This window comes from Nycticebus coucang, chromosome 3 (genome assembly GCF_027406575.1).
Source record: "Nycticebus coucang isolate mNycCou1 chromosome 3, mNycCou1.pri, whole genome shotgun sequence".
Lineage (NCBI taxonomy): Eukaryota > Metazoa > Chordata > Mammalia > Primates > Lorisidae > Nycticebus > Nycticebus coucang.
Genome location: NC_069782.1, coordinates 131,375,278 through 131,610,215, shown reverse-complemented (window position 1 = coordinate 131,610,215; position 234,938 = coordinate 131,375,278). Strand labels below are relative to the sequence as shown.

At 43.5% G+C, this 234,938-nt stretch overlaps 5 protein-coding genes and 2 pseudogenes across 8 annotated transcripts; 2 read left to right on the top strand and 5 right to left on the bottom strand.

Annotated features, from left to right (window-relative positions):
* Positions 1-18,296: 18,296 nt before the first annotated feature.
* GBF1 (golgi brefeldin A resistant guanine nucleotide exchange factor 1) lies at positions 18,297-164,678 on the bottom strand. 3 transcript variants are annotated; one of them, XM_053583016.1, is made up of 41 exons: positions 164,421-164,669; positions 152,819-152,924; positions 150,197-150,263; positions 57,732-57,863; positions 50,010-50,128; positions 48,836-48,944; positions 48,275-48,335; positions 47,106-47,160; positions 46,279-46,377; positions 43,004-43,151; positions 42,453-42,676; positions 41,775-41,940; positions 41,093-41,304; positions 40,684-40,782; positions 39,892-40,086; positions 38,851-39,040; positions 37,847-37,990; positions 37,451-37,539; positions 36,002-36,204; positions 34,969-35,092; positions 34,294-34,419; positions 33,949-34,031; positions 32,865-33,101; positions 32,502-32,595; positions 31,959-32,135; positions 31,593-31,657; positions 31,384-31,507; positions 31,120-31,191; positions 30,624-30,718; positions 30,240-30,393; positions 25,254-25,479; positions 24,290-24,450; positions 23,911-24,157; positions 23,574-23,779; positions 21,431-21,581; positions 21,194-21,324; positions 20,891-20,992; positions 20,494-20,607; positions 19,903-20,083; positions 19,624-19,752; positions 18,297-19,162 (listed from the first exon to the last, which is right to left on the bottom strand). In XM_053583016.1, the coding sequence occupies exons 2-41, from the start codon at positions 152,912-152,914 to the stop codon at positions 18,882-18,884; spliced, it is 5,688 nt and encodes a 1,895-aa protein (XP_053438991.1). In that variant the 5' UTR covers positions 152,915-152,924; positions 164,421-164,669; the 3' UTR covers positions 18,297-18,881. The 3 variants fall into 3 exon arrangements, with proteins under 3 accessions (XP_053438991.1, XP_053438989.1, XP_053438990.1); XM_053583014.1 differs by lacking the exon at positions 46,279-46,377 and having other exon boundaries at positions 164,421-164,678; XM_053583015.1 differs by lacking the exon at positions 46,279-46,377 and having other exon boundaries at positions 23,586-23,779.
* Positions 54,256-55,604, bottom strand: LOC128582545 (NADH dehydrogenase [ubiquinone] 1 alpha subcomplex subunit 1-like; annotated as a pseudogene).
* A 3,467-nt stretch (positions 164,679-168,145) lies between the features above and the next one.
* Positions 168,146-180,049, top strand: PITX3 (paired like homeodomain 3). Its single transcript, XM_053583087.1, has 4 exons — positions 168,146-168,335; positions 178,209-178,337; positions 178,505-178,707; positions 179,133-180,049. The coding sequence occupies exons 2-4, from the start codon at positions 178,220-178,222 to the stop codon at positions 179,718-179,720; spliced, it is 909 nt and encodes a 302-aa protein (XP_053439062.1). The 5' UTR covers positions 168,146-168,335; positions 178,209-178,219; the 3' UTR covers positions 179,721-180,049.
* A 1,448-nt stretch (positions 180,050-181,497) lies between these two features.
* On the bottom strand, positions 181,498-184,908 carry ELOVL3 (ELOVL fatty acid elongase 3). Its single transcript, XM_053583512.1, has 5 exons — positions 184,882-184,908; positions 184,322-184,674; positions 183,110-183,241; positions 182,291-182,442; positions 181,498-182,035 (listed from the first exon to the last, which is right to left on the bottom strand). The coding sequence occupies exons 1-5, from the start codon at positions 184,906-184,908 to the stop codon at positions 181,608-181,610; spliced, it is 1,092 nt and encodes a 363-aa protein (XP_053439487.1). The 3' UTR covers positions 181,498-181,607.
* Positions 184,909-199,206: 14,298 nt separating this feature from the next.
* On the bottom strand, positions 199,207-199,549 carry LOC128580786 (ATP synthase subunit epsilon, mitochondrial). Its single transcript, XM_053583118.1, has one exon. The coding sequence runs from the start codon at positions 199,527-199,529 to the stop codon at positions 199,374-199,376; it is 156 nt and encodes a 51-aa protein (XP_053439093.1). The 5' UTR covers positions 199,530-199,549; the 3' UTR covers positions 199,207-199,373.
* Positions 199,550-207,995: 8,446 nt separating this feature from the next.
* Positions 207,996-208,872, bottom strand: LOC128580770 (60S ribosomal protein L6-like; annotated as a pseudogene). Its single transcript, XR_008378741.1, has one exon. The product of XR_008378741.1 is annotated as a 60S ribosomal protein L6-like (transcript).
* A 24,396-nt stretch (positions 208,873-233,268) lies between these two features.
* Positions 233,269-234,714, top strand: LOC128580758 (bifunctional phosphoribosylaminoimidazole carboxylase/phosphoribosylaminoimidazole succinocarboxamide synthetase). Its single transcript, XM_053583069.1, has one exon. It carries the CDS (start codon positions 233,321-233,323, stop codon positions 234,596-234,598), a length of 1,278 nt encoding a protein of 425 aa, XP_053439044.1. The 5' UTR covers positions 233,269-233,320; the 3' UTR covers positions 234,599-234,714.
* Positions 234,715-234,938: the final 224 nt, after the last annotated feature.

Here is a 234,938-nt window from a genome sequence, read left to right as displayed (position 1 = left end):
CCCCGCTGCCGGGAAGAGTTAGCAGTAGAGTAGGAAGTTGATCTCGCGGTGGGTCCCAGGGCGCCATCTGGTGGCTTCCCTGGAGCCGTAAGGAGACTCCAACCGGACACTGCCCCCGCCCCACCCCCACCCCCTCCACCCCCATTGCTCACTCTCTCAGTCTCTTTGCTCTGGAAAGAGACAGTCTGGATTTAATCTGTGTAAATGAAAGTTTCTCAGCGGGCCAGGGGTCCAGGCTAATCTGAGTTCAGGAACTCAACGCAAAATAAGGGAAATTATTTATCTGGAAAACTTAGGCCTCGTTCATCCATCACTGAGATCTGTAGTATTGGAATTGAAAATATGTCCAAATCTAAATAGTTCAAACTTACCGCAATGTAGGAAGTCGCCTCTTCTACACTTGCCACTGCCACTGGAACTTCTAGAGGTAGCAACGTCAGGGCAGGAATTCATCAAGGTCATCGTGGCTGGACTTCTCTTGTTAGTAGCGTTTCTTTTCAGGAGGTGCTGTGAGTAATCTCCATTCCTGGAGTGGTGCTCTCTTAGGCTTGTAGAATACAGGTTGTTTTGGTTCAGCGCCTGTAGGTCAGTGAGTAGGGCACCGGCCACATACACTGAAGGTGGTAGGTTCGAGCCTGGCCTGGGCCTGCTAAACAATGATAACAACTGCAACCAAAAAATAGCTGGGCGTTGTAGCGGGCACCTGTAGTCCCAGCCTTGGGAGGCTGAGGGAGGCAAGAGAATCTCTTAAGCTCAAGAGTTAGAGGTTTCTGTGAGTTGTCATGTCACAACACTCTACCGAGGGTGACAAAACAAAAAAACCCACAGGCTATTTCAGGCCTCTCCTGCAACTTGCCTCTGACCACCCTGAGTTTTTAAAGGATGGAATTACAGGCCTGTACTAGCACTAAGTAAAGAGAGGTTCTTGATGCTAGCTCTCTGTTTCCAATTACTTGCCTCATCTCTTGCATCAAGCAAATATGATGTGAGGGGTAATAGGTTAGGGTACTTTATTTATTTATTTATTTATATTTTTTGTAGAGACAGAATCTCACTTTATCGCCCTCAGTAGAGTGCCGTAGTGTCACAACCCACAGCAACCTCCAATTCCTGGGCTTACGCGATTCTCTTGCCTCAGCCTCCCGAGTAGCTGGGACTACAGGCGCCTGCCACAACGCCTGGATATTTTTCTTTTCTTTTTTTTTTTTTTTTTTGAGACAGAGCCTCAAGCCATCACCCTGGGTAGAGTGCGGTGGCTCACAGCTCACAGCAACCTCCAACTCCTGGGCTCAAGCGAGTCTCCTGCCTCCGCCTCCCAAGTAGCTGGGACTACAGGCGCCCGCCACAACGCAGGGCTATTTTTCGTTGTTGTTTGGCAGGCCCGGGCCACAAGCGCCAAGCCGGATGGATATTTTTTTTTGTTTGTAGTTTGGCTAGGGCCGGGTTTGAACCCACTAACTTCGTATATGGAGCCGGCGCCCTACCCATTGAGCCACAGGTGCCACCCTATTTATTTATTTATTTATTTGAGACAAGAGTCTTACTTGTCACCCCGGTGAGTGCTCTGGCGTCACAGCTCACAACAACCTCTAATTCTTGGCTCAAGCAATTCTGTTGCCTCAGCCTCCCAGGTAGCTGGGACTTGATGCCTGACACAACGCCTAGCTATTTTTAGAGATGGGGTCTGGCTGTAGATGGTCTCAAGATCAGGGGATCCACCCACCTTGGCCTCCCACAGTGATGGGATTACAGGCTGCCTAGGTTGAAGTACTTTAGTAGAAGTTCTTATTCTTACTCCCTCCCAACAACCCTAGAAGGTAAGTATTACTGTTACTTTACTAATGAAGAAGTTAAAGCTCAGAGAGGTGAAGTAACAACCAAACACCCAACTAGAAAGAGAGAAAGCCAGGATTCACACTGAGTCTAGTGACTCCAGGATGAAGCTTTTTTCCATAAATTTGTATAAAACAAAGCAGGCCTCTTCACCTTACTCTAGGCCTCTCATACAAATATAAGATGTTGCCAGGTGATTTGCTGAAATCCAGGTATATTGTCTACAGCAGTTGCCTGGTAAATCAGATGCTTAACCCCTAAGTTAAAATGGAACAAGATTAGTTTGGTACATTTTAACTTAGTGAACCTGTACTTGTTGCCATGTACCATGACTATCCTTTTATTTATTTATTTAATATTTATTTATTTATTAGAGACAGAGTTTCACTTTGTTGCCCTCCGTAGAGTGCTATGGCGTCACAGTTCACAGCAACCTCAAACTCTTGGGCTTAGGTGATTCTGTTACCTCAGCCTCCTGAGTAGCTGGGACTACAGGCACCCACCACAATGCCTGGCTATATTTTTGTTGCAGTTTGGCTGGGACCGGGTTCGAACCCACCACCCTTGGTATATGGGGTGGGCGCCGCCATGACTATCCTTTTAAAGTGGTCATAAATGACAATCAAAATTGGCATGAATTTCTTCCAGTCTCCACAAAATTGCTAAAAGCATCCCTACGCATTGGGAGTATTTTAGTTACAAGAGTCTGCACTCTAATTTATCTGAATATTAAAAAAAACATTTATTATAGAAAATTTAAAACATATGAACAGTGGAGAGAATAGTACAATGAACCCCCATGCACCCATCTGTTAGCTTCAACAATTTGCAATGCATGTTGGCCTGGAGATTTTAACTAACTCCAAATAATTTATTGTCAGTAGTTATAACAGTGCTTTTCAACCATTTTTATCTCACGCCACACTTGAACTGAACCTATACTTAAACTTCCATAGCACACTTAAATTACGTTGATCAAAAAAAAGAAAAAGAAATATACTTACTGGGCTTTGAACTTCTGTTTTTTTTTTTTTGGAACAGAGTCTCATTATGTCACTCTCAGAGTGCCGTGGCATCACAGCTCACAACAACCTCAAACTCTTGGGCGTAAGCAATTCTCTTGCCTTAGCCTCCCAAGTAGCTGGGACTACAGGTGCCCACCACAACGGCTGGCTATTTTTTTGTTGTAGTTGCCATTGTTGTTTGGCAGGCCCAGGCTGGGTTCAAACCTGCCAGCCCTGGTGTATGTGGCTGGCACCCTAGCTGCTGAGCCACAGGCACAGAGCCTGGGCTTTGAACTTCTTTTGAAAATGATTTAACTAATGATATTTTAAATTTTTTTTTTTTTTGGCCAGGGCTGGGTTTGAACCCGCCACCTCTGGCATGTGGGGCTAGCGCCCTGCTCCTTGAGCCACAGGCACGGCCGATCTTTTAAATTTTTAATTAATTTATTATTTATTTTGACACAGAGTCTTACTTTGTTGCCCTCAGTAGACTGTCATGAAGCCACAGCTCACAGCAACCTCAAACACTTGGGCTCAAGTGGTTCTCTTGCCTCAGCCTCTGGAGTAGCTGGGACTACAGGTGCCCACCACAACGCCTGGCTATTTTTTTAAGAGATGAGGTTTCATTTTGCTCCAGCTCAGGCTGGTCTTGAACCTGTGAGCTCAAGCAATCCACCCATTTCAGCCTCCCAGGTGCTGGGACATCTATCTGGTCTTAAGAAACCTTTTTGGGCTTTACACCTGTATCTCAGTGGCTAGGGCACCAGACACATATACCAAGGCTGGCTGGTTCAAACCCAGCCCAGGCCTGCCAAAGAACAATGACAACTACAAAAAAAAAAAAAAATAGCCGGGTGTTGTGGCAGGCGCTTGTAGTCCCAGCTACTTGGGAGGCTGAGGCAAGAGAATCGCTTAAGCCCAAGAGTTTGAGGTTGCTGTGAGCTGTGATGCCACAGCACTCTACCGAGGGTAACATAGTGGGAAAAAATAAAAGAAACCTTTTCTTTGTTCCACTAATCCTCATCCACCCAGCCCTAGCCTGATGGGCTGGATGGGATGCCTGGCCCAGAGCAGATGCACCATAAATTTGTTCTATTCATTCACCAATAAATAGTGACAGCCTACTCCAGAAAACAATGTCTCTGCTTACAGACAAAAGAAAACAAATATAGGCCAGGCATGGTGCTCATGCCTATAATCCTAGCACTTTGGGAGACTGAGGTGGAACGTTTGCTTGAGGCCAGGAGTTCGAGACCAGCCTGAGCAACACAGTGAGACCCCGTCTCTACAAAAAAATTTTTTTGTAGAGACAGAGTCTTACTTTATGGTCCTCGGTAGAGTGCCGTGGCCTCACACAGCTCACAGCAACCTCCAACTCCTGGGCTTAAGCGATTCTCTTGCCTCAGCCTCCGGAGTAGCTGGGACTACGGGCACCCGCCACAACGCCCGGCTATTTTTTTTGGTTGCAGTTTGGCCAGGGCCGGGTTTGAACCCGCCACCCTGGGTATATGGGGCTGGCGCCTTACCAACTGAGCCACAGGCGCCGCCCTGTACAAAAAAATTTTAAAAATTAGCTGAGTGTGGTGGTACATGCCTATAGTCCCAGCTACTTGGGAGGCTGAGATGGAAGGATTGCTTGAGCTCAGGAATTTGAAGTTGCAGGGAGTTATGATGACACCACTACACTCTAGCCCTGGTAACAGAGCAAGACCCTAAAAAAAAATATATCAACTACAAACATGTCGTTGGGGCAAAAGAGAAAAATTAAGTAGGTAAGGAATAGAGAGTGACAAGAATTTTCTAGATAGTAGTCAGGGAAGGCCTCCCTATGAGGTCACATTTAAACACTGACTTGAAGAAAGAGAGTGAGCAAGTCAGGGAGATGGGCTCTGGAGGAAGAATGTTGCTGATGGAGGGAACAGGGAGCAGGGCCCAGGTCTGCTGTGATGTGTTTGGCATACATGAGGAACATAAAGATTAGGCGGGTAGAGTAAAGTAAGAACTTTGGCTTCGGTTCTGAGTGAGAGAGAAAGCTATTAGAGGGTTTTGAGCAGTGGAGTGACAATGGGAGGATGTGTTTTAAAAGCATCTGTTTGGGTGGCGCCTGTGGCTCAAAGGAGTAGGGCACTGGCCCCATATGCCGGAGGTGATGGGTTCAAACCCGGCCCTGGCCAAAATAAATAAATAAAAAATAAATAAAAGCATCTGTTTGGCTGCTGTGCAGAGGGTCTGGAGTATAGATAGAATTTAGGGAACCAAGATGAAGGAGGGAGACCAGTAGTCTAATAGATGGTGTCTTAGACTTGGGTGGTAGTGGGTGAGGATGGTGAGAAGTAGTCACATTTAGATTGACTTAAAGATAGAAGCAACAAGACTTGCTGAGGATTGGATGTAGGATGTGAGAAAAGAGAGGAGGTTTTTGGCCTAAAAACCTGGAAGAATGGTGTTCATTTGTGATGTGGGGCAGACTGGAGAATGAAAAAAATTGCAGGGGGTAATCAAGAATTTTTCGTTTTACATTTATTCTATCTGAGTTGCCTATGAGTTATGGATGGGCAGATATGGAGGAGCAGGTGGATATAAAGTCAGTGTTGAGGAGGGGTCAGGCTGGACATGTAAATTTGGGAGCTGGACATAAAGTTAGCTTTGATAGTGGATGACATCACTCAGCAAGTGAGTATAGTGAAGGGGTTTGAGGACTGAAGGATGATGTACCCTCGGGCATACTAAATGTCCAGAGACTGGCAGCTGAGGAAGATTTAACAAAAGAAATTGAAGGGGCGGTTCCTGTGGCTCAGTCGGTGGGGCGCCGACCCCAAATACTGAGGGTGGCCAGTTCAAACCCGGCCCTGGCCGAACTGCAACAAAAAAATAGCTGGATCTTATGGCAGGTGCCTGTAGTCCCAGCTACTTGGGAGGCTGAGGCAAGAGAATCGCTTAAGCCCAGGAATTGGAGGTTGCTGTGAGCTATGTGATGCCATGGCACTCTACCAAGGGCCAGAAAGTAAAACTCTGTCTCTACAAGAAAAAAAAAAAAAAAGGAAATTGAACACTGGGCTGGGTGGCTCACACCTGTAATCCCAGCATTCTGGGAGGCCAAGGCCAGTGGATTGCTTGAGCTTAAGGGTTCAACACCATCCTGAGCAAGAGTGGGACCTCGTCTCTATTAAAAATAGAAACATTAGTTGAGTGTTGTGGCAGATGCCTGTAGTCCCAGCTACTTGGGAAGCTGAGGCAAGAGGATTACTTGAGCTCAGGAGTTTAAGGTTGCTGTGAGCATGATGACTCCAGAGCACTCTATCCTGGGTGACAGAGTGAGACTCTGTCTCAAGAAAAGAAAAAAAAAAAAAAGAAGAAGAAAGAAAGAAATTGGGAGAGTCATGGCCAGTAGGTAGAGGAGAACCAGGAAAAGTCAGTCTTAGAAACAGAATGAGGATGGGGGGGGGGGAGAGGAGCAAGATGGCGGCCGAATAATAGCTTCCTTGCAACTGGGCACAGTGAGACTGGGGAGAGAAGACTCCAGACATCTCTGGCTGGTGGAATCTGCCTAGAAACATCCCTTTGGGGGCGGCGCCTGTGGCTCAGTCGGTAAGGCGCTGGCACCATATACCAAGGGTGGCGGGTTCAAACCCGGCCCCGGCCAAACTGAAACATCCCTTTGGGGACACAGGGAGTCCATGAGAGACTTCTGGACCCTATGAGGAGGACAAAAGCAGTGGAGAACTGGCAAGTGGTTGCATGTGTTTGTTCAATCTAATCCCGCTGGCAGCTTCTTCTCATCCTTCTGGTCCTGTACCAAAGGGACTCATCAAAACCCTAGTCCAGAGGCATGGTAATTTAAAGAGGAAGAGGAAGTGAAAGGAAAATTAGGACAAGGAAACAGATAAAAGAAAACACTCATGAGGAAGAATCAGCAGAAAAATCTTGGCAACATGAAAAACCAGTCCAAAGCAACCCCCCAAGGGACCGTGAGGTAGCTACTGCAGAGGATTCCACCTATAAAGAAATGTTAGAAATGACAGAAAGGGAATTTAGAATACAGATGATAAAAACAATGAAGGAAATGATGGAAACAAGGAAGGAAACTGCTGATAAAGTGGAAAATAACCAAAAGGAAATCCAAAAACAGAATTAAATAAGAGATGAATGATATGAAGAAGATAGAAAGGATACAGCAGAGCTAAAGAACTGAAGCAGTCAATTAGGGAACTTAAAGATGCAATAGAAAGTATCAACAACAGATTAGACCATGCAAAAGAAAGAATCTCTCAATGGTAGAGAGCAAAGCTCTCTTTTTTTTTTTTTTTTTTTGAGACAGAGCCTCAAGCTGTTGCCCTGGGTAGAGTGCCATGGCATCACAGCTCATAGCAAACTCCAACTTGTGGGCTCAAGCAATTCTCCTGCCTCCACCTCCCAAGTAGCTGGGACTACAAGCATCTGCCACAATGCCTGGCTATTTTTGGTTGCAGCCGTCATTGTTGTTTGGAGGGCCCAGGCTGGATTTGAACCCGCCAGCTCAGGTGTATTTGGCTGACCCCTTAGCCACTTGAGCCACTGGCGCTGAGCCTAACTTTGGATATTTCTTTTCTTCTGCTGGGTTTAGGCTTAGGTTGTTCTTCTTTTTCCAATTCCATAAGATGGCTTGTGAGTTTGTTGATGCACTCTCTGTTTTTCAAATGTAGGCATCTAAAGTGATAAATTTTCCTCTCAGAACTGCTTTTGCAGTATTCCACAGGTTTTGATAGCTTGTGTCTTCATTGTTGTTGTGCTCAAGGAAGTTAATTATTTCCTCTTTTATTTCTTCCTGTATCCAACTGTCATTCAACAGAAGGTTGTTTAATTTCCATGCTCTGTCTCAAAAAAAAAAAAAGAAAAAGAAAAGAAAAGAAAAAGAAATATCCAAAATTAAATCAGAGATCAATGAAATTGAAAACAAAAGAATCATTCAGAAAATTAATGAAACAAGGAGTGGCTTTTTGAAAAAATAAATAAAATAGATAAACCTTTGGTCAGACTAACTAGAAATAGAAAGGTAAAATCTCTAGTAACCTCAATCGGAAATGTTAAAGGGGAAATAACAACTTATGCCACAGAGATACAAGAGATCATCTCTGAATACTACCAGAAACTCTATGCCCAGAAATTTGACAATGTGAAGGAAATGGATCAATATTTGGAATCACACCCTCTCCCTAGACTTAGCCAGGAAGAAATAGAGCTCCTGAACAGACCAATTTCAAGCACTGAGATTAAAGAAACAATAAATTTTCAACAACAAAAAAATGCCCTGGTCTGGATGGCTTCACACCAGAATTCTAGCAAACCTTCAAGGAAGAGCTTATTCCCGTACTGCAGAAATTATTCCCAAAAATTGAGGAGGAAGGAATCTTCCCCAACATGTTCTATGAAGCAAATATCACCCTGATACCAAAAACAGGAAAAGACCCAACTAAAAAGGAGAATTTCAGACCAATTTCACTAATGAATATAGATGCAAAAATTCTCAACAAAATCCTAGCCAATAGATTACAGCTTATCATCAAAAAAGTAATACATTGTCATCAAGTAGGTTTCATCCCAGGGATGCAAGGCTGGTTTAACATACACAAGTCCATAAACGTTATCCATCATATTAACAGAAGCAAAAACAAAGACCATGATCCTCTCAATAGATGCAGAAAAAGTGTTCGATAAAATCCAGCATCCTTTTCTAATTAGAACACTGAAGAGTATAGGCATAGCTGGCACATTTCTTTTTGTTTTTTCAGTTTTGGCCAGGGCTGGGTTTGAACCCGCTACCTCTGGCATATGGGGCCAGTGCCCTACTCCTTTGAGCCACAGGCGCCACCCAGTGTGGCACATTTCCTAAACCGATTGAAGCTATTTATGACAAACCCACAGCTAATATTTTACTGAATGGAGTAAAACTGAAAGCTTTTCCTCTTAGAACTGGAACCAGACAAGGCTGTCCTCTGTCACCTTTACTATTCAATGTAGTACTGGAAGTTCTAGCCAATACAATTAGGCAAGACAAGGAAATAAAGGGCATCCAAATGGGAGCATAGCAGGTCAAACTCTCCGTCTTTGCTGACGATGTGATCTTATACTTTTTTTTTTTTTTGGTTTTTGGCTGGGGCTAGGTTTGAACCCGCCACCTCCGGCATATGGGGATGTGATCTTATACTTAAAGAATCCCAAAGACTCAACCACAAGACTCCTAGAAGTCATCAAAAAATATAGTAATGTCTCAGGATATAAAATCAATGTCCACAAGTCAGTAGCCTTTATATACGGCAATAACAGTCAAGATGAGAGGCTAATTAAGGACACAACTCCCTTCACCATAGCTTCAAAGAAAATGAAATACCTAGGAATATACCTAACAAAAGAGGTGAAGGACCTCTATAAAGAAAATTATGAAACCTTAAGAAAGAAAATAGCGGGCGGCGCCTGTGGCTCAAAGGGGTAGGGCGCCAGTCCCATATGCCGGAGGTGGCAGGTTCAAGCCCAGCCCTGGCCGAAAACCACACACACACACAAAAAAAGAAAATAGCAGAAGATATTAACAAATGGAAGAACATACCATGCTCATGGCTGGGAAGAATCAACATTGTTAAAATGTCTATACTTCCCAAAGCAATCTACCGATTTGATGTCATCCCTATTAAAATACCAACTTTGTATTTTCAAGACTTGGAAAAAATGATTCTGCGTTTTGTATGGAACCAGAAAAACCTCCGTATGGCAAAGGCAGTTCTTGGTAATAAAAACAAAGCTGGGGGCATCAGCGTACCAGATTTTAGGCTGTATTACAAAGCCATAGTAGTCAAGACAGCATGGTACTGGCACAAAAATAGACATAGACTTTTGGAATCCAATAGAAAACCAGGAAATGAAATTGACATCTTACAACCACTTAGTCTTTGATAAACCAAACAAGAACATACCTTGGGGGAAAGACTCCCTATTCAATAAATGGTGCTGGGAGAACTGGATATCCACTTGTAAAAGACTGAAACTGGACTCACACCTTTCTCCACTCACAAAAATTGATTCAAGATGGATAAAGAACTTAAATTTAAGGCATGAAACAATAAAAATCATCAAAGAAAACATAGGAAAAACTGGAAGATATTGGCCTGGGGAAAGACTTCATGAAGAAGACTTCCATGGCAATTGCAACAACAACAAAAATAAACAAATGGGACTTAAACTGAAAAGCTTCTGTACAGCCAAGGAGACAACAACCAAAGCAAATAGACAACCTACACAATGGGAAAGGATATTTGCATATTTTGAAACAGACAAAAGTTTGATAACTAGGATCTATAGAGAACTCAAATTAATCCACATGAAAAAGCCAACAATCCCATATATCAATGGGCAAGAGACATGAATAGAACCTTCTCTAAAGAAGACAAATGGCTAACAAACATATAAAAAAAAATGCTCATCATCCCTAATTATTAGAGAAATGCAAATCAAAACCACCCTGAGATACCATCTAACCCCAGCAAGAATGGCTCACATCACAAAATTCTCAAAACTGCAGATGCTGGCATGGATGTAGAGAGAAGGGAACACTTTTCCACTGCTGTTAGGACTGCAAACTAATACAACCTTTTGGAAGGAAGTATGGAGAACCCTCAAAGAACTCAAGCTAGACCTCCCATTTGATCCCGCAATCCCATTACTGAGCATCTACCCAGAAGGAAAAAAATCTTTTCATCATAAGGACACTTGCACTAGACTGTTTATTGCAGCTCAATTTACAATCTCCAAAATGTGGAAACAGTCTAAATGCCCACCAACCCAGGAATGGATTAACAAGCTGTGGTATATGTATACCATGGAATACTATTCAGCTATTAAAAAAATGGAGACTTTATATCCTTCGTATTAACCTGGATGGAAGTGGAATACATTATTCTTAGTAAAGCATTACAAGAATGGAGAAGCATGAATCTGATGTACTCAATTTTGATACGAGGACAATTAATGACAATTAATGACACAGGGGGGTGGGGAAAGGGGAGAGCAGAGAGAGAAGGAGGGAGAGGTGGGGGAAAGGAAGAGCAGAGAGAGGGAAGGAGGGAGGGGGTGGGGTCTTGGTGTGTGCCACACGTTTTTGGGGAAAGACACGATTGTAAGAGGGACTTTACCTAACAAATGTAATCAATGTCACCTGGTTTCTTGTACCCTCAATGAATCCCCAACAACAACAAAAAAAAAAAAAAAGAAAGAAGAAACAGTGAGGACGATTTCAAGGAAGGGGTGATCAGCTGTTTACTTGAACTAAAGCTACTTCTTTTTTTTTTTTTTTTTTTTTTTTGTAGAGACAGAGTCTCACTTTATCGCCCTCGGTAGAGTGCCGTGGCCTCACACAGCTCACAGCAACCTCCAACTCCTGGGCTTAAGCGATTCTCTTGCCTCAGCCTCCCGAGTAGCTGGGACTACAGGCGCCTGCCACAACACCCGGCTATTTTTTTGTTGTAGTTCTGCCGAGGCTGGGTTTGAACACGCCACCCTCGGTATATGGGGCCGGCACCTTACCGACTGAGCCACAGGTGCCGCCCCTTCTTCTTTTTTTTTTTTTTGTACAGACAGTGTCTCACTTTACCGCCTTTGGTAGAGTGCTGTGGCGTCACACAGCTCACAGCAACTTCCAACTCCTGGACTCAGGCAATTGTCTTGCCTCAGCCTCCCAAGTAGCCGGGACTACAGGCGCCCGCCACAATGCCCGGTTATTTTTTTGTTGCAGTTTGGCTGGGCCGGGTTTGAACCCACCACCCTTGGTATATGGGGCCAGCGCCCTACCCACTGAGCCACAGACACCACCTTCTTTTTTTTTTCTTTATTGTTTGGAATTCATTGAGGGTACAAAGAATTAGGTTACACTGATTGCATTTGTTAGATAGAGTCCTTCTTATAATTGTGTCCTGCCCCCAAGAGGTGTGCCATACACCATCACCCCCCATCCCCCACCCTCCTCCCCTCTCCTCACTCATTCCCCTACGGCCCCCCTTAGAGTACATTGGAATCTTGCTTCTCCATTCTTGTGATGCTTTACCAAAAAGAATGTGTTCCACCTCCATCCAGGTTAATACAAAAGATGCGAAGTCTCCACCTTCTTTTTTGAGACAGAGTTTCAAGCTACCGCCCTGGGTAGAGTGCCATGGCATCACAGCTCACAGCAACCTCTAACTCTTGGGCTTAAGTCATTTTCTTGCCTCAGCCTCCCAAGTAGCTGGGACTGCAGGCACCCGCCACTACACCCAGCTATTTTTTGATTGTAGTTATCATTGCTGTTTAGCGGGCCCAGGCTGGATTCGAACCTGCCAGCAGCTCTGGTGTATGTGGCTGTTGCCCTAGCCACTTGAGCTACAGACGTCGAGCTGAGTCTTCACCTTTTTTAATGGCTGAATGAACTAAAGCTACTTCTCATCTGAAGCCCAGAGGTTGAGTGGTTCTGCTTTCTCGGGGCCACTTGTCTTCCAACCAGTGATCCCTGAAGAGAGGTAAATACCTGAAGCTCTAATAAACACATTTTTGTTGTTATTCCTAGTACTTTTCTGCCCATTGTAATGTAATTCACCCTTCCTCCTATCATGTACTCAAAAGAGTCACATTTATTCTTAGTTGTATGCATTGCTTTCTAGTTTTCATATATTCCTATTAAACTGTAAGCTCACCAGGTAACAGCCTACTAATTCAGATGCTCAGCCTTTTTTTTTTGTTGTTGCAGTTTGGCCGGGGCTGGGTTTGAACCCGCCAACCTCGGCATATGGGGCTAGCGCCCTACTCATTGAGCCACAGGCGCGGCCCTTTTTTTTTTTTTTTTGAGACAGAGCCTCAAGCTGTTGCCCTTGGTAGAGTGCTATGACATCACAGCTCACAGCAACCTCCAACTCCTGGGCTCAAGCGATTCTCCTGCCTCCACCCCAAGTAGCTGGGACTACAGGCACCCGCCACAACACCCAGCTAGTTTTTGGTTGCAGCCATCATTCTTGTTTGGCGGGCCCAGGCTGGATTCGAACCCACCAGCTCTGGTGTATGTGGCTGGCACTTTAGCCGCTTGAGTCACAGGTGCTGAGCCAGATGCTCAACCTTTTATATTTCATGAAAAGCTACAGAAAATATGCTTAACTTTGGAAGTTTTCTGCACCACGACTACCTCTGTTTCTGAACGGAAGATATGTCATTATAGGAAAGAACATGAGTTTATTTATTTATTTATTTATTCTGAGACATTGTCTCACTCTGTAAAGTGCTGTAGCGTTACAGCTCACAGCAACCTCCAGCTCTTGGTCTGTGGGTAGAGTGCTGTGGCATCGTCATAGCTCACAGCAACCTTAAACTTTTGGGCTCAAGCCATTCTCTTGTCTCAGTCTGTTGCTGTGAGGAGCGGGGACTACAGGTGCCCACCATGATGCCTGGCTAGCTTTTCTGTTTTTAGTAGAGATGGGGTCTTGCTCTTGCTCAGGCTGGTCTCCAACTCCTGAGCTCAAGCAATTCACCCACCCTGGCCTCCTTGAGTGCTAGGATTATAGGTGTGAGCCACCATGTCTGGCCGAACATAACATTTAGAGTTAAACTAACCTGCATTTGATTCCCAACTCCCCAACTTCAGTGATTTGGCCTCTCTGAACCTGTAAAGGAGAAATATCTCTAAAATGTTGTTTGAGGGTCGGTGCCCATAGCACAATGGTTACGGTGCCAGCAACATACAATGGGTTCAAACCCGACCTGGGCCAGCTAAACAACAACAATTGCAACAATAACAAAAAAAAGATAGCTGGGTGTTGTGGTGGGCGCCTGTAGTCCCAGCTACTTGGGAGACCGAGGCAAAAGAATCACCTAAGCCCAAGAGTTTGAGGTTGCTGTGAGCTGTGACACCATAGCACTCTACCAAGGGCAACATAGTGAGACTCTGTCTCAAAATAAGTGAATAAAATGTTTGAGCAGTGTACTTAATACTGACACACTTAGACACTCTATGTAACCTGGACACTCTTAACAATGTCAGGTCTCTTGAGTTAGGGTTTTAGGTCATGGAACCATCTCTGGCTTTCCCCTGGACTTTCGAAAATCTGCTATGCTAGATTTCTAGTAGGAGATGGCATTAAGACCAGCATTTCCCTCTTGACTATGCAATTACTTTTGTCACTTCCATATCACCAAATCATTCTTCCTTGTTGGTCAGAATCGAGGCTGGAGTATTAGTTCCTCTTGAAGCTTCCTTTGCCTTCAAAGAGACAACGTCGTCAACAACACGACTCATGCATGTATTGGCTGCTCTTTTCATAATATATGGGACTTCCAACAAATGCTTTTCTTTTTTTTTTTTTTGAGACAGAGCCTCAAGCTGTTGCCCTGGGTAGAGTGCCGTGGCATCACAGCTCACAGCAACCTCCAACTGCTGGGCTTAAGCGATTCTCTTGCCTCAGCCTCCCAAATAGCTGGGACTACAGGAGCCTGCCACAACACCTGGTCATTTTTTGTTGTTGTTGTTTTTGTTGTAGCCATCATTGTTTTTTGGCAGGCCCGGGCTGGACTCGAACCCGTGTGGCTGGCGCCTTAACCGCTTGAGCCACAGGCGCTGAGCCAGCAGCAAATGTTTTTCTCTGCTACCCAGCAAGGAGAGGGTCAGTTTGCAGTTGTTTCATCTTCCCTTCTTTTTTTTTTTTTTTTTTGTAGAGACAGGGTCTCACATACCACCCTCAGGTAGAGTGCCGTGGCATCACACGGCTCACAGCAACCTCCAACTCTTGGGCTTACGCGATTCTCTTGCCTCAGCCTCCTGAGCAGCTGGGACTACAGGCGCCCGCCACAACGCCCGGCTATTTTTTGGTTGCAATTTGGCCGGGGCTGGGTTTGAACCTGCCACCCTCGGCATATGGGGCCGGCGCCCTACTCACTGAGCCACAGGCGCAGCCCTCATCTTCCCTTCTATTTTCTTTTTGTTTTTTTTTAGAGACAGAGTCTCACTCTGTCACCCTGGGTAGAGTGGTGTGGCATCACAGCTCACAGCAACTTCCAGCTCTTGGGTTAGGCGATTCTCTTGCCTCAGCCTCCCCAGTAGCTGGGACCACAGGCGCCTACCACAATGCCCGGCTATTTTTTTGTTGCAGTTTGGCCAGGGCCGGGTTCGAACTCACCACCATCGGTATATGGGGCCGGTGCCCTACCCACTGAGCCACAGGCGCTGCCCTTCTTTTCTAATTTCTGAGATCAATTAAGGGACATTGGAATTGTCATATTCCTTTGTTCATAGGATGGCTTTCTTTGCAGCAGTCAATACTATTTTCCCCAAAAGAAAACACATGGAAGTTCCTAAAGGCAGAGTTTGTGGGAGTCAGATGGGAGAATAGAGACAGTATTGCTGAGGCCAAGCGCCCTACTCTCTAGGGCTTCTCTATTCACCATAGAGACCTCTGCCCTTCCTAATTTTCCCAGGGGCAGGGTTTGGCAAGGTTTCAATTTAGTGTGGAAACTAGGTGTGGTCTGGCCTTGGGAGGAAAAGGAAGAGAGTATGGGAAGTTAAGATTTCATGTCTTAGTATTTTTATCACATCAGGCTGTTCCCACTTCTGAGGCACCCTTTTCTACAAGGGAGGCACTTGCTGGGATCCAAATGCCCAGCAGTGCGGACATGCTGAGCAAAGGGAAGCTTGCAGTACTGAGGATCATATAGCCTGCTGGGCCCAGGCAGAGGGTGAGTGCCCCTAAGTCTCCACGAGGGAGGCCAGCTGGTAATACAACAGGGTTCCACTCTCCTCCATGCACCAGGAGGGAAAAGGTGCCATGGTGGGGGAGGAAGCCAAGGTGCAGTTGTTTCATCTTTTTTCCTATTTTCTTTTTGTAGAAAAATTTTTCTTTATTTTCCCAAGTAGATACCTTGCTTGGGAAAGCTTAATACACAGCATTCTGAATCCCACTCTGAGGGGGAACAACACACTTAAAAGTGTTCAGTTATACTCAGTAACAATCAACACAGAACACTTCTGTGACCAAAGGTGTGGGGTCTCCCTACCTCCATCAAGGAAACAGTCGGTTATGCTGCCGACAGCAGATAGGTGTCCACTAATTCAATCCTGACATTATCTACCTGCAGAGAGATCCCACAGGCTGAGGACTCAGTCCCCAATACTACATCCCCATCACTTCCAGCACCAATTGCAAGCCTCAGGCTGTTTTGCCTGACTGGCTATAAATCCAGCTTCTCTAACTCCCTCCTTGGGTATGATTAATTTGCTAAAGTGATTTACAGAATTGAGGGACACACATACTTATATTTACTAGTTTATTACTAAGAACATTTTAAAGGATACAAATAAACATTCAGATGAAGAGAGATGAGAGAGAAGAGAGATGTAGGACATAAAAGTGAAGTCTAGAAGTGTCCTGAGTGTAAGAACTTCTGTTTCCATGGAATTAGTGTGTGCCATTCTCTGGGCATATGGACTGTTCTATCTACCTCCAGCTATACAGAAGTTCTCTCAACCTTGTTCTTTTGGCTTTTTCCCTTCCTTTTTTCTATCTCTCTTTTTTTTTGAGACAAGAGTCTCACTTTATTGCTCAGGCAGTGCCCTGACTAGCTCACAGCAACCTCAAACTCTTGGGTTCAAGTGATCCTCCTGCTTCAGCCTCCTGAGTAGTTGGGACTACAGGTCCCTGCCACAATGACTGGGTAAGTTTTTCTATTTTTAGTAGAGACAGAGTCTTTCTCTGGCTCTTTTGTACTGGTCTTGAACTCCTGAGCTCAAAGGATCCTCCTGCCTTGGCCTCCCAGAGTGCTAGGATTATAGGCATGAGTCACCATACCAAGCCCTCCTTTTGAGTTTCTATAGTGGTTTTATTACATAGGCATGATGGACTAAACCCCTAGTCATTAATGATTGCCTTAACTTTCAGCCTTTCTGCTCTGGAGGTTGGGTGGTAGGACTGAAAGTCCTAGCCCTCTAATTTTGCCTTGGTGAATATCCTCATTCTGAAACTATCTGGGAGCTGCTGGCCATCAGTCAACTCAGTATTCAAAAAGCCATCACTTAGGGCTATTGCAGTGGTGCTCATTGCTTAGGCAAGAGCAAGACCTATCTTTACTAAAAATAGAAAAATTAGCCAAACGTTGTGGTGGCCGCCTGTAGTCCCGGCTGAGACAGGAGGATCCCTTGAGCTCAGAAGTTAGAGGTTGCTGTGAGCTATGACACCACAAACTCTAGTGTTGGCCGACAGAGTGAGAATCTGTCTTAAAAAAAAAAAAAAAAAAAAAAAAGACAGGTGGTGCCTGTGGCTCAGTGAGTAGGGTGCTGGACCCATATATCAAGGGTGGTGGGTTCAACTCGGCCCAGGCCAAACTGCAACAAAAAAATAGCTGGGCGTTGTGGCGGGCGCCTATAGCCCCAGCTACTCAGGAGGCTGAGGCAAGAGAATCACCTAAGCCTAAGAGCTGGAGGTTGCTGTGAGCTGTGATGCCACCGCACTCTACTGAGGGCAACAAGGTGAGACTTTGTCTCTATAAAAAAAAAAAAGACATCACTTTGGAGATTCTAAGGATTTTAAGAGTTTGTAGGCCAGGAAACAGGGTTGAAGACAAATATGTATTTTACAGCATCACCCACCCACCCACCCTCGTATGTATTTTACAAATATGTGTTCTGCAGCATCATATAACCATACTCACCTCAGCGTTTGAGAAGCCATACATGCACACTCCCACTTGTCTTATCCTGATGCATAGGGAAAGAAGGGGAGTGTCCTCTAATCATGTGTCAGTTATGGGTAGACGGAGGCTGCAGGATAGGGAAAAATTGCCCCTTTTTGATTTAGGGTCAAAATTAATGCCCTTTAGCCAGGTGTGGTGGTGTGTGCCTTATAGACCTAGCTACTTGAGAGGCTGGGGTGGGAGGATCTCTTGAGCCCTAGAATTTGAGGCTACAGTGAGCTATCATTGCATCTTCGTACTCCAGCCCAGGCAACAGAGCAAGACACTATCTCTTAAAAAAAAAAAAACAAAACAGAATCTCCCCCACAAGAAACATGACTGCAGATACGGGAAAGATGCCCCTCTACCCTAAGAGCTCCTTTGTGCTCTTGAACCATGAGGCACATCTGTGGGAAGACTTTGGAGTAAATGCTATTCAGCCACAACTCATCATGCCACTGACCCCAGTCCAGGCTATCTCCCATGTCTCCCTTGGAGCAGTTACTAGAAGAGGACAACTGCCCAAGCCCCTGGCACACCTGTGGTGACAAGGGCACACTGCTGTGGCAGGGGAAGCAGCATGAAGGAATTCTGACCCCAGTCCTAGCATCTAGCTGGAGGCTGGGGCGAGGTAAGCTAAATTACTGGTAGGCTCAGCTGCATTTCACTGTTCATACAAGGTCCGGGGCATCACAGTAACATGGTATCCAGACCTGTAAGTTCAAGAAGGAAACGAGAAGGAAAGGCAATGATATTGTACTAAGACATTTATTATATCATAAAAAGTCCACTGTTGTCCTGTTTTTCCATATGTACATGCTCCTGTGGGCAGTCCCCTATTCAGCCCGGCTTGCCCACCCTCCATGGTGCCAGTCAACTCTCCAAATTGACCAACTAATTAGTAAAAGAGGAAGAACTGGAGGAGGTTGCCCAGGGCTGATGGGAGTGGGATAGGAGAGGGGAACAAAGTGCAGAGTGGTTGTGTGTGGCTTTCAATGCCTGACCATGGGCAAGAGGGGCATACAGGCAGGCACTGCAAGGTTGGCACAGTGATGCCTCCCCAGAACTGCCAGGCTGTAGGCAGAGGCTGCAGGTGACACCTGAGTGCACTCTCAGGGGCTGGACCCCTAGGAATGGCGAGCAGAAGAGGAAGGTCCCACAGTCTGATTTTTGGGGGGTCTCCACAGGGGCTATCAAAGTTCTCTTTTTCAGGCCCCTGTCCAAGTGGCAGTGACAGCAGCTTGGACTAGGCCTGAAGAGTCTGTGGCCCCCAGGACAACTAGAGGCAGGCCAGGGTTAGCCTGGTAGGAAGCACTGGTCCTGATCTCTGAGGGACCTGCCTTAGTTGACCTCGGAGGTGGGTATGGTGTCTGTAGGGCGTGGTGTGGCTAGGAGAGGTACTGGAGAGGTGGCCTCAATGAGTGCAGGGTTGAGGATGATGGGCAGAGTCATGGGTGGAACCCCCACTTGCAGTGGGGAGGCCAAGGGTTGCAAGATCAGTGGGGGCTGAGCCAGGGGTGGAGGCCCATCTGGACTGGGGCTCAGCCTACTGGGGCTAGAGGCCACTGGTGATCCTGGGGAGCTGCTGCTGACTGCTCGGGGGCCCTCAGGCTTCTCAAAGTCTGTAGGGAGAGCAAGATGGCTGCAATCAAACTCTCTTATTGGCATAAGACAAATTCCCACATCCCACATCCCCCAGCTGTTCCTCCCAATCCCTGTGAACAAAATGACCCTTCCTAGGCTAAAATGTTGGGTATTTCCCTCAAAGCTCTATCTTCTCTCCCCTCTCAGGCTAATTGTGGTTTGGTCTTTATTACAATCCCTGATGGGCAACCTCTGCACATTCAATCCAAGTCCCTGACTTAGCCTTCTCCTCCCGAGTTTGGGAATTTCAAGTAGCTAGCTCATCACAGCTTATGTGTACCTGCCATTTCCCAAGGCTGAGCAGGGAAACAAGACTCACTGGTTGCTCCTTCCTCTGCTTACAGCCCATGCGTAGTAGCAATCCCAAGCTTCCCTGGGCTTCCTCTCAGGCCTCCTATTTGCTGCCTAACAACCAGCAGGCTGGCCTGGAGGGACTCACCACAGGCTCCTAGTTCAGAAGGTGTCTCTGGGGGAGGTGGATGGCCTGGTGTCCTGGTGTCGCCAGCAGCAGCAGTCAGTTGGGGTGAGGCCATAGGTTTTTGGCTATGAGGCTCCATGGGCATGGGGTCTAGGGAGAGTAAAGGATCCAGATGGCAGCTCTTAAGAGGTTTCTTTCCCATAAAGTCTAGCTACCCACCAGGCTTTCCACCCACCTATGGCATGCAGAATGTATTCAGTTTTGGGGAGTCTTTTTATAAAGCTGGGCTGAGCCCCCTACCCTGGATGACAGTCTGCTTGAAGAGCTCATCTCGTAGATGGGGCAGAAAACAGTCAATGCGTTCCCAGGTGATCTCCCAGAGGGCCGAGGGGCTACCTCCTCGTGCATCTGCACTGTGGAAAATCTCCGCTGTGTCCATCACTAGGAGCATGTTCTTCAGAGATTCGGGGATGGCCTCTGACTGTGGGACCATGAGAATAGGAGAGATCACCTAAGACTCAGTGAGTAGGGCACCAGTCCTATATACTGAGGGTGGAGGGTTCAAACCCAGCCCTGGTCAAACTGCAACAACAACAAAAAAATAACCAGGCGTTGTGGCGGGCGCCTGTAGTCCCAGCTACTCTGGAGGCTGAGGCAAGAGAATCGCCTAAGACCAGGAGTTGGGGGTTGCTCTGAGCTGTGTGACGCCACAGCACTCTACCGAGGGTGATAAAGTGAGACTCTGTCTCTACAAAAAAAAAAAAAGAGAATAGGAGAGAGAACACAGGGGAGTATGGTAAGGGGGAAGTAGCTGGGAAGGGGGAGGTAGGTAGCAAGGGGGAAATAGCAAGTCTTTCCAGTAGGTAGGAGTTGAGCTGAGGTGAAACATACCAGTAAGTCACTGGAGCCTGCATGCATGTACTTGTCCATGAAGTCCAAGATGGTGAGCCAGAGGGCCGCAAAGGTAGAGAGTGACAGCAGTGGAGACAGGTGCTGTAGGAAGACCTACGGCCCACCAATTCCCTTCAGCCAAAGGTAGTATATGAGCCTTCCGCACCCCTCTCTAAGGCTGGGAGGCAAGCCTGACCTATCTTTCATGGGAATTTTAGATCAGATATTCCTTTGAAATCCCGAATTCTCCCAGTCCCTGGGTCCTGCTGAGTTTCCATAACTAAGAATCATGAGCACCTATGTTGCAACTTTAGGTTCTGCCAGAAGCCTGGAATCTCCCTTTGGGAAAAGGCAGTTGTGGGGAAGAGCAGGTAGATATGGGGTAGTTAAGTAGTACCTTAGAGAGCAGTGTGGAGGCCCTCATACGGGTCTCCTCCATTCCGCCCACATCTGCAGGGCTAATGTTCTCCAAGAGCTTGGTCAGTAGAGGAAATAGCACCTGGTGAGTAAATATCCAATGTCTCCTTAGCAGGGTCAGGTGGGCAGCCTTGCTTCAAGGAAGCCAGGGGTTGGGGTGCACGGGCACAGAGCAGAAGGGAAGGTAGAGCATAGGCTAATAACTGATAATAGGGGCCCCTCATCCACCCTGCTCTCATCATCTTAGGATTTGAACTCTATCTTAAGACAGTAGAAGTCCTACCTTGTTAAAACAGGACTCCCATTCTAGGGCCTCTAGCTTTTGTAGGTCGTGTACCAGCAGTGCCCGCTGTAGATAGGTCAGAGCCTGCATCCGCACCTGGCGCCGGGCATCGCAGCATAAGCAGGCAATGCCTGGGCGGGAGAGCTTGGTCACAATCCTTCTGGTATTTTCATCCAGATGCTCTCCAAGCTCCAGTTCTACCTTCGTCCCTCTCCCCACCTGCTCCCCCAGGTTTACCCTGCAGTAATGGGCACCAGCAGTGAGCCCAGAGGGTGCGTGAATCTGCTTCAATCCTCCGGCCATCTGTCTCTAGGTGGCGCTGCTCTTCTGCCCATGAACTGTAGATAGAGGCCGCCCGCGTGTGCAGGGTGTGCATCAGGTCTAGCAACTGGGACCACAGAAGGGGGCAGGACATGAGTGAGGTTAGGTCTGTTGGACTCCTTCTCCCCTCCCCTTTCACTGTCCCTGACTGAGTCCTCAGGTGGCAGTTAGCGCCCATCACATTCCTCCACCTCTCTCACTACTTGCTTTTCCTTGACTCGAAGAGCTAGTTAGTTGCTCTAGTCCTTGCCGTGTTTCTCTAAGTCAGGTATTACTCACGATAGAAGAGACTTTTAGATGTGTGGATTTTTTTGTCGCCCTCGGCAGAGTGCCATGGCATCACAGCTCACAACAACCTCAAACTCTGGGACTTAAGCAATTCTCTTGCCTCAGCTTCCCAAGTAGCTGGGACTACAGGTGCCCACCACAACACCTGGCTATTTTTTTAGTTGCAGTTGTCATTGTTGTTTAGCAGGCCTAGGCTGGGCTCGAACCTGCCAGCCTCGGTGTATGTGGCTGGCATCCTACTCACTGAGCTATGGGCGCTGAGCCTGGACTAAGGATTAGTAACACTAAATTATAGTGTTACAGTGAGAAAGGTATATGTAATTATATATAATTACAGTGAGAAAGGTACATTTCTTTTTTTTTTTTTTGTGGAGACAGAGTCTCACTTTACTGCCCTCGGTAGAGTGCTGTGGCGTCACACGGCTCACAGCAACTCCCAGCTCTTGGGCTTATGTGATTCTCTTACCTCAGCCTCCCGAGCAGCTGGGACTACAAGAGCCCGCCACAACGCCTGGCTATTTTTTTGTTGCAGTTTGGCCGGGGCTGGGTTTGAACCCGCCACCCTCGGTATATGGGGCCGGCACCCTACTCACTGAGCCACAGGCGCCGCCCCAAAAGGTACATTTCTTTTCAATTCTAATTCACGCCTTCTGATGACAGAAAGCCTCACCTTGTTAATTTCATGGTACTTTTTACTTTTTCTTGAGACATAGTCTCACTCAGTCTCCCTTGGTAGAGTGGTGGCATCATAGCTCACAGCAACCTCAAATTCATGGGCTCAAGTGATCCTCTTGTCTCAGCCTCCCAAGTAGCTGGAATTATAGGCGCAATAGTGCCCAGCTAGTTTTTCTATTTTTAGTCTTGATTTGCTCAGGCTGGTCTTGAACTCTTGAGCTCAGGTGATCCACTTGCCTTGGCCTCCCAAAGTGCTAGGATTACAGGTATGAGCCACAGCGCCCAGCCCTTGTTAATCTCTTTTGAAAAACAGAAAGCCCAGGCTTGGCACCTGTAGCTCAGAAGCTAGGGTGCCAGCCACATACACCGGGGCTGGTGGGATTGAACCCGGCCAAGGTCTGCCAAACAACGACAACTACAACAACAAAAAAACAGCTGGGCGTTGTGACAGGCACCTGTAGTTCCCAGCTACTTGGGAGGCTGAGACAAGAGAATTGCTTGAGCCTAAGAGTTTGAGGTTGCTGTGAGCTATGACTTCACAGCACTCAACCGCAGGGTGACTGAGTAATTATAGTCAGTGAGACTCTGTCTCAAAAACAAAAAAACAGTAGAAAGCAACCTCAGGCTCAGAGAGGCTTGATGGGCAATAGCATCTGGCCAGATTTAGTAAATTTTTATTTTCATCATTTTTCTAAGGTTATTCCATTTGAGGCAATTTGTTCTTTATTTAGTATTATAAAATCTATTCACAGGATAAATTTTGTATGTCTTGAATACACAAGTAATTCCTCTTGAAGATAGATAAGAAACTGGTGACAGTGGCTGCCACAGTTTACCCTTTTGTACCTTTTGAACTTTGTACCATGCACATATATTACCTATTCAAAAAATACGTAAACTTTAGTATAAAATTAAATTTAAGCAAACAAAGACTTACAAGTGGTCTTGGATAAAGGGAATACAGTGAAGGTGGTGATCTAGGGCCTGGTCTGGAAACACATGGGCCCTTTCTGTTAGCCCTGGCTTTCCCTGGCCATACCCTGGCTCCCAGTATTAGGTGCAGGAGAGGAAAGGAAGTAAAGGGTGCCGTACTTACGTCCTGACTGACCTGTAAAGACACCGTATGGTAACTGGCAGGCACGCCTTCATCTTCATCATCATCACTATGGCCTCCCCGAGTGGCATGTTGGCTGGAGGTTCGAGGCCGCCGAATTATTGAGCCCTCCTTGGATTTCTTCTTGAAGCGGTTCCCTTTGCTATCATATTTGTGACCCTTGCCACGTTTCTCCTGAGACTTGCACCCTGAGCAAAGCCAGACCCAGGTCATACTTCTACAGCAACTGGCCCAGAGGCCCTGCTTTTTCCCTCTAGCCACATCTCCCCTGTATATTCACATGGCTACCTGCCCAGTGCCCATTCATCAGGTGACCCACCGCCATTCAGACTGGCCTCCACAAAGATGCGAAGAGTCTTAACGCAGAGCTCAAAGTTGTCAGGTGTGATGTGGGCAGCATCTCGCACGATGAAGGATAGTGATTCCACACACTTGAGCAAGGACTTGGTGTCGTGTGGCCCCAGGTCCAGTCCTACTGTTAGGCTATACTGATTGATCAGGGGTGAAGGGCCTGGCCGGCTGGGCCCTGGCCCTGGCTTGGAGTTGTCAATATCATCCTTCCCTACCTGTAGAGTACACAGAGGAGATAGGGACCCAGACTTGATCCTGCCTACTCCTAGATGCCCTCTCAGAGCACCAGGAATCCTTCCCACAGGTCAAAGGGGGAAGACTCACCCATTGCCCATACATTCACTCACCACTAACCAACCACTGTTGACCACATCAGCATCTGTGGCTGATCGGTGTATCTTGCCAGGCCTGCCATGGTCAGTGTAGACCTCTGAATCTGAAGTATACCCTCGGTCCAGGCTCACATCATTTTGATGGTAGGATGGGAGCTCACTGTCTGATTGGGCCCCTATGTCAGGCAGGGAGAAGAGAGAGTCAGGGTAGGGGTAGGACAGTAGGATAAGGGATAACTTAGACTTTCAGAAGAAAGGTGCTAAGGCCTGGCCTCTCCTCTTTCTAGTATGGCTTATTTTCAGCCCTATCACCAGAGGGCTGAAGGATGACCTAGACAGCTTCTTTTTTGTTTGTTTGTTTTTGAGACAGAGTCTCACTCTGTCGCCCTCAGTAGAGTGCCATGGTGTCATAGATCACAGCAATCTCAAACTCCTGGGCTCAAGTGATTCTCTAGCCTCAGCCTCCCAAGTAGCTGGAACTACAGGTACCCACCATAACACCCAGCTATTTTTAGAGACAAGGTCTACTGTGGCTCAGACTGGTCTCGAACTCATGAGCTCAGGAAATCCACCCGCCTTGGCCTCCTAGAGTGCTAGGATTACAGGAATGAGCCACCATGCCCAGCTGACAGCTTCTTTCTTGACTAAATAGGGCAGGTTAGCACGCTAATTTGGGCTCCTGATAGTATCTAGTAGCAGCTGTCAGGGGATGGACATGGTAGATAGGACACAGTTTCTGGGAAACCAGTCCCCAGGACAGTAGGATGCTTGGCTTTATAGCATTCATTGTTGCCTACTTGCCTTCATGCTATTTAATCTATGGGTACTGGCCAGCAGAAACTGGAAGCTCTGGAAGCAGATGGAGAAGGCAGGGGCATTTAATCTGCTGAACGTAATAACCTATGTTGTTTTCCTGACCCAGCTCCAGGGTCTATAACTGTTTATCTGCCAGGCTGAGTCTCCCTGGGAAAGGGCTTACCAGCATCAGGTGCATCGGCCCTGGCTGTGGCCTGCAGAGCAGCTGGAGGCTTCACGCCTGAGCCGATGCACTCTAATAGCGTGAAGAGGGTGGCCCAATCATCGCCTGAGTGGATGTTTGCAGCATTTGTTTTAAGAAGTTCATGGAGCCCATATGCAACCTGGTGGCTGACTCGGGACAGCACGCTAGGCTTCATCAGTAGCAAAATGCGAAGGGAGAGCAGTACCTGGGGTAGAAGAGGAGGAAAAGGGGAATGTTTTGTTCCCACCAGTCTCTTTAGATCAGTGAGGAGAGTTTGGCTAAGACCCAACTTAAGATACTGCTGCTGGTCTTTCATTTTTTTCTTTTCATTTTTTCAAATAGACATTTTTATTGAGATAGTTATAGGTTCACATGCAATTGTAAGAAATAATACAAAGAGATCCCTTATATACTTTGCCCAGTTTCCCCCAGTGGTAACACTATGCAAAACTATAGTATATCACAACCAGGATTATTGATATAATCCACTGATCTTCTATAGATTTCCCAAATTTTGCTTGTATTTATGTGTGTGTGTATTAAGTTCTACACAATTTTATTACCTGTGTAGTTTGTGTATCTACTACAAGACAACATACCAGTTTTTTTTCTTTTTTTTTTGAGACAGAATCTCACTCTGTTATCTAGATTAGAGTGCAATGGTGTCAGCCTAGCTCACAGCAAACTCAAACTCCAGGGCTCAAGTGACCCTCCTCCCTCAGCCTCTGTAGCTCAGACTATAGGCATCGGCCATGATGCCCAGCTAATTTTTCTATTTTTAGTAGAGACAGGGTTTCACTCTATGCTCAGGCTGGTCTCAAACTCCTGCGCTTAAGCAATCTTCCCACCTTGGCATCCCAGAGTGCTTGGATTACAGGTGTGAGCCACTGTACCCAGCCACCAGTTTCAACACCATAGGATTCCCCATGTTGCCCTTTTATCACATACCCACCTCCTCTCTCCTATCCCCATCCCTAACCCCTAGTATATAACCTTCTGAGATTGGCTGTGTCCTCATCTTGCCACCCCCTACTCAGCATAATTATTTAAAAATTCATCTAAATTATTACATATATCAATAGTTCATTGCTTTAAATTACTGAAGTATTCCATGGTATGTATGTATCACAGTTTAACTATTCACTTGTTGAAAGTCATCTAGGTAGATTCCAGTTTTTATTTATTTATTTTTTTGTAGAGACAGAGTCTCACTTTATGGCCCTCGGTAGAGTGCCGTGGCCTCACACAGCTCACAGCAACCTCCAACTCCTGGGCTTAAGCAATTCTCTTGCCTCAGCTTCCCGAGTAGCTGGGACTACAGGCGCCCGCCACAACGCCAGGCTATTTTTTGGTTGCAGTTTGGCCAGGGCCGGGTTTGAACCCGTCACCCTCGGTATATGGGGTCGGCGCCTTACCGACTGAGCCACAGGCGCCGCCCTGTTTTTTTTTTTTTTGTAGAGACAGAGTTTCACTTTATTGCCCTCGGTAGAGTGCCGTGGCGTCACACAGCTCACAGCAACCCCCAACTCCTGGGCTTAGGTGATTCTCCTGCCTCAGCCTCCCGAGTAGCTGGGACTACAGGCGCCCGTCACAACGCCCGGCTATTTTTTTGTTCCAGTTTGGCCGGGGCCGGGTTTGAACCCGCCACCCTCGGTATATGGGGCCGGCGCCCTGCTCACTGAGCCACAGGCGCCACCCATAGATTCCAGTTTTTGGCCACTACAAATAAAGCTTCTATGAACATGCATGTACTAGTTTCTATGAGAAAGCATCTGGGATAAATGACCAAAAGAGCAATTGCTGGGTTGTATGGTAATTGCATTTTTTTTTTTTTTTTTTTTTTTTGAGACAGACTATCCTCACCTTGTCACCCTCAGTAGAGTGCCACGGCATGACAGCTCATAGCAACCTCAAACTCCTAGGCTCAAGTGATTCTCTTGCCTCAGCCTCCCAAGTAGTTAGGACTACAGGAGCCCGCCACAATGCCTGGCTGTTTTTTAGAGATGGGGTCTCGCTCTTGCTCAAGCTGGTCTGGAACTCATGAGCTCAAACAATCCACCTGTCTCAGCCTCTCAGAGTGATAGGATGACAGGCATGAGCCACCATGCCCATCCACTGCACATTTTGTTTTTACAAGAAACTGCCAACAGAGTAGCTGTACTATTTTACATTCCTACCAGCAATGCATGAATGATCCAGTTTCTCTGTATCCTTGTCAGCATTTAGTACTGTCACTATTTTTTACTTTAGCCATTCTGATAAATGTGTAGTGATGTCTCATCATGGTTTTAATTTGCATTTCCCCAATGGCTAATAGTGCTGAAATTCATTTCATGTGCTTATTTGCCATCTGCCTATCTTCTTTGATGAAAGAAGATGTTTTAATGGAAGATGTTCCTATGTTTTGCTCATTTTCTAATTGGATTGTTTTTTCACTGTTGTATTTTTAAGATTTTTATATTTTAGATACTAGCTTTTTTTCAAATACATGATTTGCAAACATTTACTTCTAGTCCGTATGTAGTTTATTTTTTCATCTTCTTCACATAGGCTATCATATAGCAAAAATTTTTTAAACTGACAAAGTCCAGTTTATCAATTTTCCCTTTTCTGGATTGTGCTTTTAGTGTCTAAGAATCTTTGCCCAGTTCTAGATCCCGAAGATTCTCTCCTTCTAAAGGCTTTATAGTTTTACATACATATCTATGATCCATTTGAGTTAATTTTTCTATAATGTATGAAAAGGTAGGTAGAAGTTCCTTTGTTATTTTCCCCCCATTGGATTTTACTAACTCCAACACTATTTCTTTAAAAAGGTATCCTCTTCTCCTCCATTGAACTGAATTGAACATTATTTGTGTTGAGTTTATTTCTGGGTCCTCTATTCTGTTCCATTGATATATGTAGTTGGTCCTCTACCAATACCACATAATTTTGATTACTATAGCTAGATAGTAAGTCTTAATATCAAATAGAATGATTCCTCCCACTTTATTCTTTTTAGCTATTCTAGGGCCTGTGCCTTTCCATCTAAGTTTTAGAATAAGCTTATCTACGTCTACAAAAACCCTTTCCAGTATTTTTTTTTTTTTTTGGCCGGGGCTAGGTTTGAACCCGCCACCTCCGGCATATGGGACCGGCGCCCTACTCCTTGAGCCACAGGCGCCGCCCCCTTTCCAGTATTTTTATAGGAGTTGCATTAAACTTACAGATCAATTTACAAAAAATGGACATTTTTATTGTGTTGAGTCTTTTTTTTTTTTAGACAGAGCCTCAAGCTGTCACCTTGGTTAGAGTACTGTAGCATCACAGCTCACAGCAATCTACAACTCCTGGGCTCAAGCGATTCTCCTGCCTCCACCTCCCAAGTTGCTGGGACTACAGGCGCCTGCCACAACACCCGGCTATTTTTTGGTTGCAGCTGTCATTGTTGTTTGGCAAGTCCAGGCTGGATTCAAATCCACCAGCTCTGGTGTATGTGACTGGTGCCTTAGCCGCTTGAGCCATAGGCGATTTAATTCATTAATCTGGTATGTCCTTTCATTTATTTAGGTCTTCTTTGATTTCTTTCTTTCTTTCTTTTTTTTTGAGACAGAGTCTCACTTTGTCGCCGTTGGTAGAGTGCTATGGCATCACAGCTCACAGCAACCTCAAACTCTAGGGCTTAAGTGATTCTCTTGCTTTAGCCTCACAAGTAGCTGGGACTACAGGTGCCCACCACAACGCCCAGCTGTTTTGTTTTTTTTTTTTTTTGTAGAGACATAGTCTCACTTTATGTCCCTCGGTAGAGTGCCGTGGCATCACACAGCTCACAGCAACCTCCAACTCCTGGGCTTAAGCGATTCTCTTGCCTCAGCCTCCTGAGTAGCTGGGACTACAGGCGCCCGCCACAACGCCTGGCTATTTTTTTGTTGCAGTTCGGCCAGGGCCGGGTTTGAACCCGCCACCCTCGGTATATGGGGCCAGCGCCTTACTGACTGAGCCACAGGCGCCGCCCGCCCAGCTGTTTTTTTCTGTTGTTGTTGTTGTTATTGTTGTTTAGTAGGCCCAGGCCGAGTTCGAACCCACCAGCCCCAGTGTATGTGGCCGGCGCCCTAACCACTGAGCCATGGGCACGGAGCCTTCTTTGATTTCTTTCATTAGTATTTTGTAGTTTTCAACAAATAAGTCCTATACATGTTGTTAAGTGTATATCTAAGTATTTCAGTTTATCAGTTTATTTAGAGAACTTGTACATTTTTCTTTCTTTTTTAAGACTGAGCGTCACTCTGTTGCCCCACACTAGAGTGCAATGATGTCATAGCTCACAGCAACCTCAAACCCCTGGGTTCAAGCAGTCCTTTTGCCTCAGCCTCTCAAGTAGCTGGGCCTATAGGCTCCACTACAATGCCTGGCTAGTTTTTTTTATTTTTAGTAGAGATGGGGTGCTCTTGCTCAGGCTGGTCTCAAACTCCTGAGCTCAAGCGATCCACCTGCCTTAGACTTCCACAGTGTTAGGATTATAGGTGTGAGCCACAGTTCTCAGCCTTATATTGTGTTTTTAATTTCAGTTTCCATAGTTCCATTAGCATATAGAAATATGATTAATTTTTGTGTATTGATCTATATCTTGAGACCTTGCTGAATTTACTCATTAGCACTATGCTGGTTGTTTTTGTCACTGTGCTAAGAGATCTCAGGAGGTCATAAGCATGAAAGCCAGGAAACCAGATACAGGACTAGTACTGCTATAAGGCAGCAGCAGTCCAGCCCTACAAAGCAGATTCATAGGAGCCTACAGAGGTGCAGAGTACGAGCTTCATGCTTAAGTCTGTTTCAAGCTCACTCCCAATGCTGCCTGCTAGCCTGTACCAGCCGTATGGTTGGTCACTGAGTTGATACCATGTATTAGGCTGTATCTGTAATTGACACTGTGGCCTTAATCCCTTGTGTACCTGTATGCTCTCCCAGATGTACTCTGCTTACCTGGCCACTGATCTCTTCTCTCCGGAGGAGTCGAATGGCTAGGCGTAGCAGGCCCACCACTGCTCGCTCCACAAGGAAGCAGAAATCTTGTGCCTGGACACAGAGGTGGTATAGATGGTCTCGAACGGTCTGCCACACACAGCCCACACGGTCCCTGTAGAGAACACAAAAAAAGGACACTCTTAGCCAGAAAGGCCTAGGTAATAAGTCTTCTAGGCCTTTCAGAGCTTGAGTATTATACTTAAATAGATAGGAATAATTAGCAAGTTTCTCCCCTACTGCCTACAGTTCCCCAGAACCAAATCAGCAAGATGGCTTTCACCTCTTTGGCATAAGCCCAGTACAGGGTCTGTGTAAAGACTGCCCTCACCTGCCTTCTCCTACCTGTTCTCCAACACAATCCTTAGCAGCATTTCTAGGCAGAAAGCAGCATCTTCCTCATCATATGTCTCTTCATCTGGAGTCACTGAGACCAGAGCCTGAAGTGAAAGTAAGCATGGAAAAGAAGCCAACCACTGGTCCTGCCCTAACAATAATTGAAGCAAACACCACTGTTTGCTCTTCATCCTTCTTTCTTGTTTTGTTTCGTTTTTTGAGACAGAGTCTCAAGCTATTGCCCTGAGTAGAGTGCTGTGGTGTCACAGTTCACCGCAACTTCAAACTCTTGGGCTTAAGTGATTCTCTTGCCTCAGCATCCCAAGTAGCCGGGACTACAGGCACTTGCCACAATGCCCAGCTAATGTTTTTGTTGCAGTTGTCGTTGTTTTAGCTGGCCCGGGTCAGATTTGATCCTGCCACCCTTGGTGTATGTGGCCGGTGCCCTGCCAACTGAGCTACAGGCACTGCCCTTCCATCCCTCTTTCTTTTCTTCATCCTGTACCTTCATGAGCTCCTGCAGTGACTCCAGCTGGAGGAACTTGCTCTCTGTGATCATTTTTTCTGGGTCACATTGCTAGAGAAGGCACCAGAGAAAGGAAGTCTGAAGTAAGGGCTGAAGGGAAGAAAATGTCCCCAAGAGCCAGGGAAAAAGGGCAGAGTCAGGCCTGGTCACAAGCCCTGGATGATTCTATTCTTCAGTTCAAAGGCAGCATCTGGCCAATAGGGAAGAGTTTAGGCTTTCCTAATAGGGTGGGCAGGCAGTTACCTTGATACAATCTAAGGCCACTCTCTTGGCCTCCTGGTTCTCAGTGGACGGGCCCCGCACACTAGACTGCTCAGGACCACTCAGTGTCAGCCAGCTCACAAAGCTCAGAACTGTTGACTCTCCTCTGTAGAAAAAGGGCAGATGCCCAGCTGATCCCCAAAGTTTTGACTCTCCCTCTTCAAGGCCCTCAGCCTCTCCTCTGCTCTTACCGGTTTGATGGAGTCTCCTCTCGCTGTAGAGAGATCTTGCCATTGGGATCCACAAAATCTTCTACCTGGAAAAAGTAGGCAAAAAAATGACCTCTTTTTATATGCTCGTTGCATTCTTCCCTTGCTCTAAGCAAAGTTCCCTGAATTTCTTCTTGTAGCTCTCTGCCCATACATTATTGCACCCCCTCTAACTGGTGACTAGAAATGGCTTCTACCAGTCTTCCTCTACCACGATCCCCTGTGGTCTTACATATTAGGTATTCCTAGTGAGCTTTTGGTAGGCATCAGGTCCAGTGCTACTCTCAACCCATTCTATATACAAACTGCACATAATGTCAGAGTTCTCGCCTCATGAAGAAGAATTACCTCTACCATAGCCTTGGGCAACAGCTGGGCTCGGAATAGTTGCAGCATGGCCTCCATGATATTTTTCCAGCCCTCCCGAAGGATGTCACCATGACGATGTGCCAAATGGAATACTGTCTTGGCTGCAATGTGGGCTTTAGGGTTGCTTCCAAATACACTGGGCAGGTTCTCAATAGACTAGAAAAGAGGATGAGAAGAGGTGTAAGATCTGGCTAATACCTGGAAAGGAGAATCTCTTAGGCCTTTATGTTTCTCTCAGGGTCCTTTTGTTGGCTCTGCTTCAATCTCCCATAATACTGGTGGGAAGGGCTAACATGGTTAAGGCCTTCCCCACTCTTGCATCTCCTCTCTGATCCTAATTACATGAGGTAACATTATTTTCATCCCAGGGTGTGCAAGAAAAAAATGGTCTAAGCACTGGTATGGTCAAGAGGGAGTGAGGGAAAGTACTAATGGCAACCAGCTCTGCAGATAAGGGGAGACCTGTGGCTAAAAGAGACCTTCCTTTGGGAGTCTAAGTACACAGTTCCTGCCCCTGCTTACCTCACTGCTGAGAGCTGTGAATTTGCACAGAGAGATGATGAGATTGTCAAACACATCGCTGAGGCCATAGTGGGCGGAGATCATGGCGCACTTCCTGTAATGTCATCCCCATCCCAGAAACAGAGTCACTAGAAGGCCACACAGCCCTTCCATGTCCTGAGAAGGCTTGGATGGGGCTCTTACCCAATCAACCCTCAACCTTTTACTTTTGAGTCTGTTTAAGATTGAGCTTTCCCAAGCTTTAGCCTCCCTCCAAAAACTCAGGGCAAACCCCATTCTAAGGAAAGTAAGAGTCGCAGTTAGAGAACATGAAGGCAACATGTTAGCTCGATGTGGTGAAGACCAAGGCCGAAAGTCAATTACCTGAAGCCTGAGATGGCTTTTTGGATGATTGTCTCCTCAAGGCTTTTGTCAAAGACATAAGAGAGAGCTGCAATAGTGGGTCCCCAGGTCATGGTGAAGAGGTCAAGATCATAACTGCCAGTAGGTACACGCAGGAATATGCCCTCAGGGGTGGCACCTCGATGAAGCAGCACATTCCACATGTAGTTCTCCCGAACCAAGCCTGTCTGCTCCTCAGGCATCACAATTTCCTCATTCCTATCAGGAGGTAAGGGAAGGAATGGGTGCTGTGCTGTGAACCACATTGGCTCTAAATTAGGACTATGAACTTCACTCAGACTAGCATATATTTTTTTTTTTTTTGTAGAGACAGAGTCTCACTTTATGGCCCTCGGTAGAGTGCCATGGCATCACACAGCTCACAGCAACCTCCAACTCCTGGGCTTAAGCGATTCTCTTGCCTCAGCCTCCCGAGTAGCTGGGACTACAGGCGCCCGCCACAACGCCCAGCTATTTCAGACTAGCATCTTAACGCTGATGAGAGGTCATTGGAACTGCAGCTCAGTGGTCTGCTTCCCACCCACAAGTGGGAGCAGGGAGAAAGGAAACATCCCATAATCTCAAAGCCCTGTCTCTAAGTGAGGCCTGTATTTCTTCAGTAAGGACATCTCACATTCTTTCTGGGTGAGAAAAGATGAACAATGCTATGTACTCTTTCTAATTTACAGTAAAGAACTAAATGTCCCATCTCTGACCTGTGACCCAAGCCTCACTCTCCAGTGCTCAGCTTTACCAGCCAGATAATGTATCCTGTAAGCCAGACAGTAAAACCCAGCTGCTTTAGGTTCAGGAACTAGGGGTCAAGATAGAGTGCCCATCTAAGAAGGGCAGTTTGGACCCAGGCTTAGCGTACTAGAGTCCCATTATTGTTTAGGCTTCTGTAAGGGAAGAAGTATTGGCAGAGAAGGGCCTGCCCAATTAAGTCCCAACGCTAAGTCCAGGGCATCATGAGTCACTACTGTCTGACATGACTCTAAAAACTGGGAAAGAAAGCAATGTGCTTCTCTTTAACAGAGATGTTACACTATTCTCCATATATACTCACTTTATGGCATGGTACATGTCCTCCAGGATGTCTTGCTCAAAGTCCTTGCCTCCATTCACACCTTTTAGGTTTTTTCGAAACTCCTAGAGATAAGCCAATAAGCTTGTCTCCCTGTGTCAATGCTGAAGACCCTCCCAAGAATTCCTGGATCTATGGTAAAAAGGACTTAGGAAATACTAAGTGAAAGAACCCACCTTCCCACCCAGTTCCTCTTCTGGGTTGGCTAGCCCTTCCTAATTCCCTTGGACAGAACCCTGTCCACTATACCCACTATTAATCTCATGCTTTCTGCTACCTCCAAAGCTATGCTGGATCTTCTCTGCCTAGGCTGGGACCCAAGCTTACCTCCAGGGTCATGGGAGCATTCTGTTTTCGAACATTGTGGTTGTGCTGGTCAGTATTAAGCATGATGACAGCATAGGCCAGGGCAAAGCAGGCATCGCTATTGGCAAATGGGGAGCCATTACAATTCTGAAAAAGCAAAGATCCCACCTGTGTCAATGCCCTTCTCTGGTTAATTAAACCCTTACTATCAACCCAGAGGTGAGTGCTGGCACAGAGGAAGGTATCACCCAGAAAGTGGCCAACCTCTTGCCGTTCCTTAACAGAAGCTGGTTTCTCCACAGAAAGCTCACTGATGTTGCTCTCATCCTTCTAAGGAGATAGCAACTGGTTTTTCTTTCTTTCTTTTTTTTTTTTTTTTTTGAGACAGAGTCTCACAGTGTTGCCCTCAGTAGAGTGCCATTGCGTCACAGCTCACAGCAACCTCAAGCTCCTGGGCTTAAGCGATTCTCTTGCCTCAGCCTCCCAAGTAGCTGGGACTACAGGTGCCGGCCACAACGTCCAGCTATTTTTTGTTGCAGTTGTCATTGTTGTTTAACTGGCCTGGGCTGGATTTGAACCCGCCACCCTTGGTGTATGGGTGCTGAGCTGCAACTGGGTTTTTTAGTTGGAGGTCATAGAAACTTTCAGTCAAATAGACCTGGGATTCTGGGCTCAGCTCCTGCCACTCAAACTCACCCTCCAATGCTCTGTGAATGCCTCCAGCAATCTCTGGATGACTGGTGCTTCCCCAGGCAAACGGAAGGCTTCCAGGTAGAGGCGAAGAGCTTCATCCAGCCGCAGACCCTGAAAACTGAAGGTGCTATAGGGAAAAAAATAAAGGCGTAGAAGCTGAAGAGTATAAGCTGCGCATGTTGGGCTCTGTTAGTCACAGTTCTCTTACTAGAACAGAGGTTGAGGTCTCTGGCAAAAGGGTAGTATCTCTTTTTAAAAAATTATTTTTTTAAATTTCAGATTAATATAAGGGTACATACACTTATGTTATACTGTTTGCATCTGTTAGGTAAAGTCCAAGTTGGAGTTGAGCCTTTCACCCAGGAGATGTGCCATATACCCCTACATTGTACCCAATAGGTGAGAGCTGACCATACCCCTCCCTCCTTCCTCAACCCTAAGGGTGGTGTCTCTCTCTCTTTTTTTTTTTTTTTGCAGTTTGGCCGGGGCTGGGTTTGAACCCGCCACCCTTGGCATATGGGGCCGGCGCCCTACTCACTGAGCCACAGGCGCTGCCCCTCTTTTTTTTTTTTTTTTTTTTTGTTGATACACAGTCTCAATATGTTGCCCTCAGTAGTGTGCCACGGCATCACAGCTCACAGCAACCTCAAACTCTTGGGCTTAAGCGATTCTCTTGTCTCAGCCTCCCAAGTAGCTGAGAGTCTAGGCACCCACCACAATATCCAGCTATTTTGTTGTTTTTGCTATCATTGTTGTTTAGCAGGTCCGGGCCAGGTTTGAACCCACCAGCCCCAGTGCATGTGACCGGCACCTTAACCACTGAGCTATGGGCGCTGAGCCAGGGTGGTAGCTCTTAACACAACTCCAACACTATCTTGCTGGAGCACTTTTCAAGTTCAACAGATATAAATGACGGGAAGAGGAAGAATGTGTGACCTGGGTCATCAGCAGGAACTGAATGAGACTGCTTTGAGGGAGGGATGCTCTGTCCCCTTAGACTGATCACTATGTACCGTATTTCTCATAGCTTCCTCACCTTACAAAGCTCTCCAACAGGTCAATGTTTTTGCGGTCACTCACAAACTCTCCAATCATTTTCTTGTCCAGCCGAGGGTTCTCTCGAAGCCACTGGGCTACCTCTGTGTTGTCCATTGGGATGGTGAGGAGGCCTTTCTCTTGCAGAAACTGGATCCCCTTCTTTGGTTTCTGGTTGAACTGCTCTGTGCCTGTGATTAGCAGCTGAAGGAGAAAGACTAGAGGTGTCAGAAGTTGCTCTGCCCCAGGCTTGGCACCTGTAGCACAGTGGTTATGGTGCCAGCCACATACATGGAGGCTGGCAGGTTCAAGCCTGGCCCAGACGAGCTAAACAACAATGACACTGCAACAACAAAAAAACAGCCAGGTGTTGTGGCGGGAGCTTATAGTCCCAGCTACTTGGGAGGCTGAGGCAAGAGCATCGCTTAAGCCAAAGAGTTTGAGGTTGCTGTGAGCTGCTCTACCTAGGGCAGCAGCTTGAGACTCTGTTTCAAAAAAAAAAAAAAAAAAAAGAAGTTGCTCTGCCCCTAAATAAGACAAAGCCAGGCTGGCCTCCACAACAGCCCAAGTTGGTCACTCAGTAGGCTCCTAGGATGTGGTTCTTAGTGACTCCAGAATTAAGGATGGATCATAGTGGCCTAGCTTCCCCCATCTTCCTGTCTAATTAGAACTGGCTTAGGAGTTCCTTCTCATTCCTTTTCTGAGGAATCAACATGCATGGAACAGCCTCATTTCCTCCCACTTTGGAATCAGAGTAGAAGAAAGAGCCCAAAGAATTCTCCGCAGTTTTGTATCTATCCCTGACACTTGTTAACGGCCACCATCTTGTTTATGGCTTGCTTGGATTCCCTTTTTTCCTTTGGTTGCCTAGCTCTTAAGGCTCTGAGTTCAAAGGACAAGGTAGACTAACTATGAAGGTAACTCAACTTTCTGTGTGCCCAGTCATAACTCTGCAGTCAAGGGCACACATGAACCAAAGTCACTTAAGCTGGTAATAAGAGGAAGAAAGGGTTAAATAGAAGGTTTTCTTTAAGAAACCAAGAGCAAAAACAGTATTTGAACTTTACTAAAGCACCAGAATAAATGTCAATTCCTTTTTATTGTCAGAATAAAAGCTGGAGTTGACCAATAACCTTTAGTGGCCCACATGACACCAGCTCCCAGGGCTCCTGTCACTGCCATTAGTAACACTTGGCTCTTAGCTAGTGTAGCATTTGCCTGGGGCATACAATACTATTGTATGCCCACCTACATGGCTTAGGAGTAGGAAAGGGCTTCACAGGAGACTGGGGTATTGCTGAAGTCCCAGTAAGGCCAAAGACTAGCCTAGCAAGCTGTACAGTGAACTGCTAGACTCTCCCACATCTTCATCCCCAGGGATAGAAACCCTACCAAGCATACCCTGACAGAGGTGGCTGGAAGCTAAGCTCTGGGGAACATATGTATGTACCTTCTTTTTGTTTTTAATTTCAATCAGTTCCCGTGGATCTGGCAGGAGACAGGAAAATCGAGGTGGCTTCCGGGTAAACTTTTTGTCAGCTAGGAATGAGAGGAAGAGAGAGAAAAACCCCTAAGACTTCTTTTACCAGGATAAATGACTTTTGGAAAGTTGCTGATATACTCCCTGTGAAAAAGGAGAAGTTTTCTATCCTTATCAATTTTCTACTTCCCTGGAAGTCCTATCTTCTGGAGCTCCAGATGCTTTTTTTCCTTTCTATGGGTTTGAAGTCATGGCGAGCCATCACACTTCACTCAGGTACTGCTGTAGATGTATCTGCTCCCCTCCTTCCATTCTCCACCAGGCCCCTAGTTGAGGGGGCTCAGGCTGTGGATACCCAGTACTCACCCCCAGAGCCACCAACTTCCTCTAGATCACTGCATCCTCCTGGCTTCCCATGTTCTGGCAGCAGTCGCCCTCCACCTGGCAGATACAGTCCTGGGATGTCTGGGGCAATGCCTACAGCTTTCCCATCGCTGGCTGCTCTTTTAGCTGGCAAGAAAGAAGAAGATAGGTGAAGACTTACATGGTAGGAAACCAGGGGGAGCTGTAGGAAAGGCCAAATTTCAAGGCAAATAAGACCTGCATGCTCCCACACACAAGGAACCAGCTCTGACCAGGACAAAGCAAATGGTCACTATCCCAGCCAAGCATTAGATTCTATAATTTAATGAATCTTTCCCTGTACTTCTACATCCTCAATCTCAAGAAGGAGACAGAGAAGATTAATTAGAGTGGAAGCAGATATTGGAGATGGGAAAAAAATTGGGTTTGGAGCTTTTTTTGTTTTGTTTTGGAGCCAGAGTCTCACTATGTGGCTCTGGGTAGAGTGCCATATGTCACAGCTCACAGCAACCTCAAACTCTTGGGCTTAAGTGATTCTCTTGCCTCAGCCTCCCAACCAGCTGGCTGGGACTACAGGCACCTGTCACAACGCCCGGCTAATTTTTGGTTGCAGTTGTCATTGTTTGGCAGGCCCAGGCTGGATTTGAACCTGCCAGCTCCAGTGTATGTGGCTGGCGCCCTAGCAGCTGAGCTACAGGTGCCAAGCCTGGGCTTGGAGCTTTCAGAGGTTAAAGGATATAGAAATCCTATATCCTTTAACCTCTGTTCTCTTTTCTTAAGATAAAGAAGTATTTCTGTCAAGAAACCAGAGTGGGGAAGAGGGGAAAGGGTCCGTGAATCCTGTTACTCTGCCCGACTAGCCTGCGATCCAAACCACCAAACCCTGAAAACATAGAATTAGGAGTATCCCAGGGGAAGTGATGTGAGGACAGGAGAAAGGACTCAGTGAGTTGAGGAGGGATAAGCATAGAACCCTGGGGTCTTCAAAGAAAAGAAATGCCTCTCACTATTGCTAGCTTCTCGGGTACCATCTACTGTCTCATAGCTGAGTCTGGCTGTCTCTTTCTTCTCTTGCTGTGTGAGGTTGTTCAGGACTTTGGCCTGGCAGTGGGCCTCAGTGCTGTCAATCACTGTCAATAGGGCATCAAGAGACAGTAGGTGTGTTGTATAGAGCTGACCAGACACAGGAAAGGCATTCTGCAAAATAAACAGATCCATTAGGGTGAAGGTTAGGGGAATACTTTACACTGGAACAGATCATTTTCCAAAAATCCCTGGCCAGGCTAGCTTACGTCTGTAAGTAATCCCAGCACTTTGGGAGGCAGAGGTGGGAGGACTGATTAAGGTCAAGAGTTTGAGACTGGCCTGGGCAACATAGTAAGACCCTGTCTCTACAAAAAATGAAAAAATTTAGCCAGGTGTGGTGGTGCACCTGTCATCCTAGCTATACTTGGGAGGCTGAGGTATGGGGATTGCTTGAGCCCAGAGCTTAGGAGATTGAGGGTGCAGTGAGCTATGATTGTGTCACTGCACTCCAGTCAAGGCCAACAAAGCAAGACCCTGTCTCAAACAACAACAACATGAACTCCCTAAAACCAAAAATCCTGCAACTTCCTGTAACTTCTACATTGCCTTTATTTTTATTTATTTATTTATTTTTGAGACAGAGTCTCACTATATCTTCCTGGGTACAGTGCCGTGGCATTACAGCTCACAGCAACCTCAAACTCTTGGGCTCAAGCGATTCTCTTGCCTCAGCCTCCCAAGTAGCTGGGACTACAGGTGCCTGCCACCTTTTTTTAGTTGCACTTGTCATTGTTGTTTAGCAAGCCCAGGCCAGGCTTGAACCGCCAGCTTCAGTGTATGTGGCCGGTGCCCTACTCACTGAGCTACGGGCACTGAGCCTACACTGCCTTTAGAAAATATCTTTTTCTTCCTGTTTCCCAGCTCTCAAGTGTTCCCCTCCCTGTATGTAGCATCCTCATTACCACCAGGGAGATTTCCTTCATAGAACCTTCTTTCTAGAGACCTGTAATAGTACTCAGCACCTTGGACAGCAGCTTGGTGAGGTCCTCAAAGAGGTTGGAACAGTAGTAGTCACAATCATAGTTGATGTAGAGCTCGGTGACAAAGCTGGGGATGCGCCAGAGTTGCACAATGGCCTCCAGTGCCATCTCTTTCATCTCGTAAGGCATCTTGGGGTTCTCCACAGTGATGATCTCCATGAGCTTTTTGATGTACATCTGGGAATAACCAAATAATTGCCATTTAGATGGGGAAAGGATTCAAGATAGGAAGAGATAAAACCAGATAGGATGAACATTAAACAAGGAGCAGATGGCCATCCAAGTGGCATGCATTAAGGGACACCTAAAGGTATTCTGTTCCCACAATACATCCTCCTCTTTGGTCTGAATGTTGGTAGATAAAGCCTGGCTATCTACCTCACGCTTGATCTCAAATAAGTTGCCTATTGCTCTTTTTGTAATCTCTATGGAAACATTAGAGTTAATTCTTTCAATTTAGTGACAATTCTGGCTTGAATTGGTTGCCTGTGTTGCAGAGGAACTGCTGGGTAGAAGAGCTACTCCTACACATGGTAAGATTGCCTGCCAGTCCTCATATTTGAATTCTCCTACTTTATAATAGCAGTTTCCTCGATCTCCTTTTAACTTTTCCCTTAAAGAAGCCAGACCATGAACCAAATTTTAGAGGCTAAAAGCATTCTTTTACAGGAAGCCCTTAAATCCCACCACTGCAGTGTGACAGAGCTGGCCTTATTGAAGATGCCATATATCTTCCCCTTTTCATTTTTTTTCTTCCAAGCTCAAGAAACTTACCTCCATTTGGAACTTGAGGTGCTCCCGCATGCTCTCAAATAATAGGAAGCATACTCGCAGAGAAGCAGCATAAAGGTTCAGTCGCTCCACACTGAGTAGCTAGAGAGCACAGTAAGGAAGGCTATAAGGTTTCAGAAGCTGACTGTGGCTTAACTTAGAGAGACAGGAAAGGCAAACCGGGTAAAGTTGCTACTGTAGTCCTGTGCTCCAAAGAACTCTGTATCTAGCCATTTCTATATTTCTCTCTGGCTATCAGAGTCCCTGGAGAACTACCAGTACTCTCTTACTATGACCAACTGGGAAGCAGATACTTTCCTGGGACCTATGTTTTTTGCACAATTGGCCAAATCTCCCTATGCTTCCCTGGCCCTTGAGAGAGACTCTGGGTATCTAAACAATCTGGTCTTACCTGGAATAAATGGCGGCACATCTCATCCTTGATGAGGCCCAAGAGGGTCTGGCACTGGGCTATAGGGGCTGACTCAAGGGCCACTGTCAGCAAATGCAGCCCCATGTGGATCATAACCTCTGAGTTGTGGCGGTCATGTGGATTGGTGAGGGAGATGAGGAAGCGGAAGAGCTCACGGATGCAGGGAAGACCATAGGGGACCAAAGCTGTGCCTAGGGAAGGCCAGGAAGAGAGTGAGACTGCTAAGAAACAACTAGCCTACTGGCTTCATCTAGCCTGCCTTGCATTATACAAGGCAATTTCAGGTAAGTGATTCTCTTCGAGGAAAAGGATTTTTTTCCCGGGGGGGTTAAGAGGACTAGTTTCATTTATTGGAAGAAATCAGAATCGATGATTCTATCTTTCTGTTAAAAGTCCTAAGTTACCAAAAATAATAATAATAATAAAAAAAAAAGTCCTAAGTTACTCTTCCTTCTTACTTCCTATCACCACAAAAGCTGGTAGTCTAAGGCAGGGAAAGACTCCATCCGTGCCAAAAGTTCTATCTATGGCTTGACTAGAAAATGGCCTAGAACTTGGACCAGCAGATAGTAGTCACCTTGATCCAAGATGATCTAGGCTAAGGCACTTAACAGGTAAAGTGAAGGAAATGAACAGGCAGAGCCTGCCAAAGAGTACCCACCTTCTTTCTGGGAGGATTGTGTAAAGCGCACACCCCGGGGATTGACGTAGTCCATGTCATGGACAGAGGCAGAGTCAGAGTGGTCAGCAGGGGACGTGCACTCCTCTAATACCTCAGGAATAGATTCCACGGATGCTGACTGGGCCTTTTCCACATGGGCCCCTTCCTGATATGACCAGTAGCAGGGAGATATAGGAAGAGAGATGAGGCAATTTGGAACTTAGCCACCTAAAGTACCTGTCCTCCAAGGCAGTCTCTGATGGGCTGCAGGTTAGAGGCAGCTCAGTGATTTATGAATCAATGAAAGATGGCAGGCATATGAAGGGCTCAGAAAACATATCCTGAGACATCAGTGACCTACAGTGTCTAGAACCCTAAAGAGCCAGAGGCTTGTACGTGCTGAGGATTTAGATCATTACCTTCCAGGAAAAGCAATGGCAGGCTCCCTCCCTTTTGCCCAGTACTACCCAGTACTACTATATGCATAACTTGATAAATCCCATGAGCAACCTCTCACAGTGAGTCATGCTGTGATTTTTCTAGGCAGCACAGCTAATTCTGGGAAACAGGAAAGAAATCCCCTAAACAGTCTTGTTTTGAGCCAAGGTGTGAATAATGATCAAGCCTATTGCCCCAAAGGGGAAGACTGAACAGGACCTTTAAACATCAAAGCCATACCTGGGGATCAAGCTGCTCGGGAACTCCTAGTTCACTGCTCCCAGGCTCTGTAGCTGTACTGTACCCTAGTGAGCCAGGTTGCTCCAGGTCAGTCAGATCTTCTTTAGAGGTGGTCTGGGAGGAGAATTCTAGGCCGCTGTCTGTAGAGGGGCTGACTACTGCTGAGGCAGCTTCTGAACTTGCAGAGGAGATGGGAGTGGGCACATCAATGAAAGGCATGCCACCTACCAAGCAAAGTAAGTGAAGCTTGAAGAATATTCTGTGGGCAAAACATACCCTCCATGGTACCTGGAGGGTACTCAGACTGCATGCTCATCTCTGCATATATTGGTCTCTAAAGTCATTAGAATCCCTCTGACAGGAGAACCACCTTAAGTTACTGTGGAGTTGCTGAATGGTCACAGTCTGATTTGACCTGGAATTTCCCTTTTCCCTCTCAGCAGAAAGACCAAAGCCCCTCAGTTGGTTGGTCTTCAATTTTGAAAGCCTGAGAGAAAAAGAAGCTCTTTTTCTATCTATTGTAATCAGAAGAAGCAGCCCAGAGCACTCACCAGTGAGGTTAGAGGATAAGGTGGTTCCACTGGGAGTGGGTAGCTCTGAACCTATTGTGACTTTGGTCATATGGCGTGGAGGCCGAGGAGATCGCTTCTGTTTCTTCCACTTGGATGAATCACTCATGCCTCCCGCTCTCATTTTCAGCTGGAAATATCATACCTCATTAGCACTGGTATTCAAACTAAGACTCTCCCTAGAATCTCCCTTTACTTATTCCTTCTGGTCTCTAGGAAACAATCTGTACCCCACATCTGTGCTAAAGAAAGAATCTAGGCCATGAGAAAACATCCCTGCTTCTCTAACCTGGCTTCCACATTTGTCACTTTATAGGTTGGCATGGCAGCCTCCATATGGAAGGCACCATTCTGCCTCTGGGCTGGTCATTGGTAGGGCCAGGGCTCATACTTATCACTCTGCTTCCCTAGGTCTTAAGTCTTACATTAAGCAGGCAATCTTGAGTTCTATAGATGATTCATGACCCTTTTGCAGAAAGGGTAAGGGCAGAGGCTCCTCTTTCTACAGCATCAAATCTATAGACCCATGGACTCTTGGGCTTTCTTCCTCAACTACCCTGTAGAGCAGGTGTCTACTCCTAGTTCTCATCCAGCTATGTGAGTCCTTCCCATCCAAACTCTTAGTTTTCTTAATGCTGCATGGACTGGACCTACAGCATAAACATATAACTTACTCTCTGGAATTTCTCCATCAAATTGGTCAAAGCCTCATTCCTTGGAATTAAGGAAGGAGTAGCATCCCAGTTTATTTGTGGATTCAAGGATGGAGGGTCATGTCATGCTGCTGCGCTCTCCTGCTCCCAATTTTGTTGTATCAATAGGACCTCATTGTTGGTCTTTCTAAATGCAATTTTATGTTGTCATAAGGTAAGGTTGATTCCTTGGAATCCTTAGTCTATTCCAAGTCCTCTCTCTTGCTTAATTTCTATTCCTCCTGTAGCTCCCTTTTAGTAACAAAGGACAAGCTCTATCACCTGTTGACTACTCTGGGATCTATGTTTTTATGCGTTTCCTCTACCCTAAATTCAGTTACCTTGTTTAATCCCATTTTGTTTTCTTCACCTTGATGTTTTCTCAGTTGGAGTTTGAACCTAGTCCCTATATTAAACTTATTAAACTATTCCTCAACTGATGACCATTCCTGGATTGGGCAACAGCAACTCTCTTCCAGGAAGAAAGTCATTAGAATGACTCGGGACTCTAAGGAGACCAGAAGCACTTTTCCTCCCTGCCTTTTCTGAAAGACTGACTATATCCAGATAATACTTTGCCTCTGATACTTTCCTTCTGATATTTGGGGATAGAACTCATTCCTCAAGCTTCTCTAAGTTTTCAGATAAGGTGATCCTTTGTTTGAGAACCACATAATTCTTCCATCACTATCCAGAGCCCCTTCCAATAAAGGAAAGGCCCAATAGCTGACCCCTTCCCCCAGCTCTTAACATAGCAACTGCCTCACATTGGATTTACATTTCTTATCATTCCATCTCTGAAATGCCTGCAGTCATGTCTAGAATTGAGCTTCACGTGTTCTGAACACTACGGCTATGCAGGAAACAGATGAATGCTCTTTTAAGAAACCCCTGGAACTCAGCTACATCAAGTTTATGGTAAAAAATGTTCTGGAAGAAGAGTCGGCCAAATATGCAGAAGGGCAAGAAACCCAAGAGATCAATGAGGGACCTCCTGACTTTATTGGCAGTTGTCACTGAACTCCAAAAAGTACTAACAACTGGATCCACTTTTATCAGATAGTCTTTCTCTTCAGGAGGCTCCCCCATGTCAGGGACTCTAGGAAGTCCTATTTCCACTGAGAAGCCAGTAAGTCACTGAGATTTCTTCCACACTAGGATCAGTCTTTCCTGTGTCCTCTATTCTCTTCAAAGCTTGCTCAAACCTGGTCATTTCAATGAGTATTCCTAGCCTCTTAGGTGGAATAGGGGATAAGAGATTGGTAGTTCTCACAAATGCCTCAGTTCTTCAAAAGTATAGCTGTGCTCCCTGTCCTAAGGTCCTAAGCTGTGGGGTGGCAGCATATGTTCATGGAACCCTATACCATATTATCTTTACAAGTCTGTATTCTAAAGCATAGTGTAAGCTTTACAAAAAAAAAGGTAAAAGATCTGAAGTTAATAATCATGGCAACATGCTGGATAGCCAATGAAGAGAGCTATAACTTGAGACTAAACACACAAATGAAACTTGAGACAATGCATCCAAAGAGAACACAGGCCTATGTACTATCTAGCTAGGTGTACACATGCAATTATTTAGTTTTTTGTTTTGTTTTTTTTTTAGACAAGAGTCTCACTACGTCACCCTCAGTAAAGTGCTGTGATTTCACAGCTCGCAGCAACCTCAAACTCTTGGGTTTAAGCGATTCTTTTGCCTCAGCCTCCCAAGTAGCTGGGACTACAAGTGCCCGCCACAACCACCAGCTATTTTTTTTTATTATTGCAGTTGTCATTGCTGCTTAGCAGGCCCAGGCCAGGTTTGAACCCACCTGCCTCGATGTATGTGGCCAGCGCCCTAACCACTGAGATACTGGTGCCAAGTCACACAATCATACTTCTAATAGGCACACTCTTATGATAGTCAGCCTAGATAGTCTATACCTCCTTCTCTGCCTCTCCTTCCTAGACTGAAATATGAGAATTAGGGTAGTCTTCAACTTGGATCTCTCCCCTAAGCTCTTCTACATCTTGACTTTTAAAGGACAGAGGGGATCTTGACAAAATATTCCCAATGTCCTGGGCTATCATGGCACCTTACTATCCTGGTTCTTCTTGGAATCCCCTCTAATGGTAACTGAGAAAAAAAAAGATCCTAACTAGATTGACTTTCTTCTAAACTCAATCCAGGTATCCAGATAAAGTTGAGAACTAGGCTTAAGTTCTCTATGCCAGCTTTGAGCAGGGGAGAGCGGGTAAGTGGGAAGGATCTAGCTTAAAAGTCTCTTAGTTTCCCTAGAAATGGTAGATCTTGAGCCTCTTCACAAGGTGACAACAGTACTCATGTTCCCTAGGTTTACTATGTCATGTTCAATGCTTCCTTCGCCTGTCTTCAGGCAGTCAGATGTCCCAGGAGAATTTGCAACACTGCAAAGCTACAATCACGCAGAACTCTTTCAAAGCTGTTCTGTTACTAGGGAGGGGTAAATTGTGCTCTACACAATGGAAAGGGAACCCAGGTGTTACATATAAAAAATAAGCATTTAAAGAAATAAATAAAAAAGGGGAAAGGAGAGGGAGAGAGACCTTGAGGTTCTTAAAGAGTAGTACCCTCTCTAACTGGTTCAGGGCTTTGGTCTGCTCCCCACTACTTAGCTCCAGTTTGTTGAGGAGACATGGAGAAATCTGTGAAAGACAGGCAAATGCACGATTTAAACAGAGTGAAATAAACTCAGACACACGCCAACAGGGCATAGGGTAGGAATAGGGATAGATGGCAGGGGAGAGGGCGGGCATGCACCAAACAGCCAAAGGTCATGTCCATGAGCAGAACCTCTTAGGGTTAAAAGCAGAATCCTCATTAGAGGCCCATAAAGTCCAGGGCTTCCGTTTAAGATAGAAAGAGGCCACTCTTCTGACCACCATTCTTTTCCTAGCAGTTTAAGAACCCTTTGGTCTGGAGTCAGGCTTGATCTCTCTCTTCAGAGACTACCACAGTGGGAGCCCAGTCTAATCCAGCACTGGGGTAGGATTTAGGGATAGTCTCTCTCAGCTTCCTACCTGGTGACAAGGCTGAGCCCTGAGGGGACTGCAGCCCTTTCATCTTTGTCAACATGTTTTCAGCCAGGAAAGATGGGCCTCACTCAGTTTCCAAGAAAAACTGGCTCACCAGCTTATGTGGTGGTTCAAAGAAAGACAAGCCATAAAGGAAAGTTGGGGAAGGACAGGTATCTGGGAGAGAATAAATCTCTCACTAAGGGAATGAGAGCTATTTCTAGATTCTAGGCAGACCTGTCTATGCAAAAGCATGTCTTTGCTAAGCAAGGGTATCATCTCACAATACTGAAATTAATTTCTGGAGGAGGGACAGAAGATCAGCTCTCAGATCATACAGATCAGCTCTCAGATCATACCTTCTTCATGTTGGTCCCCACATAGTTCTTGGGTTCTTCTTTAAAATGAGGTAACCTATAAAATAGAGAATCCATGGACTATCATTAAGGATGACAAACGCCACCCTCATGACAGCCACAGACCAAAGGTGCTCTGAGCCAGAGCATGCCCTGTATCTCAGGAAAAGGCAGGAAGAGAAGCAGACTAATTTCACCCTTTTCAGAGCTTCATAAAAGAGCCACAGGAATAAAGGGATATATGACATGGACAAAAGAAGGTAGTCAGGAGGGCAAAATGACCAAGTACTCTTGGAGTGTGGAGGCCCTTTTTATATTTAAACTGATTCCTTTCTGCCTGTGTTCACTTGGCAAGTACTGCTGGAAGCCAAGAGGTGGGGAGAGGGCATCTATCAAAACCCTAGGAGACTGGGAATAGGGCAAGAAGTAAAAGGCAGGCTGAAGTTTTGAAGTCTGAATTTGAGCCTGAAGAGTAAGAAACTCTTTGCAGTAGGGTCCAAGGGCAGTCTTGTCTGTAGATATTAAACATTATTATCTATAGATCTGAGAGCAAAAAGAATCCCAGGGGGAGATTTTAGGCTACTGCCTCCACTCTTCTCAAAGTGAAATCTATTGAAAAGAAGTGTAGGAAACAGGCAGTTAGGTCTAGTATGAAAAAGGCCTCCTAGGCCCTAGGCTGAGGGCTTTACCTAGGGTAACCAATCATCTTGGTTTGCCTGGGACTGAGGTGAGGTTTGCTGAGATACAGGACCTTGAGCGCTGAAATGAGGACAGTCCCAGGCAAAATCAATCATTGGTCACCCTAACCTTGGCCCTTTCCTCAGAAAACAGGCTGAGCTCTGGGAGCCCAGCAACCTGTTCCAGGGTCCCTTGAGTTTGGCTTCCTGAGTTCCCTTTCCCAGCTGCTAGCTGTATAGAAATAGACATAAGTAAGTTTGAGAAGCAGAATGAGGTCTGTCAGCTTAGATTAAATAACCCTCCACCTCTTTCTGAGACCAAGTTAGCTCCCTCCTTGCTCAGTAACCCTAGACCCAGAGAACTACCCCCATGCATAATCCCAGTGGCCTCTGATGTGGCTGTGGGGTTGGCCAGGTCCCTGATGTGGCTGTGTGGAAGCAGGCAGACTCAAGAGGCCTGGGCAGCCGGGCTGAAGCAAACAGCAGCAGGTTTACCTTGTGAAGAGCAGCTGCACCATGTCTACGAGAGTGTGCTCTGCGGATTTTCTCAATAACTCTGCACAGGCAAAAACAAATAACACAGGTGTCATTACTTGCTGCGCTATTATCAGGAGGCTTCTCAGGGCAGACTCCCCTCCAAACCTTGTTTACTAAGGATTATGCCAAACTTATTAAAACCAGCTCCAGCTCTGCCAGGCAGCCATAACTTTACTACACCACTAGATGGCACTAGCGAGTCAGGGAAAAAGGGGAAGTGATAGATCTTGGGAATTGCACGCTGGTGTTAATCCCAGAAAACCTCCAGGGAGGGAGACCTGATCCTGGGCTGAGTCAGTCTGGGATACATCCCAACTACTGCTGTGGCATAATGGGCTGAGGTCTTTACTCTAGTTTTGCCAACAATCAAGTACAGAGATTTCTTCTAGATCCTTATGGCTCCTTGAGATCGATGGGAAGTCCTGAATTTTCCATCTCTCTGGGGTTCAGAGACAGCATCCTGTGTTTCATACTCAGTGGCCCCAAGAATGGTGAAGGAGACGATATTCAAGAACCTACCACTGAGCCTCATTTCAAAGCAGATCCGGAAGCAAGACTGCATAATTTCACACACAGATTCATTGGTTAGGTGGGCACCCACGGGGGTTAGCAATAGAGTCCGTAAGACCTACCAGGAAGAAAGGGGAGTTACTGTGATAAACCAAGTAGGCTGGGTGAAGAGAGGCTTACTTGATGGTTGAAAAGCTGCCTAGTGTTCCTCTAGTCTCCCAGAGAAGTACTCAGGAGTGAGAAAGAGGTCAGCATTCTTGCTAACCTCACTTCAGTTTGGTAGAAAGGTCTCCCAGGAGCTTGTCTTGGGAACTGCTTCTTCACTTTGTATGACCCCAACATAGTTCAAAATTCATTCCAGCCCTAGTCCATGAGCCCAACAGATGGATGGCACAGATACAGTCTGCCAGGGGTACAAGTATTTTAAGGGCTTCTAGTATTTAGTATCAATTTGTTCAGAGTTTTAAATTATTTTCCTTAGAAAAAGCATTTACTGGGCGGTGCCTGTGGCTCAGTCAGTAAGGTGCCGGCCCCATATACCGAGGGTGGCGGGTTCAAACCCGGCCCCGGCCAAACTGCAACCAAAAAATAGCTGGGCGTTGTGGCGGGAGGCTGAGGCAAGAGAATCACTTGAACCCAGGAGTTGGAGGTTGCTGTGAGCTGTGTGAGGCCACGGCACTCTACCGAGGGCTGTACAGTGAGACTCTGTCTCTACAAAAAAAAAAAATTAAAAGCATTTACTGGGCGGCGCCTGTGGCTCAGTGAGTAGGGCGCCGGCCCCATATGCCGAGGGTGGCGGGTTCAAACCCAGCCCCGGCCAAACTGCAACAACAACAAAAAATAGCCGGGCATTGTGGCGGGCGCCTATAGTCCCAGCTGCTCGGGAGGCTGAGGCAAGAGAATCGCGTAAGCCCAAGAGTTAGAGGTTGCTGTGAGCCGTGTGACGCCACAGCACTCTACCCGAGGGCTGTACAGTGAGACTCTGTCTCTACAAAAAAAAAAAAAAAAAAAAGAAAAGAAAAAGCATTTACTTTGGGTACCTGAGCTACTTGTTTGGAAATAAAGTAGGCTCCTAAGCACCAGTGGAGTCAAAACACAGCCACATGCTGCCAGGAGACTCGGGTAAGTAGACCCAGAGGTACCAGCCCTTGGCCACTAGCCTAATTGCCCCCCACCCCCTTACCTGAAGGATTTTCATCAGGACAACTTCATCGCTAGCAGGATCCGTGCCTACGAAACGGGCATGGGTGACAGCATCTGCTACGTTCTCCATTCCCTCTGCTGTGCCTTCATGAGTGGGATCTGCTCCAGAGAAAAATGAAAAATAAAATGAGAGAGAAATGGTAAGACAGCCTGTCTAGGGGCCACTTTCAGAGACTTTGGTTTTTCCTCTTTAGTTCCCTAACCTGTAGGTCCTTGATTTGAGAATTTGTCCCCATACTGGCTTTTTTTTTTTTTTTTTTTGTTGAGACAGGGTCCCACCCTGTGCCCCTGAGCAGAGTGCAGTGGGCGTGGTAGCTCACCACAACCTCAGACTCAGGCTGCGGGCACCCTGCTGCCTCAGCCTCCGGAAGCCGCTGGGATTACAGGCGCTCGCCGTGGCGCCCGGCTGGGTTTTTCCATTTTTTTCAGGAGTCGGGGTCTCACCGTCGCTCAGGTGAGTCGCGAACTCCTGAGCTCAAGCGATTCTCCCTCCTCAGCCTCCCACAGTGCTGGGATTACAGGCGTGAGCCACCGCGCCCGGCCATACTGGCTTTTTTATGAGCTCCTCCTTCAGTGAGTAAAACAGTGATTCTCAAACTTAAACGTGTACCAAAATCACCTGGAGCACTTGTTAAACTATACATTACTGGGCTCACACCAAGAGTTTTTGATTTTGTAGGTCTAGAGTGGGGCCTGAGAAGTTGTATTTCTTTCTTTCTTTTTTTTTTGAGACAGTCTCACTTTGTTGCCCTGACTAAGATGCCTTGGCATCATAGCTCACAACAACCTCAAACTGTTGGGCTCTTGCCTCAGCCTCCTGAGTAGCTGGGACTACAGCGCCTGCCACACGGCTGGCTATTTTTTAGAGGTAAGTCTCACTCTGGCTCAGGCTGGTCTTGAACCTGTGAGCTCAGGCAATCCACCCACCTTGGCTTCCTTGAGTGCTAGGATTACAGGCCTGAGCCACTGCACCAGGCCAGAATTTGTATTTCTAACAAGATCCCAGGTGAAGTTAACCATCCTGATCATGGGATCATACTTAGGGAATCATTGGTGTAAATCTACTGATTTCACAGAGGAAGAACCTGGAAACGTAAGTTTTTGGCCCAGACCAAGAGCCATATAGGACCAGAATTTTGAATGTCAAGGTTGTAGCCTTTTTCCTTTCATCTTTCAACACAGTTTCTCTCTCTGCTTGCTTTTAGAGATTTGTGTTTAGGAGCAACTGAGGTAGAGGAGCAGGAGGAAGAAACAGACAGTCACTGCCACCAATAATTTTTTTTTTTTTTAACAGAGTCTCACTTTGTTGCCCTCAGTAGAGTGCTTTACTGTCATAGCTCACAGCAACTTCAAATTCTTGGACTCAAGTGATTCTCTTGCGTCAGCCTCCCAAGTAGCTGGGACTATAGGCATTAGCCATAACGCCTAGCTATTTTTAGAGATAGGGTCTCGCTCTTGCTCAGGCTGGTCTCAAACCTGTGAGCTCTGGCAATCCACCCACCTTGGCCTCCCAGAGTGCTAGTATTACAGGCATGAGCCCAGCCTTTGCTGCAAATAATTATATCTGGGTGCCACATTATAGCAGATTAGAGACCTCTTTATTTTCACTCTTACTTAAAACAAAATGACAGATTGGCGAGGTGGCTCACATCTGTAATCCCAGCACTCTGGGAAGCTGAGGCGCATTGCTTGAGCCCAGGAGTTCAAGACCAGCCTGTGTGAGAGCAAGACCCCAGTCTCTATTAAAAATTTAAAAAATTGGCTTGGCACCTCTGGCTCAAGCGGCTAAAGTGCCAGCCACATACTCCTGAGCTGGTGGGTTCGAATCCAGCTCAGGCCAGCCAAACAACAATAATGGCTGCAACCAAAAAATAGCTGGGCATTGTGGCAGGTGCCTATAGTCCAGGTGTCTGTACTCTGGAGGCTGAGGCAAGAGAACTGCTTGAGACCAAGATTTTGAGTTTTTTTTTTTGAGACAGAGTCTCACTATGTCACCTTGGTAGAATGCAGTGGTGTCACAGCTCACAGCAACCTCAAACTCTTGGGCTTAAACGATTCTCTTGCCTCAGCCTTCCGAGTAGCTGGGACTACAGGTGCCCGCCACAACGCCCGGCTATTTTTTTGTTGTTGCAGTTGTCATTGTTGTTTTAGCTGGCCCACTGAGCTACGGACTCCGCCCCAAGAGTTTGAGGTTGCTGTGAGCTATGATATCATGGCACTCTACCCAGGGTAACAGAGTGAGATGCCTTCTCAAAAAACAAAATTACAAAAAAACCCAATATGACAAAGACCAACAATCCTGTTTTCAGCTTAACTAAATAGTCATTAGCAGAGAAAAGGAGACAAACTAAACAGGGGTGAAGTTGGAGCTGGGGGGAGAGAAGGAGGATTTTAGCTGTGATTAAGAGGGGAGAAGCGACAGGTCAGACAACTAGCACCATGCTGGAAATGAACACAAATGCTATGGGGTGGTGAGGGTGGGGGGCGGTAAAGGGGCTCAGTTCCCATTCATGTGTTAAAAAAGTAGCCAAAAAAAGTTGTCACCATTAAGGCTTTATAGGGGTCCCAGAGAACTGCCTGGCTTTTGTCCCACATCTGCTCTGAAGTACTCTTTCTATTGCTGTTTAGTCCCGAAAGAAGAGCATAGAGGCAAAGGGCAGGCTTATGACAAACCTTTTCCAGTGACACAGACATCTGCTCCAGAGAATGCAGGAGCATTTCCTAGTTTTGAGTGGTAGGAGTTACAAGACACTTGCCATTTTGTTCTTTTTGGTATCTAAATTATAGAGTTCTTGAGCCTTAATCTTAAGGGATGGCTAAGAAACATTTCTCTTACAGTGGTTAAGCAAGATTTTCATTAATTGTGAATGCTTTCATCTTTCTTTTCTGTCTTCATTGATCTCTGACACTTCATCAAAGACTTTCTCTCTCCTACTTACAACATCCCTCTACTCAGCACCAGAAGTGGTTACTTTAGAGGACATGAAGAAGTTAAGTTCTCAACATTCCTAATACTGCAGCCCTTTAATAAAGTTCCTATGGGTCGCGACCCACAGGTTGAAAACCGCTGATATACAGTATGATGACCCAACTCCCCCTATCACCCAACTCTCCATATTTCTCCCAGTGTGCACAGAAAATCCCATACTCTCAAAGCCCTTAGTCAAATCCTCTCTCAAGCCCTGCCTGACAATCCTTATTCAGGCTACCAGGCCCACATAGGAAACTGTGGTCCTTCTCAGTGTTGTGTGGCATTTCAGAACTCAGTGAATGGCTGCCTTGCTCCCATCTCACAGGGCTCCTGGGGGTCTATTCCTCCCCCTCTTTCAGTAATCTTTCTTGCTAACGTGGTTTAAACTCTACTGATCCCTGTTTGGTTCTTATTCCTTGAGCTGGAGTGAAGTAGCAAAATTAGTTTTCTAAAAAGGCAGGCAAGAACGATAGGTCTTTAGAACTATAGGCAGGGATTGTCAGCAAGTCAAGACAACAGTGGCACAAATCCTGGTCTGGCAGTTGTCTGGGCCTAAACAAAAAGGCTAGTTTTTGAAGTAGGACCTAAAACAATCCCTGACTTGGGTCATAGGATTGAGAAGTTAGGGGTGTTTTCTTCTAGAAGAGCTGCCTAAACAAGGGATTGTTGGGCTTGGGCCGACATAGTAGACTTTCTCTCCCAAGAAAGTAAACTTTCACTCCTTCTTCAGAGTATCCTCCTTTTCTGGCCACTCTGGAGCCAACTTCAGGGAAATCCTGCCAATCTCATCTCATTTGCTTTCATGCACTCCTTCTTGCTCCTTTTCTCGTGCCCACTACAAATACCACCTCCAGCATTCTCTTTTCCCACCACAGGAAACTCCAATGACCAGCTGGCCTGATGTCTCCAATGACCAGCCTATCTGCCAAGTTTAGGAAGAGGAGAGAATAACACCAACAAAAGAGCAGAGGGAAGAGGCACAGGCAGCAGTTACTGGAGGCTGTAAAGAGACAGACCTGCAGGTGGAGCTCAGGGGCAAGGCTGGAAGTGGCTAGGCCTGACTTTGTTTAGGAAAAGTATGAAGCTAGGACTAGGGTGTCTGAAGAGGCTAAGGGACCTATTCAGAAGCTAGCTGGCTACTCAGGATTCCTGCTCAGGATCTTCAGTGATTCAGCTAAATTCAATCGTTCTTGTAAAGATAAAGGGTCTTATTCCCCTGATAGGAAAGCTGTTTTCTTTTCTGGCTAGCTACAGGCTAAGCTTCATCTTTTCTTGTCTCCCTACTTAGAAAGAAAGACAGCTGCCTGTTTTCTATGTTCTTCATCCTTGCACAGGGGCTGGCAATCGGGGGAAAAGGAATTCAGAATCCTGAGTGACAAGACCAACTAGAAAAGAATCTAAAAAAAAGACATCACAAATTCATAGATAAACTATAGACTGGGTGAAATATTTGGCCTAGCCTGGGAGCAAATATGTGTAATACTATGATAGACAATGGGGTAATATTACTACTACTACAAGTTGATATGAAAAACAAAAACAACTCAAAAAATAAGCAAAAGAGAGGAAATTCAAATGCTCAACCTCCAGGAAATAAAAACAACAAAACAACAGTTTTTCCCCACCAATTGTACAAATAAAGAAAACTGATAATGTTCAGAGCTGATGACAGGGTGGGGAAATGGAAATTCTCAAACATTGCTGGTGAAGTGTAAATGCTATAATTTTTTGGGAAAGCAACCTGGTAGTAGCTATAAAAATGTAATATGCATGTGGCCTTTAATCCAGAAATTCCAAGTTCAGAAATATTCCATACAAAAGTAAAATTAGTAAATAAGGACATATGAACAAAGATGCTTATTTTAACATTATTTATAATGACTCCAAATATGAAATTATATACATACTAAATATTATTAAGAGAATGATAAATTATTTATACTATACTATTACTAAAAAGAAAAAAATCATACAAGGGACTGAGGAGAAAGGGAAATGGAGAGTTATGGCTTAATGGTTAGAGTTGCTGTTTGGGGTAATGAAATAGATGATGGTAATGGTTTGTAAAACACTGTGAATGTAATGCCATTGAACTGTACATTTAAATGATTAAAATGGAAAATTTTATACTATATACATGTATATATACACACACACAGAGTGGATATAAAGTTCGTGTGCAAGTTAAATAGTAAATAAACTAATTTAAATTGAACATAAAACTTTATGTCCACCCTGTATGTGGGTATGGGTACACATATATTTTTTCCTTCTCATTTTATTTTTATTAAGCACTATATAACACACTGCATGCTATATAAGATACTCTATAACCTTCTAGTAGAGATAGATGACCAATACTGAGTTATTTTTTCATTCATCAGGGATGTGCTTCTTTAATCAATGTTCTACAAACCCTTTGACATAGTAGTGACTAACTCCAGAGATGCACCTATCTCTTTCCATCAATTGCCAATGATATATATAATGGGCAACTCTTTTTTCCTTGCCACCATTACTGAACTTATGGATGTACACAGTGGCACTCTAGGGATAGCAAGCCAAGCCCATGGCAGCAAGTCCAGGGAGAATCTCGAACCACATCTTGACACCATTACCTCAGCCAAAATTCCACTTGTAGGCCATTTAAAGGTAACCGGGCTTTGGCTCTCTTCCTGGTAAACCTCACCTATCTATCTATATATTTTTGTTTGTTTGTTTTTTGTAGAGACAGAGTTTCACTTTATGGCCCTCGGTAGAGTGCTGTGGCATCACACAGCTCACAGCAACCTCCAACTCCTGGGCTTAGGCGATTCTCTTGCTTCAGCTTCCGGAATAGCTGGGACTACAGGCGCCCACCACAACACCCAGCTATTTTTTGGTTGCAGTTTGGCTGGGGCCAGGTTTAAACCCGCCACCCTCCATATATGGGGCTGGCGCCTTACCGACTGAGCCACAGGCGCCGCCCATGTTTTTTTGTTTTTGAGACAGGGTCTTACTCTGCTCCCCAGGCTACAGGGCAGTGGCAAGATCATAGCTCACTGAAGCCTCCAACTTCCTTTTTTTTTTTTTTTTTTGTAGAGACAGAGTCTCACTTTATGGCCCTCGGTAGAGCGCCGTGGCCTCACACAGCTTACAGCAACCTCCGACTCCTGGGCTTAAGCGATCCTCTTGCCTCAGCCTCCCAAGTAGCTGGGACTACAGGCGCCTGCCACAACGCCCGGCTATTTTTGGTTGCAGTTTGGCCGGGGCCGGGTTTGAACCCGCCACCCTTGGCATATGGGGCCGGCGCCTTACCGACTGAGCCACAGGCGCCGCCCGAAGCCTCCAACTTCATGCTGAGGTGCTCCTTAGCTTCCCAAGTAGCTATGACTATATGCATACATACAGAAAAAGGTATAGAAAGATTTAAACCAGGCTGTTAATACTGTTTACCTAAGGAAGGAAAGAAGCATTGGAAAGATACAAGAGAGACAATGAACTTTTCTGTTTTTTGTTTGTTTGTGTGTTTTTAACAAGGTTTCCCCTCTGTTGCTTGGGCTAGAGTGTAGTGGCATTATCATAGCTCAGTGCAACCTCAATGCCTGGGTTCAAGTGATCCCCTCCCTCAGCCTCCTGAGTAGATGGAACTATAAACATACACTACCACCCCCAGCTAATTTTTCTATTTTTAGTAGAAGGTCTCACTCTTGCTTAGGCTGGTGGTAAACTCCAGGCCTCAAGAGATCCTCCCACCTCAGCCTCCAAAAGTGCTAGGATTACAAGTATGAGCCATCGCACCTAGTCTTATTGTTTATCTCTTATAATACACTTGATCTTAGCCAAAAGGCCAAGAACCAATATCTTTTTACAATAAATAATGTATTATATTTGAAAAAATAACTTCAAAACAAAACAAAACAAACCCCCAAAGACCTTATATTCTTTTTCTTTTGGAAAGACAGAGTCTCACTTTACCGCCTTCAGTAGAGTGCCATGATGTCACAGGACTCACAGCAACCTCCGGCTCTTGGGCTTCCGTGATTCTCCTGCCTCCGCCTCCTGAGCAGCTGGGATTACAGGCGCCCGCCACAATGCCCGGCTATTTTTTGGTTGCAGTTCAGCCGGGGCTGGGTTTGAACCCGCCACCCTCGGTATATGGGGCCAGCGCCCTACTCACTGAGCCACAGGCGCCACCTCTTAACTCCCTCCAAAGCATAGTTGGAGAAATGAGAGTCCCAGAGAAACCTCCTCTCCTGTCTTCCCATCCTGTATAACCTCAGTCAACTAGCATGATGAGTAACCAATAATAATTCTACTTCTCAGCTTGGCACCCGTAGCTCAGTGGGTAGGGTGCCAGCAACATACATAGGGGCTGGTGGGTTCAAACCCAACCTGGGCCTACTAAAAAAAAAATAACAACAATGACAACTGCAACAAAAAAATAGCCGGGCGTTGTGGCAGGCGCCTGTAGTCCCAGCTACTTAGGAGGCTGAGGCAAAGAGAATCACTTCAGCCCAAGAACTTGAGGTTGCTGTGAGCTGTGATGATACAGCACTCACTCTACCGAGGGAAACATAGTGAAACACTGTCTCAAAAAAAAAAAAAAAAAAAATCCTACTTCTCTTCAGCAAAAAAGAGATGGCTAGGAAAATTTTCCCAGTATTACCAGGGCATTACATAAGACCTGAGCATCCCAGGAGTGTCAGGAAATGAAGTGCTGTGGTTATCCAACAAAGCCTGAATGCTTACCTATCAGGGCATAGGAGAGGAACTTGTTGACAGAGGTAAGTGCCAGTCCAGTGATAGGACCAGTAGTATCTTCAGAGCGAATGACTTCCAGAAATGGCCTAAGGAACACATTGGGCTCAATTTCTGAGAGTTCTGCAAGAAAAGAAACAGAAATGAAGAGATACCATAATGAAAAGCTAAACCCCGGTAAGAGACCATTCTTGTTTGTGTGACAAAGCTGTAAGTCTTTGTTGCTGGGTCAATCTTATTTCCTCTGGAAAGATTTGAATTAAATCCCAGACATTGTACCATTTTTATCTGTAACATTTTTAGTATGTACTCCAAAAGATTAAGATTTTTTTTTTTTAAAAAAAGGGTACAATATCATTATTATGCTTAAAAAGTTAACAATAAAGTGGTTAAAACGGTAAATTTTGGACTGGTCTGAGTGCCTGTGGTGTTTACAACTAATTGATCACAATTAGTTACAGATTACTTTCTCCCTTCTCCATTCCCACTGCTTCACTTGACTAACCTAAGGAAAAAATAAAATAAAAAATGGTAAATTCTGTTATGTAATTTTATCACATTTTTAAAATTAGCAATAATTATTTAATATCATCATATATTATGAATTAAACTTCCATGCTCATTTCACCACCCTCCCCAGTGATATACACAGATAAACTATCTTGGTTATAGCCAACATAACCCTTAGATCCCTGGATGGGCTCCTGTCTTTATAGCCTTTGCTACTTTTTTTTTTTTTTTTGTAGAGACAGAGTCTCACTGTACCGCCCTCGGGTAGAGTGCCGTGGCGTCACACGGCTCACAGCAACCTCTAACTCTTGGGCTTACGCCATTCTCTTGCCTCAGCCTCCCAAGCAGCTGGGACTACAGGCACCCACCACAACGCCCAGCTATCTTTTCTTTTTGTTGCAGTTTTTGGCCGGGGCCGGGTTTGAACCCGCCACTCTCGGCATATGGGGCCGGCGCCCTACTCACTGAGCCACAGGCGCCGCCCAGCCTTTGCTATTTTGATCAAGGTCACTTTTCTTAGAGAAAGAAGTGCAGCAGGTCCCAGGAGAGTTAGAGGAAACCTTAATTCTTAACTCCTTAATGAAAAATAACCCTAAAAAGAACAAAAGGATTGGTAGTCTTCTAGTCATGGATACAGTCTAATCTTGGGAAGGTACTAACCACTCTCTAGCCTCTTTTCTGCCTAGAGTAAGCAAAGAGTTAACTACCCTGAGATGAAGGGGCAATTCATAATCTTCATTTTACAGATGAGAAAAACACAGCTCAGATAATATACGTGACTGGCACCAAAGTCATACAACTAATAAGCAAAGCTGGGATTTGAAACCAGTCTATAGGGTTCTAATACTTGTAAAACTCCTACATCTATTCTACCTAATTACCAAGACATAATCCTGAATACAGATTTCATTCCAGGTCAAAGAAACCACACCACACTGGTCTTGCTCTCTTTTTTACTGTACTGCCCAGGGTTTAATTTGTTTTTCTAGATTCTGCTATGCTTGCTTTCATCTTTCAGAGTCCCGTTCCCTAAAAGTCTTCCTCAATAGACCAGAAACATTTATGGAGGTGATCTAGGCTGCCCCTCCTTTAGAAACAAAAGGAAGCAGGATTTCCTAAGCACCTTCATTTTCATGCAAATGTGGGTAGCTGCCTACTCAATTCCGACTATCCCTCTCTCTGGGTAAACATTCCCTGGGACCGGCTGCTCCACAGATTAATGCTTTAATTAATTGGCAGTTTGGGTAGCATTTTCTAAGCTTGTCTGTACAGTGATCAAATCAGCTATAAAAAACCTGCTTCTCATTCCTTACTGCCTCCACCTAGAGATTACATTTGCAGAGAAAAACCTAGAGAAAATTCTATGTGTTTGTGTGTGTAGTGGTAGAGGGCTGAAATGAAAGGAATATAACACATTTGGAAAAACTGAAATATATAATGTACTTTTTTTTTTAGAGACAGAGTTTCACTTTGTTGCCCTCGGTAGTGTGCCATGGCATCACAGCTCATAGCAACCTCCAGCTCTTGGGCTTAGGTGATTCTCTTGCCTTAGCCTCCCAAGTAGCTGGGATAACAGGTGCCTGGCACAACACCCAGGTATTTTTTTTGTTGTTGCAGTTTGGCTGGGGCAGGGTTTGAACCTGCCACCCTTGGTATATGAGGCCAGTGTCCTACTCACTGAGCCACAGGTGCTGCCCAATGTATTTTTTTTTTGAGACAGAGTCTCCCTATGTTGCCCTGGGTAGAGTGCTGTGGCATCACAGCAACCTCAAACTCTAGGGCTTAAGTGATTCTCTTGCCCTAGCCTCCCAAGTAGCTGGGACTACAGGCACCTGCCACAACTCCTGGCTATTTTTTGGTTGTAGTTGTCATTGTTGTTTGGCAGGCCTGGGCTGGATTCAAACCTGCCAGCTCTGGTATACGTGGCTGGTACCCTAGCTGCTGAGCTACAGGCACCAAGCCCTCTTTTGATTTTTTAATTATTTTTTTTTTAGAGATGGGGTCATGTGCGGTCACCTAATGGAGTACAGTGGCCCAATCACGGGTCACTGTAATCTTGAATTCCTGGGCTCAAGTGATCCTCCTGCCTCAGTATTTGGGACTATATACCTACACTACTACATCCAGCTAATTTTTTCTCTTTTTTTTTAAAAGATGGGGCCGCCTAATGTTGCCCAGGCTGGTCTCAAACTCCTGGACTCAAGCTATTCTGTTTTTGGCCTTCCAAAGTGTCAGAATTAAAAGCATGAGCCACCACACCTGGTCCTTTTCGGTCTACTTTGAAAATGAATTATTTTTACTGTTGAATTTAGAGACGTTTTTATTCTGGATTCAAGTTTTTACTTGTGATACAATTATTTACAAATATTTTCTCCCAGTCTGAAGCTTGTCTTTTCGTTCTTTTAACAATATCTTTCATAGAGAAAACATTTTTACTTTTGATGAGGTCAAATTTATTTTATTTATTTATTTAATTTTAATTTTTTTTTAAGACAGAGTCTTGCTTTGTCACCCAGGATAGAGTGCTATGGCATCAGTCTAGCTCATAGCAACCTCAGATTCTTGGGCTCGGAGATCCTCCTGCCTCAGACTCCCAAGTAGGTGGAAAGGGGGCTATAGGTATGCGCCACCACCAAGTCTGGCTAATTTTTTCTATTTTTAGTAGAGATAAAGTCTGGCTCTTGCTTAAGGCTCAGGCTGGTCTCAAATTCCTGACCTCAAGAGATCTTCTTGCCTCAGACTCCCAAAGTGTTAGGATTATAGGTGTGAGGCACCTTGCTGAAGTCCAATTTATTTATTAATATTTATTTTATGGATTGTGTGTTGGTATAATGACTAAAGTGACTCTGCCTAATCTCAGGTCACAGAACTTTTTCTTTATGTTTATAGATTTGTTTCTCATCTATGATCTAATTTGAATTAATTTTTATATAGGGATTGAGGCTCCTTTTTATTTTATTTTATTTCTATGCATTTATTATTATCCTTTTTATTTTTTGACATAAGCATGTCCTACAGCTCCAACATGTATCACTGAGTTGTCTTCACAACTTTGTAAAAATTTTATGTAAAAACTGACATATTTGTGTGAGTCTCTTCTGGGTTCTTTATTCTGTTCCATTGATGTCTAACTCTCTGGCAATACCATACTGTATTGATTTATTATAGTTATAGACTAAGTCTTAAAAATCAGAAAATCAGTAGTGTGATTTCTCCAACTTTTTCTTTTCCACTATCATGTAAGTTCCTTTGCCTTTCATTTCAATTTAAGATAAACGTGTCTACAGTTACCAATAATCTTAGAAGCTTTAAAGGAATCGCATTGAGTCTATAGATCAATAGAGAGACATGGCATCTTTGCTATGTTGTGCCTACCAATCTATGAACATCTGTCCATTTATATAGATCTTCTTGGTTTCTTGTATTATTATATTATAGTTTTTAGCACACAGGTTCTGTGTATGTTTGGTTAGATTTGTACCTTTGGAGCACTATGAAAAGTATTGGGTTTTAATTTTAGTTTCCATATGTTCATTGTTAGTATACAGAATGAGACTGATTTTTGTATGTTGACCCTGCATTCTATGATCTTACTCAACTCACTTAGAGTATGTGTATTTTCATGTTATCTGCAAATAGGGACAGTTTTATTTCTTCCTTTCCAATTTATATGCCATTTATTTCCTTTTCTTATCTTGTTGCAATACCTAGGATTTACTTCCATTACTATAAAAGATTTACTATACATTACTTTGTGCCCAGATTTATAGTGAATACATTCAGTATTTCATTGGAAAGTACGATCTTAGCCATAAGTTTTTTTATAGATATTCATTATCATGAATGGATATTATATTTTGTCAAACGCCTTTTTTCATCAATTGATATGCTCATGTGATTTTTCTTCTTTAGAAATGTTAAGGGTGGCACCTGTGGCTTAAAGGAGTAGGGCGCTGGCCCCATATACTGGAGGTGGTGGGTTCAAACCTGGCCCCAGCAAAAAATTGCAAAAAAAAAAAAAAGAATGTTAATGTGATAGATTGCTTAATTTTCAGATATTGAATCAGCCTTGCATTTCTGGGATACCTCACTTAGTATATTATTCTTTTTATATTTTGCTAGATTTGACTTACCAATCTTCTGCTTCTTAAGATAAAAGAACTCAATATGACATTGAAAGGTTTGGCAGAGACAGGAATAATAGCACACAGAGGTTTGGACAAAGTTCCACGGAGAACTCTCTGAAGGCTCTGATGTCACCCTTATATACTACACAATTTAGTCAATGGAGATATCAGTAGTCTCACTCCTACCAATAGCCAGATATACGAATGCTAAGCTCTTCATCTATCAGATCAAGTAGTGGGAACCTATGATAGCTAAGACACATTCATTCCAGTGCTTCCATTCTGTAATCTGATGGAAAACCAGAGGGCTAGACTTTTTAATGAGCCAAACAGGAACTTTTTACTATCACCCTCACTCCACCACACTTCCAAAAAATAGCATCACAGGCAGGGCACAGCAGCTCATACCTATAATCCTAGCACTCTGGGAGGCAAACAAGACCAGCCTGAGCGTCTCTACTAAAAATAGAAAAATTAGTCAGGTTTCACAGTAGGTACCTGTAGTGCCAGCTACTCAGGGGGTTGAGGCAGGAGGGTTGCTTAAATCCATAAGTTTGAGATTGCTGTGAGCTAAGTTGATACCGTGGCACTCTAGCCTGGGCAACAGAGTGAGACTCTATTTCAAAAAAAGGAAAAAAAAAAAAAAAGAAAAAGGAAACAAACCAACCAAAAAGAGCATCATGACATATAATGTTAACTTTCCCAAGAGAGTTTTGGCTAGGCAAAACTAGAGTTTTGTTCTCCAGGTTCAGCTGTGGATTGCCAGGAGTTATCAGAGAAGCTCTAACAGGAGCAACTCTGCAGCATGGTGGTAGAGATGGGAGGATATTGTTTTCCTAGCAGAATGTCACTAGTAAGGACAAAGGCATACCTCTTTGTAAACATTAAATTAAAAAAGAAACTAAGCTGGAATTTGAATTCACAATCTTAGTGAGATGTTCAGATGGTTCTCTAGAATAGTGCTTCTCAAACTATCTGTGGTAAATAGCCGGATTTTTAATTTGTGTCAATCCATTACAGACCCATGCTTTTATAAAATATGATACAATAATTTACTAGAAAATGAAATTTTAAAAATAATGTAAACTCTAATTTTTTATTACTAGAATTAACATACACGAAATTACTATCATATCGTTATAAAAATTTCTAAATACTTTCTCAAATCTGTATATATCTCTATATGTACCAAGCAGCAGTTTGTAGATAATACTTTGAATAATAGTACTCTAGAAAAATAAGCCATAAATTTGTTTGTTTATTTATTTTTTGGAAACAGAATCTCACTATGTCACCCTTGGTAGAGTGCTATGATGTCACAGCTCACACCAACCAAACTCTTGGGCTTTAGTGATTCTCTTGCCTCAGCCTCCCAAATAACTAGGACTATAGGCATCCGCCACAATGCCTGGCTATCTTTTGCTGTTGTTGTTGTTCCAATTGTCATTGTTGTTTAGCAGGCCTGGACAAGGTTCAAACCCGCCAGCCCTGGTGTACGTGGCTGGAGCCCTAACCACTAAGCTAAGGGTGCTGAGCCAATAAGCGATAAATTTCAACTGGTCATTCCAGAAAATCCTCTAAATTGGAGGATATTATAGTTAAAATAAGCCTCAAATAATTTACAAATGAGGCAACTGATTTAGGGAAATTAAATAATTTGTATAATGCCACAAGGCCAGTTAGTGTTGGAACCAGGGCTAAAAGTTGAGGACACTAGGTAAAATCACAGGCTTTAGTATAGTGTTCAAATTGTAATTTTGCAATTTGGTAGCCATGTAACTTTAAGTTTCTTCATTTTCTATGTCCCTATTTTATCACCTGTAAAATAAGTATTAGAGAATTAAAATAAATTACATTGGCTGGGTGTGGTTGCTCATGTCTATAATCCTAGTACTTTGGGAGGTCAAGGAAGCAGAATTGCTTGAGGCCAGGAGTTTGAGACCACTCTGAGCAGCACAACAAGATCGTATCTCTACAAATATAGAAAAATCAGCTGAGCATAGTGGTGCACACCTATGGCCAGCTACTCATGAAACTGAGGCAGGAGGATCCCTTGAGCCCAGGAGTTTGAGGTTGCAGTAAGCTATGACGATGCCACTGCTCTCTAGCCTAGGTAAAAGAGCAAGACCCTGTCTCAAAAAAATATATATATATTTTAAAATAAATAACAATAGCAGTTAACATTTATTGAGCCTATACTATATGCTGGGCACTGTATTAAGTGAATTTATACATATTTCACTTAATGCACCTAAACCCTTGGTACCATGTATGGAATAAAGTGTGTAATAAATATAACTAAGATATTATTCTACTTTTTAGCTCTATAGTCCCAGCAGCCCAATGTTCTTTATATTGCATACCAGTTCTTTTTTTTTTTTTTTTAGACAGAGTCTCACTATGTCGCCCTGGGTAGAGTGCCACAGTGTTACAGCTCACAGCAACCCCAAACTCTTTGGGCTTAAGTGATTCTCTTGCCTCAGCCTCCCAAGTAGCTGGGACCACAGGCGTCCACCACAATACCGGGCTATTTTTTGGTTGTAGTTGTCATTATTATTTGGCAGGCCCGGGCTGGATTTGAACCCACCAGCTCTGTCTGGTGTATGTGGCTAACACCCTAGCCACGGAGCTACAGGTGCCGAGCCTCATACTAGTTCTTAAGATTTAAGTAAATATAGTAAAAAATTCAAGAATAGGCCTTTTGCCTTTGATTCCTAAACATTGAAAGGAATATAAGTTAAGAATAAATACCAAGATAACCAGCGATTGTTATTTATGATGCAATTTGGGACAGCTCTTTTAATTTCCTTCATTCTCTCTTTCTCACTTTTTCTTTTCTTTGTTTCTTTCTTCCCTTCCCCTTCTTCCTTTCCTTCCTTTCTTTCTATAGGGAGGGTCTTGTTCTATCACCCAGGTTGGGGTGCAGTGGCCCAGTCATAGCTCACTATAACCTTGACCTCCCGGGCTCAAGTGATCCTCCACCTCAGTCTCCCAAGTAGGTAGGACTACAGGTGCACCACCACGCCCAGTTAATTTTTAAATTGGTTTTGTAGAAATGAGGTCTTGCTATCTTTGACCAGGCTGGTCTCGAACTGGCCTCAAGTGATTCTCCTGCCTCAGTGTTCTAAAGCATTGAGATTAGAGGTATGAGCCTCTGCACACAGCCAGCTCTTTAAATTTATGAGGACTTGAGCTTAATAGGCTTCCTTTTTCAAGTGAAAAGCATTTCCTATGCTATGCTATGTGCTAAGCACTTTACACACTTCTCTCTTCATAATCATCCTTATTATGAAGATGAAAATGAGACTTAGAAAGGATAAGTAGATGTCCCCACCAGCTAATATCATACAACTAGCTAGTAGCGGAAACGGATCCATCTAACTCTTAAAAACTATGCTCTTAGCCACTCAATTTTATTGCTTCCTATGAGGCCAAAAGAGAAAAGGTTTTTTGGTGTTTACCTCCCGGCTTAACCTGCGTGGAGACTGAGAATCAATTGACTGGATCTTCTTGAAAAGAATGGGAAGAGCTGCCTGAGTCTTACAGGAGCAAAGTGCCATGATGCTGCTCATAGTAAACAGGCTGAATAATTTCACAACCAAGGAGATATCTGACACCCCAGCCAAGCAGCCAAAATTCCCACCCTGGAAGGCTGTCAACCTCAAGGCACAAACAGTCCAGTAAACAGAGTGCAGATTAAGTTGAGGGGTACTCTGAAGGTGACTGGTTCATGTTCTAAGATGACAGAAACAAATGGGTAAAAAGGAGGGGAAATCCAACCCCCCCCCCATTGGAGAATGAATATTTAGGATCCTTCTAAAATCAAATCCAGGTCCAGCTTCCAGTCCATCGGTATCAAATTACAATTATAAGAACTATTAGACTATTTCTAGAGAACTCCTGGGCTACTTCAACCCAAGGCAAAGTGAAGTACTTTGGAGATTTCTTGGTAATGTTCTGCTCTTACTGTGCTTCATACCAGTGGGCACAGAGATGAGCTCCCTATATTATAAAATTAAAACAGAAGTCTTGGTTTGGCCTAATGTCAGTCTGAGAATCTGCAGATGTCCCCCACTTCTCCTGTCTTCTCAAATGATGAGGTGACCTGTCCAAAAGGGAGATGAATCTTGACATTGTTTTTTCTTTTCATGTCAGAGCTGCCACCCTCTCTGATAATCTATGTCAAAGGCCTCAGTGTGTGGCCTCAAGCACTGCCCTCGGACAAAAGCGAACACTTCCCTAGTCTACAGGGGAGCAGCCACTATCCTCCCAGGAGGCTGTGTTCTCCAGCCTGCAGCAGCCTTTTCTCATTTGGCCAGTATTGGGCTGGCACATTCCTGAGCCAAAATGCACACATAAGCTGCTTTCCCTGGTAGCAGAGCTCTTCACTCCTGAGTGACTCTTATCAGGGGCAGTTGGGCATTCTCAATTGGATTACGCTGACAAGGAAAAAGGCCTGCGGTATATTATTTCAACACCATTTGGCTTCAGAAATGCTTGTCTCGACCCTTTTGCCCTCAGAGTCTACTTCTCCCTTCTTGCTTTCTAGAGGGTCACCAGCCTGCCCCTATGCTAGCTCTTTGGCCTGCAAATATTGGCCCATCTTCCTGGAGACAGAATACCATCATTCACAAGATGGATCATGTATAACAGACTAATAAATCAAAGAATGCTAGAAACAGAAATCTAGTTCATTTACCACTCTAACATTTCTGTATCCAGAGACACAGGACAAAATTATTTGAGCACAAAAGCTTTTTGGTTTGGGGCTTTCTGTCTATGCCTGCACATTCCATTTTAGGAGAAAGTGTTAGGTCTCATATTCTACTTTTCTAACTATGCTATATTCAGGAATGTATTTCTTATAAAGTTCAAAACTGAGAATGATCTTCAAATGAAATTTCTAAAGTTTTATAAGTTCACTAGGAAGGAGCTATGTTTTTTCTTTTGTTTTTTTGGTCACCAGGGAACATCACAAGTAATGGTCTAAAGGATGAGCAAAACTAAACTCTGGTGCAGCCAGAAGCCTCTGGAATATCTGTCACATCTCCCATCCTTTGTTTATTAGCTTCAAAGTTTTCCGAACCTAGGAACGGGCAGGTGGGCATTTGGTTTGGTTTCAGGTACTGATTCCAGAGAAAACAGCCAAAAGGCAGCTCCCATAGCCATATTTCCCAGCCTGGGCTTATGGGTCAAAGCCATAAGACAGGCCTTTGCAACCATGCCCTATATAACAAGAGAAATAAAATAAAGAAATGCATTATGCCCAGTTAAAAGTTCAGTTACTGTGTGACCCTGGGTTACAGGGGCCTAACTTCTTTGGTCCATAGTTTTCTCATCCTTTGGGATTTCCTGGGAAAGGTGGTAGTAATTTAACTAGATTCTTTAAGGCCCCTTTCAGTCTTCAAAACTTATAGCTGTAAATGCAAAGTATAATTTGGGATTAAATGTATATGAATGCAGTCACAGACAGCCTGGAGGGAAAGCAAGCCCAGTTACTGACAGTGGCTCCTCTTTTTTTTTTTTGGCCGGGGCTGGGTTTGAACCCACCACCTCCGGCATATGGGGCCGGCGCCCTACTCCTTTGAGCCATAGTCGCTGCCCAGGCTCCTCTTTTTTTTTTTTTTTTCCAGCTATCACCTAACAGTTTCCCGGATTTATTTCTTTTTCTCAAAGAAATGAGAAAATATTAATGCTTAATGCTTAATCTCTTAAGGTACTTCTAGACTTGGGGGATGGGGAGGAGAAGAGGATGATTATGACTCATTAAGGGATAAAATTTGATAATGGCTTAATCACTCCTGAATCCAGGTACAAGGATCCATGGGTTTACTTTGCAACCAGGAGTAGAAGATAATGGTGTCAATCACTTACACTAAAAAAAGCAAATTAGGCTCGGCATCCTTAGCACAGTGGTTACAGCACTAGCCATATACATTGAAGTTGGCCGGTTTGAACCTGGCCCAAGCTAGCTAAAACAATGACAACTGCAACAAAAAATATCCGGGCGTCATGGTGGGTGCCTATAGTCCCAGCTACTTGGAAGGCTGAGGCAAAAGAATTGCTTAAGCCCAAGAGTTGGAGGTTGCTGTGAGCTGTGAGGCCACAGCATTCTACAGAGGGCAACATAGTGAGACTCTGTCTCATCAAAAAAAAAAAAGCAAATTACAGTTGGCACTCCACATATATGGGTTCCACATAGGTGGATTCAACCAACTACAGATCAAACATATTTGGAAAGAAAAATGGATAGTAGTATCTATATTTAACATCTACAAACTTTTTTCTTGTCATTATTCCCTAAACAACAGAATATAATAACTATTTAAATAGCAGTGATCCCCAACCTTTGTGGCACAGGGGCCAGTTTCATGGGAGACAATATTTCCAGAGATAGGGGGAGGGCATTAGATTCTTATAAAGAGTGCCCAACCTAGATCCTTTGCATGTATAGTTTAAAGTAGGGCTCTAGCTCCTCCGAGAATCTAATGCTGCTCCTGATGTGACAGGCGGTGGAGGTCAGGCAGTGATGCGAATGATGGGGAACAGCTGTAAATGCAGATGAAGCTACTCACTTCCATAATAGCTTGACTTCTCCTTAAGGAGAGGATAGGAGGATGTTATTTTCTCAGGATTGCAATTCCTGACAGTATATGAAGCCAAAACAGGCTTTCAATAAATCTTTGCTCCTAAAATCCTCATTTCTGCTGAGGATTGTCCTCCTTATTGAGTGGGACCATTCAGGTCTGCCTCAGGTCAGTTTAAGCATCTACTTTCAAAAGATAAAGACAGGCACTTAAACACAGCATACACATGGGGAAACAGTTTATTGCCTGACTTTGCCCAATATGATGTATGAATCTAGACTGGAAAAGGAATAAACTTCCCATTTTGTGCATTCCTGCTAAACAGGTTAGCTTGCTGCTGGTAGCTGCTAACATCCTTACAAGAATCCCATTCCATTTCCCAGGACAACCATCTTAATTTGCATCAGACATCAGCAACAGCTATATTATTATTATTTTTTTTATAATTTATTTTAATTAAACATTTTAATTAAATCATAGCTGTGTACATTAATTTCTTTCCTTTTTTCTTTCTGAAGCAGAATCTCACTCTGTCGCCCTGAGTAGAGTGCCAGGGCATCACAGCTCACAGCAACCTCAAACTCCTAGGCTTAAGAAATCTTCTTAACAGCTACATTATTAAACATAATTTTCATACATAGATATTTTAATTTATCCTCCCAATAACTCTGAGAAATAGAGCTACTGTCCCCACTTTATAGATAGGGAAACCAAGGTTGTAAGAGGTTAAATGACTTACATAAGGTCACACAGTATGTGGAAGTGATAGAGTTGGAACCCAGTTCTGTTCTGACTCTAAAGCCAATACTCTTAACCACTGCATTATACTCTTCAATATTATACCATGCTATTGCCACAGGTTTACTACTAGATGTATTAACTGCATGATTTGAATGGCAAATAAAAACTTAAAACTCAAACTATCCTAGAATTAAAGTTTGTTTTGTACCTTTCTTCCTCCTAATGAGGGACTAAACACTCTTAGTTATTGGTTGTCATACTGCCACACAAATTGTCAGGTTTGCTCAGGTTTCTTCATAATCCAAGAGGGAGAGTGAGGCTCCTTGAACAAGGCTGGTAGGGCTAAATGAGGCCCACAGGGACTGGCCTCAATCATAACACAGAGGCCTGAGGACAGACTGATCTATCTGTTTTACTGAAAGCGTAAGTTTGATATGTATCAGTTCTAAATACTAGTTCTTTTCCTTCTAGAGGAAATTGGTACATACTGAAAGAAAATCAATTCAGTTATAAAATACAGGCAAACCAGAGCTACTGTGGCCCTTTACTTTGCCTTTATGTTTTCTGCATGTACAGTACAAGCCCAAGCCCAGACTTAAGCAGGCAATTTGAAAGCCCAGGAGAAATTAAAAATTTTTGCTAGCTATACTTTATCACACAACAATTCATCTCAGTTTTATGCAGCCATTACACTTGGAGCAGCTTTTTCAATTCAAATTCCTCTTACAGCCTAGTAAAAAAAAATTCATTGTTCAATGGGAGCAAGAAGACAATTATAGGTTCATTATCAATTATTACCCTGTTAGATCTTCTCTAGGGTCCCTAAAGGAAAAAAAGAGAAATAAAAAGAACTAAATTCTGAATTGACATTAGCAAAGTCTACAGATGAAAAAGCCTAAAGGGTCAATAGCCAAAACTAAAGAGAATCAAAGAGTCCCCAAACAATGTCAATTACACTATTGCTAAGTAACCAGCTCCTATCGGTTAAGTATACAGAATGCTACTTGTTCACCTTACTCCAACAGCTCTAAATGGTTATTACAACAGCATATCATAAATTCTTAGTGGTACCAAGACTAAGGATTCTACTTTAACCACCCTTATGCTAAGGGACTCAATAAAAAACTGTATTATAAAGGATATTTCCCATTTTATTGATGGGAAAACAAAACCATCAAAAATTTAACAGATGGAGCAAGAACAAGTACTCTAAAACACTTGCCATTGGTGTCTCTAAAAACGTGTCTGTGAGTTGGACAGTGAACAAATAAAGTTTGTGGGAGCAAGGGTACTCTGAAAAGTTACACCTTATTTGTTCCGAAAGGTGTCAAGAGAACCTTCAAGACAGCTAAATCTGGAGAAGCAATCCTGAAAGGGTTGGAAAACAGCTTCACAAAACATGGCACGGAAGCTGGGCCCAGCTAACACCTGTTTCCCTAACAATATCTGTCTGTCTGTCTGTCCATCTCTCATTTTATCCCAACTGCACACTTTATACAAAAGCTCTATTATTCTGGTAAAGTTGCATTCCAGCTCAGAGTGCAGAGTTAATGTTTTTTACAGCCAAATGCCTCCTTGTGATAGATGACCACTTCATAATAAAACACTTTATGCTCAATCAGCTTACAAATAATGAGTGTTCCATTACACGATATTTAAAACAACCCCAAATTCAAAAAGACTAAGGAAAAAAAAAAAAAAAGGATTAGGAACAACAGTAATTCCTGGAAAGAGAAAAATGACCCAAGAGAGAATCTTCTGTTAAGTTCTTAACTCCTTAAGAAGGTAGAGTCCTAAGGAGAATTAGGTAACTAAAATGGTGTTGATTTCGTCAAATGGTATTGGAACAATTGGATATCCATATGCAAACAAATGAACTCAATCTAAATCTCATACTTACACAAAAATTACCTCTAAATGGAAAATGCAAAACTGTAACACTTCTAGAAGAAAACATAGCAGAATAACTTTTTGACCTAGGGTTAGAAATAGTACTTAAGACATGTCACCAAAACAATACATAAAAGAAAGAAATTGATAAATTGGACTTTATTGAAAGTAAAAGTGTCTGCTCTATGAAAGATATTGTTAAGTGAATGAAAAAACAAGCTTCACACTGGGCAAAAATATTTGTAAATAATTTATCACCAGTAAAGAACTTGAATCCAGAATAAAGAAGTCTCTAAACTCAACAGTAAAAAAAAAATTCAATTAAAAAATGGACAGGGTAAGCATGGTGACTCATACCTATAATCTCAGCACTTTAGAAGGTTGAGGTGACAGGATCACTAGAGGCCAAGGGAGAAACATAGGAAGACCCTACCTCTACAAAATATTTTAAAATTAGCTGGACATGGTGGTGGCACAGGTCTGTATACAGTCCTAATTACTGGGCACAAGGATTACTTGAACCCAGGAATCTGAGGTTACAGCAAGCTATGATCAAGGCACTGCATTCCAGCCTGGGTGACAGAGCAAGACCCTATCAAAATAAATAAATAAATAAATAATAAAAAGTGGACAGAAAACTTCAACCAACATATCACATGAAAGCACATGAAAAGATGTTCACTGTTATTAGAGAAATACATATTTAAACCACATGGAAATACCACTACCTAATACTGAAAATACCAAGTACTGGAGAAGATGTGGAGAAACTAGAAATCTCATTGCTGGTGGGAATGCAGACTGATACAGTACAGTCATCTGGAAAATAGTCTGGCAGTAGAGCTAAACACATATTTATCCTTTAACCCAGAAATCCTATTTCCAGGTAATTTCCCTAGAGAAATGAAAACCTAAGTTTACACAAAAACCAATACATAAATGTTTATAGCAGCTCTATTGATAATTGCCCCACACTGGAGAACCAAACGTCCTTTAATCAGTGAACAGATGAAGAAACTGTGATACATATTATACATGCAATGAATACTCAGAAGTAAAAAGGAACAAACTGTTTTTTGTTTTTTTTTGAGACAGAGTCTCACTCAGTTGCACCTGAGTGCCATGGTGTCATAGCTCAAAGCAACCTCAAATTCTTGGGTTTAAGCAATCCTCTTGTCTCATCCTCCTGAGGAGCTGGGACTACAGGCTCCCACCACATCGCCTAGCTATTTTTTTTTTTTTTTTTTGAGACAGTCTCAAGCTGTCACCTTATGTAGAGTGCCATGGTGTTACAGGTCACAGCAACCTCCAACTCGGGCTTAAGAGATCCTTTTTCCTCAGTTTTTCTATTTTTAGTAGAGACGGGGTCTTGCTTTTGCTCAGGCTGGTCTCGAACTTGTGACCTCCAGCAATCCATCTGCCTTGGCCTCCCAGAGTGCTAGAATTATAGGTGTGAGCCACTGCACCTGGGCTGGCTATTTTTTTTTTTTAGAGACAGGGTCTCGCTCTTGTGCAGGCTGGTCTTGAACTCCTGAGCTCAGGCAATCCACCCACCTCGGCCTCCCAGAGTACTAGGATTACAAGAACAAACCTTTGTCAAAATTTAACTGAAAATATAAAACCCAAGTGATTTCTATATAGTAACTTGAACTGTAAAGGTAACTGTGTGTAATTCTGAATACATAGATAAAGTGTTTTTATTCCTCAAAAAAAAAAAAAAAAAGAACAAACCTTTGATATATACAATAGCTTGGAAGAATCTCAAAGGCATGACGTTGAGTGAAAAAAGCCACTCTCAAAGGGTTACAAACTTGGGCGGCGCCTGTGGCTCAGTGAGTAGGGCGCCGGCCCCATATACTGAGGGTGGTGGGTTCAAACCCGGCCCTGGCCAAACTATAAAAAAAAAAAAAAAAAAAAAAAAATGTTACACACTGAATGATTCCTTTTATATGACCTTCTTAATAAAATATGGTAATGGAGAATAGATCTGAGATCGACAGGGGTTAGTGGCAAGGGGAGGCTATGACTACAATACAAAGGAATAGCAGAGGGAGTTTTCTGGGATCATGAAACTGTGCTATATCCTACTTGTGGTGGCAGTTACACAAATAAATACAACACATGTTAAAATAATGGCATCTATATAATACAGCCCAATACCAAGTCCTGCCTCCCAAAACTAGAGTCTAAGGATAACCAGAACAGATGTAAGAGAATGACCATTTGTGAAGGTGGAATTGAATTCAGACATGTCCTTTTTAGGGAAGGCTAGCTCCACTGTTATGAATGTTTCACTTTGCTCAATATAAGAATAGCTTCGCATGAAGAATCTATTTCTTCTTTCCCTGAATTCTTTTAATCAATATCAGAAAAGATTAGGAATTGGAACCCATTCTTTCAAAAATTTCAGTTGAATCTCAATGAATCCCCAACAATAAAAAAAAAAGAAAAAAAAAAAAAAAAAAAAAAAAAATTTCAGTTGAAGCAGCTCTTTTTTTTTTTTTTTTTTGTAGAGACAGAGTCTCACTTTATGGCCCTGGGTAGAGTGCCGTGGCCTCACACAGCTCACAGCAACCTCCAACTCCTGGGCTCAAGCGATTCTCTTGCCTCAGCTTCCCAAGCAGTTGGGACTACAGGCGCCCACCACAACGCCCGGCTATTTTTTTGGTTGCAGTTTGGCCGGGGCTGGGCTTGAACCTGCCACCCTCAGTATATGGGGCTGGCGCCCTACCGACTGAGCCACAGGCGCCGCCCTGAAGCAGCTCTTTAAAAACAGATCACATTTGTAACAATTTCACCTCCATTGAGCACAGTTAAAGAAACCACTGCTTCTGTATATTAAGTCACTTGGCTTTGAGAGCTCACACCCTAAACTTCATTTTTTTAAGATACAGGTATTAAAAGTTGAGAAAGAATTTGCCAGGGCATAATTTATCTCCTATAATATCTGGCACAAAGGATACCAAATCCTTTTTTTTTTTTTGTAGAGACAGAGTCTCACTTTATGGCCCTCGGTAGAGTGCCGTGGCCTCACACAGCTCACAGCAACCTCCAACTCCTGGGCTTAAGCGATTCTCTTGCCTCAGCCTCCCGAGTAGCTGGGACTACAGGTGCCCGCCACAACGCCCGGCTGTTTTTTTTTTTTGGTTGCAGTTTGGCCGGGGCAGGTTTGAACCCGCCACCCTCGGTATATGGGGCCGGCGCCCTACTCACTGAGCCACAGGCGCCGCCCAGGATACCAAATCCTAACTGGCTAAAAGCCCTTAGCAATATCAACTTCACTAAGGGAAGTGCTGACTCCCATTGCACAGCTTCAAGGAGAAAAGATAGAGGCAAGAAGCAAGGATGGGGAATAGCCTAACTACTCCTTGCTTAAGAAGCATTTGGGCCACCAGAGGCACCCTTCCTGAAGACAAAGATGTTCATTTACCTCCTTCAAATGTACCAGGTCACAGTATGTACACTATCATGTAGCTGTGTCCTGTAAAAGTCTGTAATCGGCATCCATTAGATTAGCCCTGAATTTTGCTGGCCAAGCCTCAGCCTCTCAGAGAGTTGGCATCAAATAGGAAGGCTGGAGTAGAGTTTCAAACACCTGTTTCAGCTTTTTAAGTGTCCAATTCAGGCCACTGTGCTCTGGAAGCAGAGACTCTGATAATGTGGCTTCTTCTCTCCTGTCAAATCTTCAACTTAAAGAGCCTAGGCTCTCATGGAAGGAAAAGATAGAGCTGGGAGGTGGGAGTGCAGCCACATTGAAGAACTATTTCTTTTAAAGTTAAACACATATCTACCCTAAGACCCAGCAATTTTACTCTTAGTATTTCGTCAAGAAAAATTAAAACCTAAACTTACAGAAAAGATTTGTACAGGAATATTTATAGCAGAACAGCCAAACAGAACAGCCATTCATGTTAGAAAACAACACAAATGTCCTTCAATAAAAGAATTAATACACTCTCTTATATCAATACAGTTAACCACTACTCAGAAAAACAGAACAGGAAAAACTCCTGACACATGCAACATGAATTTTTAAAACATGCTAAGCTAAAAAAAGCTGGATACAAGAATACATTCTGTATGATTCCATTTTTATGAAACCTCAAATCAAAACTAATCAATGGTGATAGAACTCAGGTGGTTTTTTTTTGTGTGTGTGTGTGTGTGAGTGAGTGAAGGGGGAATGAGGGAACTTTTGAGGTGATGAAAATGTTTCATATCTTTAAAAAAATTTGTGATGACTTGGTTTACACAATTATCAAAACTTAACCTACTAAATACCTAAGATCTGTATATTTTATTGTGAGTTAATTATACCTCAAGTAAAAAAGAAAAAAAAAGACAGCTGGAGGCTTGGGGTTAGCTTCCCCTAGTTGGTATTATTTGGGAGAATGAAGATACAACAAAAGAAACAAATTTGCTTCCCAATTCTCCATTCTGGAAGTGGAGGCGCCACAGGCAGTTGACCTGCCATTTCAGTGACCATTGGGAAAACTTGGGGAAGATTTTTCAGGTGGTAGCTTATAATACTCGATTCTCTCCAAAAGAGTACTATTGAAATATCTTCCCCATTGTTAAAAGCATAATCAGGGTTCTGATATAGAGGGTGTCTGATGAAAGGAGAAAAGCCCCCTGAACATGTGGGTTCTTGGCTTCTCACAATTTAAGTGCAAGGCAACAAGAACGTTCATTGAGAGAGAGACAAGAAGATTCTACTCTACAGACAGAGCAGGTGTCCTTTCCTGAGTAGGAGGGGCACCCCTTATGGGGCAATGGTAATGGTTTTAAATGTTCGAAAACCCCATATGTGACCAGTATTGTCTTGTGGTCTGGCCCTAAAGGTTAATCATAAATTGCTGCCACAAAAAGGTAAGCACAAATAGTTTGTAAGATATCTGGCTTAATAATTCATATTATCCTCAGGTGGTCTTGGGCTCATGACTTGTTGGCAACTTTTTTGTTCAGCGTGGCTAGGGTCTAATATTGGTCAAATGGCTATATTTAGGCACTCTGAACCTACTTTTTTGTGTTATCCCTACATTAGTTCCAATTTACAAGAAATGTTCATATGTTTTAATAGGCCCTGAGCACCCAGATGAACTTTAAAAAAATTTAAATTATGACTATAGTAAATAGACAAGTAAGTCAGACTTTTAGTTTCAGAGCTGCTACTCCTCTGTTATGGGGCCTTGCATAAGACATGACCTTCTCTGAGTCACAGTTCTTTCCTTATAAAATGGACTAGGTGAACTGTATGCTTCCTTTTAGCACTAACTCTGTATGATTTTAAGAGGCTGGGTGTGGTGGCTCACGCCTATAATCCCAGCACTTGGGAGGCCGAGGTGGTTGGATTGCCTGAGCTCACAGGTTCAAGACTAGCCTGGCCTGAGCAAGACCTCATCTCTAAAAATAGCTGGGCATTGTGGCGGGCGCCTGTAGTCCCAGCTACTTGGAAGGCTCAGGCAAGAGGGTGCTGTGAGCTATGACACCATAGCACTCTACCGAGGGCAACAAAGTGAGACTGTCTCAAAAAAAAAAAAAAAAAAAGAATAGAACTCTATTAAGTTTACATGGCCTTTAGGATCAGACAGGGAAGGCAAGTCTTCCAGTCCTTCTCAGTATTCTTGCACAGACCTATCTTCTAGTTTAAAGAGGACTCTCAGAGGGATTCTGCATATCACATGAAATAATTCCTCTCCTCTCCTCTAACACACATATAGAGTTAAATTCAGGAAGAAGAACAACAAATCTAACATGTGAAAAACTGCTAACTGGGAAACCAAACATGACATCAGATAAAAAGAGTAGACAACCTTAGAATCCAGGGGAAGAACTGGAGAAGAAATGAAATTTGTACCAAGTATGTACTATGTACAACGTGTACGTTGTACTAGGCACCTTATAAACATTATCTCATTTATCCTTAGAACCCTATAAGGCAAGGGTTTGAGGATTTTTTGCATTATTAAAAGTTTTCTTAAATTTTAGATTAATATGGAGGGCACATAAAATTAGAGTATATTGTTTGCATTTATAAGGTAAAGTCTGAGTTGTAGCTGAGTTCTTCACTCAGGAAGTGTGCAATATACTCCTGCACTGTTCCTATTGGGTAGAAACTTGCCAAACCTCCTGCTCCCTCTTCTTGAATTTAAATTTTCTCTCATGTGAACACATAGTTGTTACTCTACTAGTTTTAATTTAGTATTGAGTACATGTGATGCTTCCTTTCCCATTCTAGTGATCCTTTACTTAGGAGAGTCTTCTCCAAATCCATCCAGGTTGCTACAAAAGATATAAAATTACTATCTTTTTTAATGGCTGAATAGTATTCCATGGTGTACATATACCCCAGTAAATTAATCCATTCATGCGTTAAAGGGCACTTGGGTTGTTTCCACATCTTTGTGATTGTGAATTAGGCTGCTATAAACATTCAAGTGCAAATTTATAGTAAAATGACTTTTTTTCTTTTGAGTAGATATCTAGTAATGGGATTGCAGGATCAAATGGAAGGTCTACTTTTAGTTCTTTGAGGATTCTCCATACTTCTTTACATAAAGGCTGTAATAGTTTGCAGTCCCACCAACAAACAGTGCATGAGTGTTCCCTTCTCTCCAAACTCACGTCAGCATCTGTTTGCTTTGTGACTTGAGATGTGGGCCATTCTCACTAGGGTTAGGGGGGAGATTTTGATATGCATTTCTCTGATAAATAGAGATAATAAGCATTTTTTTCATGTGTTGGCCGTTCGTCTGTCCTTATGAGAAGATTCTGTTCAGGTCTCTTACCCAGTTTTTAATGGGATTGTTTGCTCTCTTTTTGTTTATTTGAGTAAGATTCTGGTTATTAGCCCTTTGTCAGATTCGTGGCATGGAAATATCTTTTCCCACTCTGAAGGTTGTCTCTTTGCTTTGTTGATTGTGTCCTTAGCTGTTCAGAAACTTTTTAATTTGATCAGGTCCCATTTATTTATTTTTGTTGTTACTGCAATCATAAGGCAAGTTTTTATCCGTATTTTGCAGATGAAAAAATGGAGGTTCAAAAAGATCAAGTAACTGCCCAAGTCTACACACTGGTAGATAAGGGATTTGAACCCAGGCCTATCTGACTCAAGTCTATGCTTTTTTCCACCATTATTTAGCAGTAAATACATTAGAGATCCTATATTCCAAAGAAGCCCTGTGCCATTCTAGCATTTTTTCCTTCTTACAAATAACTTAGGTAGCCCTTTGCACTAAATAAAAGAAAGTGTTAAAACTACAGTTAGGAAGAGAAAATTCCCTGGAATATTGAAATGCATGCTGTGGCTCTGACTAAATTTCACACCCATTCTGTTGAACAACATCCTTAACGTGTGAGAAAAGACTCCTTCCCTCTCTAGCCACCCCTCCCATGCTTCAAGCATTCCATCACCTGCTGCTTTCCTTCAGACTAAGCTGAGGGAAAGGAATGGAGGAAGACTGTACATCTTCGGTGCATTGGTGCATATTTAAGTCAGGGGTTAGCAAGACCAGGATAGAAAGAGAAGTATTAGTGAAAAAAGAGAAGGAATAATACTCTTTTATTTCTACTCGGACCAGCTTAGGAGAGAGCTCTTATGACAAACCATAGTGAGGGAAGGGGTTGAACTTCTGCTAGGGAGGAAAGGGGGAGGCTGTCCTTCCTGGAGAGTAGGCAGAATTCAGGAGAACAAGGCAAATTTACACCTGTCTTCTTGTCTGGTATTTCATGTTCACATGAACTACATATTTCTGTTGAGAGTTATGTCTTATTCAGGAAAACAAATGGAAAGATGGAAACATTTTTAAAAATATCTACCCCTGCTAACCCCTTCAATCAGATTCCTGCTTATCACGAATACAGTTATTTGCTACTGGAAATTGACTGGATAAAAGAATTAGAGTAGCCACTAGAAATAAAAAAGAAGAAAAGAAAGATGGCAAGGACAAATGAACAAATCCCATTCTGGTAGTCTCCAAAGACAGTCTCTTACAATGCCACCCCCTCACATGCTCCTCCTCCAAAGAAGAGGTGGAGCTTGTGTTTGTTTCCCTTACATCTGATCTGTCCCTGCTTTGACAGATGGAATGCAGAGAAAATGACAATCTGGAACTTCCATTTCCAGGCACTAAAAAGGCTTAGAAGCTTCTGTTTCTTCCATTTTGGAGATCTAAACTGCTATGTACAGAATCTAAGGAGAGAGCAGTCATAAGGAAAAGTCCTGGAGACTGAAACTATATGGTACCAGACATCCAAACCACAGTCACAGCTGATCCAATCACAGGAGAGACCCAAGTGAGACCATTAGAAGAACTGCCAGCTAAGCCATAGACAACCCATAGAATTGTAAGATACAATAAAATGACAGTTGTTCTAAGTCAAAGTTTTTGGGTGGTTATGTAACAATAAATAACTGAAACAGGTGGCACTTATTAAAAATGAAGACCCAGTTTTGGTAAGATAAAAGGAATTTATAATGGGAAGAAATACCACTTCCATTAGCAATTGAAAATACAAAATATCTAAGAATAAACTTAACAAGAAATGGATATAAACCAGGGAAAGAAGAACCTAATTTACGAACTTTTACCAAGGTCACAAGAAAAGTCTTGACTAAATAGAGAAGCCAGCCGCAACATGTTCCTGAACGGGGTGGGGGTTGGTGGTGGGTTCAAGTATATTAAAACATATAAATTCTCCCCATATTAACTTATGTTTCTGAGTCAAAATCCAAAAGGGACTTATAAAAAAAACTTGACTAAGTAACTCTGTACTTCATGGGAAAGAAGCAGATGAGGATAAGCCATGATATATTTTTAGATAACTAATGACAGAAAGTTTGTATTATCCAAGGGAGGGGATAAGGGAATGAGGGAGAAGAGAGGGGGAAGTAGGGAGGGCAATGGGGCTCACGGTGTAGGGCACACCTCTTGGGGGCAGGACACAATTACAAAAGGGACTTTATCTAACAAATGCAACTAGTACAACCTAATTCTCTGTAGCCACAATGAGTCCCAAACAATAAAAAAAAAAAAAAAAATAGAAAAAAGAAAGTTTGTACTGTCATTTAAAATGTCTTATGTGAGTAAGCCTATAACAAACAAATCAGTATACTACTGGCAAATGAATAGGTGGGACAATATGTAGTATATGATATCCAAACAGAGTATTCAATCAAATAGGTTAATTATTAGGTGAGAAAGTTAAATTCCTATTTCATTCTACTTGACAGAGTACATTCTATTTGATTAAAGAAACATGTTAATACACTTATTAAATATTTGTAAGTACTAACTTTGTGCCAGTCACTGAGCTAGATAACAGATACAGTGGGGAACAATGTAATAGTATCCCAACTCTCATGGACTTTCCTGTGCAGTGGAAGAGAAAGGTATCACCTTATTAACTACAGTAGAACCTCCATAGTTAACCATCTCCTTAAGTTGACCTAATTTTCATAGACCAGATGTGCACAGATATACGTATCAGTTCAGTAGGCCTAGTTCCTTATTTTGACCACCTTTGTAGGCTGACCAGTTTAGTACAGTCCCTTGGATGGTCAACTTACAGAGGTTCTACTACAACCGTGACAAGTGTTATGAAGGAGAAGTGCAAGGTGCTCAGAGTGTTCCAGAATTAAATATAAAAACTGAAATATATAAGTAGAATAAACTGATCTTGAGGTGAAAAGAAAATACTGAATGAAATTCATGAACAGATTCTTAGGAGAAAAAAAGGAAATTAAGCAGAATTGAAAAGGCTGAACACCAAGTGCCATTATTGGAACGTACCAATGAGAAATGAGCTATTAAATGGAGGTAGAGGGTGAGGCATGGAACAAAAACTAGGGGAGACTAGTTAAGAGAACAGAAAAAAATGGAAGAAGGGGGAATTTTTGAGGAACTATTATAAAATCCCGTCCTAAAATCAAATGATATTTGAAGATCAAAAGGATGCTAAGAATTTAGCACAATGACTCAAAGAGACCTGCCCCAAGTGTTTTAGAGCACTAGGTATAAAGAGATTATAAAAGCTTCCAATTCAGATACAAAGGACTGAGATTCAACACAGCATCAGTCTACTCAAGATCAACAATGGAAATGAGAAAACAAAGCCAAGCCTCCAAATTTTAAATAAAAAAAAAATGATTTCTAAACTAGAATTCTATAACCTGTCAAACCTTCAATTGAGTGTCAGTATAAAGGTATTTTCAGATATGCCACGTTTAAAAAAATCTGCATCCCAGATATAGTTTTCTAGGAGCTATTTGAGGGAGACTAAATCAAGAAAAAAATGGACATGGAATTCAAGAAAAAGGAGATCCACAGAAAGGTGAAAGGAAGTTCCAGAATGACAGTTGTTCTGGAGGTCTAGACAGCAAAGGATGGAGAATGGAAGAAGAGGATGGGAGACATAGAAACATCTAGGAAGAAATAAAAATAAAATAAAAGAGCTAAGTTTTTGACCATGTGGAAAAATAGTACTCCATTTTTAAAACTATTGTAGATTTTGAGAGGAAATAGCATGAGTAACCCAGAAAACTAAGCGTATTTGCAAAAAGGGGAGAAACTTGGAAAGGAGACATTGGGCAGCCTAAATCACAGAGTCTGACAGAATATTATCACCAAGTTCTAGTAAAACTCACTTCCCAAAACATAATATGACCACTGATTAATTAGCTAAGAGTGATTGTGTACCATAATCTTCTATTAGAAAATTTAAAATAATCATGAAAATGGCACTTATTAGATCACTAAAACAATACTAATCTTTTGCATTCAAATCCCTTATCCTCTCTTTCAACAAATATTATTTTGCACGTCTATGGGCCTGCCACTATGTCATTAGATATACAAAGATGAATAACCAGCTCAGCATCCATAGCTCAGTGGTTAGGACGCTGGCCACATACTCTGGGCCTGATGGGTTCGAACCCAGCCAGGGTCTGTTAAAAACAACAATATGAAAACTATAACAACAAAAAAAAAATTGCCAGGCATGGCAAGCACCTGTAGTCCCAGCTACTTGGGCGGCTGAGGCAAGAGAATCACTTAAGCCCAAAGAGTTTGAAGTTGCTGTGAACTGTGACAGCACTCTATCAAGGGTGACATAGTGAGACACTATCTCAAAAAAACAAAAAAGAATAACCAACCCATAGTCCTTACTCACAGACTGCAGGCTACACTAGGCTTATAGGACTATGGCCAAACTTCACATTTTCTGGGTCTTAATTTATTATTGGTATATTTATCTATCTAAAAGGATAGGACTGGAAATGACTATCATAGCTCTGAAATTCAATAACTATGATTTCTAATTGTTAGGAACACCAAGTGTCCTACTTGTTAACTGGGGCATAGTTTTAAATCTGTTTTTTTTTTTTTTTTTTTGGCCGGGGCTGGGTTTGAACCCGCCACCTCCGGCATGTGGGACCGGCGCCCTACTCCTTGAGCCACAGGCGCCACCCAACTGGGGCATAGTTTTAAACCTGTGGCTGACACAAGACAGGTGGTTCTATTCCTAATGCTTGTTGAGTAGTTACTAATATTGTGATGAGACAGAGTATGAAGATAAGGGGAAGAAGATGATCGAAAATACCAAGAAGGATAAGCAATGCATTTTCTGACCTAAATTATACTCAAAAATTACAGAGGTAAGTGAGGTACGGTGGCTCAAGTCTATAAGTCTAGCACTTTGGGAGGCTGTGGTAGGAAAACTGCTTGAGGTGAGAAGTTAGAGGTTAGCCTGTACAACATACCAAGACCCTGGTATTTTTTTTTTTTTTTTTAATTAACTGAGTGTGGTGGCCCATGTCTATAGCCTTAGCTACTCAGGAGGTTGGGGTGGACGGATCACTTGAGCCCAGCAGTTCAAGTCTATAGTAAATTATGACTGTGCCACTGCATTCCAGCTAGGGTAATAGAGCGAGACTCTGTCTCAAAAACAAAAATAAATAGCCTTGGTGCCTGTAGCTCAGTGGTTAGTGCGCCGGCCACATATACTGGGACTGGTGGGTTTGAACCAGCCTGGGCCTGCTAAAAAACAATGACAACTACAACAACAAAAAATAGCCAGGCATTGTGGCAGGTGCCTGTAGTCCCAGCTACTTGGGAGGCTGAGGCAAGAGAATCACTTAAACTCAAGAGTTAGAGGTTGCTGTGAGCTGTGATGCAGCAGCACTCTACCAAGGGTGATATGGTGAGACTGTCTCAAAAAAAAAAAAAAAAGTAAATACAATTAAAATATATATATTTGCTAAACACAGAAGTTACCAACAAGAGACTACTGTCCCTGTCTTGTTAAGAATTTGTATACCACTTTGGGGCGGTGCCTGTGGCTCAAGGAGTAGGGCACCGGTCCCATATGCCGGAGGTGGCGGGTTCAAACCCATCCCCAGCCAAAAAAAATCACACACACACACACAAAAAAGAATTTGTATACCACTTTGAAACAAAGGGAATAAAAGAAATGACAAAACAGATGAGTACAAGCAATGAAGAGGATTACTACTACCCATCTTTCAATAAAAACAGGAAGTACTTAGCCGGGCGTTGTGGCGGGCGCCTGTAGTCCCAGCTACTTGGGAGGCTGAGGCAAGAGAATCGCTTAAGCCCATGAGTTGGAGGTTACTGTGAGCTGTGTGAGGCCACGGCACTCTACCGAGGGCCATAAAGTGAGACTCTGTCTCTACAAAAAAAAAACAGGAAGCACTATTGCCACCATGATCTGTCAAGATCCCTATTATTTTTTTTTTTTGTAGAGACAGAGTTTCACTTTATTGCCCAAGGTAGAGTGCCATGGTGTCACACAGCTCACAGCAACTGCCAACTCCTGGGCTTAAGCGATTCCCTTGCCTCAGCCTTCTGAATAGCCGGGACTACAGTTGCTTGCCATAACTCCCCGCTATTTTTTTTGTTGCAGTTTGGGCGGGAGCTGGGTTTGAATCCGCCACCCTCGGTATATGGGGCCGGTGCACTGCCCACTGAGCCACAGGTGCTGCCCAAGATCCCTACTCTGGCTAAGTTTTTAATCTATTGGTTTGGGGCATACAAGACCTCTGCTTTGATGGCAGTAGCAAATCCAAGCTCTTCTTAATGTCTCTGCTCAGTTTCTCGTTATCAACAAAGAAAGCTATTCTTGGTCTCTTGCTACCAGAATTAATCTTTTGCTTTTTGGTACTTCCACAGATTACTGTTGCTTTTTTTTTTTTTTTTTGAGACAGTCTCAAGCTGTCGCCCTGGGTAGAGTGTCATAGCTAACAACAACCTCAAATTTTTAGGCTTAAGCATTTCTCTTGCCTCAGACTCTCACTAGCTGGGACTACAGGTGCCTGCCACAATGCCTGGCTATTTTTTTGGTTGGAGTTGTCACTGCTGTTTAGCAGGCCTGGGCCGGGTTTGAACCCGCCATCCTTGGTGTATGTGGCTGGCGCCCTGCCGAATGAGCTACAGGTGCCGCCAGAAAATACCGTTGCTTTATTTATTTATTTTTTTTAGAGACAGAGTTTTACTTTGTCGCCCTAGGTAGAATGCCATTGTGTCACAGCTTGCAGCAACCTCCAGTTCTTGGACTTAGGCGATTCTGTTGCCTCAGCCTCCCGAGTAGCTGGGACCACAGGCGCCCGCCATAACGCCTGGCTATTTTTTGTTGCAGTTTGGCCGGGGCCGGGTTTGAACCCGCCACCCTCGGTACTGTTGCTTTAGTAGAGCATATTTTGATTTATGCTAACTGTGGTCTGTAAAATGGAATAGCTAACTGTGGTCTGTAAAACCTTGCAAGGCAAAAAGCGACACGGCTTTTTTCCTTTTCTATTACCTTCAATATATCTAATAGAGGACCACGAACATAGTAGTGTTCAACTAATTTTTTTGTTTTTTTTTTTTTTTTTTGAGATAAAGTGTCACTATGTCACCTTTAGTAGAGTGCCGTAGTGTCACAGCTCAGCAGCCTCAAACTTTTGGGCTTAAGCAATTCTCTTGCCTCAGCCTTCTGAGTAGCTGGGACCACAGTGCCCAGCTATTTTTAGAGATGAGGGTCTCGCTTTTGCTCAGGTTGGTCTGGAACCCATGAGCTTGGGCAATCCACCCGCTTGGCCCTCCCAGAGTGCTAGGATTACAAGCATAAGCCACCTTGCCTGGCTTCAACTATGTTTTTGAATTAGTTGAAAAAGGTCATGTGGAAGTACTGAAGAAATCTACACTCTAATTTTCCTATCAAAGATTTCTTTTCACTTCCAGGAAAAATTGGTAATAAGTGATGTTTACAAGGAATAGGGCAGCACCTGAACAGAAGGTCCCCCCATATGTGACCAGTGGCTGGTGGCCAGGAGTGAGAGTTTAGAGAAGTAACATGTCTGAGAACAGTCTGCCAATGATAATGGAAAGCAGCCTAAACTTTGAAGTGGCTGTATTTGGAGGGGAGGCCATTTTGTGCTCTTTGGGGAAAATGTTAATGAGAGGTTTCACAAATGTCAGACTTGCCTTGATTAAACCAAGCCAGCTAGGTAGATGTTTTTCATATTAATGCCATCTCTGCTGAAAGAGCAAAGTGGGGGAAGAAAAGGAGGTTTGAGAAAGGAAAATGATAAACCTCAATTATTTACAAAAGAAATTATGCTTCTGCTAACTTGGGCAAGGATATCAGAAAACTGTTATATGGCTGGCCTGGCTGCTCTACTTTTGGACCTTTCAAAAAGAAAAATTCAAACCTTGAAACCAGGAGAGGAGACAGAACAGGATGACTACTGCCTGTCCTAGGGTGTCTACTGATTAAGAACTTCAAGGAAACCAAGGAAGTTAAGTTGTAAAGAAAGTTCCATTTGAATAGCTGCTTTTAAAGGAAGAAAAAGTACAGGAGGAATGTCATACAAAAATTGATATGTTTAAGGGAGTTCTTCGTCCTTAGTATGAGCTTGTTTCTTAAAAAAATTTCAGATGTGGGTGGCGCCTGTAGCTCAGTGGATAGGGCGCCGGCCCTATATTCCGAAGGTGGCGGGTTCAAACCCAGCCCCAGCCAAATTGCAACAAAAAAACATAGCTGGGCATTGTGGTGGGTGCCTGTAGTCCCAGCTACTCAGGAGGCTGAGGCAAGAGAATTGCCTGAGCCCAGGAGTTAGAGGTTGCTGTGAGCTGTGTGACGCCATGGCACTCTACCAAAGGCAATAAAGAGAGACTCTGTCTCTACAAAAAAAATAAATAAATAAAAAATAAAAAAAATTTTTTTCAGATGTTTTTGTAGTTTCTTTTTTCTCTTCTTAACTTTACAAACACAGAATTGGATTTCTTATAATCCTTGATCCTGACACACTCTTATCACTGTTCCTAAAACTATTCCCAAGAGTTTTTTATGGTTTCTGTCACCTAAATTAAAGGGTAGGGGTGGGCAAATACTGTTGATTAAGAGAGCTCAGCCACCTTTTGCCCTTGTTTCTCCCCAGCCCAGCCTGCAATTGTGTCCCAATCAACCAGCATTAATACAGATACACAGAGGTATTTATTTGCTGCTGATTCTGCCTAGCTGTATTCAGACTCGATCTCCATGTGTATTTAATAAATCACACTAGTTAGGTGGACAGGATTAGTTCCAAGTCACCTAATGACTATATCATGAACTACAGCATTAAAGGGATTAATATTAATCTGAGCCATTGCAGTTCAGTGGAAAAGGCCAGTCCATTCTCCAACAGGAGCTCCAGCCGGCAAGAAATCCTCAACAAGACCAGGAAGATTAATGAGGGCTTCTACATTCTGCCTGCAAATCTTCACCTACCAGGGTGTGGGGTAGTGAATCCCAGTCCAGACGAGCTCATAAATAACCCGCAATATCACAAGTATTTGGGGCAGCTGAGCCCCAGCAAGGGAGGGCCAGCTAGCCCTCTCTCTTCTCCTCCTGTAACCCACACCACCGAGATGGCACAGGAATTTTACAGGCCCACACAGTGGCTGGTTTTGTTTTCTTTCACGTAAGGGCCCACACTTTGTAAATCATTTTCTTATTTCAGGAAAAGAAGTATACTAACTGCAGTCCAGACTTGGGTGTACTCAGAAGAACATGAAGCTTCTCTGAAACTGGGAAAATAACCTGGGTTTCAAGATACATGGAACATGATTGCAAGTCACTAAATCTTCCCCTGCTCAGTGACACAATTCCTCTCCATTAGCACCCACAGAATGCTATGTCTTCACTGGGCCTCCGGAATTCAGAACTACTTTTCTTTGCTCTGCCAAAGTGACTACTCACTAGAAAGAACTATAAGACACCATAGGAACCAGCATTTCCTCACACCTTGGCCCTCATCTCGCCATTAAGAGACCAATAAGATGAGCCTAGCCACACCTCAGATCTCCATAGGCCAAGGTACAGCTTGGATTTAACTGGCTCAGAAAGGAAACTCAGGGCACCAGTATGAGATCCAGACAGAGAAAGCAGTAAGCCACAATTAAACTCAATTTACTGGAAGACCGATTTCTTCCTCAGTGACTCCAGAGGCACCTGAGAAAAATACCAGGAGTTGAATTTCATGGCCAGAGTTGTATCTGCTGGAGATACCAAACAAACAGCTGTTTCTACCTGCAGCAACACAGTTTCATAGTTTGAAAAAACCAAAAGTATAAGTTTACTCCAACAGAGACCATTTAACTTGCATAGACAACAGCAGGTCAGCTGCCAAGATTCCCTTGCAATAAAAAGGACTGTCAACCAGTACAGTTAGACCCCAACAACAAAGGTTACTGAACTGAAAGGTGAATTTCAGTAGCATTAAAATATAAGTGAACTGAGGCCCTCGTGTCAGGTTATTTGAAGTTCAGAAATGCTTGCCAAACACCCTAAGTACAGAGATACCATTGCTACAGCTGAGCAGGAGACAAAAGTGGGTTATTCCTCAGAGAGAGACTTAACATCTAAGTTTGTAAATATTCCATCATATTTATAAGAGAGATAAAAGTGGAGTCCACTCAAAATCTCTATTAGGTAAAGGAAGAGATAAGAGAATGAATGTTAAGGTGGAATCTCTGTTTCAGCTAAGACTCAAGGGAAGAAAACCGCTCAAATTGCTGGGGAAAAGCCCTGAGAGGCTAGGAAACCTATAAACCCTCAGTTCCACTAGATTACTTCAACTCTGGAGAAATTCATGGGGCACAGGAATGGGTGGCTCTACAACCAATAAAGGCAGTTCACTTGAGTGGGAAGAGAAGAAATTTGGCCTTTTTAGCCACAATTCATGTTTTTCTGCTGCCAGGCTGGCTGGTTTACATAAAGTTCCTAAGGGAGGGATAGGGTTAAGTGACAGAAGCTTTCTCATCACCCTCACCAAACTAAAGCCCACTCCATCACACATCCAAGCCTTGTTATCCATAAGATAAATACAAAGAAACAGTAGCATAAGATCATCCTAGAGAAAAAGATAATTTTCTTGGGCAGCACCTGTGGCTCAAAGGAGTAGGGCAACAGCCCCACACGCTGGAGGTGGCGGGTTCAAACCCAGGCCCGGCCAAAAATTGCAAAAAAAAAAAAAAAAGAAAGATAATTTTCTTGGTAGCTGCAAAAAGGCTCCATTCTCTCTCTCTACCTACATGTCCTCTGCCATTCCTTCATCTTCTCATCCCCTGCAGCTTCTCTCTTGGTTCTGAGAAAATTAACTACCTCACACAGAGTCTTAACTCTCTCTTCACAGCTTAGTCAGGCTAACTTAAAGCTTAAGCTAGTGGGCCCCAAAACAACTAAAGACATTAACCAAAAGTTTTATCATACTAAGATCAGCTATATATACCACAGCAATATACATAAAGCTTCCTTCAATCCCAATACAGAATGAACAGGAGTATTTATAGTTCTTAAGAGCTCATCTGTCTCTTGCCAGACATTCTTGTTCCTCAAACCATCAGAAGAAAGATGCTCCCTAGACATGGGGTACTTGAGTTATATAACTCTATGGGAAGGGGACTTCTGTCAGTGGCAGCATTCTTTCCTCAAAGCACCCTCTAAAGGAGAGCACCCTGTACACTGCTGAGTCCCCAGGCCATCATGTACACAGGAACAAGGCCATGCAGCGGGATGCATCAGGCTCCAGGAATGCTGAAGTCCACATATTTGCCATTCAATACCAAAATGGCTTTTCAAGTTCAATCAGCTATAAATGTTGCTTTGTTTTAATTTTCCACTGAACTTCCTGGAACCTATTATCCAACTGTCAGGGATGTATATTTAGCAAGAGCAACATGGCCTCTTTGCCACTGCCCCACTGCTCATGTCTCCTCTAATAAATAGAAAAATCAACCCCTTCCTCAATCACCGTTGTAAATGTGGCTTGAGGCTGATTAAGAATACTCTTGGTAGATAGGACACAAACTCACCAAACACTGAGAGTTACTTGCAAATCCCAACTCTTTCCTAGATTAATGTTCCTGCAAGGTTTTCTAATAGTCCAGGAAAATTCTCTAATGCTTGTACTCACTGGAATTTTGGGAATGCTAGTAGTAGAAATGACCTAAGAGAGAAATCTAATATAGGGATAGCAGACTTTAAATATTCAATCCTAATACAGCATATAATATGCAATAGGAATAATCTGAAAAACCAAAATCAGGGCTAACAGGAATAAGGAAGGTAGATGTATAGCTTCAATTTCATCTCATAAAGCTAGTTTGAAAATATAACTTCCTCTTGGTCAACAGAACATGAGGGAAAGTTTTTTCCTTTCTGTCAAGATTCTTTTGCCTTGGGCGGCACCTGTGGCTCAGTGGGTAGGACACTGGCCCCATATACTGAGAGTGGCGGGTTCAAACCCGGCCCTGGCCAAACTGCAACAAAAAAATAGCCAGGTGTTGTGGTGGGCGCCTGTAGTCCCAGCTACTCAGGAGGCTGAGGCAAGAGAATCACCTAAGCCCAGGAATTTGAAGTTGCTTTGAGCTGTGTGACGTTACCGCACTCTACCGAGGGCAATAAAGTGAGACTCTGTCTCTACAAAAAAAAAAAAAAAAAATCCAGCTACCGATATTTTTTTACTCTGACATCAAACAGTAAGAACAGACTAAACTTGAATGAGAAACACGTGTACCCTACCACTTTTCCAATTCACTACTTCTACCAACTCCAAATCCACCTAAATCCTGTAATTATCCACATGGCCTCTTTCCAGTTCCACAATATCCAGCACAACTCTTCAAGACTAACAGAAGAGGCCTATATATTATATATTTAAAAATACAGTTGCAGCTGGGGGAGGTGGCTAACACCTATATTCCCAGCACTTTGGGAGGCCAACATGGGAGGACTGCTTGGGGCCAGAATTTCAAGAGCAGCCTGGACATCAGCAAGACCTCATTGCTACCAAAAAAATGTCAAAATTAGGCCAGGTGCGGTGGCTCACGCCTGTAATCCCAGCATTCGGGAGGCCAAGGCGGGTGGATTGTCTGAATTTACAGGTTCCAGACCAGCCTGAGCCAAAGCAAGACCTCATCTCTAAAAAAAAAAGCTGGGTGCTGTTGCAGGAGCCTGTAGTCCCAGTTACTTGGGAGGCGGAGGCAAGAGGATCTCTTGAACCCAACCAGTTTGAGGTTTCTGTGAACTAAGACGTCACAGCACTCTACCAAAGGTGACCAAGGGAGACTCTGTCTCAAAAAAAATAAAAAAAAAAAACTGGGCAGCGCCTGTGGCTCAAAGGAGTAGGGCACCGGCCCATATGCAGGAGGTGGCAGGTTCAAGCCCAGCCCTGGCCAGAAACTGCAAAAGAAAAAAAAAGTGAAAATTAGCTGGTGGGTTCGAGGGATGGTGGTTGCACTCCTGCAGTCCCACAGTCCCAGGTACTTAGAAGGCTGAGATAGAGGGATCGCTTTAGCCCAGGAGTTTGAGATTTATGCCATCTAGCCTGAGCAACACAGTGAGACCCTGCCTCAAAAAATAAATAAATATATAAACACACACACAAAATGCCAAAAAAAGTATGTTATCTCTGTTATTACTTTTTGAAATTGAACTGAAGGTACCATTACTGGTCAAATGTACCTAGACATGCTACGCACATCTATTTTACCTGCAATTTCTACACTTTCAGGGAATGAAAAATTTCACTTCCAACAAGATCTTTTTAAATATGTATACATTTTTTTGGCACCCCTATAGGTTGGTCATAATTTTCCTAAATTATACAAAAGTAAACCAATAACCAAAACCAACATTTTTCTATAACCCTGAAACATACAATAATATAAACTCAAAATGAAAGTAATTTCTAGCCAGCTCGGCGCCTGTAGCTCAGCAGCTAGGGCACCAGCTACATACACCAGAGCTGGTGGGTTCAAACCTAGCCTGGGCCTGCCAAACAACAGTAACAACTCCAACCAAAAAATAGCTGGTGTTGTGGCAGGTGCCTGTAGTCCCAGCTACTTGGGAGGCTGAGGCAAGAGAATCACTTATGCCTAAGAGCTTGAGGTTGCTGTGAGCTGTGACGTCACAGCACTCTACCAGGGGTGACAAACTCAGACCCTGTCTCAAAAAAAAAAAAAAAAGTAAGTACTTTCTAGCCAAGTGCAGTGGCTCATCTGTAACCCCAGTGCTTAGGAAGGCCAATGCAGGAAGATCAATTGAGGCCTGGAGTTGGCAATCAGCCACAGTGATACCCTGTCTCTACAAAAAAAATTAAAAAATTAGTTGACTGGGGTTGTATATATGTGGCTCAGGAGGCTGAGAAAGGAGGATCCCTTGAGCTCATGAGTTCAAGGTTACAGTGAGCTATGATCACGTCATTGCACGCCAGCTGGATAGCAGAGAAAAACCCTGTATCAAAAAAAAAAAAAAAAAAGTCGGCGGCGCCTGTGGCTCATTGAGCAGGGCGCCGGCCCCATATACCGAGGGTGGCACGTTCAAACGCAGCCCTGGCCAAACTGCAACAAAAAAATAGCTGGGCGTTGTGGCGGGCGCCTGTAGTCCCAGCTACTTGGGAGGCTGAGGCAGGAGAATCACTTAAGCCCGGGAGTTGGAGGTTGTTGTGTGACGCCACGGCACTCTACCGAGGGCAATAAAGTGAAACTCTGTCTCTACAAAAAAAAAAAAGTCACTTCTAGGACTCAGCATCACTAAATTAGTAGATCTAGAATAGGGAGAAAATTCAGAAGAGCAAAATAAAAATTTTCATTCCAAAATTAATAATTAATAAGTTCTAGATCCATAAACAAAGACATACAAAAATCATAACCAGGAAGGCCAAAAGTTCATTTTTATTTATTTTTTATTTTTGAGACAGACTCTCACTCTATTACCCTTGGTAGAGTACCATGGCGTCACACAGCTCACAGCTACCTCCAACTCCTAGGCTTAGGTGATTCTCTTGCCTCAGCCTCCCAAGCAGCTGGGACTACAGGCACCCGCCACAACGCCCGGCTATTTTTTTGTTGCAATTTGGCTGGGGCCGGGTTTGAACCTGCCTCCCTCAGTACATGGGGCTGGTGCCCTACCCACTGAGCCACAGGCACTGCCCCAAAAGTTCATTTTGAAAAACCCACCCAGGGCGGCGCCTGTGGCTCAAGGAGTGGGGCGCCGGTCCCATATGCCGGAGGTGGCGGGTTCAAACCCAGCCCTGGCCAAAAATCACAAAAAAAAAAAAAAAAAAAAAGAAAAACCCACCCAAAACAACAGCATAAAACCTCAAACCAGCCTTATCTGAACAAATACAGTACATAAGATCTCCTTATCAGCTATGGGAGGTGAACAAGCAGTTATCTCATGTACAAATGAAGACAGTGAGGCAAAGCAAAGCAAAGCAAAGTTACAAACTAAGCTTACTAAAGAAAAAGAAGCAGCTTCATGTTTACAACCTCTGGGCCCTAACCCAGACAAGGGGAAAATCCGTATTATCAGGGGAAATAATAGACCTCAGTCTTGTCATTTCATTTAAATATTCCTACACTCATCTCCTCAAAAGCCATCTTAGTGCTGATGACCAAAAAATAATATAAATACACCCTTGCATCTATGGTTTGTGTGTATGTGTATGTGACACGTCTCTCTTTGTCTCTGGCTAGACTAAGTGCAACCTCAAACTCGTGGGCTAAAGGGATCCTCCTGCCTCAGCCTCCCAAGTAGCTGAAACTATAGGTGCAAGCCACCATGCCTGGTTAATTTTTCTATGTTTTGTATGGATGGGGTCTTGCTCAGGTTAGTCTTGAACTGCTGAGCTCAACTGATCCACCTACCTCGGCCTCCTAAAGTGCTAGGATTACAGGCGTAAGCCACCGTGCCTGGCCACAGGGGACAGGCATATCTGTTCTGGTAGATTCAGCCAGCTTTCCAATTTACATACTTACCCTCAGGAATGAGAGTTTCAGTTGTTCCATATCCTTGCTATTGCTTGCTATTGTTTGTCTTTTTCATTTTAGCCATTCTGCTTTACATGTAGTAGTATGCCATTCTGGTTTTGAATTTTTCTAATGACTAATCAATTGAGTTCAGCACATTTTCTTATGTTTGCTGTTTATAGAGGTATCCTCTACTGTGAGGTGTCTCTGTTCATGTCTTTTCCCCATTTTTCTATTGTGAAATCTGCTTTTTTCTTATTGATTTATACAAATTCTTACAGGGATTTTTTTTTTTTTTATTAACCAACTTTGGTAATTTGTGAGTATCACTAGAACTATTTCTCTCAAAAATCAAACATTACCTGTATTTCATACAGGTCTCTATAATTCACTGGGCAAAACAAAACCACAAATGAAGCTCATATTTTTTTTTTTTTTGTAGAGACAGACTCTCACTGTACCGCCCTTGGGTAGAGTGCCATGGCGTCACACGGGTCACAGCAACCTCTAACTCTTTGGGCTTACGCGATTCTCTTGTTCAGCCTCCTGAGCAGCTGGGACCACAGGCGCCCGCCACAACGCCCGGCTATTTTTTTTGTTGCAGTTTGGCCAGGGCTGGGTTTGAACCCGCCACCCTCGGCATATGGGGCCGGTGCCCTACTTACTGAACCACAGGCGCCGCCCGAAGCTCATATTTTCATTTTTAAACAATTCTTATATTTCTTCTTTTGTTCTGCATGTCCACATAACCATACATATTCCAATTTTTAAACAGCAGTTCCAACCTTTGAATCTATCATCCTGAGGGCCCTGGCTTCTAAGAATAGCAGGATGCACTGACGTCTAGGTTCCACTAAAAACTGAAAATGAAAATGATATTTCTAATTTAACAAGAATGAAAGTGTGGGGATAGAGGAAGAGAGAAAGCAATACTTCTCCTAGGATGAAAGCCCCTATGGCACACAGGCCTGATTAGTAAATGGAAATTCCAGATAGCCTCTGAATAGAATCCTTTTCCACCTTTCAAATAATTTATAGCTTAATGTCAGCTAAACTTAGTAACTTCTCCCATTTGTCCATGGCAAGGAGATTCTTGGCAGGCTTTCCATGGTCATTCCAGGCCTCCTCATAGATCCTTGAAATATGATGTGGCCATCAAAATGTCAGCACTTACCTGCTGCCCACACTCTGGATACATGGTCTAACTCAGAAGTCAGTGACTGATAACGTGAGGAACAAAAGACCAGCTTTAGATCTGATTCAAGAATAAATACCTGGCAGTTCCCATGTGCTTGATAATATAAGTTAAAAATGATAATGATGGTCAATTCCATGGCCAAATCAGGATCTATCTAAATAGACAGTACTTGGGAGGCTGAGGCAAGAGAATCATTTAAGCCCAAGAGTTGGAGGTTGCTATGAGCTGTGATGCCACAGTCAGGGTAACATAGTGAAACTCCAAAGCAATCACATAGCGTGAAAGAAGGAACATTAGTAAATAGGAGCACCTAAGCAGTGTCATAGCAGTAATTTTGCTGATGAAAATGTCTATGTTCAGAAATCTTCAATGATTTCCCACTTCTAACTGAGTTAAGGAGAATGGCAGAACTTAAAGCTATAAAGAAGCAGACATCCAGTCCACTTTCTATCCAATTTGTGTGTGTGCATTTGTGCGTCTATGTATGTGTTGAAACTAGGTCAAAAGAGGTTAAATCACTTATTCAAGACAACATACTGAAATCATGACAAAGCCCAGTCTATATCTCAAGCCTTCATACTTCTTGATAGGTATCTTTTAACTATAGCTAGCAACCTTCTTTAGTTGGTGTTTAAGGCCCTATATAACACGAATCCAACCCTACCTATTTACCTTTCTTTCTCAATGGATTCCTTGCTCTTCCCCCAACTCTAGATAGTCCTCCCTCCATCCTTTTGACATCCCTTTACCGCCATCCTTTTGACATTCTTTGGGCTAAAAGATTAGCCCACAAAGATTAGCCTTTACCTTTCCAAAATAGTACTTGACATTCATCAAATGTGATTATATTTTTATTTCACAAAGCACCAAAAAGTGTGCAAAAGCACCAAAAGACATTCAATAAAAATTTATTGAAGTGATTCTTTAGGGTAGAAACAAGAGAGACTTTCCCAAAATCAGAAGTACAGGGATACCTCTTAATATTTTTTCACTGAGAAGACCACAAATAAAGCAAATAATTCCTTGGGCATATGAAACCAAGGACGCCAATTCATAGAGAAAAGGAAATCTTTAACACCAGGGGTAGAAGGAAACTAGGGATCAAGGACAGCTCTATCATTTTATAGGCGAAAGAAAATGAACCAAAGAAAGCTAAAGCTATTTGCCCAAGTTCACAAAGATTTATTTTTTATTTATTAATTTATTTTGAGACAGAGTTGCACTATGTCACCCTGGGTAGAGTGATGTGGCGTCACAGCTCACAGCAACCTCCAACTCTTGGGCTTAAGTGATTCTCTTGCCTTAGCCTCCCAAGTAGCTAGAACTACAGGTGCCCACCACAATGCCTGGCTATTTTCTGGTTGTAGTTGTCATTGTTGTTTGGCAGGCCTGGGCTGGATTAGAACCCACCAGCTCTGGTGTATGTGGCTGGTGCCCTAGCTGCTGAGCTTAGACGCCAAGCCCACAAAGATTTAGATTTTAGAACATAAAAGCACCTTTTGAGATTCTGGTGAGATATGGATCTTCTTCCCAGCAAAATATACATGTATGTGTGTGTATACACACAAATAATTCTACTTATAATTTCAGAGTCCATTCATCTCCAAAAGCCCATTCCTGGATCCTAGATCAGAATGCTTGATCTCAATCCTTCTTGGACAACATCTTGCATTAAGAAAATTGGGGGGCGGCACCTGTGGCTCAAAGGGGTAGGGCGCCGGCCCCATGTGCCAGAGGTGGCGGGTTCAGACCCAGCCCCAGCCAAAAACTGCAAAAAAAAAAAAAAGAAAAGAAAGAAAGAAAGAAAATTGGGGTGGGGGGGCTGCAATGGCCCACACTTATAATCCAGCCATGTCACACGTGGGAGGAGGATTGCTTAAGGCCAGGAGTTTGAGACCAGCCTGGGCAACATAGTAAGACTCGGCTTGTACAAAAAAAAAAAATTAGGGCAGTGCCTGTGGCTCAAAGGAGTAGGGCGCTAGCCCCATATGCTGGAGGTGGTGGGTTCAAACCCAGCCCCAGGCAAAAACAGAAAAAAAAATAATAATAAATAAAAAATAAAATAAAATAAAATTAGCCAGGCACAGGTGTTTGTGGTCCCAGCTACTAAGGAGACTGATATTGAGGAGACTGAGGCAGGAGGATTGTTTGAGCCCAGGAGTTTGAGGTTACAATGAGCTATAGTCATACCTCTGCATTCTAGCCTGGATAACAGGGCAAGACCTCATCTCTGAAGAACATTTTTTTTTTTTTGTAGAGACAGAGTCTCACTTTACTGCCCTTGGTAGAGTGCCGTGGCGTCACACAGCTCACAGCAACCTCCAACTCTTGGGCTTACGTGATTCTCTTGCCTCAGCCTCACGAGCAGCTGGGACTACAGGTGCCCGCCACAACGCCCAGCTATTTTTTTGTTGCAGTTTGGCAGGGGCTGGGTTTGAACCCGCCACCCTCGGTATATGGGGCTGGCGCCCTACTTACTGAGCCATAGGCGCCGCCCTGAAGAACATTTTTTTTTTTTTTGCAGTTTTTGGCAGGGGCTGGGTTTGAACCCACCACCTCCGGCATATGGGGCTGGTGCCCTACCCCTTTGAGCCACAGGCACCACCGCTGAAGAACATTTTTTAATTTTTTTTTTTTAGAGACAGAGTCTTGCTTTGTTGTTATGGGTAGAGTGCTGTAGCATCACAGCTCACAGCAACCTCCAACTCCCGGGCTTAGGTGATTCTCTTGCCTCAGCCTCTGGAGTAGCTGGGACTACAGGTGCCCACTACAACGCCCGGCTATTTTTTGTTGCAGTTTGGCTGGGCCTGGGCTTGAATCCACCACCCTTGGTATATGGGGCTGGTGCCCTACCCACTGAGCCACAGATGCCGTCCAGAACATTTTTTAACTTTTAAAAAATAAAAAATAAAATAAAATAATTTTTAAGAAACAGGGTCTCACCCTGTCACGAAGGCTGGCCTCGAACTCTGGGGCTCAAGAAATCCTCTTATGTACCTGAAACTACAGATATGTACCACTATGCCTGGCTTGTATAAAATTTTATAAATTTACTTATAACCACAAAGGAACTTTTTCTTATATCTAATCCTAGTTTGAAGATTACGTTCCTGAATTTTAGTATTCTAAGAGTTAGCACTCTTTATTTCATTCTTCTCTGAAATTTGTCACATTAGAAAACAAAATCTTTCTTAGATGCTGTAACCAGAACCATATGAGGCATCAAGGTCTTGGCATGCTGTAATTTTGTTTTCAAAATCTTGTAGGGTGAGGCCCACAACTGTGAGGAAATCTTTACCTATAAAGCAAATAAATAATCAGAGAATAGACCACATTCCTGAAATCAGGATACAGACTAGAAAAGGCCAATAAATCTTAAATATATTTTAGATTTTCCCTGAAGTATATATGGGCTTAAACTCAAATCTCACATACCATTTTTCTGTCTGGATACATTTTTACAAGTTATTTTATTTCTATTAGAAGAACCCATGCGAAGATGGAGAATTCCTCATGTGCTCTCCAAAGGCAGAGTGGCTTTGGAGGCAAAAAGACCTAGATTCGAATCCTAGTCATAATATAATCATAGCAAATAAACTTCTCTAAGCCGTAGTTTCTACACCTGTAAAATGAAGAAGAAAAAAACCCTACCTCGTACACTTGAAAATTAAATAAAACAATGTATACGAAACATTTAGTTAAGAACAGCTAAGAATATTTTTGAAAAAGCTAAGGAGTAGGAGGGTACTTACTCTGTATATTAAAATTTATGGCCAGGCATCTTGGCTCATGCCTGTAACTCAACACTTTGGGAAGCTGAAGTAGAAGACCAGACTGGGCACGATCCCATACAAGACCCCATCTCTTAAAAAAAAAATTTTTTTTTTAAATCAGAAGTTGTAACATGTGCCTATAGTACTAGCTACTTAGGAGGCTAAGGCAGGAAGATCAATTGACCACAAGAGTTCAAAGCTGAAGTGAGCTATGATCACATTATTGCGCTCCAGCTTGGACAACAGAGCAAGATCTCATTTCTAAAAAATACACAAAAATAAAAACAAAAATCATCATGAAACACAAACAAAAATGGCTAATTTTTCTTTATTTTTTAGTAGAGATGGGGTTTTGCTCTTGCTCAGGCTGGTCTCAAACTCCAGAGCTCAAGCAATCCTCCCATCTCGGCCTCCCTGAGTGCTAAGATTACAGGCATGAACCACCATACCCAACCTCCTTCACAATTTTAATGCCATGTCTTAGCCTAAGGAACCCTAAGACTGCAGGTTGTGAGCTGCCTGAAAATACGGTGAGAAGAGGCTGGGAGATACCTTAATCCTTAATCTGTTCTACTCTGGTATAGCAAGATCCATATGGAAACAACCTCAATTATTCTTTAGGTAGCTATAATAGTTGGAAATCATTGAGATTTTCTAAGATCTCAGGGAAGCCATGTAAGGCTTTTCTTTTTTTTTTTTTTTTTTTGGCCGGGGCTGGGCTTGAACCCGCCACCTCCGGCATATGGGACCGGCGCCCTACCCCTTGAGCCACAGGTGCTGCCATGTAAGGCTTTTCTAGTAGAAATGTGTTATAGATATTTAAGTCATTTTACATCGGGGCATTTATGGTCAACTGACTTTGACAACAGTGCCGGGACCATTCAAAGGAGAAAGAATTGTTGGGGGCCAAGACTGGCCAGGCCTCTGGCCTGGCCTATCTAATTGTCTGGCTGTGCTACCTTGCTCAGGATCAACTCCTCTTAGGTGCAGGAGGGCAATGCATCTTAGCAGGAGAGACAGAGAAGGACACACAGTCTTCCAGGGAGAGACAGTGTTAGTAGGAGAGCGAGTCTTAGCAGTCTTTGTAGAAGGGTGCCAAACAAGTACCCTCCAAGCAGGAGCAAAAGAGTAGAGTGAGCGAGTCCGTGAAAGAATGAATATGTCACAGGTGTTTCTTATAATTACAGAGCATTCAAAACTTAACTCTCACTTCTCTTTCCCTTGAATCATCTAGTCTCCTACAAAGAATTGTCTTTTCAAAGAATGATGGTGGGACAGCTAGACTATCTACATGCACAAGAATGAAGTTGGACTCCCTATCCTGTGTCATTGGATCAAAGATCTAAACGTAAGAGCTAAAACTATTAAATTCTTTAAAAAAAAAAATAGGTGTAAATTTTGAACCAGGGTTTTTCAACCTTGGCACTAGTGACAGTTTGGGCCAGATAATTCTTTGTTGAAGGAACTGTCCTGTGCATTGTGAGAGGTTTAGGGGCATCCTTCCTGGCTTCAATCCATTAGATACCAATAGCACACCTTCCTGTAAGTGGAGACAATCAAAAATATCTCCTGATATTGCCAGATTTCCTCTGGAGGGCAAAATCATCCAGTTGAGAATCATTGTTTTCCAGGGGTCCTCAAACTTTTTTTTTTTTTTTGTAGAGACAGAGTCTCACTTTACTGCCCTCGGTAGAGTGCCGTGGCGTCACACGGCTCACAGCAACCTCTAACTCTTGGGCTTACGTGATTCTCTTGCCTCAGCCTCCTGACAGCTGGGACTACAAGCGCCCGCCACAACGCCCAGCTATTTTTTTGTTGCAGTTTGGCCGGGGCTGGGTTCGAACCCGCTACCCTAGGTATATGGGGCCGCCCCCTCAAACTTTTTAAACAGGGGGCCAGTTCACTGTCCCTCAGACTGTTGCAGGTCCGGACTATAGTTTAAAAAAAAAACTATGAACAAATTCCTATGCACACTGCACATATCTTATTTTGAAGTAAAAAAACAAATACAATCACACCGCCTCATGTGGCCCACGGGCCACAGTTTGAGGACCCCTAATTTATGAACCTTATCTTCCTCCCTTGCAAAATTACCAATGTCTACATTATAAATATATAAATGGTTATCTGCTTAGTTTTGTTTTGTTTTGTTTTTTTCGACAGAGTCCCACTCTTCTTACTCTGTTGCCCTCAGGAGAATGCCGTGGCATCACAGCTCTCAGCAACCTCAAACTCTTGGGTTCAAGTTATCCTCTTGCCTCAACCTCCTGAGTAGCTGGGACTACAGGCACCCCGCCACAATGCCTGGCTAGTATTCCTATTTTTAGTAGAGACAAAGTCTTGCTTCTGCTCAGGCTGGTCTCAAACTCCTGAGCTCAGGAGATCCACCCACCTCGGCCTTCCAGAGTACTAGGATTACAGATGTGAACCACTGTGCCCAGCCAATCTGCTTAGTTCTTAAGAATACTAATAACTCGGGCGGTGCCTGTGGCTCAGTGACTAGGGCGCTGGCCCCATATGCCGAGGGTGGCGGGTTCGGACCCAGCCCCGGCCAAACTGCAACAGAAAAATAGCCGGGCGTTGTGGCGGGCGCCTGTGGTCCCAGCTGCTCGGGAGGCTGAGGCAAGAGAATCGCATAAGCCCAAGAGTTAGAGGTTGCTGTGAGCCGTGTGACGCCACGGCACTCTACCCGAGGGCGGTACAGTGAGACTCTGTCTCTACAAAAAAAAAAAAAAAAAGAATTCTAATAACTCTTCTGGAGATTCATTAAACCCTCTACAATCCATCATTTTGGAGAAATCTCAGGGCCTTCCCATCATCCCAACAGCCCTATTTTGAAAAGTTCTTAGTCTAACTCCTTCCATTAAAAGGTCAGATCAGGCTTGGCACCTATAGGTCAGTGACTAGGGCACCAGCCACATACACCAGAACTAGAAGGTTTGAATCCAGCCCGGGCCTGCCAAAACGACGACTACAACCAAAAAATAGCCGGGCATTATGGTGGGCACCTGTAGTCCCAGCTACTTGGAAGGCTGAGGCAAGAGAATTGCTTTAAGCCCAAGAGTTAGAGGTTGCTGTAAGCTGTGATGCTATAGCACTCTACCGAGGGCAACATATGAGACTCTGTCTCAAAAAAATAAAAAATAATAACAATAATAAAAGGTCTGATCAGTATTATAATTCTTTCCCTCACCAAAAGAATTTCACTTTGTTTGAAATTTAGTGTCACTAAGGGGGTATAGCATTTTGGGAGAAGTATCAACTTTAATTGAGATATAATTTGTCCCTTTACAGTATACAATTCAGACTGGGCACAGAGGGTCAACATCTGTAATCCCAGCATTTTGGGAGGGCAAGGTAGGAGAATCTCTTGAGATTAGGAGTTTGAGACTAGCCTGGACAACATAGTGAAACTGTGCCTCTACAAAAAAATAAAAAAATTAGTTGGATGTGAGGGTGCATGCTTCTAGTTCCTCTACTTGCGAGGAGGGGAGGCTGAGGCGGTAGGTTCATTTAAGCCCAGTTCAAGGTTACAATGAGTTATGACCAAGGGACTACACTCTAGCCCTCCAGCCTAGGTGACAGAGTGCAACCCTGTCTCTAAGTAAATAAATAAATAAATAAATGTGCAATTCAGTGCTTTTTAGCATATTATTTACAGTTGTGCAACCAAGTACTGTATGGTGATTTTTGAAATACTGCTCTTCTTACATTTTAAATCATTATTCTACAGGGAACTAAAAAACAAAACCAAAGTAAAACAACAGGCTAGTCACTTTGGCATTGTCTCTTCAGTCAGAAAAGAATGACATTCCTGACAGCAATCAATAACTTAGGCACATTTGTACAAAATGACAAAAATGAAAAAAAGCAAATTGAATGACAGAGCTTTGCTTGAAATTTAGTGTCACTGCTACAAAGAAATTAGGAAAAACTGTCACTCCTAAACCAAGGTCCTATACTAGAAACCTCAAACACCTCCCCCTTCCTGAACTCTGGTGTCATTAGCTAAAATGAATGCATACACAGATCATTAAGTGTCAACTAGCACAACAGGCATTGTAAGGTCACAATTTTTTTTAACATTTATTTAACCTGTTTTAATTCAGGTTCTGAGTTCCTATGCAAGACAATTACTCTACTTGATAGAAAGGTTAGTTTTCACTTTAGAACCTCTTTTGTACTGCTAGTACAATTGCAATGCCACTACGACCTTAACTTTTTTTTAGCTCTTGAATAATGCCTGACCTACTGCTGTCACTGTCTAATTCAGAGACTGAGGCTGGTGGAAGAAAATGGCTCTGGAAGCCACAGCTGTTACACAGAACAGCTACCATCTTCCAAGTATGAGAACCACTTCTATTGATCAGTTTGCTCAATATAAATTTCAGATCTAATCTGAAGCCTATGAAAGGAGCTATGGCTTCCAAGACTAAACCTATTTTGTTGAAGAATAGTATCAATGGAATTGTATATATAGCCGGACAAAAAGCCAAGATACTCCATATATACAAGACCTAATCTTCCCCTACCTTCCAGACAATCTGAAGCCCTTTGCCAAGTCATGTGAAAACATCCTCCATCTGACTCAACCATCACTCATTTTTCGCACTGTTTATTGACCATACCCATACAGATGATGTGAAAGTTATTCCATCTTCTTTTCAAAGAATGTGACTATATTTAATACCATACTTTAAATAATAATAAAAATAACAATAATAAAAACAACCATTTAGTCACTATATACTATATACCAGGTAGGCACTGTGATAAAACACTTAATTTACAATACCTTATTTTAATTTTCACAATGATCTTAAAAGAAAGGTTTCACATTTCCCCATTTTTTACATTTATTTTTAAAAATTAACATATAGGCTGGGCACAATGGCTCATGCCTATAATCCTAGCACTCTGGGAGACTGAGGCAGGAGGATCCCTTGAGCTTAGGAGTTTGAGATCAGCCTGAGCAAGAGCAAGACCCCATCTATACTAAAACTAGAAAAGTTAGCCAGGCATTGTGGTGGGCACCTGTAGCCCCAGCTAAATAGAAGGCTGAGACAAGAGGATTGCTTGAACCCAGGAGTTTGAGGTTGCTGTGAACTAGGTGGACAATAGGGCACTCTAACCTGGACAACAGAGTGAGACTGTCTTAAAAAAAAATAACACATGATGGGCGGCGCCTGTGGCTCAGTGGGTGGGGCGCCGGCCCCATATACCGAGGGTGACGGGTTCAAACCCGGCCCCGGCTGAACTGCAACCAAAAAAAAAAAAAAAATAGCCCGGTGTTGTGGCGGGCGCCTGTGGTCCCAGCTGCTCGGGAGGCTGAGGCAAGAGAATCGCTGAAGCCCAGGAGTTGGAGGTTGCTGTGAGCTGTGTGATGCCATGGCACTCTACCGAGGGCCATAAAGTGAGACTCTGTCTCTACAAAAAAAAAAAAAATAATAACACATGATAAATTGATTTGGGAGTGTGTGTATATTACCTATGAGTTCTAATACATGTATAGAGTCAAACACAAGAGCATTGAGGATTCAGAAAAATTTCATTATCTCAAAAATCCTGTCATATTGTCCCTTGATAGTAGTCCTACCTTTCTTCACCTCTAGTCCCTGGCAATGCTCTGTTTCTTGTCTCCATGATTTTGCCTTTTCCAGAATCCCATATAACTGCAATCATTCATTCAGCATAATGGCTTTGAGATCCATCCAAGTCGTTACACATTTCAATAATTCATTCCTGGCTCGGCAACGTAGCACAGAGGTTACAGTGCCAGCCACATACACATGAGGGTAGCAGGTTTGAACCTGGTCCAGCCAGCTAAACAACAATGACAAATGCAACAAAAAAATAGCTGGGCATTGTGGCGGACACCTGTAGTCCCAGCTACTTGGGAGGCTGAGGCAAGAGAATTGCTAAAGCCCAAGAGTTGGAGGTTGCTGTGAGCTGTGATGCCACAGCACTCTACTGAGGGCAACATGGTAAGACTCCACCTAAAAAAAGTAATAATAATCCATTCCTTTTTAGTGGTAAATAGTATCCTATACTGACACTAGCCTGGACAGCATAGTGAAACTCTGCCTCTATGAAAAATAAAAAAATTAGTTGGGTGTGAGGGTGCATGCTTGTAGTTCCTCTACTTGGGAGGAGGGGAGGCTGAGGCAGGAGGTTCATTTAAGCCCAGTTCAACGTTACAATGAGTTATGACCAAGCCATTACACTCAGAAAGGTTAAGCAACCTGCCCAAGGTGAGGTGAGGCTAGTATTCAATGCCAGGTCTGCATGGCTATAGAACCTTTATGTACTCTTTACCACTATGCTATACTTCTGTTAGCCTAGGCTCTGAGAAAAAGGGGACAATAGTCTACAATCCCTAGTTAAGCATTAAAGATTCTTTTGGAACAACAGAGCAAATGATTTTCATATTTACCAAAAAGAAGCCAAGAAAAGTTTGTCAAGATCTCTAGCAATAACCAAAACTATCAAGGGAGCATAATATAAAGGTATCAGGAGCTATAATTAGTGAAACAGGCCTAAATTTAGAATCCCATTTCTGCTGCTTACTAAATGTGTGACCTTACACAAGTTCTTCACTTTTTGGAACTTCTGTTCCCTCTTCTATAAGATGGGGATAATATTATCTTGAAATATTCTTAGAAGGAGTAAATGAAATGATATATGCTCTATATTATTACCACCTATACTGAATAGAGCCAATAAAGTCGTACCAAACAAAATACCTACTAAATATACAAGTATTTATTAAAGCTCTAAAAGATGTAGAAGGGGCAGCGCCTGTGGCTCAGTGAGTATGGCGCCGGCCCCATATGCCGGAGGTGGTGGGTTCAAACCCAGCCCTAGCCAAAAACTGCAATAAATAAATAAAAATAAAAGATGTAGAAGGCATAGTCCGAGACTACGAGGAGCATATATTCTAGCTAAAAGACATACTTTCCTAAAAATACAATTGATACCATTATATAATATGATGCTAAATTATTTGGCTGTATCTATAAATGAAATACGGATATAAACTCACAATTTAGGGCGGTGCCTGTGGCTCAGTGAGTAGGGCGCCGGCCCCATATGCCAAGGGTGGTGGGTTCAAACCCAGCCCCCGCCAAACTGCAACAAAAAAATAGCCGGGCATTGTGGTGGGCACCTGTAGTCCCAGCTGCTTGGGAGGCTGAGGCAAGAGAATCACCTAAGCCCAAGAGTTAGAGATTGCTTGAGCCGTGTGACATCATGGCACTCTACCCGAGGGCGGTACAATGAGACTCTGTCTCTACAAAAAAAAAAAAAAAAAAAAAAAACTCAACAATTTAATTTTAACCAACAGCTTTAACTTTCTGTTTAATTTTTTTAAAAAATCAGAATCAACACTCAGATGTGGACTCTACCTGTCTTCTAGTCTAAAACATTACCTTGACACAGATAACAGCAAAGTCTTTACTAGTCAACATCTAGAATGTACATATATATATATATATATATATATATATTTTTTTTTTTTTTTTAGGAGACAGAGCCTCAAGCTCTTGCCCTGGGTAGAGTACTATGGCATCACAATTCACAGCAACCTCTAACTCCTGGGCTCAAGCGATTCTCCTGCCTCCGCCTCCCAAGTAGCTGGGAGTACAGGCGCCCGCCACAATGCCCGGCTATTTTTTGGTTGCAGCCGTCATTGTTGTTTGGCAGGCCCAGGCTGGATTCGAACCCACCAGCTCAGGTGTATGAGGCTGGCACCTTAGCTGCTTGAGCCACAGGCACTGAGCCTCTAGAATGTATTTTTAAAACTAGTTTTAACTTGGGTGGCACCTGTGGCTCAGTGGGTAGGGCACTGGCCCAATATACCGAGGGTGTCAGGTTCAAAACCAGCTCTGGCCAAACTGCAACAAAAAAATAGCCAGGTGTTCTGGCAGGCTCCTGTAGTCCCAGCTACTCGGGAGGCTGAGGCAGAAGAATTGTCTAAGCTCTGGAGTTGGAGCTTGCTGTGATGCCATGGCACTCAGAGTACCTGTCTCTAAAAAAAGAAAAAAACCCAAAAAACTAGTAACTAGTTTTAACTCTTTCATTCCAGGCGCCTGGATCAATTTTAGTATTTAATAATTTTTGACATCGGAGAGGAAAAAATTACATAAAAGGCCTGAGGTCTACACCACTTGATAAGTGATTGGCTTACAAAATTTTCAGATCCTTAGGGAAAACAGGGTATGCTTCAAAAGGGTGATATGAATGGAATTCCAAAAATAACTCAAATTCTCAGGGAATTCAGTAATTTCTTTCATTCTGCTACTTTTTGGTCTGAGTGGGAAAACATATGTAAACAAGAGTAGGGAAAGAAGGTAAAAAAGAAGAAAATAGCTGGAATGGTAGAAAAACTATTCAAATTTATGTACAAGAATCATTATACTTTCTTCTGTGTTCTATAAATCCTCTCCCTTTAACTGATGTTTACTATGTGAATCTTTTGATAGTACAGACATGGCTCTTTGACAGTCAGTTCAGGTTTATTAGGCTTTTACATTAAGCATGCTATTGGTAATAAAACATACACAAATCCTTATTTCCCAATTTGACCCGGAAGCAAAACCTAGTAATAGCAAAGAATCTTACTGAGGCTCTGTCACAACTACTTAGCAACACGTCCCCCACACTTGGCAAGTCTGTACATCTACACTGCTTTCTTAGTGCTTTGGACTTGGAGAAAAGAGTTAAATTTTAAAAATAAAAGTTAAAACCCACACACAGAAATAATTTTTAGTTGTAGTGAAATCTCACTTAGGGACCAAATAGCACCAATGGTTCATTTTTCCAGTCCTGCCTCAACTTAAGTTTTATCCTTACAACTTGCCTAAACTCTACAATTCCTTATCATCCAAAGAATTATAACCATCCATAGGTCTGGATTTCTACCAGACTTTAAGGCTGAATCTCATATCTCACTCACCCTACAAAAAGGGAGAAGCCAGACCTCTACCCAATGTTCTAAAAACAAACAGCTAAGGTTAGGTAACAGAAGAAAACTACCAGGCAAAATCATAAAACTTTTTTCTTATTTAAGTCATTTAGGCAATTTTCTCATAAAACAAAGAACCAATGTATGGGAAATCAGGAGACCTGAGTTCAACCTTTCCTCACTAATAAGCTATGGGACCTTGGTCATATCACAACCTGTCTGTACTTTAGTTTCTTCTTTTTTTTGCAGTTTTTTTTTGGCCAGGGCCGGGTTTGAACCCGCCACCTCCAGTAAATAGGGCCAGTGCCCTACTTGTTGATCCACAGGAGCCACCCTATACTTTAGTTTCTTTTCTGTAAAATAAGGTGGCTGGAATAGATGCAGGAATCACAAATTAAAGTCCAACTTAAAAATTTGGGCTGGTCTATACAGCCCTCAGAATGGGAGAAAATATTTGCAGGTTATACCTCTGATAAAGGTCTAATAACCAGAATCCACAGAGAATTCAAACGTATTAGCAAGAAAAGAACAAGTGATCCCATCTCAGGGTGGGCAAGGGACTTGAAGAGAAACTTCTCTAAAGAAGACAGACGCACAATCTACAAACACATGGAAAAAAGCTCATCATCCTTAATCATCAGAGAAATGCAAACCAAAACTACTTTGAGATATCACCTAACCCCAGTAAGAGTAGCCCACATAACAAAATCCCAAAACCAGAGATGTTGGCGTGGATGTGGAGAAAAGGGAACACTTCTACACTGCTGGTGGGAATGCACACCAATACGTTCCTTCCAGAAGGATGTTTGGAGAATACTTAGAGACCTAAAAATAGACCTGCCATTCGATCCTATATTACTAGGTTTATACCCAGAAGACCAAAAATCACAATATAACAAAGACATCTGTACCAGAATGTTTATTGCAGCCCAATTCATAATTGCTAAGTCATGGAAGAAGCCCAAGTGCCCATCGACCTACAAATGGACTAGCAAATTGTGGTACATGTATACCATGGAATATTATGCAGCCTTAAAGAAAGATGGAGACTTTACCTCTTTCATGTTTACATGGATGGAGCTGGAACATATTCTTCTTAGCAAAGTATCTCAGGAATGGAAGAAAAAGTATCCAATGTAGTCAGCCCTACTATGAAGCTAAATTATAGCTTTCACATGAAGGCTATAACCCAACTATAGCACAAGACTATGGGGAAAGGGTCAAGGAAGGGTGGGCCCACACCTGCAGTGTATCTTAGAATGGGTACAGGAAAAACTTACTAAATGCAGAATACAAATATCTACATACAATAACTAAGAAAATACCATGAAGGCTACGTTGAACAGTTTGATGAGAATATTTCAGATTGTATATGAAACCCGCACATTGTACCCCTTGATTGCACTAATGTACACAGCTACGATTTAATAATAAAAAAAAAAATTGGGTCTATAGATGTATTTTGTCTCATGTATGCTGTGTTTTATTTTTTTACAGCAATAAATGATTTTACTGAGATTAACAGGAACATATTTTGGAATGAATATTACTATCTACTACTTAAGAATATAAATATTTGAGTATACAAATCAACTTAACAGACTATACCAGAGAAATATTTATGTTTATATGTATATTCATTCAACTGAATATACTATTAAGGTTCTGGTGACAAAACTGTAATTAGTATAACTAGAACTACCTTTGTTCTAGCCTAATGTAGATTCCTTTTCTCCTCATTCTAACATTCATCTTCTAAGGAGACCAGTTCTGAACCATGTAATTCTTTTCTAAAAACATTCATTAAAATTTTCAAAATTACAGAAAAGTAAATAGACTAACAAACTCCCATGTACCCCAAACCCAGGCTTAATAATTAATATCTCAGGGCTAATCTTGATTTTTCATTATTCCCTCCTATTCCCATATTATTTGGAAGCAAATCTTCCCCATCACCTATCATATAATTTACATACGTGTTGTTTTTTATCTTTTGAGATAGGGTCTCATTCTGTTGCCTGGACTAGAGTGCAGTGGTATCACCAACCTCACTGCAGCCTCAAATTCATGGGCTCAAGTGATTCTCCTATCTCAGTCTGCCGAGTAGCTGGGACTACAGGCATGCCCACTAGACTCAGCTAATATCTGAAATTTTTTGTAGAGACAGAGTCTTGCTATTGCCCAAGCTGGTCTCAAACTCCTGGGCTTAAGTGATCCTCCTGCCTTGGCCTCCAAAGTGCTCAGATTACAGGCCTTACTTTTTTTTTTTTTTTTGTAGAGATAAGAGTCTCATTTTATCGTCCTCAGTAGAGTGCTGTGACGTCACAGCTCACAGTATCCTCTAACTCCTGGGCTTAGGTAATTCTCTTGTCTCAGCCTCACAAGTAGCTGGGACTATAGGCGCCCGCCACAACGCCCTGCTATTTATTTTGTTGCAGTTTTTCTGGGGCTGGGTTTGAACCCGCCATCCTTGGTATACGGGGCTGGCACCCTACACGCTGAGCCACAGACACTGCCTGGCCTTACATATTTTTAATATAACCATATTATGTTCACATCTGAAAGACTTATATTGCTTTAATATCAAAGTTTTAGTGCTCAATTCGCAATTATTCCATTTCTGTAATTGCCATAAACTTTTTATTTATTTACTTTTATAAATTTATTTATTTTTATTGTTAAATCATAGCTGTGTACATTAGTGCAATCAAGGGGTACAATGTGCGGGTTTCATATATAATCTGAAATATTCTCATCAAACTGTTCAACGTAGCCTTCATGGCATTTTCTTAGTTATTGTATGTAGGCATTTGTATTCTGCATTTAGTGAGTTTCGCCTGTACCCATTCTAAGATGCACTGTAAATGTGGTCCCACCCATTACCGTCCCTCCACCAAAACCTTCCCTCTCCCTTCCCCTTCCTTGGCCCTTTCCCCATACTCTTGTGCTATAGTTGGGTTATAGCCTTCATGTGAAAGCTATAATTTAGCTTCATAGTAGAGCTGAGTACATTGGATACTTTTTCTTCCATTCCTGAGATACTTTACTAAGAAGAATATGCTCCAGCTCCAATTGTCATAAACTTCAAAAAATAGTTTGTTGTACTATGTATAAATCAGTATATAAACAAGGTCCATATATTATAATTATTTCATACATGCAGAGTGGGTAGCCTTCTAGTTTGCCACAGCCCACACTGCTCTCTATTCTTTTAAGTTACCTGCCAGGCCGCTGAAATTTTTTTAGTTTAGGTCTCTAGAGGATCTGAAGTCTCTTCCAGCTGTTAGATAACTTGACTCTTGTAAACATTAACAGAGCAACAAAACAAATGAGCAGAATTCTACCTTTTAAGCTGAAAAACTAAGAAGTAGCAGTTTATTTATTTGTTTATTGAGGGAATAAGCCACCCATGGTGGCTCATGCCTATAATCCTAGCACTCTAGGAGGCTGAGGTGAGTGGATCACCTGAGCTTAGGAGTTCCAGACCAGCTTGAGCAAGAGTGAGACCCCACCTATACTAAAAATAGAAAAACTAGCCAGGCATTGTGGTGGGCGCCTGTAGTCTACCAACACTCTACCAAGGGCAACAGAGTAGGACTCTGTCTCAAAAATCAAAAAAAGAGAGAGAGAGAGACAAAGAAATACAGGAGTAAAACAAACAAAACAAAAAGCATGGAACTAAATTCTGAAAGAATCTACTAAAAGGAGTTGCCTCTTTGGGAGAAGGATATGATGGAAAGGATAAATATTGGGAATAGCTATTCCATATCCTCATGCCTACCTCATAGGATTGTTGTGAGGCTTAAGTGATATACAGTCATTTGTTGCTTACTGATGGGGACATGTTCTAAGAAATGTGTCATTGTGAAAAAAAAAAAGAAAGAAATGCGTCATTGTGTGATTTCATTATTGTGTCAACATCATAGTGTTCTTATACAAACCTAGATGGTACAGCCAGTAGTAGGCTACACACCTAGGCTACACGGTATAGTCTATTGCTCCTAGGCTACCTACCTGTATGATATCCTACTATAAGGAATACTGTAGGCTACTGTAACATAAAGGTAAACATAGAAAAGGGTAGCATTTTGCTTGAGGTCAAGCATTTGAGATCAAAGTAAGACCCTTTCTCTAAATGAATGAATGAATGAACGCAAACATGAATAAAATCAAAATAGAAAAATTAGCTAGGTGCAGTGCTAAGTGCCTGTAGTACCAGTTACTTGGGAGGCTGAGGCAGGAGGATGTCTTGAGCCCGGGAGTTTAAGGTTGCAGTAAGCTATGATCAGGCCACTGCACTCTAGCCAGGGGAACAGAATGAGACTCTGTCTCCTCAAACAAACAAAAAAACCCAAAACAGATAATGACCTCCAGTTTCATCCATGTTGCTATAAAAGACATGATTTTTATAACTGAATAGTATTCTATTATGTATATATACAAGGCTGTCCAGAAAGTATCCAGCTATGCAATGTGAACACAGACACATGCATGGCTGGATACTGTCTGGATAGTCTTCATATATACCATGTTTTCTTCATCCATTCATTCATGGATGGACATTTAGGTTGATTCCATATCTCTGCTATGAACATATGAGTACAAGTGCAGGTATCTTTTTGATATATTCCTTTGGGTAAATACCCAGTAGCAGGATTTCTGTATCAAATGGTAGTTCCTCAGTTCTTTCAGAAATCTCCATATTGTTTTCCAATTAATTCACATTTCCACCAACAGTGTATAGCATTCCCTTTCCTTGGCACCTGGGCACAGTGGCTCGTGCCTGTGATCCAAGCATTCTGGGAGGCCCAGAGGATCTCTTGAGCTTAGGAGTTTGAGACCAGCCTGAGCAAGAGCAAGACCCCCTCTATACTAAAAATAGAAAAATTGGCCAGGGACAGTGGCTTACCCCTGTAATCCTTACCACTATAGGAGATTGAGGCAGGTGTAATGCCTGAGCTCAGAAGTTCGAGACCAACCTGAGCAAGTGCTAGATCCAGTCTCTACAAATAGAAAAACTAGCCAGGCATTGTGGCAGGCACCTATAGTCCCAGCTAGATGGGAGGCTGAGACAAGACAATTGCTTGAGCCCAAGAGTTTGAGGTTGCTGTTAGCTATAACACCATGGCACCCAACTCCAGGGCAACTGAACTCTGTCTCAAAAAAAATTTTTTTAAATAAAAATAAAAGGCCGGGTATGGTGGCTCATGCCTGTATTCCCAGCACTCTGGGAGGCGAAGGTACGTGGATTGCTTGAGCTCACAGACCAGCCTAAGCAAGAGCAAGACCCCATCTCTAAAAAATAGCTGGGCTTTGTGGCGGGCGCCTATAGTCCCAGCTACTTGGGAAGCTGAGGCAAGAGAATCACTTGAGCCCAAGACTTTGAGGCTGCTGTGAGCTGTGATGCCACAGCACTCTACCGAGGACAACAAAGTGAGACTGTTTCAAAAAAAATAAAAATAGAAAAATTAGCCAGGTTCCTCTTATCCCCCAGCTACTTAGCCTAAGACAAGAGAATCACTTGAATCCAGGAGTTTGAGGTTACTGTTAGCTAGGCTGACAACACAGCACTCTAGGCCTGGAGTGAAATTCTATCTCACACACACACACAAAAAAGACTTCCCTTTTCTTTGCAACCTCACCAACATCTGTTGTTTTTTTGTCTTTCTGATAATGGCCATTCTGATTAGAGTAAGATGATATCTCATTGTGGTTTTGATTTGCGTTTCTCTGATGATTAGTAATGTTGAACATTTTTTTCATATATTTATTGGCCTTTCATATTGTCTTCTTTTGAAAAATGTCTATTCGGGTGGCACCTGTGGCTCAAGGAGTAGGGCGCCAGCCCCATATGCCAGAGGTGTTGGGTTCAAACCCAGCTCCAGGCCAAAAAAAAAAAAAACCCTGCCAAAAAAAAAAGAAAAATGTCTATTCATGTCCTTTCCTACTTTTACTTTTCTTCTTTGCTTACTTTTTAATGAGGTTATTTGGGGGGTGGGGTTATTGTTGAGTTGTTTGAGTCCCTCATAGATTCTGGATATCAGATAAATAGTTTACAAATATTTTCTCCCATCTAACAGGTTGTCTTTTCATTCTGTTAATTATATCTTTTGCTGTGCAGAATCTTTTTAGTCTAAGTCCCATTTGTCTATTTTTGTTGCCCATGCTTTTACAGTGCTAGTCACAAATTCTTTGCCTACAGAAATGTCCAGAGGAGTTTTCCTTAGGTTTTATTCCAGTATTTTTATAGTTTTGGGTCATGTTATACCTTTATTTGATTGGCAGCACAGAAGGTTTGTTTACAGAAGCATCACTACAAACACACAAGTAAAGTGAGGCACTACGGTATTATGATGGCTACATAATCTCTAGACAATAGGAATTTTTCAGCTCCATTATAATCTTTTTTTTCTTTTTAAGACAGTCACCCTTGGTAGAGTGCCGTGGCATCATAGCTCACAGCAACCTCAAACTCTTGAGCTCAAGCAAACCTCTTGCCTCAGCCTCCCGAGGAGCTGGGACTACAGCCTCCCACCACAACGCCCAGCTATTTTTTTAGAGATGGAATCTCGTTCTTGCTCAGGCTGGTCTCAAACTTGTGAGCTCAAGCAATCCACCCACCTCAGCCTCCCAGAGTGTTAGGATTATAGGCGTGAGTCACCACACCTGACTTCCATTATAATCTATGGCATCACCATCATCTATGGCAGCGATTCTCAACTTGTAGGTTGTGACCCCTTTGTAACAATGAAAATACATCCTGCATATCAGATACTTACATTATGATTCATAACAGTGGCAAAATTACAGTTATGAAGTAGCAACGAAAATAATTTTATGGTTGGGGGTCACCAGAACATGAGTAACTGTATTAAAGGGTCACGGCATTAGGAAGCATTAGGAAGGTTGAGAATCACTGATCTATGGGGTCCACTGTCAACCAAAACATCATTACGCGGTACATGACTGTACATGCATCTTCAGATAAATTAATATATAAACTCTGAGTAAAAATTTTAAAGAATAATTAAAAAATTTAAGAGATACAAAGATCTTGGAATCATTCACTTGAAATCAAATACCCATTATAAGATTACATAACAAGCCTGAAGCAAAGATTATCTGAAAGCTGACTTAAATGTACAACAGAAAAATGAAGGGAAATTGTGAAGGTAGAGTATCTCAAAATATGTTGAAGCAAAGATTGTTATATTTCTTTAAATTATATTTTTATAATATTCCAGTATCAACATTTTCATTACCAGTAAATTGTAATGACATTCACATGGAGCAGAATCTCTCCAAACTTGTGTGGGCAGACAACAAACCCAAAGAATCTTTGGACTTTAAGGACTTCAGATCATCATTTCCAGGGGTCCTCAAACTTTTTAAACAGGAGGCCAGTTCACTGTCCCTCAGCCCATTGGAGGGCCAGGCTATAGTTTAAAAAAAAAACTGTGAACAAATTCCTATGCACACTGCACATATCTTATTTTGAAGTAAAAAAACAAAACGGGAACAAATACAATCACACCGCCGCATGTGGCCCATGGGCTGTAGTTTGAGGACCCCTGAATTTTCTTATTTTAGAGAAGAAACAGAAAGCCCAAAGAGGAGAATACTAGAAACTAGGACCTTAGAAAAAATTCTAGGAGTCTCTGACCCTCTGCAGAGAGCACAGTGAGAAAGACTGGACATAGCCTATGATAAAGGCAAAAGAAGATCTTTGTCAATAGTGACAAAGTGAGGAAAATGACACATGCTGGATTACCAGCTCCCTGTCAATCTATTCTAACTAAGCATGGTGCCATGGTGAAAGGATGCAGACAGAGCCTTTCACTATTTGGAATTCCACTTCTTAGGAAGCTGGATATCATCTCTAGTTAAGTCAGGTCTCCGTCTACACTTTCCACTCAGCCACCTCAAGGTCTCATAGAAATGAGAAAATAACAAGGAGAACTGACAAGTATCAACACTTTCCACTTTTCTGAAAGGTAAAAACAACATTTTCTCCAAAAGTCCTAACATCTCTTCTCCATGACCAACAAGTAAATAGCCTGGGAAGATAATAAAAATGACCTAATTCCTATTTCAAAGTACAAACTAACCTTAGGGTATTTATAGGTCTAGTGTCAGCCTTGTCCTCATCTCCCCTCCTTACATCTTGGATAGCCTACTCTCTACACACACTGCTCCCATACACATTCTGAGGCAAAGTCTCATCCAGAACCTTTTGTTTCCAAACTTCAAATGCAAATAAACTACTAGTTGATGCATAAGCACCTCTCTGTAAAGAACAAAAACACCACCATCTGTGATTCTTTTGCATAGTAATAGGAATAAAAAGACACTGGCAAAAATATGAAAAGATTAAAAAGGATTATCCAGATATGAAAGAAACTGATAAAAACAAATCTGAAAAGATACTGTTTAATTTCTGTTAAATAAGTGGCCAAGAGATAAGAACTGACAATTCACATAGAAAAACGCCCAAACAATAAAACATTTAAGAAAATATTAGTAATTAAAGAAATGTAAAATAGGGGCAGCGCCTGTGGCTCAAAGAAGTAGGGCTCCCCATATACCAGAGTTGGTGGGTTCAAACCTGGCCTAGGCCAAAAAAAAAAAAAAAGAAATGTAAAACAAATTGTAAAGACATCATCTTGTCAATTAGCAAAAATAAATGGAAATTATTTGTTAGTATATAACAGACGTAGCGTAAAACTCAGTCATTTTACTAATGGGACTATTATTTCATGAAAATAATTAAAAAGAAAAACAATGTTATTAATACATGAAAAATTAAAATTAAAAGAGGGTAATTAATCTATGGCATTCTAATCAATATATATTTATACTGTTATTAAAGATGATAAATATATAGAAAATACATTAAAAAATTCTGTATAAAATTATGCTAAATGAATAAAAGGAACAAAAATAATATGGCACGGTAGTTAAACTATTAAATTATGTTTATGTAATGATAAAGGTTAGAGAAGGTAAATAGTAATTTTATGGTACAAAAGTTTTTTGTTCTTTTTTTTTTTTTTTAGAGACAGAGTCTCACTTTATCACCCTCAGTAGAGTGTCATGGCGTCACAGCTCACAGCAACCTCCAACTCCTAGGTTTAGGCGATTCTCTTGCCTCAGCCTCCCGAGTAGCTGGGACTACAGGCGCCTGCCACAATACCGGCTATTTTCTGTTGCAGTTTGGCCGGGGCTGAATTTGAACCCACCACCCTCGGTATATGGGGCCGGCGCCCTACTCACTGAGCCACAGGCGCCGCCCCAAGTTTTTTGTTCTTGTTTGCCTGTTTTGTTACTTTTATTTATAGTCTTCTATAGAGTTAAAACAGAATTCGGGATGCACTCTGGCTCTGTAAAGCCTCAACCAAAAAAACATCCAGTGGATTTTCCTCGGTATGAATCTTCTATTAGGCCAGTCAATGGCAACAGGAGAATGAAGTCGGAGTCCATTTATAGCCTCAAGTTATTTCTGAGGAAGCCAAAGATGCTCTGGAGTTTTGGGGAAAGTCAACTAATTCTCTATCTCAACAACCCCCAACCCTCAAACCACCCCAGCTAAACAAGTTCATTATCTCAATAAGGATTTCCATTATCAGGTACAGAGTTAGGTATATACTGAGGTAGGGGTGAAAGACGTCAGTGTAATAGCATAGATGAAGGACAGTGCCGCCGGTTAGCTTTGGGGTCTACCCGCACATTTTTTATCACTGTGACTATAGACCTGCTTGTCCTACAAAGATGCAGAATAGCAAATGACTCCTCAGGCTCTTAGACTGTTACACAGAAGACCAGACGAACCCATCAAGTGATAGACAAGTAATTTAGTTTTTAAATATCTCCCAAGAATTGGGTCTTTATCTCCATTTCAGAGGTCCTGGATAGAATCCAAAAAGAGTTCGCATAATTATATATTTTAGTCTAAAAGAACCACGTAGCCCTATACCTCTAGCCAGTCCAGTTTACCTGCACCAAATTTTAGATAGGTTAAGGAAGCACAAAGGATTATCTGAATCCAACTGAAGGGCTTTCATGAGCAAAAGTTTCCTTTGATCAGTTGCCATAGATGTCCCAGCAGAAGAGGGGAGGGAAGGAGGATGGATCATGCTTATTGCCTTGCTTTAGAAAAAAAGAGGGTCTTTACTAGTGTTTAAGGCCAAGGAAAAGAAAAAGATTCACATGTCGAAGGAGTACTCACACACATTTACCATATATACCCTGGATAATTTCAGAGACATAAGAGTTTGAGATAAGGCAGGGAGAAAGGGCTGAGTGGGAAGAGCGAAATTTTATATCAGTTTTATATCAATCTTTAATTCCCAATGGGCTTCTAAGAATTTCTACTTAACTCTCTGCAAGGCCAACCTCCAAGATGACTCCCACTAATATCCCCACTGATTATAATTTTGTGCAATACTCTGACAGATTGTATTAGGGTTGGTCTATGTGACTAACATAATATGGCAGGAGTGATGGTATGTTATTTCTGAAGTTAAGTCAGGAAAGAAAGTGTGATTTCTGATCTTTTTCTGGGAGCATTTGCCTGGGGGAAGCCAGCTTCCATGTTGTGAGAGGCCCACATTGTGAGGAACTGAGGTCTCTGGCCAACATTCACGTGAGCAAACTTAGGAATATATCCTCCAGCCCAGGCAAGCCTTCAATTGACTACAGTCCTAGCTGACATCTTGAGACATCCCAAGCCAGAACCACTAGCTAAGCAGCTCCCAGATTTCTGATCCTTAGTAACTGTGTAAAATGTTTAAAAACATTTAAGCTGCCATATTTGGGATTTGTTATACAGCAATAGATAATGTGGTAATATCCCACCAAATGAAGTAAATTTGGTGGGGAAATGTACCATATGATAATATGATTTCAACTACTGGGTGAGAAAGAATCATCTTCAAATTAAGAGTGATCCATTGCCCAAGAACTATTGACCAAAAGCTAAAGAAGGCTAAGGAAAGGTCTCCACTGGGGTGAATGAACTATCCTTCTCTTCTGGCACTAATCTAAGGATTGTCACAGTCAAAAAAGCTCCATCAGGCTCAGCGCCCGAAGCATAGTGGTTACGGCGCCAGCCACATACACTGAGGCCGGGGCCAACTACAACAACAACAACAACAAAATAGCTGGGCATCATGGTGGGTGCCTTTAGTCCCAGCTATTGGGAAGCTGAGGCAAAAGAATCACTTAAACCCAGGAGTTTGAGGTTGCTGTGAGCTATGATGCCAAGGCACTCTACTAAGGGTGACACAGTGAGACTGTGTCTGAAAAAAAAAAAAGCCCCATCACTAGAGTCCAACAGACTCCTCCCACTAATTATATTACCTGTCCCATAGCCATAGATGTAGGTTAGTTAAGGGTAGGTTTCACATACAAGGCAGCTTCTGTGAGGGTTTTGTCTCATACTAGAGAAGTCAAGGGGTTAAAGTTGAGGCAGCAAATTTATCCCCAGAGAGATACATCCAACACTAAGCTGAGATTCACAAGATTCTCCCTGAGTTTCCCTTACCTCTAAATGCTGGGATAACTGATGCTCACTGAATTCCGATATTTGTTTGAATAAAAATGAAGGGATTTAGCAAATCTTGTTCTTGCACACAGTTGTCAAAAAAAATCTGACCTTTACAACAGGAAAAAGAGGGAGGATTTAAAGATTTAAAGAAGAGGCAGTGCCTGTCTGATGTATAACAAACCTTTGAAAAATTATGAGGCAGTGAAAATCCCCTACAGGTCCAACAAAATGTGTCCAATTTGCATTCCAGCAAAGCTTTCCATCCATACCATTTGGCTTCTGTATGTACTTCCAGGCAAATAAATTTCGAGGAATAATCCCACTGGGACCTAAGTCTGATCTCTGATATATTACTGCTGCACAACTCCAGACCAGTCTCCACAAACTGCCTTTTTGGTTCCAAATAACTAAATCAAAGTTATCCTGATAAGCTTTGAAAACAGGGAACGTGAAGAGTGGTTTAATGAATGTTACAACTCAACCTATTATAGACCACAGTACACTACAGAAAGAGAAAAAGAAAAAAACCTCATGCTTTTACATCCCTAAATCTCTCAAGACCAAATCCAGACATACCTGTCATTCACCACACCTGACTATAAGGCCTTATTCAAAGCCCGATTTTGATCAAATGCTTAGGATACATTTGCAAAGAACACAAGTGTGTATGGGGGGGGGCGGGGGGACAAGGAGGAGGTACAATAGAGACTACTGTTTTGTGTTTACTTTGAAAAATAGCTCAATTTTTTTAAATAAAACAATCAATGCAGCAATAAACAGTGAAATGTATTCTCAGTTATAATATTTCAAGGAAAAACACAGCAAATACATTAAGTAGCAAAAAACAATTTTTGTAAAAGTTAGAAAAATCCACCATTCACCATATAAACTGGAGAAAATAATGTCAGGAAGTGAAAGAAAGCTAGAATTCTAAAAATAGAGAGGGTGGCGCCTGTGGCTCAGTGGGTAGGGCACTGGCCCCATATACCGAGGGTGGTGGGTTCAAACCCAGCCCCAGCCAAACTGCCACAGGAAAAAAATAACCAGGCGCTGTGGCAGGTACCTGTAGTCCCAGCTACTCGGGAGGCTGAGGCAAGAGAATCGCCTAAGCCCAGGAGTTGGAGGTTGCTGTGAGCTATGTGACGCCATGGCACTCTACTGAGGGCAGTAGAGTGAGACTCTGTCTCTAGAAAAAAACAAAATATAATAAAAACTGAGTCTGAAAGTTCCTATGTCCTACATTTCTGCATCAATTTTCTCCTTTCACAAGAATAAAATAATTTTCATAAAAGAAAATAAACTTAGAGATTTACTAAAACATTAATCATAGAATCATAGTGACTACTATTAGACAAATCACAAAATATATAGACACAAGGAGTAGAATTTAATGAACTAAAAAAAGAGAAGCTCAGAAGAAAACATTTAGGAACTCAACAGTTTGATGCAGAAGATATCAAGATAAGAAACCACCCTGCCACATGCCAAAAAAATGAGAACATTACAGTTTTGATACCTATATATAATATTATAAGTAGTAGTGGGGTAACAACTGAAATTAGTTTAGACAGCTAAACTCTTTCTAACCTTAGAAAGAACTAGTCTCTTACCAGGAATTCGAGTTAACCCTCTCTCCAGAAGGTTATTCTATAAGCAGGAATATATGCTGGCAATCTGTAAGCAAAACCTCCTGTACAGTCAGCAAGACCCAGCCCATTCTTTGCCTAGCCAAAGATTCTGATGGCAGATGAAAACAGAAATATCACCATCTACTCCCAAGACCCAAAGTGTAACTGTCACTTTTTTTTTGGCAAGTCATTTTTCAATTCTGGCTAGTCAATCCATATAATCTGTGATCATTGTTTGCTGCATATTTTGGAAGAAAGTCATTCTTTAACACAAAAGCTAGAACCTCAACATCTTATTTGGCCCAGAGAAGCCATCCAGTTACTTCAGGAGAGAAGCATGTCTGAAGGTTCAAAAGAAGTAAAAGGAGATTATCAGAGTTCCATCTAGTCTCAAAAGCTTTTGAAGCTATAATAAAAAAACAAAAAGTAGGCCGGGCGTGGTGGCTCACACCTGTAATCCTAGCACTCTGGGAGGCCAAGGTGGGTGGATTGCCCTGAGCTCAGAGGTTGGAAACCAGCCTGAGCCAGAGTGAGACTCCATCTCTACCAAAAAAAAAAAGCCAGGTGTTGTGGTGGGCGCCTGTAGTCCCAGCTACTTAGGAGGCGGAGGCAAAAGAATCGCTTAAGCCCAAGAGTTGGAGGTTGCTGTGAGCCGTGACGTCATAGCACTCTACTGAGGGCCACAAAGTGACACTCTGTCTCAATTAAAAAAAAAAAAAAAAAAAAACTAGAAAAGAGAGGCCGGGCCGAGAATTAGTGGCTCAAGCCTGTAATTCTAGCATTCTGGGAGGCTGAGGTGGGTGGATTGCTGAGCTAATAGGTTCAAGCCCAGCCTGAGCAAGTGTGAGATCCCATCTCTAAAAATAGCCAGACATTATGGCAGGTACCTGTAGTCCCAGCTACTCCGGAGGCTGAGACAACAGAATCATTTGAGTCCAGGAGTTTGAGGTTGCTCTGAGCTGTGATGTTAGGGTACTCTACCAAGGGTGACATAATAAGACTCTGTCTCAAAAAAAAAAAAAAAAACACTAGAAAAGAGAAAATAACAACTGTTGGTGAGGAGGTAGGAAAATTGGAACCTCATGCATTACTGGTTAGAATGTAAAATGGTTCAGCTGCTATAGAAGACTGTTGGGCAGTTCCTCAAAAAGTTAAACAGAATTGCCATATGACGCAGCAATTCCACTCCTAGATATATATCCAAAAGAAATGAAAACAAGTACTCAAATATGTGTATACACATGTTCCTAGAAGTACTCACAACAACCAAAAGGCAGACATAGCTGAAATGTCTATCAACAGATAAACAGCTTAATAAAAAAAATAAAAAAAAATAAACAGATAAACAGCTAAACAAATTGTGGTACCTGTTATATATACACAAAAGAATATTATTCAGTCATAAAAAGGAAGGAACTACTGATTCATGCTATAGCATGGATAAACTTCAAAAACATTATGCTAAGTGAAAGAAACTAGACATGAAATCATGAGTCCATTTATATGAAATATGAAGAATAGGTAAAGCCATAGAGACAGAATGCAGATTAATGGTTGCCAGGGGTTGCAGGAGGGAAAAGTAGGTAGCAACTGATTAATGGGCAAAGGATTTCTTTTAGGGATAATGAAAATGTTTGAAACGGCCAGACGTGGTGGCTCACGCCTATAGTCCCAGCGCTGTGAGAGGCTGAGGCAGGTGGATTGCCTGAGCTCAGAGGTTCGAGAACAGTATGACCAGCAGTGAGCCAGAGCAAGACCCCGTCTTTACTAACATCAAAAACAGCCAGACGTTGTGGTGGGCGTCTGTAATCCCAGCTACTGGGGAGGCAACGGGACAGAGCATTGCCAGAGGAAGCATTGAAAAAAAGAAGAAAGAAAATGAACAACAAAAAAAAAGGAGTACTTCAAACGAAGAAGAATGATGAACAAGCAAGCTGAAAATAAAAAAAATTAAAAAAAAGAAAATTTTTGAAACTAGAGTGAGGTGATGGTAGAACATTGTGAATATACTAAATGCCACTAAATTATTCACTTCAAAATAGTAATTTTGTGTTTGAAAGAGCTTTTAAAATCAAAGTATAAGATTCTCTTACATCTAATTTGACTTTATTTTTTTAAAGTGCTTTAACAGGTTATGAGCTTCCTTCCCTTCTGGGAAAACATGAACAAGTTCTAATGAAAGCTTATAGTGAAGGGCCGGGCTCAGTGGTTCACACCTGTAATCCTAGCACTCTGGGAAGCCAAGGCGGGTGGATTGCTTGAGCTCACACATTGGAGACCAGCCTGAGCAAGTGTGAGACCCCCACCTCTAAAAAAAAATAATAATAACCATAAGTTGTGGCAGGTGCCTATAGTCCCAGATACTCAGGAGGCTGAGGCAAGGGGGTCTCTTGAGCCCAAGAGTTTGAGACTGCTGTGAGCTATGACACCATAGCACTCTACTAGGGGCAAGAAAGTGAGACTCCATCTCAAAAAATTAAAATAAAATAAAATAAAATAAAGCAAAGCCTATAGAGTCTCCCCTATAGTGCTTGTAGAGATAAGTAGCTACCTCAGTTCATCACAGTATAAAGATTTCTTTGGATTCTTGCAAAAGTGAAGTGTACCTGGTAGTTTTCCACTCACCAAAATCGGTTGCCCCAAAGCAGAAATATCAATGGGCCATCTCTCTCTGTTCTCCTTTTGGGGGCTTTCTGAACCTTACCTTCTTTAGCCTGCTACAAAGTCTTCCTGGAGACTTATATCTATTGAGACCTCATGAAGATTTCACATTATACAAGACCACAGGGAAAAATTTCCCCTTCCTCGATCACAGCTCAATTCAGAGTTCTCTAGAAACAAGTGTACTTCACTGTCTCCTATCCTGTATAGACGATCTTTTCCAGGGCTTTTCTCGTACCTAAGGACGGTTTTAATCTTACCAACAGAATTTTCTGGTAGAAGTGCTTTAATTGTCATTCTTCACACCATCACTTTTGTCATTCATATTTTCTCTTTCAAATTATTGAAGCAAAAGCATTTTCAAAGTATGAGGTCCATCTTGTACCATTTAATACCTGTTGTCATCTTTGCTCCCACTGATAACTTCATACTCTCCTGTTGGATACCCTCATCCATCCCCTTAAAGACTCCTATAACTGATGGCTTATAATTTCTCCTCTGTCCCTATCTTACTCCATAATGCCATGAAGATACACAAGATACACAAATCTCCTAAAACTCTTCTTCATTGTTTTACTTATTGCAATCACTACGGCTTCTTTTTAGAGAAAAAGTCAGGCCCTTCCTGGCCTCAGAGTTAACCAAAGAGGGCAATAGTCACTCACTACCAAAGCATCCCCAGTCTTTATGCTCACAGCTGTATTTAATAAAAGCATTGACTGAGAATCATTCCCTTTCCCATTAATTAAAAAAAAGCTCCAATGAAAAGTGTTGTTCATGGTTAATAAACTGCTCTCTGTCAGCTTAATTTGGAGCACTGTTTTTCGAAGGGGGTTTTGAGACAAAGTAGAAAAAAAATGTTTGCTCACTTTGAGTAAAAAAAAGAAATACATAATTTAAGTGTTCCACAGAAGCTTAACCATAGGTTCAAGTGTGCTGTAAGATTTATCATACCTCCTGCCATATACTCAGGAGGCCTTCCTACTGAATTTGGAATCCAACAACAAGGACCAATAAGCAGCCTAAAGTGGATTGCCAGAGAACAAAGTTGACTAGACAACCAGCCCACGATTCTGTAATCAGTTTCTTAACACAGCAAAATCAAGGTTTTCCCCATAGAATTGTGACTAAAATAATAATGCTAATTTGTATCCAGGAAGACAGAAGACTCCAGGAAAGTTAAATTCACCTGTCTCTTGCTCCTCTTCTGTAACTGACCTACCTAAAGGCCAGCTATAGTTCTGCTCTCATCCATATAAAAAGCAAATAAATTACCTCACTGTCTTTTTCCATAATCATAATCACTTTTTTGCAGGGGGGGAAGACAGTCTCACTGTGTCGCCCTTGGTAGAGTGCTGTGGCATCACAGCTCACAGCAACCTCAAACTCTTGGGCTTAAGCGATTCTCTTGTCTTAGCCTCCCAGGCACCTGGGACCACAGATGCCCACCACAATGCCCAGCTATTTTTTGTTGCAGTTGTCATTGTTGTTAAGCTGGCCTGGGCCAGGTTCGAACTCGGCTCCCTTGGTGTATGTGACTGGCACTGTAACCACTGTGCCATGGGCACTGAGCCATAGCCACATATTTAATAATAGCTTTTACTGTGTAACCTTGAATGTGTGACTTAATCTTTCTGCAGCCTGAGCTTTACCTGTAAAAGGGGGGTGCTAATAAAGACACAGTCTATTTTTTGAGTTGCTGTAAAACTTAAATGAAGAAAATAAAGGCAAACTGTCCCAGCCAAGTGGAGTCTAAGAAAACATGATGACTAAATGTAATGTAGTGTCCTGGATGGGATAGAAGAAGACTATTAGGTAAAAACCTAATGGCAATCTGAAAAAATTATGGACTTCAAAACCACCCTGAGATACCATCTAACCCCAGTGAGAATGCCCCATGTCACAAAATCTCAAAACTGCAGATGCTGGTGTGGATGTGGAGAGAAGGGAACACTTACACTGCTGGTGGGACTGCAAACTAGTACAACCTTTCTGGAAGGAAGTATAGAGAAACCTCAAAGCACTCAAGCTAGACCTCCCATTTGATCCTGCAATCCCATTACTGGGCATCTACCCAGAAGGAAAAAAATCCTTTTATCATAAAGACACTTGTACTAGACTGTTGACTGCAGCTCAATCTACAATTGCCAAAATGTAGAAACAGCCTAAATGCCTACCAACCCAGGAATGGATTAACAAGCTGTGGTATATGTATACCATGGAATACTATTCAGCTATTAAAAAAAATAGAGACTTTACATCCTTCGTATTAACCTGGATGGAAGTGGTAGACATTATTCTTAGTAAAGCATCACAAGAATGGAGAAGCATGAATCCTATGTACTCAATTTTGATATGAGGACAATTAATGACAATTAAGGTCATGGGGGGGAAGGGAAAGCAGAGAGAGGGAAGGAGGGAGAGGGGTGGGGCCTTGGTGTGTGCCACACTTTATGGGGGCAAGACATGATTGCAAGAAAGACTTTACCTAAGAAATGCAATCAGTGTAACCTGGCTTATTGTACCCTCAATGAATCCCCAACAATAAAAAAATAATAAAATAAAATAATGTAATAACATTAGTTCATTGTGAGAAATGTTCCCTATTAATGTCAGATGTTAATAATAGGGGAAACTGGATGTGGGGTATATGAGAACTTTGTAACTTTTCCATAATCTAAGTCTACTTTAAAATAAAAAAGCTATAAAACAAAACTACTTTATAAATTGTAAAGTTCTATTCAATTGTAAAATATCACACGATTTAGTAGATTTACTCTTTTATATAGACTGCTGGTCATTAGGCAGCCATCTTAAGAAGCTCAGATAACAGAGATAGCTTGAAGAGTTAAGTTCTGGTGTAAAAGTCTCTAGCCCCCAGAAACATCCCAGCTGTTTCCTGCCAGCTGGTGCCTCATGTCTGACTTTCAATAGAGTTGGTTTTCTTTGTATAATTATTTTTCCCTAAGAACTACAAACAAAATTTCTATTAAATTAAATTTTGTGTCTCAAAAAAATAATAATTATTTTTCCCTCCCAACCTATTTCATCAAAATAATAGTTACTTTTTAAAAAGAGGACCTAAGCAAGTAGGTACTTTAAGACTGTAAAAAGTAAAATGTAAGGCATGGGTACAACAATTTATTGCACCCATTTCCTAACTGAAACAGATCTGATTTCTACTCCCAACTTCAAACGTAGAAACACACAAGAATTCAGCAAATGAACCCAACCCCTGCCAACTCCTGCTCTGCCCTAGAAAAAAAAAAAAGAAAGAAAGAAAGAAAAAGTCCCAGAAGTGCAGGAAATTGTTTCTCAGACGAAAGACAACACTTCCTTTCCCAGAACAATCCATCTCCCACACTGACATCCTGCTCCTGCTATATTTACCCAACCCAAATCTGCCCATGATATACTTCCAGTTGCACTCCTACCACATGGTCCTGTCACTCAACTGGAGCACTCAGAGGGGAATCTGTCCAGAGGGCAGAGCCTAGAAATCACTACACACTAATCCATGCTTCCTCTACTGTTAGCCTTCAGAGTAAAGTGAGACAAAATACGGACGGTATTACTCCCTGTTAATTTTGGAAATGACTAGAGAGACAAGAGGTACTTCATTTTATATAGTTGCTAATTTTGACTGCTTTCATAGGAGCCAGTGGAGGAGCCTAAACAATGAAGACATTGAAATGGGAAGTTAAAAATAACTCTGTTAAAAAAAAAATAAATAAATAAAAATAACTCTGTTAAAAAAAAATAATAATAACTCTGTTAATGCTAGCCAGCCAAAAAAACATCACTTAATAGCTTCTTCCACACCAACCCACTAGGATCAGGCTATCAAGTCATCTTATTAAAGAGTCCCTTCACTTTCTGGGTAGATAGTCCAAGGAATCAAGGATGGGACCATCTCATTCACCCCACCTCACCCTACCTTATAGCATACTCTACTGAAAGGAAAAAACCCAAACACTGGTTGTGTAAAAGTAAATGTTAGAGCTGACTCCCATTTTCCTATTTTAGCAGCTCTGTATTCTTGATCTTTTCTCTCTCACCGCTATCCCACCAAGTTATTTTCTTCTGCCCCTTTCTGTTCATTCCTCCTTACTTTCTGTCTCTCTAGTTGCTTTTCTTTTCTTTCTCTCATTATCTCTCTCTCTCTCTCTTCAACATGAGCAAGGTTCCCTCAACAAAATATAACTGATAGCTGACAAGGCTTTTATTAGTAAGTAATGGTCTTATCATTAGCCTATTTCCCCAGTAAGAACAGCAAAAAAACCTAAGATTCAAGAGTATTACCTCCTCTTCTCTCAAAATTTCTGCCTTTTCCAAAGAGGCTCAGTCTCTTTAAGAAAATGCCTACTAATCAGATTCTCCAAAGAAATGAAAGAAAAAGAGAAACTGCATATTTCTAATCTTTTCTCTCTTAAAGCTCCTAGACAATGTGCATTTCTAAACTTTATAGATTTTTAAAAGATTAAATGAAAGTTTTTTTGTTTTTTTTGAGACAGAGTCTTACTTTGTCGCTCTCGGTATAGTGCTGTGGCATCATGCTCACAGCAACCTTAAACTCTTGGGCTCAAGCTATTCTCTTGTCTCAGCCTCTCTAGTTAGCTGGGACCATAAGCACTTGCTACAATGCTCGACTATTTTTTTATTTGTTTATTTGTTTTGTTTTTTTCAGCAGGCTCAGGCCAGTTCAAACCCACCAGCCCCGGTGCATGTGGCCAGTGCCCTAACTGCTGAGCTATGGCGCTGAGCCTAAATGGAAGTTCTTAATTACACCAATCAAGTTTTTAAAACAGATTCAAGAATAAAAACTGAAATATGAATTCATAGCAAATCCCACTTTTAAAAGGCACGTTCTCTCCTTCATGAGAGGGATCCACTTCCAAGTCTCTTTGGAAGTGCTCTAACTTTTTCTTTTTCTTTTTTGAGACAGAGTCTCACTATGCCACCCTCAGTAGAGTGCTGTAGCATCACAGCTCACACCAACCTCAGACTCTTATGCCGCCCTCAGTAGAGAGCAGTGGTGTCACAGCTCACAGCAATCTCAAAATTCTGGGCTTAAGCAATTCACTATAGGTGCCCACCACAACGCCCGGCCATTTTTTGTTGCAGTTGTCATTATTGTTCAGCTGGCCGGGCCGGTTTCGAACTGATCAGCCTCAGTGTATGTGGCTGGCACCACAACCACTGTCCTATGGGTGCCAAGCCCTAACTTTCTCTTTGCTCTTCTTTTTTTTTTTTTTTTGTAGAGACAGAGTCTCACTTTATGGCCCTCGGTAGAGTGCCATGGCATCACACAGCTCACAGCAACCTCCAACTCCTGGGCTTAGGCGATTCTCCTGCCTCAGCCTCTCGAGTAGCTGGGACTACAGGCGCCCGCCACAACGCCCAGCTATTTTTTGGTTGCAGTTCAGCCGGGGCCGGGTTTGAACCCGCCACCCTTGGTATATGGGGCCGGCGCCTTACCGACTGAGCCACAGGCACCGCCCTCTCTTTGCTCTTCTTAAATAAAACTTTTCTTTGTAAAAACAAAACACAAAATAAAAAGGAAAAGAAAAAAAGAGCAAAAAAAAGGAAGGGAATTGGTGTCACCTGCCTATTGTCAGTCTGGCTTAGAGGAAAAACATTCATGCTGTTGGTTGAGTATAGAACAAATTCTACTGAGTAATGTTGCCACATTCTAGGAAATTATCAAGCCTCAAGTCAAGCCTCATTGAGCCAAACTTTTTTTCAATTTTCAAAACTCTTTATAGTTACTAGATGTTTAAAAAAAAAACCAGGGTGGTGCCTGTGGCTCAAAGGAGTAGGGCGCCAGCCCCACATGCTGGAGGTGATGGGTTCAACCCCAGCCCCAGCCAAAAACTGAAAAAAAAAAAAAAAAAAATCAACAAATCCATAAAGAAATACAGAATTTTAGGGCATGCAACTATGTTTTTTATAGGAAGGGAAACTCAAGCAATCTAGCAAGGCAGTTTGTGTCTACACCTAAGAATAAGTTCTTTTTTGGTTGGGGTGGGGGGAGAAAGATTACAAAAAGGTAAAAGGAATAAGTCCTTTAATTTTTTTTTTTTTTTGAGACAGTCTCCCTTTGTCACTCTCAGTAGAGTACTATGGCATCATAGGTCATAGCAACCTCAAACTTTTGGGCTCAAGCGATCCTCTTGCCTCAGCCTCCCAAGTAGCTGGGACTACAGGCGCCCACCACATTGCCCAGCTATTTTTAGAGACAGAGGTCTCTGGCTCAGGCTGATCTTGAACTCCTGAGCTCAGGCAATCCAACCACTTCGCCTTCCCAGAGTGCATTTCTTTTAGAGACAGAGGTGTGAGCTACTGTGCCTAGTGGGAACAAGTCCTTTAAGAACAATTACACTGGCCAGGCTCCATGACTCACACCTGTAATCCTAGAGCACTCTGGGAGGCCAAGATAGGTGGAATGCTTGGGTTTAGGAGTTTGAGACTAGCGTCAACAAGAGTCCCATATCTACTAAAAATAGAAAAACTAGCCTGGTGTAGTGGCTCACACCTGTAGTCCCAGCTACTCGGGAGGGTGATACAAGAGATTTGCTCAAGCCCAAGAGTTTCAGGTTGCTGTAAGCTATGATGCCATGGTACTCTACCAAGGGCAACAGAGACTGTCTTAAAAAAAAAAAATAAAAGAACGATTACATTAAGCAACCACTCAAAATTCACCATCACTGCAACCTGAAATTGGTTTAGGCAAGAATCATCAATGTATGATAAATCTTGAGGGGGAAAGTCTAAAGATGAATATGGTTTTCAAGTATTTATCTACAGATTGTTTATTAGTTGCAAGGGGAAAATTGTACCTAAAAAGTAAAGAAGCCAGGTAACACTTGACCAGGTGATCAATATGAATATCACCAATGAGTAGCACCTGCAGATGTGATTCCCTGAGAAGGACACCACATCATTCGTGACAAACAGATTCATGCCAAACACATATAACCTGAATCTAATCATGAGGAAACATTGAATAAACCCAAAATGAGGAACATTTTTGAAAGAAAGAAATTAGGGTGACCATGGTCAGCAACAATGTATTGCATATTTCCAAATAGCTAGAAGATTTAAAATGTTCCCAACACAAAGCAATGATAGGGCATTGCCCGTGGCTCAGTGAGCAGGGCGCTGGCCCCATATACCAACGGTGACGGGTTCAAACCCAACCCCGGCCAAACTGCAACAAAAAAATAGCCGGGCGTTGTGGCAGGCGCCTGTAGTCCCAGCTACTTGGGAGGCTGAGGCAAGAGAATCGCCTAAGCCCAGGAGTTGGAGGTTGCTGTGAGTTGTGTGATACTACGGCACTCTACCGAAGGCGACGAAGTGAGACTCTGTCTCTTAAAAAAAAAAAAAAAGAAAGAAATGATAAATGTTGGAGATGATGGATATCCTAAACGCCCTGATGTGATCTGTGATCATTACCCATTGTATGCATGTATCAAAATATCACATGAACCCCATAAATTTGCACAATTATTATTTTGTAGAGATAATGTCTTACTCTGTCACCAGGCAAGATCTGTAGAGGCTTGATCAAAGCTCACTGCAGCCTCAAACTCCTGAGCTCAAGTGATCCTCCTGCCTTAGCCTCCTAAGTAGCTAGGATTACAAATGTATATCATCATGCCTAATTGTTTTATTTTCTTTTTAAAAATGGAGTCTTGCTATGTTGCCCAGGCTGGTTTTGAACTCCTGGCCTCAAGTGATACTCTTGCCTCAGTTTCCCAAGGTGGCATGTTCCACAGTGCAATTCCTATTGAGCCTGTACAATTATTATATATTGAAAGAAAGAAAGGTGGGAGTTGGGGAAGAGAGCAACAGTGAGAACAAGAGAGAGTGAGAGGAAGGAAGAAAGGAAGGAAAAGAGCACATGAACTGGCTTGTAGTTACAAAAAAATGTCAGTATCATAAAGGTAAAGAACGTCTAAAGAACTGTTTCAGATTAAAGGAAACTAAAAAAACATGATAACTAAACACAATACATGCTCCTTCGCTGAAAGGAAAATAAACCCAAACACTAAAAGTGTATTGACAAAACTATAGTATGAATAGTAAATTGTCATATCAATGTTAAATTTCTTGAATTTGATAACTGTACTTAGATTAAGAGAATATTCTTGTTCTTAGGAAAATACACTGAAATATTGAGAAAAAAGGTCTCGATGTATACTACGTATAACTTACTCTCCAAAATATTTAGAAAAAATAACTATATATACATACATAACTGTGTGTGGGGTGGGGGGAGCTGTAATGAGAAAGAAACTAATAAAAGTGGTAAAAGGAGCTCGGCGCCAGTGGCTCAAGCAGTTAAGGTGCCAGCCACATACACCTGAGCTGGTGGGTTTGAATCCAGCCTGGGCCCACCAAACAACAATAATGACTCCAACAAAAAATAGCCAGGCATTGTGGTGGGTGCCTGTAGTCCCAGCTACTTGGGAGGCAGAGGCAGGAGAACTGCTTGAGCCCAGGAGTTTGAGGTTGCTCAGAGTCATGATGCCATAGCACTCTACCCAGGGCGACAACTTGAGGCTCTGTTTCAAAAAAGAAAAAAAAAAAGAGTAGTAAAAGGATACATCAGAGACCTCTATATTATTATTGCAACTTTTATTAAGTTTGAAATCATTTCAAAATAAAAATTCAAGAAAATTCATTATCAGTAAATCAGTCAAATGTCCTACTTCAATTAGGCAAAAGAGGAAATAGAGATGAACTCACATTCTAGCTGTAAAACAACCTCTGGTAGCCAGCTTTCTCCTTCTCTTTGGAGCTTTTGGAGGAAAAACATTACCAACATAAATATTTCCCATTCTTTACCTTCCTTCACTGCATGCATACAAACAGTTTTGTTGACTGTTGAGCCTGCAGTCTACCCAGGATCATTTAGGATCCTGGCAACATCTCCCACTCCCTAAATAAAAAAACAGGTCTTGGCTGGGCGCTCGTAACTCAGTGGTTAGGACACTGGCCACATATACTGGGGCTGGTGGGTTTGAACCTGGCCCGGGTTTGCTAAACAAAAATGACAACTACAACAAAAAAAATAGCCAGGTGTTATGGTGGGTGCCTGTAGCTACTGGGGAGGCTGAGGCAAGAGAATCGCTTAAGCTCAAGAGTTTGAGGTTGCTGTGAGCTGTGATGCCATAGCACTCTACCAAGGGCAAAGGCGACATACTGAGACTCTGTCTCAAAAAATAAAACAGATCTACCAAAGGCAACTACTGCTCAGTTCCTTTATAGAACCTAGAGAACAGAATGAGTCTTTAAAACTCCTGAAATGAGACTGATTAAGACGCAAATCTTGGGCTCACTAGGGAGAATTAATGAGCCCTATTTGGATTCTGACAACAGAAGTCCATTTTCCCTTGACTATTTTCCCTGCGATGCTTCTGTCCAGGTGGTACTTAACCAGGAATTTCTCTTCCTGGACCAGAGAGAACCAGGATCTTCTGCCAGAGTCAACAGGCTCTGGTCATAGGAAGTACTTGGCTATATAGTAGGTATTAATAATATACCTTGGATGTGAATTCATCCTAGGGACAAAAAAAGAAAAAAGGCAAAAGAGAAAGAACTATACTTTAAATTCAGAAAACAATAAGCTATCAAACAAATGACAGGTGACAGGTCTTCTTGTGGAGTATCTCCACTTGAATTTTCTCCTTTAGAAAGACTTAACTACTTTTTAAGTGCTTCACAGCCTCACTATCTCTTTCTGCCCTTGAAAATCCTAGGAATGCTATTCCTAAGGAAGTGGACATTCTCTCTGAGGTCCCAAGGTTCTCTTCTTCTAAGCAGAGATTCTCTGGGATTCAAAAGACAAATATGTAGTATATGATGAAATATTCTACAGATCATTAAACCAAATCCTATCCGAAGTTCCAAGGGCTTTGGCACCTTTTTCCTCATGAGAGACCCTTGGAGTAAAGACAGTAGGTTGCTACTAAAAAACACTATGTTATTTTTTTCTTTTTTGAGACAGAAAAAAAGAAAAAATATGTCTCTCTATGTCGCCCTGGGTAGAGTGCCATGGCGTCACAGTTCACAGCAACCTCAAACTCTTGGGCTCAAGCAGTTCTTTTGCCTCAGCCTCCCAAGTAGCTGGGACTACAGGCACCCACTACAACACCTGGCTACTTTTTTGTTGCAGTTGTCACTATTGTTTAGCTGGCCCAGGCTGGGTTCAAAGCTGCCACCCTCAGTGTATGTGGCTGGTGCCGTAACCACTGTGCTGCAGGCACCAAGCCAAACTATGTTATTTTTGAACTGGGACTATTAAACCCTGGTTGGAGAAAAGAGCTTTCTTCATCCTTTTAGCAACTTAGCTAAATAGTTACTAAAATCTTTGTATTATGCCCCTAGACATAGATTGTCAAGATTCTAACAATCCAAGCAGAGATGACCCAAATGCAAGAATTTTATTACAAAAGACAATCAGCCATTGATACTTATCCTATGGTACAATTATAGTCATTTTATTTCAGACATATGCAAGACTAATAACCCTCAAGACCATCCAAGGTCCTAAAACAGCTAATGAAGCTATCACACAAATAGTATTTCCATGGTCACTTCAAGGCAGTGAGTGATAGGGCAGAGGATGGGGTGGGATGAACAAGGTGGACAACACCATTGCTGTCTATTCTTCTGACCATCCTACAACTTCTTTCAGCAAACCAGGGCTACAACAATTTCCTGAGGTTACATGTGGACACTGGGCAGACTTCAAACCAGTACCCAGTTGTCCACTCTAATTCCAGAGCTTCTCAAATCACCAGCCCACTAGGCCATAAACATTATGAGAACAGGAACTGTGTCAATCTCCTTGAAAACTAGGTCCCTAGTATCTAGTTCAGTTTCTGGCACAATAGTAAGTACTCACAAAATATTTGTTGACTGAATATATAAATGAACTACTACTAAGAGAAAAGTTCCTGGAGAAAAGGCTGTTTTAGAGTTTTTATAGTACAAACGATTCCCTACTGGACCCACCAAAAGGACTCAAAATGTCTAACAAATATGTTTAAACAAATTTAACATCACATCACATAAGGGATAAAGTACAAGGTAAAAAATGACTAGTCAGTCATAATTACACCTATAATCCTTATTTCCTTGGGAAGAATACTTAATCTAATAAAGTCCAGGATTATGACTCAAATGGGCTCAAGTTAACTTCTGCCTACCAAAACCTAATTAGGTAGAAACAACTATCTAAATAGAATTATTTTTCTGAAACCAGAGTTGATAGGGGATGAATAATCCACTAATTCCCCAAAGCCAAGAGGGACTCACAGAGTCCTTCACAGAATGCCAAGAATGTGGTAAGAGGGGTACCCTGACTCAGTACCCCTTTGACTCTTTGCCCAAAAAAATAACAGCACAGAGAGACACATTCAAACCAGTGGTGGAACAGGAGTAAACCACAAGCTTTCTCTACTATAGTTTTCAAACTTGTATGACTATGATTGATAGAAATACAGTTTACACTGCAACCCAGAACATACACACTTCTAACTAAAACAAAAGTTTCATAGCACAATACTTACCCTTATTATGCTGATACACTGATACTTTCTATTCCCTTTTTCCTCTTAATGCTGGTTGTAAGAGAAAGCAAGAAGTGCTCAAAGAGATCATGGCAAAAAAACAAAAGAACCAGTTTAAAGGAGTTCTTACTGGCCAAACTTGAAAAATCTAAGAACTAAAAACAATAATGTGTAATTAATTATAAAACATTGAATAATTTAATATTCACAAATTTAAAAAGGGAGGTAAGGAGTGGAACCTGTGGCTCAAAGGACTAGGGCACTGGCCCCATATGCCAGAGGTGGCAGGTTCAAACCCAGCCCCGGCCAAAAACTGCAAAAAAAAAAAAAAGAGAGAGAGGTAGGGCACCCATATTTACCATCATTAGTGATCATTATTAACACTAACTTCTTACTCTGAAATTGACAATTAAAGGGAAATAATTAAGCATTTACCCTTACTTTTACAAGAAACTGTTGTTTATCCTCTAGTTTATGACAGAAAGCAGTTCTTTACAGAGAAGGCAAATTAATGTGAGGTAATAAATGTAGAAAAAATGACAGAACTAGAAAAATCATCATTCTGTGACCCCTAGTGAAATAAATGATTCAGGCAAAGGTTCATCAGTGGATGACCATTAGGTAAAAGGATATTAGAGAACAAGATATTCACAAAGTGCCAAATTATTATTTCATGGATTGATTAAATTACAAAAAGAAAAATTACATTATTTTACAATGAGGAGATAACAGCAGTCACTACCAGAAGCAAGTAACAGAACTTAATATCACCAGTTGGAAGACAACCTACAACTCCTAAGCATCCTGTGGTGATATGGTATGTAGTACCCAGTATCATCTATGAAGTATTCTTGCCAAAAACATTTAATCTGGATCTAACAAAGACTTTAATCCTAACTTTAGTATATAAAAAATATGTGAGATAGAGGAATAAGTTAAATGATACTACAAGGACACAAAAAAAAACAGAACAAAGAACATTCTAAAAATAAATGACCTGACCTACTCAAAAAAATCAATGCCAAGAGAAGAAAAAAAAGGTAGAGAAAATTTTATCAAATTTTAAAGTCCAAAGAGACATAACTACCTAATGAAATGAGAATTTTGCTTGGATTTTGGTTTGTAAAACTAACTATAGCTGTAAAAGACAGTTTGGGGCCAGGCCCAATACCTTAAATGGGTCATCTCAGATACTTGGGAGGCTAAGGCAGGAGAAACATTTGAACCCAGGAATTCGAGTCCAGCCTGGACAACATAGCAGACTCTATCTCTAAAAAAAGTTGTTTTTAATTTAAAAAAAAAAAAAAGGACAAGTAGCCAGGCATTGTAGCAGGCACCTATAGTCCCAGCTACTTGGGAGGCTAAGGTAAGAGAATCACTTAAGCCCAAGAGTTTGAGGCTGCTGTGAACTGTAATGCAAAAGCATTCTACTGAAGGCAACATAATGAGACTCTGTCTCAAAATAAAAAAAAAAAAAAAGAAAGAAAGAAAAAAGGACAGTTTGGGGACAAATGAGAAATATTTAATATAGACTGGATATTAGCTAATTAATGACAAATTATTGTTAGGTTTCTTAGATGTGATAATGGTACTACGACTATGTAGAACTATGAAATATCAACATGTCTATAACTTATTTTCAAATGGCTTATAAAAAAATAATACACATGCCTTGGTGCCTGTGGCTCAAACGGCTAAGGTGCCAGCCACATACACCTGAGCTGGCGGGTTTGAATCCAGCCTGGGCCCGCCAAACAACAATGATGGCTGCAACCAAAAAATAGCCGAGCACGTGTGGTCCCAGCTACTTGGGAGGCTGAGGCAAGAGAATTGCTTAAGCCCAGGAGTTGGAGGTTGCTGTGAGCAGTGATGTCACTGCACTCTACCCAGGGCTACAGCTTGAGGCTCTGTCTCAAAAAATAATAATAATAAATAAATAAAAATAATACACATATGGATAAATGTTAATAATTTTGACTCTATCTGTAGGTGTTCATTATATTATTCCTTCAATTTTTGCTAGGTTCAAAATTTTTCATTATAAAAACTGAAGTGAAAATACCACGCAACTCATTCAAATGATATAATACGGTAACGGAGAGCAGCCTGTATCTGAAAAACACCACTCTAGCCCTTGGTTGGCCAATCATAATACCATTTCATCTCTTATTTTATTTAATAAATTTGGTACCATTTTCTTAAACCTGTTGTTTGTGCAAAGAGAGGAATGAAAATTCATGAAAACCTCTTGTCAAGGGTCCTCCAGTTTTAGGGTTTTTTTCTGACAATTAATAACATAAGCATTATTTTAAAATATAAAATAATCAGTGGAGAAATTCCTACAGAGTCAAGTAAAACGCATTATTACTTGGATGATTAAAATGTTTAGAAGATTTTACCTGACTGAAGTGCTTTTGATCCTTCCCTTACAATTAATGTCCCCAACTACCCTTAGCCTCCAGTTCCCAAGCTGCTTTCCAGGACACCTGGAAATAAGCTGCATGGTTGACTGCTAAAAAACTCCAGCTCCCACACTACATCTGGCTCTGCCTTTCCACCAAATCAAACGCCAATTTATTGCCCTCTGATGCACAGTCTATCAGTCCACTTCCTGGATGCCTTCACTTCACACAGGGCCAGAAACTCAAGGCAATAATGTGAGTTCCACAAATGGGCAAGTAATTGCTTGATAAGCGTAGAACAAGGAAAGGTCAGTTATGATTTGTGCACATGTGGCAGCCCTTCACAATTCAATATACAGTGGTAACAGAAGGCTGGTGTTACAGAAGAGACATGTCATGAGAAACAAGTCAACAGGCATCCAGGAGTGCTTGTCCATCTAAGTCCTTCAGGATTTTCTTTTTTTTTTTTTTTTGAGACAGAGTCTCACTTTATCACCCTTGGCAGAGTTCAGTGGCATCACAGCTCACAGCAACCTCCAGCTCTTGGGCTTAGGCAATTCTCTTGCTTCAGCCTCCTGAGTAGCTGGGACTACAGGTGCCTGCCACAATGCCCGGCTATTTTTTTGTTGCAGTTTGGCTGGGGCCGGGTTCAAACCCATCACCGTAGGTATATGGGGCCAACTCAATGAGCCACAGGCGCCACCCCCTCTTCTGTATTTTCAAAGAACAATGGAAAAGAACAAAGGCCCTAAAACTGGTAAGGGGCATATTATCTCCTGGTTTCCTGAAGCAAAACTGAGAGCCTAAGGGAGTCTCCATCTATCACCCTTTGAGGTGATCTGAGTTGAAATGATCTAATCTCCATTTTGCTCCTTATCCAACTCCTGTTGGATACCAGGAGAGAAAGAACAAATGCATTCACCCTTTCCATAAACATATCCAACATCACTTCAAAAATTGTGGTGATAGGGTGGCGCCTATGGCTCAGTGTAGGGCACCGGCCCCATATACCAAGGGTGGTGGGTTCAAACCCAGCCCTGGCCAAACTGCAACAAAAAAAAGTAGCCAAGCGTTGTGGCAGGCGCCTGTAGTCCCAGCTACTCAGGAAGCTGAGGTAAGAGAATCACCTAAACCCAGGAATTGGAGGTTGCTATAAGCTGTGACACCATGGCACTCTACCAAGGGTGATAAAGTAAGACTCTGACTCTAAAAAAAAAAAAAAAAAAGTCAAAAATTGTGGTGATCAATTAAGCATCTATGAGCAAGACTGAGACAAACTCTTCAGTATCACTTCTAATCAAAAGTACACATTGAATTTCAAGCATTTGGCTTCTAAAACCCTTTGACACTTAGGTCCTAAGATTGAGTGGGCAGAAAAGAAGAAAGGGACTCTGCCTGCCTCCTTGTTCAAAACAAAACAGCAGCTGGCTTTCTCTCTTTTTGCTCATCTGACTGCTGTCATGGCCAATTGGCATTTATCCAAAGAGAAGTTTCAGGCCTCAAGAGGTGACTATGCTAAAGAGGAAAAAAGCAAGAAGACCAATACCAGCAACTTTGACACCCACCACCCTGCTACACTGCCCCCTAACTTCTGCTAGAAAGAAATTAGTTTCCTTTGCCTCGGTTTCTGAGAGCTAAACTATTATTAATAAGAATGTTCTTACTTCTTTTCTTTCTTTTTTTTTTTTTTTTTTGAGAGACAGAGTCTCACTTTATCACCCTCAGTAGAATGCCATGGCGTCACAGCTCACAGCAACCTCCAACTCCTGGGCTTAGGCAATTCTCCTGCCTCAGACACCCGGGACTACCCACCACAACACTGGCTATTTTTTGGTTACACCTGTCATCATTGTTGTTTAGCAGGCCCAGGCTGGATTTGAACACGCCAGCTCAGGTGTATGTGGCTGGCACCTTAACCGCTTCAGGCGCCAAGCGTCTTTTTTCTTTTCTTTCCGTTTTTGTTTTTTTTTTTGAGACAAAGTCTCACTATGTCTCCCTCGGTAGAGTGCTGTGGCATCATAGCTCATAGCAACCTCAAACTCTTGGGCTTGAGTGATTCTCTTGCCTCAGCCTCCCAAGTAGCTAGGACTACAGGTACCCGCCACAATGCCCAGCTATTTTTTGGTTGTAGTTGTCACTGTTGTTTGGCGGGCCCAGGCTGGGTTCGAACCCGGCAGCCCTGGTGTATGTGGCTGGCGCCCTAGCCACTGAGCATAGGCACTGAGCCATAACCACCCTTTTCTTCTCTCTCTCTTTTTTTACTTTTTCTTTGAGACAGATTCTCACTTTGTTGCCCAGGCTAGAGTACTGTGGTATCAATGTACCTCACAGCAACCTCTAACTCTTAGGCTCAGTCAATCCTCTTGCTTCAGTCTTCCAAGTCGCTGAGATTACTGGCACCAGCCATAACGCTTGACTAATTTTTTTTTCTATTTTTAGTAGAGATGGGATCTCACTCTTGCTAGGCTAGTCTTGAACTCCTAAACAAAAGGACTCTTCTCACCTCTGCCTTCCAGAGTGCTAGGATTATAGTGTGAGCCACTGTGCCAGGATTACAATCCATTTTCTGATACATGTAGTAGAAAATGTGCCCTTCCATCAGCCAGCAAACTAGTTCTGATGGTTAAATGTCTGGCTATTAGGAAGAGAAAAAGGAAAAACTAGACCCATAAGAAGCTAGACTATGCAATGTCGTTTCTTCCTTTTTGTTTAAAGGCAAGTCTCACTGTATCACCCAGGCTGGTCACAAACTACTGGGCTCATGCAATCTACCCACCTCTACCTCTGAGTAACTGGGAGTCATTTGAAAAAAAAATTTTTAGGGTGGCACCTGTGGCTCAGTGGGTAGGGCACTGGCCTCATACACCGAGGGTGGCAAGTTTGAATCCGGCCCCGGCCAGCTAAAACAGCAGTGACAACTGCAACAAAAAATAGCCAGGCGTTGTGACCAGAGCCTATAGTCCCAGCTTCTCAGGAGACTGAGGCAAGAGAATCACCTAAACCCAAGAGCTGGAGGTTGCTGTGAGCTGTGAGCTATGGCATTCTACCAAGGGCGACAAAGTGAGACTCTGTCTCAAAAAAAAAAAAAAAAGAAAGAAAAGAAAAATCTTTTTTAGAGACAAGGGGTCTTCATTGGTTTCCAGGCTGGTCTCAAATTCCTGGCCTCAAGCAATTGTCCTGCCTCAGCCTCCCAAACAGCTGGGATTACAGGTATAAGCTACCAAACTCAGTAAGTCTTTATTTCCATGTTGGAGGTGGGAATGGGAGCTCAGGGGACCCTTAACACCCCTCCCAAGTCTTTATTTTCTCTTTTTTTTTTTTTTTTTGAGACAAGAGCCTCAAGCTGTCGGTATATGGGGCCGGTGCCCTACCCACTGGGTAGAGTACCATGGCATCACAGCTCACAGCAACCTCCAACTCCTGGGCTCAAGCAATTCTCTTGCCTCTGCCTCCCAAGTAGCTGGGACGACAGGCGGCAGCCACAATGCCTGGCTATTTTTTGATTGCAGCCGTCATTGTTGTTTGGCAGGCCAGGCTGGATTCGAACCCGCCAGCTCAGGTGTATGTGGCTGGCGCCTTAGCTGCTTGAGCCACAGACACCAAGCCTATTTTCTGATCTTCAATACAAATGTTTGGAAGAATTTCTTGGTTTAAGTATCAAGTGAAGAGGTTCAGAGATCAGCTGGGGAAGGCCCCAGTAAAAAGAATTGACAAGCAAAGTCATCCAAATATAGGCCCCTCAGCCACCTTACTGATATGAATATTCCCTGTTGGAAAAAAAGTTTTAAGGTATCTTTGTTTTTTCTAACCATGCTAAAAATACTCACAAGTTTGGGACCACTCAAGTTACTCAGATTGTAAGGTGCCAAAGTTAATCCACTCAAATTCAAATTCTAATGTATTACTCAACAATCTCCAAACTAATATAATCTTGTACTTTATTATAAACCAAGAAAGTAGAAAAAGTCACAGGAAATAGATACTTATATAAATTTCTCCCAATCTTATAGAAAAAGACAAAGGAAATAGATACTTACATAAATTTCTCCCAATCTTGCCTCTCCCAACACTGGGCCCTTTACCTAAATTTGTCTGCCAAATGTTTAGTTTCTATTTTGTCCTTAAACAATGCACAAGTTTGGGCGGCGCCTGTGTCTCAGCAAGTAGGGCGCCGGCCCCATATACCGAGGGCGGTGGGTTCAAACCCAGCCCCAGCCAAACTGCAACAAAGAAAAAATAGCTGGGCGTTGTGGCAGGTGCCTGTAGTCCCAGCTGCTCGGGAGGCTGAGGCAAGAGAATCACGTAAGCCCAAGAGCTGGAGGTTGCTGTGAGCCGTGTGACACTCTACCGAGGGCAGTAAAGTGAGACTGTCTCTACAAAAAAAAAAACAATGCACAAGTTCAATTCCAAGTGGGACAGCCAAAGGCTCTTTCAACCTTCTTTTCATGCTGAATAATAACGATCTATTATACTTAGTCTACTACTCCCCAAACTATGGACCCCTGTAGAAAAAAATGAGGGTTTGTATTCAATCAATTTTGAAGACTCAGTATAATGACATCCAGCAAATTTTTTTCATATAATTTATATACTCTTATTCAATCTTTTTTCTTAAAGGACCACTAAAATCTCTTTTTCCCTATACCTCCCACCTTCCAAATGAAACAGATTAAACTGGAGGTATAAGGGATTCTATGCCTAGGTAGAAACAGTTTCATTTCTACCTAGGTAGCTATTTCTAAGAGGCCTAGGCCAGACAGGTGTAAAGTCGTAATTCTTCCCAGATTGGCTTCCAGACTCTGTTTAAATGTTCTCTGCAAACCTCTGGAGGTTAGATGGACTCAAACCTCCTAGTTCAAACTGAATTCACAAAGCTTGAGACAGACAGTACCCTACAGGTGTGTTTGTCCAGGATAAACTATATTTAAATAAACTCTGACACATCCACTTTCTCTTGGCACCTGCTTTCCCTCTTAAACAAGCACACCATATCTTGCTCTCCCTGTAAGCTCAGTAAAGAAATAGCCTACCCCTCAAAATACTCTATGTAACCCACCAATATCTTTGGGAAGAGCTAAACTCTGACCATAATAGCTTTACATGAGAAAGCCAAACAAGCAAATGTATAAGCTATCATTTTTGTTCACTTCTTTGGCTTATTTGTTATATAAAAGAAAGAACAGGAATAAGAGAAGATGGCAGCAGATTGCTCTCACTCACTGTCATCTATTCCATGCCTGATGGGACCACAAAGGTTAGCTTTGGGAGTGGTCAGCTAGAGTCACTAATCTTGTAAAACCAGAGGCTATGATGTTTGCCTAGGGTTTTGTTGTTGTTTTATTTTTTTTATCATTACAGACCCAATACCTGTGTGACTAAAGAAAATGCCTGGCACACAGCAGATATTCGATCAATATTGGTTAGAAGAAACTAAATAACCCAGCCCACACGGAATTCAAATCTTGGGGACTCCCTGAAAGAAAAGGTGCAAGAAGGTAGAATAGTTCCATAGTTAATATAGATGCTTATACTGGGCCTTATGATCATCTTAGTCTTATGCTGAGTACCTCCAATCCTGATAATCAAAATTGTACAGTAAGGTTCTTAGAACTAAAAAAAAAAAAAGCCTGGGACTAAACCTCCAAAGGCAAACTCCCCACTCTTTCCCCAACACACACACATCCCACTAACAAGTCTAACTAACATGTCTTCCTCTAGCCCTGACCCTAAAGGCTTTAAAGTCATTAAGAGGTGATCCCGGGCGGCGCCTGTGGCTCAGTGAGTAGGGCGCCAGCCCCATATGCCGAGGGTGGTGGGTTCAAACCCAGCCCCGGCCAAACTGCAACAAAAAAATAGCCGGGCATTGTGGCGGGCGCCTGTAGTCCCAGCTGCTCGGGAGGCTGAGGCAAGAGAATCGCGTAAGCCCAAGAGTTAGAGGTTGCTGTGAGCCGTGTGACGCCACGGCACTCTACCCGAGGGCGGTACCGTGAGACTCGTCTCTACAAAAAAAAAAGAGGTGATCCCGGCGGTGCCTGTGGCTCAGTGAGTAGCGCGCCGGCCCCATATGCCGAGGGTGGCAAGTTCAAACCCAGACCTGGCCAAACTGCAACAAAAAAATAGCCAGGTGCTGTGGCAGGCACCTGTAGTCCCAGCTACTCGAGAGGCTAGGGCAAGAGAATCGCTTAAGCCCAGGAGCTGGAGGTTGCTGTGAGCTGTGTGATGCCACAGCACTCTACCAAGGGCCATAGAGTGAGACTCTGTCTCTACAAAAAAAAAAAAAAAGAGGTGATCCCATCTGAGAAGATTTTAGTAAGACTCTCTTTATGATGATCTAAGTTAAAGACCAAAGACAAAGACTAAATCTGGAGGCAAATGACCACAACCAAACAACCACATAACACAACTGGCTAGAGCTATAAAACTATAGTGGATGGGCAGCACCTGTGGCTCAAAGAAGTAGGGCGCCGGCCCCAAATACCAGAGGTGGTGTGTCCAAACCTGGCCCCGGCCAAAAACTGCAAAAAAAAAAAAAAAGGCTTATAAGGTCTTATCTAGTCTGGGAGCAAAGAAATCAAAGACCACAGACCATGTTGACTAGAAGCATTCTTCTAAACTGTCTACTCTCGTTAGACCTAACACTAAGAGCAGTATCAAGTATCCTGATATTTCACTTTGCCTTCTATGTCCCTATCCCATGCCATAGATCCTACCACAAGGTCTAGCTTTGAGGTTGAAAATGACTTAAATCCCACAAGACTGCTAGAAGGATAAAAGGAAATTTGTCTTTGGAATCTAAACTTATAGCAGGACTTGGATAAGTATAACGGAGAGGCAATGGCCCTTCTGCCCCTAAGGCCAGGACACCCCAGCCCTACAGGCAGCACAGAGTTAACTACCCACCCGCTTTGAGAAGCACAAAGGTACATCACTGCAACATGCCTAACATTTACATTGCCTCTCTCTGCTCATTAAACAGGTTTTGGTTAAATAATGAACAAACTGTATTACAGACTCCGATGAGAATTCCAAAATTATAAATCAACTGGGAAAGCCCAAAGGGGCAGACAGACAGGGAGGGGGTAGAAGGATAATATTGACTAATATAAAGGGCGCAGCTTGACAGTGGATATTCCTGCCACACCTGATCAAATACACTCTGTGGGGGGAGGGGAAAGAGACCAAGAGAGGGGAGACGGGACAAGACAGCCTGAAATTTGCATCCGGAAAAGATTAAAACGGATTCTTTGGGGATAGAGAAAATACATAATATATATTACTATAAATGCAAAACTGTACTAAAAGCTAACTCAAATGTCAAAGATTACAGCTTGAATAAATTTAAATATAAAAGCCATGTGCTTCCTTGAGTTAATGAGAGAGACATAAAAGGACAAACTGGGCCAGGAGACTGAAGAGAGCCTTATGCTGCCTTTGCTGGGCAATGGGTCCAAAGCATAGTAGTGACTATAGTCACAGGCTTCCCTCCATACCTCTGAACCCTGAAAAAAACTGGTGAACCCATCACTTTTGCAGTCTACATTTGCTTTTTAAAAAAATTAAAGGCTGGGCGGCGCCTGTGGCTCAGTGAGTAGGGCGCTGGCCCCATATGCCGAGGGTGGCGGGTTCAGACCCAGCCCCGGCCAAACTGCAACAGAAAAATAGCCGGGCGTTGTGGCGCGCGCCTGTAGTCCCAGCTGCTCGGGAGGCTGAGGCAAGAGAATCGCGTAAGCCCAAGAGTTAGAGGTTGCTGTGAGCCGTGTGACGCCACGGCACTCTACCCGAGGGCGGTACAGTGAGACTCTGTCTCTACAAAAAAAAAAAAAATTAAAGGCTTCACACCTGTAATCCCAGCTCTTTAGGAGACGGAGATAGGACGATTACTTAAGACCAGAAATTCAAGAGGGTGTGGTGACACACCCCTATCGTCTCAACTACTCAAAAGGCTGAGGCAGGAAAACCATTTAAGCCCAGAAGTTTGTGGTTTCAATGAGCTATGATGATGATACCACTGTACTCTAGACTGGACAATTGTCTAGAAAGAAAGAAGAGAAGAAGAAAAGAAGAGAAGAGGTAGAGAAGAAGAAAAGAGAAGAGCTATGAAATAAAATTCACATCCCATAAACTTTACCTTTTCAAAGTATACAATCCAATGGTTTCTTTTCTTTTTTTTTTTTTTTTGTAGAGACAGAGTCTCACTTTTATGGCCCTCGGTAGAGTGCCGTGGCCTCACACAGCTCACAGCAACCTCCAACTCCTGGGCTTAAGCGATTCTCTTGCCTCAGCCTCCCGAGTAGCTGGGACCACAGGCGCCCGCCACAACGCCCGGCTATTTTTTGGTTGCAGTTTGGCCGGGGCTGGGTTTGAACCCGCCACCCTCGGTATATGGGGCCGGCGCCCTACCGACTGAGCCACAGGCGCCGCCCCAATGGTTTCTTGTATATTCACAAAGTTGTGTAACCATCACTACTACTAATTCCAGGACATTTTCAACACTCTATACCCATTAGCAGTCATTCCCCTGCTCCTTCACAGTCCCTGGTAACTGGGCATCTGCTTTAACTCCTTTAGGATAACCTCCTGAAAGGCTTCCTAAGAGAACAAAAACCCAAATGAGGGAGAACAGTCAAATCTCTCTCACCAATGGTAAGCTAAAGCTTTCTCCAAAGTAACAATATGCAAACTTTGAAGCTGAGCGATGTGGCTCATGCTTGTAACTCTAAGAGGCCGAGATGGGCGATTGCTTGAGTTTGAGACCAGCCTGAACAAAAGCAAGAGCAAAAAAAATAGAGACGGCTTGAGCCCAGGAGTTTGAGATTGCTGTGAGCTGTGATGCCACAGCATCTACCCAGGGCAGGTGACAGAGTGAGACAGAGTGCAAACTTTGCAAACAATATGCAAAGTTTGGTTTGCAAGGTACCCTTTCTCTTTCGAATGCAACCCTCTCTTCATATTTGGTATTAGACTATCCTATTACTCTAAATGCTACCAAGCATGCAGTCATCATATGATCTAGGCAAATATTGACTGCAAATGCGAGCTGAAGACATATATGTGGGAATAACTGGTATGAACTTAGCCAATCTTACTGAACATAATGGACTTATTTCCTTCACTATGAATAGATAATACTCCTGGAGGACTTATTTCCTTCACTGTGAACAGATAATACTCACAGAGGAGTGCTTATATACTTAGAATCCTCTGACTATACGTTACAAGAAATGAAAAATAAATCATTTTGGGTTAATGACAATGTCCAATGAACCACTCATTTCCAACAGTGATATTCTAACCAACCAAGCCAGCAAATAGCCTAGGAAACTGCAAACAGAAAGACTTTGCAAAAAAAGGACCATGCCCAAGTCAATTTCATGAGTTAAACTGGTTAGAAGTCCTAGAATTCCTGTCATCCCTCCTCCAATTTAAGTAGTATACCATAACTAGTCACATAACATGGGCACAGTCCCTTCAGTTTCTCTCTCCAAGTTCAAAACCCTTTCCCAGCCTCCTACCATTAACAAGCTTCCAGGAAAGCAGTCCTCCTGACACTGTCAATCAGAAAAATCTGTTTGTTTCAGTAAAAGAAACAAGAAATTGGTCATGGATTGCAAAGTCCAGGACCACAGGGGCAGCTGACCCATAAACCTGCCTGGGAGCCAATACTGTGTGGGGAGTCAAAACAAATCTGAACACCATGAAATAATCTATTTTAGGTCCTCTCTGTCATTTTCTCAGGCAGGTAATATGCTAAAACCCAAGAACAATGGAAAAACCTTGGCATCATTTCAGCATCAGCCATGGCTATTGGCCTTGAAAAACACTACTACCTCTCTCCTCACTCCAGAGGAAAGTTTAGCAACACCCAGCAATGTTTCTAGTATCACTGACAGAACCCACTGTTTTATTAGTTTCAAACAGCATATAATCTGGCTGGATTCCTAACCCAAGGACATAAGAAAATTAAGCAGTAGACTCAATTTTGCTAACTTTTAAATAGTCTACATGCAGGGGTCCTCAAACTACGGCCTGCAGGCCACATGAGGCGGTGTGCTTGTATTTGTTCCCTTTCTGTTTTTTTTACTTCAAAATAAGATACGTGCAGTGTGCATAGGAATTTGTTCATAGTTTTTTTTTTTAAAACTATAATCTGGCCCTCCAATGGTGTGCGGGACAGTGAACTGGCCCCCTGTTTAAAAAGTTTGAGGACCCCTGGCTAGAGATTGCAATTCCTGGACTGTATCACTCACCACAGGTATAATCTCTGAAATGAAATCTTGGGACATGTCAGATGGAAAAGACAGGCATGGGATCTGGACTGGATGACAGGGAGGAAATGTGCCTCTATCAGGACAGCAGCACCACCTCAATTCCTCAAGGTTTGCAAAGTGCCCAAAAGGCCTACAAAGCTATTCCAGGGTGATCTTGGCCATCTTAAGGTATTAGGGCATTCCCAACCACTTATAATAACAATTCTTCCCTGTGTATAATAATGTTTACCAATAATTGGTGGGACCACACCTACGATGCATCTTACAATGGTACATGTGTGAAATTTACTAAATGTAGAATATAAATGTCTTAACACAATAACTAAGAAAATGCTGTGAAGGCTATGTTAACCAGTTTGATGAAAATATTTCAAATTGTATATAAAACCAGCACAATGTACCCCATGATTGCATTAAAGTACACAGCTATGATTTAATAATAAATAAATAAATAAATGTTTACCAAGTATTTCCAAGTATGTTAATTTGCTCGATCCTCTTAATATCTCTTAGAAAGATAGTACTAGCCTGAATTCTAGTTTTGACTCCACCTTTCAGGATTAGTGTGACCTCAGCTAAATCACTTTAAACATCTCTGGGTTTCAACTTCTTTTATAAAAAGGGAATGACCTGCCAAGCCTCTCTTACATGGGATTATAAAAATTCAAAAAGGTAAAAAAAAAAAATTCAAAAAGGTAGTAATATATACGAAAATAGCTTGGAAAATTCTAAACATATGAATATTATATGAGGTTGATATGAATAGGGAAATGGGAAAACAAAGGACAAAAGATTCTGGGAACACATGAAAATTGGGAGATCACACAGAATGAAAGCAGGTGGGTATAGTGGCTTATGCCTATAATCCTAGCACTCTAGGAGGCCAAGGCAGACAGATCGCTTGAGGTCAAGAGTTTGAGACCAACAGTCTCTACAAAAAAAATGAAAAAATTAGCTGGGAATGGTGGGTGCAGGTCTGTAGTCCCAGCTAGTGGGAAGGCTAAAGCAGAAAGATTGCTTAAGCCCAGGAGCTTGAGATTGTACTGAGCTACGATCACACCACTGCACTCTAGCTGCCAGGAGACAGAGTGAGACTATGTCTCAAGAAAAAAAAAAAAAAAAAAGGGGGCAGTGCCGGTGGCTCAGTGAGTAGGGTGCCGGCCCCATATGCCGAGGGTGGCGGGTTCAAACCCAGCCCCGGCCAAACTGCAACAAAAAAATAGCCGGGCGTTGTGGCGGGCGCCTGTAGGCCCAGCTGCTCGGGAGGCTGAGGCAAGGGAATCGCGTAAGCCCAAGAATTACAGGTTGCTGTGAGCTGAGTGACGCCACGGCACTCTACCAAGGGCGGTACAGTGAGACTCTGTCTCTACAAAAAAAAAAAAAGAAAAAAAAAAAGGGCAGCGCCTATGGCTCAAAGGAGTAGGGCGCCGGCCCCATATACTGGAGGTGGAGGGTTCAAGCCTGGCCCTAGCCAAAAAAAAAATAATAATAATAAAGTAAGATCTACGATCTACCTTCTTTTTTTAAAAAAAAATGAAAGCAATATAATGAACCAATGTAAAAATCTGGCTTGCAGATTTTAGTTTTAAAGAAAAGATACACAGCCAAGCGTGGTGGCTCATGCCTGTAATCCTAGCACTCTGGGAGGTTGAGGCAGGTGGATTGCTTGAGCTCACAAGTTCAAGATTAGCCTGAGCAAAACTTGAGACCTCATCTCTACTAAAAATAGAAAAAAACTGAGGCAAGAGGATCACTTGAGCCTAAGAGTTTGAAGTTGCTGTGAGCTATGATGATGCCACGGCACTCTACCCAGAGCAACAGCTTGACATTCTGTCTCAAAAAAAAAGAAATGGTACATACTGCTCATTCACTTATGCATTATCTGTGGCTGCTTTTGAGCTATAAAGGCAGGTTGATTAGTTGTACAGTTGCATATAGCCCACAAAGCCTAAAAAAAAATTTTTTTTTTTGAGGCAGAGTCTCACGGCTAGAATGCCATGGTGTCATAGCTCACAGCAACCTCAAACTCCTGGGACTACAGGCATGCACCACCATGCCTGGCTAGTTAGTTTTGTTTGTTTGTTTGTTTTCTGTTTTTAGTAGAGATGGGGTCTCACTCTTACTCAGGCTGGTCTCAAATCCCAGAGTGCTAGCATTACAGGCGTGAGCCACTATGCCCTGCGGTAAAATATTTTCTATAAGGTCCTTTACAGACAAAATTTGCCCATCCCTGTAATAAGTCAAACACATTTTTAACCAAGATAAGTAATCCTACCTATATGTAGAGACTTACCAGTTATATTGTTTAAAACCTCCTTTAAATGACTGAAACTATGTAGCAGAGGATCACGTTCTTCATCCTATAGGACACATAGATGTAAAAACAAGTCATTAGGCAGCAGCCATAGCACAGTGGTTACAGCGCCAACCACATGCACTGAGGGTGGCAGGTTCAAACCAGACCCAGGTTAGCTAAACATCAATGACAACTGCAACAAAAAAAAAGCCAGGCATTGTGGTGGGGGCCTATAGTCCCAGCTGTTTGGGAGGCTGAGACAAAAGAATTGCTTAAACCCAAAAGAGTTTGAGGTTGCTGTGAGCTGTGACACCATGGCACTCTATCAAGGACGACACAGTGAACTCTATCTCAAAAAAAAAAAAAAAAGTCATTATTAGTCAAAAAGAATAAAAAGTAAATAAAGGCTAGATCAAGGACTCTTTCTCCAAATCCAATCAGAAAATCTAGTATGTTTTCCTTTGAAGGAACAGAAAGCCATGATTCATATTATCCTGTTCCCTAATCTTATTTCAGAGATACTCTGGGCTTACCCAAAATAGTAAATCCAGAAGTGCTAATCTATACTATCACCATAGCACTCAAGCTACCATGGGTAACCAAGTCCTTTATAAGTGTTCTTCCTTCTCTCCTTCTTCATATTCACTACATGATCACATATTCATTTCAAAGATTTTCCTAACTCCATTATCACTTCCAAACCAATCTGTTTTTTTGTTTGTTTCCTTGTTCATTGTTTTGTTTGAGGCAGCATCTCACTCTGTTGCCCTGGCTAGAATGCAGTGGCATGATGATAGCTCACTGTAGCCTCAAATTCCTGGGCTCAAGTGATCCTTTCACTTCAGCTTTCCAAATAGCTAGAACTATAGGTGTGCATACCACACTTGGCTAATTTTTCTTATTTTCTGTAAAGATGAGGGTCTCACTATGTTGCCAAAGCTAGTCTCAAACTCCTGGCCTCAAGTGATCCTCCTGCCTCAGCCTCCCAAAGTGCTGGGATTATAATGATGAGCCACCATGCCTGGTCAACCAATTCATTTTTATAAATGAACATGAGAAATTTCCAAATTCATTTACCAAGAACATTTTTTTTGTGTGTGTGGAGACAGAGTCTCACTTTATGGCCCTCGGTAGAGTGCCATGGCATTACACAGCTCACAGCAACCTCCAACTTCTGGGCTTAAGCGATTCTCTTACCAAGAACATTTATATAAACTCACCAAGTTGCAAATTTCTAAACTTGTTTTTCTTTCTTTTTTTTTAGAGACAGAGTTTCACTTTGTCGCCCTCAGTAGAGTGCCATGGCGTCATGGCTCATAGCAACCTCCAGCTCCTGGGCTTAGATGATTCTCTTGCTACAGCCTCCCGAGTAGCTGGGACTACAGGTACCCGCCAGAACACCTGGCTATTTTTTGTTGCAGTTTGGCTGGGGCTGGGTTTGAACGCACCACCCTCAGTATATGGGACCGGTGGCCTACTCACTAAGCCACAGGCACTGCTCTCTAAACTTGTTTTTAAAATTGTCCCAAAAGGTGTTTTATACAACTTTACAAAAAATATCCTTGAGGCTTGGCACCCGTAGTACAGTGATTATGGCGCCAGCCACATACACCAAAGCTGGCAGGTTTGAACCAATTCCAGGTCAGCTAAACAATAATGACAGCTGCAACAACAATAACAATAAATAGCCGGGCATTGTGGAGGGCTCCTGTAGTCCCAACTACTTGTGAGGCTGATGCAAGAGAATTGCTTAACCCCAAGAGTTTGAGGTTGCTGTGAGCTGTGATACCACAGCGCTCTACCCAGGGTGACACAGTAAGACTGTCTCAAAAAAAAAAAAAATAAATAAATCCTTGAACATACACAACCAAGAAAGCCAATTTTAAACAGGTGTTTCTTACTCATGTTATTGAAAAGATATTGCCTATTCTGTACATGGAAGTTTGCTAAACACCCAAGAAGAAGTATCATTACCAAGTCATACTCTATTTATCAATAACTAAATTCATTTAAATGGATTTGATAGCTAATTATACCCCTAGAGAATTAGAAAGAATCTTTCTAACATTTTTAGGCATACTAAAGTGGTCCCAAGTACAGTACTAGCTGAAGTTGTTTACAAAAATATCTAGAAAAAGAATGATGTCCTCTTGTGGGTCCCAGAGGAAAAAAGCATAGCTTATATGTATTTGATGCTAGTTGAAATAAAACAGAAGTTGTTCTTTTTTTTTTTTTTTTTGTAGAGACAGAGTCTCACTTTATCGCCCTCAGTAGAGTGCAGGGGCATCACAGCTCACAGCAACCTCCAACTCCTGGGCTTAGGCGATTCTCTTGCCTCAGCCTCCCGAGTAGCTGGGACTACAGGCGCCCACCACAATGCCTGACTATTTTTTTGTTACAGTTTGGCCAGGGCTGGGTTTGAACCCACCACCCTTGGTATATGGGGCCAGCACCCTACCCACTGAGCCACAGGCGCCGCCCCAGAAGTTGTTCTTGATACCAAGAACAACTAGAATTCTATTATTGTCATTATTATGGAGACCTTGATTACTGTTTTAATCATGCACCAGATCCCCTACAACAAGGCTGTGACCAGTCTATCTGCCCATTCCAACTTACCAATGGTGTATGGGTGCTCCATCGGGCATTTCGTTTAATGGCCCCAATCACAATGTTAATCTCCCCTTGAATGATGTAAATATTCTTATCCACCATCCTGGCAAACCTACCAAAACAGTTAAGAGAAATGTCTGGTTAATATTTGGTCACCCAGAGAATATCTAGTACCTGGGCTTAAAAATCAGTACCTGGGGGCGGTGCCTGTGGCTCAAGGAGTAGGGCGCCGGTCCCATATGCTGGAGGTGGCAGGTTCAAACCTAGCCCCAGCCAAAAAAAAAAAAAAATCAGTACCTGGGCTCAGTGCCTGTGGCTCAAGCAGCTGAGGCGCCAGCTACATATACCCTGAACTGGCGGGTTCGAATCCAGCCTGGGCCTGCCAAACAACAATGATGGCTGCAACCAAAAAATAGCCAGGCATTGTGGCGGGTGCCTATAGTCCCAGCTACTTAGGAGGCTGAGTCAGGAGAATCACTTGAGCCCAGGAGTTGGAGGTTGCTATGAACTGTGATGTCACAGCACTCTACCCAGGGTGACAGCTTGAGGCTCTGTCTCAAAAAAAAAAAAAAAAAAGGGCGGCACCTGTGGCTCAGTCGGTAAGGCGCTGGCCCCATATACCAAGGGTGACGGGTTCAAACCCAGCCCCGGCCAAACTGCAACCAAAAAATAGCTGGGCGTTGTGGAGGGCGCCTGTAGTCCCAGCTACTCGGGAGGCTGAGGCAAGAGAATCGCTTAAGCCCAGGAATTGGAGGTTGCTATGAGCTGTGTGAGGCCACGGCACTCTACTAAGGGCCATAAAGTGAGACTCTGTCTCTACAAAAAAAAAAAATAGGGTGGTGCCTGTGGCTCAAGGAGTAGGGTGCCAGTCCCATATGCCGGAGGTGGCAGGTTCAAACCTAGCCCTGGCCAAAAAAAAAAAAAAAATCAGTACCTGGTAAGGTCAGAATTATGATTTAAATTTTTACTTCAAAGATTAGTTGAAGGTTGCTATGAACTGTGATGCCACAGCACTCTACCCAGGGTGACAGCTTGAGGCTCTGTCTCAAAAAAAAAAAAAAAAAAAAAAAAAAATCAGTACCTGGTAAGGTCAGAATTATGATTTAAATTTTTACTTTTTTTTTTTTTTTTTGTAGAGACAGAGTCTCACTTTATGGCCCTCGGTAGAGTGCCGTGGCCTCACACAGCTCACAGCAACCTCCAACTCTTGGGCTTACGCGATTCTCCTGCCTCAGCCTCCCGAGCAGCTGGGACTACAGGCGCCTGCCACAACGCCCGGCTATTTTTTGGTTGCAGTTTGGCCGGGGCTGGGTTTGAACCCGCCACCCTTGGCATATGGGGCCGGCGCCCTACTCACTGAGCCACAGGCGCCACCCTATGATTTAAATTTTTAGTTCAAAGATTTTCCACCTATAACACTAAGATGGGATAAGTATTCTTTTTTTTTATCACATCTGTGAGAATGGAATTTCTGTGTACCAGAAATTCTAAATATCAGAATTTTTTTTTTTTTTTTGAGACAGAGCCTCAAGCTGTCACCCTGGGTAGAGTGCCATGGCATTACAGCTCACAGCAACCTCCAGCTCCTGGGCTTAAGCGATTCTCTTGCCTCAGGCTCCCAAGTAGCTGGGACTACAGGTGCCCACCACAACGCCCAACTATTTTTTTGGTTGCAGTTGTCATGGTTGTTTGGCAGGCCCAGGCTGGGTTCAAACTTGCCAGCTCCGGTGTATGTGGCTGGTGCCCTAGCCACTTGAGCTATAGACGCCGAGCCGGTATGAAGTATTCTTATGTTATGAATTCAACTACCTGGCTCTCCTAGAGGTCTCTAGAAGTTAAGGGTAGTTTAAGACATGACTCAAAAAGCATCAATCTAGAAAATTTCTCAAAGGCACCTCAACATCTCCAGCAAGCATGCCACTTTCCTCAAATCAATTGTTCCCAAAGCCCTATGATTCTTTCAAGTATGCAGATATATTCATGATGTTAGTTTGTTAAAAACAGTACTTGAGGCTAGGCACAGTGGCTCGCACCTGTAATCCTAGAGCTCAGGGAGGCCAAGGCAGGAGGATCACTTGAATTCAGGAGTCTGAAACCCCAATTCTACTGAAAGTGGAACTATTAGCCAGGTATTGTGGCAGGCACCTATAGTCTCAGCTACTTGGGAGACTGAGGCAAGAGGATCATTTGAACCCAGGAGTCTGAAGTTGCTGGTGAGCTAGGCTGATGCCACAGCACCCTAACCTGGGCAAGAGTGAGACTCTATCTCAAAAAAAAAAAAAAAAAAAACAAATTGAAGCCCAGCATAGTGGCTCATGCCTATAATCCTAGAACTTTGGGAGGCCGAGGCAGGGGGATCTTCCCTGTGTTCTTTCTTTTATCTACTCAATAAAATAATGTTGAAGGTTCAAGTCAAAGAAAAGAATAAAGGTTATTAGAAGAATAGCCTTGGTTTAAAACCATAGTTATAATGTTAACTTAAAGACAACATCCATTCAGCCAAGTCATCTCCAGTGGCACTCTAACTGGACAGTGACAAGAACTTTTGAAAAGTTCTGAAAACTCATGTTCACTTACATAAAGCAGGAAATCTCTAATATAATAATAGAACTACAGAATAAAGGGTCTAGGGCAGCAGTTATCAACCTGTGGGTCACGACCCACAGGAACTGTATTAAAGGGCTGCGGCATTAGGAAAGTTGAGAACCACTGATCTAAGGAGATGTACCAAAACTCACAGCCATAATTATCTCTAGAAAAGGTACTATGAAAACAGTATATAATATAGAGTTATTATTCAGTGTATATTCAGTATGTTTACCATCATGGTAAAAAAGAAATACTCAGGCGGCTTAGGAGGAGACAGTATAAATAATAAGACTATAAATAAGAACATTTAATTTCTCTCATAGAACTAGGAGAATAAGAGAAAACATACTTAATTGAAAACAACAGAGCAACAAGTTAAAACACAAAACAATTATACTACACTACAAATTACAAGCAAAAGTGCCATTGGGACTGATTGAGATCTAATAGGATCTGTACACTCCTCAGAAAGCTTCCTGGAGGATATGACTTTTAAATTGGTATCCCAATTGAAAGTAATCAACCCAACATTTGGTCAAAATCCATTAGGTATCAAAAGGTAGCCACTTTATTTTTTTTTATTTATTTTTTTTTTTTTGTAGAGACAGAGTCTCACTGTACCGCCCTCGGGTAGAGTGCCGTGGCGTCACACGGCTCACAGCAACCTCTAACTCTTGGGCTTAAGCGATTCTCCTGCCTCAGCCTCCCGAGCAGCTGGGACTACAGGCGCCCGCCACAACGCCTGGCTATTTTTTTGTTGCAGTTTGGCCGGGGCTGGGTTTGAACCCGCCACCCTCGGCATATGGGGCCGGCGCCCTACTCACTGAGCCACAGGAGCCACTTTATTTTTATTTTTATTTTTTTTGCAGTTTTTGGCCAGGGCTGGGTTTGAACCCGCCACCTCCGGCATATGGGACCGGTACCCAACTCCTTTGAGCCCAAAAGGTAGCCACTTTCTAAGCAAAACTCTAAGCAAAAAAATCACTGACTTAAGTTTTTCTTCTTTCTTTTTTTTTAGAGACAGTCCCACTTTGTTGCCCTCAGTAGAGTGCCGTGGCATCACAGCTCACAGTAACCTCCAGCTCCTGGGCTTAGGCAATTCTCTTGCCTCAGCCTCCTGAGTAGCTGGGACTACAGGTGCCTGCCACAACACCTGGCTATATTTTTGTTGCTGTTGTTGTTGCAGTTTGGCCGAGGCAGGGTTCAAACCCACCACTCTCGGTATATGGGACCAGCGCCCTACTCACTGTGCCACAGGCGCCACCCAACTTAAGTTTTTTTTCTTAGTAAAAAAGAAACAGCTAGAAGATGAAGATGAATTATTTTCAAGGATTATGCAGAGCTGCCTAATTTCTTTCCACGCTACAAAGCAAACATCTCTTCACGCAGGGAATTTCCCAAAAGAATCTGCCCTCAGGTTCAAATCGGAAGCTCTGATGAACTACTTACTTCCTGACAGCCAATGGTGGAGAATCCCTTGTCACAAGGTCACAAAGCCCTCCAGAGACCTCATTTAGGTATAGAAGAAAAGAACTTAAGGTTTAACTTATGTCAGAAATTACAAGGAACAACCAAATACATACCCACTAGCACTCTTAGCTAGATAAGCCACTGACCCACAGGCTATGAGCAACATGTATCCTTTGAAAGCACTGTCAGTTTAAAGCTAAGTCTACAGCATTCCCCTAGTGCTCTGCAACACCCAGTTATTCACATCAACAGGATCCAAGGAGAAGGAATACTGTATCAATTGGCAACTTCCTCCAGATCCAAACAAAAGCAGAAGAAAGAAAACAATAAATTGGATCCTTACATCATGGAATACCAAAAATTATGTCAAATTAATTAGCTTTAAATGTGAAAAGCAGGGCTGTGCCTGTGGCTCAGTGAGTAGGGCGCCGGCCCCATATACCAAGGGAGGCGGGTTCAAACCCAATCCCGGCCAAACTGCAACAAAAAAATAGCCAGGCAGGCGTTGTGATGAGCACCTGTAGTCCCAGCTACTCTGGAGGCTGAGGCAAGGGAATCGCCTAAGCCCAAGAGCTGGGGGTTGTTGTGAGTCCCGTGACGTCATGGCACTCTACCAAGGGCGGTAAAGTGAGACTCTGTCTCTATTAAAAAAAAAAAAAAAAGGGTGGCGCCTGTGGCTCAGTCGGTAGGGCGCCGTCCTCATATACCGAGGGTGGCGGGTTCAAACCTGGCCCTGGCCAAACTGCAACCAAAAAATAGCTGGGCTTTGTGGCGAGCGCCTGTAGTCCCAGCTACTCGGGAGGCTGAGGCAAGAGAATCGCTTAAGCCCAGGAGTTGGAGGTTGCTGTGAGCTGTGTGATGCCACGGCACTCTACCGAGGGCGATAAAATAAGACTCCATCTCTACAAAAAAAAAAAAAAAAATGTGAAAAGCAAAACTTGAAAACTTTTAGAATATATGAGAATATTTTAATAAACTCGGTATAGGCCAAGTACAGTGGCTCACATCTGTAATCCTAGCACTCTGGGAGGCTGAGGTGGGTGGATCATCTGAGCTCACAAGTTCAAGACCAGCCTGAGCAACAGAAGATCCTATCTCTAAAAAATAGCCGAGCATTGTGGTGGGCGCCTATAATCCCAGCTACTTGGAAGGCTGAGGCAAGAGAATCACTTGAGCCCAAGAGTTGAGGTTGCTGTGAGCTATGAGGCCATAATAAACTCAGTATAGAGGAGAAACATCTAAATAAAAAATCAAAAGCAAAACCCCTGAAAAAAAATTGGTGAATTCAACTATGTTTAAATTAAAGATGTTTGTTCAAAACACACCCTAAGAAAAAAGATACCATTTCAACGACTATATCCCAGAGAAACTTACAAAAAATGCAGAATAGGGCGGTGCCTGTGGCTCACTCGGTAGGGCGCCGGCCCCATATACCCAGGGTGGCGGGTTCAAACCTGGCCCCAGCCAAACTGCAACCAAAAAAATAGCCGGGCTTTGTGGCGAGCGCCTGTAGTCCCAGCTACTCGGGAGGCTGAGGCAAGAGAATCACTTAAGCCCAGGAGTTGGAGGTTGCTGTGAGCTGTGTGAGGCTATGGCACTCTACCGAGGGCCATAAAGTGAGACTCTGTCCCTACAAAAAAAAAAAAAAAAAAATGCAGAATAGTGGCAAGGGGCGAGATAGGGTAAACTAATGGGGAAAGGTATACATGCATTGGTGATGTTTCGTATTTTTAAGCTGGGGAGAGGACACTGGTGCTCCGTAAATGCTATATATATTCATTGTATAAAACAGATTATGAAAAGTTCCTGCTTGTCATGGTCTCTGCTGCCTCTTTGCCTTTGCACATGTATTCCCTTTCAGTTTTGAATTTTTTCCCCACTCTTGTCCACCTGGTAAACGCTTACTCATTCCGTCAAAAAGTGAACATGGAAGGCAGAATACCACTAGTTACAAGACCAAGCTTCAAAGTCAAAACAGACCTGAAGAGCTCCAGTCCTAAGTGTCCTACAGCCAAGTTTCTTAGGCTATCTGAGCCTCAGTTTGCAGTTTTCAATTGTAAAATGAAGATAATGCTTCCTCATCAATTTGTTATGCGACTTAAATAATAAGCCTGTAAAGCATCTGGCACAATACCTGGGATATTAAAATCTAATAATGTTAGCTTTTATTATGATACCTGCTCTGCAAGGTCTTCCCTAGCTTACCTACCCTCTCATACAGTATTAGAATCCTTATTTTGTTACCCCATAGCCCTTTGTACCTAGCTCTATTTAAACACATCTTACATCAATTTATAATTATTTTTTTAGTCAATTTCTACCATGAATCTAGAAGCATCTCGGGGGAAGAGACCATGATTTATTTATCTTCTTATCCCCAAAGCTGACACATAGTAAGAAAAACGACCAATAAATACTGAATGAACAAATGAATTAACATCAAGACTGACTATTCAATAGTCACCTCTTATAAGAACAATGACTTCATATAAGACAAGGACTCTGAGCTAGGCAGGCAAACCTTCTTTCTGTATTCCATATTTATCTACCAGAATTTAAAAATCTTCCATACAGGCCACCTTACAGACAAAAAGAATCCACATTTACCCACAAGCCAGATCATAACACAATGCTTTCCTTCTCACATCTATTTTCCTAACATCTCCTCAAGTGATATTTGCATATTCACATTTCTTCTGTGAAATATATAATTTTTTACATAATTGTCAATTCTTTCTGTATGTCTTTGGTTCTAAATATACTTTCTTTGGTTCTTAAATAACTATTAGCACACTTGTGTTTTCTTCTTTTCTTTTTTTTTTTTTGAGACAGAAGTTCACTTTGTCACCCGGGGTAGAGTGTCATGGTGTCATAGCTCATACCAACCTCGAACTCCTGGGCTCAAGTGATTCACTTGCCTCAGCCTTCTGAGTAGTTGGGACTACAGGCACTCACCACAATGCCCAGCTATTTTTAGAGACAGGTCTTAATCTTGCTCAGGCTGGTCTTGAACTCATGAACTCAAGCAATCCATCTCCCAGAGTGCTAGGATGACAGGTGTGAGCCAACTCACCTGGCTAGTGTTTTTTTCTTAAATTACTATTTTTGTTCTTATCCAATTAGCAAATGTTCTCCAAGAGCAAAGGCTTTCTTTTTCTCCCCCACAATGCCTTGTGTCTAGCACGGAGCTGTGCAAACAAAAAAAGTCTAATGGGCTTTCTGAACAAATAGATGGTACCAAGGAGCTAAAGGATCCTCAATGGGCCCTTTAAAGGTGCATGTTCACTCAATTCCTTGAAGAGCCCAGAAAAGCAGTAAAGATGCAGACATTTTAATGTTTCCAGAGCTGGCCAAGAAACACACCATAGTACTGTGCTTCATTGAGAGTCACCAAGAATTACTAAACTAGTAAAACCTTAATAGACAAGAAATTTACCTAAAGGGTGGAGGTAAAAGAAAGTCAAACTAAGGGGAAAAGTACTAGTTCTCTGACAGGGCATGACTGGAAAATCCTCCCAAACCTGATAATCAGGTGACCAGTATACCTCAGGTCTGGTATGCCATCTCCTTCCCTTGTTGAAGATTCTGAGAGTATCTCAAGAACTACATCCATAGCCGGGCGTTGTGGCGGGTACCTGTAGTCCCAGCTACTCGGGAGGCTGAGGCAAGAGAATCGCGTAAGCCCAAGAGCTAGAGGTTGCTGTGAGCCGTGTGACGCCACGGCACTCTACCAAGGGCGGTACAGTGAGACTCTGTCTCTACAAAAAAAAAAAAAAAAAAGAACTACATCCAAGTAGCTGGGCATTGTGGCGGGTGCCTATAGTCCCAGCTACTTGGGAGGCTGAGGCAAGAGAATCGGTTAGCCCAAGAGCTTGAGGTTGCTGTGAGCTATGATGCCACAGCCCTCTACTGAGGGCAACATAGTGAGACTCTGTCTCAAAAAAAAGAACTACATCCAAGGTAAGCCACTGATAGGTCCAAAGATATCCAAAGATGTCCCTTCTGCCAGCTTGGAGATGAAAAATGAAAGAAAGCTTCTCTCTCTCATTCATATTTTAACCACTCACAGCCAAGGTATAAAGATGGCAGTTGGTGGTGTAGGACAAAGAATAAAAGTCTGCGTAATTATGTATAAAGAACCACAGTGATTAAGTCTCATGAGGTCTGCCCATCTTGTACATCAGGGGTCATCAACCAGTGATCATAGGGCAGAATCCAGGCCATGGACATATTTTTCCTAAAAAAGGTTTTTAAAAAATTTTTAACTAGTTCCCAACAATTAAAAACACAATGATCTTGGGCGGCGCCTGTGGCTCAACGGGTAGGGCGCCGGTCCCATATGCCGGAGGTGGCGGGTTCAAGCCCAGCCCCGGCCAAAAATAAAAAAATAAAAAAAAAAAAAAACACAATGATCTGAGAGTGGCTCATGCCTATAATCCTAGCACTCTGGGAGGCTGAGGAGGTGGATTGCTTGAGCTCAAAAGTTCAAGACCAACCTAAGCTAGAGTGACACCCCATCTCTAAAAATAGCTGGGCACCTGTACTCCAGCTATTTGGGAGGCTGAGGCAAGAGAATCACTCAAGCCCAGGAGTTTGAGGTTGCTGTGAGCCATGACGCCAGGGCACTCCACCAAGAGCCTCAGAGTGAGACTCTGTCTCAAACACACACACACACAATGATCTGGAATCCCAGCTTTTTCTGAAAAATAGGAAAACTGGTCGTTCTGTGCCCACATTCTCAAACAATAACAATCTGCTAAAAAAGTAGCAGCTGCCTCTTTTAAATAAGAGCATGGGTTCTCCAGTATACCATAGACCCAACTCTACCTTAATGCATTCTCCCTTGACCCATTTCACTCATTTTCATTACCCATGTGGTACTTAGGCATTCAAGATTATAATTCCTGGTTTATATCATAATAAATAATTACTTTGCTATCATACTTTCATATTTTCATGATTACCTAAACTACTATTGCACCTATGATCTCCACTACTATCAGAACAAATCATTACTTCTATGATCATTCCACAATGACTGGGGCTCCAAATCAGCACATCGCTGTATTATATTTTCATTTTACTAAAAAAACTACAGTTGAACATACTGAAATATAGAAAAAGAAGAAGAAAAGCTGAACAGCAGCCTATTATAATCTACGTAGCTCTTCCAGCTTGAGGATAAAAAAAACCTCCCCTTCTCCTTTCAACTCAACCCCATTACCCCAACAGAAGAATCATTCTAATCAGTCATACAGAACTACAGGGATACAGTGTGATCAATCAAATAGGAATGGCATAAAAAGACTAGGATAATCCTTCCAGTGAGTACTCTATAAATAAAGTGAGTCTTCTCAAAAGCAGGAAGAGCTGTGTCTTCTTTCTCTCCAGCTGCCCACAGTAACCAGTCTAACAATGCTATCAATGAAGTTTATTATTTAAAAGTGGCAGTAATCCTGACTTTTGGAACACAGGAAAGTAAAGAACAGTGAGCTGAAACTGGGTACCTAGTTACTGAGGAGATGCAATCTGTAGCCTGAGTTCCCACCGTGCCAGTAAGCATCACTGTTAAGACTAGATAGTACTGCCTACACCTACCATTAAAAAGAAGCTGATATTCAAGTCTGGAATGAAGAACAGTTTCTGATTTCTGGGTAGAGAGTGGGAATTATTCCCATCTAGAAAATTATTCCTACCTGTAATTATTCTTATCTAGAAAATGATCTTTTAAATAAAGAAGAGAAAAATTTTTCATGTCTCCAGTAACCCTCAGGCTCAATTGAAAAGTTGCTGAATTGGTCACACTATCTATCCAGAGACTAGATTGCCTATTATGTGAAGTATATTAGCAACAGGGCAATGGCCCAGGTGAGAAGGAAGGCCCATAAAACCCAAGTACCTTCTGGGCTGATTATACCATTTCATTTGCCTCTTTTAACTACTTTGTTTTTTTAATTCTATAACTTAGATCAGCAAGTTAAAATGCAAATAGTTTCCTGTATATTTCCATCCCACCAAATTAATACATGTAAACTATAAATGCTATGCTATCCTTCCTCCTCCCAATGCACAGACAATTTCAGTAAGGCAAAAGACATTAGGTAGAAGAAATCGAGTTCAGTCACCCTAAGATCCCAAATCGTTTTCTCTTCTAACACCATGAGTTTTTGATCTTCTTTGTTAATTACCTTACCATGCAAAAGTGCAGTGTTCCTGACTCCCAGGGCCAGAACTAGACCACAAGTCCCAATCACATACTAAAACTAATCCCAGGTACAGTTAACATTTATTGAGTGCTCACTACATGCCAAAAGACATTAGGTTGATCCTGCTTTCAACCCTACTATATACTCTAGCTAGGCCACTGCACTTACATGCTATTACTTGTAAGAAGCACATAAACTGAATGATCCCAAAGCAGATCTTTCGATTTGTATCCTCCATAGGGCCTAAAGGAATGCTTGTATACCTGAATTAAAGGTGTACAAATTTCTATGATGTGCATTAAAAAACACTACCTACACTATTCCTCATTTCTAAAAACATTCTTTACCCTTGGTGGACTTTTATGCTTTATAACACAGCAGTTTATCAAAGGTCACCATAGGGCCCTAAACTACACTCTTTGGGTTTATATTCCATCATTCATTCTGCTACCACACTGGCTGATTAACTCTCCAGGACTTTTATTAACTCTCCATGACTCTCCCACTAAAAATAATAGACCAACAGTACCAAACTTTGCCAGTATTTAAATCTCCCTCTGCTCTTGGTCAAGCATGTTATAATAGAATGGCTTCCTTGAAATTAAACCTCATCTCCATAAGCTAAGTGAAGAGAAGACCTGGAGGGTGGAGAGATACCAACAAAAACATAAACTAGGAATACCTGTAAACACTTGTATAAAGAAAGAAACAGGCCCAGACGATAAGTCTAGTGTTTACGTACAGACCAAGACTGACAGATAAGCTGCCCTATAAGAGGAAAGCCTCTCACAGACCAGGGCCCCATGCTCCTGGCTTCAAGACTTCCATACGTCTTCTAACTACCTGAGTCTAGGTTGCACTAGTTCATCGTCCAGTATTGATGCAGTTCCGCGGTATTAATGAGAGTCATACAGATGTGGACACTGTCCAGAATCTGGAGAAACTCTGACATCTAAAATCTGAAAACCAACCCATAAAACAGACACAATGTTTCCCAGGTTTGCTTTCAGCTTTTGATACGTAGGCTCTTTAGGATGCAGAAAGCTCCAGAATAGAGTAGCTGAAGACTAAGTTAGGCCTGGAAAAATAGGAAAAAGGATTCCGGCACCTCAAGGAAGCAGAAGTCGGAGCTGAAATCTCCCCTCCTGCGGCAGGGGCCTGACCTTTGCCCCCTGCACACCTCCCAGATCCCTCCCACAACAATCCTTCCCTTGTCTTATTCTGTCGGCTGCGTCCATAACCCACCCTGTCTCGCCCAACTTAAGGGCTCTGCCCACTAATTCCCTGCTGCGATGTAGGGCGGCCTTCACTACACTGGAACTCTAGGAAGAGACTTGGCTGACCTGTCAGGGGATCCAAGATGGCGGGGCCTAGTCCCAGGACTGGCAGCCGCTGCTCATGTCCAACCCAAGCCCCGGAGACGTCTCCGAGCAGCTCTCCGACTCTGGTAGCAGATGAGAGAAGGGAAGGAGCCCGTTTTTGGAAGTTGAGGGTGAAGTCAGGGTGGAACCGTACAGCTGGCAGGGATGATTCGGCCGGAGGGGTAGTGGAGCCGGCTATCTCCCTGTCAGCTCACTGACGTGGTAACTAGCCTCACTCTAGCCCGCTGCCTGGTAACTGCGCGAGCTCTGTCCCGTCTAGCCAATCATAGCTTGGCGCCGTGAAAAATGGCATTCTAGTTATCCAATCGAAGAAAGGAAACTGGCTTCAGAAGGCGTGTACTGCCTACAAGAGGCGAGATTACAAAGTAAAGAAAGGGTAGGTAGGGAACAACCAACGGATGCGAGGAATGTCTGAGTGACAGTTATGAAAGCCAATAACAAATGAGAAATTGTGCTGGGCCTGGGGAGGTGGAGTTAGGTAGAGTTCGGTTGCAGTGCGTAGTTTGGCAGTGGCTGCCGGGTATTATCTGGAGGAAAGCTACAATTTGCCAGAAAGGGGGCGGGGTCCGTTTTGAGAGCTTAAGCGGGCTCCCCCTTCACCCCCCTGCCACAAATCATACTACCCTGTTTCCCCGAAAATAAGACATCCTCCGAAAATAAGACCTACTTACAGGAAAGATAAGACGTCCCCTGAAAATAAGACCTAGCGCGTATTTCGGAGCACTGTCTTATTTTCGGGGAAACAGAGTATCAGTCACCTGGTCCAATACCATGGCCTTTAAGGGATCACTCCCTTTCACGCAGCTCTGGGGTCTCCGATCCTAAAACCAGTCCGGCGATCTATTCCATACCCTTCATCCCCCCGCCCTCCTGTCTGCCTGCAGCGTTTTTGCTTCTACTTGATATGTCTGTCCCATCCGAACTCTGTTTCTGCGTCTTCCACTCCATCCCCATCATCCAGAAATACAGAAAATGGGAGGTAATAGGAACCTTGGATATCTAATTCAAGTCTCCTCATTTTGCAGAATGAAAGGCTGTCACCATGTGCGCTTAGCTAGTTAAAGGCTGAACAAAAAGACAACCCCCGACATCCCTACCCCCAGTCCAGCTCTTTTTCACTGCCCCTTGCTACCGCTTATGCCTTTCTCAGGCTGTGTTCTATCAGACTGTAACTCTCGGCTCTACCTTTCACACCAAGCACATCTTCCCACCAGGTTAGTCCACCTTATCAGTGACAGGAAACTGAAGTCTTTCATGTTTGCTTTAGAAATGCTAAGAGGCCTGAGAGTTGGATACCCATCTATTTTCATTCTCCTGCCCTCAGCTTCCTCCTCCCCTTGCAAGAGATGACGGAAGTTGCCAAATATTTAGAATTACCTGGAAGTGAAAGTGTATGAGGAAAATGACAGGAGGATGGGTTTTTCTCCTTGCAGATTGAATGCTGGAATTTCCAACTCGTCTGCAGAAATAGAGCCCCAGAGTCCCTGAACACCTGGAGAGGCTGCCCAGGGGCAGTGAAAAAAGATATCAACTCTCTCCACACTTCCTCTCATTTATAGAAGGAAGTCCAAGGAAGTTCCATACTTAACCCCTTAGGAATGTGGTCTCAAAACCAGGCATCCAAAGACCATCATTTTAAAAACTCATTTAAAAACTCATTTTAAAAACTTCTCATTTAAAAAACTCATCAGACCTTACCTCAGGCCTGAAGAACCTCTCAATAGCTCCCTGCACCTGCATATCGGGCTCCTGGTGAGGCCAGGAGGATCCAGCTGAGGATCTAGTCTCTTTCACCCAAGGAGAGTTAAGGGAAGAAGATACACCACCTTTGCATCTCTTTCCACAGTACCTTTGAGCCACTTCCTCTTCATTTGAAAACTAGAGTTGGTCTTCTGGATCTGAAGAGCCAATTGGAAAATCTTCTAAGTGGCCCAAAACTCCCTACTCCCCCATCTCCACTTCCACATACTGTTGGAAATTCATCATCCTGAAAGCATGTGATTGTGCTTTAGAAATGGGGAGGAAAAAGATAACAATTCCCTAGCCCTTCCTAACCACTATTATTGTACCATGTAGAGCATCGTCTTCTTAAATTTTAATGTGATATATTTATTGAAATTCTACATTATGCCTAGGAGTAGAAAGATAAAGAAGACATGGTCCTTGCCCTCCTAAATCTTAGTCTCAGAGAGAATAACACATAAGGTTATCCAGGGGTGAGGAACCTGAAGCCTCAAGGCCACATGTGGCCCTCAAATCCCCAAGTGCAGCCCTTCAACCAAATCCAAATTGTTCTGTAAAATTTGGATTCAGTGAAAAGGCTGCACTCAAGGATCCAGAAGAAGATCCAAGACAAAGAATAAGCCTTATCCCTTCAATATAGTGGGTGGTGTATTATGATGATATACACAAAGAGGATCATGGAAGCAAAAGGCTAGACGTCAAAAAAAAAAAAAAGTCTAGACATCTGGCTAACCTGGAAGTTCAGAGACCCTTCCCTGAGAAAAAGGGGCCTGAGTGGAGCTTAAGAGGATGAGTAGAAGTTGGCAAAATAAAGATTGTTTATTGTCACAGAAAGGCCAAAGGTGTGCAGGAAACTTCTAGGAAATTAAAGATAAAGACAAGATTAGGTCCTTAAGGTCTTGTATGCCAGGCTAGGGAGCTTGACCTTTATTCCAAGGGCATCAGAAGTCATTGAAGAGTTTTATGTGGAGACATGACTGTTCAGATTTGCCTTAGGAGTATATTGTGTGACTCGAATTAGGGATCTCAGGAGCACCCAAACAACTCAGCCTAACTCCAAGTGTGCAGTTCACACCCCTGAGGAGTACCCAGTCTAAGCCCTGAGATCCAGCAGGAGCCTCCTTTTAATTTTTTTTTTTCCTTTGGGAAGGGGTGGGGTAGATGATAATTAAGTTACTTGTTCAAGGTTCCTCGGTGATGGTGCAGGTAGTGACAGGATTTGAATATCATCACTTTGGTTTGTCTCATTCCAAACCCTGCTTTCTCCACGAAGCCATCTTCTTTGGAGAAAAGGGGAGAATGAGGACAGCCCAGAAGAGGAAGAAAGATGTGAGGAAAAAAGAGTAGAGAGAAAATGAAATTAGTCTTTTAAGGTGGCAGAGGAGGAAGCAGAGGGGCCAACAGCAGGAATGAAGCGGCAGAGGAGAAAGAAGAGGAAAAAAGGCTAGACGTAGGAGGATTGGAACAGAGACAAAAGGGCGGAGAGACGGACAGCGACAAGTGGAGAAAATCGGCGAAACTTGAGCGGCAGCGAAGTCAGAGCGCCGAGACCCAGAGGCCCTGAGCGCCTTCCCACCTGGCGCCGACCCACTTCGCTCGGGGTAGCAGCCCAGCCCCACTTTGCCTCTGGCCGACCCCGTTTACCCAGGGCTACACAGACCTCTCTGCTTTTGCCGGCCAGGCTCTGCCCAGAGAACAGCGGTCTTGGACACGTGGGGAGGGGCGTGGCCCAGTTGCTGAGAAGAGCTTCCTATTGGCCAGGGGGCGGGATTCTTGGCTGCCGGCCGGCTGGACCCCACCCCAGGAGGCGGGGCCTGAAGATCCACAGCTGGAAAGGGCGGGGCTCGGGCGGCGCAGCTGGAAATGGGCGGGGTATTAGGCGCGCGGCTAGCTGCGGCGGGCTGGGGGCGCCCTGGGCTGCCATAAAGTGAATGGGCGCCGGCTGGGGGTGGCAGTAGCGGTGAGGTTCACTCTCTCCCTCCGCTAGTCCAAGAGCGCCCGAGCGGAGCGACAGCCTGAGAGCAGGGGGGCGGCCCCCACTCCGGCCGAGTGCCCGGCCCCTGGCCCCTGCTTGCCCTCTAGATCGCCACCGCCACCGCCGCTGCTGGGAGTCTGCCTGCTTCAGGACGCACTGTGAGTGCTTGACCATATTAAGGACAGGGGCCGAGGGGCCATAGTCGAACCTTGGGATCCCTAAAACGCGGGGCAGCTGAACTCCGGGGCCTGGGGCACGGGTCGAAACTGGGAGAGTGGATTGCAGGATTTGGGAAAAGGGAAACTCAAGAGTATGAACCCAGGGAATAGGGAAGGGGTACACTCAGGGGATCCGGAGCGAGGGTAGAGACGTGAAGCCAGGACAGGGGCTCTGGGAGGCAGAGAGTAGGGAGTCTGGAAACCATTACCAGAAAGCTCCCTAGAATCCGAGGGCACGAGGCAGGAGGCCACAGAGTCAAAGGTGTTGCAGAGACCCTGGCCAGCGGAGGCAGCCGGTGGCAGTTGCCCAGCATAGGGGCAGTTGGCAGCGTCCGACGCTCCTCAGACCAGGCTCAGACAGACTCCAGGAGCTGGGAGCAGGGGTGCGTCTGGTCGCACGCGCTTCTTTTCCCAGCCAGCTGCTCTGCAGTTGGAATGGGAGCCGTGTTGTGAGAGCCCAGCCGCGACTGGTCAGATGGCCGCTGTGCAGGCAGCAGGGCCGAGGCTGGACAACCCAAGAGACCAGGCGGCAGATCTGGCTTGGGGTGTCAGGGTTCGAATGGGTCGCCACTTTGGGCCGCCTCAAAATCGGACAGAATGTCTGCGGTGTATGGGGCTCGGAGCGGACAGAATGTCCAGGATGGCGAAGTGGGTCTCTCCAGAGCAGGCGCTGTGTCGGCAGTCGGCGGACAGAATGTCCCTGGCCGGGTGGCATGTCCATCCACCCGGCAGCGCCTGCCCTGCTATGTGCACGATGTGGTCGGCAGCAGTGGGTCACCTCAAATCCTAACTCACACTTTTCGCAAATTTGTTTTGCAAAACAAGCCCTTGCTGGATTCCAGGCTAGAAGCAGGGTGTGAGAGTAAAGGCTGCAGCCTGGCCCGGGGGTGGGGTGGCACTGGAACATAAGACCCTTCCAATTCAGAATAAATCATAGCACTACTCTGGACTTCCAGAATCCAAATTTGAGGACATAAGCCCAATGATGGGATTGCTAATGGAGATCAAAAGCAGGAAAGGAAGGAATGAGCCACAAAAGGCAATGGAGGACAGGGAGGAGCCCAGCACAAGCCCTTCATGGTCTCAGTTCCCTCACAAATTCACATCAGCCCCTAATTCCAATACAGTTGACCAGACTCCTTGCCAAGATGTCAATAGGCAAAACACTCCTTCCTTACAGGAGGGCAGAAACTAGGCCAGAAGAGAAAACTGTAGCCCCTTAGCAAAGCAAACTCTGTGGTCCTGTTTCCCTTTTGCTTCCTAAACCCCACCAATCCCAACAACATCCTGGTGACTAAGTGGAGGGGAGGAGACACATGGAGCCCAGACTCTAGGGTACATGGGGCTATATAGCCCTCTAAGTTGGGTTGGAAAGGATGTCTCAGTGCTACCCAACTGATCCTTTTGCTTTTCTTGTCACTGACTTAGGACCCTGACTCCTCTGGGCCCATAGGATGATCATCCACTCTGACCCCAACTCTAACCAGAGCCCAGTTAAGCTGAAGAAAACAGAGGAGGGAGAATTCTCTTAATCTATATAAGTGAGCCAGACAACCCAGCCAGGGACAGAATTTTCATGAGGACAAGTGCAAGGCATTGTGTTTAGCAAAGAGTAAACAATTAGGTCTCAACATTTCTCACCCTCCACCTATAAGTGGCATACAATGCATATTCCCCCCAACTCCCACTTCCATTCCTCAGTTCTAAAGTTTGCTTATTACTAGGATTCTTTATCTTTTTTGGTCCCTTGCCCCTTTTTAATAAACTCACATCCCAGTTATGCCATCAAATTTTGAGACACTTTTCAGGGGCTTTGAATATCACTGAAATTATGGGTGAAAGAAATGAAGTGCCCTGCATCAGGAAAAGAATAGGGAAGGCATTACAGATGGTTCCCTGAAGACCTTAGCCCAAAGTTCTGCTTTTGCTAAATTGACCAAAAAGAGATGGCATCATAATCAAGATGACTGGAAACAAAAGACAGAATCTTCTCCCATCTATGCATAAAGCTATATAGCTGAGTGTATGCTTCGTCACTGGCTCTTAGGGAGAATATCATGGGCCTAGAGAAGGGTCAGGGAATGATCATTAGGATGGAGAGCCAGAGGTTGCTGGAGAGAGCAAATTTCAAAGATTAGGTGTCTAGAAGGTAAGACAGGATGAAAATCTACAATATAATGAAAGGCCTATATAAGGAGAAGACTTGCTTGCTCCCCAAATCCTGAAACCAGAAGGGGGCTCTTAGAACGGGAGTGGTACAATCTCAGAATGAATAAGAAGAGGTTCTTTGGCACACAGTGGAAAGCAAACTTCCAGAGCTCATTTCCAGAGAGGTGGTAGAGGCAAGAAGTAGACATGGAATCCTCCAGGGCTGGGGAGGATCAGCACATGTCAGAGTCACACAAATGGCCGCAGGGTGGAGAGAGCAAGGTATGGAAAGAGCAGAACCGGGTTCAAATCTCTTCAATCTATGTATCCTTGGACAATATCCTGCTATGCTGGGCAGTATTGAGAGTTAAATGAAATCATGTATATAAAATCCCTTTGCAAATGGAAAAGCACTATAGAAGTAAGAAGCATTGCTATTATTGTGCTCAAACTGCAGATCCCTGTAATCACAGAATCTTTGTTTGAAAGAGTGTAGTCTTGAGCCTTAGAGAAGCCTGGTTACATCCCTAATCCAGCCACAGGAAGGTTCTTAACGACAGATGGGACACTGCATCCCAGGCTTCAGATGCCAGCCATTACTGCTGCCCCTCTCTGAGAACTCTGGGGAGCTCCCCAAATGCTTAGCCACTCAACTTGATCAAATATCCTGACCTGATCTCTGCCTGCCTCTTGCTCAAGGATGTGAATATGGGCCCAAGATTCAGGTTTAGGAAGAGACAGCAGGGGTGGCAGGCTGGAGCTGAGTTGGGTAAGAGAAGGATAGGGCTAATGGAACCTCCCTCCCCACTCACTAAACAATGCCTCCTAGAGTGTGGGGGAGGTAGATAGCGGGAAACCTGAAGGATCCATTAAATCCTGAGCTTTGAGGTGTCTAGGGTGTTCATGGCCACTGGTAGAGACCTATGAAAAGAGTGATGAGGAGGAAAAGGAAGATAATCAGTGAGGTAAGAGGGTGATAGACAGAGAGAAATGGCTTTCAAAACTCTCTTCACCACTCCTTTTCCATTGTCCTATCCTGGTCTTCTTTAAACCTCTCAGTTTGTAATTTCTCCTTTCCTATATCGCCCCTGCCCAGTCCATTCTGCTCACCATTGCCAAATAAAAGTTGCAAAGATGTTGCTGTTTGTCATTGCCTAGCTACAAGCCTCCAGTGACTCCCACTGCTTGGAGCAATGCTTCTTCTTCTTCTTTTTTTTTTTTTTATTGTTGGAGATTCATTGAGGGTACAATAAGCCAGGTTACACTGATTTGGAGAATGCTTCTTAACAGGGGCATGGGATGGAAGGATGGCAGTGGGAGGAGTAGGAGGTGCATGACCACAGGCTAAACAGGGCCTATCTTCCTGATGTGGTAATGTCACCTGAAGATGGAGTGTACTTTATTTTTATATTAAAACAAGCATAACTTAGACATGGAAAAGGTTGAAAAATTTGCTTGAGTTTTTACACAAAGCTGGAGACCTCAAAGAAATTTTTTTTTTCTGAGACAGTCTCAAGCTGTCACCCTGGTAGAGTGCTGTGCCATCACAGTTCACAGCAACCTCAAAGCAATTGGACTTAAGCAATTCTCTTGCCTCAGCCTCCCAAGTAGCTTGGACTACAGGCACCCGCCACAACACCCAGCTATTTTTTGGTTGGAGTTGTCATTGTTGCTTAGTAGACCCAGGCCGGGTTCGAACCCACCACCCTAGGTGTATGTGGCCAGTGCCCTTGCCAACTGAGCTACAGGCACAACCAACCTCAAAGAAATTTTAACCAGTGGTAGCTGTCTCAGGTCATGTCTCCAGTTTTCTAGAGTAGATGTTGTCTTTTACTAGTCTTAGAGGCTTTTTGATGGAAAAGATGGATACACTGTTGCCTAAACTATATCAAATCTAGACCACCAGCCCTTGTCCTTCATTAGAGGCCCCTTTCAGTCTAACCCATTTTTTTCTGCTAACCTCCCATTGTCTATGGTGAGACTCTGACCAAGCTAGGCTCTTCGTTGGCTTCCAAACCTGCCAGTTCATTCCTAATACTGTTCTATTATTTAAAAGGCCCTCTCTTTTCCCTGCCTCCCAGTTCAGCCATGTGTCTCATTCTCTGAGTCCCTCCACACATGGGCTTCTATCTCTCTGATTTCCCACAGTCTGAGAGTCGGACTTGTGCAGTCCATCATTCCATCCTTTGCCTTATTGGATTCCCTAGACTACAGGCTCCTAGAAGTTAGGGTCTGTGCCTTACCATTTTTGGCTCCCTTTTAGCACCTAACACTTGCTAAAGGAAAGAACCACGGGTGATGGGGAAGTGCTTGGGATCATTTCCTTGATCCCTGATTCATCCCTTGATAACTTGAGTGCATTAAACCATTGCTGCCTCTGAGTCTTGGGGTTTCATCTTGTGGCTATGAGCAAATATGTCTTTATTTGCTCCCATTTGCACACTGAAGTTCAGCCCAAAGTCTGGGTGCTCAGCACTCCTAATGAACATGAGGCCATGTCCACTTAAGATCCTCACTTCAGTTTCAGGTTTATAGGATGGTTCCACATAGAAAGTGTTGGTTTTCACCTGTTCCCCACTTTGCTGCTGGCTGAGCTAAGCCATAGCATCACAACTCCAGCCCCGCTTATGTTCCTCTCCATTCAGCCCCTGCAAGAGAAAGGTTTCTCCCATTTCAGTTCTAGGTTGTGCCTCCTGCCTCAGGCACTATTACTGTAACCTACTGTGGTTGTTATCACTGTGGCTTCAGGACTCACGTGGGTCCACATGACAGTTAACTTCCCATGGAACCATGGTCTCCTTACTGTGGCCCCTCTGGTCTGTAATTTGCTCTCCACCTTTATATTTTGTTCTTGCTACAGTCCATGACAGGCTTCCTGTACTTCCAGCATGTACTTCAGAATCAAGAGCACAAACTGCAAGCTATCTTCCTAGGCCTAGCAATGCCACACTGACCCTAGCGGGGCCTCGGCTATACATCCCCAGCAGAGTCTGTCAGAAAGGCTAGGGTTGGTGCAGGCAGCCCTCTTCCAGAGCTTGACTCCACCATTGTTATCTCTTGACTCTCTTTGGCTCTGCCTGATATTTCCTACCAGCATCAACCAATCCTGAGACTTCCAGACCTATTGCTTATCCTTTCCTATCCAATGAATGAGGCAAAATCTTTCACCTCAGTCCCAGCTCCCCAGTTCCTGACTTCCAGCAGTTTGGGGGAGCTTAATCCTTCAGCTCAGACAACAGCTTAGCGCCCCTAGTCTTTGCCTGATGAACCCACCTGGACATTGGCTAGAGGCCAATGCCCCCACCCTTACATCTTTGTTGCCTATTCAGCTTTACTGTTCTTTCCTTCTTTCTCTGATTTCACAATCAGGGGCCTTCTCAACTGTGATTCCTCTCTCTGCTCTTACTAACTCATTCAATAGCCTAAAGGCTTCATTCTTTCCTTTACTATTCCCTGGTCCTCAAAGTAACTCCAACTTGGGCTACTCTGCCCATTTTGCTGTTCCTTATTGACTGAGCCCTTCATGTTCAGGACATTGTTCATGACACATGTTGTCTCTCTCACTGAAATGTAGCATGCTCACCTTTATTCTGCAGAGTAATTCTCCCCTGAGATATACAGAGCCTGGGGAGATAAACTACTCAAGTAAGGGCACATTTGAGGGTGAGATCTTAGTCACCACTCTGTCCTCAGTGCCCAACTCAAAGCCCAATTCATAGAAGGTGCTAAATAAACATTTGTTCAATGAATGAAAAAAAAACTCAGAGTTTTATTCCTACTCATTTTTACATGTTATATCTTATCTAAACCTTATAACAACACTATAGGGAAAGGATTATCACCTCCCTTTCAGAGATGAAGAAATATGCCCAGAGAGGTAAATTAACTTGCCAAGGACATACTGCCAGTAAGTTGTGGAGCCAGATCATAAACCTAGATATTTCAATTCCAGATCTAACTTCTTTGGCTATACTAGATGACTTTCCTAAGAGAGGTCTGAGTAATTTCTTTCTCCCCTCCCCACCCCAATCTCTAGCATTTTCTTGCCTACTGCTCACTCAGCCAAGCAGGCTCTCTCTAGCAGCCATTGAGTGCAAAATACTCACCTGGCCTCCTTGACCTCCTCCTCCGCCACATAGAGTCCTTAGCTCCAGGGACTGAGCTGAAGTTCAGAGGGGCCAGGCAGGGGGGGAAGGGTAATGGCTAGCTCCAAAACAGCCCAGGCAGCTGTCCCTGTCACAGTGAGGAGACTGTGTGACAGAGTCTGTCTGCCTGAATGTGGGAGCACATGTGGGGGACAGTGTGTGTGTGCCTCTAGCTCCAAGTCCAAGTGCTTATTATGTCTGAGTGGGAGCCTGTGTGTATCTGCACTTGTCTGTCTGTCTCTGAGGACACACAGCCTGAACTGGGCTTTCTAGCCCTTGTCTTTTACTCTGGCCCTTATCCGTTCTCACCCTGCTTCCCTCTGCCGAAATAGAGGGTGAAACCAAGGTACAGGTATGGAATGCCAAGGGCATGGGAATTTGAAAAACTGGGTCTGGAGCCAAAGCAGACTGATGGAACTGTTTTTCCCACAGCTAAACCCAGATGTCACCCCCCACCCCAGCTCTGTTTTTCCTGTGGCTTCTGGAAGTCAGGAACATGGTTGACATTTCAAGAGCACCTTAAGTACAAAACAAAGGGAGACTTTAGAGCACCCCTGTTTCAAGTTCTCAGTTCTAAGTTTTCCTCCATCATGTTCCCAGCAATTTGGGAAGAGCTTCTAGTCAAGGCTGCCATAGGTTCCTCCCAAAGACACCTCCCTTCCACTGGAGCATCATTGGGCCAAAGTTTTCCAGCCCAAACCTCTGGCTCCTGACCTCAGACCTGGAAGTGGAGATAAGCTTGAGCACACCTCCAGTCCTGGCCTGACTTCTCTCCCTCCTTCCCAGGTTCCCTCCAGCCCTGCCTCTCCAAACCTAGTAAAAGTTTCAAGGTCTAGAACCCTCTGCCTGAGGGAAGAACGGGGACTGTTTCTCAATCTCCTGCCTTGACCTCTGTCCCACCCCCAGCCTGGTTTGAAGGTTGGAAGGTTGGGATAGAGGCACAGCTGTGACCTCTGAGCTGGCTGCAAGGTGCATTACCATGTGCAAATACAGGTCCTGACCATCTGCACCTCCCTGAGAAAGGCTCCTAATAAGTTCAGAACAGCCAAGTGACACACATCTCAATCTAGGCTAATCCACCACATTAATGCCACCCCACACTGCCTGCATTAAGCCCGTTAGTGAGCAGGGGTGTTAGGAGCAGAAAGACCCCTCCCACCCAGCTCTCTGTCCTGTCCCTCTGTCCCTAACCTCCTTCTGTTCTCCTCCAATCAAGAGCACCCATCTTGAGCCCCAGTTTTGTCCTTTCCCTTTCTTCGGGAAGAGCCAGTAGGGAAGAGGAGCCTGCAGGGGAAACTTGGAGAGGGAGGTAGGCTCCTGGGCAAAGTCAGGCTAGGTTGGGGATAGGGAGTATGAGTAGGAAGGTGGTGTTAAGAAGCCTATGCCTACGCCTAGAGTAAGCTTAGTAGAGGCTATGCTTGCTTGATAATGGAGCAATGACTGGAGGGAAGTGGTATGTGACTGTATGTGTCTGCACAGATAGGGCCTAAGCACCAGTGGATTTTCAAACTTGTGTTTGGGAGCAGCGCCTGTGGCTCAAAGGAGTAGGGCACCGGCCCCATATGCCAGAGGTGGTGGGTTCAAACCCAACCCCGGCCAAAAACCGCAAACTTGTGTTTGGGCTCAATGCCTATAGCCCAGAGGCTAGGGTGCCAGCCACATACATCGGAGCTAGAGGGTTCGAACCTGGCTCGGGCCTGCCAAACAACAATGACAACTACAACAAAAAAATAGTTGGGTATTGTGGCAGGCGCCTGTAGTCCCCAGTTACTTGGGAGGCTAAAGCAAGAGAATCTCTTAAGCCCAAGAGTTGGAGGTTGCTGTGAAGTGTGATGCCACAGCACTCTACCCATAGTGACATAGTGAGACACTGTCTCAAAAAAAAAAAAAACTCGTATTTGATCTCAGAACTCTTCCTTCAAATAAAATCTCTTCAGAACTATTTTTATTTATTTATTTATTTTTATTTTTTTTGCAGTTTTTGGCCAGAGCTGTGTTTGAACCCACCACCTCTGGTATATGGGGCTGGCGCCCCTCTCCTTTGAGTCACAGGTGCCACCCATTTTTATTTTTTGAGATAGTGTCACTTTGTCACCCTCAGCAGAGTGCCAGGGCATCATAGCTCCTACAACCTCAAACTCCTGTGCTCATGTGATTCTCTTGCCCCAGCTTCCCTAGTAGCTGCGACTACAGGCCAAACAGCAACACACCCAGCTATTTTTATTTATTGAGACAGTCTCAAGCTGTCACCCTGGGTAGAGTTTCGTGGCATCACAGCTCACAGCAACCTCCAACTCTTGAGCTTAAGTGAATCTCTTGCCTCAGACTCCTAAGGAACTGGGACTACAGGTGCCCACCACAACACTTGGCTATTTTTTTTTTGGTTGTAGTTGTCACTATTGTTTGGCAGGCCCGGGCTGGGTTCGAACCCACCAGCTCTGGTATATGTGGCTGGCATCCTAGCCGCTTGAGCTACAGGCCCAAGACAGCCAGCTATTTTTAGAGATGGGGGTCTCATGCTTGCTCAGGCTGGTTTGGAACTCCTGAACTCAAGCAATCCACCTGCCTCAGCCTCCCAGATTGCTAGGATTATAGGCATGAGCCACCACACCTGGCCTCTTCAGAAATAATAAATAAAACAGACAACAGCAGAGCTGCCCTAGTTAAAGCACACTGGAGAAAACCAGACTTGAGTTCCAGCTGAGTCCCTGAGGGGATTTCTGGGGAGTCCCAAAGAACATGATTGGAAAAAGCAAAATGAAGTAAAAGCATTAGTTAGGAGACTCATAGACCTGGTTCAGATCACGGTTCCACTACTTACAAGCTTTGTGGTCCTAAACAGGTTATTTCAAGTCATAGTTTCCTCATCTGAAAAAATGGTGCTAATGTTTATTTTGATGTATTCTCATGAGAGGAGAGAAAATAAGATGAAAGTTCACAGTAAGTACCCATAAATGACACCAGCAACCGGTTATTCTCATGGGAGAAATATCAGACCTGCTTCAGAGTAAAATCTGTCCTAAGGAGAGTAAATAATAGACACTTGGGCTGTGCTGCAGGTATGACTGGCTGAAGGGTGTGTGTGAGTACATGGGGATATTGTGTGTTCATGTGAGAAGGAATTGAAGTCTTCGATGATGTATTTTAGGCGAGGTGGTGGTGTGCAATAGTGTGCATTTTCGTTAATTCAATAAATATCATTCCAAGCAGTACAAAAATACAAAAAAAAAAAAAAGAAAAGAAAAGTAGATTGAACACCAAACAGCACCAGGCACAGTTCTAGGTGTCCAGCAGTTAACAAAAGGAAATCTAGTGTATACATCTGTGCATAAAACCTCTGAGTGTACACCTTTTCCCCCTTAGGCTACAATTGCCCCATTCTTTCCAGGGTACCCCACGTAGGGGTGGCTTTGTGTCTGGGCTGAGAAAGTAGACAGGGAAGTGTGGGCAAACACTGCTGAGGATCAGGTGGGAGATTTGTACCCCCATGAACCTGGTCTGAGTTTTCTCTTCCCTCCAGGCCCTCCCTCCATGGAGTTCGGCCTGCTCAGCGAGGCGGAGGCCCGCAGCCCCGCCCTGTCGCTGTCGGACTCCGGCACTCCACACCCGCAGCTCCCGGAACACGGCTGCAAGGGCCAAGAGCACAGCGGTGAGCGCGCCCCCTTCTGAGGGTGGAGGAGATAATAGCTCAATCCCTAGCTGGGTGGGACCGTGAAAGTGAAAGCCCAAGTGGCAGAGAGAGGTTCAGGAGTTCCCTAAGTCCAAGAGCCCGCGCAGGCCTGGGACCCTATGATCTGCCCGTACTCTGGCCCCCAGACTCGGAGAAAGCTTCAGCTTCGCTGCCTGGCGGCTCTCCGGAAGACGGCTCGCTGAAGAAGAAGCAGCGGCGACAGCGCACGCACTTCACGAGCCAGCAACTGCAGGAACTGGAGGCGACCTTCCAGAGGAACCGCTACCCCGACATGAGCACGCGCGAGGAGATCGCGGTGTGGACCAACCTCACCGAGGCCCGCGTGCGGGTACGCTTTCCTGACCCCAGCCCTTCCCCTTATGGGTCCTCGGCGAGCAGCTTGGAAACCAGCAGCCTGCGGTTCTGCCCCCTTAGCCTACGATCCTCCAGCCCAATGCCCGACGCCCCTTGCGCCTGCAGCCCCACGTCGGGTCTCTGCTCTTACGCTCACTACTTCCTGGACCACGGGGTTCTCCTGGACAACGTCTCTTGTTCCCCGCTTCACCTCTCCTTCACCCCATCCTCTTGTTCCCACAGATCCTGATGCCGCTTACTCAGTCCTGTCACCCACAGCTTCTGTTCTTTGGCCCCTGACTCCCAACGCTGCTCTCCTCCCACCTCATCTTGTTTATCCTCCGCCCGGTCCCGGCCCGGGTTCGAATTCCCGTTGGCCGCGTGGCCCCAGGCCCTAACTTCCTTTCTCCGCTCCCGCAGGTGTGGTTCAAGAACCGGCGCGCCAAGTGGCGGAAGCGTGAGCGCAGCCAGCAGGCAGAGCTGTGCAAGGGCGGCTTCGCGGCGCCCCTCGGGGGGCTGGTCCCGCCCTACGAGGAGGTGTACCCTGGCTACTCTTACGGCAACTGGCCGCCCAAGGCGCTCGCCCCGCCGCTCGCTGCCAAGACCTTCCCGTTCGCTTTCAACTCGGTCAACGTGGGGCCTCTAGCTTCGCAACCCGTCTTCTCGCCACCCAGCTCCATCGCCGCCTCCATGGTGCCCTCGGCCGCGGCTGCCCCGGGCACCGTGCCAGGACCCGGGGCCCTGCAGGGCCTGGGCGGTGGCCCTCCTGGGTTGGCTCCGGCAGCCGTGTCCTCCGGGGCAGTGTCCTGCCCTTACGCCTCGGCCGCCGCCGCAGCCGCTGCAGCCGCCTCCTCCCCCTACGTATATCGGGACCCGTGTAACTCGAGCCTGGCTAGTCTGCGGCTCAAAGCCAAACAGCACGCCTCTTTCAGCTACCCTGCCGTGCCCGGGCCGCCCCCAGCCGCCAACCTCAGTCCGTGCCAGTACGCCGTGGAACGGCCAGTATGAGCTGCCCGGCTGGAGGAGCATCTCCGAGGGTGGGGACGACGATTCACAGCCTCTCTAGACTGGGGTCGTCTTGACTGACTTGCCCCAGCCCCAGGGTTTGAGAGGGGTGTTTGGGCAGCTGGGAGGCGGCCGGCTCAGGAGAGGACCTTCCCCCTCCTAGCCTTCAGGGGTGGGCTAAGACCTACACACAGACCGCGCCCCTGGGACTAAGGCCAGGAACAGGGACCAGATCCCCGGGGGCCAACTCATCCTTGGCCCATCCCGCCTTCTCCAGACTCCCTTCCCCAGTTTTCAAAGATAAATGAAATAAACATGCGCGGACTGTCAAAGGCCTGATGATTCAGAGTTGCGGTTGGGCCCTCTTCCCTTCATCCTTCCCCACTGTCTGAAGGAGAGCTGAATGTACAGGGACGAGGTGAGGGTCCAGGCTTCAAGGGGTCAGTCCCACTCACCGTCCCCATGTCCAGGATGGGGAAGCTTTGGAATTCCTGGAGCACAGAGGTGCGTGTGTAGGGCTTGGAGAACCAGCTAATTGGCTGGCGCTGGCCAAAGCCGGTGCTACGGCGTCACCTCGTGGTCTCAGGGAAAATAGCTGGTAGGACTGGTTTCGAATGCTTACTTGCAGGTGTCAATTCTGCAGTTTAAGACTGAATTTAGATAAATTACTCCACCTCTCTGCACCTGTTTCTCATTGTTCCTAACAGCAATAAAATTCTGGTCTGTAACAGACATTTATTAAGCGCCTACAAGGCCTAGGATTCTTATTGTCTGCGTGTGCCTCTCATCCTTCCACACAACACACCCTCAGGCTTCCCACCTGCTGATCACCCCCCTACCAGGAGCTGTCTCCCACTACAGCAGCCCCCTTTCCCCACCAAATCCCCCAATATTCTTCTTCTTTTTTTTTTGTAGAGACAGAATCTCACTTTACTGCCCTCAGTAGAGTGTCATGATGTCAAAGGACTCACAGCAACCTCCAGCTCTTGGGCTTCTGCGATTCTCCTGCCTCAGCCTCCCGCGCAGCTGGGACTACAGACGCCCGCCACAACGCCTGGCTATTTTTTTGTTGCAGTTCGGCCGGGGCCGGGTTTGAACCCGCCACCCTCAGTATATGGGGCCGGCGCCCCACTCACTGAGCCACAAGAGCCACCCATCCCCCAATATTCTTGAAAAAAAAATTTTTGAGACAGCCTCAAGCTGTCGCCCTGGGTAGAGTGCTGTGGCATCACAGCTCACAGCAACCTCCAACTCCTGGGCTCAAGTGATTCTCCTGCCTCCACCTCCCAAGTAGCTGGGACTACAGGTGCCTGCCACAACACCAGGCTATTTTTTGGTTGTGGCTGTCATTGTTGTTTGGCGGTCCCAGGCTGGATTCTAACCTGCCAGCTCAGGTGTATGTGGCTGGAGCTTTAGTTGCTTGAGCCACAGGCACTGAGCCTCTTCTTGAAATCTTTAATTAAAAAAATAGGGTGGCACCTGCGGCTCAAAGGGGTGGGGTGCTGGCCCCATATGCCAGAGGTGGTGGGTTCAAACCCAGCCCTGGCCAAAAAAACTGCAATAATAATAATAATAATAATAAAGCAAGAAGAAAAAGAACTTCTAGGTAGAAATATAAATAGTTCTGGGGATCCTCCTCAGTCCTACCCCAATCCCAGGGCCTGCTTGGCCTTCACATTAAAAACAGAAATATCAAAGTACCATACCATGCCCTCATCCCAGGGCTGACACTTCTTGTCAGCCATAACTTCCTACTACCTCCCGTGGTATACACATCCTGTGTGGAAACCATGCAGGTAAGGCACTCTAATCATTCTTCCAAACCTAAGCCTAGCCCCTTAGTACCCTGAGAAAGAGAGAGCCTGAGGTTTCATTGTTCTCTCCAATCTTTCATTGATTCTTGGCCTTAGCTTTGACCTTGGGCTTGATATAGGTTTGGCGGAAGTAGTGGGCAAAGAGGATGAAATATGTTGTATACATGATGAAGGACCAGAAAAGGTTCTCCACTGTGGTTTGGCATCCGTGTTCCTGCCTCCAGATGTAAGTCAGTATGCCAACGATGGCTCCCATAAACATCTGCAGGATCTGTAGGCTGGTGATAAGCATAGAAAGCACCCTGGGGGGCTTCACACTGGCAGCCTTCAGAGTATAGTAGGTGTACATGATGGCATGTACACCGAAGTTCATGGTCATGAACCAGCCACCTGCAGGCACTCTATTCTTGTATCCAAAGAAGGTGTACACTAGCACTGTGCTGTGGTGGTACCAGTGCACAAAGATGAGCGGCCGCTTACGCAGGATGATGAAGGCTGTGTCTCCTGGGAGATGGGAAGTCATAGCTGTCATACCACCCAGTGCTGGGACCACCCTCCCACACTGAGCATGGGGACACAGGAGAGAGTCTCAAGGGAGGCAGAGGGATCTTTATGGAAGAGAATCTGTAAAGGGGCTTGAGTGAAAGTGTTATTAGGACCTAGGGGTGAGGAAGGAACGCTCTGTGTGGTGGGTAAAAGGTGGCCCCTGAGGAGGGATACAGTTCACTGGGCACAGAGAAACAAAGCCTTACCACTCACCAAGTTCAATGATCTTGCTGAGAACAAAAAGGCAGGACCAGAACTTGACCGTGGAACTGTTGATGAAGTCAGTGAAGCACACAGTTTGCTTTAGGCCCCGTCTAAGTAGCACGGTCCCCATATAGCCCCATGTCCTCACTGCTCCTAGGATGCTGAAATGAGACAGAAAAAAGGGTATAAGCATCTTCCCCAGGCATTAATCCACCTTTCCCCTTGACCTGGCCAGGTCTCCCAAATTCCACCACCTCCCCACCCTTCCAGGGGGATAAGTCACAGCTTATGAGATCCTTGGATTAATCTGGTAGCTCCAACCAGTAGTCTAGAGAAGAGGGCTGGGGAAAGATCAGGCAATGCAGGGGGGTGGGACTGAAAGTTGAGTTAGGGAATGGAGTTCTTGGGCCAGAATAAGGTTTGGGAGGAGATAAGTAGAAGAATGAAGAAGATTGAAGCAGTTTGGGGGAGAAACAATGGGAAGGGAGGGCTGGGAGTAGTTATTGGAAGGTCTTGGGAGAGGGTTTTATGAACCAAGACTATTAGGGCTGGAGAAATTTGTTGGAAGTACACACTTGAGTGCAAGAGAGATGAAGCAGAGACTGCCAGGTTGGAGTCTAGAAACTAAAGAAAACAGAATAATATGGGAAGATGGTGAAAGCTGGGAGGGGAACTAAAGCTGAAAGACTGGGATAGGGAGAATGTTGTGAGGCAACTTGGGGATAAGATGGGAGCTTATGCAATTGAAGATTCTGGAAATCTTTAAGGGATAGAACGGAGGTCTAAGTCTAAAGAATAGGCAGGGAGTAGGAGGAGGGAGTGTCTTACCTGAAGATTGCAAGGCAGAAAGACCAGAAGATGAGAGGCCCCTGCAGGTTGAAGCCTTTCCGTGCCTTCATGTAGTTCTGCCCCAGAAAGGTGAGCAGCAGGTAGATCAGAGCTATGGGGAAACAGGTTGCCCTGGCAGGCAAAAGGCAAAGGGGATGGGCTCATTGGTGAGTGCTGGTTATGCCCACTCATCTCTTCAGGTGAGTGCTCTGCCACTTACTAGCCATGTGACACTGGAAAACTAACTTAATTCTCTGAGCCCGGCTTCCTCATTTGTAAAGGGAAGTTAATACTCCTCTCCTGGCAGTAGTACTAAACACAAAGTATCTAGCACAGGGCAGGAGCTATGCCCAGGGTTTTTATAATTATTGCTCTCTCAGTGGGGTTGGTGGGTGGTTGATTGTTGCCTGCTCCCAGGATACTGAAATGGGACAGAGAAAGAGCGTGTAAGCATCTTCCCCAGGCACTAATCCATCTTTCTCCAGGGCTGTGGTGTAAGAATGTGGCAATAGCTTCTAGCTGATTGGGCTGTGACAAATTGGCCTGGAGCATGTAGTCAGCCTACAAACACCTCTGAGGAGCTTTAAATCAAAGCCAGAGAGCCTGGGAAAAGCTTGCAAGAGCTCCTTGACTTTGTCTCTTTTTCCAGAGCAGGGACCATATGGCATTTGGGGAACAACATACTTGTGAAGTGCAAGCTATCCCTGGGAACCAGCACTATGCTAGAATGCACACATACAGCTACAAAGGATGGGGAAAGAGTTATCTAGTAGGGGTTCAGATCAAACTCATTCCTCAGTGACAGTTCTCACTATATTCTTTCCCTTTGGCTTCTGTATGTTCCCATATTCCTCTTTCAGCCTTTTATTTCTTTTTTTTTTTTTTTGGTTTTTGGCCGGGGCTAGGTTTGAACCCGCCACCTCCAGCATATGGGACCGGCGCCCTACTCTTTGAGCCACAGGTGCCGCCCTCAGCCTTTTATTTCTACTTTCTTCCTTTCAGCTCTAATTTCCTTGAGTTGCCGCACTACCTGTATCTTGCACAAAGGTAATGTGGAGCCAGTACGGGGAGTCTGATACATATATGCTCTGTAATAAAAATCATTACAAGCATTCAATATCCGCGCCCCCCACCCCCAGACTCCAGTCCTCCCACAAAAACAATCAGCAGGGTTGGGCCCCTAGTATGACCATTCTCCTCCCCAAGCCTCACCAGTACTCCTCCAAAAAAGGCCTCATGTCCTGCAACTGCTCGAAGTTATAGGGCTGGAACAGCTGCTCCACTTCGTGTGAGACATTCATGGCTGTGACCAATTCGTTCTGCAGACGTCTAGGTCTAAAGCTTGGGTGGCTGGACGAGAGGCTGGGAGAGCAGAGAATGGAATAAACCTCGGGGCGAGACCGAACGGACCCAGGACAGAAGGAACCCCTAAGCAAGAGGAGGAGGGTGTCGATCCAGGCACGTGTGCTGCAGTTCAGCCAGCTCCTACTGCCACCGTCACTGAGGTATATAACGCGGAATTGCAAGCTGGCAGCCCAGGCGGCGCGCGACCCCCTACCTATGCCCTGCAGTTATCCAATCTCGATTAAGATACACCCCTGTTACGCCCCTAGACCTCAGTCCGATCTCTGATTGGTTAATCCTCAAGGCCACCTCCCCCCGCTCTTCACACGCCCCGCCCCAAATATAGTCATAGGCCCCTGTCCTGTCTACTTTCCCACCTTCTCCACGTCTTACACCTACACTCCCCCTGAGCAGCCTTGTGGGTGTACCTGAACCAACCAGACTTCTCGTGCCATTGGCAACCGTAGCCTTTGCCTCAGTTTGCTTTAATCCCGACAGTTGGCAGTGAGAAGAGAGTAGCCATGACCTCTCACCCAGAGATGAGGGCGTCAGTTTCCAGCCTCCCTGAGATTTTGGGAAACCCAGGCCCGCAATGAGGAAATACCAAGCTGTGTAGCCCAGAGTTTGTCCTGTAGTCCCTTCTGCCTCTGAGCTTTGGGTCTGTAGTTGCAGAAGGAAGGAGATGAATTTTAATGAATTTTATCATTGAGGTTGTTGATGTTTGGGAAGGTCGTTTTTGAGGCTGTTGTGTTTTTTTAAAAGTTTTCTGAATTCCCAAAAGGCTCTAGTCTGACACTGACAACCTTGGGGAGGAAATGGGGTTATACTCTGGGCTTCTGGAATTACTGTATTCAGGTTTCCTGGAGGCATCTTAAGGTTTAGGGTGGAGGAGGCCCAGTGTATCTCTCTAAGGCCTGCTGTTTTCTTTCCCCCATCTGTGCTTGTCTAATCAAATCTACTTCTTCTTCCACCGTGTATCCAGCTACAAAGAAAAAAATGTTTCAAAACTCCTGTGGCTCAGTCGGTAAGACACCGGCCCCATATACCGAGGGTGGTGGGTTCAAACCCGGCCCCGGCCAAACTGCAACCAAAAATAGCTGGGCGTTGTGGCGGGCACCTGTAGTCCCAGCTACTCGGGAGGCTGAGGCAAGAGAATCGCTTAAGCCCAGGAGTTGGAGGTTGCTGTGAGCTGTGTGAGGCCACGGCACTCTACCGAGGGCCATAAAGTGAGACTCTGTCTCTACAAAAAAAAAAAACCTTTTAAGGTTTTACTTGGCTGTCCATTATTTCTCTCCCAGGTTTTATGGAAAGTGAAGGAGTAATACAAGGCTTGAGGCAGTCTGAGACAAGGTGAAAATTTGTAAAACAGTGTTAAGGAAAATAAACGTAAAATATTTAAAGTCACGATGAGGATATAAATGGCTATGTGCAGTAAAGCCCACGGGCTCTAGAGCCAGAGGACCCAAATAGGAATCCCAGCCACTGTCCATGGAAGGGTGGAGTTTAAGTCCTATCCATGCCATCTAAATGACTCAAAAGTACATCCCTTTGTCTGTGAATCTCATTACCTCTCACCTGGTTTCTAGAGCCACCTCCATAGTCATGTTAACTGGTTGTACCACCTCTTTCTCAGTGCTCTTTCTCTTTATTGCATTGGAATTAGAAAAGAGTTCCCCAAACTGGCTGATTGCCCTGTTCCTAAGCCCAAAACTCAGTGATTCTGACTCCATAGGTTGTCTTGCACCATACTTAGAAAACCACCACTTTCTGACCTCCTGCACAGAAGACAGTTCTATCTAAAAACTGAATTGGATCATGCCGCTGTCCTACTTAAAATTCTTCAGTGGCTGTCTTTAAGTAGGGCTAAATTACTCTAAAAAAATGAATCCTAGATAGTTTTCCCTTTTAGTCAAGAGTCTTGTTGTTTAAATAAACTTGTTTAAAATGAAAAAAAAAAAAAATCTTCAGTGACTCCCGATTGCTCCATCCACAGCCTGACACTCAGATAGTGATCAGCACATGTTTGATGGATGAACGAATAAATGAAAGAATGAATATTACAAGAATCAGGGGCAGCGCCTGTGGCACAGATGAACTCATTCAACTGTTGGGGATCAACTCTCCAGGCCTCACCAGTATTCCTCCAAAAAGGGCCTAATGTCCTGCAACTGCTCAAAGTTATAGGGCTGGAACAGCTGCTCCACTTCATGTGAGAAGTGGGTAGGGAGCTGGCTCATATACCGAGGATGGTGGGTTTGAACCTGGCCCGGCCAGCTAAAACAGCAGTGGCAACTGCAACAAAAATAGCTGGGCATTGTGGCGGGCACCTGTAGTCCAGCTACTCGGGAGGCTGAGGCAAGAGAATCACTTAAGCCCAAGAGTTGGAGGTTGCTGTGAGCTGTGACACCATGGCACTCTACCAACAGTGACATAGTGAGACTCTGTCTCAAAAAAAGAAAAAAGAATAACATCGTCTGAGTGTTACAAGAACTGGGTTCAAATCCCAGCCCCACCATTGACAATTAGGTAACTTGGTTTTAGGCAAGTTACTTAACTTCTACAAGACTCACATTCTTCATCAGCAAAATGGAGATAGTCATACTTAGCTGCTTACCTTACAAGGCTGTGATGAGTATACTAGTCAGGTAATGTCAATAAAGGAGTATTGTGGACTAGACACATGGAAATGTCAGGGTGAATCATTATAAAAGGTTTACAAATGCATAGAGAGGATGTACACTCAGCCCTGGATTTCTCCAAATGAAGATATTTTACATGTCTTTCCCTGCGAGGTTTAATGTGAGGCTTCGGGGTAGTGTGTGTGGAAGAGGGAAAGAAAAAGAAAAACGTCCAGAAAATATTTCTTTGAGGAAACCTTCCCTTACACTTGGACATGGTCTAGTGCCCCTATTTTATATAAACTGCTCTCATAGAATGTGATTTCTTTCCTTCAATGAGAGTTTATAATTTCTTAGTTATTTTTCCTTAGTTATTTTTATGATTTCCTCACCAATGTCTGATTTCCCCACTTGTACCTAAGCTCCATGAGTGCAGGGATTTTGTCTATTGTTCTCATCATCTTTCTACTAACACTGAGCTCATTGTGAGTACTCAGATAATATTTGTTGCATAGGTGAGTGAGTGAATGAAATCCTCACCACAAAAACCTGGGTAGTACTTTCTCCAGGATAAACACTCCAAGCTTACCTTCTCTGCTATCACTGTTTTTCCCCTGATAATCATCCCTCCTGAGAGCCTCAGAATAGGAGAAGAAGAAATGGTAAGCATGGTGTGGAGTGAGTAGGTGGATAACTCAGAATATAGCTTTGGACAGTTACAGAACACCAGTCACTTGTATTATCTGGTACCAAGTAGATAACCTGCTGTGTCTGTGAGCTCTCTAACATTTCAAGCTAGAAATCTTATTTTATTCCTCCATACCACACAGTCCTGTCATGTTTTCTAGAAGTAGCATGATTATCAGAATGCCTCTATTCAGATTCTATCTCTACCACTTACTAGTTAGGCTACCTTCCCCCTCTTCGCATCCACTGAAACAAATACCAAAGCATAGGCCTCAGCTTTCTCATCTGTAAAGTAGAATACCCACCTCAGAAGGATGTTTATGAGGATCAAGCAAAATCATATATATTAAAAAGCATATACAGGCTTGGTGCCCATAGCACAGTGGTTACGGCGCCAGCCACATACACCCAAGCTGGCAGGTTCAAACCCGGCCCAGGCCAGCTAAAACGACAATGACAACTGCAATAAAATAAATAGCTGGGCATTGTGGTGGAAGTCGCAGCTACTTGGGAGGTTGAGGCAAGAGAATCACTTAAACCCAAGAGTTTGCAGTTACTGTGCTGTGATGCCATGGCACTCTACCCAGGGCAATATAGTAAGACTCTGTCTCAAAGAAAAAAAAGCATAAGGGCGGCGCCTGTGGCTCAGTGAGTAGGGTGCCGGCCCCATATGCCGAGGGTGGCGGGTTCAAACCCAGCCCCGGCCAAACTGCAACCAAAAAAAAAATAGCCGGGCGTTGTGGCGGGCGCCTGTTGTCCCAGCTGCTCGGGAGACTGAGGCAAGAGAATCGCGTAAGCCCAAGAGTTGGAGGTGGCTGTGAGCCGTGTGACGCCACGGCACTCTACCCGAGGGCGGTGCGGTGAGACTCTGTCTCTACAAAAAAAAAAAAAAAGCATCATACAACACAACGTGTTGAGCAAACATCAGCAATTATTACCAAGAAAGTGACTTTGTACAAATTTCAACTTTTTTTTTTTTAAGACAGTCTCACTTATCACCCTGGGTAGAGTGCCATGGTGTCATAGTTCACAGCAACTTCAAACTCCTGAGCTCAAGCAATTCTCTTATCTCAGCCTCCTGAGTAGCTGGGACTATAGCACCCACCACAACGCCCGCCAAAGAGAGATACAGGGTCTCACTCTTGCTCAGGCAGACTCGAACCTGTGAGCTTAGGCAATCCATCTGCCTCGGCCTCCCAGAGTGCTGGGATTACAGGCATGAACCACTGCACCCAGCCTCAAATTTCAACTTCTTTTTCATAAAACTCAACTAAACTTTAAAAACAAAAAGCCATGATCTAGGCTTGCAGGGGTCCTCAAACTGCGGCCCGCGGGCCACATGAGGCGGTGTGATTGTATTTGTTTCTGTTTTGTTTTTTTACCTCAAAATAAGATATATGCAGTGTGCATAGGAATTTGTTCATAATTTTTTTTTTTGTAGAGACAGAGTCTCACTTTATGGCCCTTGGTAGAGTGCCGTGGCATCATACAGCTCACAGTAACCTCCAGCTCCTGGGCTTGAGCGATTCTCTCGCCTCAGCCTCCCGAGTAGCTGGGACTACAGGCGCCCGCCACAACGCCCGGCTATTTTTTTTTTGTTGTTGCAGTTTGGCCGGGGCTGGGTTTGAACCCGCCACCCTCGGCATATGGGGCCGGCGCCATACTCACTGAGCCACAGGCGCCGCCCTGTTCATAATTTTTTTAAAACTATAGTCTGGCCCTCCAACCGTCTGAGGGACAGTGAACTGGACCCCTGTTTAAAAAGTTTGAGGACCCATGATAGAAATTGGTTGCAGAATGTAAATGCACTTAGCACTACTGAACTGTGCACTTTAAAACAGTTAAGATGGTAAATTTTATATGTATTTTACCAAAATTGTGAAAAGGAAAGCCATGAAACAGGAATATAGTATTAAGTAGAACAGATAAAGGGTGAATTTACATACTACATTAAAAACGTATTGATGGGGCGGCGCCTGTGGCTCAGTCGGTAAGGCGCCGGCCCCATATACTGAGGGTGGCGGGTTCAAACCCGGCCCCGGCCAAACTGCAACCAAAAAATAGCCGGGCGTTGTGGCGGGCGCCTGTAGTCCCAGCTACTCGGGAGGCTGAGGCAAGAGAATCGCTTAAGCCCAGGAGTTGGAGGTTGCTGTGAGCTGTGTGAGACCATGGCACTCTACCAAGGGCCATAAAGTGAGACTCTGTCTCTACAAAAAAAAAAAAAAAACGTATTGATAAGACTGCAGGTGTTCACCACTATACCTGGCTGATCCTTAGTAAATAGCTAATGTCACAAACAGGCTCATCTTTTAAGCTCCAGTGTCTCCAAATCTATATAGCTTCTAGAAAGTTCTTTCCTTTTGAATTATTATTATTATTATTATTTTTTTTTTTTGTAGAGACAGAGTCTCACTTTATGGCCCTCGGTAGAGTGCCGTGGCCTCACCCAGCTCACAGCAACCTCCAACTCCTGGGCTTAAGCGATTCTCTTGCCTCAGCCTCCCAAGTAGCTGGGACTATAGGCGCCCGCCACAACGCCCGGCTATTTTTTGGTTGCAATTTGGCCGGGGCCGGGTTTGAACCCGCCACCCTCGGTATATGGGGCCAGCGCCCTACCGACTGAGCCACAGGTGCCGCCCTGAATTATTATTATTATATAAAATTAGAGATGAGCCTCAAACTCCCAGGCTCAAGTGATCCTCCCACCTCAGCCTCCCAGGTAGCTAGAATTACAGGGCTTACTCCCCTGCACCTGTCCAGAGGTCTTTCTAAAACACACAGCAGCTCAGTTGGCACCTGTGGCTCAGTGGGTAAGGAGCCAACCCCATATACCAAGGGTGGTGGGTTCAAACCCAGTCCTGGCCAAATTGCAACAACAACAACAAAAAAAATAGCCGGGTGTCGTGGCAGGCGCCTGTAATCCCAGCTACTTGAGAGGCTGAGGCAAGAGAATTGCCTAAGCCCAAGGATTTGGAGGTTGCTGTGAGCTGTGACACACCCCATGACATTCTACCAAGGGTTAATAAGTGAAACTCTGTCTCCAAAAAAAAAAAAAATCACAGCAGCTCATGTCATTCCTCATTTTTTTTTTTTTTTTTGATATGGAGTCTCACTATGTCGCCCTCAGTAGAGGGACATAGCATCACAGCTCCCTCAAACTCTTGGACTTAACTGATTCTCTTGCCTCAGCCTCCAAGTAGCTGGTACTACAGGCACCCACCACAACACCTGGCTATTTTTTGTTATCATTGTTGTCATTATGGTTTAGCAGGCCCCGGATGGATTCGAACCCACCAGCCTCGGTTCATGTGGCCGGCTCCTTTAACAACTGTGTTATGGGCACCAAGTCTCATATCATTCCTCTTTAAGAATAAAAACATCCTCAGGACAAAGATCAGATCACTGAGTTTATCCCTGAGCATTACTTTCCAGCCAATGTCTTCCCCCATCCCTCAGTCCTAGCATTCCATGTTTCAGCTATAATGGAAGAGTCACAATCCCACCTTTTTATTCTTTCACCTTTGTACATACAGTTCCCTCTCCCCACACATCTTTTTCTCACCTGGACAAATCTTCCTCATTGTTTGATCCTAGCTTTAAAGTCACTTGCCCTGGAAATGCCTAACCTATTTCAGGCAGGGTCAATCCCTTCCTTCTCTGTCTTCCACCCAGAGGACTTATCCAAACCGCCTGTCAGTGTTGTACTTCTTATCTACAAAGTACAATTAGTCATACATTTTCTGTACTATTCTGTTTCCCCATCCTGTTCCAAATGGTCATGTTCATTAGGTCCTTCATCTTTGAGGATAGTACACACCACCTGACACATGGTGGACCCTCCAAGTGTGTCTGTTGCTTTGAATTAAATAGGTACATCAGAGGAAATACAAACAACAAACATATATATTTTTAAAAGACTTAACTTCCTTAGTAATTAAGGAAATACAAATTAAAGACTATGTAAAGTATGGTCCTGATTAACAGCCATTAAACCAAGTAAAAATTAAATACCTAACGCTGGCTAGAGCTTTGGGAAACAGATGCATTCACACCCGGCTAATGGCCAAGTAAACTGACATAATCCTTCTAAAAACATGCTTAGGTAACACTTAGCAAGAGATAGCTGGTGTACATTGACCCAGTACCTCATCTAGGACTTTAACCCAGTGAAATAAGCCAAAAGAAAAAGAAATCTGTATGTATTAAAATACATATTTTTTACCCTCCTTTTAATATTAACTTATATTCAACTATGACTTTTTTTTTTTTTTGCAGAGACAGACTCTCACTTTCCTGCCTTCAGTAGAGTGCCATGATGTCACAGGACAAACAGCAACCTCTAGCTCTTGGGCTTCCGCCATTCTCCTGCCTCAGCCTCCTGAGCAGCTGGGACTATAGGCGCCCACCACAACGCCCGGCTATTTTTTTGGGGGGGTTGCAGTTCAGCCGGGACTGGGTTTGAACCTGCCACCCTTGTTATATGGGGCCGGCGCCCTACTCACTGAGCCAGAGGTGCCACCCAACTATGACTTTTTTAAGGGAAATATTATAATGCAAGTATTTGTTAAAATGCTGACTATTTAAACATCTGAACCCTATCAAACAATAATCATTTACTTTTGTGAAATGTATTAATGAGAACCTAAGAATTTCTATATAAGGCTGAGCATTTTCAACATTTCCAGCCCAGATGAGAAGACTGTATTCTGTTATTGGTGATTCAGGAAACATAACACAATTGTGTTACAACTAATGGTGTGTGGAGACAAAGCTAGCACCCATGACTGGCTGGATTCCAGAAAATAAGCATGCAGTTCTTCCATGCTGCTCTGGGACCCAAGAGACAGAGGGCGTGGAGAGGACTGGACCTCCAGTGTCTGCAGGACTGAAGGAAAAACAGGGTGCAGATATTGCTTTGACCTTAAAATAGATATTAAGTGAGGCAAAGAAGAAACCAGGAGCCTTCTCACAACCATTCTAGGTCAGCACCTCCCAAGATATTTATATGAAGGTAGTGGGTTGACAGTATAAATGTTTGCTGTCCAGGACTCAACAATTAAACCGTCATAACATGAAGCTTTGAGGATAGGTGGTTACCAAACTGCCTATAAACTGAAGTGAGGTATCAGCTCAAAAGATGCCTGTCTATCTGGCTTCATCTGGTAAGGGAGCTATAAAGGTGTTTAAGTGTTGATTTTTGGTAAATCTTTTTCACAAAGCTACCATGGCATAAGGATAATAAAATTAAGTAAATCACAATAAAGACGAAATGTACAAATGAGATGACAGAACTAACTTTTTAGGGTGGGTAGGGGAGACAGAGTCTCCCATTATCATCCCTGGTAGAGTGCTATGGCGTCACAGCTCACAGCAACCTCAAACTCTTGGGTTTAAGTGATTCTCTTGCCTCAGCCTCCTGAGTAGCTGGGACTACAGGCACCTACCACAAAGCCCAGCTATTTTTTTGTTGCAGTTGTCATTGTTGTTTAGCAGGCCTGGGCCAAGTTCGAACGCACCTGCCTGGTGCCCTAGCCACTGAGCTACGGGCACCGCCCTTTTTTTTTTTGGTGGGGGGGGACAGAGTCTCACTATGTTGCCTTTGGTAGAGTGCCATAGCGTCATAGGTCACAGCAACTTCCAACTCTTGGGCTTTAAGCAATTCTCTTGCCTCAGCCTCCCAAGTAGCTGGGACTACAGGCATCTGCCACAACATCCGGCTATTTTTTGTTGCAGTCGTCATTGTCATTTTTTTAGCTGGCCCAGGCTGGGTTCAAAGCGACCAACTTCGGTGTATGTGGCTGGCGCCATAACCTCTGTGCTACAGGCTCCCAGTTGACAGAACTACTTAAAATATGTTTGTTGGGCAAAGATATTTTTCACTAGACTATAAAATCCAGTGAGACAAAGACAATTACACTACAGTTATTGTCAGAAGACTTTCAGACTATAGTTCAAAAGATTAAGAACTTTTTATAAAATAAAGAATTTATAAAAAGATGACAAGGCTATTAGTTATATATAAAGAGTATTTGATTAGATACAGAAATCTATATCTATACATTTTTTTTTAGAGATAGCATCTCACTCTGTTGCCCAGGCTGAGTACAGTGGTGTGATCATAGCTTACAGCAGCTTTGAAGTCCTGGGCTCGAATGATCATCCTGCTGACATCCTCCGAAGGTGCTAGGATTACAGGCATGTACCACCTTCTCTGGATAATTTAAAAAAAATTTTTTTGACAAATCTCTAAAAACAAAAAACCCTATTACCTCAATAATCTAAAAACAATGATATCCCTAATGATTAAAGTGGAAAATAAACACTAAAATGTGAAATCAGTTGATAAAGTAGGTGAGATTATAGGCAAAAGTTAGAAATAGTTTAATTTTTTGAGGGGGGGACAGAGTCTCACTTTCTCACCCTTGATAGAGTGCCATGAGCTCATAGCAACCTCAAACTCCTGGGCTTAAGCAATTCTCTTGCCTCAGCCTCCCAAATAGCTGGGACTATAGGTGCTGGCCACAATGCCTGACTATTTTTAGAGATGAGGTTGCAGTCTGGCTCAGGCTGGTCTTGAAGCTGTGAGCTCAGACAATCCACCCGCCTCGGCCTCCCAAGTGCTGGGGTTACAGGTGTGAGCCACCACACCTGGCCCCTTAAATAATTTTTATTCACAAATTTTTTTTTAAGAGACAGTCTTACTCTGTCACCTAGGCTGGAGTACAATGGCCCCAGGTCAGAAGCTCATTGTAACCTTGAACTCCTAGGCTCAAGTGATCCTCCCACACAGCCTCCCAAATAGCTAGTACTGCAGGTGTGCACCACTACACTTGGTTGAATTTTAAATTTTTTTCAGAGAGAAGTCTTGCTATGTTGCTCAGGCTGGTCTCAAATTCCTGGACTTAAGATATCCTCCTGTCTTGGTTTTGTTTTTTTAAGACAGAGTCTTACTTTGTGGCCCTCAGTAGAGTACTATAGCATCATAGCTCACGGCAACCTCAAACTCTTGGGCTCAAGTGATTTTCTTGCCTTAGCCTTCAGAGAGCAGGGACTACAGGCGCCGGTCACAACTCCCGGCTATTTTGTTTTTAGAGACGGGGGTCTTGGTCTTGCTCAGGCTGGTCTCGAACATGTATGCTCAGGCAATCCACCTGCCTCAGCCTCCCAAGTGCCAGGACTACAGGCCTGAACCACCTCGCTCAGCCAATCCTCCTGTCTTGGGCTCCCTAAGTGCTGGGATTTTAAGTATGAGCCACACTGGCTGGCCTGATGTTTTAAAATTGATTTCGTATATTTTAGAATGTTCTGCATTCAAGAAATAGTGCTTTTTTAATGACCATAGGAAATGCTCAGGATATAATGTTAAATTAAAAAATGTAGGATATGGGGCAGCGCCTGTGGCTCAGTGAGTAGGGCGGCGGCCCCATATGCCGAGGGTGGCGGGTTCAAACCCAGCCCCGGCCAAACTGCAACAAAAAAATAGCTGGGTGCTGTGGCAGGCGCCTGTAGTCCCAGCTGCTTGGGAGGCTGAGGCAAGAGAATCGCTTAAGCCCAGGAGCTGGAGGTTGCTGTGAGCTGTGTGATGCCACGGCACTCTACTGAGGGCCATAAAGTGAGACTCTGTCTCTACAAAAAAAAAAAAAAAAAAAAAATGTAGGATATGGGACTATATATATAATCCCAAATTGGTTGAATAAAAATGTGGAATTCTGGGCAGCACCTGTGGCTCAATGGCACCCGCCCAACTGCAACAAAAAAATAGCCAGGCATTTGTGACAAGCGCCTGTAGTCCCAGCTACTCGGGAGCCTGAGACAAGAGACTCACCTGGGCCCAAGAGTTGGAGGTTGCCGTGAGCTGTGTGATGCCATAGCACTCTACTGAGGGTGATAAAGTGAAACAGAGACTACAAAAAGAAAAAAAAAAAAGGAATTCTACTTGAACTTTCCTGCCAACAAATAAATAAGAGAAAAAATGTGTGGAAACAATTTAGATGGAAAGACTATTTGTGAAGTTTTTGTAGAGAAAAAATGTGGATGAAAACCTCCTAGAAGACAGAAAGCAAGGCAGCGCCTGTGGCTCAAGGAGTCGGGCGCCAGCCCCATATACCAGAGGTAGTGGGTTCAAACCCAGCCTCGGCCAATAACTGGAAAAAAGAAAAAAAAAAGATAGGAAGGAAATGCACCAAGATGCTAAAATAGTGTTTGTCTCTGGATGGTGGAATTTAAAAATCATTCTTATAATCAGCAATTCAAAAGTAATAATATGTGTATTTGAAATTTCTTGAATTTAAGTCTTTTTGTTGTTGTTGTTGTTGTTTTTTGTAGAGACAGAGTCTCACTTTATGGCCCTTGGTAGAGTGCTGTGGCATCACACAGCTCACAGCAACCTCCACCTCCTGGGCTTAAGCGATTCTCTTGCCTCAGCCTCCCGAGCAGCTGGGACTACAGGTGCCCGCCACAGCACCCGGCTATTTTTTTTGTTGCAGTTTGGCCGGGGCTGGGCCTGAACCCGCCACCCTCGGCATATGGGGCCGGCGCCCTACTCACTGAGCCACAGGCGCTGCCCTGTTGTTGTTTTTAACAGTAGAAATGGCCTTTATTTTTTGCAACACAAAGTGTAAGAGGATAGGACAGCTCCCTCTCCTGGGCAGCCACCGTAGACTTGGCTGTCACCCTTTGATAAAGCTAAGTCTTTGTTTTACAAGTGTTCTATCACTTAATGGCTTCTCTATTTGGTGTTTCCTACTATAGGTTCCTGTGTGTTCCTATCACATGCATTTTTTCATTGGTATTTTTGCTATCTTGTTTTTTTGTTGTTGTTTTGTTTTGTTTTTGTAGAGACAGAGTCTCACTTTATCACCCTTGGTAGAGTGCTGTGGCATCACAGCTCACAGGAACCTCAGCTCTTCGGCTCAGGCGATTCTCTTACCTCAGCCTCCCGAGTAGCTGAGACTACAGGTGCCCGCCACAACACCGGCTATTTTTTTGTTGCAGTTTAGCCAGGGCCAGGTTTGAACCTGCCACCCTTGGTATACGGGGCCGGCACCCTATCTACTGAGCCATAGGCGCCACCCGCTGTCTTGGTTTTTCTTCAAGATTTCTGCATGTGCCTTTGTTGGGTTTTCTTCCCGTTCTTTCCACTTCTCTAATGCCATTGTTTCTCTCTTTTTCTTTTTTTTTGAAGACCGAGTCTCACTTTGTCACCAAGGCTAGAGAGCAGTGGCATGACCATAGCTCATCACAATCTGAAACTCATAGGCTCGAGTGATCCTCCCGTGTCAGTCTCCTGAGTCACTGGGACTATAGGCGCACACCAGACTAATTAAAAAAAAAAAAAAAATTAGGGGGCGGCACCTGTGGCTCAAAGAGGTAGGGCACTGGTCCCATATGCCAGAGGTGGCAGGTTCAAACCCAGCCCCAGCCAAAAACCACACACACAAAAAAAAAAAATTATAGAAAAAAAAAATTGTGTAGGGTGGTGCCTGTGGCTCAAAGGCAGGGCGCTGGCCCCATATGCCAGAGGTGGCGAGTTCAAACCCAACCCTGGCCAAAAACCTAAAAAAAAATTGTGTAGAGATAGGAAGGTCTCACTATATTGCCTACGCTGGTCTTGAACTCCTGTCCTCAAGCAGTGATACTCCCACCTCAGCCTCCTAATATGTTGGGATTACAGGTGTGAGCCACTGCATGTGGCCTAATGCTATCATTTTGTAAAATTCTGTCCTTGTCCTTTCCTATTTCTTACCCTGTGCACTCTACCCTGGCTATTTAACTCATTTTCATGACTTATTTCCTTTCCTTTTATTAAAAAGGCAAGCATGGAAGTTTATTGAGGAAGAGAAAGATAGGTTTACAGAGTAAGAAGGCTTACAAAGCAAGATACATTTGCCATAGACAGGAAACGTGCCTCCATTGCCAGGACAAGTAGGCAAAGAAACTCATGACTCACTTTCTATGACTCAAATGATTTATCTTCCATTTTGATCTGTCTTCTATACTCTTGCTCATATTTCTAGGTGCCCATTAGTCTTCTCCACCTGGCTGGCCTGAGTAACAGACAGCTCAGAGTCAGTGTGAAGAAACTCTGCTCTCTTCCCTTACAGATCTGTTCTTTTTGCTGAGTTCCCAATTTCTGTGAAGGTCACCATCAGGCATCTAGGTTCCTAGGCAGGACTGGCTACATAATTTGTGGTGTCCAGCACAGAGTTAAAATGTAAGGACTCTTGTCCAAAAATTATTAAGAATTTCAAGACAGCAATAGCAAAGCATCGAACCAAGTGCAGTATGCTTCTAAATGCAGATCTCTGTGTGGCTGTATGGGCTTAAATCTGGGGTATATCTTTGACTCCTCTCTCTCCTTTTATCTGGTTTGATTGACAGGGTAAATAGTGCATCCACTCATAAAGATGGGAAAAAATGGAAGAGGAATACATTTGAATAGTGGATTGAGAAGGGGCAGGATCGGATTGGTTTGGGCTTTGTGCATGCAGAGTGCCAGTGGAACATCCAGGTACCCTTGTAGTTGTCTAGAACTCAGACTGTCAGTCTGGGCTTCAGTATTTAGGGTAGAGTTCCTCTAAACACCTGGCTGTGGTTGAAATTGGCCAGGGAGAGATGTCAAGCAGGGTTTTTCTTTTTTTTTTTTTTTTGCAATTTTTGGCCAGGGCTGGGTTTGAACCCGCCACCTCTGGCATATGGGGCTGGTGCCCTACTCCTTTGAGCCACAGGTGCCACCCTCAAGCAGGGTTTTTCAAAGTGAAGTCCATGGACCATTTACACTGTTACTTCCAGCCTGCTAAAAATAAAGTCTCTGGCTCCTCCTCCCCCTGATGCTGAATCTGAATATATCTGGAAATAGGTAGGGCTTGGGGATTATAGGTTGAACAAGCTTTCCAGGTGATGCTGATGCTCATTAGAGTTTAAAAACTACTCATGTGAGTGGGAAGAATGAAGAGGGATATTAAGTAATTTCTCTTACCAATGGACCTTAGACATTGGTATTTCCCTTTGGTAATATCAATGTCTAAGGTTCATTAGTAAAATAAATTACTTTTTTGACTGGGACACACAAGAAGAAATATGTTTTATGTTGTAACTTCATATGTACACGTGATTTGAAATAAAATTTTATAAAACATATATATCCTTGCCATGTTGTATGGCACCCTCTGACATATTCATTCTATTGTATTTTTTTAATTTTTTTTATTTTTAATTTCAGTGTGCTTGTTCATTCATTCTTTGTTCGAAGTACTCCTTTTTTTGTTGTTGTTGATTTTCTTCTTTCTCCTGCGGTGCTGGCTGTTTTTGATGTTGTTGGTAGAGACGGGGTCTTACTCTGGCTGACTGCTGCTCATATGGGTTTTGAACCTCTAAGCTCAGGCAATCCACCCGCCTCGGCCTCCCACAGCGCCGGGACTATAGGCATGAGCCACCACGCCCGGCCTATTGTATTTTTTTTTTTTTTTAAGAGTGAAGCATACTTCAATTTATTGACATTGTCAATTTATGAACAAGACAGGTATTTTTTTCCATGATGTGAGATTGTTTTCAATCTGCCATGGCACATGCCCACATATCTTCACCTTGGAAATGTAGCATTTCATGCAGGTAGATCATTCCTTTTTCACTTTCACAATTTTCACACTGCTGCCAGCAGTCTTCTCGGCATTTGCTTTGAATTCTGTCTTCAGGGCATCTCTCACTGCTTTTGCACAGATCTGGGAGTATCGGATGTAGCTGAGTCCGGCCTGTCGCCAGTAAGCCACCATGATGTCACGAGAGTGAAGTGTGTCCGTATTTTTTTTTTTTTTTTTTTTTTAAGACAGAGTCTTACTGTCCTGGTAGAGTGCTATGGTGTCACAACTCACAGCAACCTCAAACTCTTGGGCTCAAGCAATTCTCTTGCCTCAGCCTCCCAAGTGACTGGGACTACAGGCACTCACCACAAAGCCCAGCTATTTTTAGAGACAGGGTCTCACTCTGGCTCAGGCTGGTCTCGAACCTGTGAGCTCATGCAATCCACCCGCCTCTGCCTCCCAGAGTGCTACAATTACAGGCATGAGCCACCACACCCAGCCATATTTGATTTTTTTTAATGCGCATTATGACCCACTAGTAAGCTTATAATTTGAAAACACTGTTTTAAGGAGTTGTCAGAGGGAGAGCATATGGTCAGGAGACAGGAAAAAAAATCTAGGCCAGGTGCAGTATCTCACGCTTATAATCCTAGTATTACGGGAGGGCAAGGCAGGTGGATTACCTGAGCAAGATCAAGACCCCCATCTCTAAAAACAGCTGGGCACTGTGGTGGGTGCCTGTAGTCCCAACCACTTAGGAGGTTTGAGGCAAGAGGATCACTTGAGTCCAAGAGTTTGAGGTTGCTGTGCTGAGTTTGAGGTCCCATGGCACTCTACCAAGGGTAACAAAGTGCAAATTAAAAGCTTTAACAGGTGGCTTAGTGCTTGTAGCTCAGCAGCTAGGGCGCCAGCCACATACACCGGAGCTGGCAGGTTCAAATCCAGCCCGGACCTGCCAAACAACAATGACAACTAAAACCAAAAAATAGCCGGGCCTTGTGGCGGGCACCTGTAGTCCCAGCTATTTGGGAGGCTGAGGCAAGAGAATCGCTTAAGCCCAAGAGTTGGAGGTTGCTGTGAGTGTGACGCCACGGCACTCTACCGAGGGCAACATAATGAGACTCTGTCTCAAAAAAATAAATAAATAAGTAAATAAAAATAAATAAAAGCTTTAACAGGACTACTACACCCATATAAAATCCAGAACACCAGATTCTTACAGGGATGTGGAGCAATTGGAACTCTCATTCATTGAGGTTAGGAATCCAAAATGATACAGCCATGTTGGAAGACAGTTTGGCAGTTTCTTACATAGTGTTACCATAAGATCCAGCAGTCACAGCCTTGATTTTACCCAAATAAGTTACCAAGTTCACAGAAATATCCGCACATAGATGTTTACAGTACCTTCCTTAATAATTGCCAAAAACTGGAGGTAACCAAGTTGTCCTTCAATAGATGAATAGAGAAACAAACTCTGTACACCCATACAATGCAATATTAATCAACAATAAAAAGACATGAGCTATGAAGCCATGAAGAGACATGAAGGAAACTTCAATGCATATACTAAGTAAAAGAAGCCAATCTGAAAGCTCATGCACTGTATGATTTCAACTATATGACATTCTGAGAAAGACAAAACTAAAAAGTTCAGTGGTTGTCAGTGGTTAGGGGGAGGAGGGGTAAATGGGAAGAGCATAGAGATTATTAAGGCATTAAAGATATTCTGTATGATATTATAGTGGTGGATACATGTCATTATACATTTGTCCAAAGCCATAAAATGTACAACACCACGAACGAACCCTAAAGCCAGATGTACTATGTGCACCTGTCGTCCCAGCTACTGAGGATTCTGAAGCAGGAGGATCTCTTGAACTGTTCAAGGCTGTACTGCACTATAATCGTACCTGTGAATAGCCATTGCACTCAAGACTGGGTAACATAGCAAGGTCCCACCTCTGGGGGAAAAAAATAAAAGAGTGAACCCAAATGTCAAGTATGGACTTACAGGCTTGGATGATATGTTAATGTAGGTTCATCAGTTGTAACAAATGTACCACTCTGGTGGGGGATGATATCAATGGGGAAGACTATGCATGTGTAGTGGGAGAGGGCATATGGGATATCTCTGCACCTTTCTCTCAAGTTTGCTGTGAACCAAAACTGCTCTGAAAAATAAAGTCTAAAAAAAGCTAAAAGGAGGCAGGAAAAAAAAAATAAAGCTGCAACAAATAGAAAATATGGTAGATACTAATCTAACTTTATCAATCATTTAAAATATGAATGGTCTAAATACACACCAATTAAAAGACAGAGTAGAGCTAGGTGTGGTAGCCAGTGTCTGTAGTCCCTGCTACTCGGGAGCTCAAAAGTTGGAGGCTGCAGTGAGCTATGCTCACACCACTGTACTCCACCCTGAGCAATAGAATGAGACCCCGTCTCCAAAAAAAGGTTAAAAGATAGAGTAGATTTTATTTTATTTATTTGTTTGGTTTTGAGACAGAGTCTCAACTGTCACCCTGGGTAGAGTACCATGGCATCATCATACCTCACAGTAACCTCCAACTCTTGGGCTCAAGGGATCTTCTTGCCTCATTTCTTTCTATTTTTAGTAGAGATGGGGGGGTCTCAATTTTGCTTAGGCTGTTCTCGAACTTGTGAGCTCAAGCAATCCACCTGCCTTGGCCTCCCAGAGTAGTAGAATTACAGGCATGAGTCACCACGCCCAGCCACAATAGAGTAGTTTTTTTTTTTTTTTTTGCAGTTTTATGGCCAGGGCTGGGTTTGAATCCGCCACCTCCGGCATATGAGGCCGGCGCCCTACTCCTTTGAGACACAGGCACCACCTGATAGATATATGTTGTCTATAAGAAACCCACTTTAGGCTTGGTGCCTGTAGCTCACTGGTTAGGGTGCCTGCCACATACACCAGGGGTGGCGGTGGGTTTGGCAGCCCTGGCCTGCTAAACAATGACAACAACAACAACAAAAATAGCAGGGCATTCTGGTGGGTGCCTGTAGTCCCAGCTACTCAGGAGGCTGAGGCAAGAGAATCTCTTTTTTTTTTGTAGAGACAGAGTCTCACTGTACCGTCCTCGGGTAGAGTGCCGTGGCGTCACACGGCTCACAGCAACCTCTAACTCTTGGGCTTACGCGATTCTCTTGTCTCAGCCTCCCGAGCAGCTGGGACTACAGGCGCCCGCTTAAGACCAAGGGTTTGAGGTTGCTGTGAGCTGTGATGCCCCAGCACTCTACCAAGGGTGACATTGTGAGACTTTGTCTCAAAATAAAAAAAAGAAAAGAAAAGAAAAGAAAAAGAAACCCACTTTAGAGTATCTCTCCTCTCTCTCTCTTTTTTTTTTTTGAGAAAGCATCTCATTATGTTGCCCTCAGTAGAGTGCTGTTACAGCTTACAGCAACCTCCAACTCTTGGGCTTAAGCGATTCTCTTGCCTCAACCTCCCAAGTGGCTGGGACTACAGGCACTCGCCACTAAGCCTGGCTATTTTTTGGTTGCAGTTGTCATGGTGGTTTAGCAGGCCTGGACTCAAACCCGCCAACCTCGGTTGTTTGTGACTGGCACCCTACTCATTGAGCTACAGCGCTGAGCCTCTCTTTCTTTTTTTTGAGACAGAGCCTCAAGCTGTCGTCCTGGGTAGAGTGCTGTAGCATCACAGCTCACAGCAACCTCCAACTCCTGGGCTCAAGCAATTCTCCTGCCTCCGCCTCTCAAGTAGCTGGGATTACAGGCGCCTGCCACAACGCCCAGCTATTTTTTGGTTGCAGCCATCATTGTTGTTTGGCTGGCCTGGGTTCAAACCTGCCAACCCCAGTGCATGGGCCAGCACTCTAACCATTGAGCTATGGGCACCCCCAAGAAACTCACTTTAAATATAAAGCACAGATGAATTAAAGGAATGGTCAAACAACCCAATTTAAAAAATGGGCATATGACTTGAGTACAATTTTTCCAAAGAGATATAAAAATGACCAATAAGCACATAAAAATATGTTCAACATCCTTAGTCTAGGGAAATGCAAATCAAAATCACAACGAGATGTTATTTCGTACCTACTAAGATAGCTATAATTTTTTTTTAAAGGAAAATAACAAATGTTGGCGAGACTATGAAAAAATAGGAGCCCTGTCCCTTGCTGATAGAATTGTGAGTGGTTCACAAACAAACTGTAGAAAACAGTTTGGTGGTTCCTCAAAGAGCTCAGCATAGAATTACCCTATGACCCAGCAATTCCACTCCTATGTATATACACAAAAAAACTGAAAACAAGAATTTAATCAGATACTTGTATGTGAATGTTCACAGCATCTTTGTTCACAATAGCCAAAAGGTGGAAACAATCGAAGTGTCACAGATAAATAAATATTATTCAGCCATGCAAAGGGACAGAATTTTAGTTTTTTTTTTTTCAACCGCCGAAGCTTTTCCAGAGAAGGAGTTCTGATACATACTACAATGTGGATGAACCTTGAAAACATTATGAGAAGCAAAAGAAGTCAGACACAAGAGGATAAATTTGTATGATTCCATTTATATGAAATATCTAGAATAGGCAAGTTCACAGATAATAGTTCAGTGGAATACAGGTGAATGGATATTGCTTAATGAGTATAGAGTTTCTGTTTGGAATGATAAAGTTTTAGAAACAGTGGTGACAGTTGAACAACATGTGATGTAATTAACGCACTGAATTGTGCACTTAAAATGGTAAATGTTATGTTTTTTTATATATTTTACCACAATTAATAATGAGAGTGCTAGGATTACAAGCATGAGCCACGGCACCTAGCCTAGGCTCAGAATTTTCAAAAGAGAAATGTGATCATTCTTTTAGACTCACATTTGATGAGTGTGGTTCATACCAGTTACACGAACATACTGTTTTTTTTCTTTTGGGTTTTTTTTTTTTTTTTTTTTTGTGGTTTTTGGCCGGGGCCGGGTTTGAACCCGCCACCTCCGGCATATGGGACTGGCGCCCTACTCCTTGAGCCACAGGCACCGCCCCTGGGTTTTTTTTGTTTGTTTGTTCTTTTTTTTTATTGTTGTCGTTGTAATTGTCATTACTGTTTGGCAGGCCCGGGTTAGATTTGAAACTGCCACCACTGATGCATATGGCCAGTGCCTTGGCCTCTGAGCTACAGGAGCCGCCCATACCATTTTCCTTTAGATCTATCTATAACAATAATAATAATGGCTAACATTTACTGAGTTTTGCCATGTGCCAGGCATTGATTAAAAACTTAATAATAGGTCGGGCATGGTGGCTGGCGCCTGTAATCCTAGCACTCCGGATGGTCAAGGCAGATGGATTGCCTGAGCTCACAAGTTCAAGACCAGTCTGAGCAAGAGCAAGACCCTATCTCTGAAAACAGCCAGGCCTTGTGGTGAGTGCCTATAGTCCCAGTTACTCAGGAGGCTGAGGCAAAAGGATTGTTTGAGCCCAAGTTGTTTCTTGCATTGGTTCAGGCTAGTCTTGAATTCCTGACCTCAAGCAATCTTTCTTGCCTTGGTCTCTCAGCTAATCAGGAGGCTAAGGCAGGAAGGTTGCTTAACCCCAGGAGTTAAGGCCAGCGTGGGCAACACAGTCAGGAATTCGAGAGCAGCCTGAACAAAAGCAAGAAACAACAAACCCCATCTCTACAAAAAATAGGAAAAAAATTTAGGACAGGATGCACTTGCAGTCCCAGCGACTCATGAGAATGAGGCGGGAGGATTGCTTAATTCCAAGAGTTTACGACCACGGGAAAGAGGCCTTCAGGGGTAAAAGGGAAAGTGGGGAAATAGTTGGGGCACATAAGCAAGGTAGGGCCTGTAATAGGAACATTTTTACCTTTTTGCTCTGTATATGGCTTCAGGGAGGGAATGGGCTCAAGAAGATAGCTGATGGATGTAACAGGATGTTGCTTCATAAACCCTGAGACCGGACTACCTCCCCCATAATCTGCTGTCCCATTTATCTTGGGATCATCATTGCAAGTCTCTGTCTGCATCCTGACACTTCACCCATTTAGTTAGACCTATTTTTTGGGATCATTTCCAAGAACCTCTTATTTCTGTGACTTAGGACATCTCAGTTTTCTGATTTCTCTGTGGAAACCAGCAGCCCCCTCCAATCTCTCTCCTATGTATCTGAGAGTTTGCAGAAGAGTCAATTCTGTTCCCAGGACAGGGAAATAGATAGATTGAGTGCTCATGCCATTAGACCACTTCAACTATAATTACTTCCTATAAGGCTTAATCTTGTGTTTTATCTAAGCTAGCTGTCTTGTCTCCCCCCAATTTATGGAAACTTCCCTTTTTTTTTTTTTTTTGAGACAGAGTCTTACTATGTTGCCTTCGGTAGAGTACCGCGGCATCACAGCTCACAGCAACCTCAAACTCTTGGGCTTAAGCAATTCTCTTGCCTCAGCCTCCCAAGTAGCTGGGACTACAGGTGCCTGCCATAATGCCTGGCTTTTTTTTGGTAGCGGTTGTCATTGTTGTTTAGCTGGCCTGGGCCAGGTTCAAACCCACCAGCCTTGGTGCATGTGGTGGTGCTGTAACCACTGTGCAACAGGAGCCAAGCCTATAAAAACTTTTTTTTTTTGTAGAGACAGAGTCTCACTTTATCACCCCTGGTAGAGTGCCATGGCATCACACAGCTTACAGCAACCTCCAACTTCTGGGCGTAGGCCATTCTCTTGCCTCAACTTCCCGAATAGCCAGGACTATCGGCGCCCGCCACAACACCCGGCTATTTTTTTATTGCAGTTTGGCCGGGGCCGGGTTTGAATCCGCCACCCTCCATATATGGGGCCAGCACCCTACCCACTGAGCAACAGGCACCACCCTATGAAAACTTTTCTAATACCCAGGGGCCATGTCTGACCACCCACCTAATCTATCACCACAAGGCTCCACCTCCATATATATTCACTGCTTTCTCCACTAGCCCATCCTGGCTAAGGTAGGAAACTTATTAATAATAGTGCATTCAAGTTGGCTGATTTGAGGAAAACTTAATAAAGGAAACATTAAACTAATAAACTCATGGAGGGAAACACAGTGCACTAGTTGGGGCCATGTTACTCCTAGAAGGATTTGGGGAGGGAGGAATTACTAGAACAGAGACAGAAAGAGCTTTGTGGAGAGGGCTACTTGCCAGGACCTGTGACTTTTGGTCAAGGGATACAGCAGCCCACAGAAACCTGAAGATTGAGAGCCAGGGAAATACTTGACTCTCATCCTCTCATCCTTTGATCATTTTCCAGTCCTCCAGGTCAGGTAAATTCAACCACAGCCAGGGGGAATAGGAGCTGGTTTTTTTGTCGTTGTTGTTGTTGTTCCAGCGTTGTTTTTATTACTATCTCTCAAACTAGACTCTAATCAACACAGAGGTCACATCCCAATATTCATCACATTAGTTTCCAACACTAATGTCTCAAAAATTCTTGCTGTTGTTGAACCCATGAGTTAAATGAATAAATGAAGATTAGTTAGGTAACCAATTTACCTTTAGATTATGAATTCACTTTTAAATTAAAATGTCCCACCCTGAGATATCACCAAACCCCAGTGAGAATAGCCCACATCACAAAGCCTCAAAGGGACAGATGCTGGCATGGATGTGGAGAGAAGGGAACACTTTTACACTGCTGGTGGGACTGCAAACTAATACAACCTTTTTGGAAGGAAGTATGGAGAACCCTCAAAGAACTCAAGCTAGACCTCCCATTTGATCCTGCAACCCCAATACTAAGAATCTACCAAGAAGAAAAGAAAAACCTTTTATCATAAGCACATTTGCACTAGACTTTTATCACAGCTCAATTTACAACTGCCAAAATATGGAAACAACCTAAATGCCCACCAACCGAGGAATGAATTAACAAGCTGTGGTGTATGTACACCATGGAATATTATTCAGCCTTTTGTAAAAGGCGAAAGATTTGTGCGATCTGAAGAGAAACCAGAGTATGGAATATTATTCAGCCTTTTGTCTTACATCTTTTGTATTAAACTGGATTGAGGTGGAACACATTCTTCTTAGTAAAGCATCACAAGAATGGAGAAGCAAGAATCTAATGTATTCAATGGTAATTTGAAGGCAGCAGAAGATCTAATACAAGGTGGGGGGTAGGGGAATGAGGGAGCAGGGAGAGGGGAGGAGAAAGGGGGTTGGGAGATCATGGTGTATGGCACACCTCTTGCGGGAGGGACACAATTGCAAGACGAACTTTACCTAACAAACTCAATCAGTGTAACCTTTACCCTCAATGAATCCCCAAAAATAAAAATAAATAGGCGTGGTGCTTGTAGCACAGTGGTTATGGTTAGCCACATACACTGAGGCTGGCTGGTTAAAAAACCAGTCCGGGCCAGCTAAACAACAATGACAACTGCAACAAAAAATAGCCGGGCGTTGTGGCAGGTGCCTGTAGTCCCAGCTACTTGGGAGGCTGAGGCAAGAGAATCACTTAAGCCCAAGAGTTGGAGGTTGCTATAAGGTGTGATGCTATGGCACTCTACTGAGGATGATATAGTGAGACTCTATCTCAAAATAAATAAATAAAATGTCCTTCAGTCCACCCCAGTACTGAGATGGGCATATTGCCTACCCACTTTTTTTTTTTATTATTTTTTTTTTATCTATTAGCCGTTTAATTAGGTTCTCTTTAAGAAATTTAAAACACCATTTTATGAGGGTAAGCTCCATTTGTCAGGGCAAACACGCATCGCAGGTAGCCCTGGAGCTGAGGAATAGCCTTGATCTTCGGTAAAATTTGCGAGTCCACAGCTTTTTGATCAACCTTGCGCTGTTCTGTTATCTCATATTTCTCTTTTTCTGTGGTGAAGATCTCACCTTCCTGGTGTCTGGGCTTCCGGAGCTTCTTCTTCTTGAAATAAGCATCAGTAAGATGCTTCAGGATTTTAACATTACTGATGTCAATTTTTGTGGTGGTGGCGATGACAAATTTCTGGTGTGTCCTTCGTAGAGGAACTCTATTAAGGGACAGAGGTCCAGTCACAAGTAGCAAGCCACTGCCCAGTTGCTTTAGGAAAACCACTCTCTTGCCTCTGTGGCGTCCAGTGAGGATAATTAGAATGGTCCCGGGTGTGATGCTAGATCGCAGTTTTCTCACATGCTGACTGAATGGTTTTTTGCCATGGCTCAATAGCTTTCGAGGCACATCTTCAGTGGGATAGTATCTAGGCATTTTGCGAAGTTTAACGACCCGAGTACCACCATTCTTGTCCCCACCAACTGGTTTTGTAACAGTGGCAAGGACCTTCGCCTTCTTTTTCTTTTCAATCTTGGATTTAGCTGCTGAGTATTTCCTCTTATACATAGCCTTTCTCGTATGCATGGCAGATCGGGAATATCTGCCTATTCCTCTGACAAGAACAGGATTTCTGCTGCAGTGGGGCTTCCCCTTCTTGGCCTTAGGCCTCTTCTCTTTATTAACAGGTTTCTTCTCTTTAGAAACCGGCTTCTCAACTTTTTCACCCGCCATCTTGCAAGACGGGAAAGAGAACTCCCCACTTTTTTTTATCAGGCAAATATTAGTGGGACAAGATGGGTGAGGACGTGTGGTATCTGACCGTGAAAACATAACAGCTCTCTGTGGCAATCAGTCCAAACCCATGGTGTTTGACTCTCAACAAGCCCAGTTCCAAAGACTATCCCTAAGTTTTATATCTCCTGGCTCACATGTCCACCATTTAGGATTTCTTCTTCCCATGATCTATCTGAATGCTGGTTTCTACATGGGGACAGGTGGTGGGGGTCTCACGATGGGCACTTGCTTGCTTTTTCCTCCTCTGCACCACGTCCCATGCCTCGCCTGCTGATCACTCATGCAATCCTTGAGTCCCTGCACCTGTGCCTGGCCCTGCTGCCTGTCCTGATGCTGGGCTTTGCACTCCCGCACTGCAAAGTAAAAGGCAGCACAGCCAGAGCCAGAGATCAGCTGGTCCAGTGGGTCCTCTTCTTCATCTTCCTTCTTTACCTGCTGGGCCCAGGCACGGTCTTGAGGAATTGAGGGTGACATCTTGGAGAATCTACCAGGTGCCTTGTGCCTTCAGCAGATCCTGCACAAGGCCACTGAGCGGTGCTCACCAAGCAGAGGGGGAAAAGACCAACCAAATGTGCTCTCCTGCATGGCAGGTGAGGATTTGTTAACAACAGAGGCTATTCCATGCTTTCTCCCATGAACCAGTACCTCGATAGCATAGGAGCTATTAATAAGTCAACGCAGGTCAGCATCCTGGCTCACAAAGCAGAATAGTGTGTGCCTGAAAGGGTGAATCTTTAACCTCAATACCTTCAGCAACCTTAGTCTGGCTTCTTTGTAGCTGCCAGAGTCGTCTTCTCTTAAAAAAATTGGACCTGTGGCTCAAGTCCTTTAACCTCAATAACTTCAGCAACCTTAGTCTGGCTTCTTTGTAGCTGCCAGAGTCGTCTTCTCTTAAAAAAATTGGACCTGTGGCTCAGGTCCTTTAACCTCAATAACTTCAGCAACCTTAGTCTGGCTTCTTTGTAGCTGCCAGAGTAGTCTTCTCTTAAAAAAATTGCACCTATGGCTCAGTGAGTAGGGCGCCGGCCCCATATAAGAGGGTGGCAGGTTCCAAACTGGCCCCAGCCAAACTGCAACAAAAAAACAGCCAGGCGTTGTGGCGGGCACCTGTAGTCCCAGCTACTTGGGCGGCTGAGGCAAGAGAATCACCTAAGCCCAAGAGCTGGAGGTTGCTGTGAGCTGTGACACCACAGCACTCTACCAAGGGCGACAAAGTGAGACTCTGTCTCAAAAAAAAAAAAAATTGGAAGAAAAATAATGTAACATGAAATCTGTCATTTTAACCATTGTTAAGTACAGTTCAGTGGCATTAATTGCATTCACCACAGTGTTGTGTAACCATCACTACTATCTTGTTCCAAAACTTTTTCATCATTCCAAACAGAAGCTCTGACCTCATGAAGCAACAACTACCTGTTACTACTTCCCTCCAGCTCCTGGTAACCTAAACTCCTTTCTGTCTCTATAACTTTGCCTGTTCTAGATATTGTTTGTAAGTGAACTCATACCCTATTTGTCCTTTTGTATCTGGCTTTTTTGACCTAACACAATGTTTTCAAGTCTCATTCATGTCATAATTTCATCCTTATATATAGGTGAATAATACTCTATTGTATATACATACCATGTTTTGTTGTTCTTTTTCTTTTTATCAAACTCTGAAATTCTCACTACTATACAACAGTTTGTTTATCCATTTATCTGTTGATGAAGACTTGAGTTCTTTCCATCTTTTGGCTCCTATGAACATTGGCATACAAACATATGTTTGAGTTCTTATTTTCAATTCTTTTGCATATATACATAGGAGTGGAATTGCTGGGTCATTAGGTAATTCTATTTTTAACTTTTGAGGAACTATACCTTCATATTTAAACAATTATTTTGCCACGTAAAGAATTTCATGTTTTTTGTCTGTTTGTACACTAAAGATACTTTCCTGCCTTCTGGTTGGCATAATTTCTGATAAGAACTGAGGCCAAGACAGGTGGATTGTTTGAGCTCAGGAGTTCGATATCAGCCTGAGGAAAAATGAGACCCTGCCTCTATTAAAAATAGAAAAATTAGCCAGGTGTAACGGTGCACACTAGTAGTCACAGCTACTCAGGGGGCTGAGGCAAGAGGATTGCTTGAACCCAGGAGTTTGAAGTTTCTGTGAGCTATGACTCTATGGCACTCTAGCTTGGGGTAACAGAGAGGGACTCTGTCTCAAAAAAAAAAAAAAAAGAAGTCTATTGTCAATCTTGTATTTATTCTTCTGTAAGTAATATGTCTTTTTTTCTATGATTGCTTTTAATATTTTCTTTCATTCACTGATTTCAGTAGTTTCATCATCAAGTGACTTGGTATAGTTTTCTTTAGATTTATCTGAGTGGGATTAACTGAACTTCTCAGATCTGTGGGTTTATAGATTTCAGCAAATTTGGAAATTTTGTGGCTTTTTTTCTTTAAATTATTTTATTTTTATTTATTTTTTTGAGACAGAATCTCACTCTGTCACCCAGGTTAGCATGCTATGGCATCATATCTTACAGCAACCTCAGACTCTTGGGTTTGAGCAATCCTCTTGCCTCAGCTTCCCAAGTAGCTGGGACTACAGGTGCCTGCCAAAATGCCCAGCTAGTTTTTCTATTTTTAATAAAGATAGGGTCTCGCTCTTGCGCAGGCTGGTCCTGAACTTTTTTTTTTTTATTATTAAATCATAGCTATGTACATTAATGTGATCATAGGGCACCATACTGGTCCCAAACTTCTGAGCTCAAATTATTGACCCACCTCAGATTCCCAGAGTTTGAGGAATTTATGTGTGAACCACTGTGTCTGGCCTTTAAATGTCTTTTTTTTTGCCTAAGCCCCAGGATTTGGAGGTTGCTGTGAGCTGTGTGACGCCACGGCACTCTACCAAGGGCGATAAGGTGAGACTCTGTCTCTACAAAAAAAAAAAAAAAATGTTTTTTTTTCTAAACCTTTTCTGGACTATATTATTTCCTTCTGGGATCCTATTAAACACATATTATTTCCTTCTGGAATCTTATTAAACACGTCTGTCTGCTCAATATTGTTCTATACAAAAAATGGCATTCTGTTCCTTTTTAAAAGTATATTTTCTCTCTGTGCTTTATCCTCATTAGTTTCTATAGCTGTTTCTTTAAGTTCACTGATACTTTCTTCAGCATCTGCTTTATTTTATTTTATTATTATTTTTTTTTTGTAGAGACAGAGTCTCACTTTACTGCCCTTGGTAGAGTGCCGTGGCGTCACACGGCTCACAGCAACCTCCAGCTCTTGGGCTTATGTGATTCTCTTGCCTCAGCCTCCCGAGCAGCTGGGACTACAGGCGCCCACCACAACGCCCGGCTATTTTTTTGTTGCAGTTTGGCCGGGGCTGGGTTTGAACATGCCACCCTCGGTATATGGGGCTGGCACCCTACTCACTGAGCCACAGGCACCACCCTTATTTTATTTTATTTTATTTTTTTGAGATTGAGTCTCACTTTCTTACCCTCAGTAGAGTACCATGGCATCTGCTCACAGTAACCTCAAACTCTTGGGCTCAAGTGATTCTCTTGCCTCAGCTTCCTGAGTAGCTAGGACTAAAGGCACCCCCACAAGGCCTGGCTATTTTTAGAGACAAGGTCTTGCTCTGGCTCAGGCTGTTCTCAAACTTGTGAGCTCAGGCGATCCACTCGCCTTAGCCTCCCAGAGTGCTAGGATTACAGGCATGAGCCACTGTGCCTGGCCATTCAGCATCTGCCTTTTTTTTTTTTTTTTTTTTTGAGACAGAGTCTCACTTTGTCACCCTAGGTAGAGTGCTGGGACATCACAGCTCACAGCAACCTTCAGCTCTTGGGCTTAGGAGATTCTCTTGCCTTAGCCTCCCGAGTAGCTGGAACTACAGGCACCCACCACAACGCCTGGATATCAGCATCTGCTTTTATTCCACTTAGTATATTTTCTATTTCAGGGATTGTATTGCCATATCTATTTGTCATTTAAGTCTTTCTTATATCTTTGATTATCGTGATTCTCAATCATTATGTTTCTCTCCTTTTTTTGAACATATAGACCATACTATATTAGCTGCTTTAATGTTCCATCACCATTATACTTTCTAGATCTGTTTCTATTGATTCATGTTTTTGTTTTAAAAAAAGTTTTTCATGTTTCATTCAGTAATAGCTTTTCTCTCTTCACTGTTGCCATGCCCCCTTCCATACTTCCAAACGCAGGTGAGGGCTTTTAGGAGCAGATATCAATGAAGAGAATTGGTAGCCAGTAATGTGCTCCCCTGGGGCCTGCAAGTCCAGCTAGTTTCCTTTGACAGGTGTTCCAGCCCTTGCCATGCATGCCTTGTTTCTCATTTAATACTGGCTTTGACTTCGCTGACAGTCATGAAGACATTTTTCTTTTCTAGCTATAGCACTACAGTGTGATCCATACTGAGTTCAGCTGAAACAAACTGAATGAAGTAAGTGCTACCCATAAGAACAATGCTGAAGCCAGTGCCAAGTGCCTTTAGTTTCTTTTTTCTTTTTCTTTTCTTTTTTTTTTTTTTTGTGGTTTGAACCCACCACCTCCAGCATATGGGACTGGCACCCTATCCCTTTGAGCCACAGGCGCCGCCCTCTTTTTTTTTTTTTAAGACACAGTCTCACTCTGTTACACTGGGTAGGGCGCCATGGCATCATCATAGCTCACAGCAACCTTAATCTCTTGGGCTTAGGCAATTCTCTTGCCTCAGCCTCCTGAGTAGCTGGGACTACAGGCATCTGCAAGGATGCCCAGCTAGTTTTTCTATTTTTAGTAGAAACAAGGTCTTTCTCTTGTTCAGGCTGGTCTTGAACTCCTGAGCTCAAGAGATCCTCTTGCCTGAGACTTCCAGAGTGCTAGAATTATAAGTGTGAGTCACAGCACCCAGCTATACCTTTAGTTTCTTGATGGCCCTGATCAAGTTGTCTTAGCTAACATCCTTGGTAAACAATTTTCTTCCTTTTAGTATCTGTTAATGTGGTTCCTTCAAAGTTTTCAGACCTCCATTCCAGTGCTTCAGAGCTAGGCACTTTGATAATCTGAACACTCAGCTCAAGTCATTCACCTCCTTGGCTAAATTAATTCCTTAGTACTTTATTCTGTTTGATGCAATTGTAAATGGAACAGTGTACACTATTCATTTTCACATAATTCACTGTTAGTATATAAAAATGAAACTGATTTTTATATGTTGGCTTTGTATCCTGCTACTTGGCTGAATTCACTTGTTAGTTGTAAGAGTTTTTGTGGAATTTTTAGACTTTTCTACAAATACATATGATATGATATATAAGATCATATAATCTGTGACAGGATCATTTTACTTCTCTAATTTGGATTCCTATTTGTTTTTCTTGCATAATATCACTAGAACTCCAGTACTATGTTGAATATAAGTGGCAAAAGGTGGCATCCTTACTTTTTTCCTAATCTCAGAAGAAAAATTTTCAGTCTTTCATCAATGAATATGATGTAGGCTGTGGGTTTTTTATCCATGGCTTTATTCTGTCGAGGTAGTATTCCTAGTTTGTTGAGCGTTTTTATTATGAAAGAGCATTGAAATTTGGAAAATGCTTTCTCTGCAATAGAGAGGATTATGTATACAGTTTTCTTCTTCATTTTATTAATGTGACATAGTCTATTTGTCAGTTTTTGAAAGTTGAACCATCCTTGCACTTCAGGGATAATTGGTCAAGGTGTATAATCCATTTAATATGCTGCTGAATTCAGCTTGATAGGATTTTGGTGAGGATTTTTCTTTTTCTTTTAGAACTTTTTTTTTTTTTTTGTAGAGACAGAGTCTCACTTTTTCACCCTTGGTAAAGTGCCATGGTGTCGCAAAGCTCACAGCAACCTCCAACTCCTGGGCTTAAGCGATTCTCTTGCCTCAGCCTCCCGAGTAGCTGGGACTACACTATAGGCGCCTGCCACAATGCCCGGCTATTTTGTTGTTGTTGCAGTTCAGCCGGGTCCGGGTTTGAACCCGCCACCCTCGGTATATGGGGCCGGCGCCCTACCGACTGAGCCACAGGTGCCACCCTGGGGCCAGGTTTGAACCTGCCACCCTTGGTACATGGGGCCGGCGCCCTACCCACTGAGCCACAGGCACCGCCCTGTTGAAGATTTTTCATCAATGCTCATAAGGGATATTGATCTGTAGTTTTCTTTTTAATTTTATTAATTAATTAATTTATTTTTAAAATTACAGATTAATATGAGGGTACAAATGTTTAGGTTACATTGTTTTCATTTCTAAGGTAAAGTTCAAGTTGTAGTTGAGCCCTTCGTGGAAGGGGGTATGTGCTAAATATCCTCACATTGTGCACATTAGGTAAGATCCCTCCAATCGATCTCCCTCCTTCCCCCTCCCCTCTTCTCCCTCTCCCTTCCCCCTTGCTAAAGTTTGTGTAGTTTGTGTAGTTTTCTTTTCTTTTACTGTCTTTCGTTTGGGGACCAGAGTAATACTGTCCTCATCGAATGAGTTAGGAAGTATTCCTGCCTCTTCGAATTTCTGGAAAAGTTTGAGAAGAGTTAGTGTTACTTCTGATTTAAATGATTGGTAGTGGAAGGCCAAGTCAGGAGGTTTGCTTGAGGACAGGAGTTCAAAATCAGCCTGTGAAGCATAGTAAGACAATAAATAAATGAATGAATAAATAAATAAATAAAATGACTCGGCACTTGTAGCTCAAGTGGCTAAGGCACCAGCCACCAGAGCTGGCAGGTTCAAATCCAGCCGGGCCTGCCAAACAAAAATGACAACTATAACGAAAAATTATCTGCGCGTTGTGGCAGGCACCTGTAGTCCCAGCTACTTGGGAGGCTGAGGCAAAAGAATCACTTAAGCCCAGGAGTTGGAGGTTGCTATGAGCTGTGATGCCACAACACTACCCAGGGTGACAGCTTGAGGCTCTGTCTTCAAAAAAATAAATAAATTAGCTAGATATGGTGGCATGCACCTATGGACTTACCTACTTGGGAGGCTGAGGTAAGAGAATTGTTTGAGCTCAGGAGTTGGAATGATAGTGAGGTATGATTGTGCCACTGCACTCCAGCCTGGGGGACAGTGTGCGACTCTGTCTCAAAAGACAATAAATAAATAGTGATCCAACTCATCAGTGAAGCCATGAGGTCCAGGGCTTTTCTTTGATGGGAGATTTTTTTTTTTTTTTTTTGTAGAGACAGAGTCTCACTGTACCTGTCCTCAGGTAGAGTGCCATGGTGTCACACGGCTCACAGCAACCTCTAACTCTTGGGCTTACACGATTCTCCTGCCTCAGCCTCTCGAGCAGCTGGGACTACAGGCGCCCGCCACAACGCCCGGCTATTTTTTTGTTGCAGTTTGGCTGGGGCTGGGTTTGAACCCGCCACCCTCGGCATATGGGGCTGGCGCCCTACTCACTGAGCCACAGGCGCCGCCTGGGAGATTTTTTTTTTTTTTTTGAGACAGAGTCTCACTTTGTTGCCCTGGGTAAAGTGCTCTGGCATCACAGCTCACAGCAACCTCCAGCTGTTGGGCTTAGGTGATTCTCTTGTCTCAGCCTCCCAAGTAGCTGGGATTACAGGTGCCCGCCACAACACCTGGATATTTTGTTGTTGTTGTTGTTGCAGTTTGGCCGGGGCTGGGTTTGAACCTGCCACCCTTGGTATATGGGGCCGGCGCCCTACTCACTGAGCCACAGGCGCCGCCCGGGAGATTTTCTTTTTAATTACAGATTCAATCTTACTAGTTACCAATCTATCCAGCTTTTCTATGTCTCTGTTATTTAGTCTTCGTATGTATTGTGTGTTCTAGGAATTTGTCCATTTCATCCAGGTTATCCAAATTGTTGGCATATAATAGTTCATTGTTCTCTCTTGTAATTCTTCATATTTTAGTAAAATTGGTTGTAACATTCCCACTTTCATTTCTGATTTCAGTTCATTCAGTCTTCTCTCTTCTTTTTCTTATTCCATTTAGCTAGGGTTTTTCAATTTTTTTATTATTATTTTTTTAATTTCAGCTTGCTTGTTCATTCTTCTCCGTTTGAAGTTTTTTGTTGTTGTTGATGTTTTTTGTTTATTTTCTTTCTTTTTTTTTTTACTGTTCTTCCTTTGGCGATTCTTTCCCTTTGCCATCCCAGTAGCTGGGATTACAGACACCAGCCACGACTTCCAGCTGTTTTTGATGTTATTAGAGATGGGGTTTCACTCTGGCTCACTCCTGCTCATGGTCTCCAGCTCAGGCAATCCACCCACCTTGGCCTCCCACAAAGCTGGGACTACAGGTGTGAGCCACCACGCCCGTCCTTGTCAATTTTATTGATCTTTTCAAAGAAACAATTTTTGGTTTTATTGGTTTTCTCTATTGTTTTCTATTGTCAGTTCCTTTCTTTCTTTTTTTTTTTTTTGTAGAGACTGAGTCTCACTTTACTGCCCAGTAGAGTGCCATGACATCACAGCTCACAGCAACCTCCAGTTCTTGGGCTTAGGCGATTCTGTTGCCTCAGCCTCCCGAGCAGCTGGGACTACAGACGCCTGCCACAACGCCCGGCTATTTTTCGTTGCAGTTTGGCCCAGGCGGGTTTGAACGGCTGGCGCCCTACCCACTGAGCCACAGGCACCACCCTGTCAGTTTCATTTATCTCTGCTGTATGGTTTATTTTTTCTTCCTTCATCTAGTGGTAGGTTTAGTTTGTTTTTCTTTTCCTAGTTCCTAAAGTTATAAAGTTGATTGTTGACTTGAGTTTGATTTGAGATCTTTCTTGTTTTTCCTTCCTTTTTAAAAAATTGTTATTGATATATAATATCTGTACATGTATTCTGTTACATGGATAGAATGTGTAATGATTAAGTCAGAGTATTTAGGGCATCCATCTCCTCAAGTATTTATTATTCTATGTATTGGGAACATCCCAAGACCTCTCTTAGAGCTATTATGAAATATACAATACATTCTTAGTCACCCTACTCTGCTATTGAACATTAGAACTTGTTTCTTCTTTTTAACTGTGTTTGTGCCCATTAACTAACCTCTTTTCTTTTCTTTTTTTTTTGTAGAGACAGAGTCTCACTGTACCGCCCTCGGGTAGAGTGCCGTGGCATCACACAGCTCACAGCAACCTCTAACTCTTGGGCTTACGCGATTCTCTTGCCTCAGCCTCCCGAGCAGCTGGGACTACAGGCGCCCGCCACAACGCCCGGCTATTTTTTTGTTGCAGTTTGGCCGGGGCTGGGTTTGAACCCGCCACCCTCGGTATATGGGGCCGGTGCCCTACTCACTGAGCCACAGGCGCCGCCCAACTAACCTCTTTTCATGTCCCAACTCCTGACACACATACTCTTCCCAGCCTCTTATAACCATCATTCTACTGTCTACCTCCAAGAGATGAACATTTTTAGCTCCCACAAATGATTGAGAAAATGCAATTACTTGTTTTTCTGTTTTTCTGTGCTGTTATTTCATTTAACTTCAGCTTCCATTCATGTTGCTGCAAATGGCAGGATTTCATTCTTTTCATGACTGAGTAGTATTCCCTTTTGTATACATATTACTTTTTTTTTTTTTTTTGTAGAGATGGAGTTTCACTTTATCACCCTTGGTAGAGTGCTATGGCATCACACAGCTCACAGCAACCTCCAACTCCTGGGCTTAGGTGATTCTCCTGCCTCAGCCTCCCGAGTAGCTGGGACTACAGGCGCCCGCCACAACGCCAGCTATTTTTTTGTTGCAGTTTGGCCAGGGCTGGGTTTGAACCCCCCACCCTCGGTATATGGGGCCGGTGCCCTGCTCACTGAGCCACAGGCGCCGCCCCATATTACATTTTCTTAATCCAGTCACCCATTGATGGATGCTTAGGATGATTTATATCTTCCTTATCATGAATAGTACTGCAAAAGACATGGGAGTGCAGGCATATTCTGAACATAATGATTTCTTTTCCCGTGGATAAGTACAGGTTTTGGATTGTATGGTAGTCTATTTTTGGTTTTTTGAGAAATTTCCATACTGTTTTCCGTAATGGCTATACTATTTTATATTCCACTAACAGTGTGTAAGAGTTTTCCTTTGCTTCACATCTTTACCAGCAACTGTTATTTTTTGCCTTATTAAGAATAGCCATTTTAATTGGGGTAAGGTGAGATTTCATTGTGGCTTTGATTTGAATTTCTCTGATGATTAGTGATATTGAACATTTTTCCATAAGCCTGTAGGCCATTTATATGTCTTCTCTTGAGAAATGTCTATTCATATCCTTTACCCACTTTTCAGTGGGATTATTAGTTCTTTGCTGTTGAATTACTTGAGTTCCTTATGTATTTTGGATATTAGTCATTTTTTGGGTAAATAGTTTGGAAATATTTTCTCCCAATCAACAGACATCTTTTCACTCTGTTACTTATTTCCCCTGCTGTTTAGTATAATATGGTGTCATTGTTATTTTTTTGTTTTTGTTGCCTGTGCTTTGAAGGTCTTAGTTATAAAATCTTTTTTTTTTTTCTGGGCGGCACCTGTGGCTCAGTGAGTAGGGCGCCAGCCTCATATACTGCAGGTGGCAGGTTCCAACCAGGCCCTGGACAAACTGCAACAAAAAAATAGCCAGGCTCTATGGCAGGTGCCTGTAGTCCCAGCTACTTGGGAGGCTGAGGCAAGAGAATTGCCTAAGCCCAAGAGCTGGAGGTTGCTGTGAGCTGTGACGCCACAGCAGTCTACCAAGGGCGGCAAAGTGAGAATCTGTCTCTAAAAAAAACAATAATTTTTTCTTAGTTATAAAATCTTTGCCTAGATTTTATCTTGTAGTGTTTTGTTTTATTTGAGACATTCTATGTTGCTCAGACTAGTCTCAAACTCCTGGGCTCAAGTAATTCTCCTGACTCAGCCTCCTGAGTAGCTGGGACTATAGGTGCAGCCACAACACACAGCTCAATCCTTTATATTTCATGTGGGTTTTTTGGTCTCTATTTCTTTTAGTTGTCATCTAATCTTTATTGTTATTTTCACTCTATTAATTTAGGGTCTTGCTTTTTTACTTCCTTGAGGAGCATTGTTAGTTTTTTGTTTTTTTTTTAGAGACAGAGTCTCACTTTATTGCCCTTGGTAGAGTGCTGTGGCATCACAGCTCACAGCAACCTCCAACTCCTGGGCTTAAGTGATTCTCTTGCCTCAGCCTCCCGAGTAGCTGGGACTACAGGCGCCTGCCACAATGCCCAGATATTTTTTTGTTGTAGTTTGACTGGGGTCAGGGGCCATCACCCTACTTACTGAACCACAGGTGCCCCCCACTTTGCATTAATTTTTTATAATTGATAAAACAATTCTGAACATTATATCCACTGGCAGCTGTAGGATAGTAGTAAACACATAGATTCTGAGTCCAACTGCCTGGATTTCCATTCCAGCCCTATTTTGCCTTGTAAATTTGGGCAAATAACATAACCCCTCTGCCTTGTTTTCCTCATCTGTAAAATATGAATAGTATCTCACAGGGTTGTTACAACAGGTAAATGAAATATGTTTATAAAGTTTACAGTGCCTGGCTTACTATAAACGCTTCATAAAGCTCTGCTATTATTATTTTTTATATATAAGAATATATATATATATAAGTGATTGGATGGTGCCTGTGGCTCAGTGAGTAGGGCACCGGCCCCATATACTGAGGGTGGCGGGTTTGAACCCGGCCCAGGCCTAACTGCAACAAAAAAATAGCCAGGCGTTGTGGCAGGCACATATAGTCCCAGCTACTCGGGAGACTGAGGCAAGAGAATCATCCAAGCCCAGGAGCTAGAGGTTGCTGTGAGCTGTGAAGACACGGCACTCTACCGAGGGTGACAAACTGAGATGCTGTCTCTAAAAAATATAATAAAAAAGAAAAGAAAAGAAAGCTGAGACAATTCTTCCCACTGCACTCTGCTGCCTTGCTTAAGATAGGATGTAAAAGAGAAAGCGAAAAAATTGAACTTCAAAAAAAAAAAAAGCACACACCTGTAGCCCTTGTTCAAGGCTGTAGCATGCTATGATCATGCGTGTGAGTAGTCTCTGCACTCTAAGCTGGTAACATAGCAAGATCTCATCTTTAGTGTGGGAGAACAAAATTCCTTGTATGAATCCCCTTTATGAAATGATATGTGTTATTTAGCTGTTAGCAGTGATTATGAAGAATGTATAATCACTGCAAAATTCATTATGTTTAACCTTGCTCTTATTTGCTTGTTGTGTGACTGTAATTGGAAAATACCTTTAGTCATAAATCACAGGTGGAGGGAAGTTAAGTAACAAAAACATCTTTAAGATGTGCAGAAGGAACAAGATGTCCAGGGAAGCAACAACAGTTACTGACCTAGGACACAGAGCAGGCCATGTAAACGAAATTGCAGTCAGGTGCATAGCAGAACTGGACTTGTGTTAGCAGCAATAGTAGCAATCATCTGCACAACAAATTAATCACTTAGCTAAGCAGAAATAACTAAGGCAGATACCAGTCAGATCAATAAACAGCAGGTGTCAGAGCACATGTTTCACTACTTACCTCAACACAGAAAAAAAGGTCCATTTGCACATTCTGCGTATCCTGCTACACACTGTAACATATTTTGTAACTTTTTCTTTGTAACTTTTTCTCTTATACTTCTTTGTTTGAATTTCAATAAATACTAATCTCAGTAATACCAAACTCCTTCCCAGAATCCAGGGATAACACAGCCACTCTTTCCCCTCTAGTCTGTACTCCTCAGAAAGCCTCAGCCGCTTTATCCCCCAACTTTTCTCCTCTTAGGTTTCTCCCCCCCCATCCACCTGTCTCATGTGACACGACATCTTCCTTTAAACACACACACACTTTTTGTGTGTGAAGTGCAACCATAAATGAGCAGCTTAGTGAATTATTCTAAAGTACAGCTCAATTCAAGAAATATTAATAGGGCTAGACACGGTGGCTCACACCTATAATCCTAGCACTCTGGGAGGCCGAAGCGGGTAGATTGCTGGAGGTCAGGTGTTCCAGACCAGCCTAAGCCAGAGCGAGACCTCATCTCTAAAAATAGCCAGGCATGCCTTGGTGCCTGTAGCTCAGGTGACTAGAGCGCCAGCCACATACACCAGAGTTGGCAGGTTTGAATCCAGCCCAGGAAAAAAAATAGCTGGCTGTTGTGGCTGGTTGTTGTAAGCTGTGATGCCATGCCACTCTACCCAGGGCAACAGCTTGAGACTCTGTTTCAAAAAATAAAATAAGATAAAATGAAAATAGCCAGGCGTTGTGGGTGCCTATAGTCCCAGCTACTTGGGAGGCTGAAGCAAGAGGATCACTTGAGCCCAGGAGTTGGAGGTTGCTGTGAACTATGACACCATAGCACTCTATTGAGGGCAACAAAGTGAGACTGTGTCCCCCCCCCCAAAAAAAGAAAGGCAGCGCCTGTGGCTCAGTGGGTAGGGCGCCAGCCCCATATACCAAGGGTGACAGGTTCAAACCCAACCCCAGACAAACAGCAACAAAAGCTGTGATGCCATGGCACTCTACCGAGGGTAACAAAGCGACATTCTGTCTTAAAAAAAAAAAAAAAAAGAAATATTAAAAGCATGGGTGGCACCTGTGGCTCAGTGAGTAGGGCGCCGGCCCCATATACCGAGGATGGTGGGTTCAAACCCAGCCCTGGCTGAACTGCAACAAAAAAATAGCTGGGCGTTGTGGCGGGCGCCTGTAGTCCCAGCTGCTCGGGAGGCTGAGGCAAGAGGATCACTTGAGCCCAGGAGTTGGAGGTTGCTGTGAACTATGACACCATAGCACTCTATTGAGGGCAACAAAGTGAGACTGTGTCCCCCCCCCCCAAAAAAAAGAAAGGCAGCGCCTGTGGCTCAGTGGGTAGGGCGCCAGCCCCATATACCAAGGGTGACAGGTTCAAACCCAACCCCAGACAAACAGCAACAAAAGCTGTGATGCCATGGCACTCTACCGAGGGTAACAAAGCGACATTCTGTCTTAAAAAAAAAAAAAAAAAAGAAATATTAAAAGCATGGGTGGCACCTGTGGCTCAGTGAGTAGGGCGCCGGCCCCATATACCGAGGATGGTGGGTTCAAACCCAGCCCTGGCTGAACTGCAACAAAAAAATAGCTGGGCGTTGTGGCGGGCGCCTGTAGTCCCAGCTGCTCGGGAGGCTGAGGCAAGAGAATCACATAAGCCCTAGAGCTGGAGGTTGCTGTGAGCCGTGTGACGCCACGGCACTCTACCGAGGGCAGTAAAGTGAGACTCTGTCTCTACAAAAAAAAAAGAAATATTAAAAGTATATTGTCTACATGCTAGAGCTCCGTATATTGTCTACATGCTAGAGCTCCATTTATGCCACTTTCTAATTGCAACTCTCTCACTCTCTTCCTATAGGTAACCAGTATTCTGAATTATTTGATAACTACTTTCTCATCCTTTATATCTTCCTCATCTAAGTATGCATTATTAAGTGCTATAGTTTAGTTCTGCCTGTTTACGAATATTATAAGTTATTATTCATAATTGCCTTTCAACTTCATGTTATTGAGTGTTTGTTCATTCTCATCACTGTATAGTGTTTCTTTGTGTGAATATAACATGGTTTATTTATCCAGTCTGCATAGAAAGACATTTGAGTTGTTTCCAGTTTGGTGATTATAATGAATAATGTTGCTTATAAATAGTCTTGTGATGTCCCCTGAAGCACATATACATTAATTTCTCTAGGTAGTGTATAACCCTAGAAATAGAATTTCTGGGTCATTAGGCGTGCGTATATTCATCTTTTTTTTTTTTTTTTGTAGAGACAGAGTCTCACTTTACCGCCTTTAGTAGAGTGCCATGATGTCACAGGACTCACAGCAACCTCTAGCTCTTGGGCTTCAGCGATTCTCCTGCCTCAGCCTCCCGAGCAGCTGGGACTACAGGCGCCTGCCACAACGCCCAGCTACTTTTTGGTTGCAGTTCAGCCGGGGCTGGGTTTGAACCCACGCCCTACTCACTGAGCCACAGGCGCCATCCCATCTTTAAAAGACAATGCCAAATTGGTTGTATCAATTTATACTTGTGATCATTTGCTAAGAGGTTTGTTTTAGTCCTAAATATTTAGCAGTCAGATGGATATCAAAGTGGTTAATGAGATTTTTTTTTTAACATTTTTTTTTTTTTAACGTAGAGACAGAGTCTCACTTTATGGCCCTCGGTAGAGTGCCGTGGCCTCACCCAGCTCACAGCAACCTCCAACTCCTGGGCTTAAGCGATTCTTGCCTCAGCCTCCCGAGTAGCTGGGACTACAGGCGCCCGCCACAACGCCCGGCTATTTTTTGGTTGCAGTTCAGCTGGAGCCGGGTTTGAACCCGCCACCCTCGGTATATGGGGCCGGCGCCTTACTGACTGAGCCACAGGCGCCGCCCGGTTAATGAGATTTTAGAAAACCAAGTCACCAGTCCTGGACGAAAAGTGAGTTACCCAAAGTTACAAGGAATTTCACAGCAGGGCAGAGACTAAAAAAGCTAGGACTCAAAACTCCTACTCAAAGCCCCTTCTTTTTTTTTTAATTTTTTATTTTTGAGACAGAGTCTCTATCTGTCACCAAGACTGGAGTGTAGTGGCTCGTTCATAGCTTACTCCATCCTTGAACTCTCAGGCTCAAGGTATCCTCAAGGAGCTGGAATTATAAGTGCCACTGCGCCTGTCTCTAAAGCCTTTTTACCACAATGCTGTCTCAAAATCCCCTACCACAACCCTGCCACTGAGCCCTAGTACCATAAAACATCACTGACTTCTCAACATTTCACTTAGATGTCTCAGAGCAGCTCAAACATGTCCCAAACTGAACTTTCCCAGTGTTCCTTTGCTCAACAAATGGTACCACCATCCACCCAGTTCCTGGAAAAAAAAAACCTAAAAGTCATTCTTAATACCTCACTCTTCCTTTTTTTTTTTTTCTTGTTGGGGATTCATTGAGGGTACAATAAGCCAGGTTACACTGATTACACTTGTTAGATAAAGTCCCTCTTGCAATCATGTCTTGCCCCCATAAAGTGTGACACACGCCAAGGCCCCACCCCCCTCCCTCCTTCCCTCTTTCTGTTTCCCCCCCCCATAACCTTAATTGTCATTAATTGTCCTCATATCAAAATTGAGTACATAGGATTCATGCTTCTCCATTTTTGTGATGCTTTACTAAGAATAATGTCTTCCACTTCCATCCAGGTTAATACGAAGGATGTAAAGTCTCCGTTTTTTTAATAGCTGAATAGTATTCCATGGTATACATATACCACAGCTTGTTAATCCATTCCTGGGTTGGTGGGCATTTAGGCTGTTTCCACATTTTGGTGATTGTAAATTGAGCTGCAATAAACAGTCTAGTACAAGTGTCCTTATGATAAAAGGATTTTTTTCCTTCTGGGTAGATGCCCAGTAATGGGATTGCAGGATCAAATGGGAGGTCTAGTTGAGTGCTTTGAGGTTTCTCCATACTTCCTTCCAGAAAGGTTGTACTAGTTTGCAGTCCCACCAGCAGTGTAAAAGTGTTCCCTTCTTTCCACATCCATGCCAGCATCTGCAGTTTTGAGATTTTGTGATGTGGGCCATTCTCACTGGGGTTAGATGATATCTCAGGGTTGTTTTGATTTGCATTTCTCTAATATATAGAGATGATGAACATTTTTTCAAGTGTTTGCTAGCCATTTGTCTGTCATCTTTAGAGAAGGTTCTATTCATGTCTCTTGCCCATTGATATATGGGATTGTTGGCTTTTTTCATGTGGATTAATTTGAGTTCTCTATAGATCCTAGTTATCAAGCTTTTGTGTGATCGAAAATATGCAAATATCCTTTCCCATTGTGTAGGTTGTCTCTTTGCTTTGGTTATTGTCTCCTTAGTGGTACAGCTTTTCAGTTTAATGAAGTCCCATTTGTTAATTTTTGTTGTTGTTGCAATTGCCATGGCAGTCTTCTTCATGAAGTCTTTCCCGAGGCCAATATCTTCCAGTGTTTTTCCTATGCTTTCTTGGAGGATTTTTTTTTTTTTTTTTTTTTTTAATTGTAGAGACAGAGTCTCACTTTATGGCCCTTGGTAGAGTGCCGTGGCCTCACACAGCTCACAGCAACCTCCAACTCCTGGGCTTAAGCGATTCTCTTGCCTCAGCCTCCCGAGCAGCTGGGACTACAGGCGCCCGCCACAACGCCCAGCTATTTTTTGGTTGCAGTTCAGCCGGGGCCGGTTTTGAACCCGCCACCCTCAGTATGTGGGGCCGGCGCCCTACCTACTGAGCCACAGGCGCCACCCTCTTGGAGGATTTTTATTGTTTCAAGCCTTAAATTTAAGTCCTTTATCCATCTTGAATCAATTTTTGTGAGTGGGGAAAGGTGTGGGTCCAGTTTCAGTCTTTTACATGTAGACATCCAGTTCTCCCAACACCATTTACTGAATAGGGAGTCTTTCCCCCAAGGTATGTTCTTGTTTGGTTTATTGAAGATTAGGTGGTTGTAAGATGTTAGTTTCATTTCTTGGTTTTCAATTCGATTCCAAGTGTCTATGTCTCTATTTTTGTGCCAGTACCATGCTGTCTTGACCACTATAGTTTTGTAGTACAGACTAAAATCTGGTGCCCCCAGCTTTATTTTTATTACTAAGAACTGCCTTAGCTATACGGATACCTCACTCTTTCTAATGGCTCTCTATCCTCCACCCCACCCCAAACCATAAAGTCATATCCTGATGACTTTATTTTCTAAATGTTTCTCAAATCTATTTGCCTCTCTCCATCTTATCTCTCCTACCATCACTTTCACTTAGGTGAGCAAGAATGATCTCTCTCAACTGGTCTATGGTAGAGACTGACTTCTCAAAATATCCACTCTAGATCACTCAGCGTATTCTCACAGTAGCTAGATTAGGCTTTGCTATCATGCCACCACCCTTTAAAACCACCCAGTGATACTAACTGGATATATAAGGATATCAATTAATTAATTCCTATACTGATAATTCTTTTAGTTTTAGGTGTAATGGACTGTAATTATTTTTTCTTTTCTTTTTTGAGACAGAATCTCACTGTGTCGTCCTCGGTCGAGTGTTGTGCCATCACAGCTCACAGCAACCTCAAACTCTTGGACTTAAGTGATTCTCTTGCCTCAGCCTCTCAAGTAGCTGGGACTACAGGTGCCCGCCACAACACCCAGCCATTTTTCTGTTGCAGTTGTCATTGTTGCTTAGCCAGCCTAGGCTAGGTTCAAACCCACCAGACTCTGTATATGTGGCTGGCACCATAACCACTGTTCTACGGGCGCCAAGCCTGATTATTTTTTCTTAAAGGCTTTCATTTTTAGGCTGGGTGTGATGGCTCATGCTTGTAATCCTAGCCCTCTGGCAGGCTGAGATGGGAGGATCCCTTGAGACCAGGAGTTCAGGACCAGCATGGGCAACATAGCAAGACTTTGTCTCTAAAACAAATCAAAATAAAACAAGCAAAAAAAAAAAAAAAAAAATACACTAAACTAGCCAGAAATGCATTCTGAGAATAAAAAGAAAAAAAAAACTAAGAAAACTATAGACACCAGAAAGTTTGCTTCCCTCACCCAGCGCCCACCATGTGAAGATATAGCAAGAAGATGGCTGTCCATAGCCAGGAAGACAGCCAGCCCTCATCAGGAAGCAAACTGGTCAGCCTGATCCTGGACTTGCCATCCTCCAGAACAGTAAGAAATAAATTTGTTGCGGGTGCCTGTAGTCCCAGCTGCTCGGGAGGCTGAGGCAAGAGAATTGCGTAAGCCCAAGAGTTAGAGGTTGCTGTGAGCCATGTGACGCCATGGCACTCTACCCGAGGGCGGTACAGTGAGACTCTGTCTCTACAAAAAAAAAAGAAAGAAATTTGTTCTGTGTAAGCCACTAAGTCTATAGTATTTTGTTACAGAAGCACAAGCTAAAACACTCTTAAAGCTTCCAATTGCTGGCTTGGCATCTGTAGCTCAAGTGGCTAAGGTGCCAGCCACATATACCAGAGCTGGCAGGTTCGAATCCAGCCCAGGCCTGCCAAACAACAAGGACAACTACAACCAAAAAATAACCAGGTTTTGTGGCGGGCGCCTGTAATCCCAGCTACTTGGGAGGCTAAGGCAAGAGAATCGCTTGAGCCCAGGAGTTTGGTGTGAACTGTGACGCCATAGCACTCTACCCAGGGCGACAGCTTGAGGCTCTGTCTCAAAAAAAAAAAAAAAAAAGCTTCCAATTGCCTTTAGCAGAAAGACTAAAATCTGAAATACGCCTCACAAAGCCTCTGCTCTGCCATTCCTGCCTGCCTCTCTTACCTTCATCTTACATTGTTCCCCTTCTCACTCGGCATTTTAGGTGCATAAACTAGAGCCAGGTGCATTGCCTTGTGCCTGTAGTCCAAGCTACTTGGTAGGGTGAGGCAGGGGGCTTGCTTGAGTCAAGGAATTTGAGACCAGCCTGAGCAACATGGCAAGACCCTCTCTCTTAAAAAAAATCCCAAACCCAAACAGATGTATAGACCTTTTTTCAGTTTGGGTCTCCATCATGCTCCATCCCACCAAAAAGTCTCTGTATATATATTCCCTCTAACTGGAAAATTCCTTTTTTTCTTTTTTTGAGAGTCTTACGGTGTTGCCCTTGGTAGAGTGACATGGAGTCACAGCTCACAGCAACCTCTAACTCTTGGGCGTAAGTGATTCTCTTGCCTCAGCCTCCCAAGTAGCTGGGACTACAGATGCTCACACAACCCCCGGCTATTTTTTTTTTGCAGTTGTCATTGTTTAGCACGCTCGGGCAGTGTTTGAACCCGCCAACCTCAGTGTATGTGGCTGGTGCCCAACTACTGTGCTATGGGCGCCAAGCCTCTAACTGGAAATTTTACAGACATCCTGCACCTTCACCTTTACCTAATTAACTCTCATCTTTGAGTCTCAGTTGAAACATCACTTCCGGGCAGCGCCTGTGGCTCAGTCGGTAAACTGAACTGCAACAAAAAAATAGCCGGGCGTTGTGGCGGGCGCCTGTAGTCCCAGCTACTCGGGAGGCTGAGGCAAGAGAATCGCTTAAGCCCAGGAGTTGGAGGTTGCTGTGAGCTGTGTGACACCACGGCATGATCATGGGGCATCATTCACTAGCTTCACAGACCGTTTACCAAGTTTCACATATACCCTTCTATTTTTAGAGATGAGGTCTGGCTCTGGCTCAGGCTGGTCTCAAACTCTTGAACTCAGCCAATCTACCCGGCTCAGCCTCCTCGAGTGCTAGGATTACAGGCGTGAACCACCCTGCCTAGCCTTCTCTGTGGAGATTCCTATTACTAAGGTGACTGTGTCCTGGCTTGGCAAGAATAGCCTTAGTTAAAAAAAAAAAAAAATAGCCTTAGTATACGTGTATTTGTCTCAGCCCAATCGTTCTTCCTTTCACTCTCAAAAGCAGCAGCTGGGATAATGAATTACATAGCCCCCCTATCCAGGAGGCAGTCACACCTGCCAAAACCACGGGGCCTCAAAACCACATGGATCAGTTGCTCCTGTTGCATAGTCTACATGGCTCTGTGCAACTTGCCTTCATTGCACTGAAATTTTATTTACACATGTATTGGTGAGGATTAACATTTTTGTCTCTCACCAGTGCGAGTCAACTTTGATTGCTGGGACTATGTCTGTTTCTTGTTCGTCCATGACTGCACAGTCAACATTGATCACACAGAATCATGTATTATGTACCTGGCATAATAGGCACTCACTGGCTTGGTACACCAAGGCTGGCAGGTTCAAACCTGGCCTGGGCCAGCTAGAACGATGACAACTGTAACAAAAAATAGCTGGGTGTTCTGGTGGGCACCTTTAGTCCCAGCTACACGGGAGGCTGAGGCAAGAATCCCTTAAGCCCAAGAGTTGGAGGTTGCTGTGAGCTATGACACCATGGCACTCTACTAAGGGCAACACAGTGAGACTGTCTCAAAAAAAAAAGAATAGGCACTCATATTTGCTGGATGGATGAATTTTTGCTAAATGGGTTAATGTCTGACTGGCGGCTAATTTCCTGAAATACTCTGTACTACCCCTACCCTCCAATCTAATTTGAAGGGTGGAAAGATAGCATCTGTTCTCCTTATTCCTGAGCTCCTTGAGAAGAGGTACTGGGAGAAGAGGGAAGACAGAGGAGGGCAGGAGAAAGCAGGAGAGTCTCTGAGCTCCCAGGCCTTGGAAGAAAACAGGCCTGCCATTTCTATGAGAAGTGGGATCTGTAGCTGCCTGCCCTGCAGGAACCTCAGAGCCCTGTCAGGGCCTAGGGGTAGGGCTGGGGGTTCCATGGTGAACATCATGGTTCTTCTACAAGCTATGGTACCTGTTGTTAGCTTTCTGGTAACAGGTGACCTCTCATAGACCAGAAACCAGAAGAGCCTCCTTTTTCAACTCTCCAAAACCACGGGGCCTCAGCTGGGAGCCTGTGTCTTTCTTTCTTTTTTTTTTTTGGTTTTTGGCCAGGGCTGGGTTTGAACCCGCCACCTCTGGCATATGGGACCGGCACCCTACTCCTTGAGCCACAGGCGCCGCCCAGAGCCTGTGTCTTACTTACCTAGATATCTAAAGGCTCACAGCAGGTTCTCCAAGTTTGTTGAATGGAACAGAAGTACAGAGTCAAGCTTCAACTGAAACGTAGTCCAGCTGCCGGGCAGTGGTTCGTGCCTAACCACTCTGAGAGGTCGAGGCATGAGAACTGCTTGAGGTCAGGAGTTTGATATCAGCCTGAGTAACAGTGAGACCCCATCTCTATAAAAAAATAGAAAACTGCTCCTGCCGGCGGTGCAACTGCTCGCTTTGCATCGAGGGGAAACTGAGGCCCAGTTAGTCCGAGGATTTACCCTTATCTGAATTATTCATTTGGAAAATTGCCAACAACTCCCAACTGCACCTCTCTAGGAGCTGATTAGAGCAACTCTGGGACCTCCCTGCAGTGGGCCAGTTATGATGGGGGAGGAAACAGAAGTTCTTGGCCAGGGTCTCACAGTGAAGTAAGAAGCAGCCAGGATTCACTCCCAGGTTCTGGAGACACTCTCCATCGCCTCCACTCCAGGCTAGATGGAGAGAGACTTCCATCAGAAAAGCTGCCTAGACCTCTGCTTCTGGTCCCGGCAGTGGAAGCTCCCCTAACAGTCCACAGGCATGAGAACTTAAAGAGCAAGAGGAAGTGAAAGGAAAATTAGGGCAAGGAAACAGATAAAAGAAATCACTCATGAGGAAGAATCAGCAGAAAACTCCAGGCAACATGAAGAACCAGTCCAGAACAACCCCGCCAAGGGACCATGAGGTAGCTACTGCAGATGATTCCACCTATGAAAAAATGTTAGGAATGACAGAAAGGGAATTTAGAATACACATGTTCAAAACAATGAAAGAAATGATGGAAACAATGAAGGAAACTGCTAATAAAGTGGAAAATAACCAAAAGGAAATTCAAAAACAGAATCAAATAAGAGATGAACGATATGAAGAATATAAAAAGGATATAGCAGAACTGAAGGAACTGAAACAGTCAATTAGGGAACTTAAAGATGCAATGGAAAGTATCAGCAACACGTTAGACCATGCAGAAGAAAGAATTTCAGAGGTAGAAGACAAAGTTCTTGAGATAACTCAGATAGTAAAAGAGGCAGAAAAGAAGAGAGAGAAAGCAGAACGTTCACTGTCAAAATTATGGGACTTTATGAAGTGTTCCAACATACGAGTTATAGGAATTCCAGAAGGGGAAGAAGAATGCCCCAGAGGAATGGAAGCCATACTAGAGAATATTATAAAAGAAAATTTCCCAAATATCACCAAAGATTCTGACACACTGCTTTCAGAGGGATATCGGACCCCAGGTCGCCTCAACTCTAACCGAGCTTCTCCAAGACACATTGTGATGAACCTGTCCAAAGTCAAGACAAAAGAAAAGATTCTGCAAGCTGCCAGGAGTAAGCGCCAGTTGACCTACAGGGGCAAATCCATCAGAGTGACCGCAGACTTCTCTAATGAAACTTTCCAAGCAAGAAGACAATGGTCATCTACCTTTAATCTACTTAAACAGAACAATTTCCAGCCCAGAATTCTGTACGCTGCTAAGCTAAGCTTCAAAATTGATGGAGAAATCAAATCATTTACGGATATACAAACATTGAGGAAATTTGCCACAACAAGACCAGCTCTACAGGAAATACTTCAACCTGTTCTGCACACTGACCACCACAATGGATCTGCAGCAAAGAAAGAACTCAGAAATTAAAGGACAGAAGCTAACCTCCACACTGATGCAAAAGATAAAACTAAGCAATGGACTCTCACAAAATAAGACGAATAGAATACTACCACACTTATCAATTATCTCAATAAATGTTAATGGCTTGAACTCCCCACTGAAGAGACATAGATTGGTTGACTGGATTAAAAAACACAAGCCATCCACTTGCTGTCTGCAAGAAACACACCTGGCTTCAAAAGACAAATTAAAGCTCCAAGTCAAGGGTTGGAAGACAATTTTTCAGGCAAATGGAATTCAGAAGAAAAGAGGAGTTGCAATCTTATTTTCAGATACATGTGGATTTAAAGCAACTAAAGTCAAAAAAGACAAAGATGGTCACTTTATATTGGTCAAGGGAAAAATACAACAAGAAGACATTTCAATTCTAAATATTTATGCACCCAAATTAAATGCTCCCAGATTCTTCAAACGGGCCTTACTCAGTCTGAGCAAAATGATATCTGATAATACCATAATAACAGGGGACCTTAACACTCCTCTTACAGAGCTGGACAGATCCTCTAAACAGAAATTAAACAAGGATATAAGAGATTTAAATGAGACCCTAGAACAACTGTGCTTGATAGACGCATATAGAACACTCCATCCCAAAGATAAAGAATATACATTCTTCTCATCACCCCATGGAACATTCTCCAAAATTGATCATATCCTGGGGCACAAAACAAACATCAACAGAATCAAAAGAATTGAAATTTTACCTTGTATCTTCTCAGACCATAAGGCACTAAAGGTGGAACTCAACTCTAACAAAAATGCTCGACCCCACCCAAAGGCATGGAAATTAAACAATCTTCTGTTGAATAACAGATGGGTGCAGGAAGAAATAAAACAGGAAATCATTAACTTCCTTGAGCATAACAACAATGAAGACACAAGCTACCAAAACCTGTGGGATACTGCAAAAGCAGTTTTGAGAGGAAAATTCATCGCTTTAGATGCCTACATTCGAAAAACAGAAAGAGAGCACATCAACAATCTCACAAGAGATCTTATGGAATTGGAAAAAGAAGAACAATCTAAGCCTAAACTCAGTAGAAGAAAAGAAATATCCAGATTTCTAGGCTTTTTTTCCCGGCGGGAACGCTGCCCGCAGCCTACTCGGAGTAATGGCGACAGCCCAGGTATTGAACATTGGTAAAAAGCTGTATGAAGGTAAAACAAAAGAAGTCTATGAATTGTTGGACAGTCCAGGAAGAGTCCTCCTGCAGTCCAAGGACCAGATTACAGCAGGCAATGCAGCTAGAAAGAATCACCTGGAAGGAAAAGCTGCAATTTCAAATAAAATTACCTGTTGTATTTTTCAGTTGTTACAAGAGGCAGGTATCAAAACTGCTTTCTCCAAGAAATATGGGGAGACAGCTTTCATTGCACCCCAGTGTGAAATGATTCCAATTGAATGGGTTTGCAGAAGAATAGCAACTGGTTCTTTTCTCAAAAGAAATCCTGGTGTTAAGGAAGGGTATAAGTTTTGCCCACCCAAAGTGGAAATGTTTTTCAAGGACGATGCCAATAATGACCCCCAGTGGTCTGAAGAACAGCTAATTGCTGCTAAGTTTTGCTTTGCTGGACTTGTCATAGGCCAGACTGAAGTGGATATCATGAGTCACGCTACACAGGCTATCTTTGAAATACTGGAGAAATCCTGGTCGCCCCAGAACTGTACACTGGTTGATATGAAGATTGAATTTGGTGTTGATGTAACCACCAAAGAGATTGTTCTTGCTGATGTTATTGATAATGATTCCTGGAGACTCTGGCCATCAGGAGATCGAAGCCAACAGAAAGACAAACAGTCTTACCGGGACCTCAAAGAAGTAACCCCTGAAGGGCTCCAAATGGTGAAGAAGAACTTTGAGTGGGTTGCAGAAAGAGTAGAGTTGCTTTTGACACCAGAAAGTCAGTGCAGGGTTGTAGTATTGATGGGCTCTACATCTGATCTCGGTCACTGTGAGAAAATCAAGAAGGCCTGTGGAAGCTTTGGCATTCCGTGTGAACTTCGGATAACATCTGCCCATAAAGGGCCAGATGAAACTCTGAGGATTAAATCTGAATATGAAGGGGATGGAATTCCTACTGTGTTTGTGGCAGTGGCAGGCAGGAGCAATGGTTTGGGACCAGTGCTGTCTGGGAACACTGCATATCCAGTTATCAACTGTCCTCCCCTCACTGTGGACTGGGGAGCTCAGGATGTGTGGTCTTCTCTCCGACTACCCAGTGGTCTGGGTTGTTCAACCATACTTTCTCCAGAGGGATCAGCTCAGTTTGCTGCTCAGATATTTGGATTAAACAACCACTTGGTGTGGTGCAAGCTGCGAGCAAGCATGTTGAACACATGGATTTCCTTGAAGCTAGCTGACAAGAAAGTCAGGGAACACGAAATATAAGAAAGGATGGCATTGCGTTTTTTAGGGAAAAACTACAAATTTCTAGTTTAGGTAGAAATTTGAAGAAACTCAAGTAAAATGAAAAGATAATTTTTAATCAGAAAACAAAATGTATTCACAAATAAATGCTTCTGTAGATTAATGTAAAAAAAAAAAAAGAAATATCCAAAATCAAATCAGAGATCAATGAAATTGAAAACAAAAGAATCATTCCGAAAATTAATGAAACAAGGAGTTGGTTTTTTGAAAAAATAAATAAAATAGATAAACCATTGGCCAGACTAATGAGGAATAGAAAAGTAAAATCTCTAGTAACCTCAATCAGAAATGATAAAGGGGA

Excerpts from the sequence above, each read along its gene's own strand:
- LOC128580786 (XM_053583118.1), bottom strand. The coding sequence starts at position 199,529 with ATGGTGGCTTACTGGCGACAGGCCGGACTCAGCTACATCCGATACTCC.
- ELOVL3 (XM_053583512.1), bottom strand. The coding sequence starts at position 184,908 with ATGGCACGAGAAGTCTGGTTGGTTCAG. Across the intron at positions 183,242-184,321 it reads CCTTTTTTGGAGGAGTACTG|GGCAACCTGTTTCCCCATAG; the intron begins GTGAGGCTTGGG and ends TTTGCCTGCCAG. Across the intron at positions 182,036-182,290 it reads CAGCAAGATCATTGAACTTG|GAGACACAGCCTTCATCATC; the intron begins GTGAGTGGTAAG and ends CCCATCTCCCAG.
- LOC128580758 (XM_053583069.1), top strand. The coding sequence starts at position 233,321 with ATGGCGACAGCCCAGGTATTGAACATTGGTAAAAAGCTGTATGAAGGT.
- GBF1 (XM_053583016.1), bottom strand. The coding sequence starts at position 152,914 with ATGGTGGATAAGAATATTTACATCATTCAAGGGGAGATTAACATTGTG. Across the intron at positions 32,596-32,864 it reads AAAGCCATCTCAGGCTTCAG|GAAGTGCGCCATGATCTCCG; the intron begins GTAATTGACTTT and ends ATGACATTACAG. Across the intron at positions 24,158-24,289 it reads TCAACAGTGGTTGGTTAGTG|GTAGGGAAGGATGATATTGA; the intron begins GTGAGTGAATGT and ends TGTACTCTACAG.
- PITX3 (XM_053583087.1), top strand. The coding sequence starts at position 178,220 with ATGGAGTTCGGCCTGCTCAGCGAGGCGGAGGCCCGCAGCCCCGCCCTG. Across the intron at positions 178,338-178,504 it reads CAAGGGCCAAGAGCACAGCG|ACTCGGAGAAAGCTTCAGCT; the intron begins GTGAGCGCGCCC and ends TCTGGCCCCCAG. Across the intron at positions 178,708-179,132 it reads TCACCGAGGCCCGCGTGCGG|GTGTGGTTCAAGAACCGGCG; the intron begins GTACGCTTTCCT and ends CCGCTCCCGCAG.